Raw genomic sequence first — 245,866 nt, forward strand, 5'->3', positions numbered from 1 at the left:
TGAGGAGCCTGGCTTGGGGCCAGGCTGCTGCAAGCTCTGCCTTTGAAGCTGCGGGCAGGGACACGCATATCAGCAAAAAGGTAAAGGATCAGCCCTCTTCAGCTAATGTTTGGGACATTACTGTAAGCATCTCTGAGATCCCCAGACATGAACCTTTACTTGGAACTAAGGAGCATCTGGCAATCCCAACATTTTCAGCATTTCTGTGTGTGCTTATTTTTTTTAAGCAAAGTGAGAAGTGAAAATAGTCCTTACTGTCTTTTAAAGTATATTACAGCTATGTAAGAATACAAATCTTTCAAGGCCATATCTCTCCTCACCCTGCCAAATGAAACACAATATAAAACTCCATTGTTTTACTCTTGTGTTTCCTATGCTTATGGCTTGAACAATGGATCCTCTTGGCTGAAGTCCATCCCAGCAACGATTTAATTTGGGAACACACTTCACCTTTCTAAAAATAAGGAAAACTGAGAAGAAGAGCAAATAAGCTGTACTGAATAAAGATCTAAAATGACTTCTCCAGGATCTGAAATGAGAGAAAATATGTTATCCAAGGAATGCATAAAATAAAATAACATAAGCCTGCCTCTATGCAGCAAACTCTTTCCTGGCATTTTAGCCCTGTTCTACAGTCTGGACTTTTTCCAAAGAGAGAGCAACAAATCATCAGTTATATATATATTTTTCCCCCCTCAGACACTTACTAAGAACCAGGCATACACACAAAAATAAAAGAATGTAGAAAACATCTACCCACTTCTTTTTGCTTCGCAGTGTTTTTAAAGCTTTTATCTTAAACTGTTACCCAGAAGTGAATGTCAGACCACAGCAAAACCAAAACCAGATAAATGGAACAAAAATAAATCTAAGGGCCTGTGACTTACTTAGGCAAGGTGTGCGATCGGTGCCTTTGCTTAGAAAAAGAAGAGAAGCAGAAAGATAGAGCAGCCATGCCCTTCTCAGGTGGTCTGTATGTACATGGGACCAAACCATACCTGATGCTGGAGTCCAGGATACCCTTACACAAACCAAAATCCCATGTTCACGCTGAGAGTGCCTCATCCCAGCACACAGCAGGTGAAGGAGCACAAGAAAGGCTGAGGTCAGCATGTGCAGCTCAGCTCAGGCAAGCCCCAGCTGCAAGCCCTCTGCTCTCTGCTGACACTTCCCCTGCAGGAAAACAGGGGCTGCCGTAGGGATGCAAGACTGCAAGGACAACAGCACTCACAAAAGCAGGGTCTCTGAATGGCTCTTTAAACCTCCTGCAGCATGCAGCTGGTGCAAAGTGAAAAATGAGGAGGGGGAGGCCGGGGGATGGAATCTTACCAGTCAGGGAATAATGAGAAAAGTCCCCAACAAACCCAGCCATGGAGAAATTTGTTTGAAGAAACACGAGTCGTGCTGGGAGTGAAGGTGGGCACAGACCAATTGTAAAAGTACTACAAAAGCAATTTCACTGTGTTAGGTAATAAAACTGAGCCTCCTCAGTGGCTGTCAGTGCAGTCCCTCATGGGGACAGCAGCTCTGTTTCACACAGGAGACCACTCACTGCTGATGGTGTTTGCAGCCCCCTGCACTGCAGGGATGGAAGGCCGGGAGTCTGAAAAGCCCCACTTCAGCTGCAGCAAGGCTGGGATCTTCCCCTTCTTCCCCCTGTCAAAAACACAGCCTGAGCATGGCTTCCCAGATCAGATATTTACTGTCTCTACTACAATGTGGGTTTCAGCTCTAAATCAGAGATGCTCCTTGAAAGGTGGCTGTGTACCAGTGGTCTCTCCTCCCTCACCATCTGTCTTCCCACATGCACTCAGCATCAAAGCTGCTGGGGCTTCAGGGAATGAAGCCACAAGTGCCACCCTTGGGCCTCTGCCCCTCTTGGCTTGTCACAGCTGGAGAGCAGGATCTCAAATGCCATTAATCCTTGCAACTGCTCAAGGAAAGTAAAGAAACAGAGCTGCAATTAAAGAGAGAGCTGTTGAACGGGGCTGAGACTGCCAAAAGGCCTCCTACAAGGTCCATTTACTAGAAGATACTAAAGATGTTAAGCTCAAGCTCAGATACCATTGGTGGGTCACTATCCATCTTCCCCCTCATATTTTAGAACTTCTCTCTGGCTCCTCTAAGAGACCAGCCTTCTGCTTCCAACCAGAGTTTGCTTCCCATCCTTTCACAGCCCCTCCAAGATGCCATTTGCAGCTCTGAGGCTCACATTCACCCCCCTGCTGCCCATGGAGGGTTTACTGGCTGGTGACAGGAAGCACAGGGATGTCTCCCTGGTTGGGAATGGTGCTGCCCTTGCAGAATAGGTGGTGGGAAGCCCTGGACATGGCACCTGGCTCCCAGGAACAGAGGCTGCAAGTTGGGCTCAGGGGCAGCCATTTGCTGGTTTTAGTGGCCATCAAAGCCTGTAGCAGTGGCTGCCTGAGTGGCAGGACTGGCTGCAAGCATGAGAAGACCAGCAGAGGAGTGGCAGCTCCAGAGACCCCCAAGGAGGCGAGGGACAGGAGGGGATGCCTTAGTCTCATTCCTCTTTGCAAGGGAGAAGGGGCAGGTTGAGGGCGTGGGCAGCCCCAGTGGGGCAGCGGGCACAGCGAGTGATGTCCCACAGGGGCTGGGGCACTTGGACACACTGCACAGGGTGGGTGGGGGAGCTCTCAACGCGCACACGCAGCTGCTGGCGAGGGGCCTGGGAGCTGGCAGCCAGCCTGGGGGAAAGAACAGAGAGAAACACCAAAACAGGCACAACCCAAGGGGCTGGGCTGGGGACGGGCACTTGTGGAGGTGGCACTCCTTGGCTGCCATGGCAGGAGGGCAGCAGGGAAATCCATCACTGCTCTGCCTGACCTGGCAGATCCCATCAATAGTACACCAGGGGTTTGCCACATGTGGCTGCTCAAGTTTTGATCCAGACTTGAGAATTTTGGGGACTGGGCTGATCAGCACACCTGCCCAGGGGTGACAGAGCCTGCTTGTGAGAAGGGAAGTATTTCTGAGGATTAACAACCCAAGGAGGAGGCAGGAAGCTGGGAGGAGGGGTCAAAGATCAATTTTCATTCTGGCAGCAGGTTAAGAGAAGGGAATGTGAATGCTGCCTCCGAGGTCTTGGATAGCCCAGTATATGAACTGGTGATCTGGAAATAAAGATGAGCAATATACCGAACATTTTTAAAAGTTGACTCAAAGCTATTGACTCTTGAGGAGATCAAAAAGGACTCAGTAAAATGCAAATGTGGCAAATGGGGAACACCACATATTTGCCAAGGATCAACTGGGTATGTGCAAGGTCAGAAGAGGGAAAACAAATTGCACATAAGAATTACAAAGCTCCAGATGTTCTCTAGCAATCCAAGAAATAATATGGATGTCACACAAACCCTGGCTCTGAAAGTAGCTGCAAGTTAAAAAAAAAAGCACACGCAAAATATTAGCATGCAGAAGGAAGAAGGAGGGAATAATATGGAAAATATGATAATGCTATTATGTAAATGACTAGCACGGCCTCTCTGGGAATACTGTCTGCAGTTCAAGTAAGCCCTTCTCAGAAAGGGCTGATTAGGGGCATGGCAAATTCGCTCACAGAGAGATCAAAATGATTGGGGTTGTTTATCTCAGAAAGGAAATGAACAAGAGGAGATTGGCACGGAGTGAGCCAGTCCAGAGCTTCTGTTTTTCTTCCTGTTTAGTTCTATCACTGTCATATCTGGTGTCGCTGAGAATTGTGTGAAGTGATGTGGCTCTCCTCTGTTACACACCATTTGCTCCTTCTCTCACCCTCCCTTCCAGGGGAGGCACAGCACATTATGTTTTATATTTAGGTAGGACCTGGGGAGGAGGAGATGGCTAAGGAGAAATATATATGCCCCAGAGATGCCTCACAGTAGAGAAGGTGAGAATGGAAAAGTGGGATTTACACCTGGACAGTAGAGCAAAAAGTTCTGGCTTTGAGAGTCTCTTTCCATCAGCTTAGGCAGACCCCAGAGGGGCTGCCAGCTACTGCCCTTCTCCTAGAGCCTTGAGGCTTCCAGACCAAGCCCTGGTCTCGGGGGGTTCCTTGGAGATAAAGAAAAGCAGCTTGAATTTGATAAGTTAGTTTGTAAAAAGCATCCCAGAAGTCAGAAGTACCTTGAGAGGCAGCATTGATGGACTGCTCTCTTCCAGGGGAGGGTCAGGTTGGACATTAGGGGGAATTCCTTTGCAGAAAGGGCCATTAGACATTAGGATGGGCTGCCAGGGAGCTGGTGGAGTCACCGTCCCGGAGGTGTTTAAGGAAAGACTGGACGTGGCACTGGGTGCCATGATGTGGTTGACAAGGTGTTGTTCAGCCAGAGCCTGGACTCCCTGCCCTCAGAGCTCTTCTCCAACTTCACGGAATCCGCGATTCGTGACCGTGGCGCACACCAGACACGCTGCCTCTCGGGCCAGCGCGCTATGTTGCGGCACACGGAGCCCCACACGGCGCACGGAGCCCCCCACACGGCACACGGAGGCCCCCACGGCACACGGAGGCCCCCACGGCACACGGAGCCCCACATGGCACACGGAGCCCCGGGCAGCGGGAGCCCCACACGGCACACGGAGCCCCGGGCAGCGGAAGCCCGGGCTGCCGGGGCCCTTCCCGGCCGGAGCATCCCGAGCTGCTGGGGTGGGCCGGGCGCGGGCCGCTCCCCTCCCTCCCGGCCGCCAGGGGGCGGTAGCGCCGCGCCGCCGCCACCTCAGGCCCGCGCGGCTCGCTGCCCGCGGTGCCGGCGCTGCCATTGGCGGGCGCGGGGGCGCGGCCCGGAAGCGGAAGCGCGGCGCTGCCGGGTGACCCCGGGAGCGGCCCGGAGCGGCCCCGCGCGCAGCCCGGTGAGAGCGGGGCGGCCACGCTCCTCCCGCGGGGCTGCAGCGGCCCCCGCGCCCGCCCGCGCCCCGGACCGGCCGTTACCCCGCGCCGTTGGACAGGCGGCCCCGGCACCGAGCGGGGCCCGCCACCGAGCGGCGGCCGGCGGGTCCCTCGGGGAGGGAGAAGCTGACCCGGATCCCGCCCTCGGTCACTCCTCTGCCGGTCGCCCGCCCGCACCGCACAGCTGTCCCCCATGGCCGCGTGGTCCCGGGAGGCGGTGCTGACTCTGTACCGGGCTCTGCTGCGCCGCGGCCGCGGCCTGCGCTACACCGACCGGGATTTCTACCTGGCCTCCATCCGCCGCGAGTTCCGCCGGAACCAGGGGCTGCAGCGGCTGGAGGACAAGGAAAGGCAGCTGGAGAAGGGGCAGGCTTTCCTGCGGAGCAGGCTTGGGGGCCTGGTTTAGCCATTCCCTGTAGCTCCCACCGGTCCCACGTACCTCCCTCTTCTTTCCAAAATCCCCTCGCCCGCCAGAAGAGATGATTAACACTCACTACCCACCACTTTCTTGAAGAAGTCCTGAAGGTGTTTCCACAGGCACACCAGGAGGGCTCTCCTGTTCTCTTCACAAATGCATTAGGTCACAGGTAGGTCATTTACAATGATATAACCGTGTTTTTCATGCTGCTGTTACAGTGAGCTTTGCAAAAGTGTGGGGTTTGTTCTGCTTGGGGATGACAAGTGAATGAATTCTTGGTTCATCCAGGCAGGAACATTGCCGCTGGCTTGGCTTTAGAAAAAACAAAGGGCAGTTTTCAACCACCCCAGGCAGGCAGGCAGGCTCAGAGCCTTGGAGCCTTGAACACTGACTCAGAAAACAGCCCTAAAGTCACAGTGCAGGAGTTTCTTGGTGTTTTCATGTAGGTTCACTGGGGATCCCCCTATGGCTACAGTGATGGTAAAGTGTGTTTTACAGGATCACAGAATCATTGAAGTTGGAATAGGCCTCTGAGATCATTGACTACTATCTTTGACTGATATCCACCTTGTAACTAAAAGGCACTGCCTGTCACATCCAAGTTAAACACCCCTAGGATGGTGACTCCATCACCTTGCTGGGCAGCCCAATCCAATGTCTAATTACCCATTCTGTGAGGAAATTCCTCCTGATGTCCAGCTTGAGCCATCACTGGCACAGCTTGAGGCCATGTTGGCCTGAGAGACTCTTTAAATTTAAATCTCAAGGTCACATTTAATGGAAATTTGAGGACACAAAAGTACACATGTAAGAAAATATTCATGTCAGTGTTTGACATGATTTGTCTGAGAGTCAAACCCACCAGCCTCCAGGGCAGGAATAAACATCAAATGAAGGCAAGGGAGCTGTTCCTTTTATGATGTGTTGCAGTCTCTGCTGCTGATTCTTGGGCATCTTTGAAGTATCTGGGATTGGACACTGTTCAGAAATTAATCTGTGAATGGAAGCTCTGAGACTGCCTGTCACTTCCTGGGGAAGATTCCACTCTATGCCAGACAGTTGACCAACCCTGTATTGCCTTGTCTGTAAGCAAAATCACACTTGTTACATTAGAAATTACAAAATAAATTGGATGTGCTTTGCTTGGGGAGCACAAATTATAAGAAAAATACCAGAATAGTTAGAAGGTTTTGCTTAATACGCAGGATTTTATTGCAAAATACTGTGGAGGTAAATTTTGCTTTCTTTCATTAAACCTATTTAATTATTAGAAACCTCACCTCAAATTTGGATGTGTTCCCTGGGGCACTGGACATTGCTTGGTCAGTACTGTTCTGGCACTGCTGGGAACAAGCAGCAATTTGAGGGAACATCATTAGAGAGGGTGCAGGGCTGGGTGGTCCTTTCCTGTGGTAAAACCTGGGGCAGCAGCGGGTGTGAGGTGTGGGAGGAGGGGGTGAACTGTCATTTTGTCCCACTGTGTGACTCCTGTCCCTCGCAGGTGAGATGGCAGGCGCTGGGCAGCGCAGAGGGAAGAAGGATGACAACGGCATCGGCACCGCCATTGACTTTGTGCTGGCCAACGCGCGGCTGGTGCTGGGCGTGGGCGGCGCCGCCATGCTGGGCATCGCCACGCTGGCCGTCAAGAGGGTGAGCGAGGGGATGAGAGAGGGAGAGAGGGAGGGAGTGCCACGGCCAGCACCGGGCACGGCTCTGCCAGCAGGGTGCTGGCAGTGGCCTGGGTACAATGCCAGCGTTGGCCCCTTGGTGACTCAAACTCTTCCCGGTTTAGATGTACGACCGGGCAATCAGTGCTCCCAGCAGCCCCACTCGCTTGAGCCAGTCGGGAAAGAGAAGCTGGGAAGAGCCAAACTGGCTGGGCTCCTCCTCACGCCTGCTGACCCAGGACATGAAGAGCAGCCTCAGCCGCTCCCTGCAGACCCTTCCCACTGATCCTTCAGCTGCAGACACTGGTAAGAGGCATGGTCATCCTCCTGCATCACCGAGTCATCCAGGCCTATAAACCCTGCATTTCTTTAATGGAATGCAGAAGAAGGAAATACCGTGTCTGGCCCAGGATTTTTATGTTTTTCTTTTAAGCAGGTGTACTGGTACCTTCAAGAATCAGAACTGACATTGGGAACAAGTCAGTAGTGATCATCTATTTGCACTCTTTGTTCCTCTCATGACTTCCTGATGTTAAGCTTTATTCTCCCCAATTTTTGCTCTTTCAATCTGAATATCTAATCTTTCCTGATAGAAAGCTATTCCATTCGTTTCAAGCACTCTGCTGCCTTTCTTTGGGTCATTCCAGTTTGCTTGCATCTTTTTAGGGGGAGAGTATTTGAGCTGTGAATGTACTATCAGTTTGCAACAGTATTTCCTGTATTATTGCTACCATTTTCCAAATAATTTCTGGATCGATGTTTCCATGTTTAGTGCTGCTTATCACTGTGTTTCTCTTCAATAGTCTATAGGAAGTGTCCTGTAGTTTTCTTTCTGGATGGGATAATCAGTAATTTAGAATCCAGCCATGTTTTGTTATGTGTGGGTGGTTCTTTGTTCTCAGTGGTTTTACTTTCTATCCCCAATCTCTCATATCAGGAGATTTATACTTGGAGATTTAAACTAAAATTTAGAATCAAGCTATAAATTTGATTTCCAAATTATTTTAAAGGAAGATATCTTTGGGATGGCAATAGAGTTTCTGTTGAGGTAACATTAAAAACTAGACAGCTGTGTTAAATGGGGTCTAGATCATTTGATTGGAGTCCCCAGGCATGGGCTGAGTAATAAAAACATTGATGATGGTGTCTTAAATTCTTCAATTAGAAGTAAATTAAAATTCAGTATGCAAAAATAATTTTTTTTCATAAACAGGCAATGAAATCCACTTCCCTATGGTTTAGTGCATTATTTCCTTTACACAAAAATTCAAATCTATCCAAAAGAACCCAGTGGGACAAGAGACAGCAGCTGCTGAGGCTAGGATAGATGGCTTTGTGTACAGCTTGGTCAGCCATTCCTCATGTGCTGTGTGGCCAAATCATCAAACAAATCATCAAACGAAACTTGGCAACACCCAATTGCTTTAATGGGGCCACTGACTTGGGGATTTCTCCTGCGCCCCTTAGGGATCACAGCCCTTCCAAAATTCTCTTAGATCTGTAATTCCCCTTTAATTCTCATTGTTAATTTCTGAAACTCTTCATCTATGTTAAGAGAAATCTGAAATGGATGGGAAGCATTGATTTATTTCTTTGGGAAACCAGTCAGAAAAGAAGGGACTCAGAGAATCTGTGCAGGTCAGATATTGTTTAGTAATGCAGATACAATGTAAACCTTGTGTTGTTGCATTGTGCCTCTGAGTGGGCTCTCTGATCTTTTTGCAGTGAAGGTTTCAGCGGGGTATCACTGAAGCTATGGTGGCCTGAGCTGGGATGGTCTCAGGATCTGTCAGCTCATCATCCTAATAACTGTGCTGATCAGACTCCCAACAACTGTTTCATTTTCAGGTGGCACAGTCTTCTCTGATCTCATATGCTAGCCAGGACTGGGTTTCACTGGTAATTTGTAATAATCTGTTTCAATGGTAAAAACTCAAAGAGATCATGCTGGTTGTTCAAAAGTGTTTTATTCACTGATCTGGGATCACACTGAAATCTTTTGAACTGGTAACAGCACTGAATTTTTCATTAAATTGAGCTGACATATTGCCCACCGTAGCCATTAAAATTACATCCTTGTACACAATATTAGTCTGGCTAAATTTCAAATCTAGTAACTTGTTTTCATCCATTTTGATGCTCTTACTAGTATGTTTTGAAGTTCCTCAGCGTGCCCCTTTGGAGTGGTAGCTGTGTAAAGCCTGCAAAATGTCTGCCAAGAGCTTTTTGAGACCTGGGAGGCCGCAGTTCCGCGCTGCAGATTCTGTTCTGCGCAACGCTTCGCAGCGAAATCAGCTACAACCTCAACAGTTCTTCTTCTGTCTTGCAGACTTCTTCCGACCCACAAAGCCCAAGCCATCTGCCAAGAGGAGTCAGGTGGAGCTGAAGAAGTCCCGCCTTCGGCTGTCCCTGCAGGAGAAGCTGCTGGCGTACTACCGGCGGCGGGTGGCGATCCCAGCGGACGAGCAGGCTCGGGCCAAGCAGGCGGCCGTGGATATCTGCGCGGAGCTGCGCAGCTTCCTGCGCGCCAAGCTGCCCGACATGCCCCTGCGGGACATGTACCTCAGCGGCAGCCTCTACGACGACCTGCAGGTAACTCCTGGGCTCCTCGGTCAGGAGGCTGACCACGCAGGGGCGTTTCAGGCTTCCCTGGTGGCGCTGCTGGCTCAGCACAGCATTCCTCAGTAATAAGGCCCCTGGTGCTGCCTTTCCCACTGTGGAGCCAGGCGTTGATTTCCACAGTGCTGTTTGAACAAGCATGACCAGGCTGCTCTGTCATTGTGTGCAAAGCCTTTGCTTTCTTGTTTTGTCCTTCTTTGTTTCTCCTCTGTCTCTTCTTTTAGTTGTGTTTTTCTTGCTGTTTCTCTGGTACATGTCTGTTTTCTCTCCATCCCTCTGTAACCATCCAAATACATTCCCTTAGAACTCCCATGTATTCACGTAGGTCTTTCCTACCCCTTTTTTTTTTTTTTTTTTTTTTTAATGCATGACAGACCTGGATTGGACAGCAGTCCCTGCTACAATATCTCCCTGATGGCAAGATGCCCATGGCTATAGTGAGTGATTCAGAGGCACACTTCTTTTTTTGAGTCAGAGCTCTGGAATGGAGCATGGAATGTCCAGTGAAACTTAGACCTGGGGTCTTAATCACATTGATGAAAAGGGATCTCTAACAACCTTTTTCCAAACAATGTGGCAGACCAGGTGAGGGCAGTGTACCTAGCTGTAGCATTGGATTATTAAACCATGGCAACGGAAGCTTGTCAAGAAACTTGAAACTCTGTCTCCTGTTTAAATTGTCATGTGGTGTTGCCATGCCCTAGGCCAGCTGCACCTCACAACCAAGGAGCAGATTTAAAGCAGTATGTGGCAGAATGATTCATCTATATGCAGTCCATGTCAGGTCTCTAAATAGTACATACCACGTAAGCACTAGCTTCAGCTATACCTTGGAATTATCCCACTGATGGCTGGAAATAGTCCTTCAGAATGCCTTTTAACAAAGGGAGGCTGGGAATCCCACGCAGAGAGGAAAGCGAGACAGCTGAATCCTTATTCCAGGTTCCTTTGGACAAAAGGCTATCTAAAGGTGGTGAATAAAATGAATGTGGAGTGAGAAAGCTTATTCTTACTGACTTTTCTCTCTTGTGAAAGGTAGTGACAGCTGACCACATCCAGCTCATTGTACCTCTCATGCTGGAGCAGAACCTGTGGTCGTGTATCCCCGGGGAGGACACTATCATGAACATTCCTGGCTTCTACTTGGTGCGTCGAGAAAACCCAGAGTACTTTCCTCGCGGGAGCAGCTACTGGGACCGCTGTGTGGTGGGAGGTTACCTTTCCCCCAAAACTGTAGCAGACACCTTTGAAAAAGTTGTAGCTGGGTCCATCAACTGGCCAGCAATCGGGAGTCTCTTGGACTATGTGATCCGTCCAGCGGCTCCCCCAGCAGATTTGACTCTGGAAGTCCAGTATGATGCAGATCGGCATCTTTTTATTGACTTTCTGCCATCCCTGACACTGGGGGACATCGTCCTCGTTGCCAAACCTCACCGACTGGCCCAGAATGACAACTTGTGGCGCCTGAGCCTGCGGCCAGCGGAAACGGCTCGCCTCCGCGCCCTGGACCAGGGGGATTCTGGCTGCCGCTGCTTGTGCCTCAAGATCTTCAAAGCAGTGTGCAAGTTAAACCCGGCTCTGGGACACCTCACTGCCAGCCAGCTCACCAATGTCATCCTGCACCTCTCCCAGGAGGAGTCCGACTGGTCCCAGGACATGCTGGCTGACCGCTTCTTGCAGGCCCTGAAGGGGCTGATCCGCCACTTGGAGGCTGGTGTCCTCCCGAGTGCCCTGAACCCCAAGGTGAACTTGTTCTCAGAGCTCACCCCTGAAGAAGTGGATGAGTTGGGCTACACCCTCTACAGCTCTCTGTCGGAGCCAGAGGTCTTGCTGCAGACGTAATGGGGCCTTACCTAGGGAAGTGTTGATAGGGTTTAGCCAATGCAGACTTTGATTACTGCGAATTATGTCTCCTCCACTTCTCCCTGTCTCCCTCTCTCTCTCTCTCTCTTCACCACTCCCCCCTTTTGGTTCATTAGTAATTCCTGCTTTGGAGTTGGTGCTCCCACTGAATTTCTTGGTGCTACTGGTCCATTTCCACCATCTCTGCCCCAACAGTTACCCATTGGCTAGGGAGGAGAGGCTTTAACTGCAGCTCTGAGATCTTCACATAAATTCTGATGAGTTTTTAGTGTCTACCAAAAAAAATTAAACCAAACTATGCACTTCTTTCTTCTGTAGTACACTTACTGCAGCAAACCCTTTTTGGTCTGAAGAAGGTGGAACTGGGCTGGTAAATCCAGTGATGATTTTAGCAGACTTGCACTGAGGTTGTTTAATTTCCTCCAGCCTGATTTTGTCCTATGTTTCTTTTTCTCTGCTGTCCTACACTGTCTCACTTTCCTTTTTTTTATGTCCTTTTGGCCCAGTCATGCAGGGCAGACTGAGTGAGATATTTCGGATAGAGTTCTTTTTGTATTTCTGAGTGGATAATGATTACACTGGCAATATTTAGGGCTGTAGAGCTTGAAATTGAAGAATTCACGCAGCTCCTGCTCCCATGGAGCCTTCTCATCCTTTGGAAGCTGGGTTCAGGATTAAGGGCCAAATTTGTCCAGTCTGCTGCAACACAATGTCCTGTACAGACAATTCTTGTTGAGGCTGTCACAGGGGAGGAAGGAGCCTTTGTGGTCTGGTTGTGTGATGAGGCTGAAGGAGCAGAGCTTGCTGTTCCTGCCTAGCCAGATCTACTGGGAATGGCCTCGGAGTGGAGAACAAGGCAGCTCTTCAATTGTCTCTGGCCTAGAGGAAGAGAGGGTGATTAAAGGGGAGGGGTGGGAGACACACATGGGAATGGGGATTTTTTTTTTTTCATCTTCCCCCCAAGAGCTTATGGCTGTTTTGGTTTACTGGAGGTGGAAACAAGACTGCATGCCTCAAAGGGCTTTGGCATAAGCACACACAAGCCAGATTCTCACCAGCTCTAAAGGCTGTGAAGGTGATAGAACTGAACTGGTGACATCAGCAAGGTTCTGTCCCATACAGTGATATTAGGGTACATATACAAAGCTGGCATTTAGGGATATATTAGCTTTGCCATCTGCTCTGTGTGCTTTAGTCTCCTCCCCAGAACTGAGGCTGTCCATCCCCTTCCTCATTACCATGTGCTGACTTTCCAGTGCTCCCATTTTACAAATACTCTTAGAAAGCTGGTGAGGGCACACCTTCTCATTCCATCTCTTTGGACCTGTTGGCAGTGCAGTTCTGCTCACTCCTGTCTGTGGCTGCTCTCAGGCTGTAGACTCTTTATACTCTGCATTTAGCCACCTGCTGTCTTCAGGAAGTAGGAGAGAAGGTGTCCGCCCAAATGTGGAGCTCTGTGTGTATCTCAAAAGACCAGCATAACTATTGTTTCAGAAACATGTTTGCCTTTTCCCTCCTTTAGGAGCTTTTTTCACCCTTGCTGTCCAGCCTCCTTAGCCAGTGGAGAGGAGTACTGTAGCAGCAGAGTTTGGAGGGAGCAGGAATCCTTTTTTCCTTTTCTCCTCCCTTCCTCTCAGGTCTTCCCCCATCTTTGAAAGAGAAGTTTCAAGGTGAATTTCAGGAGTGGAACCATGGAGGGAAGTCTTTCACCCTGGGTTTTTTTTAGAGGCAGTGGTGAGGTGAGGGAGGGAGCAATTTCTCGGACAATCCGTCCATTTTAGCCAGTGTGTCAGACAGCATTCTGTATACAGTGATAACGCAATGTTGCATTTTAAATTATTTAATCTTTAGGGTACTGGTATTTTCTAGACTGCCAGATGTGTACTTTGGAGTCTGTGTGTGTATATAAAGTCTATAGCCTATCAAAGGTTAACAGGAATCCCATTTGTATGACTTTGTGTTTTGCAGCAGTCAGTGTTGTTCAACTGTTGATTGCTCTTCACCCTGGTTCCCAGATTTTTTCCCCCCTCTTCCTTCCCTTGCCCCCCACTGCCTTTCTCATGTCAGCCTTTCTACCCTAAAAGCAGGCAGATGAGACTTGGAGCCTATAGGCTATTGGGAGGAATTCCCCTTGTTTTTAATTACTTGAAGGTCAACAAAAATATTAAAATATCTGGGTTGTCAGGAGTTCCCCCAAAGCTCATTTCTTCAGTGTGATGTCACCCCTCACTTGGTGCTGACTCCAGTACTGTGGTCTTCACATTTTAACAGCAGTGTGGCTGGAAATCATTAAAACTAGATACAAAAAAGAAAAGGTGAGATATGACCTGAGAACAGTTGTCACATACATATCTGTATATATAATTTTTTACATGAATGCTTTTACTTCTTCCTGGCAACCTAATGAATTAATATTTTATGGCCATTTTTTGCTGCTATTGAGCTCAATTTGTGTATCAAATGGAGACTGAAGCTGCCTTTTTGCCTTTTTTGTAGACTCTGCTCCACTTCACTTGCATCAACCATCTCCATCATTTCTTCCCTTCACTTTTGCCCTCCTCTGAGCTAGCCATGAGCCTGTTCTCAGGGGGCAAATGATCACTTCCCACAGGCAGCCACCACAGCAGGCAATAGCTGCCCTGGCAGTGGCAGTCTTGACAAAGGCCAAAGATGTGATGGGTCACAGGGACACTGCAACTAGGAATATTTTAAGAGCAAGGTCAGGTATAAGAGGCAATAGAAGCAGGGAAGGTGTAGGGAAAGTATGCAGGAAACAACCACTAATGCTGCACCCAGCCTTTGGGTCAAACAGAATGTTGCAGAGTCTTTCAAATTGGCACCTTTCAGTATTAAATGCAGTACATGTGTTGATGTACAGCCTGGAGGGCTGGCTTACCTGCAGGTGGGCTACTTCCTGGTCAAATCTGTAGCACAGAGCAGGAGAACCTAAAGCTGAATGTGAAAAGGGCAGCTCCAGGCCACCTTCCTGGCAGAGCGGCTCAGACAGATTGATTGTAAGAGGCCCAGGGCATGCATTGGGCTGGTGGCTGCCTCAGCTCCAAGAATGTCTCCCTGTGTTCTGCTCTAGCTTAGCTCACACAAGCTTCCATGAGATTGTCGTCTTATTCCCTGTAACCACAGGGTGAGGACCAACTTGCTCAGCTGTGGGTTTCACTGCTGCTGAGCTCCACTGCTAATCTTTCAAGTCAGATGGATTTCTTTTCTCGTGTTTAAAAGCAATTATGGAAACAAGAGGCTGCTTTCTGCCCCCTGGCAAGCTGCCATCAGGGCCCTCATTCTTAGCATGTGGGCGCAGCAGTGAGAAGTGAAGAGATGATGCCTCATCTCATCCAGGCCTGGAGGCTGTGGATTTGCAAAGGGGAAAGTCCAAGTGCATGATCTGTGACAAGAGTGTGTGGAATTCTGAAATAAAATTACTTTCCACAGTAACCTGGTTGTCTCTGGCATGTTTATAAACAAAGGAACCTCTCTGCTTTCATCTCGGTGCATCACCTTCATGCTGATACAATTCTGCACCACACCAGTGCTTGGGGACTGACTTGCCCCATGCTGATTCACTTGCTTTCCCTTTGCAGCTCTGGGCACTCAGCACTTTGCAGCTTGTCTCGAGGGAGCAATCAGCTCTGCAGCAGCGTCCTGCCCCTGGCAGCTTCCACACCAGTCACAAGACGATGCGTAATTGTGGTGCTGAGCCTGTCCTCCTCTCCCCGATGTGCCCGGACAGGCACCTGCTTTTCATGTGGCTCCCCAGACTTCAGAGGCTTCCGTGCCTCTGGAATATTAAACTTTCCTGTGCAGGCTCCCCCACCCTTGTTCAGTCACACCCTGGTTTTTGTGTGCCAGGCCTCTCTTATCCAGGCATCAGCCTTGAGGCAGCGAGGAAGCTGCTTTGCCAGGGGCCCATGTCTGGTGTGGTAAAGTTCTTTACAGTAATTCCCAGTTTTATGTGCCTGCCTGGGAAGGTGGAGTGGAAATGTTGGATGTCAAATAAGGTGTGAAGTCATGCTGCTGTTGATGGGTCTCAGGCTTCTTAATTCTTGGAAGACAGGCTACAGTGGCAATGTTGTCCTTTAAGACTTGTCTTAATGAGGACTCTGTAATTAACTGTTTTAGAGGGTATTTTATGATACAAAGGGAGTCTACATCTCCAACTTTTTTTCTAATATTCTTTGCCTGCGTTGCTTTGCTTTTTTTTCCTTTAATCTGTTCTGTAGAAACAGATCAGATGAGATCAAGCACATTTCATGCCATACAGAGTCTTACAGGAGCAGCTAAAATAAGCTGCTCTGTGGAATCTGTGACAGGCATTATCCCCTCAAGTTAAAGCCCCTGGAATGCCTGGAGCCTGCAATAATGGTTAATAGAGACAGCGGTTTGCCCCTGTGCATTAAAGCTGTCCTGGCATGAAGAGGGAGGAAAGATCAAAAGATAAGTGTCTGTTTAATGTAAAGAAGAAATAATTGAGGGGAGTGATGATAATTATTCCAAGTATGGAAAAAGTTGCTACAAAGAAGAACACAAGTAGTTCTCCAGGCTGCAAAGACTTAGAATCTCTTTTGTTCTTAGCCTAAGGAACAAACACCCTAGGAGGAAAGTGAATTTTGGAATAAGCAAAATATTTTGCCCACTTTGTTATATAACCACAGTCCTGTCCTGGATATTAATGTAGCTGAGTTTACATTTTCCTTATTTACTTTCGCATCTCCTAATTTTAAAAATAAATACATAAATGCTGGCCTATTTTTTATATAATCTTAAACTGGGGAAGAAGGATGACTGAACCCCAAATTTGAGATTATCATGCGAAATTGTTGAACTGCATTGATAATGTTTCTTTTTTTGTTCCCAAATACTTAGTTGCATACATGGTTTTTTAAGGTTTATTTTAATATTCTACACTTTAGAAAAGCTGCAGACAGCTGCTGCTTTTTAAATTTAGTCTCATATTTAAAAAAAAGAAGCACCTCTTCCAACTTTTAGTTTCACAGAAAAAAAGAGGAGCCTCTTCCAAATGAGGACATTTTCTTCCAGATAAGATATGTTTGCTCACTACCTGCACTATTCAGTAGCTCCAGCATGGCTTACTGAATCTGGGATTGGATCTTGAAATGTGGGGCTTTGCCCACAGATGCAGCAAGGAAGAAATGGGAGATTCTACCTCCTACCAGTGAAACCCTGTATTGGCTTCCAGCCCCAGGAGAATCACTTGAGATATCTGGATTTTATCTTCTTTATCCTTGTCTGGCTGAGTTTATGATCTGAAGGATTCAAGAAATATCTTTCCCCTCCCTTTTATTCTTTTTTCTCTCTCTCTCTTTTTTTTTTTTTTTTGTAACATTCAAACCTTCTTAGAATAGGTTTAATGTCCCTTGCACAATCAAGGATAAAATTTTTACCAGCATACTTTGAGAAGGACAGCATTACTCACAAGTCAAGGACCCAGAAATGTGCTTGGTGAGCAGGCTATTACTCTTTTCTTTACAGTATGTGATCCTGTGGAATAATCTTGCAAACAATAAGGCAAAAGAGGGTGGTTAAACCAGTGGGTAAGGCAGGGAAGATCTGAAGTCACTCTGTAGATAGGAAACATTCTTGTCATTTTACAAAAAGCAACGAGAGTGGGAGTGGGACACAGAGTTTGGCTCAAGGAACTCAAACTTCTCATGATCTTAACCTTTGCTAAGTACTCATGCAGAAGTCATTTCTGAACCAAATCACATTAAACACACTAAAAGTTGGATTGATTTTTATTTTGCTGCCCTGGTTCAATTTCCCTGGCTGCTGTGGCTAAATAGCTCTTTGATCTGTCTGTTAACACTCAGTGCTAAGCTTTTCAGGGGAAATATATAAAAATTCTAACCACGTTGTTCATGAAAAGCCTTCTCCATACAAATAAAGGACAAAAGTTGCTCACTTGTGTTACTTGTTTTGTTTAGGATTTTCTTTTGTTAGGCAACAATTCCCTGGCTTCAGTGCAATTCCACCTTTCCCCTTCCTCTCCCTGTGGTGGAATTGTCACTGTTCTACAGAAGCCCATCAGTGATACTGTCCCATAAGACATCCCACTACAATGATCCCAGTCCTGTACAACCCTCTTGTCTCATTGTGCTCAGCATTGCAAAGGACAGGCCTCAGAGGCAGCAGACACGAGGGTACAGATGGCAAATGTTGGACTGTGTTGGCTCTTTACCTCCCACAATGGGCATTACTTCAAAACTCCTAGAGCCCTGGTGGGCTCCTTACCTCCCTTGAAAGGCAAGATGCAATTGTTCCTGGAAGCACTATGGCAGAATGACATTTTTGCTTTCAGATTCCTGAATTTATTTAGCACAGGGGACCTTGGAGACAGTAAGTACCAGCACTTACATGGATAATAAGATGTGAATCATATTTAGCTGCTGCTTGTTTGCAGCGCTGTCAGAGGTGTGCTGCAGCCAAGGCACTACAAGGCACAGCTGTCCCAGAGGCTGCAAAGCTGCAGCTCCCATGGTGCTTGTTAGAGAGCACATGGCAGGGGCCCAGCTGCCTGGCACTCACAGGGAGGCTGGGTTCTGCTCAAGCAAGGACGTGACCAAGGCACAAACCTTCTCTTTTCCAAATTGCTGCCTGTCGTTGTGAGAGAGACACTAGAAAACACCTAGACCTAGTCTGGTGCCTTTTCTTAACCAAGGAGCAGTGAGCTTGTCATTATGTATGCCCAATTATCCCATCATAAAAAAAACCCAAACAATATTTGCAATAGCAGCAATTTTAATTGAATAGTTTAGAAAATATATATTGAGAATATAATTTGATCAAAAATAAGGGATAATTTGGTTCCAGTAATAGCGCATAAGCAAAAGATAAATGCGGGGTACGAAGTGCAGGGTTCTGGACCCCTGTCATCTCACGTACGAGCCTGCCAAGTGAAGATTCCCCCCTTATATGCCATGTGTCAATGCCATCTCCTCCCATTTTCGATTCATCACACTTCTACCTCCGCCCTCATCACTGCCTTTGCTGCGCATGCTCCACCACTCGTTTTGGTGGTCGCACAAGTCTTTGGGGGTCGTCACTGATGAAGGCCTCTCTTCTTCCTCGATGTCCTTTAATTCATCTTTGGGTTACACATGCACACCAAGCCAGTATAATGTAAGCCAAGACTAACATAGTACTACATTTAAGCATCAAAGCAATAAATCTCTTATAGCTGGCATTTTCCTGGGACCCAACCAGATTTTCCCTTCCTTCTGTTAATTTTTAGTAACTATTGTCTCTTGCTTTTTCCTCCTGTCCTTGAACATCTGCAGGGAGGGGGGGGGGGGTGGAGCCCCTCCTCTCCCTTTCTTTCTTGGCATTACAACTTTTAACTGTTTTATTATTTCCAAATATTAATTACTGTATCAATATTGATTACTGTTTCAATTTTATCAGCACGAATCATACCTATTTACCGCATTATGTTTTGGGCTAGGAATCTTTCTCCTCTTTTTTTTTAAATTTTTTAAAATTTTGTAGTTTTTTCTTTTTCTATGTAAAACAAGATAATGACTGAAGAATAATGCATCTTCAGTCCATCACTTTACACTGCCAAGGAGGATGTTTGGTGTCACTAGCAGACTGGTGAGTCCCAAGCTTTGTGCCCTGGGACAGATTTACCCTTTTGTAAGCCTGCCCTGCCTAGGGGAGACCTGTATTTCTGATAAGTGCTCAGCATCCAAGCACATCTTACTGACACTGCATGACTGAGGTGAATGGCTCAAATGTTACCTTTCTGAATAGCACCAGCATTGCCTCAAACCCAGAGATGTCTCCCCCTGAAGCCAGGACAGGGCCTCAACAGTCTCACGCTCTGAGTGCCAGAAGAGCAGGCCAGCTGTGCCTCCCCAGCAGAGCTGGGCTGCTGTGGCTGGCTCCTGACAGACCTGGGTTAGGTCTCAAACCAGTTCTCTCTGCAGTCAAGCACAGAAACCTCCTTCCATTAAGAGAACTGCAAACCTCCCTCACCAGGCACCACAGCAATGGCAGCAACAGGGCAGGTGGGTTGAGAGGACACAGCACCTACTCAATATGGTACTTTGGCTGCAAAGTCTTCTTTGGGGACTATTATCCAGCCTGCCCATGGCCAGGCCACCTGTAACACACCTGACGAGGCCACCCGTCAGTCCATGTACAAGTGCGTGCAGGGAGCAGAACAGGCTCAAATTCTTCTGAAATGATCTTTCTAACATAATTTGCCAAATCCCCTAACACAGAGACCTTAGGAAAGAAAATGGCATTCCTTCAGGAAAAGCTATAAACTCAATGGTATCACAGTTGTGTCAACATCCGCCAGGATTTTTTCTCTTCTCCTTTGTAAACAAATATATATTAAAACAGTACAAAGTCTGCTGGTAAAAACTGAGAAGCTGCTGCCTGTGGAGAGTGGAAAATTATTACTGAATAATGGCTGCGGTGTTCCTCCCCAGGGACCTGGGCAGCTCCAGCCTCAACAGTGACTTATCCTCCAATGAGTTTCAGAGCTTCATCTGAACATTTGTTGTGTCAGTGTTCTTGCTGAAGCTGCCTGCCAGCACCAGAATCAAAGAGACCTCATCTCACACACCCCCAAAAGATCCCTTGACTGCTCTAAGGGGCAGTGAGACACTGAAGGAGAACTCCACTGAAGTTAACTCACGCCCTGGTGACTGGGTTGGGATGCTGCAGTCTTATAATCTGTACCTGCTTGTCAGGCCTCAGGTCTTGCTAACTTCGCATTGGTAGAAAATAAGCAATGTGCATTGTCACTGTCCTCCTCATCCTTTTGCACAGAAGGGCACAAGACACCTGGCAGGTGTGACTCCAGCAGATGCTGATAACTTGCAGGTACATACATTTTGATAGACACTGAGCACACAGTCTGCAGAGGGGTCACATCAACTACAGGCCCATGAAGAAAAATAGTTGACATGAAATGTGTTTCTGTTCTTTTATTGCTTGGATAACTGGAAAGCTTTTGTTTGTGTGCTAAACTGAGCCCACATGTGCTAATGCACATGAAGGATTATTCTTGACCCCCAAGTCCTTTCATCATAATAAAATAAGGCTGGACAATGAGACAACTAAAAATATCCCCTAATGGTCTGAACAAAAGTCAGAACCCCCTCCTCTCCCTCCTTCACACATATTTTTTGTTAAACATAATTTTCAGCCAGTTGTAGCTTTGCTTAGGAAACTCATGCTTGGGCAAGTTACAACTCACCTCCCTCTTACCAGATTTGCACAATGTTTTTACTTGTGGCAGCTGGCCACAGCCTGGCTGATTCTGAGTAACTATGCCTCTGGAGACACATTATTTTGTGAGCTATCAGCCTGTGTTTGGCATGCCCAAGTTTGTTCAGTAAGAAAAATGTAGGTGGACAACCAGGGTTGTTTCCATAACTGTGTGAAATAATTGAACTGTAAGTTGCAGATGTAAATTGCAGATTTAATCCTCTTTTTTATTAGTCTCATTTCTAATGTCAGGGATATTTACATAGCAGGATGGAAACAGAAGACAGTGAGGGAGTGGGTAAGCAGTGAATGATTTATTAGAGATTCCATTTGGTGTACTAGTCCAAAACAAACGAGGCAGAGCATATGGATAACTTATTTTGTATGTAATAAAAGATAGATGTTAATACCTCCCAGCCTGATCTTTAATCATATATATTTGCTTTTTGATCTAGTTTTAAAATGGAACATCTATAAAGCAATCCCTAAAGAGCTTACAATGAGAATCTGGCAGAAAATATCTTTCAGATACCTGTTTGTACCATTTGAGGAAAGAAGCAAGCAAGCACTGTGAATTAGTCTGTGCCATAGAGGTTGTAGATAATTCTCCCTCAAAATTGCTCAAAATGTCTCTCTGCTTTGCCTCATTCCTCCCTTGTGTTTTCCTCAGCACTCTGTCTCCAGGAAAAATTCCTGCTAGTCTCTGGAAATGCTTTGTTCATTGAAGTAGAGGGTAAGGCTTCCTGTCCCTCCTGATGGAAGGTTCAAAGGACTCAAGTTATCCCTCATTAGAATCCCCTTGGGGCTTGCCTGACATTAACCCTTCTGCAAAGCAGGCAGTGCCCCCTCCTCCCCAGGCAGCCCAGCAGAGCCCAGGGCCAGCAGAAAGCCCATCTGCTCCTTCTCCGGGGCGCTGAGGCTCAGCGGGGCCCAAAGCTGCCTGCCCAGTGCCACCACGGCCATCATGCACTCTCCCAGGGCAGTGTCAGCCCACCTTCCCCCTGGCTGCAGCTTTCTCCAGAGGAGAGCAGACATCTGTGTCCCTGTTACTTTTGCTGGTTTCCCCCCCGGCCCCAGCCATTCCCACTCTTCCCAGCACCCCTGCTCCCCTGCTAGAGAGGCCCAGCACTTCCCTGCCACTGACAGTCCCTGAGAGCGTCCCTTCAGCCTGTCTAGACTGTGTGAGGGATGTTACTATGGAAACATTTACGTCCTCTCTGTCTTTGGTGTGCTTACTAACAGCATTCAGCATGTTTGTCTCCCGTACTCTTGCTGGTGGAAGAAGAAAATCTTTTCTTTAAAATGTTTACTTTATCAAGAAAAAAAACAAGAACAACAAACAAAAACCAGAGAGGTTATTAAAGCCCATATATTGACCTTCGATCCTAAGGAAGGAGGAGGGTGAATGAGGAGTATTAGTTTTCCACCTCCTGATGCTGTTTGGCTGGAGGTGGCTCTCTGCAGTGCTGGATTTATCAGGGCACTTCATTGCTTCCCAGCCAAGCCCTTGGCCTCTCCTGCAGCGAGCTCTGGAAGAGCAGCTCCTCTCTCCTGCAGCTGGCCCCTCGTTTCTGTGTCAGGATGGATCTTGCTTATCCCAGGAGTTCCCTTTGCTGAGGTTCCCAGGGCAGGAAAATAAGATCCATGGTGATAAAGCTGTTAACATGACAGCAGGACTTAACTCACCATGCACACAAATTGGTGCTCCCTCAGAAGACACCTTTTTGTGCTGGAAATTAAATTTTCTTCACAGCTGCTCAGTCTCTGAGCAACAAACATATTATGTAATATTGGAAAGAAATTATTTTTTAGATACTTTTGAGTTAGTAAAGAGTAGCTAGTAGTTCTGTGCTTAGAAATACTGGTAATTTCTTTTGTACAAAAATTCCCAAAAATTGTTATTTGTGCTTTAAAAAAAGTGTCTTCTACCTTGGTTAAAAAATCTAGACACGGTGGAGATATGTCTGACATAATATCTGCAAAAGAAGAAAGATAATTTATGTTGGAATTGGGGTTGTAGGACATTAAATGATTTAACAACAGTTATTCTGCAGTTCTGCAGCAAACAGGGGAAATTATGCTTTTCTCTAAATGGCTGGCTTCTTGTTACTTGATTTCACTTTCTGGATTGGAGATTGTTACAGAAAATCTGTCTGGAACTCATAATACAGACGAATTTCCACCTCAGTTCACACACAAAAGGGAAAGCAGGCAGCTGGGAAACAGGCAGATCTGGGTTAAGTTCCTCATTGCCTACTTCATTTTTGCTTACGTGATTCTTGCGCACACATTCCCAGAGTCCTTCCAGAGAAATCTATAATTATCTTTTCAGGATGAAGGATTGCGTGTATAAATATTGGGTGCATTTCTGTTTGTTTAGCTGCTATTATGGTCATACAATCGGCCTTTTCACTTAAAGGAAGGGAAGGCAGGCAGGGCAGTGGATGTGAGAGCTCTCCCTTAGCCAGTGAGGACATGGAAGTGCTGTCCACCCATCCACACAGCCAATCACCCACTCGGCTTCTTTAAAAGCTGCTGCATCCTCTCAATTCTCCTTGGAGGCAAGATCTGCCTCCTCCATAGTGTTTATCAGAACAGTTATCTCAGACTGCTCTACTGCTACAGTGGTGTTTGTTGGCACTGGAGGACATTTTTCTCTGCCTCCTCTATTTTAATGAGTCATTTCAAATTCTGTGCTTGCAAAGAAAGAGAGAAAGAATTAATCAAAACCAACCAACCAAAATAAAACAGCAACAAACCAACATATAGGGAAAATTGCCCTTTTTAATTCAGCCGCCAGTGCTCACATTACAGATGTCATACAGTGACATACTCTGCTTTGTAGTGGCAGTGCTAAGACCAGACTGCTAAAAGTAAAAATTAGGTCACGCTCCGTCCTTGCAAATCATCAACGAGTTTTTTAAGACATTCCAGGCAGTTAGACCTGAGCAAACAAGGTGAAGGCTATGGCTTTACCCCAATACTACTGAAGCCTTAAATGGAAAATAGTGGAGCCTTTTGCAGAAGTAGCTGAGAGCAAGCTGAGCTGCAGGATGAGGATGTTTGAACAAAGTCCCACTGCAGCTCTTAGAGCTGATGGTGCTGGCAAAGTGGAAAATCAACCTTTTGAATCTGGGTAACTCTGACACAGTGAGGAATGACACAGGTATTGAAACTCCCAGCTCACCGGAGCTGTCCAGTGCCTGTGTGACCCGACTGAAAGGATGATGAAGGAACTGAAGCCAGTGGAAACCTGTTGACCCCTGTGAGTTTCTTGCTGTGAGCTGTCTCAGTGGGGACCAGGCCAGATGGTGGAACTGTTTAAGCAGGAACTGGGTGGGGAAAGAGTCCTAACTTTCTTTCCTGGAAGCAGGCTGATTTGTATCAGATAAAATGCAAAACTGCACTTTGAAAGCTACCCAAGGTGACACTGCCCTTTGTAGATGCGAGGCTCTACAGGTGATCAATTAATGCTCACACCAGTCGAGTGATGTCTGCACAGAGAAGAGAGAAGCAACTACATCCGCATGAAATTGCACGGCAGGAGACGACATTTTTATTCCTCAACTGTGGAATAACCAACTTAATTTTCAGCCCTTGCATGGGTTGAAGGCACTAGTTTGACTAATACTGTCGGCTGCCGGGCAGCGCGGCTCTGCAGCCAGGCTCCTCAGAAGCCTCTCGGGTCGGTGCGGCGCCATGGCCGCTGTGAGGCTGCGGGCAGACGCCCTCCTGTACGCACAAAAACAAACAGCCCCGGAGAGCCCGTAATCTACGCACTCCATGTGTGGGGCAGGCAGGGAGGGAAGGCAGCGCGTTATCTAAGGGAGCAGGAGGCCATGGCGGGCTGCCGCCGCCTCGGGGGCGCCATGCCAGCGCCTCAGCCGGGGCCGCAGCCGCCAGCTCCCGCCTGACCTCAGCGGGGCTTTGTGTGGCCAACAAAAGGAGCCGTTGGAAATCGAAGTGGGGAGCACACTCTGCTTCCAGAGGGGCATGTCAGGGGAAACGCAGGGCTGCCGTCAGCGGGCGCCATTTTCCTGCCCGGCCGCTCGTTCTCGACCCGCTCCCAGCATCATCTTTATTTCCCCCACCCCGTCCAGCCACCATTTTCCCACCCGCAGTTCCTTCTGCCCCGCTTCTCCTCCGCATTGGTCTCCTCCGAGCCCTGGCCAATGACAGCCCACGGGGCACGTAAACGACTCTCCCGTAGCCAATGAGCGCCGCCCTTCCCACGTGGTGAGCTGCGTGACGTCTTCCGCGCGAGCTCCGGGTCTTTGTTGGCGGGTAAAATTTCCCCCCCCCCCCCCCCAACGCTCCCCGCGGGGGGGGGGGGAGGGGGGGCGCGTCCTCAGTCGCTCTGGTCACGTGTCACAGCCGCGCCCAAAGTAGGGGTGTCCGACGCGCATGTATACATGATATAGTCCCTTCTTGACTGTTCCTTCGTGGAGCTGTGGCGTTTTGTCGGCGGCTCCTGTGTTTAACTCGTAGCAGAACGGCAGGAGAGAAGCCCACAAAGACAGGCCACAGGCCCCGAGCTGCTGGTGAGAGGCAGGTGACGCCTGGCGGAAGGATACCTCAGCGCTGCAGCTTTTCTGGCAAAGCGTCCCATATATAAAAGCGGAGCAGCGCCGCTGCCACCTCATTGTTTCCTGTCGCCGAGAGAGGAGGTTGTGTGCGTGGCTCTGTCAGTGTGCGCAGCACCTCCCGCGCGGCGCGGATAAGAGCAGCCCTCCCTCCCCTGGCCGCCATGGCTCTTTAAGGCGGCAGGGCCAGCGGCGGCATCGGCCAGTGCACCAGGGGCAGCAGCAGCGGCGGCGGCCTCAGCACACCCCCGGCATCTGCAACCATGGCGTGAGTATCGTGTGTGAGGGACGGCTGCTCCCTCTCTTGTGTGGTGATAGGCGCCCTCTTACCCTCTTGGGCTGCGTTTAATGCGCGTGTGGTGTTAGTTGGTATCTCACGGGGAGCGGGGGGAAATATCTAGGTATACTAATGTAGTACATTAATTACCTAGTTACGCCAAAATGGGTGCGAGGTGGGGAGCTCTTTGTAGAGCTCAGTACCTCCGGGTGCGGCGAGTGTCAGAAATAACAGGAAATGCCATTTCGAAAGAATTTACGAGCGTCTACGTTTCCTATCGTTCGAAAAACCTTGCTTTCGAAAAAAATCTGGCATTTTATTCTGTAATATTTATTTTCTGAGATTTTCATGGGAATAAGGGACTCTCCCAGGGAGGATTTCTTGGCTCTCGCGAGGGAAAGTGCTGCTGTATGTAAGGGAAAATGGGGCATTAGAGGTTGTAGGGTTTTGAGTCTTACGGACCACGTGCTGGAATCGCAGATAGATGAACGGGCTTGTTACTCATCTGGCTCCAATAGTAATGTTAAGTGTTGTAGTAATGTAGCGTTAAGCCTGCCCTGGCCATGGGGCGCACAGCCCTGTGCGGTGCTGGAGCCGCGGTGGAAACGTGGCAGGACACAAAATGGCGGTGGCACCGCGAAATGGCGACGGGTGGGCGGGGCCGGCCCCGAGGGAGGCGGGGGACGCGCAGCAGCACAGAAATAAAGAATTGAGACAATCTGTGAAGTTCCGCCGTGCTCCCTGAGGCGCCCCCGGTAGAAAAGGCTACTATGTTGGTCGAACCAAATACTGATGGGTGCAAGTTCTGTTCGCAGGTTTTTCACGGCATCGCACAGCAGCATTGCTGTAGTCGACGAAAAAACCTTCTACTTGTCTACATCCTTCGACGTCAAAGCATTAAAAGCTGACGAAAATGAGCTTCTTGAACAACGAGATGCTGTTGGGGGATTCAATATCCCCCTTCAGCCAGCCGTGTTCGGTGGCTGAGGAAAGTCTGGGACTCCTAGATGACTACCTGGAGGTGGCCGAGCCCCTCGGTTCGCATGGGTTCTCCAGCGACAAGGCTAAGGCAGTCTCCTCCAATTGGCTTGCTGTGGACAGTTTAGGCAACACCATAGATAGCAGTCAGGGTAAGGTATTACTTCTTTTCGTAAAGGGCAACAATTACATAGTAACACAACATTCCAGTTAAAATTAAATTGCTAGATTTTCTTAAATCTGAAGGTAATCTTAGGTGTGTTACCTGGGCTTGGAAAGAGTGTATGCTATGCTGCTTACCCTACAAACGGTTGCTGGTTATGGTAAAATGCCTCTTGTGCTGGCCTTAAAATAACACACCAGCTCTTTCTGTTCCTTGACAGAGGTAATAATAAGAAAGCATGGTTGTATGTTGTGAATGTCCCTGAATTTTTCTGGTATTTAAATAGGAGGGTTGGAATGTCACAAGAGCTGGTTATGTTGTATCCTGCAGTTTGAGGAGCTTAATGAAAGAGTATTTTTTCCTGATGGTTTACTCTTTGTGCTATAATACATGAGAGAGCAAAGATGCCGAGTTGATAAACTGATAGATTGTTTTCATAAGCTTGAGTTGCACTGTGAGATGGCTTACTGAAGTGGTAATCTACTTTCTGTATTGTGCAGAGGATGCCTTCTCTGGCATGGAGTGGATGGTGGAGAAGATGGATCTGAAGGAATTTGATTTTGATGCCCTGTTAGGTATGGAACATCTGGAAGCCACCGTCTCACCAGACGAGCTGATGGCCACGTTGGAAGACACGTGTGATCTATTTAATGCTACCATCCAGGAATTCCACAACAAAGAACTTCCACTGATGAATAACGTAATCACCCATCTCCCCGAATCCCCCGTTGGAGCAGATCCAATGGCCCCATTGGCTTCCCTTTGGTCTTTTCCCCTCTCCCCAGGGTCTCTGACTTCCACTTCAGACCACTCATTTAGTTTAGAACTAGGAAGTGAAGTGGATGTTCTGGAAGGAGAAAGAAAGAGGGAGTACCCCACTGTGGTGGTGGTGATCACCAAGTCTGAAAAAGAGGATGAGAACCACTCAGATGATAGTGGAATATGCATGAGCCCAGACTCCTACCTGGGAACCCCCCAACACAGCCCCACCAATTCACTTGGATCCCCCAATGGCAACCAGTTCCCTGCAGATGCCCCTTGTGGCTCTGTGCAGTCCAAACCATACGATCATCCTGCAGAGAAGGTAGTGTCAGCTAAGGTGAAAGGAGAAAAGAAAATCGATAAGAAACTAAAAAAGATGGAGCAGAATAAAACTGCTGCCACGCGTTACCGGCAGAAAAAGAGGGCGGAACAGGAGGCACTGTCTGGGGAGTGCAGAGAGTTGGAGCAGAAGAACCAGGCCCTGAAGGAGAAAGCAGATTCCCTTAGTAAGGAAATTCAGTACTTAAAAGATCTGATAGAAGAGGTCCGCAAGGCCAAGGGCAAAAGAGCTAGAGTCCCTGAGTAGGGTAGTCAGCAGTGTTGTGTGCATGTATATAAGCTTCCTGCTAAAGCTGTGTATTGCTGTCTAATAAATAATTTTGTAGTAAATGTGCAATGATGGTGTGTGATGAGTGGTACCTGTAAAACCAGCATGACTTGAACCACACCTCGGTGTAAGTACAATCACAGCAAGCTATTGTGTGTCTGGTGAGTGCAGTGTGTCACTTGGTGCTGCTTGTTCTGGGTGTGGATGCAGTGCAAGTGCACAGAGTGCTTGGAACTGGAGTGTGTGGAAAGTGTCGCAGTTGACCTGGCCCCTCAACAATTTACACGTATTCTAAAGTAACACTGAGGTGCCTCGGGGTTTTCAGCAAATTTGTAGGCCTATTGAAACAAGTGAGATTGGAGAGTCATGGAAGACATAAAGTCAGTAATACCATGTGGTGGGAGGTGCTTATTTTCGGACGTGGGTATTTCTCTGAAGGGAGGAAAAGAGTCCAGGGACAAAATAAAGTTGTGAACACTGGTTTAAGAAAGCTTGCTAGGAGACAAAGTTCAGAGCAAGCACCAGTGTTAACTATCCTGTGGGTCTCCCTAGTGCCAAAACCCCAGAGCAGGAGCTGTTGCCTGGCCCTGTCAAACTGGTGTGAGCTGGGCCAAGTGGATGGGGATTACTGATGGGTCATGATCCTGTATCAGTGTGAAAGTCTGCTTCAGGCAGCACTGATGAGTCAAATTTTTAAAGATAATTCTGCCTTTATACGGCCAAGGCTGTAGCTGAGTTGGTCCATAGAACTAGTTCAGCTCTGATCCTGCCTCAGCTGTGCAGGGAGGGTACTGATGTGCTGGAGCACCTGTGTTTGTGTGGGGGTGTTGGGTGTAAAGGATTTGGGATGTGCCATTTTAAAACTACTTCATGTATGCTCAATCTATTTTTTTGGCCACTGATACCCCCATTTAACACTGCTTAATCCCTTTGGCATATGGACACACCACTAGTGTGGCTTCCTCAGCTGCTGGGCTCAGGTGCTGGACATCTGAGCCTGGCTGGCACGCATGCAGTGCAGTGACATCAGGGCTCCAGTCTGTGCTGGAGTGGGGAGGGACAAGGTCCTGAGGGAAACCTTGGAGAATGGTTTCTCCATGGGCTGGAGTGGAGAGGGGAGAGGTCCTTAAGGGAACCTACGGGAATGGTTTCTCCAGTTGCAGCTGGCTGAGGGTCACGGTCTCTGACATTTGAGCTCCTTAGGCCCTCAGGTTAGGGCTGCAGTCCTTCATCCCTGCTCCTTGCCCAAGCCCTTAGGGTGAGGTGGGATAACAGCTGCGTGCTGGGGCCCTGGTGTGCCAAGGCTGCTCCAGCCCAGGGATGGTGCTGCTGGCAGCAGGAGCTGGTTGCTGCCCTGGAGGGCTGAATGGCCAGGCCCTCAGAGGCACCTGTCTGTGCTTACAGCTGTGCCTGCGTGCTATTTACAAGAAGGGTCCCCATCAGGAGTTAGGGCTTGTGTCACACTGTGGAGGGGGTGGATAACTAAGACCCTCCTCTTGGAATCATGTTTGAGTAGTCTCAAACCTCCTGGGTAAGGGCACTGGTGACCAGGTACTGTATGAATGGGGTGCACTGCAAACTGGAGACTGCAAGCAGGGACAAGGAACTCTGTTGTGGTTTAGGAGGTAGACCAATGTAATAGATGTCCTTCAATTCAGCTGCATCAGCCAGGTTGGGGATGGGGATCATTAGAGGCAGAAAAGCCCCAAGGTTTTGGTCAAATTTGCACCTGAGGTGTCATTGTGCTTGGTCTCAGTTGAGCCACAGAAAAGTGGCTGTGAGTCTATCAGCCGGTGGCTTCCCTGTGTAGGGAAAACTGTCCTCTCCTCCTCATACTGATTCCCCCTTTCCCACCACAGGGCAACCACCTCCTCTTCCCTTAGAGCCATAGCAACTTCTGCTTACACCTGGCAGCAGCCAGGGCTGAGGGAGCATCTCCTGTGTTCTGCTACCCTTACCCAGTTCTCCTGAAACCTGAAAAATTAGCAGCACATTTATCCCCTCCCCACCCCTGTCTGTGGGGTAGGGAGGGGGTAAATGCCCTGGCAGCCCTGGCAGGACTGTCGGTGAGCCACTTGTGGCTAAAACCAATTTTTCTCTGCATTCATGCTCTGCAAGTGGATGAGCTGGCCAGTAAGTTCATGATTCTGGTTTCTACAGCCCTGCAGAGGGTAGGCAGGTCCAATTTACCAAATGACACTCACTCCAGGGAAGGCAGATCAGAGCTGGAACAGGTGAGGAGGAATGCATGATGCATCCATGCTGCTTTGCTCTCTGCAGCTATGTGAGTGCTTTACAGAACTCCTTGCAAGAGAATCAGAAACCTGCCCTTAAAGAGCAGTCAGCACCGTCAGTGCTTGCTGAGGCTCCGAGCTTGTGGTTTTGCAGAGGCAGCCCATATGGCAATCTCCTGCAACGCCTGCTTGAAATGACGCTGTGTTTCCATACTTAGTAACTTAGTTAAGATTTTACAGGGGCTGGAGATCAGGGCTGACTCTTCCTCTGCATTTTTTATCTAGACTTTTCCTCCAGGCTTCAGTTAGGCACAGCAAGCATCACACCACTTGGCTCTGCAGCCCAGCAGCTTGACCAGCCTGCAGCAGGAGCCAAGGAACACCCAGGACACCGTCACAAGCTCCAGCCCACAAGGGTAAAATGTCTGATGGCCTCCTGCCTAGTAACTGATTTTATATTTTGCAAACTGCAGGAGCTCTCTCCTTTTTCTCACAGCCTCACAGAACAAATGTTCTTCAACTGATTCCTTGCAGCTTGGATAAAGCATGATACCATGTCCAGAACTAGATTGTAGTGCATGAAATGCAGGCTTTACCTACCCCTGGAGAAGCCTAGTTCTTCTACATCCTTGGAAACAGCAGAATTCCCCCAGTCTGCCTTATATAAAAGCTGTTTGAATCTGAAGTTGGCACACCTGATGGGATTTCTGTCTCAGTTATTTTTCCTCTGAATTAAGGGCAGTGAGATAGACTTCACACAAACAGGGTGTGACCCTCAGGCTCCAATCCCTCAGCCAGTTCTGTGCTTCATGGTAAACAGGAGTCCAATATTCCCCCACATAACCAACCATCCTTGTACAGTTCACTGCTCACAAAGCCCCTTCTCATAAGCTTGTTTCTGCTGTTATCATAATATTTATAACTACCTTCCTCTTCACCCTGCCTTTAGAGAGACCCAGGTGCATGCCCTTCTCTTTCAAAAGGAAAAGGGGAAACCATCACTGCAGATAACTTCTTCACATGTGTGTGTGGAGAATCAGATGCACCTTTGCAGCAAGCTTACAAAAATAAATCCACAGCTGCAGTGTTGGGGAATGAAGAAAGAATGATGATAAAATCTTTCAAATAGCTTTTGCCCTGGCAGAAAGCCCAGAAAGAGCTGCAAGGACAGGCTGTCCTTTGGGAGATTAATGCTCCTCCAGTGCTCCCAAGCTGGACTATAGAAAGAAAATGTGGCTTATTCCAATGCAGTTTCACACAGTGATAGTCAATACATAGCATTTTTTGGGGGATGGGAAATCTATACATTTTTGGCCAGAATACCAGTTTTCTTTATCTTCCCATAGACTTTGGCCTTCAGAAAAAAAAAAAAAAAAAGAAAAAAGAAAAAAAGAAAAAAAAACCACAACCAAACAGGATCTCTCTTGTCCTTCCTATAGACATAATTTCCATCTTGTGCATACTAATTTTTTCTCAGTATGGTCCAAGTAGCTTCTGGGGATATCCTACCTTCCTCTGTCCTGCTGTATTCACAGCCTTCCCATGCAGTGCTGCACATAAACTCTTGTTACACTTCATTTCCAGTGCAAAGGCCATCTTGGGGTCTTACTGTGAGCATCCCTTGCTGGGCCAGAAGTGGTCACCTTTGCTGACTTTCTCATTGAAATGCTTCAGGCCCTGTGAATTAACAGAGGAATTCAGTCCCCTGACCTAGGCAATACTATTTTGGCTGCTCAGGTATCCCAGGCATGCAGTCTTTGCATTATTTTCAGTGCACTCATGCAGTGTCAGAAGTGAACGAAGTCAGAATGAAGGACGCTGGCTGCACCCACAAGCTCCAGTTTCCCTATTACAGAGGTGCATGCTCTCCAAGTGATGGCCAGCCACCTCTCACTTCTCCTTCAGCTGCTCTCTTCCTCTCTTTTGCAGGCACACACCCTTTTAAGGAATGGCTGGAGTGAGTTCCAGGCACAGCAGATGCGTCAGCTTAATTTATATAGGGCAGAGAATCTCCTAGTCCTGAAACTCCTCTGCATCTCCATTGCAGTATGCAGGCAGGTGGAGAAAGAGCCCTGGTCTTTACCTCCCATTAAAGGAGATAAATGATCTTGCTGTCATGCAAACACTGCAGCTCAGGACAGGCCAGCTTGGCTATGTTACTGCTTAGTCCTGCCAACAGCTTGTTTCTTCAGAAAAAGGTGTGTGTAACCCTCTAAACAGCTGCAGAGCAACCTTCAAGCTTTTTGTGTCCCCCACCCCCACCGGTTAGTGACTGGCTCTGTTAATCCTATTTAAAATAACTACAGATAGACATGCAAACCTTTAATCCCTCTCCAACCAACCCTTCACCCTGCCTTGGCTGGAGTTGCACATTTTGAGCTGTAAGCAGACAGTAGGCAGTCTGCCTTCTTTCCCACTCCTCATTTTGACTTGAATTATGTCTCAAAATGAGGAACTTCCTTTCATTGCAACTTTTCTGAGTTATTCAGGGCCCTGCTGCTGTGTACCCTTTTTTACATTAACCAAACCCCTTCCTGAAAAGTTCAGGAGCCTGTAAATGCTGTAGGTGCTCCTGCTGTGTTGATCATGAACAGGACTGAATTGTAAGGCAGTCATAGAAAAAAATGCCAGAGGATAAGATTGGCTAAAGTTTTTAGGACTCTGCCCCTACCCCTTGATTTTCCCCTGTAGCTTTTTCAGTGTTTTAAATCTCATTTACCTGAGCAAGTTCATTGGCAGACGGGTTTGTTACTGCTATGTCATTTCAAAGGCAAGAAGTTGGTGTCCTGAACAAACATGTTTTCTTGGTTTACATTTGCAGTCCCCCCCCTCTCTGACACACACACAGTGCTGGTAGTAGCTGCTGTTGCTTTCTGTGGCAAGGAAGTGGAGACATGCTGATACAGCAGAGGCTGTGTGGGCTTACATTAGTTTGTACCCACTGGAACAAATTTCCTTTTTTTGCTTTCCATTCACATAACAAGGGAGCAATAGGCCATTAAGAGGCTTGATGAATCTTATTCACACTAAGCTAGCTCAAGGCTGAGCATCTGGGAACTATTCTAAACAGTTTCCCTGGAAAGGTTCTACCACACTAATAACACTCCAGAGCTTTTATTTGCATTCATGTTAAAGCTGCTGCTACTGCTGCCCATTCTGACTCCCTACTGCGTGTGGGTGGAGATGCCCTGTAAGATGGCACCCTCAGCATTCGCTAGCTCAGCTGCCTCTATTTGCTGCTGCAGGATGCTCAGCTGGTGTCGCAGAGCTGGGAAGGGAGCCAGCAGCCTGATGAGCTCAGCGAGCACGCGGCGTTGGCCCGGCAGCAGTGGGACACGTCCCTGCGCCGCTGCTCGCAGATGCGTGGGACAGAAATGCTGTCCGGCAGATCCAAAGGTTGCTGTGGCCTGCAGCCCTCAGCTTCCAGCCTGGGAAACAGGTTGGAGGCCAGCTGGGAAAAGCAGCGACGGCAGCTGCTGCTTCCCTAACCCCTTCTTGTCTCTTCCATCGGGCAGAGAAATGTGGCTGAAAAGAGCAAAGATTACAGAATCATCGAATGGTTTGGGTAGGAAAGGACCTCAGAGATCATCCCATTCCAACCCCCGAGGGAGGTGTGAATGTGGTCACTCAAAGAGAGAGATAAAGCAAACTGCCCACTTGACAAAAGATAATCTGCCATACAGATGGTAATGGAAAACAACTTGCATTGCAATCTTCAACAGCCACCATCCACTTCTGCTTCTTTTTCTTCATCCCACAAAATAAAATTTAATTTATTTAAGGATACTGTTGACTCTACAATCAGGTTTAGTTTCAAATGGCAAAATTCAGTCTGTCAGGTAGCTTTACTCTCCTTGACAACATAATGCCTCAAGAAGTGTGTTGATTACTTGTGTTGGCCTTAGTAGTCTTTCCAACCAGTAATAAGAGCTGCCACCCAATTTTGAAACTCCACTGATCTGAGTGTTATTATCCCCATGGAAAACTGCTCTGGGCCCCACTTTAAAGTTCCTCATTAGCTTTGAAAGAAGAGCTTTCCTGTTGCTTACATTTGCAAACAAACAGGCTGGGTTTTGCACAAAGAGAGCGAACCACATTACCCTCCTGCCCTTTTCTGGAGCAAGGAAAGATGGCTTTGCTTCCCTCAGCCTGCAGGAGAAGGGCCCAGGAACTTAACAACCACAGAAACAAGGATGTGTAGGAGGAATGGGTAGAGGAGGAGCAGGAAAGGACATGAAGGACTTCTGTAGGGTCATAGGAAATGCCAAATACTGAAGATGAAAGCTTAAAACAAAATAACAGCCCAGAAATCTTCCTCCTTCAGTCAAATTGTGGCACAGCCAGCTTTTTCACATAGTAAATTATCCTCATGACAGCTCCACACAGAGCTGCTTGTGTTAGGCCAGCTCACATGCACTGCAGCATGCACATAGTGCAGAAGTTTTAGGGAATACATGCTGAATACATATTTTGCATATTAGGGAATACGTGCTGAATACATATTTTGCTCAACTATTTTTTCAAACAATAGTGTTTCCATTCTTTTAAGAAGCTTTTTTCCCCACATTTTTTAATTTTTGGAAGTAAGAACAAACTAAAAAAAAGGAACTGTTCTTTGATCTGTTCTATACTTACCACTTCTGGCTGCAGATTGTTGAATCTGATCCTATTACAAGAAATCCCCTCCCACGTGCTATTACCCAATTTCCAGTACACACACTTCAGTACATTCACTATTTATTTCCTCTGTCTGGAACTCATATATTCAAGTGACCTTTCCTGCTATGCACACAACAGGAAAAGACCTCAACAGAGGAGGCACAGAGTTAAAATGACAGCACCAGGAACTATAATCAGAGGGCAAGGAAAGGATAAGTGAATTCCTGCCTGTGCTGGCATCAAGCAGCTGCTGCTCAGGTCAGACAGGCCCCTTGTAATCGGCTCCTGAGCTTAACCAAAGCTTGGCATTAGTCCTTCTCCTTACCTGCTTTTTTTTTTTTTTTCTCCAAAGGAAAAATAGGGAACACATTTTCCATCTTTTTAGGTAAGGGGCAGGATAAGGCAGAGCCACCCAAGAAGCACATTTAGAGTGGTTTAGTGAGGACGTTTCTGGAACAACACTCCCACCTGCAGGGCCTTCTGTTTGTTACAGCTGGGAACTTAGTGGGAGTCTGAGAGAAAACAACTTCCCTTCAACCCAGCACCACAGGTCATGCTCAGATTTTAATCTGATGCCAAGACTAACATCTGGGTCACAAGCTCTCCTGGCTACAGGACCTGGCAACACTCAGTAGTGGTGCCCCGATGGCATGGCTACATCTTGATGGGACACTTGGCTATAAACATTGAAAGGACGCTTACTCCATGTGAGAGCTCCTCCTTGGAGAAAGGGAAGATTGTGAGTAGCCAAAATGGAGGAGTCATCTCCATTCCAAGACCTAAGCATGTCAGAGAGATGATTTAATACATGTGTTAACATGAATTGGAGAGGCCATTCACACAACTGAGTCATCCTAAAGAGAGGAATGCTTGGATCACAAAAGAGAGCAATGACATGGCTCATCTTCATCACCTGTCATAATAATCACAACTACAAAGGCAAAGAGAGACAGTGTCTGCAACAATTATTTAATCAAACAGCATATAAAAAGTTTTTGCAATGACTGACAGACCTGACAGGGGCTGTAATCAGAACCCAAACTGCAGGGTTACTCAAGTCTAACAGTCTTTCAAAGCATCCTTCCTTTCTTAATGCTGGTTGAAAACATTTCTCCATTCAGATACAGTACTTTCAACACTCCCTGCCAAATAACACAGGTAGCAGGAGCCTTATAACCTGAGGAAGGGGAAAAAGATTTTTATTTGGCTTGGTCCACCCTTCTATATCAAGAATGCAAGACGTGGTGGCTGCAGGAAGATAATTACAAGGAGAACACACCTTAGAGTCAAGAGCACCTCTGTGGCCTTAGCTGGCCAGCAACAAGCTCTGCATCCAGGCAGAGCTGCTCTGCAAGTCTGTGCCATCTCAAACATGCCAAGGAAATGCCCAGGCCTGAGAGCCAGACTGGAGAAGCTGCAGAAAGACTGCAAGAATCCCTGTCACGATGTTTATGGGATCCCAAAGTATTCCCTCTCAAATTTACGGAAATCTTCCTCAGTAAACACAGTGCCTTCGGGCTTCTTCTTTTCTGTCTTCTCTGGAGGCTGATCTTTGGACTTCCTGCCTCTGTTCTGAGCAAGAACCTTCAGACAATACAGAAATGGAAAAAACAACAGTCATTGTTATCCACACCAAACCACAAAACAGGGATTTTCAAGCTCACCTGCAGCACCCCTGCTGTTCTACAAGAACTCTGCTATTTTTCAGAGTGCCTCCAAAGAAAAGTGAGAGGCAAACCACTGATGTTAACCAAAGCAGGTCACTGGGACAACAGCAGATACCAACTTGTTATTTGGAGTCAAATATGAAAACTATTTTCTAGTAATTGTCACAGAGATAAGAACATGGACTTCAGAACTTTCTGAAACTATTACCTTCTTTTTTATCCCCTCTCTCCAGGACACAAACCAAAAAACCAACAAGTTGGTGGAATTCCCTCAGCATTTTCTAATACACTGTCACCTCCTGTAACAATCTCCAGCCTGAGAAACAGTGGCCTAAACCACTTTCTTTGTTTATGTAAGTTAAAAGCCTATATCTCCTAAAAACAGCCCAAGATTCCAGCACTGTCATCTATTATTCTCTTCAAATCCTGGCATGAGACTACCTTTTGGAGAGGACCATTCAAGAAATTCTCAAGTTATGAGAAACACCATTTAGGAAGCTGAGTAATTCCTATTAGATGAACCAGCAGCACATCTGCTTCCTCGTTAATCAGCCTCCAGCTACGGAGAAGGCCACTTTGATCAACACTAATGAGAAGGTCTAAACAGGGCACCTCTGCCAGCTGAAACTATGAACTATTTTAGGTAATTAAGAAAAGCCAACAATTGTCAGGATATTTTGAGGAACCTGATGTAGCAGGTGGCATTCCTGCCCGTGGCAGGGTGAATGATGAACTGGATGATCTTTTAAGGTCCCTTCCTACCCAAACCATTCTATGATTTTCACTAGTATCAGAGAACATCATAGGGGGCAACATTTCAACATCAGTTTAAATCTTGCTAAGTTATTTTGCCAGTGCACACAGAAATTCCTCAAGGCCATCTGTAGACAGAAACTTAACCTGACTCTCTTGTGTAAAGTATAAATCTGGAAGATCCGGGGATAATTCCCATTCACCTGTGTTCCTCGGTGGAAACAGACCCCCCCATCCCCCAAAAAATAACAGTCTTACTTGTTCTGTGACAGCTTTGTCTGCAACAAGTCGTCCCTTTAACATGTACTGCAGGTTTTCTCTCAAGTGATTCACAGGCTTCTTCTTATGGTACTCCTCTGGGGCAAAGTAGAAAGCGACAAAACGCATCAGCTGCTCATCCAGGCAGCTCACAAGGAGAGACAGAGGAGGATCAGCAAAGTCCCGGGAGAAGAGGAGAAAGACACCGCTACAGCTCAGGGATAGGGGTGCGCCCACAAACCAGATTGTGTTTAAAGTGAGGACACAAAAAGGGCGACACCAAGAGGACATGCAGGAGAATTGGACGGGACGGGATGGGATGGATACAGCAACCGGCAGCGTGGTTACGGGACACACAAAGGTCCCCGGTGCGAGGGCTGAGGAGGGGTCGGTACTCACCTATCGCCGACTTCACGACTCTGCCCTTGACCGTGGCCTTGTTCCTGCTGGGCTCCGGGGCCCTCTTCCTCCGCCTCGCCGCGCCCGCCGCCCTGGGGCCGGCCCGGCCTCGCTGGATTCCCGGCGGCGCCTTCGCCCGGCCTGCAACGGGAAGAAGGACGGAGTCACTGCAGCCGTACCGGGGAGCCCCCTCCGCCCGCCCTCCCGGCCAGCCCCGGCCCGCGGGCTCACCCGGCGGCTCCAGCAGCTCCAGGCCGCGGCGCAGCAGCGATGCCGACATGGCCGCGCGCGCGCTCCCGGCCGGCCCGCAGCGCCCCGCGCGGCCCGGAGGGCGGGCACGCGCACCCCGCCCTGAGGGGCGGCAGCGCCGGCTGGGCGGGACAGCGCCGGCGGCGAGGGGACGGACGGGAGCCTGCTGGGGCCGCCCGGCCGCGGGACACTGCGGGGCGTCGGCTTGTGGAAAGTGCCTATTACATGGCTCTACGCAGATATTCACCATATGTAATTTGATGTATTGATTAGTAGTGCTGTATTAACATTTTAATAATATGATAAATGTAGTCTTGTAGTTAAAAGATAATTTTGTAATTAAAATAGGAACTATGTAAGTGGGATATTTTTTTTAAGAAAGGAATGAGGCACTCGCGCCAGATAGCAGCCACAGGACACCTAAATCTTTCAGAGAAAAAGAATTTATTGCCCTCTTATCAGAAGAAACGAAATTCTTCCCACCTCGAAGGTGCTGTTAGGACTAAGAGGACGAAGTTGACACAGACCTGATAGAATCCTGTGTTTGAATGGAATTTATGCATCATGTATGAAGTGTATGAATATGCAACAGGCTATTGTTTTTAAGGGTTAATCCTTTGTTAACGGGTGTCCTTTTTCTGTTTCGTGCTGCACAGAAAAAGGTACCCAGACATCTGTAACTCTTTGTCTTTATTGTCTCATATTGTCCTAATTCAATTTGTCCAAATTATTATTACTCTCATTGTATTACTATTTTAATAACCATTTTATTACTATTAAACTTTTAAAAACCAAGTAATTGGTGTTTTTCACAAGCTAAAACATAGGAATTTTCACCTCAAAACGAGGCAGAACTTCTCCGTGGTTAGGGTGGTAGAGCGCCGGAACCGGCTGCATGGGGAGGCCGTGGAGATTCTGTCTCTGGAGACATTCAAAGTCATCTGGATGTGTTCCTGTGTCATCTGCTCTAGGTGACCCTGACTTGGCAGGGACTGGGGCTAAGTTATGTGAATATCCAGATCATCTTAAGTCAGGAAGTTTGTTGATACAAGATCTTTGAATACTTTCAATGCTAATCAGCAAGAAAAAAGACTTAATTGGTGTAACAGGCAGCAGGTAGCATCCCTTAGTCAAGGACATCCAGGAACTAACAAACTTTAAGGATGTAGTAAGTCAGGATGTTCTGTATCAGTAGATCAGATAGCAGTTAGTATCCCATACTCAAGGATATCCTGGAACTAACAACTTTTAAGGATGTAGTAAATCAAGATGTTGATGTATGTCTATGTATATTGCTAACTTGGCAAAATACTCAAGGTCAATGTGTGCTCCTATGGTACTAAAAATCATGCCAAAAGGTCAAACAGACCCCTGGCCAGGTGAAGGTCCTTCCCCTGAGCCTGCACAGAAATTAACTGGGGTTATGTAATTACTCCTGCTAACTCATCACAACACAGGAGCTGTAATTGGAAAGTTACATACCCTGAAGTTCTGCATATAAATGATAGTGTGGAAAGTCTGGTGGGTGTGCTTGGTTTGGGGAATGTTGCTGAGCACCTGGGCTCACACAACTCTGAAATAAATAATCAAGTCTCTCCTAAGCGTGTAATTATTGGCTGGTTGCACACCTTGTAATGAATCTGATTTTGTGGACAACACAAGGGGTCCTGCCATCTCAGGGGTCATCACAGGCCAGGAGGAAAGGGGATGCTGTCATGTTTTGTCTCAACAAGGCCCCAAAATCCAGATTTAACTGTGCTAGACTCATCAGGCTGAGAGGTTGCCTCTGCCATAAATTGCATATATTATTCAGGGTTACTTTAGTGTATTTGTTTAAAGCTTTCTTCTCCAGTTTTCACCCCTCTAGAGACTTCATGCTAATATCTGCTAAATTTAGCTATCATTTGAATAAAGCTTATTCAATTATAGCCAGTGCTGCCAGTAACAAGCTGACACTGGAGGAGGAAAGCAGTTTATTCTCCCTCAGACATGTCCTGCAGGGAGAAGGGAATACAAATGGCTCTCATTGTTTCTCATAGTAATGATCTGTAACAGGGACCAATAACAGTTAAACCTCTGTGTATTAAAAGACAGTCATTCTATGGAAATTGTTCTCCAGCCCCTGCAGATGTCACCTCAATGCCTGTCTTTATTGTTCCTTGTCTTCTGAATCCCTCCCTGGATGGATATCAGCATCCTGTGTCAGCTTCCGCTAGTGCTGCTAATTCATTTTTCTGGACAGGACTTATGTGGTGCCTATTCCTGGCTTCAGAGCTGGGGAACATTAACCATTTACTGCTTGTTCAGCATGTCACTTCTCACTCCTAGTTTCCCTTCAATGACCTATACTTTTAAAAATTGATTTGGACGAAGAGTCACTGGATATGTAACACAGAACACTTCTTCATTTTCTTGTCTTCTGTTAGTAGCTGGTGAAAAATTGAACCTGTTCAGCTCTTATTCCCTGCCAGATTTGTCCTTCCAGTTGTGTGAAAGCTCACAAAGTTACAAAGAGGTTATTGTAGCTTTGTGAACAAGCTGAACAAGCCATGAGTTAATTGCCTATTGCTGAAATTGAAGAAAGCAATAAAGAATATTATAGTCAGCAGAAAAGTTGTTACTGCTTGTATATGCACATTATCTTCATCTTGGTCAGAGTGAGATAAATGATAGCTGCCAATGCATGGGGAAGGTATTTTCAAAATACTTTATCAGTCAAACACTCTCTTTTAGCCTCTAAAATACAATTTACATGTTCTGTGTAAGCTGTTCATGGTTTCATACCACACAATATATTCAAGACAGCTTATTCTACTGATTAAACACCATGTTTGTATAATTTATTAGGAACACCTAATACTTTGTTATACATGCTTTGTGTCAGAATGGTGCAACCTCACAAATGCCTTATGCAGGCATCTGATGGAAAAACATATTTTTTGCCAACACTGCAAAACATGTTTAACAAATTAGTGTGATAGAAGCTGCACTGATGTATTATCCTGTTCATGGAACACATACCCCTTTTCTACCTCAAAAATAAACCATTACCATCTCATTTCCATTTCTTTTGTGCCAATTAATAACATTCTCAGTTATGTAGGAGTGTCAGAAAATCTGACTCCCTTCTCATTAAATATCTTCAGTAGCAAGGACCCATAATGCAGGCAACTCCTCCTTGACCAGCAAGGCTGGGTGCAGACTTGCTGTGATTTTAGTCAGCAATTACCTGCAGAATAAAATTTAATGAGCACACAGGGGTCACTTTGCTGAGGAGGGAAGGCAAGGCGCTTTCTTTAACTGCATTCACAGTCTCCTGCCTCAGAGTCTGATCAGGCTCTTGAAACTGGTTAGTTCACCAACAGGTTAAATGGATACACACTTTGTGGTTTGACATATTCCCCAGGCTTGGATCTGTTGCCAAAGATCATGGTCTAACAGAAGCTGTGGGGTTTTTAACACTTGGTGAAATCACGTACCTATTATTAATACATTGCATTTCTTCATCTCCTTTTAACAGGATCTGGCAGCTTTTCTCAGGGCATGATTGTTGCTGTTTCTTCTGACTGTGTTCTGGAGGCAGCTGTGCTTGGTCTTACCAGACATGGTGATTTCAGCATTTGTCCTGCTCCTGCTGGGTGGCTCTGGTACAACCAACACCTGCCATGCTCATGCAGACAGAGGTGCAGAGTCTTCCTTTGCTCTTTGACCTTCATAGAGAATTATGCTCATATCTGTTTCCTGCACTGCAAAACAGGATGAATTTCTTGACTTATATTAGGAATGTATAATCATCTCTTAATATGAACTGGGTTTTGCCTGTGTAATATATGCTACTTCTACTACAGCTGCAGAATGTAGGCATTTGGATCACATAATGTCTTCTCCATGTAGTAAACTGTAAAATATCCTCTGCTGACCTTTGATTAAGTCAACTGCCTGTTTCTGATAAATCTGCTTTGTGCTGAACACAGCATATGAAATGCTATATTTCTCTTTACAGGAGCTTCCATGGCTTTATCAACCTCTCAGTGGTGATATGCTCCTTGTGTCATCATGATATATACATTTAACTAAGCCTTTCTTTTTCTCAGTCACTGTTGAAAGCAACTGAGCAGACCCTACAAATAGCTTTTTCCAGACTAGTATGTACTATTAAAAACTTAATGTTATGAGACTTTGTCTATGTCAGTACAAAAAAAAAAAAATCAGTATTTCATTATACTGTTTTAGGGCCTCTATTCAAATTAAAATTTCATCCAAGATGAATAAAATTAAAATTTTATTGCTTTGCAATCCCTCAAAAATCAGTTCAGTCAGCTCTTTGAAGCACTTTGGGGACAGAATGAATGCCAAATGTTCTTAATTTAAATGTATAACATCCAAATAAATCACTATCTTAGAGCCTGAATAATCTGAGTTTAGATGGCAAAAGCCACGGTGCTGCATTTCAGATTGAGCATGTCTTTCTTTCTGAGATTTAAGATGTCTTCGAAAGCTTCCTGACACTAATGTTCATGTTTTATAGCTTTCTTTAATTCTCATGCCTCAGTGGGTAGCTGGCTTTTCAAGTACTAAATAACCCAGCCTACAGATCAGTTGGAGTTTGAAGTAACTTCCATATGTGAATATTATCAGTTCACTTTCTGCTTGCTTTCTTATGGCATTGAAAAATGGTAATTTTTCCTGCTTGAATATGTGGTTAAGTTCCTGGTTCATCTTGGAACAACTATTATTTCCCTATTATTCTGGGCTTTGGAAGACATCTGATTTAGCTTGTTCCAGCTTATTATTCTGTGTTACATGCTAACAAAGATGTACCTGATATTTATGTCTAATCATACTGCTGTCTGTAGCAGTTCATAATAGCTGTCTGTTTGCTCTTACTTCATGTTCCAGCTTCTGGATTCGGGGGGTTATGTAGGAGTCTCAGTCTGAAGGAATGTTGTGAAGGATGTGAGAAGACAGAAGCTAAGGGCAGCATTAGAAATAAAATGTAACAACCACAAGCATTTATTTAGTTTAGGGCTTTTTAAAAAACCACAGTTTTATGATTTTGGGAAATGGGATCCTGATGTCTGAACACTTGGTACAGTCCACACTGACACATATATCTGTATTGTCTCTTCCAAATGAATCAGACTGATTTTCAAGCTGATTTATAGCAGATTGTCACCTCAGCATGTTTCTTCATATGTGGATTGTGGAATGTGCTTTGCTTTAAGCAGCTGTCCAGTTTTACCACTTCCCATATTCTGTATTTTCTCTTGAACAGCAATACCCAATGCTGCTGTCATTAATATTTAGCTGTGCTTGCCAACCTGAAGCAGTTTGTGCTGTGGTCACCATTCCTACAAAAAGCCACGGATCACTGTACCTCAAGTGCACAGGAACCTTTGTCCTTTAACAGTGTGACATGCCTTTGAAAAGCAATTTAACTTTCCAGCCTACTGAATTTGAACAAGGGCTGGGCAATGCTTTGATTCATACACTTGCATGGATAATATCTAGTTATTTTAGACTGGCAGAAAGTCTTTTATTCTGTTTATTCTGTTGTTTGTTTTGGTGGGTTTTTTTTATTTTTTTATTTTTTAAATTTTTTTAAATTCAGTGCAGGTATCTACCCCTTCCATTCACTTTTCAGTGACCTGTTCCAGTTCACCAAGAATCTGGCTCTGCCTTGCACAGGTCTGTGGATAATGCTGGAGCAGGTTAAGAATAAATCAGCTTCCCACTGTACAAGATGCTGTAGCAAAAAATGAACTCTCCCCCTGAAAGAGACATCCTATACAGAAGAGATAAGGAAGCACAAAGATTAAGCAACTCTCGACGTCCTTGTCCTCTACCTGTTGTTTTCTTTTGCTCCAAATGGAAAGAGAATAAGCATCAGTAGCTCAAAGAGCCCACTTTGTAGATAGAGAAATATTTTTAAGTACATAAAATGTTGTGTTTGGGAAAAAAACCCCAAAAACAAACAAGCCCTTCTTCAGGACTTAGAATACCAGAAGAAAGCACTTTGCTAGTAATAATTTACATAAAATACAGAGTTGGTGTCACAAGGTTTTTGTGGTCAGAAAAATGGGTTTTAGAATTCAGACTCACAAAACTGCCTGAAAGTCCAGTGCCCTCATACTTTCTACTTTTCCCTGAAGGGAAAACTCTCTTCAGAAGAGCATCTGCTGGTCTTGCACACCTCCTAGAGTGGAGCAGGCAAAACAGTTCTGCAGCTGGAGGGGAATGATTTCTCTCTGTTTCCCACTGCTGTCTTTAAATGTCAAAAGGATGAAGGAGCAGAAGGATCCTAGGGCTCAGAGTCATTGACTTTGCCCTGCTCCTTCTGTGGGCCACAGACATGGTTTCTGGGTCTTCCTCCTACCCTCCCCACCTTCTTCATTCCTGCAGCATTGGCTCTGGGGGAAAAGGGCAGACCTCACTGCCCCTGTTACCCTCAGTTTGAAAGACCTAAACCTATCCTGCTGTAGATGCTTTCCTCTTTCCCTAAGAAGCTAGGAGAAGATGTAAAGATCCTTAGGAGCAGGGATGGGCCTGAGTGAACAAAATATACAGGAGCTGTGGAACTGCTAAATTCTGGAGAACAGGTGTAACAGATGGCAGACACAGGAAGGGGCAAAGGCAGGGCTTGGACAGAGTACACATTTTCTTTGTAGATTTTCAGGCTGAATGAAAAGCATTGTAGGAAGGTGAGTGAATTGTGGACAACACTTACTGCCACACGTACAAATTGGGAACTACTGAAAACTTGAGAGATTTAGGCCCCTCTCTAGCTTATTGGAGATCTGACTTGTTAATTTTTGTGGTTTTGTGTCACTGGCACTGCTGGATCAGAAGTTTAGAGCTGTTTCATAGAAGTCTTTGCAGGGTGTCTTCCCTTGTTATTTGGAACTTACAGTTAGTGTGAGTTTGATAAGACTTCCATCAGCATCTGAGCCTCCAAGTTTATAAGTGTAGGTACAGTTTGTGGTAATTGGAGTGGGGCTGTGGCCAAGTCTCATCCCCAAGGGGCACAGCTGTGAGCAGCAGGTGAGCAGCATTGACAGCAATGAGCCATGGAGTGCCCAGGGGCACTGACCAACCACCAAAGGCAGCAGAGGGCACACAGGTGCAGGGCATGGACATGAGGGGTATAAAAGGTTGGGCTTAAAAAAAAAAAAAAAAAAAAAAAAAAAAAAAAAAAAAGAAGCAAGCACGCAGACGCAGCCTTGTGTGGAGTGAGCTGCTGTTACTCTGTAGGGGCAGGTGCCTGAAGCCTTCTGATGTGGTATGGTGTCACTCTGTATGGACAAATGGGTTGAAGCTTTCTGAAATTGTATGGTGATACTGTCTGTATTGTGTCTTTCTCAGCTGTGACATGTGCTGAGGCATACCAGGACTTTTGCTTTCCTTTTAAATCAGCTTTAAGCCACTGGACTGTTACCTGCTGACTTGAGTTTTTTTGCTTTCTTGCCTCTGGACTTCAGCCTATCTTTTTTTGTTTTTTTTTCCTTTTTGTGCTTCTAGAATTGATCTTCCCTTTTTAAATTGCAGACTGACCTCCCTGGTTGACACCTGCTTCTTTTGTTTAACTTTTGGCTTTTCATTTACTCTTCATTCCTTCCTTACTTTATTTCCTGCTTTGTGACTTTCTTTTGTTTTTTAGTCAGAAATATAGGTCTTCCATGCCAGAATCTGAGAAATTCATCCCAAGAAAGTTCCCCACTGAATACAGAGAAAATAGACAGAAACTGAAAGGAAGATTTTGGGGCAAGTTTCAGTGTATAACATTCTTTAACTAGAGGATTTGTAAAAAGGCAGTAGTGGTTCTCTGTTCTGGAAATATTGTGGACTTTGATGAAATAACATCTTGTTTCTTCCAGGAAGGATGTATTTCATCATTATTACAGTGGAATTAATGATTTCTCATGTAAAGACCTTGGAAATACACAGAGAAGACGTTGCATTAGAGCTGAGAGCTTATGTGTCCTCATTCTGTGTAGATGTGAAATTGGGCATGGCTGCTGAACATGGCTGCTTTCAAAGCAGTGACAATGAGGTGGAAGGCTCTGTGTTTTGTTCCCAGCCTCTCCACTCCTTAAAATGTTTACAAGCCCCAGAGCTGGCTCAGAATGCAGCAAAGTTTAGCTAGCTATGCTTGTCATCAATTATTAAAGGTTTGGAGACAGACAGGAGGTGGGCTGGGGCCATCACAGGTTTTGCTGCCTTAGGCAGGCCTTGTTAGAGGATGTCTGTGCTCTGGTGCAGAGCAGAGCCAGGGGAGCTGGGGCAGCACTGCCTGCTGCTGCTGCAGCTCCTGCCTGCTCTGTCCTCTGCTGGCACAGCCTGATCTTCCCATGGCTGCAGCTATGTCATGCGTGTCCCTGCTTCACCTGCTAAAGGTGAAACATCTCCCCTGCTGCTCCCCACTCCCTTCAGATTTAAAGGGCTGGATGTTTATAGCCACAGCACACACTGTGGTTTCCTAATTTCTGGGATTTTTTTCAGAATTTCTCAGAACTGTATAGACTAACTTGTGAGGCTTCTCAGATCAAGGGAAGATATTCTGTCCAGAGGCTGGCAGGCTGCATTCATCAGTGAAGTGCCAGGCCTCTCTCTCTGCACTCTGCTTTTGTAATTTTTTTCTCTCTCCATTTTCCCCCTTCCCTTCCTTTGCTCTTTTTCTCTGTAATAGCTGTATTTTGTCTTTCCCTGTCTTATTCCCTGCTTCCTTGATTGCTGTCTCTTTTTACTGCTTTTGCTTCTCCAAACAGGATCTGCAGTTTCTGAGGCTGTGGGAGGGTGACAGTTCAACCTTTTTACTATTTATTCTTGACTCCGAGAAGTTGAGTCTCTCTAAATGATATGTTTGGGTCTCTCCTCTCCTCCCTTCTCTGTTTTTCAGCCATGTCTTCTCTCTGCACAGGGTAGAAAGCACTAAGGCTTTAAGCACAAGCACTAAAGCAGGTACGTGGGGCACTCCCACTCTCTTGGGGTGCAGGGGCAGCCCTGGAGCTGCTGGGTGCAGACACCCATAGGCTGTGACATGAGACCCCCGCGGGCCAGGCTGCCTTTGCCAGGGCCACATCTCCTGCTCTGCCTCTGTCCCCTGAAGTCTGGGGAACAAAAGCCAGAAGGAGACGAGGCTGCTGCCGTTGCTTGCACGGGTGCATGGTGCCACCAGGGCTTTCCTCACTAGATGTCACTGTGAGGCTGAGTTTCGCCTGCCATGAGCACTGCAGCCAGGAGAGAGACGGGTGCTGAGTGATGAGTTTCAGGAAGGCCCTGCCAGAAGCAGGGGGAGGGCACGGAAGAGATTTTTCAGGATAAACGTGGAGTTGCTGTAGGTTTTACCCATCCCTGACAAGTTTTGGGAACAGAACCAGCAAGTTACACAGGGGCTTTGGGGTGCAAATCCATACCACTGCCATGGAGCACACATCCTGTGTGACAGTCATGAGGGTGACTTTGGTCTGAGTCATGCTCATCTCCTGTGGGTCACCATACCGGCTGGGCAGCAAGTCTCTTGCTAATTAGTGCTCAGCCCTGGATTGCTGTTTACTGTCCCATCTGCCAGCACCCCTGTGTAGCCCTGGCCCCAGCACAGCTTTGTACTCTGAGTGGCCATGGGGGCCACATGCAGATCTCTCTGGCAGAGCTGCTGTGGGAGCCCCCAGAGATGGTGGGGGTGAGTGGTGGAGGGAGGCTTGCCAGGGGCTGCTCTTTCCTTTTGCTGAGGAAGCTGAGTGGCTGGAGCCACGAGCCTCTGTTGCTGAAGGTGTGGGGCACGAGTGCAAGGTGGGCCTTTTATCTCTTGATCTTGACTCACAGCACTTGAATTCCTCTAAATCAAAAGACCATCTCTTTCCTTTCTTGTATTCATTACTCTGCTTTTTGTTCCTTAAACTTTGTAAACTGGACCCTAGGATCATGTCTGCAGCCTTTGAGAAGTCCCTACTGAGCAGAACCTGTGAACTGTGTCCTAAGGGAGTGTAGTGAGCTAATAAATGTCCCATGAACCACTGTATCAGTGGCACAGATGGTATTTAGGAGAGTTAGTTTGTTTTTTTTTTAAGTTAATCAACTGCAGTTTGAACAAGGGTTATGTGGAAAGCCATCAGCTCTGGGGAAGTGTTTTGGTCTGGTTGTGTGTAGCTGTACAGCCTCTCCCTGTCTCACTGGGAACACCATGATTTATTTTGGGAAGAGAGCACACCCCATATACATGTCAGCATCCACATGAGTGTCTCCCTGGGTGTACTTGCACAAAGGGAGACAGTGCCATGGCAGGTACAGTGTGCCATGCTGGTGTTGTACAGCCAGATCACTGTGTGCAGTTTGGGTGGCTCTAAGTGACTGTGTTTGTGTGCATTTACACAGCTGTCAGTGCTACAGAGGATGGGAAAGCTACTGGATCCAAACCACCAGCACGTGCAGCCTTTGTGGCTGGCCAGATTAGTGGGGAGCCCCCAGAGGCTTCTCCACTGGGCTCACCTTGCCCTGCTCTTTTAGCTGCATGCTGCACTGGAGGCTGAATCCAGCTCCACTTGTTCCCATGCCAAGGCACATTAACAGTCATTTTATCACAGTGCAGCCCAATTAATATTTGACTCTGGTGAATGATGGAGGGCAGAAAGATTAAATGGAGTTGCTAGCTGGGGTTGTGGGAGTGGTAAGAGGCAGGCATGCTCTTTTTTGTGCAGCCTAGAGGAGTAGGACTAAAAGACTTTCTAGGAGGAGGAATGAGGATTCCACCAGGCTGAATACTGTGTGGGATGATGGAGGAGCAGCAGTGAGCTGCTTGAACCCTCTGGGCCCTAATCATACAGATCTAATAGAGGGGACATGGCTAGTTAGCCAGTGCTCATAGAAGGTACAGGACTTGAAGCAGACCCCTTGGAAAGCTCTCTGCAGGAAGAAATGGACAGATCCAGGCCACAGAGCTCTGAAGAGCAACTTCTGTGTCATTTATGTGATGCATTGGCAGATAGCAACTCAGTGTCAGTGGTGCACTGTCAGTGCTGCTCAGCAGGATGTGTGGCTTTGCTTTCACAGCCCAGGCAGGTGAGATGAGGCAGATGGACTCTGCCTCGTGGCAGAGGTGACTCCTGTGCCATTCCCTTGTTCACAGAGCTGCCTGAAGTCCCCTGAAGGCGGGATGGCCCAGCAGGACTCAGCTGGGTCAGGAGAAGCTGGTCTGGGCTGCTGCTACTTTAGGACTCTCCCAGGTGGATTGTCCCTACCCAAGTACACATCATTTCATTTCCCAATTGAAAAGCCAAATGAAGTTTCCAGGCAGTTTGCAGTTTTTCTGATTCAGTTGTTTGCTTTTTTTCCTGTTCTTTCCTTTTTTATTTTTAATAATTTTTTCTTTCTTCTGTTTGTATTCATTCCTGCCAGCTGCCTGCTTGGAATTTAGTTTGTTTCAAGGGCAGGAGAAATTAATTTTATGATTTCATATTTGGTGCAGAATAGCTTCTCCCCCTCCTCCATTCCCTTTCCCTGCCTTTTGCTGAAAGGGAGAAGAAAGAGGTCTTGGCAACATTTCTTTTTTAAAATCTCCTTCTGACCTCTTGTAGCTATTTGGCCTCTTGGCTGACAGTGTGGGATAAGTGCTACCAATATACTCCTTTCCTGGAGAATACACTGTTGGGTATATTGCAGAAAACCAAGTGAGAGCACATCTCATTACAAATTTAGCTAAAAACAAAGGGAAAATAAATCTTAGGACAGTTGCAGAGGGAGAGGTTTTTCATCATCCCTGGGGTGATATCCCTGTGGAGCCCCTGGGAGCTGTCAGCATACAGAGAGTATCTCATGGTCCAGTGTTGGGACAGCAGATGTGGGCTCACCCTGACTGGACCTGGGAGGACAGCAGCCAGGGGGTGACAGTCAGTTTGCAGCAAACATCTGGTAACTCTAACATTTTGTTCTGGGAACTGTTGGGTTTTGTGATGGATTTAAAATTTCCCAGCTAGGCATGAAGGAACTGAAAGCAGCTCCCACAGCCCAGTGATGTACAGGCTCTGTGCGAGTGTGTATGTGCAATAATTTTTGGTAGAGCATATTTGTGAGATGTGGTGTTTATGTTACCTTTTATCAAGGAAGAATCGTTTATCTCAGCATTCTAATTATGTTCCATTAAAATGCAAATTTGGGTTTATGCGTTGAAATTGTCAGTACCATTGCCATGGCAACAGGAGCTTGAGGGAGGGGAATTGGAATAGGTGGGACTGTGCATCTCACTCAAAATCACTCTCAAATATCTCCATGTAATTGAAATACAGTGCCCTTCCCCAGGAATGGTGGCACTTTCCCCCTAGATAATTTGGGGCATCACTGAAGTTCTTCACAAGAGTTGTTCTAACAGGGCAAATGTGTGTGGGCCACCAGGTAACTTCCACCAAAGTGGAAGAGCTGTTGCACAGGTCTGTCAGAAGGAAGAGAATCCTTCCCATTTGACCCCCCCATGTGATGCTTCTTTTGAGGTATCTCACAGGAAGGAAGGAAAAAGAGATCCCTGATGATTTAACAAATGCCCACCTGGAAGCCCTTAGATGCTGCCACAGTTACTGGACGGTTTCAATTCCATCTCTGCCTCTAAACCCACTCACCTCCAGTTAAGTGCCCACTCAAGCTGCCTGCACTGACAGTGTCCTTCAGCAGTGAGTTCCCCAAGTCAGTCATCCTTGGTGCAGGAGGAGTAGAGTCTTCGCCACGCCGCTGTCTTGGGGCCCTGTTCCTTTCTCTGTTTGTTTTTATGTCAAGATGGTGTGAATCCGTGGCTTCCTCCTCCCTTTACCAAGCACAGATGGAACTCCTGAATCTTGTCTCCCTCCTGTTTAAGAATCAAGTGAAGGGGTTTAAGGATGCTGGGTGGAAGTGAATGCTGAGAGAGACTGAGACAAGGCTGAGTACATTTTACAGAGGAAAAATGTGCCTTTCTCTTTTGGCTGTTGACTAAAAATTTTGATGATAAATAAAGCATGGTGAGTTAATTCCCAAACTGCAGTGACAGCTGGGCAGGAAAGACAAGACTAGGTCTGTTTTCTGGCTCCCCATCCCTGATAAGAGGTTTACAAAATCATCTGATACCTCATCCTGGTTTTGTCAGGGGAATTTTTTCCTGTGCACTGGGAATCTGATTTGCTGATAGTAAAATCTAGATACAGTCTTATGAACCTGGTGATCCAAACTGCAGTTTCTATTGAACATAATGGACTTGGACAGCCTGAGGCTGGTTATCATCCATTTAACAGTAAAATAAGGAGGAAATATTCAGAGCAGAGTTTGGTTCAACCTAGGGAGATCCCAAGCAAGGAGAGGCAGACTCAGGTACTGCCTCTCCACTACGAGACAGAGTGGCAAACTGGAGTGGCTTCAGTGGAGGGCCATGAAGATGGCTAAGCAGTTGTAGCACTTAACATGTAAGGAGATGCTGAGAGTGCTGGCTTTGTTTAGCCTGAAGGAAAGCACTTTAAGGGGGATCTGACTGATGAGGCGATGGGGGATGTGTGTAGAGAAAATGGAGCTGGACTCTTCCCAGGGGTGCGTGTCAAGGGCAATAGGCAGCAAAGACAAGTTGCAGCTTGCAAAATTTCAGCTCTGTATGAAGGAAAACCATAAACATGAGGGTGGATCCAATGTGAGATGGTGACCCAGAGGTGTTTTAGAGTCTGCCTCCTTTGAGATACTCAAAACTCAAGAAAACAAGGTTCTGAGCTACCTGCTGTGGCCTTGAACTTAGCCCTGCTTTGAACAGGGATTTGGACTGGAGGGCTCCTGAGATGCCTTTTGTCACCAGTCATTCTGTGGGCTCCCACTGGGGGCAGGCTCTGTGACGCACAGTGAAATGGGAGCCCACACTGTTCTCTCTTCCAGGATGAATCACAAGCAGAAATAATCTGCCTGCTTCTTTTACTGCAAAAAGCATGACCCTACTGTGGACCATCAGCTTCTGCACTGGGGCAGTTATGTCTGTGCAGCGAGCACAAAAGCGATGGGGATGGGGACTGGGCCAAGGTCTGCATGTCAGAAGGACAAGGAATGTATCACTTGCTACTTCCACGCTAGGCAAGCCCTTAACTTGAGGAGATTGGCTTTCCCAAGAGTGGCATCTGACTGGGAATGAGGGATAGGACTAAAATAGTCCATTTTACATCTCAGGCTTTCTCAAGGAGCAGATAAAAAATATATGATAGAGAATGTCCTTCCCTTCCGAGTGGAGAAGATGGTAGAGGGGAATAAAAAAAGCTGATATTTGAGTTTCTGCATCTGAAGTGACAAGGAAAGGTATGAAAGTGGCTGGTACCTGAAAGCAGAGCATTGAATAATTGGTTTTGGTGTGAAAGAAACCATTTCACCATGTTCAATATTATCATCATTACACTGATTAGTTTCACCAGTAAGGAGGATAACTGAGAATGGGAGAGAAAATATTGTAAGGTGTGTAGAGGAACACACATTCAAAATAACTGTATTTTGGAGAAGATTTGCCAACAAGTGATTACAGAGGAAAAGACAGAAGGTGAGACAGAGACCAGAAGAAAAAGTGGAGAAGAGAAAATGACAGGGCAGAGGAAAATGGGAGAAAATTTCTATAATTTCTGTAAATCTCTGCATCCTGCTCCTTCACACACAGAAGTATCCTCCCCTCCCTTAGCTGCTCTGAGTACTTCCCGTGGCACTTTGTTTCTTCTGATGATGAGCTGAGGGGCTTCAGCCCAGAACTTCTGCTCGACAGCTCTGCCTGCAATCCCTGACTCCCACCCTCCTCTCCACCTCCCCAGCCAAGCACTGTGCTTTAGAATGGAGCATTTGTGCCACATCTCCTTCTGACAGGCACACCAAGGTGCAACAAAAGCTCCTTCTCTTACTGGGCTGAGGTTATACTGACTGGGAGGATTTGCCTCTGTGTCAGTTGATGTGAAGGAGCTTTCCAAGATAAGGAGTAAGTGCCTACTTTGCTAACATTAGCAAGAGGTGGGTTTTGCCTCACTGATTTGAGGAAGAGCAAACTGACCCCATGTGGTCCCTTGTCACCCCACACTTCTGTAGTGATTCATGTGACACTGTGTGAAAACAGCCTGTGGCCCTTGTCCTTGCTGTATGGGTTGGCATTGCAAAGTATTGTATTGAACCTTGCCTTTCCCAAGGGAGGTCTTCTACTGGCAACCAGGGCAGAGATGCTGAGATCTCTAGCAGAGGTGGCAGAGCCAGGTGATAGTGATGCTTTCCCTCAGCATGAGTTCTGCCCTTTCTCCTGCAAACTTGGGCTGCTTGTGCGCCAGCACACATCCAGACTGGTGGGGATGGCAACGCTGCACCCTCAGGCAGCCATTCCCTCATCCTCCCTTCCCTCTGCCTGCCAGAAACAGATCGCCATGGGCTGCTTTCCTCTCACACCCCTGGCTGTTCTAACATATCCTCAGGGAAGGTGTAAGACTGGCTGTGGCGATGAGATTGTGATCTTTCCTTTTTTATTTTTTTAAAAAATTGTCAGTGGAGTTTCCCTTGCCATTTTCAGCAGAGCTAAAAAAATCCCCTTCATCGAATATTCAGCATCTTCCTGGAGCTCGGCGGTAGCCGGCGGGGGCTGTGGGTATGCAGGGGATGACTCACGAGTCCTGTCTTGTTCTTGGGCCCCCAAGACTCCTCTGCTTCTCTCCCTTTCTCCCAGCCAGCAGTTTGTGCTGATTGGCCTGTGGCTGCCAGCTCTGACAGGGCTGTAGTCACAGCAGAGCTGGGGAGAGGGAGGAAACAGGCACTGCTTGCAGGCTGTGGGGATGGGATGGGATGGGAAGTTTTTACTGGAGTATGGGGATGATTGAAGGAGGGAGCCTGGAGGGTTTGCATGTAATGCTGGGGGTGGCCTAGGGAAGAAAAATGGACCCCAGGAAGCTCCCCCATCCCCTCCCACAAGCTCATTCTTTAATAGAACCTGAGCCAATGCTGGTTCATTTTCACACCCTGTCGTTTGGTCATTGACTAAATTAAATTCCAATTACTTTTTTCTTATAAAAAAAACTGGTGAGAAGAGCAGCTTTTAATTGGTAGCAACTACATGGCCTGTTGCAGCAGTGAAGGGTGTGCAGGTGGTTTGAGGAGGAGGAGGAGGCAGAGGGAGGTGCTGAGTCATAGGGGGAACCTTTGTGTGGACACCTGGGAGTGCTCAGGAGTGGCTGCATGTTTCACCAGGAGATGTGGCATGACCTGCTCTGCTCCTTCCCAAGAATGGAGGCTAAAAATGCCATCTGATGGCCTCTCACTTTGGGGTTGTGCACCAGCTGCCAGCCCTGGGAAGGGGAGCCATGCTGTAGGGTGAAATTGGTCTTCAAGAGATGCTCTGTTGGTCCCTTATGGGTGAACATGAACAGCTGGTTTTGATACCCTTGTCCTGATGGGCTGCTGAGAGTGTGGCTTGCTTGTCAGGAGACCTGGCACAGCCTGACCTTGCCTCTCTGGGAATGTGTCCTTCATGGCCCCTCAGCAAGCTGAGGAAAGACAGTGAATGTCTTCACTTGTGCACCTGCTGGGACTTGGGGATGAAGTGTGTCTGTCTGAAGGCACACATTGCTTAACTGCTCCCCTGCCCCTCAGATGAGCAGAGCAGGAGCTGTGCAGGAGGCAAAGCTGTCCTGGATCCTCTGGGAACTCCAGGAGTCATGACAGGTGCATTGTTTTAGATCTCTGGTTTCTGCTGTTGCTCAGTTGTTTTTTTTTTTCTTTTCCCTCTAAGCTCCTCACTGCTCTCCTCTGAGAAATGTAACCTGTGACCTCAGCCTTCATAACTGTGTCAGCCATGTGGGTCAGGAGCACCTGGGGCCCCTTTTCTGCTGGTGACATCTCCTGGGTACACGGTGACAGGTAGTCAGGACTCATTGTCTCTCAAAGAAACCAGGAAAATAAGCTTGTGTTTGAATCCCAGGTGCAGAGAGGGTCTGCCTGTCACAGCCAATTCAGCTGCTGCTCTGCCTGGCAGTGTTGTTCTGTTTTATGGGCTCCTACTCACATTGCTCTCTTTTTGTTTTGCTTGCTTTCCCCCTCCCTCCTCTCTTTCTCTCTCCCTCTCCTCCCTAAGCTGCCTCCTAGGCAGAGGTTGGCTATTGAAACAACTGCACTGAGATGCACACAGGGTTAGGGACAAATGACACCGAGCACTCGCCCCTGGTGCAGCAGCTGGACACCAGGAATCTCCAGGAGCATCTGCCAGGGAGGGTGTGTGTTCTGGGAGAGCTGCTGAGCTGGCCCTGGCACCACAGGCCAAGGTGTGGCTCTGCACTGCTTGAGCAGCCAACATATGGGTGTGCAAATTTCTGCCATGGTCCATGGGCCAGCAGCTGCTGTGTGTCAGGGTGTGTTATGTACGGACTGGTGGCCATGGAGGAGTTGCTCAGCTCCCTCATGCAGCTGTACAAGAGCCAGGGTAAACACTGTGGACAGCTCTGGGTTCCCCTCACCTGCGGCCAGAATGTAAATGCAGATGCAGTTGTGGTATCTTCTGGCATTATGGGAGCACTGGCTGGAAGGGCAGTGGTGTGGAGGAGGCATTACAGGTGTGTCTGTGTCTGTCAAAGTGACAAGAGCATGGAGGAGGGGAGGTTTGGAAACACTGGAATTTAGGCAGCTTACAGCAGCCCTCTTTGAAGGATGAGAGTGAGGTGTTGATGTAGTCACTTTTTCCCCTTGAGAAGTTTATTTTCCTTTCATGATGGCAATTTCTCAGATGTCTGGACTGTGAAGGGTGTGTGGCGGAATCCTTCAGTAGGGAAAATATGGGTTAGAAGGGCAAAAGTCTGGGAACTGGGCAAGTAAGGACATTGTCCTGGAGGAAGAGGATAGAGAAAAGAAGAAGATCGTCAGACAAACAGACTCAAATAGATTTTGTGAGTTATTCTTTATCTGGGGAATTAAATGCCTTTCCCAGAGAGGCACCAATGATTTGGCCATGGCTGTGTTCAGAAGCTGTGTTGAGGTGGCCATGGTTGCCATGGCTTCTCAGCACAGCAGTGCAGGGTGCTGATGCTGGGAGAGCTAGGGAGAGTGACATGGCCATAGGGCACAGCCAGCCATGCTGCTGGCAGGCAGGGTGCCCACAGGCCTTTGCAGGGGACAGAATCAGCTGAGGTGGGATGATTCTTCGTGCACCAAAGGGTCGGTGCCTGCTTGGAGTCTGTCTCACTTTGAGATTGTTCACCTCACAGTGGTTCCCCCTCACTGTGACTTGTTTGACTTCCAGGGATTTGCCCAGGAGTGGGTTAAACTTCATCATTAATAACTAGACTGATAAAAATCACTGGAAAAGGTAAATGAAATGCTGCTCTGACACATCTGATGCAGAGGGGGAGGCAAATTCTCCAGACTGGAAAGCCATTGTCTCCCAGGGGTTTTCAGATATCACATCCTTGATGGAAGCAAATAGGACATGCCAAGCTCTTGAGAGCATCTGGTAATGTAGCATGGAGGGAAGATTCAGGGACAGATTGGGGCCAACACTGCTTTTTGATTTTATTTTGGGAGAGAGCTTCACAGGACAGAGGCAGGCACTGTTTTAATCCTTGAGCTAAAGAATGAAGTGCAAGGGGCAGAGACAAGACCAGCTGCAGGGCTCCTCTGGGGGGGAGACTCTGTGGGCGATGAGCAGTGCAAGGGAAGAGTGAATCAGCCCCTGCAGGATGGAGTGACAGACCCAGGCTTGGAAAGATCAGCAGTGCCCAGTGCCTCAACACTCACACTTTTCCCTAGCATGAGCAGCACCTCCAGAGACTTATTTCCCTATGACATAGCCTACAGTATTAAACAAATTAAGAAATGGTTAGGCAAGTATTTCAGCTACCTCTTGCTGTTGTCAAGGCAGCTTTGTTGCAGGCAGTGGTGAGGACAGGCGCAGAGGCTGACTGGCTGCTGCTGGGCAGAACATCCCAGTGGGAGGTCACACAGAAGGGAGTGGTGGGCCAGGGTTTGGAGCAAGGGGTCCTGCTATAAACGCCTGAATCTTCATCCTAGTGCTCACCTTTGTCAGTGGCAACCAGGCAAACTGCAGCAGATCCCCCCCTTTCTCCTGTGCTTCTATTCTGAATCTGTTCAGAAATAAAAAAGAAAAATATGTTGGATGGGGGAAAATGCGGGAAAACTGCCTTGGAAAAATAATTCTGCTGTAATATAGGGAAAATTGTGTCTTATTTTGTTGAAACAGACTCGGTTTAGAAGGAGGAACATTAAGGAACACTTCAGGGAAATCTTTAATCTGGTTGCAGCATCCAAGAGAAACAGTGTAGGAGAAAAAAGACCTGAGGGAAATGAAGACATGGAGATGCATTAGCAGATAAATAGCATGTAGCAGTCTCTGGGCACTTCCCCATAGCTGTGCTCTGGAAGGACCATCTGGGTTTTCCTTTCAGCAGCTCCAACTTTCCGGTACAGGAAGAGAGGATGCATGGCTTAGCTCTCTGTCCTCTGCTCAGCAGAAGCTTTTGTTTGACCTGGTGTCTAATTCTAATATCCAGAGCTTGTTCCTTTAAGCATTTATACCTCCAATCAGGCCTCCAATCCCACTGCCATGTGCAGCCATAAACAGGGATAAACACTAATTAGTATGGTAAATAGCTTGGCCTTGTGTTTTCTGGTTACAGTATCATGGTAATTATTTCCGGCTCCCTGCCTGTGTGCTCCTGCTGCCTGATTTTGTGCTCTGTACATCCTTGCCACCCTGATTATTGCTGGTTGCATTAAAATTGGCAATTGCCCTCTCCTGTCTCCCATCCATGTCTTGGGGAGGGGACTGGCCTAAGCCAGTTTCAGTGAGGTGATCAGGGATGATTGAGGGGCAGTGGGTAACATCACTCAGCTCTCTATCTTCTCCAGTCTATACCTTAATGTGCAGGATGTGGGGTCATGCTGAGATCACACAGCACAGCATTTTCAGGAAGCCCACTGCTGCTCACCAGGGCTTTGTAAAGTATGGGAAGAGAAATGGCTAACTGGGCAGCTCCTACCTGTGACTCACATTGCTGAGGTTTATTCTCTCTCCCTTTTGGCTGCCTTGCTTCAGCAAACATCTTTGTCTCTAACAAAGAGTGTGACTTCAGCCTGGATTTTTGCCTCAGATGGACAGCTGTGCACAGGCACACGAGTGTACATGAGGTGGATGAAGGTCCTGCTCACTGGGGAGGGACAGAGCAAAGATTCCTCATTTTGGTCTCTTGACAAGCATCCCAAGCTTAGCTTCTCTCTAATGCAGTGCAGTTGCTTTGGCATCTACGTGCACGGGCTGCAGCCAGTGGAGAACATAATGGGTTCAGGGGCTGTGACCTTCTGACCACTTGTGTGGAGCCTGCTCCAGCTTGTGAGCCAGGCCTCTGGTTTCTTTCTAAATTCCTCTGCGTTAAAAAAGTCTCTGTACTGCAGTGTGATGTGTCTTGTCTTGTCTCTGCTCTTCCCCAACATTCCTGACTCATTTTTTCCTTCTCAATGTTCCTCCTTAGCTGCCCTCCTGCAAACTACAGTAGGTAGGTATGTATCTCTGGTTTATTGCACCTAGCCCTTTCTGATATGTATGCACACAAATCAGAGGCACTGGAGGCAGCTTCTGGAGTTGGGGTAATTGCACATTCTCTCCCTCTCTTCCAGTGGCCAGGATATTAGTATGAGCAATTTGTTAGAACCCTCTCTCAGGTCCTGATTTATTCATTATTTCACCTGTGAAATGTCACTAAAACGGTTGTGTGTTCCCAGTTATAGATGATCTCTCCCCTCTTTCCCCTGTGGAGGCACATTGCCTTGCAGCCCCTGTGGGCCTGGTGGGTTGGGTTTTGCAGCACTGTAGGGCTCATTGGCAGATGCCTTGGCTGCTCCTCATGTACACAGGCATATGCCTTAGCTGACCCAGTTTTTTATTTTGCTGGAGATATATGAGTGTTATTATTCACAAAGTGTTGCAAACACATGCTGGGCTCTGTGAGACTCTCAGGAAGACAAAATAAATGGGTACTGCTCAGGAAGAAATGGCCAGGGGAGAAACAGCTGCTGTTTCTCCACAAAAAGCACCACAATAGCAACACTTGATCGTGGTGGTGGCCGCAGGCCATTTGGGATTAGACACCCACAGAAGACAGGCCTGGCTGTGTCCTCGGGGTGTCATTGACTTCATATTCATCCCAGGATGATCAATGCATGCATTATTCCCAAGAGATTTGGGCTGGCCTGGTTTCAAAGCCCTCAAGTGCAGGATGATCCTCAGGCAGTCTGAGCATTGCCCTCCTCACCACTAAATGCCCTGTACTGCAATGTAAGCCCATTGTGGCTTCTGTCCACTGTGGACACTAAGAATTGAGAGCTCTTCTCCTTTTTTAGCAAACTTGTATGCATCTGAGGATGGTTACTGCAGCCCTTCTCTATCTTCTGTAGTCTAAATAGCTTCCTTTTGCTCAGTACCTTTCTGGTAGGTCATGCTTTCTGCATCTCTGCTCACAGTGGCATGATTCTCCCAGCTATTTGGAGCAGTGCTGTGCTCTCCTCCCCCAGCACTCTCAAGATGATGGAAGAGAACCTGTCCATCACTCATGGAACTGTAAGTCCTTACAGAGAGGCATGCTATCCTTCACTCCTCAAAATACCACTTTGACTGCATGTCATTTTCTGAGACAACCAAAGTCATTCATCAGATTTGCCTCACAAGGCTTGGATTGGAGTGTATTGCTGTTCACTAAGGCAATTAATTCTAGCTAAGTCTTGGCTTAGATATGAGCCAAAAAGGTGTCTAAAGGAAAACTGATTTTATGTGTGTCTGTAGTGTTGATCTAAGGGGCGGAGAACCTTTCAATTCACTCTGTGCAAGATCCCATGCTGCTTGGAAAACCATCTCAACAGTGGAAACCCACTCTACTGCCTGCAGTCAGCAAACAGATGAGCTTTCCCTGGGTGGCTGCCTTCAAAACCAGCCTTTAGGTCCCCTCAGCCAACATATCTGCATGGTCAGGGTTTTGTTTCCTCCATCCAGGGTGCACAGCAGTACATGAAAATGATATAGCGAGATTCTGCAATCTCACCATTCCACAGTTTTTATCCCCACAGTTTTTTATTCCCCCTGTCTGTCCTACGGGCTAGCAGAAAATCATTCTCCTCTGATATCTCATCTCATTCAAGCACCTCTCTTTACCTTCATCCTCTTTCTGCCCACTTACAGAATTGCAGAATTATAGAACGGTTTAAAGGGCCTTAAAGATCCTCTAGTTCTCTGGGAGGGGAGATCTTCCACTAGCCCAGGTTGCTGAGAGACCGGCCCACTGAGCCTGGCCTTGGACACTCACAGAGATGTGGGGCATTCACAGCTTCTCTGAGCAACCTCTTTCAGTGCCTCACCACTCTCACAGAAAAAAATTTCTTCCTATTACCTAGTCTAAATCTATTCTCTTTATGTTTAAAGCCATTACCCCTTGTCGTATTACTATAGTCCATGGTAAAGAGTCCCTCCACATTTTTTGCAGGACCTCTTTAAGTACTGTAAGGTTGATGGAAGTTCTCTCTGGAGCCTTTTGCTGTAAGCTGAACTGTTGGGGAAGATGAAACCGGAAAGCCTTATAAATGATTGTCTGGCAAAAGATTTTGAGAATATAGAAACTATAAGCAAGATTGAAATGAAAGCAAGCTTTGAGATCCCTTAGTTACTGAACAACAAGAAAACAATGGTGTCATGGTTTGACACTGGGACAATGCCAGTGCCTCCATGAGAATACTCTCTCCCTGGTTTCTGCTGTGAGATGTGACCAGGAATAGGCAAAGCAGGCTCCCACTTAGGAAAAAAAAAATTATTAACTAAACTACAAGGGAAAGGAAAAAAAAGAAACACACAAGGAAAATGAAAACTTCACAAATAAATCTCGTCCTCCTCCTCCCCAAATTCCCAATACAATACATCCCCCAAATCATCGACTCTCGGTCCAGCACCACCCTTCAGAACATTCAATCCTCAGTTCATCAAGAGGAGAAGGAGTCCTTCTTGTGCCAATGGTGACCTCTTCCTTTCATGTCCAGGGCTCTCACCATTGAACACGGACCAGAGCTGCTTCTAGGGTCGACTTTTAAGGATGCTTCGTCCCACTCCAAAAAGGCACAGTCTCAACTTTGGGACATCTGTCCCCCCCATATTTTTCACCCCTGGGGCCGAGGGGTACCCACACGGAACCCTCTTGGTCCTGAGGCATTGCCTCCCCCTAGAATGCAGTCCCTGTATCACAAGGAACATGGTTCTGTCCATGGCTACACAAAAAGAGTCCAGCATAAGCTACTCCATCATCTCTTCCACCTGAGTTCTTCTCTGTTTCTCTCGTGGCCCATTTCCTCTTATCTCATCTCTATCTCTCTTCTCATTCAGCTCCAGGAGGATTAGCATTTGTAAGGTTTCCATCATCCAAGAAAAGGGTTAAAAATCTGAGGCTCTGTCTGTCCAGAACTCCCACGGCTGCCCTGCCGGGCACCTTCTCGCCGCATCCCCCCCCTTCTCCTTCTTGGCCGGCCACTATTAAATTTCAAGGTGGCACAAGCACAGGCTCTGCCTTTCCTGGGAGGGGGTGGTGGCTGCCCGATGGCTCTCAGTGCTCCTCCTCCACCCTTCCATCCTGCAGGGGCCTTCCCCTCCCTTCTGTCCAGGCCCGGCCTACCTCACCCGGCCCCATGGCTGCCCCTGCCCCGCCCAGCCCGCAGCCGGGCAGGGGAGCTCTGAACCCTTCACTGACCGGAACCCAAGAGAGCCTCCCAGGGCAGAGCCCTGCTTTAACCCCGTGTTCTCAGAGGCCGATCCAATGTCCCACTGGCCACGTTAGGTGCCAGTATTAAAAGATGAGCATCCATTGGCCTAAGCACAGCATCCCAGAAAACATATTTCCTGTCAAACCACCACAAATGGTGTGGCCGGACTGAAGGTAATCCCCTTTTGATGAAAAAAGACTCTCTGCTTGCAGACAGGTCTAAGGGTCAGAGCAGACCCTACTAACTTGGCAGAAGGGGTCCAAAGAGTCATTTTTAGGGTTTAAAATGTAACACAATATGGTAATGTAATGATTCTAATAGCCTGTATGTAAATGCTATAGGATTTGTATATTGTACTAGATTGGTTAGTGAGAATCAGAATATTCAACACAGAAGATTTATTGTATTATAATGGGAACTTCGCTCTCTTACCCCTTTTACTCTCTTATGCTTTTGCTCTCTTACCCTTTTACGCTCTTATCCTCTCATCCTCTCTCTCTGTCTCCCTCATCCTCTCTACCCCTCTCTTCTCTTGGGCCTGCTCCAAGCTGTGGCTGGCGGTCCCGAGCAGGGCCCTGCACCCGGGCCCTTTGCAATAAGCGCCAAGTTCCATGACCTGGCTGCAGAGATCTCTCGTCTCTGTCTGTCCCGACCGTCCTACCCCCCGACGCTCCTACACTGGACAACTCCAACTCTCTCAACCTTTTCTCACAGAGGGGCTGCTTCAGCCTTTGGATCATCTTTGTGGCGCTCCTCTGGACCTGCTGGGGTGGGTCTGTGTTTTTCTTATGCTGGGAGCCTCAGACCCAAACACAGTATTCCAGTACTTATGGCTGTGGGCTCTGCCTACCTGCCATGGCTGAAGTCTTCTCCTCAGCCTTGGTCTCATCTCCCTGATGCTGCAGTTCCCAGCTTTGAAAATTATTTCCTCCCTGCTTCCCTTTCCTTATTCTGCTTTCTTCCTTGGGATCTCACCCCAGTGGCTGTGAGAGTCTTAGCTGGCACTTGTATTTTGGGAGCCACCTGCCTGCCCCTCCTCACCCCTTCTGCTCCTGCTGCACACGGCTGAAATGTCACCTGTCCTCTGTCACTGTCTGTGTCCCTGGCTGCTGAAGGTTCAGCTCACAGCAGTGACACATGCAGAACAGTGAGCGTGTGCTCAGGACACACAATAACCCTACAGGCTGCCTTTCAGCTTGGCTTGGGCTCCAGCACACTTCAGCAAAATGATTGAGATATTGCCCTCTGCTCAGAGGGGGAAGGTGACTCACACAGAGGTGCCCAGCCTGTCTGTGCCTGAGCTGGGAGGGAAATGCAGGTAGCCTGAGCCCTGCCTGATGCTTCCTGTGGGCAGGCAGTCCTGCCTGTCTCTGGCTGTGTTTGCCTGAGACACCCTGCCACTGGTGATGTCTGTGCATGTGAAGATGTCCCTGTGTGGGCACAGGCTGAGCTTGTTCTGGCTGTGGTGCTTGTGAACAAGTGTAGGCAGGTATGTGAGTGCTGGAGGGCATGTCTAGGCATAGACAGGCTCCTGACCCCAGTGGCTTTCACAGTGTCTGAACTCTCTGCCTGGCTACTTTTCAGACCTGTGGTGGCCAGGGGAGGGAAATGAGGAGAGTCACCAGGAACAGATGACAGCAGGGAGGCTGGAAGGGAGTGAGTGGAAGGCAGAGTCTGTGCCTGCTATGGCACAGCAGTTTTCTGGCTAACAATGGCTCTATCCCACCTCAGGGCTGGCTGCTGAGAGCTCTGTATTTGGCTTGGAGTGCCCCAGTTAGTTAGCTTGATAGACAGGCAATCAGTAGCCATGGGATGAGCAGCCTTCTCCCTGGAGCTGTGCTCCCCAGCCTTTTAGCGGGGGAGGATGGTGTTGTGCTCTCTTGATTTGCAGATGAGATTAAGCATTTCTGAAATGCTCATGGCCAGTCTGGGGCCCTCGCCTTGCTGCCCACTTGACATCAAGGCATCTCCTCTTTGACATGGTGGCTCTGGAGTACTGATGGAGACAAGAAGTCACATATTTTTTCTGTCTACACACAGGCAAAGTATTTTGTGGGTGTCTTCTTGGTGTATTGTAGGGAGTTGTTTCATATGGAACTCTTCATCTCACAGTTTAAAATGCTGGAGTCCCTTCCTTCCTGTCAAACCCACTAGCACCAGTCTGCTCTGCACATGGCTGGGTCTGACCTCATGTCCCAGTGGGATTCAGAGTGGAAGAAAGCTTTTCTGCTCAAAGTCTGTACATCAGAGAGGGCAGGACAGGGTGACCAGGGGTATGCTTGTGCTGCAAGCTGGAAATAAACCCTGCTGTCCTTGCCCAGGCCTCCTGAGCAGCCCTTGGGCATGTATAAGGCCCACTGCAGTGCCATGCAGACACTGCCTGGGTGCCAGCACTGGACCAGCTCTATCAGCAGGACAAACTGGTGTGGCTGACCCTGGTGGCTCTGTGCATGTTCTGCAGCCCTGGCTGCTCACACAGCCCCTTCTCCTTGCTCCGTCCTCAGCCAGTGCAGAACTCTCCCTTCCAGTTGTGGGGTGCTCCCAGCACCTCCTTCCCAGCCCGGGGGTGGATGGGGTGTGGCCCTGGGGGTGGGGTCAGCGCTGTGCAGCCGTGGGGAGAGGCAGGAGCCTCGCATCAAATCCCCAGCCTGACACGAGGTGATGGAGCAGAAAGAGTGAGCGACAGGGAGGGTGGGAGCGATGGGGGAGCTGGGGGAGGGTAGTGAGAGACTGGGCTCTAGCCTGGGAGCAGAACAGCAAACTGGCTTATTATTAACCATAACCCCTGTCCCTTCCTAACCTTGCATCTGATAATCTGTTCTCTGATTCTTTTTTGTTTGTTTGTTTCTTTTTTCTTTTCTTCTCCCTCAGGCACTGCTGTAGCTCAAATTTAGCCTTCAATATTTATATCTTTCTGTCTCTTCTACTTCTTCTCTTGTTTAGAAAATATACTCAAGAGGACTGTGGGACTTGGGGAGAGTTAGAAGTACGGGGTATGCCACATTGGTTTAGCTGATCTACTCCAAGATCTGAATTTCTGCCCATACCCTCCCTCCACAGAAAAATTAAACCACCTATCCCAGTGAAAAACACAGCTGTGTGATGGAAAATTTGGCAGGAAACACCTTCCTCACCCTTCCCATGGCAGTGCACACCTTGAAGTGCCAGACTTGGTTTCCACTAGATGACATTTGGTAATCAGGGGCTCTCCCAGCTGGCTGCCGGTAGAGGATGGCCCACTCTGTGGGTGCTGAGCTGGGGCTGGGCAGACCTGGATTTACATCTGCTCTGCAGGGTGATCTTGAATGGATCACCTTCTTTCTCTGGACCTCAGTTTCTTTGTCCCTAGCATGAGAACTAAGTGCTTATGTAACATTTCTCCAGCTGAATAATGCTGGAGGAGATGCCTTGTTTTATACTTCAACAATAGAAGAGAAAGTATAGCAGCAATCTCTAGAGCTGGAAAATTCCTTGCTGGTAGCATCAAGTACCTGGAAGGGCATGTTCCCTCTGATGAAGGAGAAATCAGTATGCACTGTGCTTCAGATAGAGCTGGAAAGAGAGAATGTTGGGGAGATAATCACCCCAATGGGAAAGGTTCCTCCAAGCTTATGTCCTGGGGATTTGATCTTGTTTCTTCCTGCTCCAGAGCCCAGAATAAGGATCATTGGATTAAATAAATTTTCACTTATGTTGGAGAGCAGGTGAGTCTCAAGTCTTTCTTGTTGTGCCAGTTTATGCTTTTGATTCAGCAAAAGGTATCTTTGCAGCTACCCCTCCACTGCAGTGGTGAGTCCTACAATAAAAAGCACATTTTCCTTTTCATCCCTATATTGTTTTGTTCCTTTAGTCCATAGCTTCTCTGCCAGAGGGTACAGTATGATGGAAAAAGGTTGAATCCATCAGCGGTTTAGGTGTCCTCTGTCATTTGTGCTGGAGTTATCTACTGCCTTCCCTGGGCTTTTGTTGCTCTCAGGAAAAGCAATGTCTCAGTCAAGGTCATGCCTTTCCTGAGCTGTAGCAAACGTGAATGGCTCTCACTTTGTTGATCTTAAACCATATAGACTTCTACCTCAGTACTTTTCCACTTCTGCCCTTGGTCCCAGGATTTCTTGGCCCAGGCTACATTGTGCAAACCCATCATGAGGTGGCACCACAAGATTGCCTTTCTTTTTATTTTGCCTTTCTAAATCTTCCTCCTTTACTCTTACTGGCCCCAGCAGTCCTCTTGGTTTCCAGCCCATTGCTGTTCCCTGCCACTTAGCTGAGTGCAGATGTTTGCCCTGGCTCCAAAGCCAGGTGAGACAAAGCAGCTGTGCAGAACATGGCACAGAGCCTCAAAGAGTTAAGCCAAAGGGATGAATGGTTGATGAGCAGGACTGTCTGTTATTTGAGGTATGGATTTTCTCTCTTCTTTTTTTTTTTTTTTAAGGAGCACTGAACATGCCTGAGAGGAGACTGCAGTCTGCCCTGGGTGCTCCCTAGCCCTTGCTGCCTTTTCCTGGCGTAGCTGCTGATCGGAGGACGCCTCTTGCCTGTTCTGGCCTCCCTCTGGCTGTGTGAGGGCAGACAGAGGCTGCCTGACAGAGCCAAGAGAGTATTGGATGTCTTGGATGCTGTTGACCTCAGCCTAAACAGAGCCTGTCCCTCTGCAAGAGGCATTTTGCAGACACACTTGTTAGATTGCCTATGCTCTCCAAATGAAATGCTGGTGCTTCTTGCATGGAGAATGTACAGACTCCCCATGTTGTCCTTTGGATGATCAGTGGGGTGAAGCAGCTAAGAATAGCTCAGCTTTGATACTTGCTGGGAAATCCACTCTTTAATATTTTGCCTGAGGATGAGAAGGTTTGGAGCAAGATGACAAATAGGGTACTGATGAGACTGTCCCTTAGGAACTGATGTACCACAGTCTAGGTCCAAACCCAAAGGATGCCTTGGGGAACCTCAGATCCAGGTATCACCATTGGGTCCCACAGACTTACATCTAGAGAAGATTCAAAGAGGGCTTTTGAACACAATGCTCCTCTTCCCAGCATCTGCTTGAACTGCAAAGGTGATCTTCCTTTCCTGGATTGAGCTGTTGTGTTAAATTGAATTTCATCCTTTGGAGTCCTCTCTGTCAAATACCCACTCCATCATTATGCTTTTCTTCTCTACTGTTGGTTTTCATAAAACCACCTTTTTGTAAATGGTCTTTGTTTCTTATCTAGAAACTTGTCTGCCACCATAGTTCAGAGCTGCCCTTTGGGGCAGAGATTCCCTTTTCTCTTGCACGCTCTTTGTTTCTCTTCTCTGCTGGAGGGATTCATTTATAATTTCCCCCTTGCCTCTTTCTGAGCTCTTTTTTTACTATCCCCTTCTTTGCTGTTTTGGATGAGGACATTCCAACTTTAGGATGTTACAGATCCACAGTGACCTCCTTGCAGCTGATGGACAGTTTGCAGCCTGTGTCTGAAACATGATGAGTGGCAAATGGGAGAGTGACCATGGCCCCATTGTGCCCTAAGTGTGTGAGGGATGGTGCTGGGAGTGCCAGCCATGCTCTGGCAAGTGAAAAGATTTGTGGAGCTCTCACAGAGCCACCCTTTGCTGATGACAAAGTCTGTTTTCTGGTCTCAGAAGTGGACAATAGCTGGCAGTGGCTGTCAGCCTTTCCTCCTGGAGCACCTGATGGTGTGACAGCTAGGGCCTGAGGCGTGATGGCAAAGTGACATCATGCCACAGGGCATTGGGCTGGAGAAGACAGCACCTTGCCAGCCCTGGGACACGTGGGTGGGGTCAGGAGTGGAGCTCCATGCTGGAGCAATGGGAGGGGACTGGTGCTCCTCCTGTGAGCTGTGCAGCTATGAGGACCAGCAGATCAGGAGGCATCAGAGGCTGTGACTACCAGCACTGTGGCTGGGAGTGCTGGGCCAGGTCTGGAAAGCATTGGCAGATATGTGTGAGGAGCTGTGCTTAAGAGTCACAACACTGAATCATTTCCCAGAAATCCCCTGTCAGTCTAACCATAAACACGGGAGTGGAAGGTGGGGACATGTGTTTCTTCAATTTCCTACAACAAAGCAAGCATCAAGGGGATTAAGAAGGCAATGCTGGGGAAAAAGAGAGAGAGATTTAGTAGGGAAGGGAACATTAAGACTAAGATGGATAAAATGCAGATTGAAGCTGTTGGGCCAGAACAGAAGAACTTCTCAGTCTACATATTTAGCTCAGTGAGGTATATAAACAGAAACCTACAGCCAGCTCAGCCACTTCTCCCCCAGTGGAGTGAGTCATCAGCCCTTGGATCTAAAGTTAGGTTCACGTCAGAGCTTACACTCTCTCTCATTTTATTTTTCTCTTTCTATTTTGAAAGATATGGGAAAAGCTGGGCACTGTCTCCTGGAAGCAGCAAACATAAACGCACACTAGCAACAGATGCAGGACCTGATGCCCTACCTGGGAGCACTGTGGCAAATATTGCTTTCTGTCTGACTGCTCCTCTTGCTGCATGCCCAGGGATGAGCTTGGACAACATGCAGCCATGGCTAATTTGGGCACACAGTGGACCCAGCTCCAAGGGGTTTTGTGCACTCTGCAGATGAGCTGGAGGATGGAATGGGCTGTGCAGCCATTCCTGAGGCCACAGCAACAGGATTCCCTGTGTTTGGCTCCCATGTGCCATGCAGGGGAGCTGGATTTGCAGGAAGGGCTGGGGCTGGCTCAGCCTGCCAGGAGGCAAGATGATGCCTGTGAGACTTGGCTAGAAGATGCCTTTAAATACAGTGTAGGTTGCTGCCTGGTGGGCTCAGCCCACAGCCACCTGCAAACCTGCAGAGGGGAGGGCTGCATCTCACTGAGCTATCTCTGAAGTCTCTGCTTTGATATGGCTCCCCTTCCCTGCTTTTCCCCTCTCCCCTGGTCCACCTTCTTATGCAGCTACAGTGAATCACATACTTTCCTTACTAACTCACCAGCCAGTGCTGCTGGCTCAGGTAGTGACAGGAACAATGTGGGCTTTTCTGTTCCTCTCAAAAATCACAGAAAGAACAGAGGGGAACTCTTGGAAATGCTCTGGATGCAATGGTAGGACCAGCTTGTGCCATGCTCGCGTCTGGTGTGATCTAGCCCCAGGTCACTTCCAAGAAAGCCCATCTGTGTCACTCAGGGCAGATGACAAAACTCTCTGAAAGTGCACTGGGGGTAGAAGATGGAGCCCTGTGAGCTGCAGGACAAAGAGACCATCTTCAGTCCCTTCCCTTGTGGATGGTGGAGAGGAGGGTCTTGCTCAGGGAGAACAACAGCTTCCCAGCCCAATTGCTGCTCTGGAGGGATGCCTGAGCTGTATGTACAGCTTCCAGGAAGCCCATGGAAATGCCCCCCAGAATGCATGGATGGGGAAGGTTGTAGGGATGAGGGGGCTCTGCTCTGGAGCATGAGCTGCCCCGGGCTTGCTCTTTTCACCAGCTCCAAATCTGTGATGTGTTGAATGACACAACTCCATTTCCCCACCCAGCCCCTTTCCCTCTCCCTTCCTACCAGGTTTGTAGCATGTTTTTATCCATTTGGAGGGTTTGTCTGAGTGAGAGTTCAAATGTCTCCTTATGCCTGTGCCATGGATGTGCTGGAAGGCAAACAGATATGATCCTAGGATGAAGACATGAGGGATGACCCACAGATTGTCCTGAGTGTGTGTTTATGTGCCTCTGTCCTGCTGTGCCCCTCTGCATGTACTCTTCACCTCCCTTGAACATTTTGTTTCTTTTGCCTCTCCTTACTGCCCTGTTTCTTCATCCCGCCTCACCCTCTCCCTCTCTCTCCTGCCCTCCTCATTCTCTTTTTCTCATTTGATATTCATGCATGAATAAATTCAATTGCATTTTTCCCTGTTCCCCCTGAAGGGGCTTGTTGGTGAATTACAGGCATCTGAAATCATATAATGCTCAGATTCATCATTTCTGGGACAGAATTGAAGCCCTTCTATTTCTTGGGAAGGAATAATAGATGATTTTTATGAGGAGAGGGACTGGTGAGTGTCGTGTGGCTGGTGAGGAAGAAGCCAAGGAGATTAACCTTGGCAGCACAGAGTGGCCCTGCTAGCAGAGGGGTAAAAGGTCAGCCAGCCCCTCCTTTGCAGGCATGGGGAAGGCACATGTGGGTTGGGGTGTGTGTGTGGGATGTGAGTGCCTGTGATCACTGCATGCTCACTGTGTGGTGTGAGAGAGGCCCTTAGGGAGGAGTAAACCTCTTAGGGAACTGCCCAGAATTGGCTGAGGAAGGAGTAGCCTGACACCTGAGTAGTTAGAGAGATTCTCTAGAGATCTGTTTGGGCATCTGCCTCAGCCAGCTTCTGGGACACTTACAGAGTTCTGGTATCACCCCAAACTCTTCTGTGGGTCTGTGGTTGTGCCCACCACCACATCCCCATCACACTGAGAAGCTGAGGTTGGTATGTCCCCAAATCCTTCACTTTCAAGGGCTTTCTGTTGTGGATGGGCTGCCTGCTCCGGGTGGGAGCCTTCCAGCTCATGCAGGACAATGAACTCAGGGTAAGCACAACCATCTTTGGGGCCAAAGGTGACCAGAGGTTGTGTCTTGCACAGCTGCCATGAAAACAGGCTCTGACCCTGGGCAGGTAGAAGTCTGACCACCACAGAAAATTATTATCCTGGAATAAAATCTCTTTCCAGCTCGTGAAAGATGAGTGGGTACACCATGGAACTGCAGCCCTGGTCAGAAGCTATGAAAAAAACCAGCTTGGACTTGTCCAGGGAAGAGCTGCTTTTCATGGAAGCTGTTCATCGGGAAACATTTCATGCTACGTTCCTGTTGTTTATAAGACTGCTCTCTTTTCTCTTTTAGCACTTCTGGAGCAGCCTGAGGGTCCTCTAAGGGATGAGTTTACCTTTCAGGAGAGGTAACAAGATTAAACACTTTAAAAAACACAAAAGTGTTGCGTTAAAAGCGGACAGCAGCCGTTGTCTTTGTTCCAAAGTCTTTTAAGGGCATCCTGAGAGACAGTGATGGTGCCAACCATGTTGCTCAAGCTCCAAGGAGCCTGACTTATGTGATATAAGTGGCTAGAAGCTCCTTGACTTCTGCCTCAAGTCCCTGGCACAGCAAACTGAAGCCACATGGAGATAAATTGCAGAGGAGAGGAGATTTACAGGATATTTTTCACCACATAGGTGGTGAACATGTGTGAGTTACCTTAAGGGTAAAGCCAGAGTAGTCCTGACTTTACCAGAAGGTGGGCTTGCTCCATTGCCTCCCTGTGGTGAGTTAACATCCAAGGGTTCTGTTTCTCAGAACAAAGTGCTTGGTTTCCCAGCCATTTGTAGTTTAGATGTGTTAATTACCTTGACCCAGCTATTCTAGCCATGCACTGCAAAGTCTGTGACAGCTGGAGCGGACATTGTCTTGGTGAGGAAGGTTTGGAGAGGCTTTGTGGAACCTGCAAGGAAGCAGAGGAACTTCTGGGCTGCATTGTTGTGTCATGCCCTAACTGGCAGCTGGGCATTTTTTTTAGCTTCTTATTTACAATATATGCCCATGCTAGAAGCAAGAATGTCTCCATGTCTTGTAACATGTGGAATTTTATTGGTCTGAATGGGAAAAACCCTTGAAAAACCTTGAGGAGTGTGATGGCTTCCTGTAGTGTCTCTTTCCCAGGGTGGACTTGGGATCCCCACTAGAAAAACTGAAGGTTGATGCTTCAAGAATGAGGGGCCTGTGCTCAAGTGGGGCAGGGCTGCTCAGCCCCAGAATGGGACCAGTGGGGGCAGATGGGTGTGCTGGCCCTCCATTGGATGAGGCTGGGGAGGCTGTACTCTGTTCCAGCCACTGGCAGGTGGGATTCCTGCATGTTATCCATCCCCCTCATTTCCCCTGGCTCTACAAAGTTCCATTGGAGACTAATTTGCAGAGAGTTGTTCCCACCCCCTGAGTTCCAGTAACAGATCTAGACGCAGGATGGGGCAGAGAGGAGGGATTGGTTTTGAGGGAAGGACTTTGTGTTTGGGGGGGGGGGGGGGGGGGGGGTTGTTTGTTTTTTTGACTCTTCCGAAATGGTAATTCACTGACCTGCTTGATCTGTGATCTGTGGAGGGACACACACTTAAAAGTTCAAGGAAAGGCAAGCATGCTGAAGGCAGTGTCCACCCAAAAAGGAAGGATGAGTGGGCTGAAGGAAGGGGCAAACCAGCTGTCCTGAGACCCCACTGTGGATGCAGGTGTGTGATGCTCTGCAAGGAGATTTCTGCCTTTCCTCCTGTGTTGTAAGAATTCCTGCATTCTGTGCCTCTAATTGTAGGTTCCCCTAAAGACATTTGGTGTCACTGTAAGGACGGTGTTTCACTCTCTCCCTGCCTGTACAGTTATTCTCTCTCTCTCTCTGTGCAGTTCGCTCCATAAGCCGGTGGTGAGCATACCATGAGACGGAGCGAGACAGAGAGAAACCACACACCAGCCCTTCCTCCTCACTTCCCCACCATGGAATAGCTTACCTTGCCCCCACCCACACCTCCATCACCTCTCAGCGTCCTGCAATTATTTTGACCCTCTCTCTGGTCTTTTTGGAAGGAAGCTTCTGTCACTTCTTAACACCACTCACCTGGAAAAACACACAGAGGCAAAATCCCCCCAAGCCCTCCTGTGAAGGAAGAGGTCCTTTTTTTTAACCTCTTTTTGTTTGCTCTGACTCTAGAGCTTCAGACTCCAGCCTGAGCAGCCACAATTTCTTACCATGTATTCTCCTTTTAAACCATCTCCTTCCTGCACACGCTCAGTCCTCGCAGGCACGGATCTAACACAACTCCCCGCTCCTCGCCGGCAGGTTCTTTGCTCCCCATCACTCAGCTGATCCTGATCTTTTTTTCTCCTGTTCTCCCCACCCCGGGCACCGAGGTGTGTGTGTCTGCGTGTGAGTGTGCCTGTGTGCAAGGGGGGGAGGTGGGGGGGCCTTTTTTTTATCTTGGTGGGGGAATTTTTTCAAAGCATCTTCATTATTATTTTATTTTGCTTCTCTGACTTGGAGACTTCTCCCTCGGAGATTTCTTTTCCATGCAAAGGTAGGTGAGACGCATGCACACCTGGCTAACCTTGTGTCTGTCTCATTTTGCTGTCCTTTTAATAGAAAACTTGTGCCCACCCATGTACCTGCATCATTCCTGTTCTCTTTCGTACCTGTTTCCTCTCTGGCAGAAGTAAAAGCTGAGGGTAGACATGTCTGTAATGGGAATAATTCTGTCTTTCCAGAGAGGAAAGTTGTTTCTGTGTGCATGTCCGGTGGTACGTGTATGTCCGAGTGCAGCGCCCATGTATGTGAAACTGCCTCTGTTTACCTAACAAGTAGCAATAATTGATTTTGGTCTGTGTTTTGGGCAGTGGTGGTGGTGGAAAGGGAACAACTGTGTGTCCAATAGTTCATGTCCACGAGCAATTGCAGCAGGGAATGTGTATCTCACAGATAATCAGCAGCTCTTTATACATGACTGTAAATGATACAAGGAGTGTGAATAATTCCAGGAATTTCAAATTTAGCCCTGGTTAGTTTGTTCTGTTATGATGGGGAAGGATGGTGGGAAAGAGGGAGGGTTACAAAATCTCCTCCCTGGAGAGGTAACTGCCTGAGACTTGTAAATACGTAACTTTTCCTAAAACCTTCTCACTGTTTAGGGTCTTCTTGGGTTTGGGGTATTGTTTTGGTTTTTTTTTTTTTCCAAAGCAAGAGTTTGGTCTTGGATTCAGGTTTCCTAAATTGTCTTTTCTTGTTTTGTTTATGGTTGTTATTGCATTTCAATTGCATGTGCAACATCCTGAAAAGGGACATGGAATAGGATGTACTTTAATTCAGCAAAATGCATCATCTTCTGTACATCACTGGAAGCTGTTGGCTGGAGTCAGGGGGTGGAATGGGGTGGAAACAGAAGAATTAGAAAACAAGAGAAACAGAAATAATGTTAGACCTTGTTGACTGGCAATTATCAGGCATATTTTCTGCCAGTACTGGTTTTCATAATGCTCTTGATGGTTACCTTTTGCTTCTTGGTAACAGCAGCTGTGTGAAAAGTACTGGTGGCTTGAAAAAAATAAAAGACCAGAAAGAAAAAAAGCCCCAAATGTATATATAATTTCCCTGCAAATTATTGCAGAGGAAAATGGTAAACATCTAAAGCAGAACTTGTTGTGCATTTTCTCTCTGCTAATAGGAGGTGTTTATCTCATTGATCTGGGGGCTGCTGCTGGTTCTGTGTCCCTGTCGCTTGGAAAACTGCTATGTAAATTGTCAGTTGTTTCTGTGTGCTATTGCAGAGCTCCTGATCTTAGATTTGGGCAGGTGACTGAGGATTTGTTACCTCAAAGAAGGAAGGGGTCTGCTGACCCTCATCTTGCTTACCCCTCAGTGTTTTAACTCTGACACGTAAGCTTCTCCATCAGTGGAAAGAAATCCTCAAGCACATTCTTTTCTCAACACCCTACCTGCAAAGAAACTTTTAATTGAGAGCACTACAAGGAGAATCCAAGAGCCCCATTTTTGCCCCCCTTTATATTTTTAAGGACACCTTCTAAGCAACTCTTCCCCCAGCCAGCACTGCCCCATCCCTGAGGTCTGGGCAGGCACACAGCCTCAGGCAGGAGGGAGCTGCCTGCAGGGGACTGAGAGCAGTTATTCCTCTCTCTGTTAAATAACAAAATAGTTTCATGGCATGGCCACTGGATGTGAGCTTCCTCAGAAGGGCTGCAGTGCATGTCTGTCAGTGAAGGTCTGGTGCCACAATCCTCTCCCAGGCAGGCAGGCAGGCAGGGATGGAGTCTGGGCACGGCACTGGGATGCTGCCCACTGCCAGGGTGCTTGCACCAGGCTGGCTGGGCAAGGGGGCAGTACCTGCTTGGCAAAGCCTGGGCCCTGACTGCAGCAGGAAGGTGGGGAAAAGCAGCTTCCCTGCAGATCTCACCAGAAAGCTGTGTCTATACACTGGCCACCTCCATGCACCAGAAGATGCACACGTGGCTTGCCAGGAGATCTGGTAGTGAATATCTCAGAGGAGAGTCAGGGGGACAAAGAAGAGGCTTTGATCTGCCACATCTAAGGGGTTTGCCTTGTGAAGCCTGGATCAATCTGACAGTGCCTATTATAAAGGGGGTTATGTCAACCTGTTTCATGCTTTATGTTTCAAAATCTCCCCTTGTTGCTGCCTTGGGAGTGTTTTCAGGCTGTGGATGTGGCTGATGCAGGGCCAGGGCATCTACAGCCATCAAGGGAGTGAGGGGAAGCATTGTGTGAGGGGGATGCTGTCTCACAAGGAGCTCAGTGCTTGCCTGTGGGTGTTCCAGGGTGGGGACAGTGGCCTTGGCTGGGGTATGAGGAGATCAGCTGGGCATCCTGGGGTCTATCAAAGTGCACCTACAATGCTGGGTGAGCTTTCCTGTGTCCTCACTCTTGTCCCCATCAAGAGCAGCATCTTCCTTGATGGTCCAGTCCTGAGCACCCTCAAGGTGCCAATAATGCACCTGTGCCCTGGGCTGCAGTTCTGGCATCTCCTCTAGTCCTGGGTTTGCTTGCTTGCTTCCTTCCACCAACCCACATCCCACCTGGCTGCATCTCTGCTGCCTGATCCACTTTTGGAGACCCCATGTGTCCATGCCCCATGTGTGACGTGGTGCCAGCCTACAGCCCTGTTTAATGTTAGAGCCCTGCAAGGCACACCAGGAGGATGTCCCACACCAGGGTGGCTTGTGCTGAGCCCTGGCCACCTCTGATTTTGGGAAAAGCCTCCAATTCCAGGCTGTGCTGCAAAGAAGCAACATGCTTGGTCAGCTTTTTTTCCCCTAGTGAAAAAAAAAAAAAAAAAGTTGAAACTAATTTTTATTCATTTTTCTCAAAGAGAACAAGTGTCTACAGCTGGAAACTCATGAAAAGCACACACAGTGTTAGGAATCTTTAAAAGAATGGGGCACTGATTTAAAATAAATTTAATCTTTTATTAAAGTGAAGTCCCAGTCCTGCACATTCAAGCAAGCAGGTGAATTTCTGCAGTTGCCCAGAGCCTTACTAGAACCTCTGAGTCCATGGATGGGTTCAGAAATCAAGTGATACAGGTGCATCTGTAAGATCATGTACTACCATCGCTTAGTTATATTAAAAAAAATATTAGATGGGATAATGTAGAGCTGATTTGAAGGGTGTTAAAGATCTGTAAAACCTCAAACTGCTCTTGGAAAGTAGAATTTTCTTGTCAGTTATGCAGAGGTACATTGCTGTTTATAATGACCTAATATAGGCAGCTTATTCGTTTATTCACCTGTGTCTGAAGTGCATGTATTGAAGCACCTAGAAATCAAATAGTGGTTTGAAAAATGTCTTATACTGATAGAAAATTTATTTAAGTCCTCTAATCATAACTCAAATTGCATAAATCAACCCAGTAACTTTGTAATAAACTCTCTCTCCCCGTGCTTGTCAGGCCTCGGTGTTTGAAGCACCGCAGTGTGCCCTGAAGAGCAATCAGCCCAGTGTATCAGGGACTAATTGCAATGAGGAGATGTCAGAAAATGCCTCCTCTCTTGCCTTGAACTGGAGGTGTGTGCTGCTGTGGTGGCACAGGAGGGAGGTGGTTTCTGGGCCAAGCCAGCCTCAGTCAGCAGGGGCTTTGCAGATTCATCCCAGTCCTTGCAGCCTGTGGGCTCCTGGTGTGGAATCCTGCTTGTTGGGGTTTTCTGCAGTAGCTTGTGCTTCCCAGCACCTGCAGAATGCAGTGCAGAAGCCCCATCTCTGTGTGATCAAGGCAGGATTGGAAGGATGCCTTCAAAAGCAAAGGTTGTTACCCTCTTATCAAATGTGTGTGTATTAAAAAAACAGCACCAAGGGTACTGCTGGTCTCTGCTTCTGACATAACCATCATCTGCAGCATGGGCACCACATCCTGCTCCGTTTTGCCTTGATGTAAAGCTCCATGGGGGCATCCCTGGAGGGCAAGCAAAGGGCAAATCCTTATGAAACGACTGGATTTGGGGCTATTTGGGGCTAACAGGGTGGAGAGGAGCTGCTGGCCTGTGCTGTTGGTAGCTGATGAAGTGACAAACGCCAGGGATTTCACTGCTGTGATGTGGCTGCTGAAAGTGCTTGTCTGGTATGATCATTAGGATGGGGGGCAGAGGGTAGGGAAGGTTTATATTGCCTTTCTCTGAGGTGTCAGAGTTTGGCTGTGGCTACAAAGACACTGCTGTATGGAGAGCACAGGTAGGGTTAGTGGTGTTAAACCTTGCCCAGGTGCTGCCTTAGTGTCTGTCTGGCAGGCTCAATTAAGTTGCTTTCCAGGACAGAGGTTAGGAATGGATTTTCCTGCAGGTCAGACTGTCAGGAGTGGTTGGGATCCTGTTTCTGCTGCTGCATGTGTGTGTTTGCCAGTGTGTGCATGTGTACAGTGGGCCCAGCACTGTCTTGCATCTCACCTCTGAGTGGAGACTTTTGGCAGTGCTGATGCCTTTAATTGCTCGTCTTCCTTGGGCATTTTTCCCCTTATCTTGCCTTTAAACCCACTATGAATTTGGCAGAGGGGATGGATGGAGGTAGGGGGCAGAGTAACTCCTTATGGACTCTTTCAGACTGAGTTTTCTGGCAAGGCTGCAAGGATTTAGCTTGGATATAGGGGTCCCTTTCAGGTCTGTAATCAGATATACTTGCACTGGTGTCTCTGCTGCTTTTCAGTGATTGCTATTCAAGCAACTGTCCCAGCTTTGTTTTTTTTCCCCCCTGGTGACAGCAGGGAAAGAAGGGGACTTTTACTTTTAGGCTCATGTAAATGAGCAGCAGTGTCAGTAATCAGGTCATGTGGGATGCAGGGGAACCATCACAAGGTCCTGTCCATCTATTGACCTGAGACTGAACAGTCTGTAGGCCTTTGCAGAAGAGGTAGCAACATTGTCTCTTCTATGCTTCTAGAAGTTTCCCATCTTCAGAGCCACATTTATTTCCCATATCTCTCTCTTTTCTGGAGGCAGAGCCTGGGGCATCATCACACTCCACATAGCTTTAGCTCCCTTCCTGTTTTTGTTTTTGCCAAGAGTTAGTTTGCTCCAAATGCGTAGCTGTGTTTATGCAGATTATCTCCTTTGGAGAGATTGAGGGGGAGCAGTAATTTTTAGGGAGGAGAGAGGTTGTAAATGTAACCCTTGATGCTCCCCAAAGCTCTTCATATCGTGTTCCCTTTAGATGTGCTGCTTACTGTCTCCACCTCCCCATTTCCATTTTCACCCCAGGGAATCTCCTCTCCAGATGTGAGTGGTGATAGTGAGTTGGGAAAAAGTCTGGAGGTGGTGAGGATGCTTGTGCAGAAGTGGGAAGTTCTGTGCTGTGACAGGGACCAGGGAGTCTACTGGGGTCTCCCCAGTCCTTGTATGCTGCTGTTTTCCTGCTCACTCCAGCAGGTCCTGAGGGGACACTGGATTGGGCACTGGGATAGAGATGAAAAGGGCGGAGAGGTTGATACAGGAAGGATGGTGTGAAACAGCAGAGCTTCTCGCTGCTGGCTCAGCCTGTGTGGGAGCAGCCCCAGGATGCCCTTTTCCATGCACTTTAGAGGTGCAGTGCTGGTAGCTGCAGCCTGGGGCACCTGTCCTGGTGGTGGGCAGGAGCTGCAGCTCTGCTCTCCCAGCGTGGGCTTCTCTTGGAGGCACAGCTGAGGTATTTGCACGTTTTGTCTTTCCTGCTAGCACTTCAGGATCTGGGTCCTGAAGGGCTAAGAGTGAGGATGGCCTCAAAGCCATCATTGCTGGTAGCCTATGACACCACTATCTTCCTCTTCATCATCCTCCTCTGACCGTCTTAATTGCCATGTTCATTGCTGACCTGAAGGAGAGTGTAAACAGCGCATTAATGACTTCTCTGGTGATGATAAACCAGGTTTTTGCCTGCCAGTGGAGATGCAGTAAAATAACACAAAGGGAAACTACTAAGGTCAGAAAGATGAGTGGAAAATAACTTACAGAGATTAACCTTAGGAAAAATACAAGCTGATGCATCTGGAGGCAATCAAAAATGTGAAACATGGGCTCTGGTGAGGGACAAGGAAGGGAACGGCTCAGGCCACAGGATATGATGGTAGATGGCACATCAGACATGGCACATCATCGCAGCGTGACAGGGCCAGCAAGAGCCACGGGGCTGGCAGCCCCGCCCTGCGACACTCGGGACATCGGTCCCGGCACAGCCTGCGGGGCGACGGGCGGCTGCAGCGACATCCACGCGGAGCCACCGCGGGGCTAAGGAGATTAATTTACGAGCGAGGATTAAGTGCTAAAGATGTGCGGCTTGGCTAAGCGGGGGTTTTGAGTGAGAGGACGCGGCAGGAGTTGTCTCCCGTGAAAGGTGTCCGTGTGCGCGAGGAGGAGGAGGAGGAGGAGGAGGAGGAGGCATCGCTGGGAGCTGTGCAGAACAAAGCAGTGACCCGGGAGAGCGGGGCGGGTTTGAAAGGGAAAACACTGACTCTGGGGCAGAGTGTCCACATGGAGACGGATCTGTTGCAGTATGGAGTCATCCTCAGAAGGAGATTTTTAGAGTCTGTTCACTTGGAACACTAAAAATGGAAATGCTTTGTTGAAAACAAGTATGCATATCCTCTGGGAAGCAGTGGGACAAAGTTAGGGTCTGCACCTCTGGGTCTCAAACACTCCACATAGTTAAGGTCAGGTCAAGATTTTCCAATGGGAAACTTCTTTCTCCTCTGTTTGCCTACACCCAAAGCGACCATATTACCCCTATGCCTTTTCTTCTCTCATTGTTTACTTTCCCCCCCTCCATCTCTTCAGCAAAATTTTACTGATCTCCATAACATCTCCTTTGGCTTGGCCAAAGGCTTCTTAGCAATGTAAGCAGATCCCCACTTTGCTGTGCCAGGGACCAAAGGTACGGACAGGATGGGGCTGTCCCAGCCACAGGACAGGGAAGTGATACATTGGACATTGAATGTGATGATGAGGGTGGAAGTGACCTGGAGATCAGGGTTTGCCCTTCCTACAGCTGCAGAATGCTGCCTGCAGTACAGGTTGAAGGCAGGGTATTGTTGTTGAGACTTCAGGACAGACAGTTTGCTTATTTTGCCCTGTGCTGGCTGGACTGCTCCTTCACCTGCTCAATGGGATGCAGGAATTTCTTCTGCTCTCTGTCCTTAACAGGATGAGGGGTGAAAAGTGACAAGGGTGAGGCTGTCAAGCACTCAAGCAAATCTAGCAGAGGGTAATAGCATGTGTGGAAAGAAGGCACAGCAGTCAATCAGCATGCAGCTGCAAAGGCAGCAGGTCATGGGCATTTGACCAGGGCAGGGAACCTGGGAGACCTTGGCTCTGGTGCAGGCCACGGGTGTTGTGCTTCAGGGGCCTGTGGGAGCACCAGCATCTCCGAGCAATGGATTCGGGCACCGTTTGGAACACTCCGTGCTGGCTTTCTGCCACGTCCCATTGCAGGTGGAGGTGCTGGGATGCTGGAGATGTGAGAGCTCCTGTTTCAAATTAAGTGCTAAGAAGAGTGACCCTGTTCCTTCCTGGCACTTGTAGAACCCCACACACACAGAGGCAGATGAGAACAGGCAGAGAAACACGCCAGTGCCAGCTGAACACACACACACAGGGAGCTGGGTACCACTAATTACATTGTACCACGACAAACGCTCCAAATGTGAAACCTGTATGACTAACACATCCCTGCAGCCAGACACGGGCATCAAAGGTAATGCTTGCCACTTATAGCAGCAAACAAAGGCGGGCTCATGGCCGTGCTCAGCAGAGCCCCGGGAGGCTACAACAGCTCCGGCTGGGGTCACCCACACACCTTCCCAAATATGCCACACACACAGGGACCTTCTTAAATAAGTCTGGGCCTGTGCAAAGCTGGCTGCAAAAACCGTGCCCCAGATGCTTTTCAGCTTTTGGATGGATGTTTGGAGATGATGAATAAATACGTGTGCATCAGGTGCTTCTCCAGCTGATGGGACCATCTTGATCTCCCCTGCAACACCAGCTGGAGGTTGTCATTTTTGTCCCTTTTCTGCAAGGGTGTTAGCAGGACAGAGTGGCTGCTGTGCTTCCTGCTGCTTCTGAGTAATGGGTGACTGATGGTGATGGATGGTTTGGAAAGGACTTGTGTGCCCTCAGAATGGGAGGTGCTGTGTTTACATTTAAAGGAAATGCAGTCTGCACTTTCATTTTTGATGTGGACCCCCGTGTTGTCTGTGTGAGCAGTGCACAGGCAGGAAGGAACAGCTCTGAGGCAGTGAGGGCTGGCAAGGAATACAGGGTTAGGGATGATGGTGGGGAAGGTGAGCTCTGAGGATGGTCCCATGTGAGAGGGGAGTTGTATCCCACTGGACTCTGGGTGGATTCGCTCCAGCAGTGGGACAGTGCTCTGGGGACCTCTCTCTGGTATTTCCCTCTCCCAGCTGGCTGCAGAAGGCCCTTTCACTGTCAAGCTGCAATAGTTCAGAAAGGGCTGCATGAGCCTTGTAGGGGTCCTGTCAGCCCTCCCTCACCCACGGCCCTGTCAGCCCCTCTGCCAAGGGGGCAGAGAGGAACTGGGAGGCTGCTTTGGCTGGGGTGTGGTGCCTGCAGGACACCTTGGGCTGGCTCACTCATGGCAGGTCATGGCACTGACAGCCCTGGGATGTCAGCTGAAGACCTAAAGGGGGAGTGTGTCTGAGCTGAGACTTCTGCAATGCATGCCAGGAGGTGACATCGGCCTTTTTGGACAGACACCTCTAACCTGTAGCACTTCTCCTGCATTGTGATATTTTCTCCTTTTATTCCTAACCAATTTCCACTTCTCATGAAGTCCACGACTTCTCTTGCTGTTTTAGAGCATCCTTCTCCCTTCCTGCTCAGTAGTCTGGCAGGACCAGGTGCTTCTGGGGAAGGGCTGAGCCAGAGGCTGTCAGCTTCTCTTGTGCTTGCCAAGGCAAGGAGCTCCCTGCCAGCACACGTGCCCAGGGCAGGTGTGTGTGCAGGATGCAGCACCAGTGGGTGCTCAGCTCAGGATGCTGGTGGCTTTAAATGGTCCTGGGGCACGGACAGTGCAGACTCAAGACCTGGCTCCACAGAAGGGTTTGGCACAGGCTATGCAGGGAGAGAAGCAGGAGGAGCTGCCAGCCAGCCCACAAATAACTTCCCTTCCCCTGGGAGGGAAGTGCAGCTGGTGTAGCATCACTCCTTCAGTGGTATGTGACTTTTGCAGTGGAATGTTTTCGTGTATTTGGGGGACATTTAAGATAAGTCCAGGCTGGGGAGGGTTTGATTTTTTCTGGTGGGTCTGGCCTGCTGTACCTGCTGGGGTTAGGCTTGCCTGAGCAAAAGGCTGAGTGAACAGAACATGCATCTGGCCATCCCATAACCCTCATCTTGGATCTTCGTCCTCCTGTATTGCCCTTGTCACAGTAAGCTGCACTTGCACAAAGGGGAGGTTAGAGGCATCCCAAAGACAAATTCTGGAGATTTATAATTCTGTTGAGTATTACTACAACTGTCTTTTATCTGGGTAGCAACCCTCTCCATTGATGCACATTTCTCTGTATATGCAGATAAATGCATTTGCCAAACTCATTCCTCATTTTGATTTAAACAGGACTCCCCTGGGTTGAAATACTGTATCAGGCTGACTCCAACCAAGTTACAGAGCAATGCTACAGCAAGGGAAGGCCACAGAATGCAATCCCAGAGAAAACAGCAGTATCGCATGAGTTGCAGCCTAACAAAAATAGGGGAAATAACTCATTCCAACCTCCACATCTGAAATGGTAGCAGAGACAACCCTGGACCTATCTCTGGCAGGAAAACCACTCTACTCTTCTTTGAAGTTGAGATGGGAGGACTGACTGTATGAAGAGCTCAGAAGTGCCCCAGTGCTTGATTTCCCCTCCCTCTCTTTTGACACAGAATATTAATCCTGCTTAATGTAGGAAATACATCGTGATCACAGCCTTGGGAGGCAGAGCAGGATTTAATCTCAGGAAGGTAACGGGTATTACTCACATCTCCAGTGGGGCAGCTGTCATTCAAGGACTGTATTTAGCTTCAGAACTTCCAAAGGGATTCACCTGGCCCTGTGTCCATATGAGCCCTAATGAGTCAGTCTGAGCTACACAAATTACAGTGATGGACTGTCTCTGATAAGCACACTACCCAGTTTGTGCATGAGTGTATTACATGGGCAGAGCAGCATCCCTGAGTCCCAGCTGCATCCAAGCAGTGGTGAGATGGAGAAGGGGCCCTGGATGCTTGCTGAAGGGAAAGCAGGGAAATGATGATGAGGTTGTTTCTCCTATTCCTTCTCTCAGTTGTACTGGTAATTATGAAGCTTTGTACGCTGCAGTTTGGAACTGTCATGCCCTCATCAGTGTGCATGCTCTGAGCACCATAATAAGTAATTTCTCCTGGCTGTCTCTGCTAATCTTTCTCCTCTGTGCTGTAATGGGCGGGAAGTTGGGCTCAGCCACAGCATGTTAATAGACTGCAAGGGAGCCAGCTCAGAGCAGGCAATGGGGAGCTGGTGGGAATGGGGAGTGAAAAAAGTGGTACAAGTAGTTGCATGGGTGCCCAGAGTCAAAAATCTGCCGAAAGTTTTTTTGGAAACAGTAGTGATAGATGGTGAGAAGGATGCACTGTATATTTTTTCACAGGGCTTAAAAAATTATGAACAGCATTCCCAAAGCCAGTCAGGGACATGGTATCTGTTCTTTCCAATAGCTGCAGGCCTTTGGGATAATGAATTCCAAGAGTCTCTCTGCTATCCCCTCAGGGACACTGTGTCTGCTTTCTAAACCCCTGCACTTGCTGCTCTTTATTCTGACAAATACCAAGCCTCGAAGAACAAGCAAAGCTTTGGATCAAAGTGTCTGTTGGAAGCAGGAGGCTGAGAAAACAGATAGGTAGGCAGAGGTTTCAGGGTCTCATCTGGGAACGATGGGGCACTGCAACCTGAGGTGGAGTGGTTGGCAAGCCTGACAGATGAGTGGTGTGGAGAGCATTGGAGATCACAGATCCAGCAGTGTGAGCATCAAAAGGGCCACGGGCTGAAATGTCAAGGGTGCATTGCTAAGGCAGAGCAGTGTGAACAGAGCCCCTCACAGGCTTTGTGATCCTAAAGTGACGAGAGCTGAGACAAGTGCCAGGGAGGATAACCTATGGCCAGTATGTGAGGAGGTGAGGTCTGGACAGACATATCCTTTCCTGCTGCTCATCATTCCTTTCTGCACTGCAGTGTGTCTGAGGGCTCTTGTGTGGCTTTTAAATCTGCACTTGCAGCATGGGCACTCCAGATGGTTGAGCATGCCAACAGGGTGAAGGGAAGACAACCAGCAGTCATTGGCCAAGCTCTCTTTCCTGAGAGTGTCCCTGTAACACCCCTCCAAAGCCAAGCCTTGGAGTTTATTTAATTCCCCTCAGTCTGAGAAGCCACTTCCACTCTGCTATTGAATGCACAGCACCCAGGCAGCAAAATTACAGTTTTAGTAAAAGTTTGGTGTAGTTGCTCTGTAGAGTGCAAGAGTGTTGTGGTTCCATCCTGAGTGGCAGCTAAGCCACATACAGCTACTTGCTCCCTACCCTCCCGCTGGAATGGGAGGAGAATCAAAAGAGTAAAAGGGAGAAAAAGGCAAAAAAGTGAAATAAAGGCAGTTTGATGGGTAACACAAAAGTTGTGCACTCAAGTAAAGCAAAAAAAGGAATTTATTCACTTCTTCTCATGGGCAGGCAGGTGTTCAGCCATCTCCAGGAAAGCAGGGCTCCATCATACATAACACTGACTTGGGAATACAAATTCTATCACTCCAAATGTCCCCCTTTCTTTCTTCTTCCCCCAGTTTTATGTGCTGAGAATGATGTCATATGATATGGAATATCTCTTGGATTAGTTGGGGTCAGCTGTCCTGACCCCAACTAATCCAAGAGATATTCCATATCATATGACATCATTCTGGCTGTGAACCCTTCCAGCTCCTTGTGCACCCCCAGCCAACTCACTAGTGGGGTGATGTGGGACACAGAAAATGCCTTGGTGTTGTGTGAGCCCTGCTCAGCAATGACTAAATCATTGGTATCATCAACCATGTTTCCAGTACAAATCCAAAACACATCCCTACTCCAGCTACTGTGAAGAAAATCAACCCTTCCCCAGCCAAAACCAGCACAGGCTGCCAGTGAGCTTGAGCCCCTGCTCTTCTCATGCCCACCCACGCTCTCCGACCATTCTGTTTAGGGAAATAACTTTTGCAGCTCATGTTCATGGTGTTTCCACTGCTCCAGCATAGGAGAGCTCAACAAGCTCGAGTAAAAGGTGCTTAATGTTTAATCCTGCTTGTGTTACAGCTCACTGCTTGAATGAGTGACTGTTGTGTATGGGTTTGACAGGCATTTCTCAGTGTCAGTCTGATGGAGCCTGTGCAATGGTGTGACTCAGGGCCAGCCCAGAGTGCCCTTGGATAGAAGAGCTGGGACAGCAAAGCTGCACCTGGAGCTGGCAGGGCTCTGTTAGGGACTGCAAGGGCAGGATGGCTCTGTTGTGTCAGGATGGGCCCATACTGTTCAAAACATTGTGCTCTGTTCTGGTGCTCAGGCTGCCTCCAGAAGAGCTGCCACCATCCCCTGAGATGGTGCAGCCCTCTGACAGGGTGTCTCAGGGGCTGCAGGGATGGTTTAAATGGCAATGGAGGGGAGCAGCCAGAGCAGTCTTGCTGGAGAGGTGACTGCCAGAAAAGAGCTTAAAACTGCTTCAGCACCAAGTGGTTTATCACTTGTCAGAGCCATCAGTCCTGCAGCTCTCCCCTGCTCTGCACTTGCTAGGAGAGCCCAGATATGCTGTGCTTTTGCTGCTGGTTCCTTGTGGAATTTAATTTCTCTTTCTCGCTTCCCCTGCAGGGGTTCTCGCTTGTGGCTGGCATGGCAGAGTACGTCCCCCAGGCTCCCTCCACCTGGCCTGCAGGCCCACAGCCCCCTCACACTTCTGCCAGCTGCCCCCTGGAGCCTGTGGATCTGGGCACCTCGGAGCAGCCAACACCACCAGAGCAGCCACCCTCCTCCCTGGAGCTGGGTGAGGATGAGGAAGTCACCTCCCCTCCGGATCCTGACGTCCCCTACCCAGACTTGGCCCCTGTTGTCTTCTTCTGCTTGAAGCAGACCACGAGCCCACGGAGCTGGTGCATCAAAATGGTGTGCAACCCATATCCTTTCTGAGCTGCCCTTCTCCCTCCCTGCCTCTGGCTCCCTCCTGCCCTGTCCTCCCCTCATCCTGCCCTCCTGGGGTGCCTTGCAGGTAAGGAATAGCTTTTATTACATTTTTAACAACCTTCTTTGTTTATTGCTTGTGTTTAAAGAGAACCTTTGCTGGTGTGATTAAAAGACATTGATTATGAAAGAAGGGACTTCAGGAAGAGCCACTGACAATCCCAGGCACAGGGACTGGGAATAGGGAGAGTGGAGGTGTGAGGAGGGGTACATTAGAAAGCCTGTTCTTCCCCTTCCCAGCTCCCTTTTTGCCTGGGACAGAGTAGGATTTGCCAGCCCAGGAGCTTTTCAGTCTGCCATGAGCAGTGGAGGTGTCTGAAAACAGAGGCTTTACTAAGAGCTCACCTTGCCTTAGTGAGGGAACCACCATTCCTTCTCCACCCTGATTGCAGGGAAACCCAAGTAACCCTTTGCCTTTCCATGTAGTACATGTCACTGTCCTGCCAGTGCCTTGTTGGGATGTCTGGCCAGGAATGAACAGGAGAGTGTGTGCTCCACACAGCCTGGGAGAGATCTCTGGGACACAGGCATGTCCTCCTCTCCATGGTCAGCAATCACACACAGGTGTTGTCCCTCATGCTCAGTGCCTCGATGGCAGGAGGGCCCCTGCAGCCCAGCAGTGCCCATGAAATCCACCTGCACAGCTCATCACCAGGAGCCTGCCAGTGTGCTCTGTGGCTCCAGTGGTATAAATGCCAGGTAGAGAAGAGCAGTTGTTCCTTGAACTGTGGGATCATGGACAGTGTGGAGGAAATGGAGAAGAAGATGAGTCATCAGAGAGGTTGGTCTGAGATTTTATGTGAGTGTTTTTCTAGCTGGAAATCTCAACTGGCAGCACTTTCTACCAGGAAGTTTCTTAGTTCCTAGTTAGGTGGGTATTAGCTATGAGGATGCCTGCTCTGGTTTTGATGTATAGATTAAATCCAAATGTCTGGGCATGTAGTGGAGCCTAGCAAAATGTTTCCAAGAGTATTTTCAGCTTTAAGAGCCTAACCCCGGGTGAGGACTTTGAAGTAGTGTCAGCAGTAACAGCTGACCTTAAATGGATGAGATTTGTTTTAATTTCAAGTGTAGGTAAAGGTTTGTGTTTGAGCTCTGAGCTCTTGTCTTAAAGTTCAAAAGCCACTGAAGAGTGGTTGCAGTCTCAAACACAGGTTATGGCTGAGAACACATTGGAGATTTAGATATTTTGCTTTCTTTTCCACTGGCTGCTCTATAAAATTTTAAAACTTTGTATTGAATTATGCATTGCTTTTCTATCACAGTGTGCCTGTGCTAGTTATTATGTCCTAGGAATCTTGTCCTAGCATGTGGTAGAGCAGGACTCAGAGTAAAGCCCAAGACATTTGTGTGACGATAAAAGGCTGGATTTGGGAAGTGAAAGAAGAGCAACAGCGTGGGTTTGGGATGAAGGCTTGCTTTTGGATGAGGGAAGGAGGTTGTGGTGGAAGAAGAGAAGAGCCTGTCCTTATTGCTGGCTAAAAAGTCACTCAAAGTACTCTCTCCAATTTGGTATATTGCAAGGAGTTTGCTTTAAGTTGTTGGAACTATTATTCAAGAAATTGGCCTGTTTTAGTTTTTAAGTGTTATTTTTGTCCTAATCTGCAGACAAATGTGTTCTTTGACTTGGAAAATTACTTCTTATTAGAAACTAGACAAAGGAGGAAAAAGCCTCATCCAATCACCTGTTGATGACCTTACATGTGGCCACCAGGGAGTGAAGGGCAATGGTGGGGCTGCTGGTAACCTTTTGGAAGGGTTGTGTCAAACTTGAGGTTTCAACTCAGCTGTGTGATGTTGGGAGATTTCATGACTAGTGGAGACTGAGAGGTGAGGATTCAGCCCCTCTTCTGATTTCCTTTCAACCCCTTGTGCTTCTCTTTTTAAAAGGCTCATGAAAGAAATGTTTACCTTTTTTTCTCAAATGAGGGGTTGCTTTTGCACCCTGAAGGCTTTTTACATGTAATCATATGCTCTTGGCATCAGACTTTTTTTTTAACAGCACCATAGACAGGATACATTTACATGGCCTGGTGGCAGATGCCTGGCTGGGAATCAGACCCTTCATAAGAGACACTTCTATGAAAATCAAATCATATCTTCTAGGAATTGATATGCTTGCCTGCTTTTCATCCCTGTTACACTGAGCTATTGGGTCTCCAATGTGCTTAAGCTAAGCAGGGGCAGGAGGAGTCACTGTCATAGGTCAACACCTGGCCTTTTGTGAAGATTCAGCAAAAAGATGGGGCATTCATTAAATGCCTATTAATCTTCTTGTGGAATTTTTTCCTGGATTAGAGCTTCACAATTGCTGTTGTGGAAGTACTGTCAATGAGATTTAAAAAGGAAACTCTGATAGTTAAGGGGCATGTAACAATTTTTTTAAGTACGAGGTCATTAACCACCAAATTTCAATTTAGGTAATTGCATTCTAACTACTTAAATCCCTCTCTCCTGGAGATTATTTTTCCTTTTGTGAGCAGTCCTGCAATTTTGTTATGTGCTATTAAACAGCTGCCATATTGCTTTGCTGCAGTGCAGTAGTAGGAGAAAGAACTGCTAATTTCTTTGCTTTAAAATTCCTTCTGGAAGCATGCTAGTGTAGAGATGTGTGATGCTGTTGTTGCTAAAGTTGTAGATCCTAACTGCCTTTTAAGAAGAGGACTATGATGCCTGTGAAAGTCCATGTATTTGTCCCCAAAGGGAGTATTTGCTGTGTTTTTGCTGTTGTAGTGTGTGGTGAAAAGGAGCCCGATGCTTTTGAGTTTGGTGATTTGAATGTTTTTGGGATGGCTTTACCTACAGCTCAAGTGAATGCATGAATAACTTTAGTTTATTGGGAAGCAGGTATTTTTTTTTAATTTATTCCTAATATACTTTATTAGAGACAGGTAAGTGCTGTTTCAGCTGGGTGTGCAATGCAACTCAACAAGCACCTGGAGCCTGGCTTGTCCCTTGATTAGAGAGGAGTTGTTGTGATGCAGCACATGAGCAACCAGCCAGCTGGTTTGTTTAGGTTAATTTGTGCTTTGGTAACAGAAGGCTGGACCACTTGGAGTTGTAGATCATGGAGCTGTTGCAGCTACAACATTAATACAGTCATTATTTGAGATATGGTTATGAAAATGGCTGGAAGATTTTTTTTTTCCTTTTATAAAACCTAAACTCTGTCATGTAGGATTTGAAGTCAAGCTTGGATGGGGAATAGGATGAAAAGCATAAAAAACATGTTTCTAAACCAACTGCATAGCATTTATCTTATGAATTTATGAAATTTTTGGGACTAAATAATGGGTATGCCACATGGCACCTTAAAAATGGATTCTCATGAGAGGCTCTGCAGTTCACTGCTCTGTCATTTTCTTGCTTTTTATGTACCAACCCCTTGGTGAAGCTGTTGGCCCTTTGGGCTTCTGTTTTGCTGTCAAGCAGTGAAGTGTTGCATTTCCAGCTGATTTCAGTGGTGTAGGAGCAGCAGGTCAGATCCCAGATGAGCCAAAGCTTATGTGCACACTTAATTTTTATTACTGGAAGCTGTGTTTTACAGAGTATTGAGCAGGGTGACTTCTTACAGCTGTGGCATGACTGTGTGCACTGAGGAGCTGCCTTGTAGCTCATTAGTTTTAAAATCCACTGAACAGGGGCTTTGCCATTGTACCTGCTGCCAAAATCCCACCTTGCTTCTGGAGATAGCTTTCCTGTGGCTTTCACTGGTGGCATTGTCAGCTTGGACTGTGTGCTCTGTGCACAAGGAAACGGGACTGGCCTTGAGCATTTTGGTTGGAATCAGAGGAACCCTCAGCATTTATTCCCCACAGGGATAATTTATGTATGAGTCAGTGCAGTATAGGATGGCTGGTGATGGCAATAGTGATGTTTCATGCTGGCACTGCCCCCTGAGAGCCAAATGCAAAGTGAAATTTTGGAGAAGAAAAAAATGTGTGAGTGGATTGGTACTTTTATTGGTGGCAGAGGCAGGAGGTGCCACAGTGCATGGGGACTGTGGGCTGCCAGAATCACTGCTTTTTGGGTGCTCTGTGGTCAAGGGGGCAACAACCCCGTTGCTCATTAAGCTTTGGGTGAATGTGTTATATATATAAAATATGCCTATGTCAGATACCAGTTTGGGCAATTAGTTTATGTCCAGTGAAGTTCTCTGTGCACATTCTGTTGTATGTTGTGCGTGTTTCTGCCTGAAGTTTGTACACTGTCAAACCCTGGACACGCTGTTCTTGATGACTGGCTGTAGTTATATAATAAACAAGCATAATCTGCAAATTTATTGCAAATCTTGTAGTAGTTGATGACTGTCTTAAGGTCTGAGTTCCTGTAATCATTTGAATTTTACTTTTCTTTTTCACATGTGTTTGTATATATAAATAAAAATAATGGTTTTCTGCATCTCTTGTAAGTAGAGAGAAGCTTGGAAATGTGACCAGAAAGCGTAATAGTACATCAAAAATTGAGTGGCTTATGAATTTTAAGCAGCATTGATCATTCTTGAGAACCTGGGGATCATGGCTTTCTGCTCTGGGGGTCATCAGTATCAGCTTTTAGGTGCATATTTAAAAAAAAAATTTATATGTTGTTCATGTGTCTCCATTTTAAGGGCAGCTCTCCAGTCTCTCTTAAAAAGCCTCTCTCAGAAGACACATGAAGAGTCTGGCATTTAATTGAGGTCTTTTGACAGCTTTGTATCATTCTAGGTAACCTGGCAGATGTTGCTGCTGTGCCCTCCTTCCAGCCAAGGAGATATATCTGTACACCCAAGCCCCACCAAGTGCACGATTTTTTTTTTCTCTAAGAGGTTATCTGACCCCTCTGCACTCCTCAACACTCTAAGGCAACTTTGCAGTTTCTCCTGTTGCATTGGGAACTGAGATGGCCAGAGCTGTGCAGTGTTGGGGGCACTGGTGTTCCCATGGGCATGTGCCAGATGATTTTCAAGCTTTGAGGGAGCAAGACTGCTTTAGGTTCTGCTGGGTTTTCTGCCACTACCAGCCTCCCTGCTGGAATGGAGCTTGTTATTAGCAAATAAGGGTCACTTCTAATAAGTCAGTTGTCTGGTATCTTGATTAATATTTGAAGGCACTGAATGCAGTGGATCAATCTATCATCAAGTGCCCTCCTCCCCTGTTGTGTTAGCAATGTGCCTTAAAGCAGACATGTCTTACCCTTGTGAACTGACCCTTAATTTCCCTGTTAATTTTTCCCTTGGAAAGCTGATAGGCTTTACCCCATCTAACTCCACCTGTACGAAAGCCATCCAAGGTCTCTGTGCGTATTTGACAGACTGCAGCAGGAAATTGAGTGTGCCTAACTGAGCCTCTGTCTTCAGAGGGAGAAGCAGATCTCTGGAAGTTCTTCCTTTAGCAAAGAAGTAGTTGCTGGATAGCAGGCTGTAGGATTTGCATTTAGGATTGCTATGCTGTTTGGTTTCCCAGATGCTCTAGAAGACGGCAAAGGGAAAGACAAGGAGCAGGTTTAGTTTTGGAAACTGCACAGTCTGAACATTTTAATGTTTCCATAATGAAATATTGGGTAATCTTAGTTTTGTGGGAGAAGAACCCCATCCACCTGGACTCTGGATTGGGGAAAAGTAATTCTCTGAATTCCAGATTTTCTTAGGATAGCTGATTGTGGTTGGTAGGCAGGTGGCAGGGGAGGCATGATAGAGCTCAGGGCCTTCACAAGTAGTTGAGAAGGAAGTTGTCTCCACAGAACTAGTGACAAGGGAGTGCCATTAGTGCGGGTCATTTGATGTGCAAATTTACGAGGGAAGTTTAGAGGAACCGTTTGCACAGTCAGATGTGGTGTAAATGGAATTTAAACTCCTGCATTGTCATTAGTAGCACACAAGGGATGGATATGTTTGAAGGGGATTTGCATGCTTGAGATCTGTAAGAAATTGGCTGGGTTGTGTGTATGTGAGATGTATGCAATTTCAGGCAAGTGGGCAGATGTAAAGGGATGAGGTCTAAATTTGGCTGGCTTGCAAGATGGCCCTGGGTATCTAAGCACAAATGTTGAAACAGGATAAATCCCTGCCTCCCATCCCTTTAGCTTAATCCCTGGAGGTGTTTTTTTATAGTGAGAACTCAAAGACCATGGTTTGGAAATGAAGCAGGACAGCGGCATGTGCAAAACCAGGGCTCTGACTGAAGATTTAATGTTCATAGGGTCTAACACAGCTGGAAATAAGGCTGAAAATTAGTGGTGCATCCTTACTGTCTTCATTCAAAGCTCTGAGCATTTTTGCTGTTACTGAAAGATGGATTCCTACTGTTGGAGGAAGGGCTATAAGAGCAAAGCACAGAGGAGCCTGTGGTTTAGGAGAGGGGTATTTCTGCTTTGTGTTCATAGTGCCCTGTTTCCTTAATATGTTTCAAACCCAATAAAAAACCTTGTAGGCCTTCTACATGCCCTGATGCTTTAGGAAAGCAGGGCTAGAACTCTTACTGCAACAGCTTTTGATGAGGTGCCTTAATATGGCACCTGGGTTTATGGCCAATGAATGTGGAAAGTTCAAGGAAGCAGGGGAGAGAGCATCCAAGTCATAAAATTGACTGGTGTAAATCAGTGTTATCCAGTTATACCTAAGAAGTTTGTAAGAACAAATCTGTATGCACCAGCCATTGCTCTTCAGGTGAGGCTAGGGAGATTGGTCCTGTTTTGTCTTACAGCACCATGTATTTGGCACCGTGTATGTGGCAAGCTGGGGGTATCTGGTATTGCTAGGCCAGAAGAGAGGGATGGTGTGCTCAGCTGGGATGCAGGGATGGTAGCAGTGCCTGTGCTGAGGGACATCCCATCCCTCTGAGGAATGCATTCCTGAACTGAAACAAATGCTGAAAAACCTTTCTGGAGCATATTGTGCTTATTCACTGGAATATATTTTGCCTTGGAGATGAGAACCATTTATTCTTTGAAAAATGGTCGGTTTGCCTTTTTCAGCCTTCGTGAACACCGGAGCAGGGGGTGTTAGAGTGCCAAAGGGGCTCCTGTTGGAATAGAAAGGGCAATAAAAATGCTCCTTTTGAGTTCAAGACCTGGAAAATACGCTGACCAGACCTCTAATAGCATGTCTTGTTATAACAATGTGAATTAACCACTAACAAATTGACCAGCTGCTTATTTGAGGACTTCACACTCTTCCCACCCTAGACCATGGGAAAGGGCCTGCAGCTGTGGGTTGTGAGCAGAGTACTTCACAGGAGCTGTTTCAGGTGAGGGACAGCCAGTAGAGCTGCAGCTCCTCTGCAGCAAATGGCCTGCAGCTGGTCCCAGTGTGGCTAAGATGAGGCTGTGAAACACTTGGCCCATTACAGACCTGTGGAGAGAACAGGAGCAGAGTCTGCCAAGCCATCAAGCTCTAAGCTGGAGAGATCTTTGTGTTCCTGGAGAAACACTATCTTTGGATAGGCACTGGGTTTTGGTGTAGGAAGCCTCTAGTCTGGTGTAGGATGGACCAGGCTCAAGCTTGAACCCTCTTCTGTCTTGTGCTTGCTTTGCCCACTGGTCCTGGCTGGCCTGGAGCACCTTGGTCATCCCTTTCCTGGAGTGCCTGGTGTATCTCTGTGCCACTGCCTCTCCTGTGCTTCTCTGCGTGCTGAGGGGCAGGGAGCCCAGCCCAAACATGTCCTGTTTGAAAAGTGCTGCTCTTAAATGGGGTTTTACAGCCTCTGGCTGGTGGGGCAACGGGATGAGGGCTGAGAGTGGTGGGAAGGGCCACCAGCTGGGGCTGCCTGTTCAGGGGGACAGATCTGGTGGTGGATTGGGCTTGCCCTGCTCTTTGTCACTGCTGCTCTTTGGGCTGTGAGTTTGTGCTGTGCTATCTCCTGCTGGCTGTGCTCCTCTACCAGGGAGGGGCTGCTGTCCCACCTGCCTCTCCTCCTTGGAGGGGTTCTCTGGGCTCAGCTGTGCAAATGAGAAGGAATCATCTCAGGAAAAGCTTTGGAGGAGGAGAGAGGCTAGCTCAGGGGGATGGCTTTTAATTCCATGTCAAGAAAACAACAGAGCTGTGACCAGCAGCCAGGGATGAGGCTGAGATGAGCAAGGAAGGCAGGTCAGAGTGCAGCTGGACTTGAAATATGAGAGATGAAGTGTGGAGATGAAGATGTAAGATGCTGATGGGGAATGATACATGGAGGTTACCTAGGCTGGGAACAGGTGAAGCAAATCCCTGCTGACCTTGGCAGGCATCTCAGCAAACCTTGAAATCAATGAGATTGAAGGCAGCTGATGGACCTGGGACAATCAGCACGAGTGCTTGATCTCTGGCTGCCATCAAGGACTGTGAAGTAAGAAGCTGGTGTGATGGCAGTGCAAGCCTTGGCTGGAGAGCCTGCTTGGGTGGCTTGGCTGCTCTGAGGGATGGACTTGGTGAGCAGTGCTGGGGCTGGAACAGCTCTCACCTGCCCATCCTGACTGCAAGGTCAGCATGTGGGGATGGAGATGGGAAGTTTATCTTGGCCTTTCCCTTCTCCAGCTTTCTCTATGTGCACTGCATCAGTGCAGCCTGGGGAGGGGAGCAGCTCCCTCAGGGGGTGGGGATGTGCCAAGCTGTGGTGTGGGGACCATCTGTCCCCCTGAGACAATGGTGCCATTTACACTTACGTACTGCAATTCATCCAAGAGGAAAGATAAATATGTCCTGGCTAATGATACATCACAGTCTTTGCTTATCCTTTCTTCCTTTAGTTTTCTCTCCCCCAGTCTCCTCTTGTCATCACCTACTGTGCTTCAGTCTATAAAACAAGCCATTGCTCCCCCTCCTTAAATGTGATTTGATGTTTTGAGTCCCTGCAGCTCCTCTAGCAGACTCCCCTGTGACTAGCCACCCTGTCTATCCCTTTTCCTCTCTATCTGTGGCAGTTTGTCATTTCCCCCCTCTTTTATTATTTCCCTTGCTGTCATTCCTGGGCTTTGCTGTGAGCAGCCTGTCTGCACTGACTGTTCCTGCCCTTGAATTGGCTCCTTCTGCTGAGTGCCTCTCTTGGCCAGTATTGTGGACACCCAGCTTCCTGGGGTGAAAGGTCAGGCCTTAAAGGGGAGACCTGGAGGTGGGATTTAGACAGAGGACATCACCCATTGGCTTATTTAGAATGAGGAAAAAGGCTAGGGCTCTGCAGAGGTGTGAGTTTAACTGTGAAAATAGCAGATTACTGCTATCTCTGGAAGGGATTTCTACATGGCAAGGTGGGATTGCTTCTTCCATGTACTCACAGGCTGCTTCTATCCCCCTTTAGAGCATTCCAAGCCCAGCTCAGCTGCTGTCTTCCTGTGCTCTCTGACATGCTAGTGGCACCTCTGGACCTCTGACACCCCTATCCTGAGCTGTCAGTGTGCAGGAGCACTGAGCTCATTTCTGAGCTGCAGAGTCAAAGGGGTGGGAGCAGGGCCAGGCTGCTGGAGTGACCACCTCCTGAGCCACCCTGGGTGACACTTGCTGCTGGATCAGCTGGCCCTGGCCTTCTCTGGGCTGTAGCTGGTGCTCTGCTAATCCTTTCTAACCAGGTCTGGCTCTTGTGGGCTGGCACAGACAGATGTGAGCTCAGCATGCTGCCTGGGAGCTGTGTGGCTGCAAGCTCCTGGCCCTGTGCCCCAGCTTGGAAGCTGGGCAAGGTGCTCAAGGATTCACTTGCAAAAGTTGAACCAACAGTGCTGGCCCAGCCTTGTTCCTGACCCCTGGACCTTTGTGAGGGCTGTTTCATCCTGACTTTAATAACTTGGTACTGTTTGTCACTACTTCCCCAGGGTAGCAAAAAATTGTTGAAATACTACAAGGGCTTTAAGACTGCTTGTAGGAGCTGGATGCTGGGAGAGGCAGAGTGAACCAAATGTACCTCTTGGGGGATTTCTCTTCTCAGAGTCATGGATTAAAAAGGCTAACATCAGTACAAATTCATCCAGGAGAAAGCTGCTGAATCCAGTGCTTGTAATGCTAGCTCTGAGATTTGCCTCAATAGGCAAGAAGGGAAAGAAGGAAAGAAAACACATGGTAAAATATTAACCTCCCTATTGGAACAGGCAGCTTGCAACAAACAGCAGCTGTTCTCTTTCATGGCATGAAAGATGTAGGAGCTCAATATTTGAGGGTGGAGAAATATTTTCTTCCATGCAGAGGTTGGTAGTTTCTCACATCAAAGATCCAAAATATCTGCTCATCTTTCAAGCCCTGCTTATTATTTGGAAGCATACTGAAACATCAGTACTTGGCAAATTTGCCTTGCCCCATCATTCACACACCCCAAAAGGAAATCTCTCTGTCTTTACCTGTATCCTGCATCTTGCTTTGCAGCCAAGAACGCCTCACTCTAGTGTTCCCCTAAGAATACCATGTCTTTATTTTCTACAAAATGTTCTACAGATCATTTACCAGCCAGCTAGCAGATGTTAACAAGAATTGTTAACAATAATCAAGGTAAAACATATTTGAGAAAAGTAGGTTTTTTATGTACAGCAGTTTTTATGTAATTATTTTTGTTCACATATTTATCAACTTATGATGCAATTTTTGCTTTGAGTAAGTCTCTGGGGTTTGTAGGTGATTTTGGAAGGCTCTGCTTTGTCCACATGTGAGATTCAGGACAGACCCTGAAAATGTTTGTCATGAGTGAGTTATATTAAAAAAGACAGGCTTATAGAAGTGCAACAGTAATAATATATTGCCTTTGGTACTGCCTGATGTTCAGTGCCACTGGCCAACTGTGATATTTCTTAATGAAGGATTTTTTTCCCTCAAGGCAATTTTTTCTTGCTTTTTTCTTTCCCTATGGCTTCTTTCTGATTAATTTTCTTGATGAAGGAGGATCCTTCCCAGCTTGGGAGTTTGCTCCTCTCTTCTCTGTACTTGCTGACCCACTGTTTAGCAGCCTTGTGCTGGCAACTGCTCTTATCTTCCCATCTGGACCCCTCTCTGGAAGTGGGATTTTAGTGAGTGGAGGAGACTCTAGATGTTATCCCACTTGTTTTATATAGGAAAGTCCTTTGGAGACAGCAATCTTCTCACTGTTTTCTTGTAGCATTTTTTTCATCCCATGTTACAGTTTCTGAATTTTCCGTTTTCTTGTAGGTTGACCCTGTTATCTTTCCCTGTGTAGACAAACTCCTCATATTATATGTTTTCTTCCTTTCTGGGTGCTGAGTAATATTTTTCCTTCTTTTCCTGCCCAGCAGGATCTCTGAAGAATCTCACACAGTTCATCCAAGGGCCAGAACACGAATAGAACCGAAGCAATGGAAGACATAGTTTCCATTGTTACATGATGTAGTAGCATGGTTTTCAAAAGCTGTCCAACTTTTCCATTGTAACAGTCTTTTTATCCATTAATAAAACCTTAATTTGAGGTCTGGGAGGTAGGGATCAGGTGAAACTCTGGGAAGGATACTGAAGTGGAGGACTGAGAAGCTGAGGAGGAAGATGAGGCCACTGGGTCAGGCAGGCAGCAGGGATCCGGCGTGGAAAGCTTATCCACCAGGTATCTGCCCTCCAGAGTGGAGGGGCTGGGCAGCAATGGCAGGAGGGAGCAGCCTGGAGAGTGGACTGGGTGAGGGTAATGGAGGGGCAGGTAAGCAGGGTGGGTGAGGAGAGGCTCTGGGCTGGAGGGCTCAGCCTGCAGCAGGAAGGGGTGAGATGGGAGTACCCCGTGGAGTGATGTTGTGTCCCTACCCTAGAGCCTTCATGCTTTGCATTCCTACTGATTGCTGTTTCCCTGCTGCCAGCAAACTCCTGTAAGCTGCCTGGCTCAAGAGGTGTCACATTACTGTCTTCACTGATGCCATCCCTCCCTGTGGGGGAAAAAACCAAACCTGAACATGTGAACCTACAATGAAAGGTTGTGTTGTGAAGGTGGTGTGGAGAGGGAGAAACTGAGATTCCACATTCATCCTTAATTCTCTCTTCATTTATTGGATTGAGTCATATCAAACAGTCTCTCCTGAGCATATTCAGAGCACTTTTTTTTTTTTTTTGCTATGGCAGCTGCTAATTTATCTCCATTTCGATGGGTTATTAGAGGATGAGTGAAAGGGGTCTTGGGTTACCCTGCTGCCCAGTGTGGAAGCAGTGTTTTGGAGCATCCAGCAGCAAATGCTAGTCAAAAAAAAAACCATCTGGGACACTTAAGAACAGACAAAATAACTTTTTTTATTTGCAGTCATTGACATTCAACTTAGGTTTTCCTCATAGCAGTCATACCTGCTATGTAAGTCTCAGCTCAAGCTGCCAATCAAATGAAGCTCTAAGCAAATGAGACAGGGTGCTGGAAGGAAGAGGAGTTTGTGGTAGGATTAATTAAAATTAGTGTTATCAGTGTAGCTGCATGCAGCCTTCCACCATATAGGTCAGCTCTCTCTGAAGCCTCAAGTTTCCCCTACAATGCCATAATTAACTATTAAAGTAGGTACTTAAAAAAACCATTCCTCCTCCAGAAAACCATAACCCAGGATTTCTTTTTCAAAGCACAGAATTAATTGCATCCTTCCACAGTATCTTTGAGGTGCTGTTATTTCTTTAAAATGCATTTACAGCATATTGTGATATGTCACACATCCTTTAAATATCCAATAGCTTTTTAACTTTTAAAGATCTATTTCACACTTAGTGGCATGTCTGTAATGCATTTTTCTGCAACGTGTGGCAGATGTCTGGGGAAACTATGTTTTCTCCCATATGGGGGTTATTTTGCTGGAAAATGAAAGAGGGTTGACACTTCTTTTGATTTTCCTGAGCTGTCACATCAGGGATTCTCTATCTGGGTGTGAGACATGAATTCAGATCATATGTAAACTGCACAAGGGAAGATGTGCTCCCTTCCCTGGCTGAAGGGGGACTTCCCATTGAAGAACATCCTCTGAGGGCTACAAGGGGGAAAACTGGATGGGGAGGTTTGCTCTAGGATTCCCTGCTCCATGGGACTTTCCAGCATGCTCTGGACATACAGAAGTAACATCAAGACTGTACTTGGACCTTCCTCTGAGAGAAGGAGGCAGGGGGGAGCTTTGAGGTTGCTCAAACCTTAAGGAAACTCCTGATACTTGTGACCCAGGTCTCTGAAGTGAGCTGGCACTTGAGAGTTGTGTGGTGCTGAATTTGACTCCTGGAGAGGCATCAGACATGCCAGGGCTGCAATCACTTTAGATGTGTCAGACCACTACTGCACGGTTGTGGTTTATGGACAGACAGAAGGAAATTTGTCATCTGTGTTGGCCAACAATCTCTATCTGCAGATCTGTTTGCAGATCTGTGTTTCTGTTCTGACTCCTTCCTCTCTGCTCTGTCTGAATGTGGCTTTGTGTCCCCTTGCCCTTGTGCTGTGGTGAGCTGTCCCTGTGTTTTCTTTCCCGTTCCCAGGCTGAGCGCTGTGCTTGGGGCAGGCCCCTCTGTTGTTTCCCCTGCAATATCAGGGGGAGGGGAGGAAGATGAGCAGGGAAACTGCTGCAAGCCCCTGCAGGTAATGCTTGTGCCAACATCCCCCTTTTCTGAGACAGATGCAGTGGGGATAAACACCAGGTGTCTCTTAGAGACTAGTTAAATGCACCAGCAGTCCCTGTTTTGTCGTGTTAGGACAGAAGAGCCTTCCAGCTTTATATTCCAAAAGATTGCCAGTGGCACTTGGCACATCCCTCTTGTGTGCAACCTGGGAGACACTCCTGAGTTTCTGAGCAGTACCAATGCCCAAGAATTACTTGGATGTGGTAGCAGTCAGTGTCCTCACTGCTGGTATGTGTGAGCATGGGCACATCCTGTTGAGGCATTTCTGGGCAGAATTTCCTAGGGACTGAGGAGCAAAGCCCTGGGGGAAGCTGTCACTGAGGGCACAAAGCTGGCAAAGCAGGAAGGTGCTGGATATCCCTGGAAATACAGACACGGAGGTGTGCCTCCTGCATGGAAGCAAGGGGATGGGTGGGTGAGTGACCTGGAATGTCCCCCACCAGACTGAGGGTGTCAGCGATCCCATCAGTGGAAGCAAAGGTGACAGGTTAGACAGATCTAGAGGGAGAGCACAAAAGTAATTATTTCCTTCCCCAGCCACTTGACTTCTCTGGGTACTTCTTGAGCTGATTAAGCTGATTAGTGTCATGCACTTGAGGCTTTGTCTTGTACCCATGGCATTTCCCATTCTTGTTTGCATGTGTGAAGGGTTTTCTCACCCATGGCTGTGACACCTCTCCCCCCTGGACTCAGGATTATTCTTTTCTGATGATTAATGTTTTCATGGGTCTCAGCTTTCCAGGAACACAAAGACATTCCCAGTGGAGGATCTGATGCCAAGTATTTAGCTGCTGGGTTTAATAGTTACACCTGGGATTATTTCATCCCACTGAATGACCTCTTCTGAGACACTGCTGCTTCCCCCAGGTGGGTTTGTATTTATAGGTTTACCTCTGCACCCTTTCCCCACCAAGAGTGCTGCTTGTGCCTGGTGCCTTCAGCATGTAGCTACAAGCTTGTGATTGAAAATTGTGGGAAGGCCTTGTGTACCTCATGGAGCCAGAGTGGTTCTCTGAAATGTGGACAAGCAGCAGTCAGAGCACCAAATAGCACTGAGGATTGGCCAGAAGAAAAGTATAGGAGCTGTTAGTGCAATGTATGTATTACTTTTATACTGTTAACTCCTGTATTGAGACACATACACAACAAAGATATTTGATTGATACAATTACTACATAATAAATCATCTGAGTTCTTTATTACTCTAATTTGTATGCATCTGTATAAATCAGAGATGTACTCACCATTCCTTTGCCATCTCTGAAAGATGCAGGAGGATTAGAAAACATTTGCATTGATGAGTCTTGGGTAAATATTTGACCTACTGGTGAATTCCTCTGCAATTATCCCTTGGAGAGATTTGCTGTGCCTTCCCCTGTGCGTCTGTCTGGGTGATGCCAGAGGGAATCAGGGAGAAGTGAGGGGGGGAGCCTTTCACTGGTGTTTTAAATCCTGGGGGAAATGAAAAGGTTTTGAGGGAAAGGTGAGGATTTAAAGTGGTTTTTACTGATCAGGTGGTGGAGGCAAGTTTGGAATTATGAGGAAAGAATAGGTCATGGTGTTGGAAATCTACTGGGCTGCTGTATGTTGGGCCATCTGGAGATGATGAAAGGCATGAGACAGCTAAAATCAGTGAACTCCCAAATGTTCTTCAGGGGTGTTGAAATCCCAGTGTAAATCACCAGTGCAAGAAATTGTGTTGATGGTGGGAGTGAGGTCCTCCCAACTCCTTCTGGGCACCTCCCTGTGGGGTGACATATCCAGTGAAGAGGAGAGGTGTGATTTGGTTAAAAAGTGGGGTGTGCTACAGGGACTGGAGTTCACACCCAGGAAATGGGCTGCTAATGAGAGAGCCTTGTTTTGGCAGAGGTGGGCAAAGGGCTGCCCCTGCCTGCTGCCTGCATGAGAGTTATGTTGGGCCTCCAAAGCTGCTGGGGTCAGTGCAGGCAGGTGCTCAAGCATTTGAGTTGTGTGTGCTGTGGTTAATGAGCTCACACCACTCCACTGACTTACGGAGCTCTCTTTGCTGACCCCAGTTCAGGGCCTCGGGTTTCTCAAACTGGATGTAAATTTTAGAACAGAGAACAAGGTCTCTCTTGCAGAATTTTGGCCACACTTCTTGATTTTGGTCAGGGTGAGTATACCATAAAGAACAGCCTTTGTGTCTGTGTTGATTTCATGCTTCTGTTCAAATCAGGCATTTACTGAAACAAAATTAAATCTGAGCTGGCAAGTTGAGTTTGAGTTTCGGCTTCAGTTGGCCTGTGCTTTGTTCAGATTAATTCTCTTTTCCCCCAAATGCTCGTACCTCCCACCCCACCCCCCAGACAGGGAGGCAGCTGTTGAGCTGTTGTCATTTCTCTGCCTTCACAGAGGCACAGTGGGAAGAGGAGACAAAGCAGAACGTCATCTGCCTTCTGCTCGGGTGGCAGGCAGGGAGCTGAGCTCCCAGAGGAGCTGGTGCCCAGCTGCTGCCTGTGCATCACTGGGATGCTGCTCCATGGGATGCTCGTGGGACAGGCCTTGCTCAGGGAAACAGGAGGGAGGTCCATGAGAAGAGGCAACAGTCCAAGCACTGTGAAGGTTCCCAGTTTGGATACTTCACTTCTGTGTGGCTGTCTGAGGGAGAAGTGCTAGGGAGGACCTCCTGGGATGGCCAGGCAGCCTGGAGCATGGATACAGCACAGGAAAGAGGACCTGGGGGATGAGAGGAAGCACAGAGTTAGTGCTCCTAGGAGCTGGAATGTCTTTAAAAGCTGATGTGTTGCCATGGTGTGCCTGGCAGTAAAGCTCCCTTGTTGCTTCTCTAATTCCATTCAGGCAAAGAAGAATGGTGAGGGGATTAAAAACAATGCAGAGCCAAGGCTCTGTGTCCTGCTGGAGTGTGCTCTCCTTGGCTCCTGCCCCACCCAGGGCTCTCTGCAGCTCAGTCCCCCACAGGGGTTGTGTGAAACAGCTTCCCTGGTACCTGCTGCCTCAGGCTAATGCGCTGCTTTCCCACATTGTGAGAGAACACCTGCCACAGCTGCTGCGTGAACAACAAAGCAGAGAGAGAGAGAAGAGAACTTTCTGGAAAGCCAGGAGTGTGGGTGTAGGACTGAAGGCAACAGAACCAGTGGCAGTACTTCCACTAAGGTAAACAGGAGCAGAACTGGGTTTGTGGTGGTCTGGTGTTAATTATCTTCCTCTTCAGCTGTTTCTGAGTGTGTTAATGGTCCTGAAGCAGACATGTCAAAAGATCCTTGACCAAAAGATATTACAGGTAATGTGACCTAGAACAATTAGTAGCAAGGAAAGGACACAGGATGCCACTTTAACCCTGTCATCTTGCTTAGCTCTGTCTCCTTCAAAAAATTTCCTCCCCATTGTCCATCTCACATTGCCTTGTGATCTCTCTCTAGACCTCCTGCCTTCTGGATCCTTCGCCTTCTGGGTCCCTGCCTGGGCCCTTCAGCTGGGCAAGCCACACTGTTCCATTGCAGGGTGCTGGGGACCAGCCCTATCAAATCTCAGCCTTCACCCCTTGCCCCTCCACAACTTGCTCTCTCCAGTCCTCTGCTTGTGGCCCAATGTCTTGCCCCACTAGCTGTCCTGGTCTTTTTCTCCCTGAGACTTGCTGTGCCACAGGAGCCCCTGTGCAGCTAGCATGGCCCTCACTTGTCTGTGCCCACAATCATCCTCCATCTGCAAAATCACTTTATCCTTTCACTCCCCTTGCTTGATGGGGAGACAAGAGTCGAGTCACTATTCCTTCAGCATCTAATATGGGGGAAATAATGTCTATAGAAGGAGCTGTGGTGGTAGAGGGAGAAGCTGCTGCTGTTCCTCTGCATGGGGTTGACCATTCTGTAGTTCTTGAATAGTTCAGGTGATGTGGGATGGAACTGCTGCAGGGGGTGAGCCAAACCCCTGCTCAGGGAGGGAGCTCCAAAATGGTGAAGAAACAATCCTGTTTCTCAGAGTGCAGCATGCTGAATCTCTCCTTGCTTTAATAAGCAGCTGCTTCTCCATGGAGAGGTTCCCTGTCCCATGACAGTCAAAAGTACTCCTGGGTTAGGCAGAGGCACTTCCAGTGAAAAGAAGCCCTTTCCTGTTAGGGTTCAGTGCAAACATAATTTTCTTGGTAAAACTGGACTTGAGTCTTGTCACAGGTGAGGTACCCCAGGGGAGTCCTTTTGGGGAGCCCTGCTGCTCTCTTGCCCCAGGCTGCTCTCTGCTTTGTCCTCTGTCCCCCCTTCACCTCTGTGGGGTCCCCAGGCCCCTGTTCTGCTTCTCCAGTGGGTCTTTCTCCTTCACACTGAACTGCCAGGCTTCTTGTGCCCACACTTGGTTACTGATGGATTGACGGTGTCTGAAGTTTGGGTTACTAATCCTGACCTAAGGCAATGTCTCATTAATGACAATAAAACTGAAAATTAATAGAAGAAGAAATAAAGAGGCTGAAAGCTGATGAAAAGAGAATTGTGAGGGAGAAGAGCGAAAAAAGGGAGGAAGAAATTCAGTTTGGGACTTGATTTCTCTAGAGGCAAAGTAGAGAGAAGGAAAAATCTGAGTCTTAACAGGGCAGGAGAGGACAGAGAGGTGGATGGAGAGAAAGGAGGGTCAAAGGAGCCCTTGCCTAGGCAGTCTGCCATGGGCCTGCTGAGAAGTCAGCAGGGCCGGGCTGAAGCAGATGGGGAGCGAAGGATTGCAAGCCTGAAGGCCGCTTGAAATATTTAAGATGCTCCATCAAACTATCTTCTCAATGAGGTGAGATTCTGGGTGGGAGGGACAAGAAAAGCTTGGCTGATAAAAAGAAATAATAATTTAAAAACCCTGACAACATGTAGCTCTCTTCTTTACATCTCTCCTCTTATCTCTGGGGCCCTGGGCAACCTGATCTAGAGGGCGGCATTTGTGGGAGGGAGAGGGAGGCTGGAACCAGATGATCTTTAAGGTCCTTTCCATCTGAAGTCATTCTAGGATCTTACTCTCTCCAGAGGTGAGATGTCCAGTTATGCTGGATACAAGTCCAGGTTTCTTCAGCCTTTGAGGCTTTAGTTTGCTTTTGCTATGTTTCCTCATATTCTTCCTCTTTTCCCTGTTCCCCAAACTCACAGCACCTGTCACACAGTAACCAACTCCAGTCTAGCTGGGTCTTGCTCCCCTCTCCTACTCCTGGGGTAGGTGTAGCTCTGTCCCCTTTTGAAGTGTCCCCTTTGCACACAAATGTGTCTTCCTTGACCTTCTGAAGCCCTTTTCTTCCTGCACTTGGTGCCTGGTCCTTTTGACATCTGCTCTTGGGAGTGGGATGACTTGACCTGCATTTCAGTTCAGTGAAGCCTTGAGCTCAGCTGAGGTGATGCAGGAACAGAATCTGTTGTGAAAGTATCCACAAGGATTTCTCTGACTTTACCCCACATTGGCTCACAAAGGCAAAACTTGAAGTGTAATGGATGTCACTGAGTGTCTGAGGACCCAGGGAATGGCAGAGCCCAAGAGAAATCAGAAAGCTCAACTGTCTCAGCTCATGAGGTTTTGGGCCACTGTGTCCTGCGTTCTGCCTATATACAAATGCCATCATGCAATTCCATCACCCTTTGCTTTTCCTGCTTCCCTTCCTTCCATGAAAGCAGACAGGGCTGTTTCCTTTAGACTGGATGTGTGTAATCACCCTGACCTAGTTTGGGAGCTGAATCTAGAAGGGAGAGAAAACCATGTCCATTAAATTAAAAAATACAGTTAATAACTACTGTGTTCCCTCCCCATGCCCTGCAAATCCAGCGTTAAATTCACTCAGTAATTTTGATCAGGCTTTGGTTATGTTAAAAAAAAAAATCTCAACACCTGTAGCAGATGCAGTTTTTAAACGTAGAAAGGAGTCCAGACTTAATTCTGAATGTTTCAGCTCTGGAGACCTCATTTAGGGGTGGCAGGTACTGCACCTTTCTTTTGTGATCTTCCTATGCGTGGTGTGTCCTGGCCACTGTTTGCTGCCTCCCTGTCCCTGTGAACCGTGCCTGATTTTTTTCTAAGCTGGTGGAATTGTCTGTTCCTGCTGCTCATCCAGCTGAGGTCTGCAGGTGACAGGTTAGCAGATCCATGGTAGTTTTTGGGTTTGGGTTTTTTTTGAGTGGGGCAATAATGGAAGGAAGGATATGAAGTGCATTTGACGTGGTTCACGAAGTAAGTGAGCTTGGGGCTGGTCTCCAGGTTTTCTTGATTGCTCTCTGTCTGGCACCAGAAAATATCACAGGATACAGACAATTGCTACTGCATTTAAAGGCAGGATGTGCTACAGGTCTATACCAGCATGAGTTAGTAAATGTGAAGGAGTGAACAAAAAGTAAATGTTATCTCAGATGACAAAATAACATGCTTTCATAACAAGCTAGCACCCCTTCCTAGGATTGATGGCTTCCTATAAACCTGAGCTAGTTTTTTCCACCCTTTGGTATTCACAGAGAGAAAACATTCAGAAAACCTTTTGGGATTTCCCCCCATCATTTTTGTAAATGTTCCTAGGTACTGAAATATGTGGTTAAGGCTAGTGATAAAACAGCCACAGTACAAGACAGCAGCATTTAATCTGATTTTTCCCAAAGATGTGAAACATGTCTCTGAATTTGCAAGAGCAGCGTGGAGTTCATATGTGAGTAGGTTATGCAGGGGAAGCCTGCATGTTGATGCTGTCTCTCCATAATCCTGTACCAAGACTGATATTGAGCATTACCTTAGCTCTCCTCAAATGTTGGTATTCTCTTTGGCTGTTCTCATTCCTCCCTCATTAGGAGGAATCCATGAAGGAGGAGTGAAAAATATAGAAACCTGATTTGGCTCAGGAAGTCCTTGAGCTGAGAGTGGTTGGCAGCTGGAAGAGTGCCTAAGGGAAGTATTGTGTCTGATTGTGTCTGCTCATCCCATTTTTGCACACTTCTCTGGCCAGCTGTGTTGCTGCCCAGTCTGGGCAGATGTTTGGTCCAGTTTGAGATGCTCATTTTTAGTTATTGTTATATTATTCTGATGCTCCCAGACTTGTGTAGGTTGGGAGTCTGTAAACTCTTAAGTCAATTGTGGGTTTTGTTTTTTACCTTTTAAACATCTTTTCTGCTTAATTTTTATTTTCATCTGCCATCCCCCCTTCCCCTTTCTTTCAAGACACTTGTCCTTTTGATGGATGTTCCCATTTAGGGGGACATGGGACCTCCAGCTCTGGAGGAAGCAGGATCTGCTGTACTCAACACCTCTTGGTGGGGATTTCTTGCTTGTGATCAATGAGTGTGTGGGGTTGGAGACCACAGTCTCAGCACCTGGTGGTGCCCACCCCATGTTTTTACCTGCTGCCTAGAGCACTGAGGAAGCTGGCTGGACAGGTGTCCCTGTCCAGGCTCTGTGGTGTCCCATCCTCCTTCCCTCCACTCAAAGCAGATCAGGAGTAAGAGCTCTCCCACAAGAGGGAGGTAAATGTAGGTTGGGAAAATAGATGCAACATAAAGATGAACTGCTTGCTTTGAGAGGATGGAATGCCCTCCAAGAGGGGGACCCTTGGTTGGATGCATCAGCCTGGCTCTGATTAACCTGTATACTGAATTCTACTTCAAGGCTTGCTTTGTCATCTCCCTCTCTTTTTTGAGTATATATGAACCTTTGGTATAAGCATTTAATTATGGTGGCTTTTTCCTTCTAAGCTGTGATAGTTACAGTCTATGATTATTAAGAAAGATCTAGACCAACTTATTTACTTGTTGGAGACTCAGCCAGGTCTTGAAGCTCATTTGAGGACAAATCTGTAGCACAGCAAACAAGTACACAGGTGATCCAGCAGCCTGAGGCTGCTGAAGGAGAGCACTGGCTGGGCAGAAGTTTTTGTTCCACTGCACAAAGGCACAGACCTGTTGCACAATTATTGCATTTCCCATTTGTGACTTTACACCAGATCTGCAGTATTTTCTGTACTCTCACAACAGCTCAAGCTCCCACAGGTTGGAGTTATGATTTGGTCATAACACCAATATATGCCAGCAAGAGATGCAGGTGACTTAAATGGAACTGGTTTTCTTTTGCTGTTGGATGGGTGTTTGTGTGAGAGAATAACCTATTTCTGACTTTTCTTTAAAATCATATTCAAAGTAACTTATGTTATATAAGGTTGTCCTCCTATCCTCCCAACCCATCATTTCCTTTGTAATGGATTAAGCTGTGGGTGCTGTTCCCAAGCCTCTTTCTTTAGACTCAACATAATTTGAGGTTTTAAGACCTCCTAAGCTGTTTTCTAAAGTCATGCTTACTGCTCAGGACTGCACCTAATAAAATACTGCAAGCATGAAGTAGTCTGGAATGAAGGCAATGGGATGAATGAACACAAGCTTTGGTGGGCATCCAAGAAACAACCCTGTAAAGGACTCAGGGTCAGTCAGGAGTGTTATTTAACTACGTGAGAATGACAAGCAAATGCTGTCAGCCTTGGTAAAGCCTGCTTTCAACCCCCAGGAGCTGGTCCTTGTTCACAGGTGTTATACTGATAGTAGCATAGACCAATGCTAATGGACACAAAGGCCTTGGAGGGGTGGGTCATCAGTGAACCCACTCTCCCTTCTTAGTAGAAGCATCCTGAACACCTAAAGAAGTCAAAAGGGAAAAGGAAAAAAAAGTTTGGATACAGCTGATGCTTGCAGTTTTGAAGGGAATTTAGGTTGAGGCAGGACAGATGTTGAAGGGAGGGATTAATTCAAATGGGATAAAGTGCCTAATTTGCCTAAGAGGTTGCTTAAAGAAAATGACAACTTGTAAAAATTCTGCCTAGCACTGGGCTAGAGTTTAGAAGGTGAAAATGATTGTTCAGCAGCCGCTGACAGCCCGGAGGGAGCTCCAGAGGCATTCGCTTGCCAGCGGGTGGCGCAGCCTGGTGGGCACTGGGGTGGGGACGCCGGTTCATTCATTTATCATCATTTATTTATCATCTGAGCTCTCCCTTGAGGGTTATCCCAGTCTGGGCAGAAGGCAAGATGAGACTCTGTGAAAGAGCCCTGATTAAAAGAGGAGGAAGGATGAATGCTGTGCTCCTCAGAGAGGGGGTTTGTTGGGAAAGCACTCAGGTGTATGTGCAACATTACCTTGAAGTCTCCTGTAGTAGAATATAAATGTGTTTACCTTCTTCCCAAACCACTTTCTCCATCTGTTTTATGTTTTAGGCACCTTGGTCCCTATCTAATGTTTTATCACCTTGATAGCTCTCGCCTTATTAAGTATGTCTGCTTCTATCTCTCTAATCTCTTCACATCACCTCCCCAGGGTGCTTTCTCCTTTGTCTCTTACAGTTCTCCTTTACCTGATGCTATTTTTTCCCACCCCTCACTGATGCACTGCAACCTCAGTTGACATTTCTGCTTTCCCTTGGAGCAGTGGTGAGAAGTGCTGCTTGGTGGGTACAGGAAAGGGATGCAAAGTATGCAGGGTGCAGCTGTACTACCCTGGGGGAGCTGGACATCTGGTGCTCCCTGGCCTGGGAACTGGCCCCTCCAGGCTCACTATGGAATTTAAGTCAGCTCTGACCTTTGGTGGCATAGAAAAACCAGTCTTGAAAACCTTGGCTCTGTGTTCATGCAAGGAGGGAATTGATGGTGCTTAGAAGCTTTCCCCAGTGTGGCAGGGGATGCTCAGAGATGTTGCAGCAGTGAGCCTTCTGCTCCTGCACTGGCTCTTCCCATGCCTCTCATCCTCCAGTCCTGGTGCACAAGGGCAGTTTGGGTGGCAGCTGAGGGATGGGAAAATATTGGATGTCAAATGGAGAGAGGGCTTGGCAATGACAGCAGAAGAAAAAGCAACCTGGAATAAGCATGGATTAAAGCTGCTTGGGACCTGGGGACAGACCCGTATTTCCAAAATGGTGCAACAGAGAACTGGCCAGAAGGATGTGAAACTGGCAGGAGGGCTGATGATGCTGCTGTTCTGCAGGATGGTTTTCTGTCCACCTTCAGCAGAGTTTACCTGTCACTGGCATATTTTCTGAAAAATCCCTTTGCCAGGATTTCTTCTCCTGGGAAGCTGAGAAGCCTCAGAAAAGAATAAAAACAATAATTATCTGATTGCTTCTCCCTGTTTTGCTGCTTTAGAATGTGGTCTGGAGATTGTTTGCCAACTGGTCATTGTTTGATTGGTTTCATATGAATTGTTTTTACTTAATGACCAATCACTGTCCAGCTGTGTTGGGACTCTGAGGAGTCAGTCATGAGTTTTTAGTTAGGATAAGTCAGAAGGCTTAACAAGATACTTTCTAAATTCTTTAGTTTTAGTATAGTATTCTTTAATATAATATGTAAGTACATAAAATAATAAATTAACCTTCTAAGAACATGGAGTCAGATTCATCAATTCCTCCTTTGTCCTGGGGACCCAGCAAATACAACATTTACCTGTGTGATCAGCCAGCTCAGCTGAGAGGCAGAGAGCCCTGGATGTCTCCAGGAGCTGGTCCTTGTTCTCTCTCCTCTCCTGGAGCCCTGGATGTCTCCAGGAGCTGGTCCTTGGTCTCTCTCCTCTCCTGGAGCCCTGGATGTCTCCAGCCTGTGCAACCTGTTCTGCATGGGCACACCAGGGAGAGCTGCTAACAAGAGCTGCTTGCATAGCAAAGGGGCCGTGGTCAGCTGCAACCTCGTGGTGGAGCATCTGCAGGCTTTAGTGTGTATCCAAAGCACCTTTAGTGTGTATCCAAAGCACCTTTAGTGTGTATCCAAAGCACCTTGGCATTGCAGTGGCTCTTGAGCTCAGGTGAGCGCTGTGCTGGTAGACACAAGTCCCTGCAGAGAGCCCCATCCCCTAGGAGTGGGTTTATTTGTCTAAGGGTTGATTTCTCAGTTTGACAGGCTTTTCACTGGGGGTGAGGTGTGGAGGTGAAAGCCCATGGAGATTCCAGTACCCCACCAATGTCTAGAATGGGAGCCTGATTTACCAACTTAAACTGTGTCCCTACTTTCCCATGGGCTCCCTGTCTCCTGGCTGAAGGGGTGTGAGGGGAATGTGAGCTGGGTGTGTGTGTGAGAGAGCTGTCTGCCATTATCCCATTATGTATAATGACATGTATTGTTTGATTTGTTGTCCTGCTCTCCTGGACTGCTATCAGCCAGAGTGCACCATCCCTGTGGCATCCTGTCCTCATGGGGTGCTCTCCTCAGGGATGAGGCTGGCATTTTGAGTGCTGGCAGTCAGGCTCTGCTCCCTGGGGCTGGTTTCTAGGAGGTGATGAGGCTGTCAGTGGAGCTGTGTGTGTGAACCTGCAGCTGCTCCTCAGGCACAGGGACACCAGGAACTTTCTAGAACTCCTGAGCTCTTTCTGCTGTTGCATTTTCTCTGCCTTCATTCCCCAGATCCTCTCTATTCTTTGCCTTGGCAGGAAGAGGTGTCCCAGTGTGCACAAGGCTTAAAAAAATGCAAGAAAATTGGAAGTGTTTCAGCTTTTTTGTACATGTTTCAATTTTTCCTTGCAGTTTACAGTGCTAGACACACTGGATCTTATTATATAAAGATGTTGTTTCTTGTCATTAATCCAATGTGTGGTGGCTGTTGGCACTCTCCTAATTTGCTGTTCTCCTTGGTGAATAGATATCTCATGGCATGTGCAGATTTGCTGTAATTTAACCCTATTGAGAGTGCTTGCTCTTTAACCCTAGCACAAGAGGAAGTATCCTTTCATATTTTGGTTTGTTTCATCCTCCTAATTTTATTCATGATATAAAAAACAACTCTGGCTGAAGTAATAGAAGTCCAGCAAAACCTGGACTACTCTTTCTGGGGAGCAAGACTTTCCAGGTTTGTCCATTCAGCTTAGGTAAGAGTCACAGCAATAAAATTTTGGGTCCACTGGAATTGAGCACTGGATTTATGGCCCCAGTTTTTTCTGGAAATGCCACTTTGAACTGCTGTGAGGATCATTTTCCACAGAAAGAAAACAACTGTGGGTGCTCAGCTGTTCCTTCTCTCATAACTGTTACTAGAATGCCAGCATTGATGTTTGAACACTTTTCCCTTTTTGCCTGAATTGGGATGAGAAAGCATTGTCATTACAGCTTTTGTGTCCTCAAGCCTGGTCTTTCAGGGAAGGATCTGACTAGAGCATGAGCTGCTGCTGTGGCTAAATCCCACCTGGCAGCCAAGTACCATGCAGCTGCTCACCCATTCTGCCCCAGCCCCAGTGGGAAGAGATAGAACTGGTGGTCTGAGATAAGAATAATTGAAACAAAGTAAAATAACAATACTAATACTGCTAATTATAATAATAATTGTAATGAGAAGGAGAGAGAGGAATAAGACCTGACAGAAAAAATGGGTGCACAATACAGTTGCTCATCACCCCCTGACAAATGCCTCACCTGTTCCTGACCAGGACTGGTGGCTTCTGACCAACTCCCTGCAGTTTATATATTGGACAAGGTGTTCTGTGGCATGGAATATTGCTTTGTCCAGTCACACCAGCTGTCCTGGCCATGCTTCCTCCCAGCTTCTTGTGAAGCTCCTCACTGGCAGAGCACAGGAAACAGAAAAGTCCTCGACTCAGGGTAAGACAATACCTAGCAACCACTGAAATATTGTTGTGTTATCAACAGGATTCTTGTGCTTAATCCAAACCAGCACTGTACCAGAAGAAAATTAACTATTCCAGCCAAAACCAGGATAGCTGTCCTGCCGTGAAAATTTAAGGCTGAAATCAGCCAAACTCTCCCTTTCCCTCTGAGGCTGACCTCAGGTGTGTTCCTGGACGTGTCTATATTTCTTGCTCACCTGAAAATAAAAATAATTGTGCTTTACCACTTGGCGTCTAATTAAGGCCTCCTTAAGGAATAGAAGGAGAGGAGGATGGAAACATAAGGAACTGTTGCAGATCCAAGTCCCCTGCTGTTCAAAGGGGCAGCATTAAATAAGTTGGCTGGTGCCTTTTTTTATGTTTTCACAGGCCATGTTTTTTCCCATTGTTCTCCTACTTCTGTCAGGTGCTTGAAGGATGGTGTTCACTTAATGAGCAGCCAGATTACACTTTGTTTTCCTGTGTTTGTTCAATGCGTGGCTCTGGGCCTTATTGACAGCACACTGTGTAAGTCCTGCTCTGGAGATAGGATTATTGATTTCCTCATAGTCCTTTTTATTTTTTTTATCACAGTGGTATCTGAGTGCTCATCGCTATAGAGCCCAAGTGCTTCACAAACATTAATTTATCTTTACAATGCTCCTGGGAGGAAAGGGCTTTTCTCAGCTCTCGGCTTATACAGAGGAGATGGAAGTGGGCACAGATTGAAATCAGAAGCATTCAGTAATTTTGAAATCCTAATTAGAAGTACATGGGATTAGTAATTTCTAGAGTCTGTGGAGTGTAGCACTTGCAATATTCAAAGTGCCTTAGATGCAGAAGTGAGCTGTCAGTCAGGCTGTACTTTGGTTCTGGTCTGCAGTGCATAATGAAAATAACCAAATTAGTGACCACATGCTTGAATGACCAATCTTAGAATCACAGAATCATGAAATTTGAAAAAGACCTCCAAGATCATTAAGTCCAACCTTTGACCAAACCCCTATCATGTCAATTAAAAAACAGCACTCAGTGCCAAGTCCAGTTACTTCTTGGGCACTTCCAGGGGAGGTTATTCTACCACTTCCCTGGGCAGCCTGTTCCAATGCTTAACCACCCTTGATGGTGCTCCACACCCCACTGGAATAAATCATGTGGTGCCACGGCAGCTGCTCCCTCAGATGACAGTCCTGAGACCCTTGGCTGTGCAGCTCTTGCTGAATTTCAGCAGGGCTGGGAGCTGCAGCCTCCTCAGGGACAGCTGATCACTGGGATTTTGCCTTGGCACTTGGTGGGAGCATCCATCAATTATTGTTTTGGAGCCAAACACCTGTGTTAAACTCTTGCCAGTTTTGCAAGCAGGGAAATCAGGGTTCTGCTTTTCCTGTACAGGGAATATTTGGGAAATTTCCCATGTGGGAAATATGGTTCCACTGAAGGAATCCCCTTTTGGTCTATGTACCTGTTTGAACTTCTGTCTGCTTTGCCTTGGGTATTTCAGGTAAATATTAGTTATTTGCTCTTCTGTGCCTTTGTATTTTGATCTCTTTCAGAGAGCTTCTCATCACAACTGTCTTTCAACAGAAAGTAGCCTTCTTAATTTCATGGAAGCTTTGCCACGAAAAGAGTCTCATTTTCACAGAAAGGATTATGTGGGGCAACAAGCACAACACCACAGGGCCTGCAATGATTGCTGCAAGCCCTGAGTATCCAGGCTCTGCAGTAAATTCTGGCTCATAACAGAGCAGGTCATCTGCAGGGTATGACAGCAGCCAGACACCTGTTCCTGATGATGCCTGGCTGCCAGGGTTGGCTATTCCTGGCTGCCAAAATAGCTGCCCTGCTTTACAAAAGTGGTATGAACAAGGACCAAATACAGGGAGAAGTCCAAATGCTGAACAAGTGGATAGGAGCCCAATGGAGCCAGATTTCAGAATTCAAGTGGTTACATTTTTTTTCTGTAATCAGTGTTTTGATTTAATGTCAAAGTAAAGATTTTTCTTTATTTTTCTGTCCTGCTACCCTCTGCAGTACATAATTGCATAGCTAGCAGGGCTAGTAGCTTTGCTTTTTGACTTCCAGCTGTAACTGTTTGATCTCAGCCATACTGGTTGATTGTCTTAATGATGGTTTTGTATGTCATAGTAAAATTTTGGTTTATTTTGCCTCTTGCCCAGCTGTGTTTGCAAGTCTGGGGTTTGCTTGGATTTGGATAACTGATGTCTTGTGGGGGATAAAAGTACTTGTTTGTCTACTTGTTGGCATCTGTGATGGGAAATCTAATCTTTCCATTGGTGTGTTTCTAGGATCCAGCAGAGACAGATATAGCTCTTTATTGTCAGTTTTAGCTTCTTTTAGTCATATGTGTCTGCTGTCCAATGGAATGTCTGGTTCTCTGTGTGCATCTTGATGAGGAAGTAAAAAGGTGCAATGAATGTAGTTCAGTGTAATTAGAGAACTTCACAGCTGAGAGTTGGTCTCCTGTGTTTCTGTTTGCAGTAAATGATCTAGTATGCTGTTTGAGCTTTCCTTCCCATTGTAAAATTAAGCCACTTTGTTGCCTGCGTTTTGTTTCCGAGGCAGGAGTGACCACCATGCATTTCAGCAAGTGTCTCTTTCTCAGTGCTGCTCAAATCATCTGTCCTGCTTCATATCAGGACATTCCTCTCACTGATCTCTTCTGTCAGTGGCCAATGCCATCCCAAGGTGCATCTGCTGTCAGCCATCTCTGGGAAACTGCTAATTGCTGCTTATGCTTAACAAGGCATTTCTTTGTCATTTGGCTTGGAATGCTGCACATCTGGATGTGGAGAGACAGCTGCTTTCCTGAGACTGGGACTGCCATCCTTTGGATGTGGGCACAAACTCTGATCACCTGCACTCTGAGGTGCATTACCTGTGGCACTGAAATACAGCAGTGAAGCACCGTGAGTGTTTCCCTGTGCTCAGTGCCCTGCTGGTGTGGGCACAGCTCCCCTCTGCTTCTCAGCACAGCTCTGGGGGTGCATTGCTTGCCATACGTGCTGTGGGCATAGCTTCTGTATGAAAAGTTTGAGCAACAACAGAACTGAGCAATAACAAGGCCAGGGCAGGTTTTGGTCCTCCCCAAAGCTGTGAAAGCCCTGCACACACAAGCAGTAAACACTAAAAAATACCTTTATTTTTTAGCTTTGGAGAACGAATGTGCAATTCTTGTTCTTTTGTTATAATGGTGCCAATTTTCAAGACTCTTTGCTGAAATTGCTTGGGGTGTCCTTTGAGGCAGCAGATTTTCTAATGAAAGCTGAGACAGCCAGTTGGAACACTTGCATGAGAACTGCAAGTCCAAGTGTTGGTGGGGAAGTGCTCTTGGCTCTACCTGGGAGCAGCTGGTCTGCTGTTACCTCCATACTGACAGATGTCACTCTGAAGCAATTGCTGATGTGGGTGTGCTCAGCTTTTTCATAAAATCACAGAATGGCTTGGCTTGGAAGGGACCTTGAAGAATATTTTGTTCCACCCCTCCTGTTATGTGCACGGACACCTTCCACTAGACCAGGTTTCTCAAAGCCCCATCCAGCCTGGCTTTGAACGCTTCCAGGGATCAGGCATCCACCAGTTCTCTGGATAACCTGTGCCAGTGTCTTTTCCCTACCCCTATAGTGTACAGACTTTCTTCTATTATCTAATCTAAATGTACCTTGTTTCTGTTTGCAGCCATTCACTCTTGCTCAGTTGCTACATGTCCTTGTGAAAAGTCCATCTCCAGCTCCCTTCTAAGCCTCTTCTCAGGGACTGAGAGGCTGCAATGAGATCTCCCCAGAGCCTGCTCTTCCCCACAAACAACCCCAGCTCTCTCAGCCCTTCCTAACAGGAGAGGTGCTGCAGCCCCCTGACCATCTTTGTGTCTGTCCTCTGGACTTGCTACAACAACTTCCAGTGCTGGGGGCCCAGAGCTGGACACAGGACTCCAGGGAGTTTCTCATGAGAGAAGGGCAGAGGAGGGCAATCACCTCCCCTGATGAGGAGTTTTCTCTGTTTGTACTCTACCTGGAAATAAAGGGCAATTTTTTGCTACCTCCCATGCATCACTACATAGTTGTTTTTAGAAAAGCAAAGTGGATCTGTTAGGTGAAAGAAGATCCATCATCTTTTCAGCTTTGGCATTGTATGTTGTAGTCTAGGTGCTGCTCCAAAGCATGCTCTTAAGAGGAGCTCACAGCCATCTGTTTGATATTTATGAGATTGTAATTTTAGATCAGGGAGTTTATTATTCTGTATTAAAAGGTAAGCATAAAATAAACTAAGCTAAAGGGCATACAACCTTTCAAAAGGTTTTCAGCCAGTTAAATCTTTCTCTCTCTCTCTCTCTCCCCTATATATTACTATGTTGAAAGCAAGGTTACAAAACCCCTGGATGTGCTTTCTGTTACCTCTATGTCGAGATTGCAATCCAAATGCAACTGGCTGCTGCTCTTGAGGGAACAAAATGCCTTCTGGACCTTTGGGGTTGTTTTGGGAGCAGGGAGGGAAAGGGATACATGGTGCCGGCATTACAGCTGACTTATTTAAATTACAGTTTACAGCTAGCCTGTTGACCAGTGTGTTTTACTGTTCTACATCCCTCAAACCAGCTGCTGGAGGCAGGCCAAGTTCCAGCACTTTTCTGGAGTGTTTCTGTTGTTTAATTGTAGACTTACATTTTTTAAATTCAGTTTTTATCATACTCACAAATCTTTACAGATGAGATTCTGGTATGACTGTTTCTCCCATAGCCTTTATTTTGTTTTAAGCTGTCTTTGTTCACTGCAAGTGAAGTTTTCTATAGAAGGGGATGACCCAGAGCTTGACTGTTGCTTGGCCTCTGGCTGGGCATAGGTAAAGAATTCTCCTCTGTGATATCTGTCTGTATTTCATCAGGAGCTTATGTGTGTGTGTGTTTGTCCTTAGCTGGGCTTTTGAAATAAAGATGAATAGTGATTTATGTGTAGAGATGAACTGTTTGCCCTGCAGAGAGCAGCACAAAGTAATGTCCATATTGTTTTCAGCACCAAAGTGCTGCTGGATGCTCAGCAGATGTGAAATGTATGCTTTTAAAGCTTTGCATATATTTATATGTCCATTCATATTAGCTTTTCTGTGCACATGTGACCATGAAATAAAGCTGCTCTCCATGTATACATGCAAACCCTGCACACAAGTTGATCATGTGGAAGATCCATCTCTTCACTTTGCTTCTTGCATGGGTGAGTGCAGCTGTGATCAGCCCATAGCCTATGGATTTTGTGTGTGGGTTACTCGAGTTGAGCACATGGCAAGACTTAAAAGCCTGTATGTGACCATTGCAGCACCAGAGGGCAGCTATGCCAGCATGCTGAGGTTCTCAGCATCCAATGAGACATGTGAGTGGCCATCCAGTTTTTCCCCATAATCCTTTCCCCCTCAACAAGTAAAGGTTCAGTGCCTCTTGGGACCAGAAAACTTTTGCCACCCTGTAGTGTGAGGATAGGTGGATAAGTGGAGCATGATTAGGGAAAGCCACTGAGATTCATTACTGTGGCAGAATATTTTAACATCTGTGATCTTTATCTCAAAACGTGGGGTTGAGTGACCTTGGAGAACAGCAGGAATCTTGTCTTGGGAAATCTGTGATGTGGTTTGGAGTTGAGCTGTTGTGTGGCTTGCTGAAAGCTGTGTCATCTCAGCTGTGGAGAGCAAATGGCTTTTTCTATTGAAAGAGTGCTTTTAATGCATTTACGAGTTGATGCATGTGTATTTGTAGCAAAGCTTGTCTGTAGGGTGCTCTTTACCACTTGTTATGTCATGTTCATGGCAGAATCCAGGAGAAGTGAAATAAAACAGGGAGAATTAGGCCCTGTTCGCTATTTGTTCCTCTAATGGATTACCCTAATTAGAAATTCATTATTTAATAATTAAAATGCACTAATTTGTAATTCTGTAATGATCTAAGTAGTCAGTCTTTGCAAGACCTGAAGAGGAGATTTAAAGCCAGTTAGAGAGCTCTCATATGACATCCAAACAACGTGCACGACCATTAATTTAAGCTTAATCCTTGCTTTCTCCCAAAGTGCTTGTATGCACCTGCATATATAATGTCCTGTGTCTTTTGGGAGCTTGGCTTTTCTCTTCAGCAGTGGGCTTTCTCAGGCAGTGTTCACACTTTCAGTAACAGACATAAACTAGCTTTACAGGAAGCTTTCCTTTTTTTACAACTCTTCAGACTTTCTATACTACTACAGTTTTTGCATGCTGGGAGAAATAAAATTTTTAGCTCTGTCTCCTTGAGGAAAGCTCCTAGGTGTCTGTACCATCCATCTCTTGAATCCCTTGGTCCTACTTGAGTCCCTGTTGGCAGAGAAGCAGAGGTATCAAAGCAAAGCTGCTGCAAGGAGGTCACAGGGATGTAAAAGACCACACAAAGGTCTTTGCAGCAGAAATCCTGCCGTGTGCACTCAGTTTGTGTCACTCAGCAGGGACTCCACGTGGCTCTTCAGCCTTGGAACACATGCATGCAAGGGAGCCCCTGCTCCCTGCAGAGCTCCTGTGTCTTGGGAGTCTGCTACTCATCTGCTTTAATGTCAGCAGAGGGGAAACCCTCATCCCTCAGCTATCCATGCAGCTTGGAAGATGAATATTTGCACCCAACAGAGGCGAGTTTTTCTTCAAATTTATTTTTGAAAGCTGCTTTCTCTGGAGGCTCTGCCTCTGAAATGCATCTGACAGCTGACCCCCAAGCCTGAAGGCTGCTCCCACCTCCTCTTCCTCCTGCTTGGAGTTTGTTTTCCAGTCCCATCTGAGCGACTCAGTGGTGAATAGCCTCGATCTTAATGCAGTCCATGAAGGGAGGGAAATTCCACAGAGGAGCCCTGTGTTTCTCTGCAGGGCCTTGCAGGCAGCCATGCTGTACCAGAAGAGACCTGCAGCCCTGTCCCTGTGTCTGGCACTGCAGTGACACAGGGACAGAACATTAATCTGTGTGCACTGTATGGAAAGTTGTCACCAAGTGCTACTGCAAATTTTTTCCTCTGTGACCAGGGGGAAATAGTTATTTCCACTTGTACTTCGAGTCCTGAATAAGCAGCATGCCTTGCCTCACAATTTCTGTGCATTTTCCTTAGATGTGCTATTTACCTTTGATGATTAATGCTGCTCAGAGCACCGGTGTCTGGATAACAAGACAGAGTTCTGGCTCTATTCAGCTGTAGCTGCAATCACAGCATCACAGAATATCCTGAGTTGGAAGGGACCCACAATGATTGTGGAAGTCCAACTCCTGAAGCAGTTTGTACTGTGGTCACCACAGTTACCAAACGTGTGGATCACTGTCCCAGTGCTAACCAAGCATGCAGGAAGTTTTGTCTGTAGCTGTAATGTAACTTTGAGAAAGGAATTCTTGTGTGTAAGCACTGGTGATGCAATTGACTAAATGCTAAGTGTTTTCTGGCTTTGTTTTCCTGTTTGTTAAAGCTTGTTACAGCTGTGGCAGAGGATCTTCTTTTGGCTGTGATGAGGTGTGGAGTTGGCTCTCAGCAATTCTAGTTTGATCTGTGATTGCTTTAGTTTTCTGTATCTTTTGGCTCTGGGGATTTCTTTGTCTCTTTTCCCAACGATGTCACCTGGAATAGCTGCTTCTGCTGTCTCAAGCCTAAATTTGCATTTAATTGTAAAATGAATTTGCATTACATAGATTTTTTAAAAAATCTCTGTGGCTTGGGTTAAGGTTAAATCAGCTTTCCACATGAGTCTGTGTCTTGCTGGGTCCTTTTGTATTCTGTGTATGAGCCTAATCTCTTCACTAAAGAACCGTATTTCCTCAGACTGACATATTTGAGCTTTAAGCCTGTCATATGCATCTACTGATTCATCTTTCCATTGATGAAGAACAAAGGAGGAAGGTCCCACACCAGTACCTCTCTGCACAAAAGAGGCTCCTTGCCTTGACACCTGTCTGTGCCCTGTTTTGTCATTCTCCCCTTCATCTGGAAGCCATGCATGCCTGCTTTGCTGGGAGCCTGCTGCAAAGAGGGATTGCATTGCCTGCTCTTAAAGGTTGCAGGGGAGCACCCAGCCCCTCCACCCCAATTTCGTATTGCTGCTGAGATTTGCTTGGTGGCTGCGGTGGAGGGAAGGCACCATCTCTTTTTTCCCTTTGTGTAGCATCTGGGATATGGGCCCTGACTAGACCAAGGCATGTAAGCACTGCAGTTGTGCAAACAATTAGTAGTGCTAATTGCAAGGTCTCATGCAGCGGAGGAACGCTTTGGAGCTGGATGGCTGGGCAAAGAAAGGCTTTATTTTGTGACAAGAAGTAGGTGGAAACTGTAGGTCTATCCTGGCTGCCATCAGCATGGCTTTTTTGTAGTGGTGCCAGCTTCTCTTTAATCTTGTGTGGGCTCTTGGCACTTCTGACCTGTGACTTGAGAGGAGCTAATATATTTTAGCCTGCTGATTTGTTGTGTGCTGTCCCCGAAACTGATGCTCTCCCCTTCTGGTCAGGTTGTCTCCAAATGAGGTTTGCACCTCTTGCAGGGGGCAGCCCAGGGCTGTAGGGGGGATGCTGGTCTCTTGATGTGAGGTGGCCTCTGTAGGGGATGGGCTACTCTAGCCCCGTGTTCTCTGGTGTGTCAGGTCTCTCCCTACTGCCACCTCCTGCCTCAGTGGCCAAGGATATGCACCAGGCCTGGCACACCTTGCTGTTGCACCAAGACTGACAAGCTGGGCTGGTCAAGTGGGCTCCAGTGGTATTGGGGGAACATGTCCAGAGCAGCAGAAAAGGTTCCCAGAATCTGGGTGAAATCCTTTTTTTTGTTGCAGAAAAATTCAATACGTCCTTTCCCCTTCTTGTCTTCCTGGTTCCTCCCTTTTTTTTTTTACTTTGTACTTGTTTACATTTTTCCCCTTTCAGTCTATGTCCTCTTTTAAAAGGAGCTAAAGAAAATGATCTCATAAAACCTTTGCTCATGATTGACAGAGCTGCCTTGACACTGAGGCGCAGAGGCCTGATTGAAGGGGGGGAAAGCAAATGGTGTTCTGGTTAATCTGAGAAACAAAATTATTTTATTTTCCTTTTAAGCCTGTGCAAAATGAAAAGGGGGAAAGGTAAAATAGAGGAGTTTGAATTCTGCACCAGGGAAGATATTGGTGTGTTCTGTCCCTGTGCACAGTGTGTAATTATACCCAAAATAGAGCACTGAACTGAGGGAGGGAGGTGGGCTAGAGGACCAAGCAGGGAGGGGGCAGGGTTACTCACTTCAGAAGCGCTATCCAAAAATAAGTCTCTATTTCTTTCCTGCTTTGTTTGATAAATGGGCTTGGTCTTATTAATACCATTTCTGGTTTGCTCTCTTTCCATCTTCATCTGCCCCCATTCTTTCTGCTCTGTCACCATGGGATGTGATGTCCCAGCTCGTGCTGGATCTGCTGTGCCAGGGATGTGCCTGCACTGAAGGAGGCTGGCAGCTGTCTGGGAAGCTCTGGGGAGTGATGGGCTCCAGGAACTCAATCTCTGCTGATTGTAGCTTGTAGCTTTCTCTAATATGTCTTCTAATTAGCTCTGTGGGCTTGGCTTTGTATTGTCTCTCCTGCCCCCCAGACTGGAGCCTTTTCCTCTTGGTCCAAATATATTTCTGTAACTCTTCGATCCGCTGCGCCCCCATGGCTTTTACCAGATTTATGTACTTTGCTTCTGTGCCTTATTTAGCTTTGATTTCCCTTCATTTTTTTCCTTTTTCTTTGTTCAATTTACACATCTTCCTGCTTCTATCTCATTTTCCTTCCATTTATGCTCTCTGCTTTATTTTTCTCTCATTGCATTGCATTTTTCTAGGGCATCACACTTAGAATATTGCCATGAGGTAAAGGCCAATGGGCTTGCAAAGGAAACTGCTTTGCAAGAAAGTGAGAAATTCAGGTTAATTGGATGCAATCAGGTCAAAATTTAGTTAATCTTTGAGTGGGTGGGTGTGTTAGCACAAGGCTGTGTATGCATGCCCAGTCTAGGGGCTGATTCAGGCATATTCATTTCCAACTTTGTGTGAATATGCACATTCCCTCAGACTGGGAGAGTTATGTGCATCTGGGGAAAACGACAGGAATACAAAAGTGACATCTCTTCATGTCATAGCAGAGAAACTTCTTCCTTCTCTGGCAAGAGAACACGGCTGTCAAATCATAGAGCAAGGGTAGCTGTAGAGCTGTAACACAATAAACAAGAGTGAAAGATCAAATAGTGCATCTGTCCTCAGGAAAGGATGCTCTCTGTAGAGGGCAGAGGGACATTGCCTTTGTGTAGGATGGAGAGAGGGAAGATTCCCTCAGATATATCTATTGATTTTTGTGTGTGTGTGAGATTAAGGAACAGGTTTTGGTTTTCAGAGCTGTCCCATTTTATTTAGCTATTGAGATATTCACTGTATTTGAATGTCTGGATGGGATTAAAAGTTAAGGAAATTGGTGCTGTAGTTTTGAGGAGAAAAAAAAAAATCATTGCATCCTTTAGACTGGAAGGGTCCTCAGTGCATCCCTCAGGAGTCCAAACTCCTGCTTTAAGCAAGGTGGGCATTGAACTTGGGCAGGGCTTTGTCCAATTGGATTTTGAAAACCTCTGTGTATGGAGTCTGCAGCACCCCTCTGGGCAATGGCTGCAATATCTAACTAGGGAAGAATCTTTTGCTTCCATTTCATTTTAAAAACTATTGTTTCCTTTCATCCTTCTACATAGTGCAGTAAAAAGCCTGGCTCCATCTCCTCTCTGTACTGGATAGAGGGCTGTTAGTTCTCTCAGATCTCTCCAGGCTGAACAAGCCCCAGTCTCTCAGCCTCTCCTTGCAGGGCAAGTCCTTCAGCGTCCTGAGGCCCTTGGTGGCCCTAGACTGTACCTGATCCAGTTTGTCAACATCTTTCTTGTGCTGACAGATCCAGAGCTGGTCTATGCATGGTCTAGCAAGTGTTCAGTATGAAGGAAAACAAATGCTTTCCTTAACCTCCTGGTGAAAGTCTTGCAAATACAGTCTTACATGTTCTTTGTTAGCTGCCTCTGCTGCTGGGCAGAACATGTACTCCTGAGCCTTTCCTTGCTGTAAAGCAAGCTGTCTGATGTGGCCAGTGTGGCATCTGAGTGGGGATCACCCTGCTTGACAGCTGACTGTCCCCCATCCAGGCCCTAAAGGCAAAGGATATGGCTCATCATTTCTGCTATGAACTTGGCATGAGAGACACAGTCTGCTGCAAGTGGTAAGGGCTCTGAAGGTAAGGTGGAGCTGCTGACCTTGTCATCAGAAATAAAGGGATGATTTGAAACTGGGTGGAAGCTATTGCAAAGAAAACTGCTGTTTGTATAAGAAAATAACTTGCCCCTTTTAGGGACAAGCAAACAAAACTCCCCACTTCTCTTATTCATTGGGAAATAGTGACATTCTGCCTTCTATCATTTAGTACTATTAAAACAGGCCAATTAGAAGCAAAGCATTCTGAGTTTCTATGGCCAGGGACTCCTCATGACTGAACATGTGCTGGTAAAACACTGGAATCTTGTTTAGGTCTGCAGAGTAACTGTCATGCTGTCCATCTGTCACACAGGAGGGTACTTTGAATAATTTCAGTCCTCCTGTGGTCTTAGGCCTTGCTGAGTGTGCTTAAGGGCAGAGAGCATGCCTGCAAAAGTGGTGCTCCACTGATCTAGGCTCTGATGTGTATTTTAAATTCCCAGCCCCATTGTGGTGTGACAGATCTTTGCACTTCTCACAGTGGATGCTTGTCTTCATGCAAGCAGGTGTCCTCACCTGTGTGGCTTGGTGTGACCACTGAGCTGTAGGTTCACAAAAATACAGCCTGTTCAAAAGCTCTTTTACTTCCAGTGCTGGTTTTGACTGTGTGATTATGGGCTAGAGTCATTCACTTGTACATCTTTGCATCTCAGTAGCCGAAATATAATATTAATCAATTAAAAGGCATTTCTGAAGCAATTTGAATATTCAGAAATAAGGTGGAAAATCAGAAAAAGGAATAACAGATAATTTGTAGGGAGAAGCCATTTAGAACTGTAAGCTGAGTCCCCTTTCTTTTGAATTTTGTTATAAATCATTCATTATTAGGGTCTGTAGGAGGCTGCTAGAAAATGGAGATGTAGCAAACTTCTGGGAAGCTGGAAAGAGTGCACTGTCCTGATGTAACCTCAAATGTAATAAAAACCTTGTTTCAAACATGTGCTCTGTCCACACTTGGGATAATCTTCAATGGAGCCAAGGACTTACTGTGGTAAGAGGAAAGGCCCCAGTAATGAATCAGCTGGTCTGACCAGTGGCCCAGGAACCATGAGCATTCATGGGCTTCAAGTGATTTCCCATTTTGGGTCTATGTCAGAGCAGGGTTTGGAGGATGAGAGAGCTGCTGCCCAAGTCATGGCTTCAGGCTGGGATAGGTGTGAGGTGGATTGGGGTGAATTAGACACCCTCCCTCAACAAGGTGGTGGCTCTTGGCTGTCTGATGTGGTGGGTTGCTGTAGGAGCTTGGAGGCTGTCCATCTCCATGTTGCAGAGGAGATGCCCACTCCATGTCCTGTGGATGCACAGTCTGGAGACTCCGTTACCCAGGATTGAGGTGCCTTTGTGTTGAGGTGGGAGCTAAGATTTAGTCCTTGAGGAGTGAAGCCCTGGTGATTTCTGTGCCCCCTGGTAGGGCCCTTAAGCCCCCAAGGAAGGTGGAAAGCACCCAGCAGAAAGGTGGATTGATGTTGCATCAGTGAGGGACTCTGTACCTTTTATCCTGTAGCTCTGCAAAGGCAGCCCACAGGCCCCTGGCTGAAACACTTTCAAACATCTTTATCTGTAGCATGCTAAATGCTCGTGATTAGTTTTAATTCCAGCTATTTTCAGCTATTAAAGTGCTGCTTTCCTTGCATGGCCTCGTGCTTTTAATTAGCCAAAGCAAACCCATGTGCTACAAAATCCTTTCCTTCGTCCAAAAGGAGGAGAGTTTATAATTTCTGCCACAGCTCCTCTTTCAGGCACACAAAACATGATCCAGTAGCTGGGCAACCCTCTGAGCTGCCAGGAGCCTGCAGTGCTGCAGGCTGTTTCCCTGGTGTAGGAAGGGAGGGATGGAAGAACCCTTTTGCTCCATGTATCTGCTCCTTGGTGCTCATCACCGGGGACAGTGGGGACCAGGATCTGCAGTACAGATGTGCCATGTCCCCTGGGCTGCTGGTGGCACGTGCAGGACCACGGGGCAGTGCCCACCTCACTGCTCTAGGCCAGGTCCCCTCACAGACCCCCACCTGCTCTTCCTGCAGGCACCCTCTCTCCTCCTTTCTCCTCTGCTTTAAGCACAGATTTGCAGATAAGTGACACAATATCATCTTATTTTGTGTGCTATCTACTGTGCTAGCTGTATTCTCTGAGCACAATAGCACAAATTACTTTACATAACAGAAGTAGGGAATTCAATAATAGCAACAGTAGAGGGAAGGGAGAAGTGAACCACTGACAAAAACAAGAGATGTTTCCAGCTATGAGCTTTAATATGCACGGGAGTCAAATTCAATGCAAGATTGCTTTTTTTTTTTTTTTTGTGGGCCAGTCATGAAACAACGGAAACACCTGGGTAGGGAGTGACGTGGGGGGGAATCCAGGAGTCTGTTTTTCCTGAAATGCAGTGGAGAAGACAGGGGCACAGGGAATGGCCTTAGGATGGGTACTCAAGCTGCAAGAGCTGTCAGTGTACCTCCTCCAAAATTGCACAGTGGGATCGTGGTCATAGCTTTATTTTACTTACCCTCCCCATTTCATTTTTTTCCCATCCCCCCCCCCCGAGATGGTGATCAGCATTGCATATAATAATCTGAGTGTGATTCCAGCCCTGAATTATAGAGGGCTCAGCACAGTCTTTGTATTCCTTCATCCTGTTCCTCCTGTGTTCTGACATCATGGTTGTTTTATTTTTTTTTATTTTTTGCCACAGCTGCATAGTAAGCTGAGCTCAGCATTCAGCTGTTCCTATTGCCATCTAGATTCCTTTCTTTGTTAAGAGAGTTATTTCATAAATTTGAAAGATTTGTGAATAATATGCAGTTTTCTCCTCTTTAGAGGTATTATTTGCATTTAGCAACATTGAATATAACTTCTTATCACAGTCTATTTGCTTGGGTCTCACTCAGGTTCTTCCCTATTCCTTTTGGTCTTGGCTACATCAAATAACTTGGCGTTGTCTGCAATTTTGTCACTTGCTGTGTGTTCTCATTTCCAGCTAAGTGTGTTTAAGTAAAATGTGACACAGCCTAGAAATGAGTCTTTATCTCTCACAAAATTCACTGCCATAGTAAGGATTTTAGCACTGATGTGGTACAAACATTGACCAATTTGATTCATTCACTAGCTTGTCACGTTTGAAATATTCAGAGGGTGGTAAGACACTGGTTTCTTTAGTGTATTAGAAAAAAACAGTGTGTCACAGCATGTTCTTCCAGATGTTTAGATACTATGCTTTCTAAAGATTATATCAGTTGTGAGGCCTAACTTGAAATTGTATAGAGGTTTCTGAGATGCTTTCCAAATGCAAAGTGCAGCCTGCTAATTCCCCAATTTGGTTTACGTTACTGAATTTTTTAGTGATGGATTTGCCTCATACTGCAAGTTATTTAGAGATCATTGGTGTAATATTCGGGAGTAGAAGCTTTTGGGTTTTGCTGTGCTGGTTTGTTCCTGAGCTGCTTCTCCTCCTGGCCCCTCAGCCCTCAGCAGTGTTGTTTCACTTTTAGTGCAGAAGAGGATGGAAAAGAGGCCAGAGACAAAACTTTTAAAAGGGGAAATTTAAACTAGTTTCTTCTAAATGAATTGGAGATTAATGAATCTATTCAAGAGCAAGAAAGATGATAGCTTTTCCTTGTACAACATGAACAATAAGAGTGATATTGGGGGCATGATCAAGTGAAGTGGGACTTGAGGCAAAGTAGGGAAATGGGTCAGGATAAGAGGAAATGAAAGTTTGGATGAAGGTTGCAGTGAAGGGAGACTCAGGAAAACTGTAATGATGATTAATTAGGCTTCTCCCTAAATAACTGTTCCCATCTGTACATCTGAAAGCCATTCAGATGTACAGCACACGTTTGGAGAGTCCTACAGGTAATAAAGGTAAGTAAATTAGGTGTGGAGTTACGAATCAAAGTACCAGAACAAAAGTTCATTGCAATTTTGAACTGCACTGTTAATGCTATTACTACTGTTATTTTTAGCTCTGTTTCCTAAGGAAATGGAGGTGATCAATGCTCCCCTGTAAGAACCTTTTGGCTGATTTCAGTCTCAGGTGGGTGGATGGAGGAGAGCAGTCATACTAATGCCCTCACCCAAGGAAGGATGGGCAGAGCAGAGACGCTGTCTGTTCTGCTTGATCCACCAGCTGCTGAAAGGCAGTGACCTGTGCAGGCAGCCTGCTGTGCCAGATGGCCAAACAGCACCCATGCAGAGCAGGAGCAGCTGGGGTGGCTGCCAACGCTTGCCAGGCTTGGGAGGGTGTTTGTGCTGAGTAGGATACACTGGTGGGCACAAGGAATTCACCTAGGTATGGTGACAAACTCTTGAGGAGATGTTGGGAACACTGGGAGGAAGTGTAGAACATTGTGGTGTGATGAAGAGTGCATAGAGCTGTAGGAGGGTTTGATCTGAGATGTGCTGGTAGGTGGGCAAACCCAGAGAGGATGAAGAGATGAGTTTTGTGAGCAGCAGAACAAATGATGCCTCATGTTTGTGTCTCAGCTGGTAGGAGGGGTCATCCTGAGCAGCACAGGCACAGAGACCTGTTCCTGGAAAGGGGGCTTCTGGAGGTTAGAGACAAAAACTGCAAAAGCTTAAATTCTGCAGTTCAGAGCACCTTGCTCTTCCTGTCATATGGGAGGATCAGGAACTGGCTGTAGTAGACCTTGTGTAAACATAGGAAGAGAAGATGGTCGCCACTTTAAAGAATTTGTTTTGGAACACAGCAAGAAATCACATTGTAGACCTGGCATGTAGTCCTCCTTTTTCTTGTGTGATTGCAGTTGTTACACATTGAGTACTCTGAGTTCTGGGAGGGATTTTGGAAAGAGCAAAACAGGAAAAGCAGTGAAAGAGAAAACAAGGCAAGTGCCAAAGGATCTGCATGGATTGATTTTTTTTTTCTTTTTTTTTTTCCCCCCTTTCTTGCAGGAAAGAATTGAAAGTTCTAATTATGGGTTGTTCGACTTAGCAACAAGTCAAGGGGAAGCCTGGAAGGAATTTACAACAATAGGAAAAGTTTCTGTCCCAGGGATGAGGAGGGATTTACTTTAAGGCTGTAGAAATGCTGGAGGCTTTTGGAGGAGGAAAGGGACAAAATATTTTGAATGCTCCAAAGAGCTGTGTGCATGTGAAGGTGTTAGGCTGACAAATGCCTTGTTGTGGCTTGTGGCACTTTTAACCCAGCTCAAAGGCACTGGGAACTGTGTTGCTAGGATCCTTCCAGGGAAGGGGCCTGGGTGCTGCACATCTCTGACACTGCTGACTTGCATCTTTGTGCTGAGATGAGCTCAGCTGGTGAGAGCACAGTGCTAATGACAGCAAGGTCATGGGCTTGGTCCTGGTATGGGCTACTCACTTAAGGGCTGGACTTGATGATCCATCTGGGTCCCTTCCCACTCAGAGTATTCTGTGATTTCTAGGGGGGAAGCATCAGCTCAAGCATGAAATTGAGAGAATATGCTAATTACTAGTCAGTCAGACTGGAAGCCCTGTCACTGTTTCCTTGGCTCTGGCCCGACCCCACAAGCGGGTGTAGCACAAATGAGGGGAAGCTGGGCAGGAACAAGAGATGCCAGTGGTGATTTCCAGGAGGATGGAAGTGCTCAGCATATAAGGCTGTTATAAGGTCAAAGAAAACGAGCCAAGAGAAAAGCTCATGGTTTGCTTTGCAGAAGAGGAGATCATTAGCTATCCCAGGCAGTTCCAGTGCTCTGGCTGTCAGAGCCTGATCTAAAAACAGGCTGGGTTTATGTTCTGTATAAAAATGAGAGGCGGTGTTTCCCTCCCCCCTCTGCTTTCCTGAGAAGAGGGAGGGCTGCAAAGTGAGAATATGTTAGGGCAAAGGTGGAAATGTGCAGGAATAAAAGTAGTGACATCTAGCAAGTGGCAGGAGAGTAATGGAGGAGAAGAAATTTGGAATTGTTACAGTGGGGCAGGGAAAGTAGGTGGGGGGTGGAAGAAGTGGGAAGTGATGCAAGAGGAAAAAGAGATGAGGAATACCCTGAGGGATGTGAGAAGGAATAAATAATATCCTGGGAGCAGTGAAAAGCAGCAGCAGGCAGGGAGCAACGATATTGAGATTTAGACTAATCTTACACTGAAAAGAAGCAATGTGCTCTAGCTGCTCACAATACATGTGTGTAAGCTTCAGTCCTGCATGCATACACTTTTTCAATGATAAGGAAATGACTATCCAATTAATTAGGAATTGGGAGCATTGTTCTCATTGTCTGGCAATCCATAAAGAAAAGATGGTCAAGTGCCATGACTGAAAAGGAGCTGGAAGCTCAGAGGAGGCTTGGGCATTTGACAGTCAGGCTAACTGAGCTAGATAAAGCAATGCAAAAAAAAAAAAAAAGGCTGGCAAAGCAATCTACTTATCCTGGAACTGGCTTGTGTCACTTCAGCAGTTCTCAGCGCAATACCATCTTGTAGCTGCACTTTCCTTGGGCACAGAGCTAAGCAAACATTCCTCTGCCTGTTTATCTCACAGAGGAAGCTGATGTGGAAAGGGATACGGATGCTGGGCATGTGTGGTGCTGGATTGAGTCTGATATGCTGGTGTGGTGTCTCTGACAGTGACTGGTGGGGAAAGTGACAAGTGCCTGACTGGTGCCTGAAAGGTGTTTCTACCTTCTGGGCTATTAACTAGCACGGGAAGCATAGCAGTTGTACTAATAGAAACAATGCTTCTATAAATCGAAAATGGGCTGTTTAGCAGGGTTTGCCTGGCCTGATCTGTGAAGGTCTGACTCAAAATAATGAGAGGAAACTGATCCTGGAAGCAGAAAAATATTCAAATGAGCATCACAGAAGTTCATGCTGATGCCCACTTTATCTGCTGTGACTCGTAGCTGCCCTTTACTTGCTTCGTTCTCTGGCTCAGATGTTGCTTTTCTGCATAGGACTCCAATATGCTTAGGCACTTCAAAAAATCAAGCAGTAAATGTGATTGCCTTGATTATAAATGTCATCCAGCTTGGATGAAAGAGGAATGGCTGAGCTGGTGTAGTACATAACTGCTGGTGATTAACCACAGCAGGGAGCACCTCACAAAAAGGTGTCCAGACCTTGCTGCAGGCAAGTGTGGATTTGTCCCCTGTGTATGCGTTAGAGATGGGTGTAAGTGATGGGGCTTTGAGTCTCTAGTAATGATAACTCTGCATATGGATTTATTTTCCTGTGAATTGATTGGTTCTGTATTGAGTGATGTGGCAATCCTGGTCTTGCTGCCTTCTGTGGCAGAGTTCTGCTGTTTAATCATATATTGAAATTGGGAGGAGGGGAGTGAGAGCAGAGCAGTATTTCATTTCTGCCAGGTTGGATTTGCCATCTTCTAATGACTGTGTATCCTCCTGGCCCTGTGCTGCGAGCACAGAATTTCGCCCGTTATTGGTTTTATTATTTCATGCACTTCTATATTTTTTTTTTCTGTTCAGATGAGCTCAGGACCAAAAGGGATGGCTGGAGTTGCCTTATCAGGCACCCTGCAATCATGAGCCCCTGTGCTAAGTCCAGAATGAGCTGCCAAAAATGTACTCTCACACGTCAGAGGCTGTGAAATATTTTTGTGTGCTTTGCAGCAGATGTAGGACCAATGCAATAGCAGATCAAAAATCTTAACAGTAATATACCGTGGTGACAGCCCTGCCTGCCAGAAACCAAGGCTATTGCTAATGCAGCTGGTGCGTGTAGCAGGGAAGAGGATTTCCTTGGTAAAAGGAAACCAACCCAAAGTTTTCCCCTCCTTGGAGACAACAGTGTTCCCAGGCTGTCCATCACTTCTGCCACCTTTCTCTGAACTCTCTCAGGTTCTGCAAAAACTGTTGCCACCTGAGATAGCCAATTCTGCTTATTATCTGCGTCCCTCCTCCTCTGGTCCTTTTGCAGCTGGGCACTTCTCCTGATGACACTGTGCTTGGCTGGGCAGTGCTGAGCTGGGTGTGGGGAGCCCAGCTCCTGTGCACTTGCCTCTCAAAATCCTGTGAGAGGACTTGGAGCAGCTTTAATGTGGGTTTTCCAGGATAATCAGTTTGTTTAAATTGACAGTGTCACTTATCATTGTGTTGGCCATCTGCCTTGCTTTGGTTAAGTCTCAATCCAACACCCAAGAATTCTGTCCCAAGATCTTGAGAGGCTGTTTTGAACTCCCCAAAATATCCTGTATCCTCCACAGACTCTGCGACCCCACCATGAGCTCTCTTCCCACACAATTTATATATTATTTAAACCATCTGTACAGCACTTGCTTCCTTTACTCTGAATTAATGTCCTTCTGAATGACTCCCTTTGTGCTCTGAACAGTCTTCTAAAATCTAGTGCCATTTGTGTATCTCTTGATTCACTACCTTCTCCTAGGCCACTGAACTTAATTACACTGTGAACCATATTACTTAAGGGCTCAGATATTGTCACTTCTTGATTTAGTTCCTGCATGTTGCTGAAAATTAAGTCAGGAGTTGCTGCTTTTCCTTGTGGGTGCTTGAATTAGCTGTTCCAGGAAGCAATTGTTTAAAGAGCTGAGGGGCTGTTGTGTTCTTTGTGCCAGCTTACAGGTGAATTCCACCATCTTAATTTTCTAGAAATTGTGTGTTCTTTCAAAACTGCATAGCCAGCTGTCTTTAGTTGCAGCCCTGATGATAGATGTGCAGTAAGGGATTATAAATGTATTGCAGCTCCTGGGGTTGTGAATTCATGCAGAGTTGGTAAGATCTTCTGTACCTATTTTTCCCCCTTAAGAGTTTTAAGGTTTTCTGAATTAACTCCACCGAGGTATTGAACAGACTGCATTATTCTTTCAACCTTTGGCTTGAACCCACTTTTCTGTATAACTTGCTTCCAGGTATTATAACATCTAATTTGCTTTTTAGTGTTCCACCAAGTTTCTGTCATTCATAGTGTATTAGTCATCATCCATTGCCAGGATATCTAGTTCACCTTAAAATCAGCCTGTTTTGAGATGTTTAAAGCTAGGCTTGAAGGGGAGAGAGGGAAATGCTAATGCAAAACCTTTCTCCCTTGTTTAAGTCTGGGTAAGGTGTTACTTGATTGGTCTTCCTTGCTTCTGTCTCTTCTGGCAATGCAAGAGGTGCTGACGGAATGTGATTGATTCCTGGGCTTGGATTTGCTGACTAAATGGTTTGTTTCTTTATCTGCTGCAATGAAAACAAGCAAATTGGAGTCAGCAGGCGAGAAAGGACTGTCAGTAATTCCCCTTACTTCACCCTGATGTGTAAACCTGATAGGTTTAAGGGGTTGAGGGCTATGGGGCTTTGCTCTGTGTCCCTACTACCATGATATACTGTGCTGGGAGCAGGGCTGCCAGCTCCAGGGTATGGTAAATGAATGCAATCTCCTGCCCCACCCCACCTCTGTCCTTCAGGATTGGCCCTTCCCTGAAAGGGGAGGGTGGGCACTGCAAAGCAGCCAAGTCCAGTTTGGAAAAGGGGATTGAGCATCCTGGGGAATCAGGTAGCTTCCTCCCAGGGGAGCATACACCATGGGCTCTGAGAGCTATTTTATGATTATGCCAATCATAGATTATGCCAATCCTTTGCTGTAGGGCTCTGCAGGGAAGAGGCTGAGGGGACCTCCCACAGATTAATCTGGTTAAACTGTTCTTCACAGGGTGGATAATCTCTGTGTCAGCATTTGTGAGTTCAGACCCACTGATGAAAGCTACTCTGCAGCCAGCTGGGAGCTGGATAAATAGGGCAGATGCTGCTGAACATGATGGCTTTCAGCACTCTGTACAAACATTTGAAAGTCAAAAAAAAAAAAAGGAACCCAGTGGAGAAAAAGGGACCAAAATTGGGTGTTTGAAACTGTCCAGATGTAGTGTGTAGTGTCTCAGATGAACACTGGGGACACCATGACAATTCCCAATGGTGCTTCTGGAGAATTTTGCCCTGGAACTGGGTTCAGTTGGAAATTGCTGATTCAGGGAAGTCAGCACAAATTTATTGTCACCCTTCCGCCCCGTGGAAATGATGTGCATGTTTTAATCAGCTCAACACATTTCCTTTGGCTTTATATGTTAATGTAAAAGTCAACATGGTAATGGTGATAGTCAAAACCCTTAGGTCAAAACAAATGTTCTTCAAACAAGTCAAAGCAAAATGCATTCTTGAATACATTGTTTCAGGCCATTGCAAATTAAGATGACACAGGCTTATGGCCCATGACGTTTGACTTCCAACAGCCTATTAGGAATCTGTGGCCTTGATGTCCAAACAAATGTTCAATAAGATTCAGTTTGCTTCTCTTATTTTTAACTGAGTTCAGTTTTGACAAAGGCTGTGGGGCTGACAGCTCTGAACAACCAGCCTTAATGCATTTCTGCAACTCACATCTTTAAAGCTTGATGTGTCCTGGCAACTCCTCCCCCGTTTCTGAAGCTATCTTTTATCTTTTTTTTTTTTTTTTCCTTTCAAAGCTTCTAATGTTTCCTAGGTAGACATGAGCTACATCTATCCAAGCCCCAGTTTAGCTGTGAGGGGTGCTGGTGGGGCCTGCAATGCAGCCCATGTGGTTTCCCACACATTGCTGGCTCCAAGCCCACCCCTTGTGCAGGCTCAGGGGGTTTGTAGCACACTCAGGCTGCCTGTGACAGCCCATCCAGACTGCACAAATGAGAAGAGACAGTGCAGGGCTGAGAGAGCAGTGCCTGGGCTGGCACAGGAACTTAGAGCAGCCACCAGGTTTGCAGGAGGGGTGAAGATGAAGCCTAGAGGGGACAGTGGCTTTTGGATCCCTGTGCAACCCACCTGTCCAAGATATGGGATATGCTTTCAGGTGGTTTTGGATAGGAGTCTGCTTCCAAGCTCACCTTTGAACAGGCACTACCCTGCAGGAAGCAAGGAAGGGATGAGTTCCCAAGGCTTCCTGCTTGTCCTCCTGCCATCCCTGCAAGAGTAGAGAAGGCAGAGGGGTGAGTGTTCCTAGTTGTCCTTGCTCTTTTGTCGGCTGCTGTTCCTCAGAATGGGTGTGCAAGCAAGGGCCTGTGTTGGGAACCAGGCAGGAGACAGGGCTGTCACCTTCCCCTTCATCAGAGCATGGAGGAAGGGCTGAGAGACAGGAGCAAATGTGCCAGGGGTCCTTGCTGGGCATAAGCAAAGGTACATCTCACCAGAGACCACGGCAGCATGAGCCTTGTTCCCATAGAGCAGAGCCTGTAGCACCCCTGTTCCTGCATCCTCCCTGGTGCCAGGGCAATGTGGGCCAGCTGGGGGAACCAGAATTCAAGCTCCCTTCCAGAGCTGGAGTGCTGTGAGGAGAGAAACAAGTAATGGAAATTGAAATGCAAATTCTTTTTCTGAGTGTAGAAAAGGCCCCCATAAATCAGGAGTGACAAGAACACAAAGACACCATCAGGATGCATTTGCACAATCAAGGGATGTTTCATATTTCTGAGAGAACCAAGGCACAACCTCCGCTCCTGAAATAAACCAAATCCATTTTTTTCTCATCAGTGAAGCAGTCTCTGAAATTCCCTGTTTGAAGAGCAACAGAAAAACAGAAAGGAGATTTGAGCTAAATTTTACTCAGATGAGGCATGCTTTCTAATCCAGAAGGAAAATATTTGTTTTAAAGGGTCAGTGATGAATAAACAGTTCTTTTCTCCCTACACATCCAGCAACATAATAGGGATCTGCTTTTTTTTTTCCTCTAGATTTGTCATCATGAAAGAAATGGTACAGCTGTTGAGAACCTTGATGATATAATTGTGTAGTCTAGAAACAGAGTAACCTCATGGCAAGGAAAGAGAGCAGAAATGCTTGAACAGAGACCCTGTTCACAGAACACCAGAAAATGGCAGCATGGAGGGCTTTTTCCAAGGCTTGAACCTAAAACTGTAGCTAAGTGTTTCACTAACCTGTGTGTAAGCTGGAGGTGCTGCTGTAGGAAGAGGTGGAGGTGGAAGTTTTAATGTGAAATCAGAAATGACAGAGCTGAGTGACTGAATTTGGTCAAGCAAGCCCTGTCCTGGATTTTAGCTTCACTCTTCATCATTCTGTCACAAGCCCCAAATCCATCTGTCTTTTGCTGTAGTAACTGATAAAACCCCTGTGTCTCACTGTCTTCCAGGGAAAACTTGAGACCAGTCTTCAGTCTTACTAACTGGCTTTCCTGATACACAGTGTGTGTTGGGCATCTCTCTACTTCCACTTATAAATTCCTGAGGAGCCTAGCTCCCATGGGTGAGATGTCTTTATCCCAGCCTTGCTGTGAGGAAGTGTTTTGTGCAGTTTTCAGTGAGTGTCTCAAAACCAGGTTAAGCCTGTCCGGTGCTATCTCTGCATCGCAGAAAATGTGATTAGATGTGTGCAAGTGGCCTCATAAATCGGCCACAACAGATCTGTGCTCTGCTTCTGACTGCAGTTGTGTGGTCCTGTCCCACAGGTAGTGTTGGGTCACCCTGGCAAGACTGAAGCAGTTGCCATCTTCTCTTCCCCTGGTCTAAGGCCAGACTGGATGAGGCCCTGAGCAACCTGATCTAGTGGGTAGTATCCCTGCCCACAGTGGTTGGAATTAGAGGATTTTAAGGTCCCTCCTGTTAGGAAAATTAATCTACAAACATCAGAGGTTTATGTCCAAAAAGAGACAGAGGAATCCTTTTTCTTTATTTGAATAAAAGGAGAGTCCATGGGGCATTCCCCTGGGGTCTCTCAAATTTTTGGAAGATGCAGCCTCCTTTTTATCCTAATTTCCCTTCTCTCTTTCCCCATTGGCTGAGGTACTTGAGAGGTACAGACTTCCCAATATGCCTGATACCAAAGATTTCCCTCTAATGTATAACCCTCCCTTTTAATTTTTAATTCTTATGGAATTTAGGGTTTTTCTTCCCCATTGTTTCTTTCATCTCTCAATGTCTAATTTAGTTTATCAGCAAACCTAAAGTTTATTTGTAAGAGCAAATATCTTTTCCATTCATCAATCAGTGGAATCATTCCCATTGTTTCTTTTATGTCCCAGTGCTGGTTTTATCTACCAGCAGACCCACAGCTTGTTTGTAAAGACAAATCCGCTATTCCTCTCAGTCCCAAATTAACTAATTAACTAAGATATGTTAAATGGGTGAGGAGCTCCACAGACTGATGGAATTACAGGCTATTCCTGCCCAATGCCCAATACAGGACCCTTTTGAAAGCCATTGCACAGTAAGCACTGGAGCTGTCCCAGTTTGTATTTCCTTCAGCTGAGCCATCATCCTCTGCTATTCCAGCTGTAGAGTGGGGATTAGGCAGACAGGCTTTACTGATGTGATTTGTACTGGGTTAAAACTCACAATTGAGTTATGCAGGTTCTGTGTTAATAAAACCTTTCCATTACGCCACCACATGCTCTAAAGCACATTAGAAAGCTGGCTGCATTGTGAAGGGCTTGGGGAATTCAGATCTGCTTTCCTGCAGCTGTTTTTCTGTCCCTGCCAGGGTTAGGTGCATAATGTGCCATTAGTTTCCATCTGCTAGGGCTGGAAAGAACCATCTCTGTTTCTAAAAGATAGCCCATGACAAACTCCCCCAATGCTAAACTGTTTTTTTTCTTTTTTTCTTTTCTTTTTTTTTTTTTTTTGGAGCCATTTCACGACTAAAAGGGAAGCAGGAGAATTGTTAAAATGTGGGGAGGCTCCTTCCTATGGAAGGGTGATTCTCCCTGGATCAGGTACAAAATTGGTTGTGTTTCCATAGGAATGCCAAGTATTTCATGGGTTCCTGCTCTCCTCTGCCTTGGTTGCTTTATCCCAGTCCCGTGCTGTGTCTTGCCAGCCTGAAGTGAGAAGCAAAACCTCAGCCAGTGGGTGATCACAGTGCCTGGGTGAAAAGAGAAGGTTATGCTACTCTTGCCCCAAAGAAGCAGACAAACCTGCACATGCACGTCCATGCTGCTCCCTCTTGATGTAATAGGTAAGAAAATAAGCCTGGATTCCCAATGAAGTGCTAATGAGATTAGAGCTGAGGCAGCCAATATTTGATGGGGTCTGGGAAGGGGAGATGGTTGTCTAACCCTAACTCAAGTTGTCAGGCAGTGTTTGGAGTTCTCTGTGCTGTGGACTGACAGGTGGCTGCTTTACTCAGGACCCTGTCTGTGAGCATGGAGGGATTTCCTGGCTCCAGTGGCTTTGTTCTGGACCTTGATGGTGGTAGTTACAAGAGAGGGTGCCAAAGGATCACTGCAATTCCTTATGCAGAGCAGAGGCTTTCAGTGCAATGAAAAATGATGATTGCTTATTTCTCAGGTTCTTTTAAATTAGGGTTAATTGAAAAAAATTGGGCAGTTCTCAAAAATGGGAAGAAAAGGCCTTCTCAAGAGAGAGATTAAGTTTTCAAATAGGTATGAATGGCTTAAAATAGAGGACTTGGATAATTTAAAAAGAAGTGCATCAAATGTGTCATCAAAAAGCCTGGGCATTCTACTGAAGAAATAAATCACTTGACAGACTATCAAGCCACCTGAATGTAAATGCCTTGCCAGGGAAAGACCTGTATGAGCTGATGGTTGTCCAATGTATGTGGCCTATATCCTTGTCTATGTTACATATGCACAGGCATCCTAGCTTTGGAAAGCTGTAATGCAGCAGCCAGTAATGGGGCCAGCTTTAGTCTATCATTTCTTTTTTCTCCACTTCAAACCAAATCCTGTCAGGCAGCATGGGGAAGTTGAAAGGAAGAGTGTGAGGGGAAAAGTGTTTACTAACAGGAAAGGGAAGGATCAGGCATGGATGTGGAGTGTTTGTGGAAATAGTCTTAACGCAGGGAGGTAGACAGGACCACTAAAAGCTTTGTACATCAGAGTGCAGGCTGATGTGACAATTACCATTTGGAAACTTAAGGCTCTGTGAGGCTGAAAAGTTTTTTTGAAGTGTTGCTAAAACTAATTATCCTGGAGAAAAGAAGCTAAACTGAAACAAAGAAAAAATTATACTATGGGTCACTGTGCATAAAATATTATTAGTGCAAATTTGATTTTCCTTTGTACCCTCCTCCCCAGTTTTAGTGGCATGTGGGTGGGAAGAGTGCAGAGTGAGGCAGAGCGGTGTGAGGAAAATTGCTTTATCAGCCTGGTGCAGCATGCAGGGGTTTGAGTGGGTGTCTGGTTCCAGACCTGGCACACTGTGACTGCCCTGGCCCCCAGTAGTGCCTGGCAGGGGTGCCCACGGGGCTGCAGAACCTCAGCCATGTTGCTGTTAGCTGGGATTTGTCATTCTCCCTGATGGCAGAGGGGTGGGGAGCGGAGCTGGCGTTAGGGACAGGCTGTTCTTTCTGGGGAAGATGGGAGCTCTTTTGCAGTCACTCTGAGATTTACTGTGGGCCCACAGTGGCTGTCTCCTCACGGTGTGCCAAGTCTGGCTTTACTATCCTGACCTATGCTCTGGTTTTTCTTTCCCTTCCACTCACTGTCACAAATAATGTGGAAGCTTTTTAAGTGCAGTGCAGTGGGTGCTCCAGGCGTGCCTGGGAGGAGCCTGTGCTGCACACAATGTTCTCCACACCTGCTGCACACCCTGTGCTGCACACCCTGTGCTGCACACCCTGTGCTGCACACCCTGCGCAGGTGCTGACACCTCCTGCCTCAGCCTCTTGCCACACGAACAGGTATGGCAGCTCCTCTTCCAGAAACAAGCAGTGCTGCAGAGGGGGTTTTGCCTCTTTCAAAGAGGTGTTATGACAGGGCTGTCCCTTCTTTTCCTTGCTGATAAATTTTAAATTATTTTTGGCCCTTACCTGACTCAGACCAGACCACATGTGCTTCCTGCACAGCATTCCATGGGGATAGGCACTTGAAGCAGAGTGCATCTTGGCAGCAAAATGGATGAGTGCTTGGGGCATATAAGGATCTGTAGGAAGTAAGTCTTGAAATATAAGGGTAGGTTATGAATAAGGAGCCAAAATCTTCTGTGGTAGTTTTTCCTACAATACCTCTGACTCCATGTCTGATTGTATCTCAGCAGGAAGAATCATTCTCAGATGAATAAAAAGATTGTGTAGAGAAGATGAGTTTTATCAAGTCACTGCTAGGTGTGTTTGAAAAAGGATGCTGCATGTAGGGTTTGAAAAATAAATTTGCAGAAGTTGATGGGTCTTTCAGCTGTAGGTATCCTGAGTCTAGTAGGAGATGGTATGTTATCTCAGAGAGCAGCACATCAAGCTGCTGCTTCTGACAGGGCTGTACAGGGCAGGAAGCAGCCATCCTAATCCCCCAAGCACTGACTTATCACATATATCTGGTCACTGGTGCTCCTCCAGATGAGACTGACAATGCCTCATCTTGCTGAGCTGGGCAGATTACCAATAATTTGATGACTCTTTGCCTTGGTGATCTGCTGATCCAGGGGCTGAAATGTCTGCACCATGATGCAGCCTTCTCTGCAGGGGACCTTTGCAGGCTGCTGAGACCCTACTGGAGCCCTGCCCTCTGGCTAGGGGAAGATGGCTGGCTTTGTGCTCTGCTCACCAACATTTTGTACCAGCTATGTCTCAGCTAAGCAATCATCTTTCTTCCATCCTCATGGTGAAGTCACTTAATTGTGAGAAACAGAAGGGAAATTTTGGAAGTGTTCTGTGGAAGTGATGTAGCTAAGTATCATAGAATGGTGTGAGTTGGAAGAGACCTTACAGATCATCTTGTTCCAACTCCTTAGCCATGAATAGGAACACCTTTCACAGGACCAGGAGGCTCAGAGCCCATTCAATCTGTCCTTGAACATTCACAGGAAAAGGGACTGCTTCTTTGAGCAACCATTTTCAGTGCCTCACCACCCTTGATAGAATCATAGAATAGTTTGGGTTGAAAGGGACCTTAAAGATCAGCTTGTTCCAACACCCCTGCTGTGGGCAGGGACACCTTTGCAGTGGCAGTATTGAATCAGGGTGTACTATGCAGAGGAGGCAGGAATGTGAGGGTGGCTGACCTAGTGAAGGTAGGAGAACCTGCATGGGACAGAGGAAATGCACGTGATCCTTCGGTGATATTTAAAAATGTTAAATTAATGGATGTCTGTGAGGTACCAAACAGCAATCCAATAAAGAAGCAGTTCCTACAAAGTCAGGCAGAATGGGGAATACTTGTTAAAATTAAAACTAAAAGGCTCATAAGAGACTCTGAAAAGAGAAAAGGAAATATTTGGCATGACTAGAAAGTAAGGATGGGGTAATGGGTTAGGCTATCACCTGTGTGTCCAAAATGAAGTGAGATTAATGCACAACTGAAATTTCTGACTGGAAAGAGTATGGGGAAAAATAAGTTAGACTGTAAATAAGAAGAAGAAACATGTATTTCCAGAGGCTGTCAAAAGCTCTAGAATAGAGTGTGAAGTTGAATCAATATGAAAACAAATAGGTCACAGGAATACAAATGTGGTACCAGTCCTAAATCTGAACAGAGGCGATGAATACAACAGGCAGAAAGACATCAAAGAGGCAGTACAGCTATGCTGCCCTGATTGATGAAGGCTTTAGCTAGCCTGCCCTATTAGCAACATGCTGTGTAGGACTTGCCTTTTTCAGAGATGGTTGGTCTGCAGTCAATTGTGTTGGTAACTTGCTCTTATATATCGTGTTTCTATTAAAGGAACCTGGAGTGCCTTTGGAAAGTAGCGAATTCTTTGGCAGATTGGAAAAGAGAGAGATGCGTGGGTGTTAGACTGGTTTTAGTGTTACACTATCACAACTGTGGGCTGAGTTTTCTCTTGAGGTCCCAGTGAAGGTATCAGTGGAAGATGAGGTAGAGAGCGTGTGTCTTGTGGCTCTTGCCTGTTTATCCTGCACACCTGAACAGCCAGAAACCTCTGTGAATGCAGGGAGCCCTGCATTTTGGTTATCTATTTGCAGTATGTTACTTGCCTCTACATGTGGAACCTGGACGCTTCTCCCATTGCTCTTAGGAAAGATTTTTGGGGAAATAATTTTCCCTGTGAGCACAGTCCTCATCAAATGCAGTAGTAGTTGAGATAGAGAATGGTCTTAGGTCAACGATGCTGGAGAACAGTTTGGGAGACTCTTGCTCAGTTCCCAGCTGTGCCCCATGTCTCCTGTCTGCCCTTGGGTAAATGCATTCATTTCTCTCTGCTCTTGCTTCTTGTGTGTGAAGCAGAAATCATAATGCATCGTTAGCCTGTCCTGTTCAGTTAGATTAAAAACCCTTTGGAGCAGGCAGCATGTTCTACTGCATGTTTATGTAACATTTTGCATAATTTGATCTTGGCTAGCATCATCGAGGACACGTGGAGATACCTCATAAATAATACTAATAATATTTTAATATTGTTAATGCTTAGCACATTCACAGCATTTAACCTCCCCCTAAAACAGCACTCAGCACTGTCGACGTTGCAGTGATTGAGCATGAGTCATGTTGGCTCCTTTCCCTGGCATGGTTCAATCTGTCAACTAGCCAGAAAGCTGAGGCCTTTAGTGAGCATGTACTGGGTGTCAGGAACACCTGGATCTTAATGCAGCCCTGGCAGTAACTTACTGTGTCATTGCTGGGTAATGTTTGTTTGTTTGGGGGTTTTTTTAAAGTGAATTCTGGTCTTTGGCCATCTCACTTGAGATAGTGGGAGCCAGAGGCTCACAGAGCTTTTCTGTGTTAGAAATTAAAAGGGTTACACATCTTGAAAACCAGTCTCTAAGAAGCTCATGCATTGGAAAACCCAAACTAGGGGACACTTTTGAAAAACCCTGCTCTTCTTGTGCTTGTTTTCTAATCAGGAACAAAGGGGAAGGATTTCTGTACCTTAAGAGGTAGATGTGGAATTCAGTAGAAGTTCACACGGTGTCTTGAAGGAAAGTACTAGAAGATTTATATAATCTCATTTTCTCTGACTGCTCTTTGTTGCAGGATGTAAGAGGAGGGATGGAAAAGAGACCAGATGTACTAGGAGAGTGCTGACACATCTGCTCAGCCACCACAAGGTCTCTTTTCCTCCTCAGATGAGAAGCTTAAATACTGAGGATCTCTCCCATCCTTTGTCACACAGACACATCAGGACCTTACTTTCCAGGAGTGCATCCATGGCCCAGTTGTGTGCTCGAGGAGGTTCCAGCAGCTGCTGTGAGCCTGTATGCTGGCTGGAGCTCCCAGCTTCCAGTTATCTGCTGAGACAGACTGGCTCAGTCATTTGCAGTCTTTCCTCCAGGCACGTGTCCTGCAGGACATCAGTGCCAAATCTTCCCAAACACCCTCTGGGAACCAGGGTAGACTGGCAGCTGCAAACCTTCAAAAGAATTAAAACTGAGAAGGAAAAGGTATTCAAAATAGGGGGTACTGACAACTTAAACTCTGAAAATTATGCTTTAATTACAGCCAATAATTGAAACAAACAACAGGAGTTTTTATCCAGCTCTGTTACTGCCCTGCATTTTGCCTAGACTGTATCCAATTTCTTCTGAATGACCTTACCTGAGCACTCCCTACACTTCTGAATTAATCTTTATTTCCTTTGCTGCAAAGCTTTGTCCCTGCATGTCTTTTTTTATTATTATTTTTTTCTGTTCTGAAGCACTTGTCAGTAAAGCCTGCTAAGCTAAGCACCGAGCATAGGATTTAGTGCTGCTCCAGCCACTGAAAACATCATGCTGCCTTTCTTTCTGCCCCTCTAATCTAGGATTTCTACTAGAGGCAGAGTGCCCTCTAAGATAATTTAGCCTTGGAAACTGGCTGTATGGAGGAGCAAGGTGCTCACTTCCACGTCCTTCACCAGGTGATGTGCTGGGGTACACGATACTGCCCTGAAACCTGCAGAGAGAAGAGCCCCTGTGCAGAAGGGCATACACACCTTTTAAAACTGTGAGAAGGTCCTTGATCTGCCTTTTGTATTTTCATTGTCATCTTCACATTCTTGCCAGGCAAGATGACCTTTTATTAAAGGTGCCCTGCACTCCCTTCAGACATATTTGAGTTGTACATCCCTCTAAGCTCAGCTTGCACTTGTGTGGCCTTTGACAGGGATAGATGGGAAGCTGCAAAGAATGGAAAAAGTAGTTTTTAACATCTGAAAACTACCATGGACTAGACAGATGGAAATGCTGAACAAAGAAACCAGTGCAAGGAAAAGGAACAGGAGCACAGTTATTGTTTGGTGGTGGGCCTTAGCCCTTTGGTGCTGGTGAAGTTTCTTCTACCCTAATTCTTCTCCAGGGAAATGGCTTCTTATTCAAAGACATTCCATCCTTCCTTTGTATATGCTGTAAAGTTCAACACCCAGGACCCAAATCTCTGTCTTTCATGGTTCTGTGCCTACAGTCTGGGGGTGGTGACTCCCAGCTCAAGCCTGGGCAGTGACTGGGAGCTGCATCGCAGCACCTGCTTCAGGAGGTTCACTGGAATATCCTCTTCATGCCCCACAGATGGCTTCCCAAGGCACACAGAACCTAAAACCCACAACATGAGGACAGACCCTACACCCATTCATAAACAAACCTGACAACATTAGGAGCAGTGAGGGGGCATAAAAGTAAGGCTTTCATTTTTAAATTTCTCTTCCCTGCCCTCATAAATCTAACATTGCTTGTTCTTTCCTCTTCCTTCCTTGAAATTGAGTCAGACAAACACTGCTGTTCTGGTGCTGTATTTATTTAGTGTTTAGGTCTAGTGGGCCCACCCAAGATGAGGACCCTGTTCAAACCTCTCATGATCTGAAGGTAAAAGAAGGGACTGCAGCACTACCAAACCTGGCAGGATTGTTGCATCAGTTTGACAGGTGCTGAGGAACACTTACACAACTTTGGATGAAGCTGCAGGGTGACAGGACAGTGAAACACAGAAGCAGAGGGAGGACTGGAGATATTTTTTTCCTTTCCCTTTGCAAAACACCTTTTTATACTTTAGGAGGAAATTTCCACCAAGTAAGCTTGGCCACAGCCAGATTAAATCTGATAAAAAGTGGCTCAGGCTCTGGTTAGAGAATGGTGACTACACCAGTCTCTCTGATCATGTCACTTCCTGGGGTTGTGCAGGATGGGGCACTGTACCAGAACATTCAGCTACACTGGTAAAATTCACAGTTCATCATTCTGGAGCACATTTCTAATTGAAATCACTTCTGGACTACAAATACTTTTCTGTTTTGGCCTGCCAAGTTTAGCTCTTCTCTGGAGCAGAGGTCCAACTGAGTCCAAAATCAAAGCCTAGCTCTTCCAAGGTCCCTACTTTGCCACTGCTGTCAATAGGGAATTGCTTGTGCTATGTGAAATACCAGTAAACAATAAGAACTTTAAAATTTGGACCTCAGTTTTGTGGTTCAGGGGGTTTTCTCAGCTGGTCCTTCTCTGGTGTCTGTTACTCCTGTGACTCCATTTGCAGCAGGAAGCAACTGCTGGATCTGCCAGTCTGACTAGGAGATTTTGGAGCAAAATTCTTTCACCTGTCACACAGCATAACAATGTTCCAAGCTGCAGTCCTATAGCCTCATGCTGTGACCTTCTTGAAGCTCCTACTGTGAAGCCAGGTCAGATTTTGGACAGCAATCTGCAAGGCAGAGCCAGAATGCTGCAGGAGGCACCATTTGGGAATCAGCAGGAGGTGTGATTCCTCAAGTCAGTCTTGAACTGGTTCCACAGCATGGTGGAGTATTGCTTTCCTGGCAGGAAAGACAGGCAACCTCAATCCCAGCCATCTGAGGATATTGAAAAGCTCTTTCTCCAGGAACAGTCATTATCTCTAATACCCTGCTTAAGTTTAAACTTGGGTAATTACTTTCATCTGACCTAAAAAAAAAAAGATTCTTAGGTGGATTTTTTCCTAGGTACACTATTTTTTCATGCTTTCTGTAGTAAACAGCTTTGTAGGAGTGCTGCACACTATTAAACAGATGCTCTGTTGCACCCTGAAAGACAGATGCAATTTGGAGGTGGGTCATTATCAGTTGAGAAGCTCTGGGGCTCAACTGCTGCAGGCAGGAGGTGATCATTAATAGCAGGGCTGTGCAGCAGCAGCATTGATGAGGATGCATGGTATTTGTGAGATATTTGAATAATTAGTGCTGGGATGCACACACCACTCCTGGAGGAAACACCAGGCTGCCTTACCAACGTCTGTCCACGTACATGCTGTGACAGAGAGGCAGAATTCTTGGTGTAACTCATGCTAGCTTTAGTACCAGTGAGTCCTGGTGGTGAGGGGTGTCTGAAAGAAGCCTTGCTTTTCCCTGCAGCCTCCTGTTTGATTAGGGGCCCTATATTAGGTCAGAGATCTCCTGTTGTCTCCCATTTCTGGAGTATCTGAAGACTTGTCTCATTGTGTTAATACCTCTTTTTTCTTCAGGTTCTTTCTTAGCCCTTTAATCTTCACTGTATGTTTTTCCTGACAGAAATTTCTTACTACTATTTTTGGTTTTAGTGGACTTAAGAGTTTAATGGATGCATTTAGAACATCTGAATAAATCATTATGGAAAGAGTTTTAAGAAAGGAGATAGTTGCTTCTTCTTGTTTCTGTAATAGAAAAAAAGCAAACCTAACAAAATTTTTCAAAAGCTATCTACAATCCTTGCCAGACTTTGAAGGGGAATATGATGTGGTGCCTGAGAAACAACTGACTTAAATTCAAATTTAACTTAGAACCTAATGAAAACGGAGCTATGCATCCAAAATTCTGTGTGGCCTCATACAGGACCCACTTTCTGAGCATCCCTTAGAAGTAAGATCAGAGGGTCTGACCAATGGTGCTTTGTTTTTTTGGTGTTCATCTGATTTAACATGGGAACAACTGAATCTCTGTCTTTTGTAATGAACCTGTCCTTGATAGAACATCCCTTCCAAAGGGCAGAAACACAGAAGCATTGCCAACCATGGAAAATTTCTCTACTGCATCCCCCTTCTGCAGTTTCTTGTCCTGCCTGCCAGTAACACCAACACAAGTTAAGCCTTCCCCGATGCCTCTCAAATCAATGTTTCACTGCACTTGGCTGTACCACAGTCCTTCCCTTGGCATCAGTATTGCTGAAGGCTTGAAGACCTTAGCAATGTTTATGTCAGGTGCCTGAAGCTCAGGTGCTGCTCTTTCATGAGAAAAGTGTTTAAATGATGGTGTGGTGGAAGCAAACGTGGACAAGATTGCACAGCATGAGAGCACTCAAAGCATGTCAACCTTGAGTGCTTGCAAAAAAGCTTTATAAACTGCCCTTGTGGCTTGGCCACCATGAAATGCCAACACTGCAATGCTGGGTGTTGGCATTTGATTTCCAACAGAAACTCAGAACTCCAACCCGGGGTGTTCTGTTGAGTCAAAAAAAACCCAACCTTTTTTTCTGTTATGTTGAATTTTTTCTTTGCATTAAAGAAGACATAGAAGAAATGCTTCAGTCTTAACAAATTAGGATTTTTAAAGTTTCTTGTTTGAGAAAATGTTTTGATTGTTTTGATCCATTTGAACACAAACACATTTTGAGAGGTATTTTCCTTCACATGAACACAGTGTTACATTCAATTTCTTCTAGTGAGTTAGCTCACAGACTGAGCTGAAGAGAAAGAACCCTGTTGATTCTGCCAGCTTATTTTGTAGGAAAAGACAAAACTCCCATGTATCAACACAGAAGGAAAAGACCCCACAAAAGCTGAGTGTTGATAAGAAAAAGTGGGAGGGGGCAAAAAGTGAAACTTGCCTGTGAAAACATTTTCAAAAGACAACAGCAAGGAGGTAGAGAAAATGAGCATTTCTTTCCTTGGGGCTGTTGCCTTCTCCGACCTTTTCAACAAATCCCTCCTTCCATTATAAATGGAATATTAACTGTCCTGCTTCAAGTACAGCATCCTACTGGCTTCTTGCAGGACAGTCACAAAGCAGGGGAGGAAAGTAGGGAAGGAACACAACTCTGTCCTTAGCTTGTTTCAAAAGGTGGGCAAGAATATGTAATCACTGCAGACTGGAATGACAGGGTGAAGCCATTTAGCTGGTGGAAGGATGGTGGGATGAGTGCTAGGTGGGGAGGAGCCCAGGGGCAGCAGAGAGGAGTGCTCATGCAGATGTGGTGCAGTGTCCTCAGCCAAGCCTGCCTGGCAGCAGCTCAGAGCTGGGAGGCCACAAGGAGTTGTAGGAGGGGTGGCTGGTGTTTGGGATGCATTGCATGGGGCTCCATGTTTCCACTTGAGTCACTGAGCTGTTCTTCTCTCCATTTTGGGGTAGGAACAGGTTCTGCCATGACCAGCCATACCACAGGGCTGGCAGGCCTTCCCCCCTTGCTGGAAATGCTTTGTAGTCAGGCATTTCTCTGCACGTTAAACAGGTCTGAGATAGTCAGGACTTTCATTGGCACCAGGCATACCCTAGGAGTAGTTTGGAAATAGCAGCAGGAAACACTGAGGGGTTGTCATGCCTATAAAGCTTATATATTTTCTGTGCTGTTAGGAGTGCCTGCCAGCCTCTGGGGAGCTACTTGTGCCTCTGCAGCTGATGACGGAGGAAGAAGAGGGGTCCTCAGAGCACTGTTTTATTTTGCTCTGTTGTGTTTTTGTCAGTGATAGAAAATAGAGATTAAGGTCAATCCCAAGAACCTTAAGTGGTACTCAGCTTTTTAGGTGCAAGGTTTTTACAGCTCCAGCACAGCAGACGTTTCTCCTGCTATTTGTCATTCAGAAATTGAGCCCAAAAGCTTTGCCTGTCTCCCATCACCTGTTTCTATCATCATTTTCCATTATGCACAGTTGTGTTATCAAGCACTACCACAAAACATGTTCCAGAAACATCTGCATATCTCCTTAAGTATCCTGTAGCTTGTGGCTTTCGGTGCATCCCATATGGTTTGGGGTGAATGATGGGTCTCTCCTGGTGTGTGCTGGTAATGTGTGTCCCTGTTGAAGCCTGTATCCTCATCCCAGAGTTGCCTTGACCATAGGGAGACAGGGTGTGGAGGGTCAATAGTTTCACAGTGGCTGTCTCTGGCCAGCAGCTGGCCAGGCCCTGCTCAAGCTGCAGAAGGACAGGGCTGGTGCCCAGCAGCAAAGAAAAGTCTTGCTGCCACAGGCAGGCACCAGCTATAGAACCAGTGAAAGTTTACGAGGCAAAGTATAATCTAGATATGGACCTTGATGTCTCCAGACAGTGCTGAAATGAACAAAACTTTTTTAAGGAGGAGAGACTTCTGTGGATAATGAGACCAGCTCATGGTTACTCAATGATCCTTGTGGATCCTCCCAGCTGAGAATATTCTGTGATTAACTCAGGAAATACTTATTTTGCTGTATTTCTTTTTTCAAATGAGGGCCATGGTCCTTTTATCTGAAAGGGTTTGAATCAGCTATGAACTGCCACAGTTAGTGGGGAAAAACCCTCCCTTTAGGGGCAAGTTATTACATAGTGGATTCCTGTGAATTTTCTGATGCACCTTGTGGTGGCCAAGGAGAGAAGCTGACCATGGGCAGAATTTGTGTGGGTCTCCTTTTAGTTTTTCAAACCATTTGGAGGCCCCAGAATTCACTGGGAAAGATATTGGGAATGAGGCTGTGGGAAGGGAGAGAAACAGTGAGGAAGGGCTGGAGCAGGGCGGGGAGAACATGTGCATGGGTTTGCTTGTAATTAGGAGATTTAAACTTTGAAAGAAGTTAATTAATAATGAAACTTCTGACTGAATGATGCAGATTATGAAGACTGGCTTTGTCAGCAGCTGCAATTAATTACAGGCTCAGGCACAGAGAAAAGGAGGGGGGTGAGGGATGTGGGAGAGGGGAGGCATCACCAAAAGAAAGATGATAAACCTGGCTGCAGGCTGTTGCTGTGGTGACAGGAGGCAGTAGCTGTGGTTGACAACGGTGACACATTGAAGGCAGCAGATAGTCCTAATTACCCCCTCCACCGACCCAAGCAGGCAGCAACCCCTCCTGATTCAGGGTAGGAGATGCTCTGGTTTTCTCCTTGCACTTTGTTCTTTTCTGCTGTAGGTTTGATGTGCTTTTTCAGTGTTTCCAGCTGCTCTGAAAGGAAAACTGAGGGGCAGTGGCTTTTTCTAATGCCACTGTAATAGCCTGGGAATGGCCAGTGGTTCTGTAATATTGTTGGGAAGCCTGGACAATGCTGGCAAACTCTGAGAGCCGATATCTAAAAAGCAGGGGAGAAGAAATCATCTGCAACTGGCCATGGCATTTTGAGCAGGAAGATGAGATGAGATTGCACAGCTGCCCTAAGTTTCAGGCTTTTTGGGAGAGCTTGCCATGTCTTGTTAGGTCTTGTGCTTCATGGTCTCACCAGAAACTGACAGCCCCCTGCCATGGTCTGCATGGCCTTTTGGGGGGCTCTGCAAGGAAACATGGAAGTGTGCTGCCCTGGCATTGCTGCTGCCAAGGCACGTGCATAGAAGTGTAGACCTGTGTTAGATCAAAACTCCTGACTTTCCTGAGTTGGGCTGTAGTCAGAGTAATACTCTTGGCCTCCAAATCTCTTGTCATGTTTTCTGGAGAAAAAAAAAAGACAACTGGCTTTTAAAACAATTTCTGCTTTTCCTTTGTCATGCATTAATTTGTTCCAGGAAGGTTTGAGGCCCTGGTTTTGTCCACATATCTTCTGACCTCCTTATGCCCAGGGAGAAGGACTTTTGCAACCATTGGCTCAGACTGCTCTGTAACTGTTTTAGCCTCTTGAAGAATGTCGTTCAGCACTGACCTCTATCAGGGCTTTACTGGTGCTGCCTTTCCAGTCACTGTCAAAGCACCTGCAAAAATGGAAAGGCTGAGAGAGCTGGGGCTGCTCAGGCTGGAGGAGAGATGGTTTAGGGAGCTCTTATCCATGTGTATTGATACCTTATAAGAGGAGTAAAGGACACAGCCTGCTCAGTGATGCCCAGTGACAGGCCAAGAGGTAATGGTCACAGCCTGAAAAGTGGGATATGCCCTATTTTAACTTAAGAAAATACTTATTTTCTGTGTAAATAATCAAATACTGGAGCAGGTTGCCCAGAGAGGTTTTGGTGCCTCTATACCTGAAAACATTCAAACCCCAAGTGGATGCAACCGTGAGCAATCTGCTGTAGTTGATGCTACTTTGAGCAGGAAAGGTGGACAAGATGACCTCCAGAGGCCCTACAACATCAACCATTCTGTAAGGGAATGGTGACACCAAAAAGATTTTGAAGAGTTCAGAAAAGGAACTGCAGTCTTATCTAAAAACCCTGTGTGAGCTAATGGAAACCTCTCAAATTGCTTTCCTGGCCTTCAGATCTGATTATTAAAGAAATGTGCAAGAAAGAGGGAGGTGGCAAGTTGAAGTTGTGTTGCATAGACCTTGAGGGAAAATACTTGGTGCCCTTTTGGTGCATTCCTCTCAGAAAAGGGCCTGGTTTTGAAGCCTACATTGAGGGTGGGCTTGATGTGCATGACTTTGTAGAGCACAGAGGATTAACTTTGTGAGGGATAGCGATAACACATTCTTGAAATCACATTTGAGCATAATTGGAACAGTAGAACTAGTGCCCTGCTCTTGTCTGATTTTGCAATTGAAGGTAGCTCACCACAAACCAGGTGGGGGAGAAGAGAGAGAATTAATAATCTTCTAGATCAGATTGTGCAGTTTAGTCATAAATCACTGTCAGAGAATGAGCATGGAAGAGCTGCTCAGAACAAACCACAGAAGCTGGATGTCTTTCAGAAGTGATCAGAGATACAGGCTGCCCTTTTAGATTCAGTACTGAAAGGACTGAAAATGGATGCACTCAGTGGGTTGGATTTTAAGTTGATAATTTTATGCCTCTTCTATTTAAAAAAAATTAAATTGTCTGACAGTGGAGACTGGGCAGATATGTTGTTGTGAGGTGTGTAAAATGCCCAAGAACGTTTCTGCCAGAGGCTGGAGGTCTATTTAGTCTACATCACTGCTTCGCAATGAGAACACTGGAAAGTACAGCACAAATGTACCCACTTTTAGAGCTAAAATACTGTAAATGAGTTCTTGGATAAGTGTGTATCAGGCTTTAAAACTCCTTCACGAGGAGAGGGATGGTGAGAGGGGGCAGCTGGAGTGTGTAGAGTACAAGGGTCACACAAATACACCATTTTTATCTACTTCTCTAATACATAAATGAAGTGGCACTTGACAAAATTATAAGACAACAAATTAATAATAAATAGGAGGGAACAGTTTTTAATGTAAAGTATAATTAGCCAGTGTAGCTCCGGGCTGCTAACTATTATCAAAGCAGATATTTTAGCAAGATTATCAAGAAAGGATTCAAATGAATAAGCAAAGCATCTGCAGGGACACCAGTGTATCTGAGAAAACAATTATAAGGACTATCAATCCTCATGCTTTAGGGCATAAACAGATCACCAGCTGGGGTCAGAAACACAAATTCTCCTTATAGTTAGTGAGTAACTTGGGCATGTTGCGGAGTTTCATACAGCATGGGTCACTGCTGGTAACATAGTGACAGGATCAGTGGCACTTCTTTACCCCCAAGTTTCTCTGAGAGGTGACAAGCGAGTTCCAGTCTTCCCAGAAGGGCAATAATCATGTAGAGATCAATCTGCCCATTTTGATTTAGATGCCTTGATCTTGGAGGTCTATGATAAGTTTAGGTATAGTCCACCTTGGAAAGTCTCTTCCATGTGTTTGGAGTATTCAGTAAACCAATGAGGGAAGGGACTCTGCAAACCAACAGGAGAGGAGCAAGCATGTGTTTGACTATGGCAATGATTTGACTTGTGTAAGTACTTGAGGCCTCTTGTGCTACCTCTGCTTTCCCTTTTATAAAAGAGTTTTGGCTTAATCAAGGAACGGAGTAGTGATGAACTGGGTGCAGAGAATGTGGGAATGTAATAAATCAGCCTACCAGCACTTCTTTCCCTTAATCTTCCTACATTTTTACTCAAGCCTAGAGCAAGCTTATCTCAGCCATGATGCTTTTGCAGAAGTTTTCCTTGACTCTCTTCCACCTGGTTCGAGTGTGTCAGCATGATGGTGATTTTGCTAAACTGTGTTACCCTGGGAATGTACCAGCCATGTGAGGATATGGACTGTCTCTCTGACAGGTGTAAAATCTTGCAGGTAAGCAGATTTCCTTCTCGTTGTGATGGTGCTTCAGTCCAAGTCACAAATTTTCATGCACGCTTTCCTTCAGCGTGTGGGCGATGCCCTCCCGGAGAGGCTGGCAAGGCTGTCCCTGGCAGTGAGCTATCCTGCTGTAAAAGTCAAGAGCTTGCTTTGAGCAGGGGAATGGGACAAGAGAGAGAATGAATGAACTTTGCTTCTGACTTTGCAATACTGAACACTTGCTAATATTCCTGAACCTGCATGTAAGCAGGGGTTTCCTGACACAGACACCCACAAGACACGTGGGTCAGGGTTAGGCCAGGGAGAAATAACTGAGGTTACACAGCCCAGGCAGAAGGGAACAGCAGCTCCCAATGCATTTGGTAGTTTGGTGATGTGCAAGACTATTACTGATTCAACAGATAGTGTGGAATTCAGGATGCCCAAAGGAAGAGCATATAAAGAGAATGCTTAGAAGGGCCATGAGTACATCCAGACTGTAAGACATCAGCTATCATCCACAGTGGCTAAGGCTTTCAGCTATCTGAAGCTTCTCTCTGTGATGGGTGTGTGCTGTCCAAGCTGTGTGGGAAGCTGCACTATGTCCTCAGCTGAGCCATCTGCAGCAATGGGATGAGGAGTCCCTCTTGGGGGGATCTTGGGGGAAACAGTGTTTTCCTGGCCAGGCTTAGATCTGCTGGTGCTGAACCAACACCACTTTTCAAGTCTATGTAAGGAGTCTCTGAGTCTGCATCAGTTACTTCACCTGTGGGTGAAAAAACTATAAAAGCCCTCACTGAGCTTGAACAGCAAGAAACCGTGATGCCAGGGCAACATGGAAGAAACTTTTCCAGCCCTGCCTTGATCTCATTTTCAGGAGTGCTGAAATTAGTATTTTTCTCACATTCTGTGTTTGAAAGTCCAAGGTTGAGAATGCTTGTCAAATATGCTCTTGGGTTTCTGTTTGGCAGGTGTTTGATGATTTCATCTTCATCTTCTTTGCCATGGAAATGGTCTTGAAGATGGTGGCCCTGGGGATCTTTGGCAAGAAGTGTTACCTTGGGGACACCTGGAACCGCCTGGATTTCTTCATTGTCATGGCTGGGTAGGTCGATAATTTCTGGGTTGGTTTATTTTGGGCTTACTAGAGTCTTGTATGGAACAGAAATGATGTGACTGAGGAGAAAGTTTCCACTCTGGTGCTACTCTGGTGCAGCAGCCAAGCTGGATTTGGGCATGCTGGGGTTAGCAGCCAATGGAAGAAAGAGCAGACAAGGTAGCTCAGCTCCTCAGCTGATGTGCAGCCACCTGTCTAGCACAACTTCATCAGAGGGTGCTCATTTGTACCAGCTGAAGAGCTTGTCCAGAGACATTTCTGGGTTTTTGTGTTTTTAAGATGTGTAGGTAGAAGAGGTGTAACCTTTACCAGAACCAAACTGAAGCTAGCATTTCTGTTTCTAGCAGCAGTGTTTCAAGGGTAGGAATGTAGGTTTTTTTATTCAGGGCTTTTGGTTTTGTATTGCACCAGCGTTACCCGCAGTACTATTGGGACAAGTTGACATTTGAGGGTTTTTTACAACAAAGTTGCTATGGTGAAGCTTTGATTTTCCCCTCTGCATGTATCGAGTGGAAAGTCTACCAGAATTTGCCTGCTAAATCACAGCAAAATGTCCATTTCTGATACCAGTGGGATGTGCTTTTCCCCCAGAATTCTAATTTTCCATTAGAATGCCTTGTGAGATTAAAAAAAAAATAATCATAAATAAATATGGTATCTTGCTCTTCTCACAGAAAAAAAAAGTGAACATCTTTCAAATGGAAGCCCTCAATTTTATTTTTCTTTAGCCAGGAATTACCAGCTCCACTGTTGCCTGGAAGTGCATGTATTACTGACTGAGCTAGCAGTGAGTTTGAGCTCACTTTGCAGTTTTCCCCCTGGTGTGGAGCAGCACTGTCTTTATATTTGCTTTTGACAGAGTTCTTCTACAGCAAGACTTGAAAGTTATTCCCTCTGGAGGAGCAGATAATTGTTTGCTTCTGGGAGGAGCAGAGATTTTCAAACTTGGTGCAGCTGTAAAAATTTGAAGGCTGATTCTCAGCCAGGTTGTGCATGAAAGAGGACAGGCAGATGAAAACTATAGGCTTTTCTAAATTAACACAATGTGTGTGAGATGGCAAGACCTTTCTTGTAGCTGATTCTGCTGTGGTTAAGATCTGATTTAAAGTGGCCTGACATTAGAAGTGCCAGTTAAAGCCCCTGAGACTTGGTGCTGAGGAAAGCCAGATCATTGTATGTTCTAGCCTGAGCTCCTGGTGGCTGAATTGCTGGAGACTGGGTGCAGGGAAAGCAAAGACCCTAGCACATCAGCCTGTGAGGAAGGAGAAGCTGTGTAGGTTTGAAAAGGGCGCCTTAGAGCCCATGGTGCTGTTCCATGTGGGTGATGTGCTGGGAGAAAGACTCTGCTCCAGTGGGCACAGGAAAACCAGCATGGGGTAAAAAGGTGTGGGAACTGGGGGTCTTGCTCTGCCTGGGGTTCCTGCAAGCTTGGTATGTGAGTGGTGCTGTCTGAAGAGATGGTGGGGCAATACTAAATGAAAGAGACAGAGCTCAAATACTTCATGCAGAAAACAAGTGAAATCCACACTACCTAGGCAAGGAAGGAGCAAACTCCATTACATATTTCCTTCTGTCACCATTGCTGGCAAGAATTTGAGGAGAGACAGAGTCTTTTGTGCATCTGATAGCAGTACCAGGAAAAAAAAGCTCATATCTGAACTTCTTTTAATGCCAATGAGACTTTGAATCAACCCCTTAGATATGAAATAATCTGTGTGGGGGATTTTTTTATTTCAGGTCCAAAACTGAAAGAAATTGATTTCCTGATTTCTATTCAATTGTCCTCATGAGGTGTCAGAATGAAATGATAGTAATCTCATTAGAATATCTGATCTCAAAGGACTTCTGCTAAAGAAAGATTTTTCCATTTAGTTATATAGAACTAATGACTATATAATGTATTTCGAGTTATAAAAGCTTGTGGTTATTAATTCATTATTCTTTGAAATTCATTAAAATTGTCTGCACTGTTTAAATCAAATCCAAGGCTTTATCTTGTCCTTACACACCGTAGGCTTTTGCTTAACCTCAAATGCAAGCCCCAACCTTTATCCTTATTGATTCCACACCTGGATCATGGCTTCAGCTTACTGAAGCCGTGCTGTCCAGATGCTGCCTTAGCATTGACTTAGGGAGGACACCTAGCATTAGGTCTTGCACATTGTCTCCATGCCAGGGAGCTAGATCCTGATCAGAGGCTAATCAGTTTTCTCTAAGAGCCCTCTCCTTTTCATCATCCTGGATTCTTGTTTTCTGTAAGGGAAGTTATAAACTTGGCTCCTAAGGAAACATCCCTGATGTTGGGGAGCAATGCCCATCCTGGAGTCCATGCAGCTTCTCTCAGTTTCAAGAATATGGATTGTACCTCCTGGCCCTTTCTCCTCCCTTCTCCCTCTCCAAATAAACACCAGCAAGGCAGCAAAGTTTGCAAAGAACAGACTGTAGCATGGAAAAGTGAGGTGCAGGCAGGGCCCATTCCGGGGGGCATTCCTGGGCAGCTGAGATGTCTTCACCTGGTTCACTGCACAGCAGCACGTTTTATGAAAGAGCATAATGAGTGTTTGCTGCTATGGCCCCAGACAGTTCTCTGGTTACATAAACCATGTATTCAGGCAAACATTTGTAGTTATTTCCTCACTTCCTTGGAAAGCCAGAAGCTATAGTTTTAGTTAGCTGAATTCCCTCGTGTGCCCTTGCCCTGCTTGCCCCTGCAACCCAGCAGCTCAAGGAGGAAGACTCCATTGTCACTAAAAATGTTCAGTTTCCATGGCAATAGGAGCTGACATCACCAGAATTTTCTCCCCTCTCAAACACTCCCTCCCCTAACCACCTTCAAAATGTTTTTTTGGTTTTTTTTTTTCTGAAAGGATTAGGAAAAAACCCAAAACAACAGTTATAAGTCAATGTTCTCCCACAATGTTCCCCTCAGACCTCCAAAAATTAAATGAAGCAATTTGGTTTGAAGAGTGCCAATGCCCCTTGTGTGCACAAACAACCAGGGCTGCAGATTCAGCTTGTTGATGTTCCCATTCCCAACTGCTTGCTGGTGACAGGAGGTTGCAGGCTCCCAGACGTTTCAGGCAGACTGTGCTCGTCACCACCAGCTGTCCTGGTGGGAGTCCCTCTTCCCTTCCCTGCGTGATCAGGTCCTGTCTGGCGTCATTTGGTTCCCACAGTGATGGGTGTGTTTGGAGAGCTTGAACTGAGGCAGCCTCAGAGGGCAGCTACCTCAAGTTGAGAGCCTATGGTGGTTTGAAAGTTGGGATCATGAGAAAGCTAATCAGATGGGAAATGTCAGCCAGAGTCTGTATGTGTGTGAATTTAGGGGAAGAGTCACTTGTTTCTGGGCTCGTGCTCATCAAGCCAGGCAGTTCTCTAGCAATGCAAGAGTGAGCAATTGCCCCTGCTCGCTCTGTCCTGTGAAACAGTTGCATTCACGTGTGGCTGGAGATGATGCCACTGTCCCTCTTGGAAAGGAGATACTATCCCTTTACACATCTGACCTGAGGGTCTCCCTGACCTTGGGGGCATGAATTCCATGTAGGGAGAGGTTGTTCTATCTCTCATGATTCAAATGCTGTAATTAACCATCTATGGTGGGAATTCTGTCTCTCCTTGCCCTCTTCTGTGGCATCCCTGAAACATGTTAGGTATATTAAGGGGCAGAGGACTTCACTATGAGGGGCGGGGGTCAGTGTTTGGTTGGGATTACACGTGTGTCCCCAGAAATATGCCCAAAATCTTCAACTACTTGTTGCTTGAATTCCATTGACTGAGGAGTGGGTCTGTCTTTCACAGAATGCTGTCTTTACCTCTCTCCATTATCACAGTGGAGTGTGCCATGCAGATCTCAAACTGTGGTCAAATTCCTCTTGTCCTTACCTTTGGTGTGAAGAATGGCATTTTTGATATTTTGGCATTTTGAGATATTCTTGGAATGTTCTTAAACAGTTTTTAAAAGTGGTGCATTTCACAATATGACAGAGCATTCTTCTGTCAGTGCTTCAGTCTGTTTCAGTGCCATTGGTTGTAATATTGTCTTACTACTCCTGCCTGAAATTTCCCATTTCCTACAGCCAAGTATTGCAGTAGCCTGTCCATTTAATCACAGCACCTCACAATCAATTTATTCAGCTGCTTTCTTCATGGTCTCCAAGCTTGATTGGTTGGGGTTTTTTTCCCTATCTCCTCTTCTGAAGAGAGAAAACCCCTTCCTATTAGTAGGAACAGTAAACTTTGTTCACAGATGTATGTTATTTCCATTTTTTCAAACTGGAATACTGGAATACATATTATTTGCATTTCCAAAGCAGTTCATGCTGTTCTATCCCTGACTTGTCATCTTCATTTCTTTTCTGTTCTCCCAAAAATACGCCTCAACTGCAAAATCCATCAGGGACTTTTTTTAGTTTTCTGTCAGGTTGTGATAAATAAATAAAGAACAGAGTGGCAAGAATTGTGCATTACAGAAGTACATCTGCTCACAAATGAATCCCCATTTAGTGTTGTGTGTGAGGTTTATTACTTAGACGGTTTTTCTCCAGCTAATGTATGTCATGATGATTACATATCATTCCAGCCATATCAACCTAATTACTTGTGTGAACCAGACTTGTAATCTCATAAGAGATTATAACACATTAGTTTGATGATGTCTATTTTGCCTTACACTTGTATTGGGTATGGTTAATTTTGTTATCCACTTTTAATCCATAATCTATCCAAGATGCATATTGACAATTTCATCACTGTACTGTCACCAGCACCAGTCCTATCACTGAGATCACTGTGTACTGGCACAACATCAGAATTCCTTTGACCCTTGGATGCTTTCCCAGTTTTCTGAGTCTAATCAAAAATTATCAGTACTGGTCCAGATCTTTTCTGGCCGTCTCTTTTAAAACTCTTGCATACAAATTGTCCAGACTTGCTTATCTTAGAAAATCCCTATTTAGACACAGCCTGAAATACTTGATCACAGCTGGAGCTGAAATTAGCTCATTATGATCAATGGTGCACTTACATCATCTGACCTTCCCCAGAGGACTTTTATTTTAACTGATGTTTTCTGCCTTTTTTACGCTGTTAGTGACAATTCTGTTTTCTTGTTCTAAAACTTATACCATTTTATGTCCTCTTTCAGTTCTCTTACAAATTTTCTACAAGTCCATCTCCTAATTTATATGCATGAGTATCACCTCTCCCTTTCCTTCTATTACATTGCTGCTTTTGCTTTCACTCATGTTGTACTATCTTCTTAGCCTGATCACCCTTCTTGTCTCTCCTGAAGCTCCTTGGATACTTGATAAATATTCTTAAACACCACTTGACTGTACTCCACAGCTCATGAATTGAAGTCTGACTAGTTTGGCACTTTTAAAAGACAAGTAGATGTGACTGGTGCTTAAGGATAGGGTTTAGTGGTAGACTTGGCTAGGTTGAATTGGACTCAATGATCTTAAAGGCGTTTTCGAATCTAAATGATTTTATGATTCTATGGCTGTTTCTGTGTGCTTTCAAATTCATGAATATGGCCTCTCAAATCCACCAGATGTACCTGGTACTGTTGGTGACCTTACATGACTTGGACATAACAGATGCAATCAAGTTCTATAATTTTTTTTTTTTTAAGAACTTGATAGAAAATCTGTCTTCCATTCTTGAATTTCCTGTGATTTCCAAGGCTGGCAACTTCCAAGGAGATTTAGGTACCCCCAATGCATTGCCCAAATTTAATTCTTAGAGGTGAATTGGGAGAGTGCTTTTATCAAGAGAGCTAGTCAGCCTGTATTCTGGTGTGATCTGGACATATCTAATCACATCCACAGGATCATAGGCAATCAAGGTTGGAAAGGGCCTTGTGGGGTCTCCACTCCAATCTCATTTAAAGGAGGGTCAACAGCAAACTCAAGTTAAAGTTGTCCAGTCAAGTCTTGACAACCACCATGGATGGAGATGGCACCATCTCTCACCATCCCAGCCTCACTGCTGATGTGTCTCTGTAACTAGTCTGAACCTCCCTTTCCTCTTTGTATTTATATTTGTTGTGTCTTGTTCTCCTGCCATGTGGTATTGTGAAGATTCTGGCTTAAATCCCACTGCCTTGTAGGTACCAAGGAACTGCTGTTAGGTCCCACCAAACTCATCTCTTCTCCTTACAGCACGAATGCTCCAAGCCTGAGCACCTTGGTGAGCCTCCACTGAACTTGCTTCAATTTATCAACACCTTCTTTTATTGGAGGGCCAAAAGTGAATGTGGTATTTGAGACATGGTCTACTGAGTGCAAAGTAAGGGGCATAATCCCTCCCTCATCTACCTGCTGCAATCCGACTGGTGCAGCTTGGTGTGTCATTGTCCTTCCCTGTGTGGACCTGGCCCCCAGGACTGGCAGCTCCTTTGCAGCAGCACCACTGTCCATCAGTCCAGCCCAAATGCAGGACCTTGCATTCATCTGTTGAATTTCATGAGGCTCCTGTCAGCCCATTTCTCTAGCCAGGAGGAATTCTCTATATGGCAGAAAATTAATCCATAAGTATTTTGTCACTTACTGTGTACTAGAAAATGCCATTTCTGACAGAGTGTGTTACTCCCCCTCTTTCTGTCCACTTGAGCCTCCTGACTAGGTTAAAATCCTTGATTTTAATATTCTTTTCATGCAGATTTTTCCACCAGGCCTTCCTAATGCCATTTAGGCATTCTGCTCATAAAATGAACAATTCTTATTCTCTTTATTACTCAGGCCCCTGGCACTGGTATATAGGCAACACTATTTTTCTCCTCTTTACATCTTTTAGTGCCTTGATTAGTTTTGTTCTTGACATGTAGGTTCTGTGAGAATTAACACTTTTCCTAGTTTTATCACTTTCCCCTTTGGCCTTTTATTTAATCTTCTGACTGGTCTTTCAGTTCTCTAAAACCTAATTTTTCTTCTAATTAAATGCTGGTTAATATTTCTGCACAGGATTAGCCCAGTTCTCTGCCAGTCTCATGCTCTAGGTGGCTGGCCAAGCCAGCACTTTGTCACCAGATTCCTCCTTCACCTTTTTGCCTGTTGGCTAGAATGTGCCACTAATCAGTTCAGCTGAATATTTCTTGTCCAATTCCTTCAGAAAGGTTCATAAATCCAAGCCTATGATATGTGGTATATCTCTCATGATAAGAAAAACAATTAGTTTCAAAACACACCATCATGAGTAAATACTGTCCTTGAAGTCTGAATGCCTTGCTAAATTTGATTTTTATTTTCACCTATAGTATGGCAGCACAGCTCTCCTGGAGCTCTATTTCTTTTCCAAAGCACCTTTCCTTTCTGAGTAGTTATGCAGCGTTTGGGGAGAGGGTTTTGCACAGCTGAAGATCCCTTTTCAGGCAAGCCTGGCAGCCCCTTAAGCTGAGCAGAACACTTCTTCTCACTCCCTGTCCATTTCGGCTAGTTGCTTCTTCGGGAGTGCTTTATGCAGCTTCCACACTGGGAGTCTGGAAAGTATTTCTATTAATTGAGATATTACTTCTATGTTTTCTTTCTGACAGTTCTCTACTGTCCTTGAGTTCTGTTCCCCATAATTCCCTAGATATGGCATCCTTTCCAAAAACCTGGAGGGATGATGCCTCCCAAATCCATCCATCCAAGCTCTTTTCAGACATGTGCAGCATCACTGTGAACATCAACTTTCTCCTTACATGGAAAGCACTTATGGCCCCAAGTTCATCCCTCTAAATTTCAGCCTAGGAAAGGGAACTGGCAGCTCTCTGAAGGATGTGAGATACTAACCCTCCATTCTCAAATGCCCACCTGTTTCCAGGAAACAAATCCATCACTGTGTGGTGCCCTTCCACACTGGGAAGACGTCTCTTAACCTGAAACACACCAACTAGCCTTAATCTCACAAGATGGAGAAGTGTTGCCAATTTCTGCTTTTTCTTTGCTTTTAATTAACTGCAGTCCTTCAGGGACCTGGCCAGAATTTGCATAGTTATGACTTTAAAATCTCAGATCATTAAATACTTATTAGCAGCAGGGTAAACAGTAGAATGCTCAGAAAATCCTAGTTAGCTAATGTTCGATGCCAAATAGAAGTCTCTATAAAATTATGGCAAGTCAAAGAAAACTGTAATAAATATAGCAATTAGGTGTTTCAAGTAGTGATCAGAAAAAGATGGAAACCAGCAAGCAGCAGGCTAAATAGCATCTTAACCAAAGGTAGAAATAGCAGCAGCACAGCCCTCCCCTCAAACATGCACTCGCTTTTCCCTCCTTAATGATACTAATTATTTCATTTGCTTTCTCCCAGTAAAGCTATCCCTAGATGTGCAACATATTGAAATGAAAGCAGTCATCAAAACGAAATGAATCACACCAGAGAAGAATCAAAACAAGGAGGCAGCTCTACCCTGCCTGCATAACGGGTAGTTCTCAATTATGGCCTCTGATTTTTTGCCTTTCTGAAAGCTAATTCCCTCCAATGTGAATGTTAGGTTTCTTTAGAAAAACAAAACACAAAGCTCCCAAAAAGGTAAAACCAGCTGGCTTATAGGACCAAAATGCAGGCATTCTTTTTTATTTTCCTTTTTTTCCCCCTAAGCAGTGAAATACAGCGCTCAGCCTGTGTTCTGACTCTTGGTTTTTAGAAGTGAGGCCCCATCGCTCGCATTCAGTCATCTGAGCTTGCCGAGTCCTTCTGGCTTTCTTATCACAGTGTGAAAACCTGCTTATGTCTTTTCGTATCATGTCTCTGAAACTATTAAGAAACTCTGACATTTTCTCTTAGTACACAGTTTGGAGAGAAATCTGAGTGTTCCAGGGTGTGAAATAATCACATTCCAGGCAGCAAGGGACCAGTCTCACAGGCTCTGGAAGCTTTCAGCGGCTTTTGCTTGCACAGCAATATAAAAAAAAAAAAGTAAAAAAATATTTTGTACTGGAGAGGGGAAGAGTTGCAGGTTATTTTTTTAAGAATACAAAGCATCACAGCTCAGGAGCTGACTGTATAATTAGTAATTGATCTATAACTCCCTGAGGAAATGTCTTTTTGCTAACAGAATTATAGACTCTTTATTATTATATTTTGTAAATGAGGAAAAAAGAGTGTAATTTTTGCATTTCTTGTTTTACTAGCAAGGCTTTTTTTCCTTCTGTGTTTCAGTTTTCATGTCAGCAGAGAGTTGTCTTTTTCCAGCATAATGAGCTCTAAATTTAAAAGAGATAAGCAGAACTACTTAGCTTAGTACACTGTGGTTTGCAGAGCAATTTGGAGGCCTACTGTGTTATTCCACTTTTTCTGTGGTATATGTTGAAAGGATTTTGGATCATCTGTTTAGGGTGCATGTTGAAACCTGGCCCCAGAGGCACCAAACTGTGCAAAATGGGTGCAAATGCACAGTTTGTTCTAGAGGTATCTATATAGATATACCTATCTATCCCAAGAGAGCTGATACTGATGCTGGGATCTGCCTGGCAGCCCTATGCCTCCTGCACCACAATGTCCATACAGAAGATCAGGTCCAAATAATGAAACAGTCTTTAACTTTTACCACCGCCTGCTGGACCTTTGGGGAAAATAAGGATGTGGCTCCAGCTATAGAGCAAAATGGTGGAGGCATGGGGCAGAAAGCTTAAAAAACTAGGTCCTGGCTGGGAGCCCCGCTGGTCTGGCAAGTAGCATGTGTGCATCTGCTGGTCTGTGTGCATCCTGTGGCTGCAGACTCTGAGTGGAAGCAGTAGCCCTTCACTCTTGCCCAGTGTCTGGTCAGGCCTCATCAAAATCTCCTGGCCCTGCTTCTAATGTGTCCAGATGGATTTACAAGAGATTGGATTAATCTTGCAGCTCTCTTTGTGTACAAGCTCAGGCATGTCCAGCCTTTGCAAGGGATGACAGGAGCAATCTTGAATGCCCCATGTGCCCCATGCTCTAAACCTTTATCTGTGTGCTCTTTTTCCTGCCTATCGGTGTACACTTCCTCCTGCCTCATTGCTGTTACTCCAGTGCTGGGGGTCCCCACTTCCCAGGCAGTTGTGGACCACAGTTAGTGGATTTTACTGCCTGCCTTCCCTTTCCACAGCACAGATTCAGCTGATGGAATCTCTGGGGTAGCCTGGCCAGCCCTGCTCTCCACACTCCCTGCCCATGGCTACACCTCTGGCCACAGAGGACCAGGGCTGTGTGGATTTAGTGATGCACGTGACATTTTTTACTTTCTTTTCCCTAGGGTGGATCAGTAATCTAAGAGGGGAGATATGGGACCACTGGAGTTCATTGTCCAGTGCAAATTCCAGTTTGCTCCTTTTTTGTATTGTAGCCACAGTCTTTGAAGCCAGAGCAGAGGCAGTGAGATCACTTTCTCATCCCAGTATGTATGACTGAAATGGAAGAATTTAGGGGTAAATCAGTCTCCCACCACCCCACAAACTTCAGGTGGAAGATGTGAGCTCATGCATCAGGGGCTAGACATTTTGGTAAATGGAGAGATGTCAGCTCCCACCTTTGGCATAGATATATGAATAAAATTTCAGTCAGGGAAAACTGATGGTCTTCCTATGGACTCCTATGTTCTAGATCTTCAAAGTGGTAGAAAATCCAGTTTGCAAAATGTGATAGCCAGATCAAGGAACCAAGGACAGAAAGACATATTCTTGTACACAGAAGACATTGATTAAATCTCATCTAGCCATGGTATAGGTACCCACCAGTCTTTGAGTCCTCACATAGCTGAGAAGCTGAAGGAATTCAGAGCAGAGACCGATCAAACTCTACTGATCTGGTTATATCAGGTGCTCATAGATGTAGGGATCAAATGGAAGTCCACAGGCAGAAAAAGCTTCATTTCCCACAGAGACCCATAGCAAGTCTGAAATTACAGCTGGAAAGTCACAGCCATGAAGTTTTTGGCTTCAGTGTCAAACCTAAATTTATTTGACAAAAAATATGAATTGATTAGTCTGCTGTTAATTAGATTTCAATTGAAAACTCCTATCAGAGAAGGGGAATTAGGCAGCTTTTGAATTTGACAAAAACATATTGGCTTTGTGTCATAAGAAAAATACTGCCTCGGTACTTTTCATGAATGATTTCAGAATAGGTTTTAAATGCCATTTTTTGGCTGCTAATTTTCAGCAAATAGAAGTTCAGAAGCCAAGACTAGGAAAGTTATTAAGTATTTAATAAAGGTATAAGGAGATGTAAATATGAAGAGGTGAATGGTAATGCTTGAACTGCTTTACTAATGGATTTCATTGAATGTAACTGCTAGGTAGCAGCTAGCCAGGCATTGCATGAGTATATTATCTCGGGTCACACGTGCAGCAAATGAAGTCTGAATTTTCTGGACTCCTTACATGGCTTTTGTACTGTCACTATGTCTATTTCAGAGAGCCTTAGCTTTATTCTCCCTCCTGCTGGTCAGTCTGCTCCCCTGTGCCTGGCACAGAGCCACGCTGGCCAGGCATTTCTGCTCTTGGACAGCGAGTGCTGCTCCTGCCGAGTGCCAAGGCAGATCCAAGGCCACTCTGGAGCCCACAGGTGCACAGTACCAAAGGAATGCCAGGCTGGAGCTGATGAAGCTCTTCTGGTGCTGTTGAGGCCTCACGGGCATTGGAGGTTTCTGTGCCCCCCGTCCCCGTGCACTCGTTGTCTGCTCCAGTGCCGTGACACGGGACAGGGGACACAACACCAGCCACGTTCTGGACAGGGGCAGCTGCTAACAAATTGCTCACTTGTTCCCTGCAATTCCTGTGTTTAACTCCAGGTCCTTTGTGTGTTCAGCTGAGCAGATTTACCTAAATGGGAAAATACAAAGGAAAGTCAAGGGGCAAATGGAAAAAGTGGAAATGAAGAAGAAAGGTTGAAATGAGAGGTGGAAATGTTGCAGGCAGGCGTGTGTCAGAGGGATGTAAGGAGGCAGGGAGCAGGTGGGATGCCTTGAGAGGGGGGAGGGAGGCAGAGCTCAAGCAGAGAGGTGTTCCCTGCCAGGCATCCCTCTGCTTCTGCAGGATGAACCCCATGCATGCAGGCAGTGCCCCTGTCCCTTTCCCCACCCCGACAATGTTCCCAACATGGATCAGTCTTGAGCTATGTGGTGTGAGGACACTGCCTGTGCCAATCCCCTCTCCTTCCAGTGAGTTTCATGTGGAAGGTTTTGAAAAAGAAAACCTCTAGCAAGGGAAGAAGAATTACTGTAAATATTCAATTATCATGACAGCTCAGCGCTCAAATTCCATCACAAATGAGAAGTTTGTCTTATTTAGCATAGCTTAAGCTTCTGAACCTGTCCTTCTACTCATCCATTCACACAAGAGGCCACAAAATAGTTTAGTGATGCCAGAAATGAGCTGCTGTTTCCCTTGGAAGAGATGCATATCACGTTGTTCTGTTATGATAAAGGGGAAGGACTCACACCCAGCACAGTCTTATTTTTTTTCCTTTCCTCCCCTTCCCACATCCTAGACTCTGTCTGACTGCCCCCAAACCTTAAAGAATTTATGGTGTTTACTAACAAGACATGCCTTAAGCAGCCTAGAAAGAGAGGAGAACAAGATGAAGGGTAGTCAGGTAATGGGGGCTACCCTCATTCATGGCACTAAGCTGCTACAAAGCAAGAACAAGGAGCCTGGGAGTCTCCTGGAGTTCAACCATTTTGTACTGGCTGTAACCTTACCTTGGTTTACAAACACCCAGCAAACGCAGGCTTCTTCAGGTTGCTGATGGGGTAAGGATCCAAAACCCAGCTTAACAAGAGTTCAAACAAGCACAGTACACCTGACCCACCACCACAAGGTCTCTAGACACAGGAAATGTGAACCTCCTGAAAAAAAACCTGCTGGCAGCTTCTAACTGATCACTTCTTGCAATGAGTCCCTTTGACTCTCTGTCAGCATGATGTCACCCCCATGTATGGCACTGGGAGATGGGGCTCAGCCCACACCTAGAGGGGGTTGAGTGTCCAGGGTTTCCAGGCTGTGGGGAGCAGGGCTGGCTGGAGAGTGATAATAACAAAAAGAGCTGGACTAGCAACCCCTGAAATGCTGCAGATGCCTGGAGACTCCAGCAGAGTCACTTATAGAGATCCCATTTCATTAGAGAATGGAGGCAACATTTGGATTTTATCAGTTTTACCTACACAGGAGATGGGTGGGTTTTGGTTAACATTGGAGTTCACTGCACCTTGGTCACCTGCATTGCGTGGGCATGCAACCATTGCACAAAGAGAGGAGGGAACATAAGCTGATACTGAAGTCATCACTAGAAATGAAAAGGTAAAAATGAGCAGCCCTAATGCAAAATTAGACTGGAATTGTATCAAAGTTGTTTGGATACAATCTGCATGACTACAATAGTCATCTCTCATCTGCAGGGATTTAAGCATCCTGGATGTCTCTGCTATTACAGCCAAGACCAGGAGGCCTCAGGAAGAACTGTAGTCAGAAGGGGTCTGTTAATCGAGCTGGAGCCTCCTAGGGCTGAGTTCATTTTTGTTACAGTTGCTCTTTAAAAGATTCAGCTTTTGCCCTTTTCTAACCCATCCTTGGGAACAGCCTGCTGTTTTCCCTGGCAGTGTGATTGTCTGTTCAGCTTTTTTATCTGGCTACACTGGAACATAATGGCAGTAAATCTGTGACTCTGGCCACTGAGGGCTGCAGGAGGCTGGCTTGCTGCTGTCTGAACCGCAGGGTTGAGTTAAGGCAGCATTTGTCTTGTGCTGAAAGGACCCACGGTCACTACTTGGATGACTGATAATTTTCTAGTGACACAGGAACTGTACTATGCAGGTGGCAAACTCATTCCAGCTAGGAGAAGGCAGTGATGTTCACTGGGTTAAGGTTACTCACATGCTGTAGCCACAGAGGACAAAACCCAAATGGGTTGAAAACATTTTAAAATTAATTTTGCATGGTTAAGGCTAAGAGAAGATGTCACCTCCATTTCATGTCACCCCTAGCCCTGTGCTTTTCCCCTGTGCTTGGTTTCTCTGAGTATTACTCAGGACTTCTCATTTGGCTCCTCCCAGTTCAGAAAAAAATAATTTCTGAAATTAGATGTATTTTGAGCCAACAGCTTACTTGGCATTTGACTTGTTGTTTTGGGTTGTTCTGCTTCTGCTCAAAATTTTTTAAAAATTTTTTTCCCCTCAGAGGCAACCCAGTTCTCTTAGGAGATAAGTGTTTTTAGAGAGAGGAAAGGAATTTCAGTGGGACTTCACCAAGCTTGAGGGCTTTATGTTTCTGTGCATATACATACCCCCACAACAGACTGCAGCATGGGGGCTCTATCAGTCAGGAAGCTGCTTCTGTGTGTCAGCTCTCTGTGAAGAGCTGCTAGCTCACGGCCTGGGAGCAATGTAACTGTAATTCTAAAGTTTCAGCAGGTCTGTCTAATTCTGAAGCAACAACGTGCTGATGAGACAATCTTGCTTTATTTGGAGCAAGGTTGGTCAGTGCTTACTCAAGGCCCTTTCACTGTGGGCCTTTGCACCACACAGGGCTGTCCTGGAGTCATCTCCATGTGTTTTTATCTCTGTGTGTTCCTCCTGCTTTCATACCTGCTTCCAATTTCATCTGACTGCATCCCAAGCCTCTGTCTATCACAAATTCTTTCTGTAGGCTGGTTGAACATTTCTGCTTGGCTTGGGGTCGGGGCTTTTTTTGGGCGTGGGAATATTTTGATTATCTGCATGAAATCCCTTGTCTCTTCTTCTGCACTTGGTACATGTGGAACTGACAGCTCCAGGGAGGTAAATGAATGCCACTGCATTTCAGAGGAAAAATTATTTCATGCAATTACCCTAAAAGTGCAGGAGAGAACAGACTGTAAGGAATGAGAGAGAGAAAGAAAGAGAGCATGAGAGAGGATAATCACAACACTTCGACAGGTTTACCCCATCATGTTTGAAAATCTATCACTCTGACAAGTCCCCTTTGTGAAAGGTGTAGACAGATAACCAGGCATTAGCTCTTCAAGGTCCTCTTGAATGGAGGGTAATCTATAGAAGGATCAGTCCACTGTTCCATTTCACTCAATGCCTCTCATTATTTTTTATAGACTGCTGTACCCTATTCCCCTCTCAGCGTCTCACTTAAGCTCTCATTTAATTCTCAGTGATTTCTGGTCAGGGGGACTTGGGTAAACTTTTGGTTGACTTGTGGGTCTTTCTATATTATGTTTTTGTTCTGAGAAAGGGTGCAGTAACAAAAGGCTGTCCCCCCAGTCCCTTCCTGTCTCCTGAGTCCTATTAAAAGGCCAGAGAAAAGGGAACTTTTTGTAGTTTCATTATTCATGTCTGAGAAGAGATTCAGTAGAAGCAGTTCCTGTCCTGACTCTGCTGCTATTTCACCTGCCAACGTTGTCATGCTCTTGATCCCATGTGCAGACCAGAGTTAGCCAAGGGAAGCTGGTGACAACAGCCCATGTCTTCCTGGAGGCCTCATGCATGTCTGTTCATGAAAACTTCTTCATGAAAGATGATTTGAGATCCTCAGGTGGAGATTTCTGGCCAGGATTATCATTATATCATTATAATTATCAAATTATCATTATAATGATTTCCTACTGTGCTTTTAAAGAGACAGGACATTTGCCATACTGGGCAAGGAGAGAACACTGGGCTAAGGATTGCTGGGCCAGGTCACTTTCTGTCACCTGCACCTGCTGCTCTTGCAGCAAAGCCAATGCATGAGTCACACCTATTTGCACTTTGAGGTTATTTACAGCACATGTTGTTGGGTTAGGAGAGCTAAGGTCTAGCATATGTCCTAAAATTAGGCTTTTCTCCTTTTGGTTGGTGTCAAAAAGGAGTGATTCACAGCCATGGGGGAAGCCTTTCCACCTAGTGAAAGCAGTTAGTGCTTTAAGTGAGAGGGTTTATTTCTGTGTGAGATAAAGCAGGTTTCGCTGAAGCTGCCTCCCAAGACACACCCTGCAGTGGGAGATGAGGGGAACACAGGGAGCACCCTGCTGTGCTGCAGGTAACTCCCAACAAAACTGGCCACATGGCTCCTGTCCTGCTGGCTTTGGATGCAGGGGCCACCCCACACGTGTACTCTAGCCAGAAATGCCAGGATGAAGCTCAGGCTTCATACCCATAACTTCCAGAAGCTCTTCAATGAAGAAATGATAAACCCATGGCTCAAGCCAAAATTCTGGATTCTTTTAAACCTTCTTTTTCTCTCTTTTTTCTCTCTCTGTCTCCCTCTCTTTCCCCTGCTGCAGGATGGTGGAGTATTCCCTGGATCTCCAGAACATTAACCTGTCTGCAATCCGTACTGTCCGTGTCCTGAGGCCCCTGAAGGCGATCAACCGCGTGCCCAGTAAGTCGTGCTCCCCTCCCACCCCTCCCAGCTCCGCTCCTGGGGAGCACATGATCCATAAGGCTGCCTGTGCTGCTGGTGTCCCAGCAGGTACAAAGGGAATAGAGGCTTCTGTGCAGGCTTTTCCTCATCAGAGGGCCCAGAGGTGGTGTTGGATGGGCAGGAAAACAGCAGTCTCCCAGTGTACCTGCCCTGGCCATCCTTTGTGCATGGCCATGCCGATGGAGCTTCAGGAACCAAAGGTGAACAATGTGCAGTAAAGAGAAGGGGTTTTTCTTTCTCTTACTAAAAGACATCACAGGTTTAATGATGTCTGTAGCCTCAAAAAGGCCTGTGTGTGAGGTCTGGAGAAGGATGAGCTTCAGGAATTAGGGAGAATTAGTTTGCTCAGGCTTCCACAAGACCTTCCAGATCCTCTCATCTGAAAAATCTTCATGCCATCACAGGTTAGGGGCACACACGTAGCACCGACTCTTTTTTTTCCCCCTCTTCACCTTGTGCTTTGTATTCTCTCTTTTGCGCCAGCTCTCCCTTCTGTGAGCTGCTGTGTGTGTATGAGCCAGGTCTGGGGCTGCCAGGGGTGTGCCCAAGCCCAGATGTGTCAGCCCTGGGAGACTTCAGGCATTTCTTCTGCAAGTTTTTCAGTCTTACAGAACGGCAGGAAGTCTCCTTGCTGTTCTCCATAATCCCCCTAATCAGGCTGTTGGCAGTGGCTGAGACCTTGCCAGAGCTCTCCTAATCCTTCTCTCAAACTCAGATGCTCCTTTTTCTTTTCCAGACCTGAGAAAGTTTGCACAGTTGACCTCCTAATCTGCATCATATGTTTTCCCTTGTGCCAAAGTAATTTTCATGATGTCACCTACTTCTTGAACGTGCTGTGGAGGTGGATTTCAGAGACTCTGGCTTCATGCAAAGCCTTTCTATAAGAGGATCTTGTCCCTCTTCCTGGATGTACTTTTATCCTTGAGCAATAGCCTTGAACAGAAGGTGCTGAAAGGTTTAAAAGAGAAACCGAGGCACAGTCCTGTGTGCTCAGCATGGCAGAGGGAAACCAGAGAAAAGAGCCACAGGTTGGGGCACTGAGAGAACAGCCAGGAATGTGACAGGTCCATCATGGAATGATAAAGATGAGGTTCAGGAGAAGCTTTTGGCTATTCATGGTCAGCAAAACAAGCCCCCCAGTCTGTCTCCATCTCTCTGGCCCTTCTCCAGAGAGGAGAGGACTGGGAACCAGCCCTGGTCCTGGTGTTGATGCCTTGAGAGGCCACCTAGAACAGAGGCTAGACAGTGTTAAAGGAATAAAGCAGGTATTTATTAAAAGGCCTTCAAAGGATACACCTTGGGCAGTACAAGAGCCCGGCTGTGGCTCCACCCAAGATGGACACCCGGTCATGAGGTTTCACACTTATATAAGTTTTGGTCCATTTATATATTGGGGTTAATTGTCCAATTACAGCTTCAGCTTATGAAGTTCCATCCTCCCAGATTGCTCTCCTCAATTTGCTGTTGTTTACACTTTTTGGGCCTGAAGCTGCAACAGTGTCCCTGGTTCTCAGGCTGGAAAAGAACTGCTGTGCCTAACTGCCCTGTGAAGAGAACTTGCTGACACTTTATATGAAGCTCAGAGTTACACACTAAGGCAGTACAGAATCTAGAAAATATGACAGCTAAAACTTGAGGCATCACCTTTCTGCGAGGGGTTGGCCTGGAGGCTGTGCATGGCAGACTCACCCCTTCCAGGAAGATGTGGGCAGCCATGTGAGAGCAGCACCATCCTCACAATGTGCAGCCTTCTTTCCTCCCTGCTTCATCAGGCGTGCCATGAGTTTGTGCTCAAAGGCTGCTTGGAGAGACTGATCCCTGTTATCAGGGCAGACTTAACCTTGGAGGCAAATGGAAACATCTGGAATGACATCCAATTAACTCTTACAGGTGTCTGCCTTTTAAATTGCTGGACAAAGGTGGTCAGGAAGAGAGCTTGCCTGGCAGAAACTTAAGGCTTTCTATTAGTCCTGTTTATCTCTTTATTAGAGCTGCTCCAGGGAGGAACAGTGTGAGCCACGTCAAAACTGACCTGCTCCATCCATGCAGAGGCACCAGAGAGGTTTTCCATCATCTTTCCTGACCTTTGCAGAGCAGATGCCATTGAATTTTTCCTGGCTGTCCCTGCCCTGACACTGCCTGTTTGCTCTTTTCATCAGTATAGAACTATACCTGTATGAAATTGATGTTGTTTTAATTTCCACTCTGTGGTTAAACCTTTATGTATTTTTCTTGCTACATAAATCTGTGGTAATATGCAGAGAATGTTTTGGAAGAAAGACATCCTGCCATTAATTAAAACAAAAAAAAAAAAAAAAGAAAGAAACTGGATTCCCTGGGAGAGGAGGCATTGACTTGAGGGCTGAAAACTAGCAAAGAGGTTGTAAATAAAAGGTTTGTGATAAATGGGAATGAGCTGCATTAGAAGAAGGTGTCTAGTGGGCTACAACAAACATAATTAATGGGACCTTTGGCCACAAATCTTTTTAAATGTCTTTTTAAAGTTCTTCAGTACTAATCTGAAGCAAGAAGAAAGTCTATTAGTGAGATGTACTGATGATATCAAGTGGGAGGTGTTGCAGGTGCTACCAAAGTGGGAAATAGGACAGCAGGAGGGAGAGGGAGATTGAGGTCATGGCTGTGAGTGTGAGATGTCTGGGAGAGGCAAGGACTGGGGGGTGGTTGATCCCAAAGGCAGATATTCAGCCAAGTTCAAAAGGCTATGATGGGCTGGGGGGCCCAGTGCTCATCTTGGGCATTTCAAAGGCTCCCACATGGACACCCAGGTAGGGACTGATTTCCACAGGGGAGTCTGGCTGTGTGGACTGAATAATGGCAGTTTATTATCAGGAGAATTGACAAAATGATTAGGAACCTGACTGATTAGAACACTAATGGAAGACTGCTCAAGTGATCTGTCAGGTAAATTATTTAGTGCCCAAAGAACTCTACTGATCTGCCAGCGTTTGAAAAGTCCACATACTTATGTGAGAAATTTCTGAAGAAGTTTGAGAAAAATTTTATACTACCTGAAGAAAAAAAAAAGGCAATAACAGAAAATTAGAAGAGAGGGAATTCAGAAGGAATTTCTAAGGAAACAGTAGCAACATGGCAGAGTAAAAAGTTAAATAAACTTATTTTATAGTCTTAGCAGGTGGGCAAGACTGAAGCTTAAATGCCCAAATTCCCAAATTGGATGTGTCTAAATTCTGCTTACGTATGCTCATCTGCAACATGAAACTACTGAAAGCCCTTCCTCACAGTGACACTCCTGAGGCTTTGAAACAATATCCCACAAAGAGCTGTCAAATTCTATTTACTCATTATTTATGGTACAAAGGATGCATGTAAGGATGTAAAGCCGCTCTGAATCATGACAGAAGAAGAAAGGGACAACCAGTGAACCAAAAGGTGATAAATGTCCATTGAGAATGCCAGTTTCTACCCAGTTGTAGTTAGGCTGTAGAACTCGCTGCCACAGGGAGTGGCACTGTGCAAGTAAAGAAAGCAAAATGAGATTTTCCAATGGGATTTTCCCATCCTTGGAAGTGTTCAAGGTCAGTTAGAATGGGGCTTTGGGGGACTGGACTGGTGGAAGGTGCTCTTGTCCATGGCAGGGAGGTTGGAAGTAGATGATCTTCAATGTCCCTTCCACACCAAACTATTCTGTGAGAACTCTCATGGAGACACTTCTGGATTTCAAACCTCCTTTGGGGTTAGAGCTGATCTTTAGCTACCAGTTATCAGCAATTGACTGCATTTCTTGCAGTTCTCAGCAGGATGTGCTACTGACCATTTCCTGTCTGAAGCAGTCTGGGGTTCTGCCCTGCCTGATCGTTCCTCCATTCTCCTGCCATCTGTGGAGTGTGCTAGAGAAAACATGAAGCACCCTGGTCTTGTACCACACCTTCATTAACATTCCCTCTTATTCTTGCATTCCTGACTACAACCCCAGGAACTCTGGCTTTTGGGGTCATGTTTGAAAATGCAGGAAATGAAAAGTCAGAGATTGGTCTGGTCCTATTGCCATGGGATTCAATTCCATGGAAATGAGTTGGTGTGACAAGCCCTGCAAGTCACTGAATCAGGGTAAAGAGTAAAAAAATACCCTCCAGGTCTCTGTCAGAGGTAGCTGCCTTCTGCTCTGGCCATGTCTGTGTCCTGTCTTGGGGTGAAATTCCACATCCATTTATTGTTATCCTTTTGTGATTGTGTTACAGGTTGCTGGGCGAAATATTGCTCTTTGTGCTGGCTCTTTATTTGTTGCTTCTTCTCAAGGCAAGGCACAAGGTTTGGGGAGAGAAGCTGGTTTTGTTTTATTTTTGCCTGCTTTCCAGCAGTGAATCTGTGATAATTTCTGATAATTTGAATTTCTTGCTCTTCTTTTATTAAGTTTTTTTGACATTTAAGAAGGAAATGTTTCTTCATTTTACTCTTTCTTGTCACATTGGCCTTATGCAAAGAAGAACCCTTGCATTATGTGTGATGTCTTCCAGTTTCCACTTACAATTTAGTAGCTGATTCATCATTTGGAAGTAGATTTCTTCAGCTGGATGCACTGTATGCAAGTGAAGGAATCTGTTGCAAAGCAACTTTACAGAGTAGAAAGTACACATATGTGCTAATACTCTGTCTGTAAGTGCACTAATATTTATGTGGAGTTGTAGGTATTAGAAAAATAACATTATATGCTTATTATTTGGTGTGCAGGAAATAAAATTTCAGATTTGTGGGAAGTTCTGCTTTTTCTAAATGTGTTTTTTTTCCATCAGAACAAAAATAATCTTTTCCCATCCTTTTTAGTACAGCTGTATGCTGCCTAATTTTAGAAGGTTTGTTTAATTTAATGTTTTTTCTTACACTGGGTCCTGACAAAAAAGTCTAAAAATCAGAAATCCTTAATCATGCCATTCTAGTATAAGAACGCTTTCCTCTCTTCTTGTCCTCCTTTTCTTTTTGCTAAATGTTTTAATGACTACTGCAGTGTTTTTATTTCAATCAAATAGCAGGTTTTTTCCTAGTACAAGTGCTGTGTATAAAAACTCTTGATCTAGTTCCATTTTTCTTTTTTAATGATTGTAATTATAGTAACTCCATGGGTCCAAATAGACTGGAGTTTTCTCCTTCTCCTCTATGGATCTCAAAGATATAAACCATGGCTTGTTATTTTTAGTCTTTCTTATGTTTCACACCAGGTTAGTGGGACCCAGTAAGTGTCGCCAGCAGATTCGGGAGTACAACTGACATCTCCTAACTCCCAGCTCTGCACTCATCTCACTAGACCAAAGCCCCAAAATAAAAATAATCTGAACCATCTGAGTGCTGAAATGGGAAAAGCAGATGTTTAACCTGCATATGCCTGCTTTAAATCTGTATTCCACACCAAGGTACCTGTGCTTGGCACTGTCACAGTGCCTAAAACAGAGTAAGCTGGCTACGAACCCCGCACTTGGCATGGGGGAAAAGTGATGACATTTACTTCTCTAAATGTGTTTTTGAAGAACTAATTTCACTGATGAGCGTGTGTGAAATGAGCTTCTGACTGAGATATATGAGGCTGTAAAACAGTCTCATTTACAGCTAGATCAGACAAAAACCAAGCACATTTGACAGGCACAGTCCTGCCCTAGCAGTTGGAAATGCAAACGGATTATGAAATTCCTCTTCTAAGTGCCCCCCATGGGGTCTTTGCTTCAGATGCTTCAGTGTTTTTGCAAGAGGACTTGCTTCTTCTCTTCCAAAACTGATTCCCTTTCAAAAATGTACTCTTCCAAATGACTCTTTTGGAAGTAATATCCCCCCCCTCTCAGCTTTATTTGTGAAGCAATAGCTGAAACTCAGATACTGTTGATTTTTCCAAGTATTTTAACTTACCCAACTCACAGTCCTTTGTATGAGGTGCTCTGTAAATACGTATTATCACACCTCAGTGACAAACAAACCACACTCTCAACCATGTGCTAATGTGTATACATACAGATTTATCCACATACAGCCTGAGCAGGTTAGTAAGGGCACAGGAGTGATGTTCTCTGGCAGCACCCATATGAAAACGTTAAGAGGTCACAAAGCCCTGTTCATTCCCTGATCAGGCTGTGTGACTGAAATGTATTTAAAGGTGAAGCTGCCAGCTTCCTGTGGGGGACATATCAGAGATGGAATTGTACTCTGAGCTGCACTGTCCTGTATGTGCAGCTCTTTATCAAGTGTCTTCATCAAGTCAAGCCCTAAATTAGATGGGCACGCTCAGGATAAAGGGAAACCATGTGAAGGGGAGCAGAGCAGAATGAAGATCAAGAGAGATGAGAAAAAGGAAGGGGAGCTGGAAAGAGAAATGCACAGGAGGCAAGTGGTAGGGTTTGCCAGGCACAGCACACGAAGGCCTGATGCACCTCTGTGTGTCGGATAATGCAAAGAGGCAGGGAGGAAATCAAAACTGATACAAAGTCAAGGACAGTATAAAGACTCACAAATATGCTGGATGGGTTTGCAAATCAATGCATCTCTGAAGCTTTTTAACAAACCAACTGGTCTGTAACCAAACCCACTTTTGCAGTGCTGGAGGAAATCCTCAGAGAAGCCTGGAATGGTTTGGGTTGGAAGGGACCTTAAAGATCAGGGACACCTTCCACTAGAGCAGGCTCCTCAGAGCCCCATTCAGCCTGGCTGTGAACACTTCCAAGGATGAGGCATCCACAATTTCTCTGGATGTTCCAGTGCCTCACAACTCACTGTAAACAATTTTTTCCTGTACTTAATTTTAAGTCTTCAGTCACTGAAGACAGGCTCCAGTTTTATTTACTTCTTGTCTGATCTCCATGCTGTTTTTCATGTAGATTACAAGTGTGCAGTGTATTGCCAGGTGTTTAACTGGGCAATCAAAGTAAATTTTGGAGAAAAACCCCAAAACATAATGAAAATTATATTCCTTTGTTAATGTGGCATCATGGCAAGGAGCTGGGAAACACTGAAATGCAGGAAACAGAGACCTGGAAATGCTTTGTTTTGTATGATACATTGATTATTTTCTATTTTTTGTGGTCACAGATCATGGGAGAAAGTAATATTTCCTTCACTGAACCAGTCCACTTCATTTCTGGATTATTAGCAAGTATTCAAAAGTCACTAATTGTGGGCTTGTAGGTTTTTCAGATGGCTTTAAAGCCATGAGATTTGAAAAAGGAAAAACAATCACAGATTATAATTATTTATTTTTCCTGTGGCTTTCAGACCTTTATACCTCTGAGTTAATATCTTTTTTTTTTTCCACCCATACTAGTGGGAAATAAAAACTTCTCTCCTTTTTTTTTTGGCTGTAATCTGAAGTTTTCAAGTCATAGCAAGATTTCCCACCTGAAGGTTTCTGCCATGTAGCTAAAGACTGATGATAAAAATCACAAGAGTCTGTAACAACTCTTCAGAATTTGTGTTAGTAAAGCAAGCTGGAAAAAACCAAGCCAAAACATTACAGAAACCAGTCATAGAAACCTTTGATGGAATCTTTATTTCTCCCTTCTCCTGTAGGGGAACCTGCAGAGCCAGAATTTTAAAAAATGCTTAGTACCTCACAGCTCCCATTGTGATAATTCTGCTGCCTGTTCAAGCAAGCTCAGCCTCCAGTGTACACAGCAATCACGAAAGCCCAGCCATGTATTTTGCTGCCTAAATGGGAGCTGAGCTGTTTTGCAAAATCTGTCCCATGGGACCTATCAAGCAATGGATACCATGGAAATGTGAGCAATAATGACAGTGTATTATGGGGTGAATGATACTGTCATATTACACTAATGCAAATTAAACTTTGTGTGTGTGGGCAAGGCAATTTACAACCATAACCTTAAATTTCTCTATCTTTGTGTATTTTGGGACCGATTCTCCTGTTCACACTCATTTCACGTAACGTCATGTCATTGCCTGCAGTAGAAAGAAACATGATTCATGCTAGTGACAGCAAGAGGAAATTAGCCCTGTTAAATCTTACCCAGAAGTTGCATTAATACTGTTTTACATAATATTTTTCATTATTCTGTCTCACTTAGCACTAGAGATGTGTAAAGAGCTTAAGGATATTTATAGGATGGAGGCAAGTGGCTTGCAGCCACAGCACTGGAGTTGACTTTTGTCCCTGGTGTTAGGTGGCTCCTGCAATTCTGAAAGAAAAGCTGGCACTGTATGTTTTTAATAGACTCTTCACTGAAAGTGAATGCAGTCATCACTGCAGTGATAAATGGGGAAAAAATGAGATGATCACTGAATGAACTGCTGTAGCAGGTGGTAGTAGGTGTTGCTTATTAGATGTTCAGTATTACAAAAAAGAACAGAATGACAGTAATCCCCCAGAGAGACACCTCTCTAAGAAATAATCTGACACCTGTCATCACTTTCCAAGACAAGGTTGCTTAACAGTCCAAAGCTTGCAAGGGGATAATGGCAGGACAGAGAAGAAGGGGGCTACTGACTGGGACCTTTGCCTGTATGCATTTCTGCTCCTGTCACGGATTATGTGGCTACCAACCATGCTGAGGTGGCACGTCCTGAATGTGACTGCTTGTGGAGGAGGAGTTTTTGGTTGTTATCTGTGAACCTTATCTGGGCTTACAGCATCCATCATGAGGTGCAGCCTGCTGCAGAGCTTGGTGTCTCCTTTTTGGATGACAGAAAAACTTGGACTGTGGCCACTCTCTCTTCAGAAATGTCAGTATTTAGGTGTCAAGGTAAATGCTCTGGATTTTGCTCTGCTCTCTTTCTTGAAGCCACTGCAGCTGTGGGGTCAGGTCTGCAATTAGGAGGCTTCACTTCTGAGCTTGCTTCTTCACATCACCTGGCAGCACCAGCTGAGCCCCCTTTGGCAGCCTGCTGAGCTCTGGGGCTCTGCAGTGCCTGTGTGTTTATTTGTTCCTCTACTCCTCCAAGGAAAAGAGCTTATCTCTGGTTTCATTGGCTCTCTTTTTGGTGGTTGTTTTAGCTGAATGTCTGTTGGGAAGTATTTTAAGTGATGCATTTTTTTTCTGTTCTTACTTTACTTTTTCATGACCTGACCTGGTCTGTGTCTTGTTCTCTGACTGAAAAGAGGTGAGGTCTGTGTTAGTCCCTGGATCCCAAGGGAATTGTTTCTAGAGCCTTGGAGCAAGCTTAAAGAGATTTTTTTCCTCTTATATGACTATACTCTAAACCTTGTCTGGAAAGCTTTGTTCCAGCAGGGTGAAGCTCTGGCCAAAAAGGTTTTTTCTGGAGTTTGTCTCTCTTTTGGCTACCTCAGGCTTAAGCTGAGAAGTACCTTGAAGGTAAGGACTAGGGGCACTTAGTGTTTAAACTTGAGTATTCTAGGGGAAGTCATTGTATGAAGATGAGGATTGGTATGCCCATGCTACTGAGAAAATAAACAACAGCTCTCCATACTGGCTGAAGCTTTATAAGTGCTACAAATGTCATGTTTTGATCTCTTCTGTGGTTACACTGGGGAGTGACAAAGATAATTTGAGGTTATGTCATCAACAGGCTGGGTAGGATGAGATGCCTGAGCCAGTCAGGGATGCTAAAAGGCTTTGCTTGTCAGTAAGGCAAGAGTGGGGATTTGGTGAGGAACTGAGCAGTGCTCCTGAGCTATGGATCATGCTGACCATCTGCAAGTGTTAAACCCCCAGCTCTAAATGTACCCTGCAAATGCACCCAGAACCTGACAAAGAGATTGGTGGGAAGACTTTTCTTTTCTCTGAATGAGCCCAGTGTGTCTGGGGCAGTTTTTCCTTAGCAGCAGAACTGGTTTAAGATCTCTCAGTACCTCATACTGTCTGTCAACTGGACCAGTCTTTCCCCAGAGTTGATTTAATTTGGGTTTGGCCATCCATCTGGACATGCTCTCTCTCCTGCCTTGGTACAAAACAGGCAGTGATGGTTTGCAATGTGAGTGAGGCTGGCTTTGCAACTTGAGGACAAAGCATCTGGAGCTGCACACTGGCTCTTCCAGCTGAACTCCTTTAGCTTGCATGTGTTGTTTGCAGAACAGGCCTCAGTTAGAAGGAATGCATCAAAGAGAAAAGATCTGCATGGCAAGAAAAGCTGTGGGTTATAGTATAGGTCAGCTTGGCAGTGTGTCTGCTGTTGGACCCACAGCTGATTGGTGTCTCTTGGCAGTGTTTGGCCCAAGCTGGAGCTGCGTGCAATGTGTGAAATGACAGCTAAGCCTCGGGTCAGCAGGACATCAGTGAGGATGGCCACAAGTTGGAGCACCAGCTTGCACTGTGCACACAAACTGAGATTGTTTTAACTACAGGGGTTGGCTGCAAAATTAAAAGAAAAGAAGAAGGTGCACGTCTCTCTGTGTGTACTTGCTGCACAATCTATCTGCTGGAATGGTTCCTCGGTTCTGAAAATTTCCATAAAGGAGCACGCACAGGAGAATGCTGCCAACCCCATGCTAGCTGGATGGACTGCCATGTGTCCTGGGGCAGGGGAGGAAGGAAAGAAGGCACGCTTGGACAAGCAGCCTGGCTGAGGGACATAATGACACTTCAGTTTCTGCATTCTGCAAAATGTCCTGCCAGCTACAGTCACAAGTGCTGATGGGAAGGAGATTTGGTTTTGTTCCAGTTAAAATGACAAGTGGTAGCTTGGTCCACGATGCAGATGAGATGGGAGTTGAGAATTATGTTCTCCTCCACTGCTTTACCCCAGGCGAGGGAATGATGGCCTCAAATCTCCTTTTGACTTCACATGCGTTGGCTCTGTCCCTCACGCCGTAGCTGGGGCGGACTGAAAGCCTCAGAGGTGAGAAAGAACAGGGTTTCTCACCCCTCCTCAGCAGGTCCCCGTTCGTGTCATAGGGGGGTTAGCGCCAGGGAGTGAATCAGCCCAGCTCTCCTGGTGCTCGGGAGGAGGCAGGGGGGACAGGGCGAAGTGACAGGGCTGCTGTCACTGGCGGTGGCGGGCTCGGCTGCCCGGGGCTCACCCTGCTCTGCCCAGGCCAGCCCGGGGCGGGCGCGGCAGACGAGTCCACTTACCTGTGATAGCCAGGCTAATCAGGGTTGATGGTAAGTGTCAAGAGGGAGCTGGGGTCGTTGTGGTGTCTGCTGAATTTGTCAGGAAGGGCCTCTGGGTGCCACCAGGCTGAGACAGACACTTTACTTCTGAACAACAGAGCGAGCTCAGAGGCTTTGCTCAGCCCTGTGAAGACGGGCTGCTCAGAAGTGACCATCCTTCTGATGGTCACTTCTCTTGCCTTCCCACCATTTTTTATCCCTGTACATACTTTCCCCCATCTCCTGCTGTGTTTGAGTGGTGAACACACCTGTGGCTTTGCTCCTGCGGGATACCTTACCAGAAGCAGCCCTGCCTTCGAGGTACCATCAAGCACCCCTCTCTACCCCTTGCTTAAGGCCATGGGTGAGCAGCAGGAAACCATTATGTGAGCATTGTTTCCCTCCTTGGATGCCCACAGACAAGGCCATTTCATTTCCTCCCCCCGGTCAGAGTAGTGGAGAAAAGATCTTTCCGAGCCCACACCTGGTGCTCATGAATATTTAATGTTTCTAGCTTTTATTTCCCTTGAAGAGCAAAACCTTTTCATATTTGATGCCCTGGAAGGCTGTTTGGTTGCTGAATGTTGTTTCATCAATGCTCTCCCTCCTCACTTTTCCTCCAGACTGCCCAGCCTCTCTTCCTTTCTCTTCTTGAGCAGCATTCCCTTTTTACAAAGGTTGCTTCAGAAAAGGTCACTGTGCCTTTCATATCCCCTCCTTACTGTGAGCCAGTACAGTTTCTGCTCTGCCAATGGTAAAGGAGAAATGGGGATGTGGGGAAAGGCAGCAGTGGGGAGGGAGGCCAGGAAAGGTGTGCACAGAAGCTGAGGAGCAGCACAGAGGCAGAGAGGAGTTGTAGGCAGAGCAAGAGAAAAGTGGCTGAACAGCAGGTGGAGGCAGCAGAAGGTGGGAAGGAGGCAGCAGCAGGATTTTGGTGAAGGGGCTTTCCAGCACCTTTCAGAATTTGTCATTCAAGATGCACAGGTGTTGCAGTGGATGGCAGCTTGTCCAGCAAGGGCCCTTTGGAAAAGGAAGGCATCCCAATTCCCCAAAACCGAATACTCCCAAAGCTGCACTTCCCATTTCCACTGTTGGGCAGTTGCTTTAGAGACCTCATTATTGTGGCCACCAGCTTCTCTGGTAAATCATCACCTGTTGGCCTTAGGCCATTCAGCCTTTCTCCCTCTTTCTCCTGCAATTGCAACTGATGTTTGAATGTTTAGATGGGTGTAGATTCAGCATTACTGCTTTTGAAGAGCCAATCTCATATCCATAGTCAACATCAATGGCAAGAGAAAGATTAATCTGTCAAACTGTGAAATTAAAAAAAACAAAACCCCAAACTGGTTTTATTTGGACTTAGAACCTGTTAATGCTGAAATTCTTTGTGATGTGGAAAAGATGCCACAGGGGCCACCTGCCAGTTCTTGGGTCATGGCCCCACATACCCCAGAGTGCCTGACATGGGGGCAATAGCTATGATCTTGGAGCTGTGGAGAGCATAATCTTGTACCATCAGTAATCCCTCTGAGAGTCAGGATGGAGAAGGTATGGGCAGGCAGAATGCTTCCAAGAAAAAGTCAGACAAGTTTTGCACGTCATTTGCTTTCTCTTGGAACATAGACAAAATCAATTTTTGTAAATTCTGACCCAACAAGGATGCTGTCTGTAAAATTCTGGTGTGAATGTCTGTTTTGTCTGTTCTGCATTTCAACGTAAGGGCAGCCTCATCTCTCCCATTACCCAGCTCTGAAATGGAGCTAGCATCAACTGATCTGAAAAACACCACCCCCTCTTGCAGCATTACTGGTACCGTGTCACTTGGCTCTCCCTAATGTACTGACCAGGACAATTTATGGGAACTACTGAGCTTCTCCTGTGACACAGCATTAATGCTGGGAGCACATAGCACTACAGTGAGGGTGCATGGTCTTGAAGTCCCAGGGCTGTCCAGAGTATTTCTCCAGGGCCCAGCAGGTCTCAGTGGCTGTGTGTTGGACTTGGTGTGCTGAGAGCTCAGAGAGCTGTCAGTGACTCAGGGCACAGCTGTGATCCCCAGTGTGTGGCTGGAGCTGTGTCCCTGATGTACTCATCTAGAAGCTGCCTTATGTGGTTGCTGGTGACACAGCAGGACAGGCAGGCAGCAGGGCTTAACAACTGCTCCACAGCCTGGTCTTAGAGCTAGTGACATCATCCTTTATCCTTCATGATCCCATGGAGGCACCAATGAGCATCTTCTCCTTCTTACACATCACATACCTGTAAATACCACTCCTGTCTCTTTCACCCTGCTCTGTCTCCAAAGCATTCTCTACTAATCTAAACCAGTCTGCTGTTCCACAGCAGGCACACTTCTCCCTCTTCCTTCAGTGTTTGTGAATTCCGTGCCTGCCTGCTCCACCACAGGTGCCACTTCCCTCCCTTCTGTGTGGGGCAAGCAGTCTGGGGAACAGACACGGAGCGGAGCGTAATGTATAGTATTGTGTGGTAATTACTTGGTGCTGGGTACACAAGGGACATTATCTTGTGCCTCAAAGGGCTGTCAGAGAATCCTAATCCTATCTTCCTCTCCTCTTTCCCCTTCCACTGCCATCTAAAGCAATGAATTGGTTATAAATACCTAATTAGCTAATTATTTGCTGGCCTACATGGAACATCTTCAGTGAAGGAACTCTCTGGGTATCTGAGGGGGGACCTCCATGGAGACAAGGAGAGACAACCTCGTGAGGTGTGCACAGGGATAAAGGCAGTACTGTGATGCTCAGAAGATTTTCTAGGCTTTCACCATCCCTGGAGAGCAGAGGAAAAGCCATTAGCTCCATGGAGAAATGGACTATGTTTACCCCTACTTGTGGCTGTGCGCTAAAGAGCCAAGGGGAAAATAAAACCACAAGAATAATTCATTAGGTAATTAGAGAGTAAAAATTTTTTTTTTTTTTAAAACATTTGCACTGGGCAGAGATTCTGTGCTGGAAGCTTTTTGGGCTGTGCCTGCTACTTGTGTGCTCCAGCCCCACTGGGGCATGAGGACTAGCCAGGGGAGGAAATTGTGGTTTTCATGACTGTCTCTTGATGATACTGTCCCTAAAAAAACCCCCAATTATCTAAGCCAGTTTATATGTTCTGAAAAGGTTCATGCTACTGGCAGGCTGGCCTTAGTCTATCCATGCAGATCTCACAAGCTGCAGGATTCAGTTGCTGTACTAGGATGACTTTCAGTTGGAGCCATTGGGTAATGGGGCTGTTGAGCTGACATGCCCCTTTGGGACCTTTGTCACTCTGTTGTCCTGCAGGGAAAAGGGAGGGAGGTATGTCAGTCAGATAGCTGATGGCACCAAAAGTCTCATTCTCTTTTCTTCTCTGCTGCAGATGGAGGCCTAAGGTTAAGAGATCACAGCATCACAGCAGCTCTGCTGGGCTGCCTGTCAGTAGAGGTTAGGACAAGAAAGGGCAATAACCATAAATCTGGCCAGGTTTGGATAGTGGTTAATTTCTGACACTATGCTTTTATTTTCATGGGGCTTTTTGCTTTTATTATGCATATCTTGTAAACTTCTTTCCTTCTCCTTCCCTTCCTCTCTCCCTCTCTCTATCCCTGTGTCCCACACTTGCTCCTGCTGGTTCTCTTCTCCCCCTGCAGGCATGCGCATCCTTGTGAACCTGCTGCTGGACACCTTGCCCATGCTGGGGAACGTCCTTCTTCTCTGCTTCTTTGTCTTCTTCATCTTCGGCATCATCGGCGTGCAGCTGTGGGCTGGGCTGCTCCGCAACCGCTGCTTCATGGAGGAGAACTTCACAGTGTGAGTGACTGGAAGACAACACCTTCCTTCCTTCCTTCCTTCCTTCCTTCCTTCCTTCCTTCCTTCCTTCCTTCCTTCCTTCCTTCCTTCCTTCCTTCCTTCCTTCCTTGTTTCCTTGTTTCCTTCCTTCCTTGTTTCCTTGTTTCCTTCCTTCCTTGTTTCCTTGTTTCCTTCCTTGTTTCCTTCCTTGTTTCCTTCCTTCCTTGTTTCCTTCCTTCCTTCCTTGTTTCCTTCCTTGTTTCCTTCCTTCCTTGTTTCCTTCCTTGTTTCTCTTTCCCTCTGCCTGCTCATGTCTTCTGCCAGGCTCTCTGTGCATCACTTACTCCAAGTGTGCGATGCTAGTGTGCCACCAAGGGTGCTTGGTCACACCTTGTAGTGGAAAGGGAGGGTGGGCAAAGACAGCTGGTTTTCTTCTGTCTTCACAGCAAGTGTCTGGGCTCATTTGGATTTGATCAAGGCACAGGTTAGCATGGCTGCCCCCTCCAGCCATGTCTAGTAATACAGGATGGTGCTCCTACACCCAGAAAAAACTGAAACTCTGAAACATGCTGCCGAAAGATCCTGAACCTGCTCCTTCTTGACAGAAAACAACACTCACAGGAGTCTTAGAGAAAGCCAAAGTGCTGCCTGATGCATCCAGGAACATCTTTGACACCTCCAAAATGGAGCTGAAGTCCCTGTTTCAACAGTAGTGCATTACCTTTGGAGGGACACTGAGAAATTTCTACAAAACTTCAGGAGTAGAATTGCATGTGGCCAGTGCCATGGGGAAGAGATAGAGGGCTGGTGAGAGAGATGTCCCACAGCTGGGTTAGTAGAAGTGAGAGCATATGAAAGCAAAGAATCAATGTTTGAATGGGACAAAAAAGTCGTGGGGAAACATGGGAACACTTCTGTCAAAGAGAGCCTGAAGCCACACAGGGTCAATTACAGGTATCTGAGGTTTGTTTGGGGGCTCAGGGGGGAGTCTGCAGAGCACAGCTTTACTCCTCCCACAGGCAGTGGGGTGGAAAAGCTTCTGCCTGCCATAAATTCTCCGATTACCCAGTTTCAGGGCACAGCTCTTCCTGTTGACTCTCTGGCTTTAGTAGATCTCAGGCTTTAAAACGTTTTCTTAAAACCATATGCTAATCCCAGGGGTGCTATCAGTGTAGACTACTTAGAGAAAACCTAGAGCTGTAGATCAGTTTAAACTGATTAAACAGTTCTGAAGCTTTAGAGCATCTCAAATTGGAAAAAAAAGTGTGAAAATACAATGTGCAGAACAGCAGTGGAGTTGCAGAGTAGGAGCTGCTTAAAGCAGTGTTTATTTATTCCTTGGGGAAAAACTACTGTTTAGGATGATTGTCCTTTATGTAAATCAGGAGTAGCACTTCTTTAATGAGTGTAATTACATCCATGCAGAGTTGATGTAACTGAGAAGTGAATTGGGGCCACAGCCTTCACAATGACAGATATTAGAAAATATTTGGCTGACCATTACTAGGGAAATCAGTTCTGAAGGTGCCCATGCACCAATGATGAGGATGAGTTACAACATACTTTTGTAGTTTAGTCCTGCTTAGTTAACAATCAGAGCTTGTCTTTTTCTTTTTCATCAACACCTGTCCTCTTCCAATGACACTTAGTGAAAAAGTCTGCATTTGCACAACATGAAAGTTGTGCATTGTAGCACTGCAAGGACTACACCAGCTAGAGCTTAATCCTTTTTTTTTTTTGTATTTCCACCTTTCACTTTTCTGATATTAGCTCATCTCCAGCTAGGCAAGCATAAATGATTTTAATTATTCATGCATTTGGAAGGTGCTTGCATTATTTGGAAAAAATACATGAACTTGTCATAAAACATTGCACCCGTAATGCCAGCTGTCAAGGAGGAGTCAAAGTTAAGGTTAAGTCAATTTTATCTTTCCATTTCTGAATTTTAAGGCTTATCTGTGCAATGTTAATTATTCATGAACTGGATTTTTTTTAGAAGTACAGAAGGTTCACTACCAAATGTTATAAAACATGTCCATCAGCAGTTACATATATGAACATATTACAGTAAAGCCTGATGAACTTCCTTAATGTCATTGCATCTGATTTAGCTTTGATGTTAATGGAGAGAGTATCAGACTGCAAATCTCTGCATTCCAGCTCTTTTTCATCTCCATGCAAGCTGATTGTGCAATTTGGCCTGGGGTGATCTGATGGCAGGAAAAGCTCTGAAAACTGGGGGCTCACCCTAGAAATTTACTGGTTTTCAGGAGCCCTGTTATTCCTCCCCTTCTCCTGAGTCAATAAACCTGGAAATCCCCCACCCAATGCAGTCCCTCTGTCAGAATGGGGGCTCCCAGCCCCACCAGTATCACTGATAGATAGGAAACTCTTTGTCACAGGAAATTTGACTGTGGCTTCTTTTGCAGACAAGGTGACATTGTCCTGCCCCCTTATTACCAGCCAGAGGAAGATGATGAGATGCCCTTTATCTGCTCGCTGTCAGGAGATAATGGAATTATGGGCTGTCACGAAATACCCCCGCTGAAGGAGCGAGGCCATGAGTGTTGTTTGGACAAGGATGATTATTATTATTACAATTCAGTCCGGCAAGAGTTCAATGTCAGTGGCATGTGTGTGAACTGGAACCAGTACTACAACGTGTGCCGCACAGGCAACGCCAACCCGCACAAGGGTGCCATCAACTTCGACAACATCGGCTATGCCTGGATTGTGATATTTCAGGTAAGTCTGAGTTAGCCTCCTTACAAGGCTCAAGCTTATATTTCTGTTTTTCAAACTCAGTCCTTCTGGGCTCCAGGGGTAGTTTCTGCAGGGTGTGACAGAGATGCAAAGTAAAGGGCCTTGTAACTCCCCTGGTAACGGAGACAATGCATACATGAACGCGCTTGCCAAAATAAGCTCCACTCTTCAGGCTGACTTGTACCAGTTTCCCCTCCAGTCCAGACAGCTATAGTAAAGGATTTTTTTTTTTTCTTTGTAATTCCCAGCACGTGTTGCAGATGGGAGCTAAAATCCATGCTTTTTTTCTTTTCCTCCGGCTGTACGCGGTGTCCAGTCCAAGGGGCACAGCAACCTGCTGCGGGTTTTCCCCCGCTGCGATCCAGGGAAATGAACTATTTTAATGAAATATTCCTGCTGTGGACTAGAATGATCTCACAGGCTTTGACAGTATGCCAGTGTCACCAAGCAGTACCATGCTGATTTCCCAAAATGGAAATTTGGCTTCGTTGAAATGAATTGTTGTTTCTCACCTTTCTTGGGTTGCACCCATCCTGCCAGTATCTGCTTGTTATACACTGAGGAGTGAGTTCTGGATTACCCCTCCTGCTTCTCTTGTTTGTCTTTGCAGGTGATCACACTGGAAGGGTGGGTGGAGATCATGTACTATGTGATGGATGCCCATTCCTTCTACAATTTTATCTACTTTATCTTGTTGATAATCGTAAGTATAAGGTTTGATGAATTGTTTGTCAGCAATGCAAGCTAAGAGCTGACAAAAACCAGGTCTTAGGTCAACATAGATACTGGGGAAGCAAACTTCTAGAAATTTCAGAAAATCCAGCTAGTTGATTTTCACCAAGAGTCTGAGGCAGGATCACATATATACTTGTCAGCCAAGTTATTAGCCTTCACTCAAAAATATACTTAAGATTGATTTTTAAAGTTATACATGCCTGGTGTAGAATAATGTTCTCACTGGCAGATCTTCTTGCAAAGTAAATTCCTCAAACCAGTTGACTTAAAAGCCAATTCTTTCTCTGCCCTTCTACTAGGTCTCTATCGAGTTTAAGCTCTTGAGTAATTTTTGAGCTGTGTTGAATGAGGAGCTTTTGGCAGCACCTGGGTTTATCAGGTTCAGAGTCTGAGATTCACATTTTGTTAGATTCGGGGTCTGTCATGCTGAATTACTTCTTCATCATGAACGAAAAGGAGCTACTGCTCCAAAAGTGTCAGGAGTCCAAAAGAAACTGGCTGTATGAGATCCCTTGTGGATGATAGGATGGAAAGAGAGAAGTGTGTCAGCAATGAGAACTTAATAAGCAGTTTATAAGCCCTGTGGATTTATACAAATGAAGTCTGAAGGTTGGTTTTCTGCAAGGATATTCATTATCAGCACCTGGGATGAGAGCTGAGAAACATGGTGCCATTGCCTCCCTGTTCCTCAGGCTTCCCTTGCATAAGTGCATTTTCTTGGAGGGAATATCCTGTTTCTAACAAGGAAGGATTGAGTTTTTTATGAAGGCTCTTGCACGTTGCTCACCTTGGGGACCAAAGTCAAGAGTGAAATGGAAAGACATAGGATGAATTATAGGAAATATAAAATCTGTACATGGTAGATGCAATTTAGTTTCAGGTCACTGAGTAAGCACCTCAATGTGTATTTCCAAGGCCAACGTGCATTTGGATAAATGGACCTGGCCAGGACTCTGATCTTCATCCAACACTTGTGCTACAGGGCCATGCCCTTCAAGAAATAGGATCTCTAGAAGCAGTCACCCAGTAACACTAACAGACTGACCTGGTACAGGATCCAGTTTACATTCAAGCTGGCGTACAATGGCTTGAGATAAAGCAGACTTTAATCAATTTCTGTGAGAAATTCTGCAGCCTGTACATATGAAGGGCGGCCCAGAAGAAAAAAATCTCTTGGCCCATTCAGGTCAGACAACTTAAAAAAAATCTTACTATATCCTTGATTTCACCCCGCCTTACAGACTTCTATTCTCACAAGGGCAAAATAAGGAGATAAAAACAGCAATATGACATACTCCCTGTGGGCTGAAGCCATAAACCTGGACAGCAGAGGTGAAATATACCTTAAGGAATGTTGCTTTTACTTTGATGCTGGAGAGTCCCAAAGAGACAGTGTAGAGATGTGATTGCACATGGGATGATGGAGGGGAGTTTCCACAGGCTCTGTTCTCAAGGGCAAACTGGACATCTAGTGCTTTTTGGGAGTTCAGAAAATAATATTTTCCCATTAATTTTGTTCATATACCCCACAATGAAATAGATATTTAGTACCCACCTGCATTCTGACTTTGATCAGTGTGGTCAGGATATCCCAATTTGTAGAATATGCAATTAGACACAGACTTTACTCCTTGTCCCACAACTCCAGTCTCTCCCAGAGCCAGGAAGGACTGTGCAGGGTAAGTGTTTAAGCACTGGGGCACACATACCCAGTCTTTTGTAGGCCAGTTCCAGAAACTGCCCTTCCCCCCACATTTCAAACTACATAAATTCTGTCAGCGTTCTAAGTATCCTTCTAGTGCTGGCTCACGTCATGTGGATTCACAGTGATTCAAACTGTGTCTCTGCATTTGCAGGCACCGAAAACCCTCAATTAAACACTCCACCTGAGATGTTACTGCAGAGTGTCATTGACATTTCTAGACACTCCCTCCTCATTTGCAGAAGCCATATATGTTTATTTCTGTCAAACACAGGAGAACATGATTCTCAGGTTACTTTGGGGACTGCTGAGAACAAAGGAGTCACATGCTAGGTGGAATATTTTCTTTACCTTTGTGGAGTTAGACCAAGGAAGTATTTAGCCTTCCTGCTACCTCCTTGGCGTGTGATGCATCTTTTGCAGCACATACCAATGCCACCGTGTCTAACTTGATATAATTTGGCTGCATTTTCTATCTTAATCTTCATATAGAAATGATGATCCCTCTTTAAGTCTCATGAAGTACAGCCCTTCCAGCCTTTATCCTTCCCTCCTTCTCCATGCTTTGAAGGCCTGGCTTTCTAAGCAGGATTGTTCTGACAGTTGTATTTTAAGCCCTGACTCTTTGCTTTTCCACTCACATTCTAGCTTGGGCTCAGGCTTACTCTTCTGGGGCTGGATCTCTGCAGCTTCTCTCTAGAGCTGTGCTTTCATCCATGACTTCTTTCCTACAATGATATCTGCAAACACCTACATGGGGCATTACTTGCTACTGCTCATATGGCAGGAAGAAGGCTCCACCACCTGGATACACTCCCAGCACAGTTAGAAATCCTGCACGGATGTGCTTCTCTGAGGGGAAGGATGCTGACTGACCATGGTACTCTGAGTGGCCTTGTAGAACAACCTGGGAAAAGCATTTTATGTGTTCAGCAGATTTTAAAATGCTTCCCCCTTGACCAGAGATCATGGATATGATATGAAGGAAGGACTACTCCCTGCTTTTGGGTCAGTGTTTCACTTGGGTTTTCCTGCTTGAGGTCCAGGTATCTCTTTGACACCTTTCCAGCTACCTGGCCACTGCTATGGCTCCTGGAGTGGAGCAAGCTCTTCTGAACTCTTACACTGGCATCTGCATTGCAGCACTCAGGGGCTCCTTGAAGGGCTCTGTGCTTACACAAATGGGCCTCAGAAGGTAAGCTGGATATCCAGGCATAGGCAGTAAAAGTCATTGACAAGTCAGGATCTGCAGCACTAGTCAGATTTTGTCAGATATTGCAGAGGTGGGGCTTGAACTTTGGGCTGAATGAGGCCAGGATCTGCTTTATCAAAGCACAGCTCAGTCTCAGGGCTGAACAGGACACTGTGTTGGGACTTGGAATCAAGGGTCTCCATCTGCTTCTCTCAAATGCTTTGACTCCATCTCTGTCTCTCTGCTCAGCCAGCTGAGATGAATCACTTAATTAGGAGCCTTTGGGACCCTTCCTGTCCTTCTCCTACCTGGGAGGCAGTGCCAAGCTCAGCAGAGACTGAGAGTTTATGGACTTGCCTGTGGTTTTAAGGATTAGCCAAGCTAATTTGCTTTGTGTTTGATGTTTCTAGCTAAAAGAATAAGGACTGGGGAGTAGTTCCCATATCCAGACCTCTCACTGCCCCCTTTTTGTTCATCTGGTGGGAGATGGCAGCAAACGGTGCCTGTGAGGACAAGGCTCAGGGATGTGAACCTGAACCCCTCTCCAGAGTCAACCCTAGGCTGACAGTGCAGTCCTGGTGAGGCATCTCAGCCCTCAGCTCTTCCTCTAGTGGCCCAGAGAGAAGGTGTGGCAAGCCCTAATTGCTTGTTGTTCGGGAGCTGTGGGAGGTTGCAGAGTATGGGGCAGTGTCACAGGTGGTGTTCCAGAAATGCTCACACAGCTGGTGCCCACCTCCCTGCCCTGCCTGCCTCAGTGCCAGCTGAGGGACACAACCAAAAGGGAAAGCCCAGGTGAGGATCATGCTCCTGAGCAGAGTGCATCTGAGAAGAATCTGGATTCCCAGTAATATGCTCATCAGTTAAAATAAAACATGCAAGACATCACAGACTAGGGAGAATGTTGGGTGAAGGCAAAGGAATCTGAACAAGGCATTATTTTAATTTTCAAGGCTGCATGCTGAAAGCTGAAGGAAAAATAGGCTGAAATATGGGGGAAGGAAAGAGAAGAGAAGGGTTCAGTGATGAAGGGAAACAGAATTAGAACAGCTTTGAAGGGTGCTGAGAGGAGGAGGGGAGGGAAAAAAAAGCCCTTTATTGTGAGATACTTTATTGTCCTTATGTTGAATCTGGATCTGGTTGGAAAGAGCTTCGTGTTTCAAAGGGTTATTGAGATGCTAGCAGGGACATGTCCCCTTTGAACAAAGGGCACCTGTGTCCAAGAGAAAGGGTCACCCAGAAGGGCAAGCTGGTCAGGGGGGCAGTAAGGGCTATGAACTGAGGGAAAGGCTGCTTGGATAGGTAAAACAAGCTTTGAGGTACTTGCTGAAATAAATTTTTTTTCCATTCACAAGCACTGGGGTCAGGTTATCAGTACCTTTGCCTGCTCTGTCCCTTTTGCTGGAAAGGTTTACAGGAGAGGAGACAAGGTCAGGACTGAATCCTGCTCCCTGTCAGAGCTGTTTGCTTGCAAAGGAGGGACAGTGCGGGGAGATGGGTCCTGTGTGGGAGAAACTGGTGCCAGGGTGCCCCTTGGCAGGGATACTCACAGGTCCAGAAGAGGCAGAAATCTTGAGCTGGTGCTTAACCTCCTCCCAGGGGCTGCCCCACAGAGTCTGTTTCAGAGCACTGCAGATGCAGAGTCCTTGTTTAGCGTTTAGGCTCTGCATTTTATCAATGCCCTATTGACACAGCTCTGCAGCAAGTAGGCACCAATCAAGGTGTCTTAGCTTTTGAAAATTATTTTGAATGTAGTTACTAGCCCATTTATATATGAAATTCTCATCATATTGAAGCCCAGGATTTATCATCCATCTATCTATCTATCTATCTATCTATCTACAAATAGACCTCCTGGTGGAAATTAATCTCTAATTTCATGATATATAGCACAGGGTGAGTTTATTTTGCCTCTAGAACTCTCAGCACAAAGAAATGCTTGCTCCATTTTATAAATAGGAAAACTGAGGTTTGAAGGGAGCATTCAAGTTTTAAATTAAAGCCTGGTAGACATTTGGGCTTCTGTATGGAGAATAGGGAGAACTGGGGCATTTTGTTTGCTCTTTCTAAGAACTTGGGAGTGCGTTTTTTACGGTTTTTGTGTTTGAAATGAGAAGCCTATGTAGGCCAGAGGACAAGTTAAAGAAGAGCTAATATGATATGCCTTGTATCAGAAGAATAGAAAATAAGCAAGGAAGCCTGGCTTTACCAGACTGCTTAGTGTCCTTCTAAAAAAGGACACATTTTATTTGTAAAATCTTTTTTGATTTCAAAAGCTCACTCATTTCAGGAAAGCTCCAAGTGCCTATATGGAGAATTAAGGTGCAAATGGCAGAAATCAATAATATGCCCCAAGTATACTAGTATGTCATTAAAATGATCTGAGAATACTGACATTTATTCCAAGAGGTGGAGACTATAAATGGCTTTTTTCAGGGGTAAATTAATTAGTAGAGGAGAAATCAACCAAACTGGTTTTCTGTCTCCTACCTTCTATTTAACACAAAGAAGAGGGGAAAATATAGCCCAGTTTTCATCGAACTGTTTGTATGTAACTTATAAGTGATTGCTAAGGGTCCCAAAACTTGCTGAAAGTTGGACCTATTTCCTGAATTTCAATGCATAGCTTTAAATTCTTAATGGAAATTATGTTGAGTGAGCTATCAAAACCAAGCTCATGCACTCCTGGCTTTCTCTGAAACCTCTTCTCCATATGCAGACTGATTCCTACTCCTCTGCCTCCAGTCACTTTCCCCTCCAATCTCCTCTTACAGTCCTGCTTCCACATGTTCTTTTTCATGCTGACATTGGTCCCTTCTCCTCCTTTGCTGTTAGGTGGGCTCCTTCTTCATGATCAACCTGTGCCTGGTGGTCATCGCCACGCAGTTCTCGGAGACCAAGCAGCGGGAGCACCAGCTGATGCAGGAGCAGAGGGCCCGGTACCTGTCCTCCAGCACGGTCGCCAGCTACATGGAGCCGGGAGATTGCTACGAGGAGATCTTCCAGTACGTCTGCCACATCCTGCGCAAGGCCAAGCGCCGCACCCTGGGGCTCTACAACAGCGTGCAGAGCTGGCGCCACGGGCAGGAGCCTGGCCATGCCAAACCCGGCGGCAACAGGAAAAGCCAGAGGCACCACAGTAAGGATTGCGTGGGTAAAGCTGGAAATGCCAGTGGTGGAAATGTGACAGGAATGGGAGAGTCTCTGTGTGCCAGCTTGCAGAAGGACCTGTGCCTATAAAGCACAGACTTAGAATTAACATTGGCCACTGAGCATGGCACCGTGGCCAACACACCAGAGCAGCAAGGTGGGGGTGACCAGCAAGAATGGGAATGAAACAGGGCTGGCCAGCAGGTTCAGATCTGAAACCCAGAGATCGTAAAGAGATAAAGGCACTTGTAAAGGGCTCCATGTCTGGTATAGCCAGGTGTTGATAGCAGTTTGGGAGAAAGAAGAATTAGGGGATACAACAAAGTGGGGCGAAGGATTTGACTTGGTGGCACAGTAGGTCTCCTAGACCTCTCCTCCCAAAGTGAGTTGCTTCCAGACCTGAAGAGAGAGGCAAAGAGTGTTGAATTGCAATAAGGTGTCACCTGAACCTAAGGAGTGATGCTGAAGAAGTCTGGTTGATATGCAAGGATGATGGAGACAATTTCTCTTGACGGCAGCACATGCTGTTGCATAAAATTAGACATGAGATATCATTTAAATTGGGTTCCTGGCTGGAAAAGTCACTGTAAAAATGGTTTTATAGAGTTAGTATTAACTGCCTGCTGATGCCTTTCCTAAGTTATGCTCCCATTAACAACCAAAAAGGCAGATTTTCCTTCAGCGTGTCTTGCATACTCAAACTTTCATTTTCTTTACTTGCTGGAAGAAAAGTTTCTGCAGGCTTCATGCACTCTGTTAATGAATTAATTGCTTCATTTCCTCCAGTGTCCATTTGATCTTCCAGGCCAAAATGGAGGATCAAGGAACACTAATTTAGATTTCTCTGGTTCATAGTGCACACTGTCGGGGGAAGTGTTCCTGTGTTACCTCTTCTTGAGATGCTTTGCTAATGTAGTTTCTCTGATTTAGAGAGTTCAGTTCTGTCTGGAGTTTCTCAGACTCCACTTGTAGCAGTTCAGGCCAAAAGCAGCTCTCATGACCACTTTTCCCCTCAGGTCCCACTTAACACAAGCTCGTGAGTCTCAAGCTATGATTTCTGCATGAGACAAAGCAGTTCTTTCTCTGATGGACATGAACCCCATTCAGCCTAAGCACAGGCAAGCTGAACAGTACCATGTGTTTTGGAGACACAGCCTGTCAGCATAGAGCCCCCAACGGCAACAGCTCCCATTGCTGCCCTTGAGATGATCTGTCAGTGTTTAATCATCCTCGCAGCTAAAAAGCCCAGTTACCCAGTCTAAATACCCAGAAGCCAAGCAGGTGTCCACTTTGAATGTCTTTTTCACATCCTCCTTCTTTAAGCAGCACCATTTCTCTTTCCAGGGCTTTGCCAGCAGCACAACTCTCTTGGCTGCCCTCCTCAGGGCTTAGTCCAGCCCATTGCTGTGACAGCAACCTCTGATCCCACCAACTGCCCCCGATGCCATAGGGCAGAGCACGAAGCATCCAGAAGGCTCTCAGTGCTGGATAGCACTGGCTCAGACCAGGAGGATGGAGGGGCCAGTGAGGGGGAGGGGGAGGGCAGCCAAGAGGACCAGGCTGCCTCAGCGCTGGAGAAGGAGGAGGAGCTGGAAGAAGGAGGACGGCTGAAGCTCTGCAGTGACATGTGGCGAGAAGTGAGGGTCAAGCTTCGAGTGATTGTGGACAGCAAGTATTTCAACCGTGGGATCATGATTGCAATCCTAGTGAACACCATCAGCATGGGCATTGAGCACCATGAACAGGTAAAGCACCTCAGGGCACAAGGTGGGCAGCGTGGACTCCTCCTCCTGCTGGGGGTTATGGCCTTGCTAAGCAGTTGATGCAACTTGGTGGAGGCAGAGACTGAGCAATTTGGACCTCAGACTGCAGCACAGATGGTCCCAGCATGACTTTGGAGAAAGCCTCAGGATCTTGCAGAGTCTCTTGCTTTCTTATACCATACTTAATCGCTTTCTCTCTCTCTCTGTGTATTGTCCTCTCACCTCTTTTCAATGCCTCTCTTTTCCTCCTCCCTGGTCATTCATCCCACTGTTTCTTTTTTGCCCTGTCTCCACATTCTGTCTGCTTCTCTCTCATCCTCATCTCTTCCATCTTCCTCATCTCTCTCACTCGTTTCTCTCTTCATTAGCTTACTGAATCCTTAGTCTATGTGGTTAATTTAATGTGCCCTCTGGGGATGTCAGAGGCACTTCACCAGCATCTCAATTCAAATCCATCAGCTTGCTAGCCTTCCCAACTTAATTAAGAGATGTCTGAGCACATTCTATCTATACAAGAAGGCTAGGAAAGACACCACCTCCAATCTCCAGTCATTTTGGGGGCTCAGGCTGCTTGAGCCTTTCCTTTGCCCTGAGAGTAAGAAGTGATAGATATGTCAGACACAAGCAGCAGGTGTGGGCACAGGCTTGACTTTCACACCAGTAGTTTGCAGGCAGCTCTGAGTCAGCCGTACACTTTATCCTAATGACAGACCTGTGAGATGGAGAGGAATTGTGTGCCCTCATTTTATAGCTGGGAGACAGAGACTGTGTCTACACTGTGGTGTGCAGTGCCAATGTCAGAGGGGGTTAAGCATGCCCATGACCTTGCATCTGCATTGCTGGTTGGTAGCTCTGCTGCACTTGCATTGAACAGTCCATGCTGAACATCCACATCTCAGATCTATCCTGCCAGTCTGAATGTCACCAAGATTCACTCCATGTGTCTACCCAGATCACAAAATAAGAGATTGCTGCACTACTGAGTTGCTGACTGTATTGAAGCTCTGGGGCCACGGTGAAGTCTGGTCCTGAGCACAGTCTCAGGCAGCAAAGAGACAGGCAAGGAGCCCAGTTCAAGCAAGGCACTCAGATTTGTCCTGTGCTGTATCAGGATGAAGATACCTTCCGACCCAGAGTATCTTAAATTCCCTGTTTGAGGCAACACAGTGTCTGAGGCAGTATTTGAAGCCTCAGATGTCTGGATCCCACCCACGTATCAAGCTTTAAACCAATTTTCAAAGCCCAGCTAGTTTCTGATACAAGGCTGTGACACCTTAATTTGATCCCAGAATTCAAAACTGCACTGGCTGCTTCAGTACCAGAAAAATACTGGCAGGAGCCCAGAAGAGAGGAGAATGAAGAAGACGCTGGAGGGGTTGACTCATGGAAATAGATAAAAAAGAGCAAAGTATTTATCACGTAGCAGAGAGATGACTAAGGGCTGGAGCCCAGGACAATTTGAAAACTGCCCACTGGTATTTTAAAGATGTGATCACTAAGCAGGGAGGGCCATTGTTCATCCTGGTTTAATGGACACAGCGTGAATAATAGTTTGACAGAAGAATACTTGAGCTGGAGATAGAGAATTTGCTCTCATGTTCTGGCTATTGTATATGCAGATTTAAGCCCTTCTAGGATGCCTCTGCTGTGTTTGTACAGCCTGCAGCAGAGTAGGATCTGCCTCTGCAGCCTTGGGGTTTCTTGTAGCAGGTTCTTAATGACAGTCCTCAAAATTGTACTATCACTTTTTATCCATAAGTAGTTGGGAAAAGCTTATGACCCTGCATGCTGTTTCTACCAGAAGAGCTGTCAGCCAAACTGATCATAACTGAAAAATGTGGTGCAGCCTGTTTATTCAAAATGTGTACTGAATTCTGTTATCCTGTCACAAAACTAAAACATATTCATACCATACCATGAATTTTGGGTTCTTTTCTGTCAGCAGTTAACTCAGAAGCACACAGACATTTGTACCTCCCTTTGGTCTCCTCAAGTTTTTGTCAAACCACGCCATCAGTACATCTTAGGCTGGTGCTTCATTGCGTACTTATTTCTCCTTTCTTTCTCTTTTCCCTGTTACCTTTTCTCCCAAAACCACAAATTTTCACAGAACGAAATCCAGCAAAGCCCCTCTGCCCAGCAGGATCTGTGATTTGCAGGGTGACACCATCCTATGATTGAAGAAGCTTCTGTTGTTTCAGCTACTTCATCATGTGATATCTTCTGACCCAGAGCTAATGCCTGTAGAGACCTCTTGAGCTTTTATTTTCTGGTACATGAGCTATCACAAGCCCAGCCACTCTCTGGGGACATTCCTGGCTGGGCAGCTCATGGCATGTGTGTCAGCAACTTGGCACTCCACTTTTTTATGGGCTGTTCACCAGCAAAGCACCCACAGCCATCAGGTTAAGGGGTGAGGCACAAGTTTCAGGCTTATAAACACAGGAACTCAGGGGACAGAGCACATGCATGAGTGTTGCCCTGTCTTGACCAACAGACAGAAAGACATGAATTTAAACTGTTTGTTATAATTCAGGGGTTTAATATTCATGGTGGTTTTCTTCCAGGAGACTTAACCTCAACAACTCAAATACCTTTACTCATATTCAAATGACCTTGGAATTTGGCTTAGTTTGGCTTATTCATCCACTCCTAATTGTGTGGCCAAGGCAGCTTCCATCTGCATATATATTTCTTGTGAGGGAAATCAACTCATTTTAGGAGAAACTGAATTTCTATGAGTCATTTTTAATCCATGATCTTATAACAAGATATCATTTGTAAATAGCTATGTTTATTTAAATCCATCAGTTTGCAATATACCATGTAATATTCTCAGTATTAGGCCTTTAGATATTGCTGAGACATTGCATAAGCCAAGCCCCATCATTTCAAGCTTTGTCCTGCTTGAAATAGTTTTAGCAGTTCTTCAGATCTGCCTCTATTTGGAAATGTCTATTTTTAAAATCCAGTGTAGAAAATATTAGATTCTTGTGGCTGTCCAGAAGAATTCTTTTAAGAGGCTTATTTTTTTCTTAATATTCACAGTGGGTCTGGTGCTGCTGATTTTTCTCCCTTACTCAGCATGAGAATGAAAATCTTGTCCCAGCTGAATCTCTCAGACTGCCTTTCTCATCATGTATTTCTTGAATGGCCTGTTGGATTCAAGCCTCTCTGCCATTAGCAGCCATTTTAGACAGCTGAGTGACTTGGTTTATCTTCTCCAGAATCTACTTACAGTTTTCCTTCATACATCATATCAGTATTTTATGAGGTCTCTCTGTGTGGATTAGATGATGATCCCCTGTTTCCTAACTAGATCCATCCTGTGGATCAGTACCCTCATATCCTTTAGCCTGTGTGATTTCACTTTATACCAGCGTTTATTGCATTCGCAAGTTTGTATTTTACAGTTATTGCTTCTCTTTTTGTCATTTGCTCCTTGTCAGAAACATTCAGCAAATGTCCAAGCCAGCTCATCATACTGACGTTTAGTGAGGATGGAACAGTCTCCCTGGAGTGGTGATGAAACCATGCTACCTCAGCCTTGTAGAATCTTGTAGAACCAATCATGTAATCCTGCATTGGTTGTGGGGTGGTGATTAAACTTATGTAAAATTTGGTATGCTCTATAGCTGATTTTTATGGCTCTTCTAATTATTGCCAAGTGATTTTGAAATTGTGAGTAAAAATAGACAGGCTGGAGAGATCTCTTTATGGAATATTTCTTTTTCGTGATCTCATCACAGAGGCGGTGATGTGTAGGTTCAGTAGGGCTGGTCTCCATAGGTCACATCAATTACTCTTCAGTTTCTAGACAGTTGCAAATTTATTCCTGGTTAGGAGAAACTTTTTTCTGCTTCATGGGGATCTGTATTTTCTTAGCCTTTCCTATGATGCAGGAGTTTCTGTCTGTTGCTAGATAATGGACTAATTATATTTTCAGTCAAATCTGGCAAAAGAGCTCCAAAGTTAGTAAGAAATTGAAAGGGAGAAAAAAGCTGAGCTGCTGTCCTCTATTGCCCCAGTTCTAGTTTCTGATCATGGGACAGGAGTGCTGAAATAAATCTGAATCATATCTTTTACTCTCAGTACTTGATGAACATTGTTAGAGACGGAGGACTTTATCCCACAAAGATGTGAATTAGATTGTTTCATGGATTGGGAAAGAGATCCATACACAGGATAGATTAACCATTCTGGTTAAAACACTGGCTCTGGACATGCCTTGCCCCCTGGGATCTCTGCCCCTTCAAGCCATCCTCCTTACCCCAATACTCAGCTCCTATAATTATGTTCAAGTTCCACTTCTAGTGTGATGGGTAAATCAGTCTGTCCTGTCTTGGCAATGTGAACAGACTGCTTGTGGGGAGATTTCTGGTGTTCCTATCTTTTCCTTGGACTAAAGTAGCCTTGAGCTCAGTTCTTTCCTTGGAGATTCTTCAATGTACAGTTTCTAGGTAAACCTGAGAGGAGGAAGGGTTTAGATGCTGAATGCCTGAATGCTGTCTGTGGAAGCCCAGGGAGACCTCACAATTGCAAGGTGACACATCCACCGTGTTGGAGAGCCCATGTGTTGGTAGGAAGAAAAGGAGAGAACCAATTTTCCCCTTTGCTTGTCCTCTTCATCGAGTTCTCACTTGCCTGGCCAGAGAAGGGTCCCAGACACCTGCCTCGTCCATTGTCACTCCCAGCCACACCGCCCTAGGAACAAGGACATTGCCACACAGGACACAACCCCGGTGAGCCCCACCCTGCAGCCTTGGCCTCCAGCTGATGGCTCTTTGCACTCTGACAAATTAGTTCTATCTCCAAGAAACAGCTGCAATGCTGGATCTGCCTTAGTGCTTCTCCATCTGGCTCCTGTTTATCACCTCTTTTTTTTTTTCCTGAGTTAATTTCTTTTGTGTTGCTCTTCCTTTCCCAGCATTTACTTCTTTGCTACACTATTTAAAACAACTCTTTCATTCTCTACTTCTTGTGGGTGCTAGTCAGTTTAATTTTTTTCCAGCTTTGTTTTTTGATTTCTCTTTTTCTGCTTTTATCTCTGCTTATCCCTTCTTTCTGTCTTTCTCTGCCTAGTCTTTCCTGTTCCTCTATTTAGGAAGGATGCTTTGCTGTGGCTGAATGATGGTCCATTAGAAACAGATTAACAGGTGAGGATTGACTAGAGAAACAGATGTCAAGGAGGGAAGGAGAGACAGAGGAGCAGGTGACCTTTTCCACAAGCAAGATGCAAGCATGGTTTTTCAAACATCAGTTGCTCCCTACAAAAGCACGAGAGAATGTATGGAAAGCAGAGTGGAGAATAAGCCCACCATCATAACCTGTTGTTTTTTTGCATTGCTTATTTTCACTGACATAATGGTTTGATTCAGACTGAAATTGGCATCTCAGTTTAACATATAGACCTCGTGTTCTCAGCAACTGTTACTGCTGGGTCTCAGTGAAGTGATCTTCACCTCTCTCTTCCCACCTGCACTTGTTCATTCCTTCTCTCTCTTCTCTCATCTCCACTCTTTTCTCCATCATTTTCAGGGTGGTTTTGGTTTTCAGATGTAACTATGGATGGAAATTGATCCATCTCCACTTTTTTCATTTTAAAGACATGGACTATTTTAATAAAAAGCTGCAATGAGGAGTGCAAGAAATTAACAAAGGGCATGGGAAGCCAGAGCTGTGAGGAGCAGTTTCCAGATCAGTTGTTCACCTGGAAGGATGCTGGCCCCTGGGGGCCTCAGAGCAGGGGTTAAAGCAGACTCCAGCTTCAGGCAGAGAGCCAGAAATAGAACTGCATTCCTCCCTCACTTCCCTTTCCACCAGCTGTATAGGTAACAGGCATGGCCAAGGCAAGGGCCGCCCTTCAGCAAAACAGCAATTTTGCAGACCATGGGGAGAGACCATGACTTCCCTTCCTCGTGGGCACTGAGTTAAAAATATTGGCTCTGACCTGCAGGGACTCACTTTTTTGTTTCCACAGGGCCAGGAATGTCTGTCCTCTCTTGCTCTCTACAACAGGCATTTGCAGTTTTCTTGTTCTCATCCATTTTATGTGATGCTTAAAAGAGTGGCTTGGTGGTCAGGCAGAGCTCAGACCAATGCAAAGGAAGATGCATCCTCTTTATTTTTCAACAGTCATCTTGTGTCCTTCTTGGATTTTTCACCTTGTGCACTTGCCTTTCTCCTCTTCCTGTCCATTTCTCTGTATTCTTCACCCTGTCCTTCTCTCCCTATCCCTTACAGATAGGTTTTAGCAGTGTGGTCCTCCTTGCTGTTGTCCTGTCTAGTTTGATATTTTCTTGGGTAATTATTGAGACCACTCTGAGGATAGAGGCATAAGACTGATGGAGCAAGGAAACTAATGCATACAAGGGTTTAGTGGGGAAAGGGGGAGAGAAAAATGGGGAAGTGAAAAAATAGGGAGGAAAGGGGCAGATTAGTGCAGTGATATTTAGAGGAAAATGGAGAACTGCTTTTCAGTCATTTAAATGTTTTCAAAATTTCAGGGAAAAAAAAAAAGCACCAGCTACCTGTGGAAACCTCAGAGGAAGAAATTCTTGAAGGAAGAGGTTGACTGCAAATGAGCCAATTTTGCTCTCATTCAAGAAATACTCAAGTTCTTTGCCCAAAATAAGTTCTTTGCCCTGCCTTTAGCCTGGGGGACGGGATATGAGGTGGGATGTAGGAGATGCTTGGTCAGCCTTGGCTGTGTGAATGGCTGTGAGGCCTCTGATTTTCTCTAGTAAAAAAAGTTGTTAGAGATTGAATCTATGATGAAGGTAGCAAATCTGCAAAGGAATTGGAGTGCAAGTATCGCTGTCCAGCTCCACTCTAGTCTCACCCAGGGAAATTTGCAACTCCCTACAAACCCTGTTCCCTGGGAATGGTAACAGTTTATTTCCCATAATTTCAGGGCTCTTTCAGTTCTGACTCTCTGAATTTGCATTCTCTCTAGCCAGAGGAATTGACCAACATCTTGGAGATCAGCAATGTTGTCTTCACAAGCATGTTTGCCCTGGAGATGATCCTGAAACTTGCTGCTTTTGGTCTCTTTGATTACCTTCGCAACCCCTACAACATCTTTGACAGTATCATCGTCATCATCAGGTGACAAGGGCCTTGGGGATCAGCTGAAATATGCACAGAAAAGAGTACCAGAAAGCTTGCAGAGTATTTCAAAAAGGATTTAGCAGCTACACTGAGAGGAGCTGGGCTGATGCACAAGGCCAAGGACTGGGAGACCAAGATGTCTTTTCCCAATGGTTGGTGTTAGTGCTATGGAAGTCACACAGCATTTTTGTCCCTTAGTTCTCTCCTCTGTGGAGTGAAGGCAGTTGCAACTGCCTTGTTAAGTTCACAACAAATGTTAGCTGTGAAATATTTCGAAAATGCACAAATTGAAGATGTTACAAAGGTTTAAAGTGTGATAGAAGAACTTGTCTTGCTGGAATTTGATGCTGCAAGCCTTTCTTAATTCCTGCAACATGTACTGCCACATTCATGTTCTTAAGGAATAAATGCAGCTTTCATCATTCAAGGATAAGCCTGTAGTTCATACTTCTGCCTTGCTCAGACAGATTTTCTCTTTGTATTGCTGAAATAGGGGTCTCCTTGAGCCAGGTTTCATAAGCTCTTGGAGACCTATTTCACACCCAAGGTAGCTCAGTTACCTTAGAAGGCATAAAATCAGCAGGATGGCTTCTGTGGTAGTGTTGGAAACAAAAAGGTTTTAATAAAAGACAAAATAACAAAACTCTTTACAGAGAAGAACTGAGCCAGGTGCAAGAGGTCCTCCTGCCCCTGGTAAAACTCCTCACAAAAGCGATTAGTTTCTTTGTTCTCTTCTTTTTCTAGTAAATTGCTCAGGCGAGACTTTTTGGCTCCTGTCCAATTAGCTATCCTTAAGTTTGAGGTGAAGTCCCCCAGGTCCTATGAGATATCTTTTCACCTAATTGAGGAGAGAAACTTCTAGGCTTATTTCCTTTTTGAGGGAATGAAAGATAGTTTTGTCACTCCGTCAACAAGGGGCATATTCCTATGTACTGCCAATGCCAAAGTGAAGACTTAGCCTTGTTATTCCTTGTTTTCTTCTGTTTGCTCACTTGTATTTTGTTTTGTGCCTCATCCTTGCCATGCCTGTCTGGACCACAGCATCTGGGAGATCATTGGCCAGGCAGACGGGGGCCTATCCGTGCTGAGGACATTCCGCCTGCTCCGCGTGCTGAAGCTGGTGCGCTTCATGCCGGCGCTGCGCCGACAGCTGGTGGTGCTGATGAAGACTATGGACAATGTAGCCACCTTCTGCATGCTTCTCATGCTCTTCATCTTCATATTCAGGTGAGCAGGCAGCAGTGTGCTGGAGTGGCACTGTGTGGCTCATGGGGACAGCAGCTTCAGAGCATGACTGCATAACTCATCTTGCCCTTTGCTCCAGGCCAAGACAGTACTGACAAATATTTATTTTTTCATAAGGACTGAACTTGCTCCTGCCTTAAATTGGATTCAGCAGCTGAGGATTTTGGCCTGGACGGGGTGGTGAAATACTGCCAGCAAATGCAGACATTGAGCATAATGTCCCATTACAGGATAGGTGAAGTCTCCTGCTAATCAGGACTAGCTACAGCAACAGTTCAGTCTGGAAGCTGATTCTGGCAGAAGAGCAGCAGGAAGCAACCAAGAAAGTTTGTCTGTGCATGCTATGGATGCCCTGATAGCAAGATGAAGACATATGAGAGCAAAAAGGACAATAGAAAGGACAGATCTGACTGACAGGTTGGAGGGAATATATGGGCTCTGAGTCAGAAGAGATGGAAAGCAAATTTTTTGGTCACCTACAGGGTTGCAATATGTAGTTCCTTCTTCACAGATAGCTCCTAGTGGTCTGATTGTGTTGCTGTACCCCTTGCTTCTGTGATGTTGCATTAGATTTTCATGAGAAGATAATTACTCTGATGAGTTCATTGTGGTAGCAGAAATATTTATATTTGACATCATCTTGTTCCAAAGCATCCTGGGAATGCACATCTTTGGTTGCAAGTTCAGCCTCAGGACAGACACAGGAGATACAGTTCCTGACCGGAAGAATTTTGACTCCCTGCTGTGGGCCATCGTCACTGTCTTCCAGGTGAGCCCACTTTGCTCTCTATGGGTGGGCCAGGGCAAAGTGAAGAGGATCAGGAGATGCTTGTTCCTCACTGAGGAGCACTGCACTGACTCCTGACAGCACAAAAGGTTGTGGAGGAAGAACAATTGCATGTTGGAACCAAGCACCTGGTGTATATCTCAATAGGGGACCTTCCTCTTTCCTAGGAGACAGTGTGCAAAGGTGACTCCTGCTGTGGCAACTCCCAAGTTTAACGCTCTCACCTCAGCACATGACTGTCCTAATGGCTGTTCTTGTTTCTTCTTGCTCAGCTAAGAGCTGGACAGTGACAGTGGGTGTGTGTTAATGGGGAAGGTCAGAGGCCTGGTCTGGTCCTGATGTGTATTCTCTGACTGTCCTTTTCTGGGAATATGCTTCATGCTCTTCCATCATGTTTTCTGAGTTTCTCGTCCTCTCTTGCAGATCCTAACCCAGGAGGACTGGAATGTTGTACTCTATAATGGCATGGCCTCCACCTCACCATGGGCTTCCCTCTACTTTGTGGCTCTCATGACATTTGGGAATTATGTACTCTTCAATCTTCTGGTGGCCATTCTTGTGGAGGGATTCCAGGCTGAGGTGAGCTGCCACCAAGTCTTCATCAGAAGAGGAATAGAGGCGCTAAAAAGGGATCCTTTGTGACACTTTGAGGGTACTGGACTGAAGGACTTAGAAAATATCACCCCTCTTTAATTTCACTCATGAAATAATCCTTGTTAGGGTAGTATTCCATTAAGCAAAAGAAAAAAAATGAGTGTTATTCCTTGCAAGGAAAGAGGCTCTCTGGAAGGCCATTCACAATTTCTGTTCTGCGTAACACAACAGAACCTACCTTAGGGTGAGCCCTTTATCCATCCAAAGAAGCAGTGCAGTCTTTCAGCCATCCCAGATCACAGAAGACTCTTTCCAGTGCTCACACGATGCCTGACTGCCAAGGACAATTTTGCAGTTGTTCCAGAAATGAAAGACAAAAACAAATGGTCTTTTGTGTTTGAGTTTCCAACTTCTAAATCTCTGTGTTCCAGGGTGATGCCAACCGGTCATACTCAGATGAAGATCAGAGTTCTTCAAACATGGAGGAGTTTGATCAATTCCAAGAGGTCCAGGAAGGCTCAGGTACAATGGCTCAAACAGTCTTATTTGCTTGAGTCCTACTGCTGTTTGGTGAGAAACCTAAAAGCAGATTCTGCAGAAAATTTACTCCCACTTCTGAGAACTTGCCAGTTTTTATTTTGAACTTTATGCCAGTTTGTGGTGTTATTTGTGGGAAAAACAGAGACATGTTGGCATCCTGAGGAATGTGGTAGCTAAGTGGAACAGTTCTTGAATGACCTCCAGAACAGCAACTGGAAGTGAGAAGTGAGCCTGTCTCTGGTTATCTTCAGGGTCACTATTTCAGGAACACTTATCCAAATCTGAAACCCACATTTGGAGAAGGGATACAAAGATGGTAAAAAGGACTCAGGCAAATTTGGAAGCCTTGCCTCATAGTGAGAGACTAATGAAGCTTAGAGAAATCAGGAAAGTTACTTGATCACTCTCTCTGTAGTTGTAGACCAGAAGGAGGAGGTTGTGGTGGTAGATAGCTCTTTAATTGAGCAGAAAAAAGCATAATGAGATTGGAAAGGTCGGAAACTCAAGCTAGACAAATTCAGGCTGAAAAAAAGCCGTATATTTTCAAGGAGAGATAATTAACAGTGGGAACAACCTGAGTAGAAACTGCCTGCTAAGGTCTCTATCCCTCAAAGACTGAAAGTCTTTTTACAAGAGGTATTATACTTCAAACAGGACTTGGTGGCAGGGAGCAGTGAGAGTAGCTTGCTCTGCAATGGATGGTGAGCCAGGAGTTGAAGGGGACAAAGAGCCAGGCAGGAGGGCAGGGGCCACGCTGCACACTCTTGCACAAGGTGAGCAGAGCAAGTCCACTGACACTAGTAAAGGTCTGCCAATGGTTCAGTAATTACCAGGCAAACCCACAGTGGTGAGGAAGGTCTAAGGTCAAGCCAAGTCCAGCTAGCAAGACAAGATTAGGATCAGCAAGGTGCAAGGACAGGCACAAGCATACTCACAGCACAACTCAGACAAGCACCATGGGCACATTTCTGAGCATAAATGCAGCTCCCACAGCAGGGAGCAGTGGCTCCAGTTTTTGGCTCACAGTTTTTTTTCCTTCAACTAAGCTCTTTTCAAAGCAATCCTATCCCGAGCTACATGGTTGCACCATATCAGAGCTTATGCTGAATGCAGGCAGTCAGACCCCTGAGATGGCAGAGGAGGAAGAGGTTACAGAGGTGTTAGTGGAATCATGGCTGCCTGTCATGCAGACGTGGATAGCTGACCTTCATTATGCAATAAGTCAAACAAAAATGATTGCTCCAGTCCTTTCAGGCACTAAAATTCAACATCCTGTCCTTTCCATGCATCTCAAAAAATGCTGATGGTCATCGACAGGACTTGAGATTTCCTTCAAAAGTGTCCTAGATCTTAAAGGTCAAGGATCAGTCATTTGAAGAAGGGCAGTGTAGTAGGATAGACTGGGATGCAGTTTTTGTATGCAGTATGATTGCAGGAATTTTAAGGTGACCTCAGTACATGGATGGCTGTGGCTATCCCTATATCTTAGTCTCTTGCTCAGTGTTTCAGCCTAACTACTTTAAGTAGCCAATTTGACAGCTGGTGGAATTTGTTCAGACCTGAAGATGCTGGTGTCTGCTCTTGGCATGCAGAAGCACGCTCTTGTCCCTCTGTTGGCCTTCATGCTCTGCCTGTCAGTCTGAGGCTGCCTGGCCACCACTCTGCTCGTCGTGGTTGGTTTTGGAGGCTGAGGAAATGACTTTTAAGCCTTCCCAGCTTGCACTGCCTTTGTCACCACAACCCTAAATTGGAGAAATTGATGTTGATTGGTGCTAAAGGGCTAACAATCTGTTACCTGCTGTTAACGTGCTAAACTGCTTAGGCATCAAAACAGTCACTGGATAGTGAGGAACCCAACTTCTTCTTTACTCATTCTTCTTTCTGCCTCTTTCCACTCAGATCCCAAGCTCTGTGCAATTCCTGTGACACCTAATGGGCACCTGGACCCATCCCTGCCCTCTTCCAACCCACCAGTGGCTTCTGGGGGGGTCACGAACTCTTCACGCAACTCACTGCAGCTTGACCAGATCCGAGTTGCTGTTGGCTCCCGGAAGAGCAGTGTGATGTCCCTGGGGAGAATGACTTATGACCAGCGGTCCTTGGTGAGTGAGGGAGTAGAAATGTGTGTCATACCCTTCCTTTGAGGCCAAGCACTTTGTTGGTTTTCTGCCATCATCTGGGGATTTCTGGGAAGGATTGCCCTGCTGCTGTAGACTTCTGACACAACTCTATTTCCTGTCTTTAGAATCCAGCTCAGTACACATTATTTTTCTAAATTTCCAGATTTTTGAAGTCTATTTCAAGATTAGTTATCTATAATCCTTTGAGTGTGGGAGAGGGAGAACACCAAGAAGACAGTCTCCCTCTTACAGTGGAACATGTTTTTCCTCCTTGCCTTTTCCTTGTTTTCCTAGATTAAAGGACACAAAATGTTGCCTTGAGTTAAGAAGTGATGGCAGAACCACCAAATGCCATTACAGATGGGATTGTATCAGAGCTTTTGCAACAGTGGAAAGCTTGTCTTTGAGCTCCCCATGGCACATTCTCCTGCCCCATAGCATTTCCCCAAGCATGCGAGTTTGTCTAACCAGCACATCTCAGACCTGCTCACCTTGTAACATCAGCTTCTGGGCTTTCTACCCACTGGCATACACAGCTCTGGGGAGTGCCTTGGTGCTTAAAGGTTTCATGCCCCTGTTATTTCCAAACAGGGAGTGCTAGCAGCCATGTACTATATGATACCTTGCTCATGTGGTTGGACTAGGCTGTAACCAACAAGCCTGTTTCTCTCATTTCTCCCTTTTACTAAGACTGGACTCAAAGATGGTGTGTCAGATGATCCATCACCTTGTGTTATGCTTAACCCCAGTGCAGTGTAAAAAGCTGCCAGTCAGATTCTTTGAGAACTTTACTCTTGCTCTGTGCTGGTGTAAGTAACAATATCAGGCACCTGGCCTTTGGCTTTATTACTTACCTTCCCTGAAAGTGCTTTGCACACAGATGGTGCTATAAAGTAATCACAGTCAACACTATTGCTAACTCATTACCAATTTATTGTCAGATTTACTGAGATTGCTGCTGAATTCACACCATGCAACTTGCTCAGTGTCTGATAAATGGCAGCCTTTTGGCTTAGGGGCTCAGGAAGCAGTCCGTGCTCTGAGAGAGGAGCACATGCTCCCTCCTTGTGCCCAGAGTCACTGAGTCCCCATCCCACTCTGTTACAGTCCAGCTCCCGCAGCTCCCACTACGGTGCCTGGAGCCGCAGCGGAGCCTGGGGAAGCCGTCGCTCCAGCTGGAACAGCCTGGCCCGGGGACACAGCCTGAAACACAAACCTCCCTCCGCTGAGCACGAGTCCCTCCTGTCTGGGGAAGCACACAAGGCGGCAGATGGGGAGCCGGATGGGACAGGAAGGGTGCTTCATCACCGCCGGACACTCTCTCTGGATAACAAAGGCTCCTGTGACCTGCTGGAGTTGGCCTCGGTCTCTTCTGGCCACAGAGTGACCCACAGGCTGGGAGCACCGCCTGGGGCCAGTGAGCATCAGGACTGCAATGGCAAAATGCCCAGTATTGTCAAGGAGATCTTCCCAAAGATGAACAACCACAAAGAACGGGGAGAGGACGATGAAGAAATAGATTATGTGAGTGCTTGGTGGAGGACTCTGGCGTTACATCACAGTGCTCTGGGATACCCCAAATCCATCCTCAAGTTTCAGTCTCCTTGCGTGTGGATGGGAAAGCTTGCGAAGGTGCTTTAGGAGAGCTGGAGGACTAAATGCAGATAGGACTTTCTAGGCACAGACAAGCTCACACCACCTTGTCAGGCTTGCAAGGCAGGTGGGTGGTGGGAGGAAGGCAGGTGTGCAACATACATGTGGTCAGTCAGGGGCTGTTATTTCAAAGCAGTGCAGCCAGTGATTTCTACAAGGCAGGGGAGGTCAGGCAGTGCAAGAGTGGGAGTTTTGCGTGGGGAACATCGGCAGACCAGAGCAGGAAGCACAGGCACCACAGGCAAGGCAAGTGGGTTTTGTGGTATCAGCCTGGGGGACAGCAATCTGTGAGCAGATCAGAGAGTGGAAAAAGTGGAGTGAGAGTCAGTAGAAATTTGAACAGACATGTTCAAATGTCTATAAGAAATTCTCAGCCCAAGTGCCAAAAGAAAGCCTTCTTGTCCTGGCTTCTCATTTAGCTGAGGTAGGGAGGAAACATTGGCCTCATGTAACACAGTCCCTCCAACACCTCTAAGAAGGCATCATGGGACAACATCCTACTCTAGAAGGGACACCAGCAGTTTTATTTTCATGATCTGGGGAGGAAACCAGATGCCAAGAGGTAAACAAGCCCTGGCAAAGCAGCTTCTACCTTCTTTTCCATGACTTGTTGCCTTTGAGTTGATTTTCTCAATCGAGGGATTAAAGAAAAGCAGGTAGTGGTGCATTTGAGTCAGATGTGAAAGGAAGAATGTCTCTCTCAGGCAAGTGGGAAGGTGACCAGTGGCAATTGCTTCTGCTGCATCCCTACAGAGCCTGTGCTTTCGCATCCGGAAGATGATGGAAGTCTATAAGCCAGACTGGTGTGACTTACGGGAAGACTGGTCCATATATCTCTTCTCTCCACAGAACAGGTTTGTGCAGTTTTTGCCATGAGAGGGTTGAGAAGATGGGACAGATTCTGTTGCTCTGCTGGCCATATCCCCTGGTGCTAGGTGACAACTTCAAACTTAGCAGCTGAGAATGTGTATTTTCTCCTCCATTGTTCCTTCTACAGCCAAACTGCATTTCTTTTCCTAGATTGTGGCAATGAGAGGAAAGTTGAGCATCCTAAATAGCTATTGTGATCTTCCCTCCCTTTGGAGCATCCCATTTTTATTTTCTGTAATCATAAATATTTATAGCAAAGCAAGGCAGGGAATACTAATGTTAACACAAAGAGGATAAAGAATGCATTATTGATGACTCCATAATACTGATATTTCCTCCGCTGGTACCAGAATAGCATCTTCATTTAATTTACAGTACCAGTACCAACTTACCAGCAGTTATATCACACCTTTTAGGGTAAAGTTAGAACTCTTCTTGCCTAAAAAAAGGAAATTTGGGTTGAATTCTTCCTGTTAAAGAGATCTCACCAGACGAAAATATCCACGTACCCCAGCTAACATTATTGTCACCCATTCATATTCCCCCTTGAATAGAAAGGGCTTTCATTTTAGGTCACAAGGGAGAGCTTTTTTTGCTCTGTGTGACACCTATGTTAATGTACACAGTGTCTTTCAGAAGTGTGCTCCCCACATCTGCCAACCTACCTGCCTCTCCTGAGCTTTCAGCATGTGGCCTCTTTGCTGTGGAGAGGTACAAAGTATGAGTTTGGAGGAAAACAGGAATGCAGCCTCTTTACAAGGCAGGAGAGGAGCACAGGGTCATAGTGGTTAGGATACCACTCTGGCACTGGAGAAATCAATGGAGGTTCAGCACATTACTCTGCCCTTGCTCTGCTCCAGGCTCCCTATGTGACCATTAACCACCCTGGGCTATTGCCATTCCAAGGGACATCAGTATCAGAGATAGGAAAGCTGCTATATCGGAGCCCAGTTTTAGCCAGAATACTTAATTCTGTGTCCTCTTTGTTCCTAAATCTGTTCTGCCCAAGGCACAGGTGCCTACTGGAACTCTCTTGCAGGTTTCGCCTCCTCTGCCAAACCATTATTGCTCACAAGCTCTTTGACCACGTAGTGCTGGCCTTCATCTTCCTGAACTGCATCACCATTGCCCTGGAAAGACCCCAGATTGAGCACAGAAGCACGGTGAGAACCATTACCTGTCACCCACTTTATAGCACAACCTCTAACAGTGGTTCCTGAGTGTTCCTGGTCCTCCTATGATCTCTGGAAGAACTTCAGCATTAAACACCAGCTCCGACTCATCTATTCAAATACCTAAGTATTAGTAATTGACATAAATATGTGTTTCCCCTGCAGGCTTTTATAATGGGGAGACCCACTTTATAACACAGAAAACCTAGTTCCTTCTGTCTTGGAAAGTAAGTGTCTCCTCCAGGAGCCTGCATATAAGGGATGAATGGCAAAAGGGACAAGGAGTGGAACTGAGAGATAGAAGTGACTTCCATGCTGTAGCAATGGCACATCATCATTCATGTATGTTGCTCTTGAGCTATCTTGGAGGTGGCTCAAGCTGGCAAGTGAAATTACTTTTTCTGCTTGTCTGCCTTAGCTGACTCCCAGACTTTGCTGCACTTGGACACAATCAGTGGTCTGTGCTCAGCAGCTCTTTGGGAAGGAGTGCCAGGTCAGTGCAGCAGGTTAGGCCTGAGAAACACTGACAGAAAAGGGCAGAGGCTGCCTTGAAACCAGATCTGCAGGATGCAAAAAAATCCCATCCACAATGGTCTGCATAGGATCCTGTCCCAGCCAAGGTATATGAGCTGAAAGCTGCCTAGCACTGACCTCTGCCAAGAACATCTCCCTTATTTCATCAACTTTCAGACCCTTCACAGGAATGCAGAAATATCAAGATCATCAGAGGGGACTGACAGAGTAACAAGAAGCAGTGAAAATACATTTAAGATCTTTCTCTTTTTTTTTTTTTTTTTTTTTTTTTTTTTTTGTTTTGGTTTTGTTTTGGTTTGGTTTTTTTAATTTTTTTTTCTAGGAAAGAATCTTTCTCACTGTGTCCAACTACATTTTCACAGCAATATTTGTAGCTGAGATGACATTGAAGGTAAGTTACTGGAGAACAGCTCAGAGCCTTTTTCCAGTGTCAAACACTGTTCATGTTTGCTCAACACCCTTTTAAAATGTGTTCATCTTTTTGGTGTGCCAGTCCTTCCCTCTACCTTTATAAAGGTAGATACTGCCTGGGGTTCAGTCCTGTCTTGTTAGGCATAGAGGAGATGTTTATTGCAGGCATTAGATCCAGTTGGATCTTAGTATTCATGAAGGATAGCTGGCACTCAAGTATGGATTTTGTAATGATGTCAAATGTCCGTTCCCTTTCTCCTGGAGCAAGAACAGGGGACATTACAACAATATTAATGACATGCTCAAAGGTGAGATAATGATTCAATAGATGTCAAAGTACTTTGCAACAATCAGAAAACCTTGTTATTCCCTTCTCATATTTGGGGAAAAGTCCTAAAACTGTGTGCTGGAAGTTAAACCCCTAAAATTCATATCTGAATTTTGACTGTGATTTGGAGGATGTTAGTATCTCCCCATGACCACCAATTTCTGTAGCACCCACTGTTTTTGAGAACTGCTGACAAACAAATTACCCCTTTAAGAGCCAAAGTATGGATTTGGTGCCTGACTTTACCTCCCAGGTGATCTCCAATTTTCCCAAGCCTCTGGTGTGGCAGGGAAAGATTTCCTGTCTATCCCCTACAGTGTCGTGTTACTCAGGGAGGCAGAAGAAAGGTGTTTTCCTTCACAGACATCCAGGTGAAAGGAAAAGATTATGAGATGACACTTCAGTGTCATGAGGAGTTGATAACTATTCCCCCTCCTCCCATTCTCTCCATTGTTGCCCTCTATCAGGTAGCATAGGAGACATTTCACTCCCTCTTTTCTCCCCTCTCTTCCAGGTGGTCTCTCTAGGCCTGTATTTTGGGGACCAGGCTTATCTCCGCAGCAGTTGGAACATCTTGGATGGCTTCTTGGTCTTCGTGTCTCTCATTGACATTGTGGTCTCAGTGGCCTCTGCTGGTGGTGCCAAAATCCTGGGCGTGCTGCGAGTGCTCCGGTTGCTGCGCACCCTCCGTCCCCTCCGGTCAGAACCCCACCGAGCCCTGCTTGGCCCCCTCCTCCCACTGGTTACCCCCAGGAGGGGTCCCAGGGTCAGATCAGCTGTCCCAGGCAAAGAGGGGTCTTTAACAAGCAATAGGCCACAAGGAGGTCCCCCTTGGCCATATGGGTCTGATGCTGGAGGTACCTCATCAAAGAACAAATCCATGGGAGAAAAAAGGCCTATTGATCATGGGGGAGGGATCTCCACTGAGGGGTCACTGCCCATGGTGACAGGAGTCTGCTGCTGCTGAAAATGCTTAGCTTAGGTCAAACGTCCCTGCCCTGTCCCTCTGTCATCTTCCCCTTCCTTCCTTTCCAGAGTCATCAGCCGAGCCCCTGGTCTGAAGCTGGTGGTGGAGACCCTCATTTCTTCCCTCAAGCCCATAGGAAACATTGTCCTCATCTGCTGTGCTTTCTTCATCATCTTTGGCATCCTGGGTGTGCAGGTAGGTTGTTACTGTCCATCAAACAGCCCTTGAGCCCCCACCCCACAGGCATCTGTACCCCCAGGTCCTATAACAGACACAGGGAGCCAAGCAGAGCAGGAGAGACAGTGAAGCCAGTGAATTTTCTGTGTTTACCTTCTTCCACAAGTCATCTCCATAATGACACAGCCTTTGGCAAGCACAGACAGGTGCTCAGCAAGTGCAGGCATTGCTGGACATGAGAGACAGGAGTTAGTGCTCACACCTGGCAGCAGCTGGGTCAGGGTTTGAGTCAGTGTCATAGCGAGAGCCCAGGGCTGGCACAGCACAGGGCTCCCTGGACCCACCCGTGTCTCCCCACAAGGGCAAGCAGCTCAGTGCCTGCTCACATGAACCCTGCCACCAGTCAGCTCTCCTTCTCCCCCTCACTCTGAGCCCTAAATCCACCCACAAACTTCTTTAATTTTTTAATTTAATCCTCCTTATTTTTGGCTGTTGCATTGCAGAGGAGCAAGGGTGTGGGCGTTACTTCCATCTCAGGGAATGCGCTATACTTAGTTTGCTCTGATGCATCTGTACAAATGCACAATCCAGTACCTTCCATATGGGGAAAAGAGCCCTGGGCAGAAGAGTCATAGAAGTGCAGTGCAGCTTTGTGAAAAAATATATATGAGAAGAAGAGGATGTTTTTTTCTGGTTCTTTACCCTCAGATGAGATCTTCTTTTCCCATCAGCACTTTCAGTAACTGGGAAGCAGGGAGTGAAGATTACTCTAGGGGACTGATTAGAAGATACTTTTTCCCTTTGTACCCAGAAAGGCTGCCTTAAGGGCTGTCAGATGGTGGGCTTACAGTCACTGCTGCCCTGGAGCGATGGAGAAGGCCGAAAAGCCAAGTGTGAGCTTACAGGGGTGGTCCTGCCTCCTTTGCAATGGTTGAGCCTGTGCTGCACATTGTGTTGGTGGTGTCCCTGTCATGCTCTATGTGGCTTGCAGTCTTGCAGGCCATGCAGCATCTTGGCAGCTTCTGTACATCCCAGGGAGCATGGGGAACCCTGTGGGGAAAGGGGCTGATGGGGCACTCCCCTCCTGCAGCTTTTCAAGGGCAAGTTCTACCACTGCCTGGGAGTCGACATCAGGAACATCACCAACCGGTCTGACTGCGTGGCAGCCAACTACAAGTGGGTGCACCACAAGTATAACTTCGACAACCTGGGACAGGTGAGTTTGCCCACAGCCCCCCCCTCTGATGGGAACCCAACACAGGGTTTGTCTCCTCCCCAGGGAACAGATGCAGTGTCTGGAAAGCCAGAAGGAGCAGTTATTTGGCATGCATGCCCATGCAGAAGCTGTGTCACTAGTTGGTTGGTATCAAAATGATACTTACAGGATGAGTGGGAAAGAAAAGTGGTGGCAGCAGAGAGCTTGATTTTCTCTTTTCTCCTGCCATGAAGCTGATGTTCTTCACAAACTCTCTCCTCTGGTGGGTCTGGCTGCACATGGCACCTTGTCACCCTGTCCCTGTCCAGGGAAAGAGCAGGTTTTGATGTGTGCAGAGACACAGGAAGAGTATTGCAGTGCTGTGTGTGTTAGAGCATAAACCCACAATAATTTTTTTCTGCCTGCCAGATGCACCTGCTCCACATCAGTTTTGCTTTATATGTTGCAGGCTCTGATGTCCCTCTTTGTTTTGGCTTCCAAGGACGGCTGGGTCAATATTATGTATAATGGACTCGATGCTGTGGCTGTTGACCAGCAGGTACATGGACTTTCTTGTGAAAGGGCCTTTTCACTTTCTTGTGCCTGTAAGGCAGAAGCATCCTTTAACATCCTGATTCAGTACCTCCCTCAAACCAAGAGTCCCTTCCAGGTCTCTTCTGAATCCTTTGCTCACCTGTTTGCAAGGGGTCAGGTCCATGGCCTTGTCTAGTCCATGCAGGAAGGTGTAGCTGTGGCTATGCTGTGGGTGTCTGTGGTAGGGTCAGTGGGCCTTTATCTATTTGTAATGAAGAAATAATAATGGCATGTGTCTTTCTGGGCATGCTGGCTCCCTCCTGGCCCACTCATGGTTATTTCAATACCTTGTAAAGCAGGATCTGTTGGGCTGCCACCCACTGCATCCCTATTCTTTTACTGCTAAGACAATGTCTGCCTCTGTTCTCCTCCCACTCCAGCCAGTGATCAACAACAACCCCTGGATGCTACTCTACTTCATCTCCTTTCTCCTCATCGTCAGCTTCTTTGTGCTCAACATGTTCGTGGGGGTGGTGGTTGAGAATTTCCACAAGTGCCGGCAGCACCAGGAGGCTGAGGAGGCGCGCCGGCGGGAGGAGAAGCGCCTGCGACGTTTGGAGAAGAAGCGAAGGAGTAAGGCACAGCCTAAGTGTTTGGTTGGTTCGTAGGCCAAGGTTTTCTGAGAAAAACCTTTTCCTCTTATTTTTCTTTCCCAATGAGCTGGTCTCCAAAATCCATCGCTCGTGGCTGTGCTCTCAGCCTTCCTCCCTGCACCACTGCTGTGTCTCCACACACCTCACTGGGGTGGTCTGGGGAAGAGGGGTGGCCGAGGAGGTCTGCTAGGACTCCAGGGAAGGCACTGAGGAAGGGTTTTAGCACCCTGGTCCTCAGGAGAGAACATACCAAAAACACCCCTGTGCACATGCCAACAGGCACTGTTGGCATGGGGCGAGCACACATTGATGCGCTTCCTGTGCTTGAGGTAGAGTCCCACCTGGGCTTCCTGCAGCTCAACTGGTGGCTGAAGAAGAACCTGGACAGACCATTCTTTGTGTTTAAACCCAAATCTAAATAAGAGGGGAAAAAAAAAAAGAGGAAGACTCCTGTGTTTTGTGTCCCAGTGACCCCAGTGTTGCAGTGTCTCTCCTTGGTATCTAAAACCCTCTGTGGTGTAGGAAACCTTCTATTCCTAGTGTTTCTGTCCTGTTTTGTGTTACCTTTAGATAAAAATTGCTGAAGCATACTTGCTCCTGGAAATCATCCCTACTACCCAGACTTCCATTCACAGCCTATGGGCATGCTTTCCTTTCCTCTGCTCCAGTTTTCCCCTTCTCTCCTATAACACCCCAGGGCCTCTCCTTGAACCATCTGCTCCCTTTTATCAAGAGTGATCTTAATTTGTCAAGACATGAAATGCTGATTTAGCACCATTCCCACAAACACAGTCTAACAGATTTTTTTCCTAGTATTCCGTTCTTTGTCTTTTTTCCTATATATTTTTTCCCATTTCTTCTTTTGGTGAGTTTTTTTGGGGTTTTTTGGTTTTGTTGTTGTTGTTTTTCATTTTTCCCCCTCTTCTCTATGTCCTTTACCTATTCTTTCTTGGTTTTTCTCTCTCCCAACTACATTCCAATTTCTTTCAATGCCTATCACCAAGCTTACACCTTCTCCCTCCTCAGTGTTTCTTACCCATTTCTCTCTTTCTTCTGATTTCTTCCTAACTCTGCCCACATCCCTCTTTCCGCTGAAGAGGCGCAGCGTTTGCCGTACTATGCTACTTACTGCCACATACGCCTCCTTATCCATTCGGTCTGCACCAGCCACTATCTGGACATCTTCATCACTTTCATCATCTGCCTCAACGTGGTCACTATGTCCTTGGAGCACTACAACCAACCTGTGGTGAGTGAGATCATGGAGATAAGTCCTGCCTCCAGACACTGTCATTTTGGTACAGCTCTCTGGTGACCACTGTCCACCAGCATAAATAGGACACTTGGGTGTCTCTAAAAACTACTGTTAAAGTTTTGTAGGAATTAGTTTTGTAGTAGGCAAATTTGTGTGAAGATTTTCATGTGTATCCAAAAAGGTAGTTCCTACTCAGACACTTGTTATCCATTAAAATCCATAGAGAGAAGGTGTCTGAGCACAAGTCAAGCCCCTAGAAAGCATGGTACAATTAAGTCTCTGTGCTTTATATTAGTAAGTGGATATGTGGGTCACCCAAATTTAGCTGCCTGCTCTGCTTTTTATTTTTCCCTTGTTCCTAATGGGAGCAAGTGGTGGAAGCAGCAGTGTCCTGGGAACTTCGGGCTTTGCATCAGATTTCCAAATGTCAGCCCAATTCCCCTGCTATGTGGCCTCAGCTGAGAGAACCAGAGGGGCAGGTTGCATGTCATGGGATGGTCCATCTTTACCAAGCCACCTTTTCTTCATAAGGGAAACTGCAGAACCAAAGTGCTGAGCAGAGCCTCTCTCAGTTGCAGGGTGTGGTTCCAAATACAGTACCTTGGAGGCCAAATAAGTTTTTCACTTTGTTTGGGTACAGACCATGTACCTCTCAGTGTTCCTGGCAAAGCTGCAGATTCTTTTGGCGGGAAAAATGTATACTACACATATCAAAGGAGCCTTCTACCTCCATATGTAGACAGAGCATTCATCATGACATCTGCCCAGCAACATTTCAGTTTTCTCTTCAGAAGACCCTTGGTTTAGGTGACAGCTCTGGTGTCTGAACAGATTGTCTGAGGTAACTCAGGCTTTGATCAGGGGCTGAATCTGTCCTCATTCAAATCTATTGCCAGGCTCCTCTGTTTCCTGCCCACCTTGCCCAGCTGCCCCGCTCTCATCTTTCCCTAGATGGTGCCCAGTTTTATATTTCAGGAACTCTCAACCTTTATCTGTTGGTGTCCTCACATAAGATCTTTGTTCCTCAACAAGTCACTAGTCTTCCTTACTCTTCAGCTCCTTTCCCTGGAACACAGCTCCAGCCAAGCCAGCCTGCTGTCAGGCTCTGTTAAACAATCTTCTCAAAGCACTTCAAACCCTTCCAGTACAAAATGCCACCAAAAGCTGCCCACTGCTCACACTGGTTCTTGGTGGTCATGAAGGGGCAGCATGTAAAAGACCCAGAAACCAAACAGCTCAGAGATGTGATGTGCTGGCACCAGACCAAGACACAGCAGAAATGACCTGAATCCACACCCAGAGTAACCTCTGTGCTTCACTCCTGGTTGATAGCTGTGCCAGTGACATTAACAATGTGTCATTCAGGTGGCACAGGCTACTGGTAGAAGAAAAGCCTTGATGGCATTTTGTGGATTCTCTTGCAATAGCCTCCTCCTCCTGATTATGCTGAACAGTACAGAAGAAAGGAGCAGTAACTGATCCCCAGAAGTGATCCCATCTCTGATGGGCAGAGGGGCTGGCTGGTGGTTGCCCTTAGTAGACAACCTCCACATTCAAGTACATAGGAAGTGTGGGGCCACTTCCCCACCCCACCATGAATATCTGGGGCAGCTTCTGCACCCAGGATGAGTTCCTGGCACTTAGGAGAGTGCACACAGGGGGGTGTGCACATGTTTGATGTTGCTTTTGCCTCAATTCTTTTCCTTCTCTTTTCTGTGGCAGTCCCTGGAGACCGCCCTCAAATACTGCAACTACCTGTTCACCACTGTGTTCGTGTTTGAGGCAGTCCTCAAGCTGGTGGCATTTGGTCTGCGACGATTCTTCAAAGACAGGTGAGCAGAGGGTTGTCAGCAGTGGCTGTGGGACAGCTGGGTTTGGGGTAGAAGTTTGGGGATGGTGCCCTATTTAGACCATGAAGTGGTGGCAGAGTGCTCTGACTGTCTCCCCGTTCTGCACCGCATGGACCTAACCTCATCCTCCACAAGGTGCAATGCCTAGGCAATAGCAAGAGTTGTCCAAAAATTGCCTCTTGGTTGCAGTCTGCTGGTTAGGCTAGAAAGCAAAGGAGATGAGGTTAGAGCGAGACATTTTTTTTCCTGCCCTTGAGGCAAACTGTAAGCATGCAAAAGCAGAACATATATAGCAAAGTTGATTCAAGGTAGTAAGGCCGTAAAAAGCTGAGCCCATTAGTCAAAGCATAGCGCCATAGTAACACAGTTCCATGCTTTCAAATCAGCCTGGCTTGCCTCTGGCTGCTCAGGGTGTGTGTAAAGTGAATCTCTGTTTCTCTGGAAAAGCCCATATAGGTTGACTCAGAGTGGGCCTTGAACTCATACATAAGGAAATGTTTAGGATGAAGTGGAGACAAGTACCTTTCTTTTTCAGGAAAATGGAAAAACTCTATCTTCATGTATTCTGTTCAATTTTTCTCCTAAAGGTGGAACCAGCTCGATCTGGCCATTGTGCTGCTGTCTGTCATGGGCATCACATTGGAAGAGATTGAAATCAATGCTGCTCTCCCAATTAACCCCACTATCATCCGGATCATGAGGGTGCTGCGAATCGCCCGGGGTGAGAGAGACGCTGGCCAGAGCAGGGGTACATGTGGCCATCGAGTGCAGCTTGGTGCCACGACTCATTGAGCAGTGGCTGTAAAGTTGTGAGCTTGCCCTGTCCTGGCCCTCGAGGAGCCTCTGAAGTGTCCTTCATCACATCCCAGCAGGGATTCTAGGATCTAGGATAGCCTAGAAGCTCAGGCTTTCTGGTTCCCTAGGAGGTGAAGCACTGGGAGGGTGGGCAGATTATGTGAGAGTTGAACTTTCTCTGTTACTCATTTCTGGGGCAACTATAGTAGTGGTGTGGGGAGCAGAGGCCCCTGAGCAGGTTGAAATTTGAGGTAAGGGGGTGGCCAAGGTGTGCCAAGATGGCATAACAGCAATGGCTGAAGGGAGAGAAAGTGATGGAAGGAAAAATCAAAGCAGAAGGACAATTAGGACACACATTCCTGAGAAGAAGCATGTGGCTGGAGTGTCTGGGTGAAGCAAAAGCAACCCAACAGACATGGGTGGCAGAAAGAAAATATTTAGTAAAAAGGATGTCAGCTTGAAGAGAAGGAACAACTGGGGTTGTACCATCAAAAGCAAGAAGAGAAATGAGGGGAAAATCCATTTTTTTTAGGGGAACAAGATACAGGACATCTGTCTTGTGCTACTGTTATTAGTAAGTCACACAAAGGATGCCTCTGAGCTCAGTCTGACTGACACTTCTCTTGTGCTTGTTGTGGCAGTCCTGAAGCTACTGAAGATGGCCACAGGAATGCGAGCGCTGCTGGATACAGTTGTTCAAGCCCTGCCACAGGTAAAACATTTTCCCAAAAGACTCTCCTCTTCTGTCCCTTTTTCCAAAGGGTTGATTCTTGTGGGGTCTCAGAGGTGGTGTCTACAGTGGTGTGTAGGCAACTACCTGCAGGTCATGTCCAAGTTCTCATGTCATTCCTGGGGTTACAGCTCACCTCACATCTCTCTTCTCCAGCATCTGAAAAAATAAGGCTTGACCCCTGGATAAGGGTAGGTTTCTTCCCATCATGCCTAGCTAGTGTCTAACTGTTTGCAACTAGTCCTTGGCTCCTTTCTCCCCTCTCCATAAGAAGGAAAGACTGATTGGAAGCCATTTCAGGACGAAAGGACATCTTTCCATCACTGCAGCTCTCACCCTTCCCCAAATATGTCACCTTTTTCCTCCTTCTTTTTCATTTGCACTCTCCCTTTCTTAGCCAGTGCTTCCTCCTTTCTATTTTTTCTTCTTTCCTCCTCCTGGATCCCTTTGTGTTTCTGAGCAGCTCATGCATGAGAAGCAGTGACACGCTGTGTTGTGGCTCACACAGCCGGCAGTTAAGTGTCTGCTGCAAGACATCGAGACAGAAGGATCTCATGAGCTGTGAGTGGCAGCTGCTCCTAAACGAGATGCTGACACCGTGCTTTACACAGGCTTCGAGCCCACTGTGAGCATCCTCCGTGATGGATGAGCAGTCAGGGAGTCTGGTCCCCTTCCTTTTGGATTGTTGGGGGAGCATTGTTAAGCAAGGAGTAATGCACCAAGTGGCTCTGCCGATCATACATCAGACCGGTCCCTTGGCAGGCCCTGAGAAAGCAGCTCTACTGCGTGATATCAAAATGCACAGGCATTTGTCAGTTGATTTATCAGCTAATGTGCCACTGCTGGTGAGTGATGATGAGCTGGGAATCAATCTGAAAACAGCATGAGTAGTTACCAGGGAATTTACTTCTGGTGTGGGTGACAATAAATGTCAATCTGAATTAGTGGAATATGATGGCACAAAAGTGAAAAGGAAACTCTGTGATCTTTTATGGATCCTGAGCTCTGTCTGGTCTTCCATGCTTTTTATTAAGCAATAATTATTTGTGATTTATTATAGTAATAGTAATAACAACAATATTAATAATTCATTTGTAGGATACACAACATCATTCAGGATAGTTGTGGGCTGAGATACACTGGACAATAGAAGGAAGGGGAGATAAAGGATGGTCTTAGTGCAGGCAGATCTGGAATGTAAATTTTTATTAGTTTTTTGTTAGCTCTGCTGCCACAGACTGGCTCAGTGCAGCTTCTTTGCACCTTGCTCTTTTCCATTCCAGGAGCCACAACAGACAATTTTTCTCAGGAAAGGATCTGGGACAGAGCAGGTCTTCAGATCCAGTGTCTGCATGTCTGTGGCATGTTTATTCTGAGACCCAGATAAATGCACACAGATATTAAGAAATAGTATCCAGAAACTGTTGGTAAGAGGACTCTGCAATATATTTGCACTTAAATGATGAGATTCAACTTCCACCCCCAAAATACAGACAATAAATAAGAGAGGAAGAAATATTCATATCCCTGTCATGTAGACAGAAAAACAGAGTCATCAGACAGTTAAGTGTTTTGCTCAAGATGGCAAAGAGCACAGCTGGGACCTGTGAGTCTCTGTTTCTGGTTCTAGCCAAAAACCACGAGTATATTCTTCCACACTTTCTCATTTTTGATTTTTCCCATTTGCCTACAGCTCCTTTGCTAACCAAGTTTGTAGGCCAGGTTTTTTGGAGGTCAGTAATATCTGTCTCAAAGCAAGCAGATATCTGAAAGTTTGGTCTCTAGGTATTCCCTGGAAGATAATAAGAAGCAGTACTTAATCCCTCCAGTATCAAAGCCTATGACTTTCTATTGACTGGCTTTTGCTGCTTCCTATAACAGGTTGGCTTTGATTAATAAAGTTGTGTAGCAGGGATAAAAAAATCCCTCCATACTTATAGTTGCATAAAAATCTGAACTTCAAGGTCTAAAATCCACCAGTTTCAACATTAAAAGAATGAATATAGTCTCCATATTTTATACACCGGGTCTTTGGGGGACAATTGAATTATCTGTAATATTCTCTAAGATTTATTGGCTTTGCCAAAAGAAGTAGTTTAAAATAAGCTGTCCTTTCCCTTGCACTTTCTCCTCTTCCTGACCTTTCTCTTTTTGTTCCTAGAGCACAGACTCAAATCAGGGATTTTGGCTTGCTAATGGCATACAAGGCGTCTCCAGTTGTCCTGTTTCAATTCCCTTCCTGTCTTTGTTACACTGCAGCAATTCTTAATAGTGAATAGAGCTTAAATTTTAAAGAGCCCTTTGGAAATGTAGTCCTTAGCTAAGTTTTATTAACTTCCTTTTCTTAACGCCCTGTAGACACAGACCCAGCACTGTGCTTTCACAGCATTTACTATGGTGTCTAATTTAGTCATCAGAAATAATTCCTTCCAGTGAGTATGTAGCAAGCCAGGATGTGGCAGTCCAGGGGAGTGGGTGGGCTGAATCATTTATTTCTCTCTTGAATTTGGATGGCACAGCAGTTGCAATGACTAAATTAGATTCCTGAAGTGATGATCCTAACGTAGGCCCAGTGACCACATGCATTCAGACCAGAAACTGTTTAGTGTTTCAAAAAACCCCATTAAGTCCTTAATTTTTCCATGCCTTCTCTTCCCACCTTCCTGCTCCTCCCCCAGCCCTGATGGCAACTGGATCCATCACTGAAGATTTCTCAACTGTTGAGCAATTGTTTGGTTGCATTTGTATACTGGGATTTCACTTTCTTCAGACTTGGAAATGCAGAAACACTTTCTGTACAGATGAAATAGGCTTTTCGATAGGCTGATGGTGCCTTTGCTTTTAGGTGGGAAACCTTGGACTCCTTTTCATGCTCCTCTTTTTCATCTACGCTGCTCTAGGAGTGGAGCTCTTTGGAAAATTGGGTAAGTCTCAAGCAGACCATGCTTCAATGTGAGCCACAGACATGCTGGTTGGGGTTTCTCAAAATCAAAATCTTCAATAAAAGCACTCAGTTGTTTGATGCACTTCATTCTCCCTTATGCATAATTGATGTAAGAGGAATTTCCCTCTAAATTGTTATCCTAACAGGCTAACAAAATAAGAGCAGCCTCCATTTTCTCTTACAGTCTTAAACATTTGATTTTCCTGCACTCTGTCCCTGACATTGCCTTCAAGATTACAAGAAAAAGTTTGTGAAATCTTATTTACATCTCTTGCCATGGAATATTGATCAAGAAGAAAGGCAGGACAATGACTTGCTGGGAGGATCCCCCTGAGCAGCAGTTACACTGCCTGATATCCTGGGGCTGGGCCATCAGGGATTTTTCCATACTGATGGCTAGCAGCCAACTGTTGGGCAGGGTGCTGACACCATTCATTACTTGAGGTCTTCAGGTTGTGAATCCATGTTGTTGGTCTCAGGGCTGTAGTGTGTCCTCCCCTGAGCGTTGTGCCCTGCACTCCCCTTGTTTTTCAGTGTGCAACGATGAAAACCCCTGTGAGGGCATGAGCCGCCACGCCACCTTCGAGAACTTTGGGATGGCCTTCCTCACACTTTTCCAGGTGTCCACGGGTGACAACTGGAATGGGATCATGAAGGTAACTGGGACTTGGAGGCAAGGATCTCCAATTTGTGGGGAAAGAGAAATTCTGATGTGTGGTCTGTTCAGCAGAGCTTGGGCTAGCAAAGGGAAGGGGAACAGAACACAGAAGCTGGGTTGCTAGGTAAGGTCCCTGCTTGGTCCAGAGTCTCTCTCCCCAATATGGTAACTCATGCCTTGGGCTTGTCTAGTCCTGGAGACATCTGATTGAGAAAAGTGCCAATTTTCCTTAGGAGGAACAAGAAAATCATTTAGGCTGAGGGAATATCCAGTGTAGTCAGGACTGCACAGGACATTTGTGTTGGACATGGCACTCATCTGCAGAGCTATCAGGAAAAGACAAAATAAATACTTCCTTCAGAGGACGTATGGAGAAAGGAAAGTTCTTTCATCACAAATGGTGCTTTTGAGAATAGATGGGAGAAGGTAGTACCAGCCTGCTCATTTTTGTCTTGTTTACATATGTGGTGCTACAGGGGCAGCAACATGTCATGGTCAGAAAATTTGCTTCATATGCTCTTAAATGGTTTTGCTTTCAAGCAAACAGCATATGAACAGAGAGTATCCTAGATTCTTTGGGGAATTATGCCAAAAGACATGGGGTGACAGAAGTGTCTGCCTTGTTCTTTCCATTAGCATCAGTGTTTTTTGACAGAGAGAACAGCCAAGTTTCTGTTCTTACTTTAGTCTTTCCTTCCTTTCATGGTTCCCTCTCAATCCCAACTTCCTCTCAAGGATACCTTGCGTGACTGCAGCCACGATGACCGGAGCTGTCTCAGCAACCTGCAGTTCATCTCCCCACTGTACTTTGTCAGCTTTGTGCTCACAGCCCAGTTTGTCCTCATCAACGTGGTGGTAGCTGTGCTCATGAAACATCTCGACGACAGCAACAAGGAGGCCCAGGAGGATGCAGAGATGGATGCTGAGCTTGAGATGGAAATTACTCACGGGCTGTGCTCCCACAAGTCAGGCTCTCCAAATTCAGGACAGGGAAAAGGAGCAGGAACAGGAGGAGGTGGTGGTAGAACAGAACCTGAAGGACATCTGTGCATGAGATGTTACTCTCCAGCCCAGGTGAGTACACCTTTGAACTTAACTAACCAGACTGCAGCAAGGAGCTGTGGGCATTAGCTGGGCAGCTCAGATGATTCAGGACTTAGCAGTAGCAGAGTCTTCCACCTCAGGGTGAAAGGTTTGCTTTCAGCAGTAGACTTCTGAGTTGATAGGATCATGTAGGGACAAGGCTATGACAGCAGTGTGTCCTGTTCATTGTCATCATGGCGTAGGAACCTGAGGGCCAGCAGAGTAGGGATGGAGCAGATCAGCTAAAGGTGTGACAGGAGCAAATTTGAGAGGGGAGCTCAGGAGAAGAGTGCAGGAGAAATGGCAGATCAAGAGTGAGTGACTCCAGCAGAGCTGGAAGGGAGATGTGAGCACTGAAAGTGAGTGAAGACTGTCCCTACTTATTATTTTTTTTTTTTTCATTGAACTCTGGCACCTTTACACACCTTGTGGAGCAAATGTTTCCCCCAGTGACCCTGTGCAAGTACCTGCAGAACAAGATGCTGCTCCAGATGAGTCAGGGTGGAGAACCCAACCCCAAATTCACAAGAAACTTGAAAGCAAAAAACTCGACATTCTTAAAATGATCTCTCCCATCCTCCCCCCTTTCTTGTCCCCTAGGAGAACTTATGGCTGGACAGTGTCTCTTTAATTATTAAGGACTCCTTCGACGGGGAGTTAATGATCATCGATAACCTATCGGGCTCCGTCTTCCATCATTACTCCTCGCCGGCCATGTGCGAGAAGTGTAACCATGACAAGCAAGAGGTAACCTGCGTACGAGGATGTGTGAGGGGACTCTTCCCCCCAGACCTGCACACCCACACCCACGGGCCCGCAGGTCATCCCATGTGTGCTCCTCACTGTAGATTGTGTAGACAGTAGAGCTTGTGGACCTGTGTTTGTTATCTGTTGTGAAGTGCTGGTACTGCCTCTAGTACAGGCCTGCCCTCCTCAGCCACACGTGGATGTTTGAGGTGGTGGAAAAGTGAGACGTGACAGGACACATGTCAGGAGGGACTGAATGACCTGTAGAGAAATGACTATGAAGGCATCCCTTGTCAGCTCTTGTTTTGTTCAATTCTGCAAGAAAAGTCTAGGTTCAGGCTCATGTTGGATAGAGGACTCTAAGGATCTCACCCCAATGAGACCACTCAGGAGCAATTCAGGGGGAGATTTAAGCTTGTGTTTTGTCCTCATTTTAAGCATGTGCTTGCTTATTCCCTGTTGAGGCCAATTAGTTAAGCACATGTTTAAATGCTTTGTTGAATAGAGTTTTTGAGCAAGGATTGGTTTGTGTTGAAAACCAGTTAATTAGTTTGAGCAAAAACTAAATAAACATGAGCCCACTGAGAAAGTTTGTTAGCTGACAAATGGGTTGTTGGCTAAGACCAGGACCAAATGGCTTAGACTTGAGCTACCAAAGTTGGTAGAGGCTTTGGAAAATTCCTTCCTAAGCAATTAGTCTTTTCGGGTTGTGAAAAAATAGGAGCAAAATAGTCTGGGAAGGGTAAGGTGAATAGCAGAACTAATCTGGTTCTGAAATAATTTTATTGTATTTAGGTGCTCTGATTTTGTGTGGTCAGACCTGTAGCAGTAGTGTGGCTCTTCTGACAGTAAATTGGTACATCAGTGGCAAACTTTACCCTCTCCTTCCCCATAACTGACTGGATATGTTGTTATAGCTTATAAAGAAACAAGGAAACTTGGGGAAAGAGCTCTTATTGGCAGGTCATTCTATTCATGTTTGAAGAAAGCAATATTTTGTTTGCTCTCAGATGCCTAGTTCTGATGCTCTGATATTTTTTCAGCTTCTCAGCTGTCTGCTTTTCCCCATTGCTTCCTTTTGAAACTATCAAAATGCAAACATTGCTGTAGTTTATCCTGAGACACTTCACAAATGAATTCTGCATTAATGCAACCAAATAACTAGTTTTCAATTAACTGCAATTTTCACTACTTTGCTTAAGTCTTTATGTTCAGCAATTGGTGCTCAGCTTTCTCAGCAAATGAGGTCTAAGGCAGTCCAGAATGATTGCCCCCGAGTCAAGTCACTTGCAGCTAGTTTGGTACATTTGAAAACCTCACAGATAGTCTTCAGTATCCCGCCTACGAGTGAAGACAACAACCCATTTTCTTACCTTTCCAGCAAAGAAACTAGATTAGCAAAATCTTCAAATGCAACCCACAGCTAGAGCAAAGAATTTGATGTAATTATCACAACTGAAAAATTATTCTTAGATCATACTTTCTAATGAGTGTTATAGAGCCATAAATTACTTTCAAAAATGGTATTTCAATACATCTAAAATGTGGAATTGAAAAGAACTTATCTATGCAAGAATGGGTTTAGTAATAAAATACAGATGCTTTATTTTGGATTATATGAGTCAAAGTGATACCTTAGGATTTTAAGCCAGGACTGACCATGATGTTCTCATCGTATTTCAAAGTAGAAAAAAGAAATTGAGGAAATTGAAATGGTAAATCACTACATGGAGTCATAGCTAACATCACCAATGCACAGAGTCATTAAATTATACTGTACTCTGGTACATCAACATACCCAAATGAGCATTGTACACAGACTGAATTGTACAGTCCCAGAAGCAATTGACGGCAATTTACATAGGCAAAACTATTTATCCAGTGCTCTTAAGTGTGTGTGTGTTAGAAAAACCCAGTATGCTTACTGTCCACCTAATCAGCCTTAAACCACCCTTCTGACAAAAATCATATATTAGGCAGAAATGTCCCCTCCAATTTCATTGGTAGTTCAATTCACCAAGATGATGAGCACAGCGGATGGACACAACATTTAATGTTAATATGTGCTAAGCTTTTTGTGGCATTGAGCAGAAGTGCTCTGTGGCTTTCCCAATTATGCTCCTGATACTTTATTTTAAAACCAATTATTTGTACAATTAAGGATTCTTGTGATCATGAGTCTGTTCCTAAAGATATATCTGCAAGTAGTTGTTTTCTAAGGGATATGCGTGCATTGTTCAGTATCTCAGGCTGATGCTCCTGGCAGGTTTCATGGATTGGGATCTATTCAACAGCTCTTTCTTCCTCACTGCAATTAAAATTGCCTTTTTGTTCCTCATCTTTAGTCAGCAGATTTTAAAATATTCTGCCGTAAGGGAAGCAAAAAGATCAGAACCTCCTTTTTTCATGGTGCTAAACTCTTCTCTTGCCATTTCTATCCTTTCACTCTTGGGATGGTTGACAGACTTCTGTACATGGATGACTGAAGTGTGTTTAGCCACGGTAGGAGTTTGTCAGTGAGCACCAGTGAAATGTGTTTATTTCACCTGCAGTTTATTTAGGTTATGACATTGTTGACTGTGGGTTTTATGTAGATCTCAGGGTGGTCAGAATTTTCAAGCAAGTGGTTCAGTGACAAAAAGACTGTTCTGGCTTTTGTTGAAATCCTTCTTTATGGATGGCAAAGGTAGTCACAGATGTTTACCACATGTCATGCTCGTGTCTCTACAAGCACAGCTGTAAGGCTGCTTTGGTGTAGCAGGCACTTGGGAGAGTAATAGATGAGTACACACATTAAGTGGGACTGAATGAAGACTGTGCTTCTCTGCAGGAGTTGTTGCTGACTGGTGGCCGTGTAGCATCCCTGGCATAAGTTCATTGTGGGCTCTCTGTGCGTTCATGCTCTGAGGAGCAGTTGTTGGTTTTGGGCTCTCTCCGTGGTTGAACAGCACCATGTTCCTGTGTCAGAATAACACCTCAAATAAGGATGTCATTTGTGCACTTTATTTAAATCCAGCTTTGGGTTTCCATTCTGCTTGTTTAAAGTGCATTATCCCTCAGATGGAGACCTCTTCCAGTCTCTGGCATTGGCAGAAGCCACTAAACATCCAGCTCGAAAGTCATCTCTCCAAATGTTTCACCTGCTGTCATGGTGCAAGAGCTGTAGCTGCCTCTTGCAAACACAAACACATGGCCAGAAGCTGTCCCGACTGAGACAACCCAGAATACAGCTCTCAAGACTTAGCTGCTGGTGGTGCAAACTTCTGGCACTCCAGAGAACCAGTGATGGAAATCCGAGCACAGGAGGGACAGAGTAACTGCTTAGGCTGGTAGAAAAAGATGCTTTTCAGGCATTGTGAGAAAGAGTTGTCAAGCAGAGGGGATTTAAAAGCTTGGAGGAAAAAGGATGGGAGAGGGGCACATGTGGTATAAAATAGGCCAAAAGATGAAGCAAGGTCAGGCATGGGACTGGAGCAGAGCTGAAGCACAAGAATGAGAGAAATGCAATGGTCAGACTTACTTTCAGAAAGCAGGAGAGCTCAAGTGTGGGTGTGTGGGAGGGGGCTGAGTTTAGAGATGGAGAACAGAATGGAAGATGGTGTTAGGTAAGATCTTGGGTAGGTTAGAGGGGAAAGGCAAGATGCAGGAAAGCTGGAGAGAAACAGGGTTTCAGTAATGAAGGTAAGAGAATATGAAAAGCATGATACTGGCATGGATTGCAAAAGGCATGACTTTCCCTGGAATGAAAGCACCTTCGTGTTTAAGCAGGGCTGTCTGTGGTGCCTTCAGAAAGAGGGGTCCACTCCTTATCCCTCAGCAGAGCCAGCTGCCCTGTCACCAGCCTGAGGGACCCCTCTGCCTGCCTGGCTTTATTTGCAGGGCCTTGGGCCAGCTGTACCGCTGTGACAGATACAGGACTCGTTCCTCCAATTCTGGCACTAGAGGAGCATGGACTGGTAGCAGCCTGCTTGCAGATCATATATTCAACCTTTCTTTAAAAGTGAATTCTCCTGCCCAGCCCAGTTCTGGGTTAGGCAGCTCCTGATATATCCAAGGAATATAACCTAAAATTGATTTTGGGTCTACAGGCTCTCACTTATCCACCATCAACAGTGTGACTGCTTGAAATGTGGATTCCAGGCATGACCTGTGACAGCTCCTTTCCCTTCCTGCAGGTCCAGCTGGCTGAAATGGAAGCATTATCTCTCAACTCAGACAAGTCCTCTTCCATCCTTCTAGGAGATGAGTCAGACAATCGAAACGCTGCTCAGCTGAATCCTAAGGAGATCAAGGTTAGCCTCAGTCACCCATGGGCATCCTACACCCTGTGCTGTACTTATGCCCCTGCTCATTTCAGGTCTTCTGTATTCATTCAGGTGTCCCTGCTGAGCAATATAATTCTGGTCATTTTTCAAGAGCTTCTCCATAGAGACATACTGTGGAGTAGGATTTGAGGAGAACAAAAGAATACATGTATTTGAAAGTTCTCTTCACTACTGTTAGTAACTTCCTCTGAATTAGTCAAAAGGCGATTTTGGGCTGGAAAATTGAGCATCTCTTAGCTAGGTTGAAGTTATTATCAGAATCTTCTTCTTGAGGCTTTGAAAAGTCTGCTTGATCATCTTCCATTAAATTTCACTTTGTCCTTGCTTATTTTTTCCAGCAGGATGGCCAGGACAACCCTGACTCCACTGGGGCAGACAATCTGGGGGAATGCCTGCTTCCAGCATCCAGTGAGGATGGCTCTACAAACCCAGAGAGTTACCTGTGTGAAATGGAGAATACACCTTTCGACTCAGTTCAGTCTTGGCTAAAGCATGAAAGTAGCAAAGGTGAGCAAGGCTCTCATTCTCCAGGTCTGCTGAAACTGTGGGTTGGCTCAGCTCTGTTTTTCTCCTGCTTTCCCTCTGCCAGGGGGAGAGTTAATGTGACTTCGGGTTACACTAACCAAGAGTTAGCTTTCAGCTTGCTAATTTGCTTCAGGAATGGGGGGAGAAGCAGTTCCTTCATTTTTGTTGCTAGTTTTTATATCTTCCCTCAGACATGACTCTGTGCAATACTGTCAAAGTGCTGATCTCCATTTGCAGTAGTGCACCCATACACAGTCAGAAGAAAGTGGGGACAGATTCTCCTGACATGCCAGCTGGATGAACTGTGCTCACTCAGCACAGAAAAGCTCTGCTGCCCCCTGAGACCAAATAAAGGTTCAGGGAACACATAACACACGTCTGTCCTTGGTGGAAGTGCTCCAGTTCTACTCTTGAGCATGCCCTGGTCTCCTGTGATCCCCAGCTTTCCCAAAGCACCATTTAATTTATCTCCCTTCACCCCTGCCTCGCAGGATCTGGGATGAATGTCCTCTGGCAGCAATACATACTTGAATCAAGGCAATATAGCTCAGCATTTCTCTGTGAGAGCAACAGCAGAGCTGGCCTCTTACCTTAGGGCTCTGAGCTGTGTTAGGTCTTCCTGATCTGGTGCAGGTTTTTGTGCAAAAAGTGGGATCCTTAGTCTGAACACCACACTGAGGCTTCTTGGCCAGGAGTGCATGCTCCTGAATATCCTTTGTTCACTGGACCTGAGACTTTGCTCAGTGTAATAGCAGCAAAGGCACAAAATAAAATCAGAGGACTCTTCAACTTTTTTTTTCTTCTATTTCTGTTCTCCTCCCTTTTCTTTTGATGCTGTCAGTCCCTCCCAGCCCCTTCTCTCCAGGTGCATCTTCCCCTCTGTTACCTGTGCCAACAGAATTTTTCCACCCAGCCATCTCTGCCACCCAAACAGAGCCTGAGGAAGTCTCATGTCCACACAACCTTCCTAAGATCTCTCTGCAAGGCTCGTGGGCATCACTGAGATCTCCAGGTGTGAACTGCTCACTTCTCCATCAGGTGAGGAACCTCGCTTCTGTCTGCTAGGAAAACTCAATTTTCACATCCCACCCAAACAGAGGGGGCTGAAGAAGGAAGACGGCAGAGGAAGGAGAGAGGCAGCTGTGCTCACGGGCTGGGTAGCCTGGATAACCTGGGTCTGTAGGAGGAGCACAGTGGACTGCAGAATGCAGAAGGGTAGGGGAGGAGAGAGGGTAGTATAGCAAAGTGGTCTTGGATAGCTCTCACCCCATGAAGTCATTTGTTCTTCTGCTTTGGATCAACAAATAGTTTGACAGCTGCAGTGGGCCCCACATGAAGATGAAATCACATCACTCTGTAGCTCCCCCCGGCTCCCTGGCACTGGGTGTGCTGCAGACACCTGTGTGCACAGCAGCCATGGTGTGGGCCAGGGAGGTGACAGCTGCACAGCCTCCTCGGGTCCCCTTAACACTGTGACTCCAAATCATGCTCCTTCTCTGTTGGAAGAGGCTTCTTCCCACCTGCATCCTCCATATTCCTGAGTGCCCATCCACACACTGTGTCCCTAAGCTCACTGTTTTGCACTGCCCACTTAACTCTCACGTCCCAGAAAGGTGCCATCTCTTTCTGAAAAGGCAGCTATTTCTCACTAACAAAAGAGAAGAATAAAAGCACTGGGGGGATGTCAGGTGTCTCTGAAGTGCAGAAGGTGCAGAGATTAAAGCCCAGTAGAAATCCCTTTTATTGTTCTTGGAAGATATACTCCATGAACAGGGGCACTCTGTTCCAGACAAACTAAAAAAATAAAATCAGGTGTTATTCAGCTATATATGACAGACACTGTTGGCACAATACAGATGTGTATAAATTCACCAAGGATAAATTTAGCCTTGGTCTGAGATTGAGTTGTTGCAGTGTTGAAACCTCTGGTAAAATTAAGACACAAAAGAAGTAGAGCCCTGGCGCTGGCACACCACTGGGACAAAGGTACTGAATTGTTGTAAAGGAGAAATTAGGAAACTTCTGATTATTTAACACAGACTGTGTTGAATATCTATGGAGTCTGCTTCAGGAGACTGCTTCCAGTCCTACATGCATCAATCCCAGTGCAGTGTCCCAGTGATGATCACACAGTGCAGACCAATTTCCTAGAAACAACTAAAATGCAGCTTAACTAGATGAGCCCTGATACAAGAAAATTAAGGCTGTTTCCTCTTCCTGCTGGAAGGGGACTGCACCTTTGTACCCTAAATTCAAGGGTAGTTCCTGCTGGTCCTGGTCAAAAGAACCATGGGGCCTCTTTTCTCTCCCCAGATATTGCTGATTTTTTTAAATGAAAGGAGGTCTCTACAGAAGCTCCTTGATTCCTGTGCAGCTGATAGATGTGTCCCCATCTGTGTGGCAGGTTTATAGGCAAGCCATGAGTGAGGACCCACAGGGAACCTTTGCTCTGGTGCCTCCTGGACCATCAGTGCTCGGGGAAGAGCACAGTGGTGGGTGCGGCAGGGCTCGGACACAGCATCCCTTCCCTTTGGTGGAGCACTTCTTGTGGGAGGGTAGATTCATTCTGAATCCTTTCCTTCTCCTTGCCCAGAAAGAAATCCCATGGCAGGCTGCACGGCTAGTGCTTTGAAGCACTGGTTGGTTTATGGCTCCCTTCCCACGCAAAGAAGACAGGAATGGAGTTTTCCCCCTTTCTGTAATGGTGGCTTATTTTCGCACCCCTAAGTACCCCCAAAACCAGTAAGGCAAAGTCTCTTGCCCATCTCCTTCCTGAGAACTGTGTTTTCGTGCTCCGCTCCCCAGCCCCCCGAGAGCGACACGTCGCTGGACAGCCGGAGCAGCAGCTCGGCCGGCAGCCTGCAGACCACGCTGGAGGACACCAGCCTCAACCTCAGCGACTCCCCGCACTGCGCCCTGGCCCTGCCGGTGGCCCTGTGCCCCGTGCCGGCGCCGGGCACCCAAAGACCCCTGGCAGCGCCCCTGTCCCCCGCCTCCCGCCGCCGGAGCCTGCGGGGCCGCGGGCTCTTCAACCTGCGGAGCCTGTGCCGCCACCAGCGCAGCCACAGCAGCGGCGGCAGCACCAGCCCCGGCTGCACCCACCACGACTCCATGGACCCTTCGGACGAGGAGGGGGCGGGCAGCAGCCTGCGCGGCGGGGGCAACAACAGCGAGCCCTCGGAGACGCTCAGCAGCCTCTCGCTGACCTCGCTCTTCTCGCCGCCGCCGCCGGGGCTGAGGCTGGTGAAGAAGTGCAGCAGCACCAGCAGCCTGCAGGCCAGCCCCTCGCCCCGCCGCCCCGCCGCCCACCACGCCAAGCCCTTCTACACCGTCGACCCTCGGGGCTTCCTCTCGATGCCCTCCTGGGTGACGGACTTCTGCAAGGACACCCCGTCGGCCAGGGAAGGAGAGGAGCCGGGTGGCCCCGGCAGACTGGGGACAGGGGGCCGCAGCTCCCCGCTCCCTTCCGAGCTGGAGCTGGGGGACGGAGTCAGCAAGAGGAACAGATGAGGGTCCCTGAGGTGCAGGGAGGGAGCATTCGGCCGCTGGCACGGGGAGCATGTTTCACTAGCTTCTCCTTGGCAGCAATTCCAAAGGATTTGCAAGAAAAAGAAAACAGGCAAACAAAAAATTATAAATATATATATATATATATACGTAAATATATCTATATATATATATATAGATATATATATATATATAAAATAAATATTCTGGTACCGTACCTTAGAGGTGTGGGAGAGTGCAAGCAATACGGGAACAGTCCTGCCTGAGGGCAAGACCTGGGCCATGACCCCAGAGACTACAGTGACAAGAAAAGGCCATGGGGCTGGCAGGGACAGGACCCTCCAGCCAGGTGACTGCTACATGGCAGCTCTTCAGTTATATAAATATACATATATAGAGAGATCGATTTATTTATTTTTTTTACTGAGAGATTATGAATTTTAGAAAGTGCTAAGGAGGAACAAGAGAATGGAGGGCCTGAAGGAGCTGCTACACCACACCGTGAGAGTGGGGTGAAGGGAAGCAGGGTAAGCGACAAGAGAAGAGCATCTGGGGCCTGCCTGATGTGTTTCTGGGAACTTCTTTATTGTCCATGCTTCCATTTCCAAGGTTAAAAATTGTGGGCCAGATCTTCAGGATGAGCATAAATTGGCAAAACATGCTGTTGGTGTAAAGCAGCAGAGTTCTGGCTTGAGGTGAATTCATGCTGATTTACAGCAGGTGAAAATCTGGCCCCAGCAACAGAGAAAAGCAAATAGCCATGGACCACAGGGAAACGTTTTGAGGTGAAAAGCCTTGCTTTGAAGGGAATGTGTGAACACAGCGGGCATGCTCATAGAAGGAGAGATGGCGGCTACATGGCTTATTTTTGTTGTTGTTTTGTGGATTTGGTTTTTTCATTTTCCAAAGAAAGAAAACTACAAGGGAAAAAAAAATTACAAGGCTCATGGGGATATTTGGAGTGGGAGAAGTAGGCTGGAAGGGAAGGAGGAGGTAAAAAGGGGAGAGGAAATTGTACTTTTCCCCCTTTTATTTGCAGTGATTGTGATATTTTATTTTAGAAGCCCAAAGGTGCAAAAATTATCCCTAGAGATACCTATCTGTTATTTTTGTATCTATAGCTATATATATTAAAAGAATACAAAACCTAGAATATTAGAAAAGACATAAAAGCAAAGGGGGCTTCAACAACACAAAATACAGTCAGTCCCTTGACTGAGGGCTAACCCTGTTCCATGTTCCAGTGGGAAGACCCTGCAAGGACATCCTCAGCTCAGTGGTGGTTGTCTCCTCCCTAGCATCATCCTCTGGCATTTTCCTGGTTTGCATCAGTGTAGCTGAGACCAGAGTCCTAATCAGTGCCAGGCATGGGCATGGAGAGCAGCGAACATTGATTGGAGAGTGTGTGTGTGTTTGCGTGTGCATGCCATTGTAAGGATGCTGATGTGTGCTGTGCCCAAGCCAACTGGCTCACCAGCTGGAGAGATGGGTGAGAGGGACAAGGAGAGCTGCAGCTCTCCTTGTCTCTGCCTTGCAGGGCAGTGGGAGTGGGGAGGATTGTGGAGAGTGAGGGCAGAACCACCCCTCAAACCATGACCTGCCCCAGGATCCAGGATTTTGTTCAGCATCATCCTCTCCCAGTGTGGTTGCAACAAGGCTTCCAGAGGCTGCATCCCTTCTTGCTTTTCCAGTGGTACAACTGCACAACTCTCCTTCCTGGCAGGGCCAGCCTGGATCTCCTCCTGTTGCTACTCTAAGGCTTTGTGTCCTTCCCAGATTTGCAAGTGGGTGGGAAAACCAACCACCCAAGGGGAACAAAGGATTCTGGATGTCATGTACCACCCCAGGGATGTTCCACTCAGGTGTGTCAAAGATAGACTGGGAAGGGCAGCAGGGAGATGATAGCAGCCTAATGGAGACAAATGTTTAGAGTACTGAGGAGAAGGAGCAGGGCTCCCTGTCCCATTTTTTTCCATCAGACCAAGAGGGCCTCTGCAGCCCTCCCAGAGGTCTCCCAGCTGGCACATGAAGCATTGTGAAGAGGGCAGCACAAAAGATATTCTGATTTTATTGTGACCTGTCTGACTTGAAAGCAGCTGCTGCATCTTACAAACCAGGGTTGTAAACAGCGAGCACATCACTTGGGACCAGCAGCCAGGAAAAGGATGATTACTGTGGGGACTTAATTAATTTGCTCTGTTGCAAGTGTGCATGCTGACTGCAGGGAGGTCAGACCTGTGAGTAGAGGACAGGAGAGCCTGGGTCCTTGTCCTTGCAGAAAGATGCAAATACAGATTTATTAAAGCAATAATAAGGGTCTTTAAATGCTTTTTTTGCACTGGTGGTTCTTTGAGTGAGTTGCCCCTGCTCACTGTCCAGTGGGCAGAGAGGAGGGACACGACACATGGTTTCACATCCTCAGGGAAGGAAGTCAGTCTCTAAATGGCTGAACCATGAACTTGGGTTGCACAAGGCTTAGACCCAAATCCAGAGCTGCTTTGAAGCCAGAGGTAGGGTTTACACAGAATGCTCCTTGCAAGTTTGTCATAAGAGAACACAGAAGTGGGACTCCAAGCTGTCCTGGCAGTTGTGTGGGCTGTGAAATGTCTCAGCTGAGCAATGGGAGAGACATTAGAGGTTGGTGGAGTGCTAGAAATTACCCCAATATTTGATCATGAGAGGAACATGGCCTGCACTTGGGATAACTGGGAGGGAAGAAGGGTAAGAACATGGTGGTGGTGACCTCATGGGGTGACTACAACCCCTTGGATGGATACCTCTAGGCTTATTCCTTGTTGTCCCTGGAAGTGACATCTTTGTTTCTCCCGTGGTTTGGGGTTTACGGCAGTCCTTCTGCTCTGCAGGATGTCTCCCCTTCACGTCCCAGCAGGGTCATGCCACCTCACCCACCTCCTTGCAAAAGGGATTTCACCCTCCCCTCTATGACTGGAGCAAAAGGCTTCTGGCTTAGGAAGGAGGTTACCATGGAAACAGAAGACCAGATTATCCTTAAAGAATATTTTGTCTCTTTCTTTTAATTATTTACTAACTGTTTCAATAAGAAGCAGAAAACATCTATCCTTCCCAAAGAGGAGGCAGAGCACTAAGCCCCAGCAAGAACTTTGTGGTTTTTTCCTGGGGATTTCTGCAGTGCTTCAGGTTGTGCAGCTTCTCCTGGCAAGAGCTGCCCTTCCCAGCTTTGCCTGCCTGCTGGCACACAAAATCTCTGTCATCACCCACCCACCTCCCAGACAACACCTGAGGGCACCTTAGGATTTGCCCGGCATCTATTCAGCCTCTAATACTCTCACTTCCCACAAGGGACTGTACTACAGGCAATTCCTGCCAGGGTGCTCTCTGCTGTCATTAGCCTGATATTGCTCTGTTTTGTCCATTTGGGCCTTAGGGTTTTTTTTTTTGTTTTGTTTTGGAGGTTTTTGTGAGGCCTATGTAAAGGACTGCACACCACCAGCCCTCTGTGAAATTCTTATGAGCTGAGCAGGACTTGATGGGAGGGGAGGAACTGAAAACATTATTGAGCAGGAAAATAATTTTTGAAATAGAAGAAACATAAAGCAGAAAACCTTGAAGTGTTTCAAGGAATTTTATATTTTTCCCACCAAAATGGCTCTTACATTCAAAATGCTTCCAAAGGGCATCACACAGGCATTGTGGCCTGGTTGGCCTCTGGTGACTGCATCCTCAAGACCCCAGGCCAGTTGTCCACCTGATGAGGCACTGTAGATAGGTCCCAGGCAGTGAGGTGCCTGCAGGAAATATGCCCTGCACACACACCGTACAATGAGAGCAAAAGTTGTCCTAACACTGGATCAGAAACAGATTTATTTTTAGCCAATGTGACTAAAAACTCAACATTTATTATGGAAGATGTGGAGGTAAGTGGCATGGGTTCACTTGGGTTCATCACAAAAATTCCACAGAGGAGGAAAAAATTAAACCCTGTGGATTTTTTAACTAGCTGTGATACAAAACACAGCGCACCTTGTAAGAAGAGCTTGGTACCTTGCAAAGTCAGGCACCTGGATGTCTGCCACTCAGTTCAGTTTATCTATATGTGACCTGACTTCCCAAGTGTCTCCCTTCCCTGCTCTTCACGAATACTTTATGAGATCTGCCTTGCTTCTCCTTTTTTCCATGTTGTTTTTGTTCCTTGCTAGGGACTGGTTTCCAGTAGGAACTCACTATCTCCATATCTTCGAGTTATCACTCATTCCTTCCACCTCATTTAGATATATATATATTTCTTCTCTAGCACTTTTTCCTTCTTCTGCATATTTCCAAACCCTGTTTACATTTCCTGAGATCCTGCCACACAGGAGCTGGAGCTGGCAATCTGCTATCCAATATTTATGCCTCCCAGCCACTTCTAGAGCAGATGTGCTCAGTTTACAGGGAAGGAGCTCTCCCCCCCACCAAAACCAGCATCCCAGACACTGGTTTGCAGCACACCTCTGCTTTTGCTCCAGCATCAGCTGCAGCAATAAGCAATAACAATCTGCCCTTCCCCTTATGCCAGTGGTGGGGTTGCAAAGATGAGCTGTCCGCAGGGTTTGTTCTCAGCCTTGCTTTGCGTGTCAGCAGCGCTGCTGAGCATCTTTCATGCCCATGGCATCAGTAAGAGCAGGGAGGACTCCACACCTCCTGCAGTTGCTCCCATGAGCAGCTGGGCTGTTGCCATGAAAAGCACAGCAGGCTCCAGCTCACACTCCCCCTTTGCTGTGCAGTGCTGTGGACACAGAGGAATACAAATCTTTTTCCTTAGTGGTTTTGTCTGTAGTCACCAAAGTCGACAGATACAACTCTCCCTTTGTCTCATGGTCCACAGAGCAGAATGATAGCAGAGGGAGAGGTACTGTTTTTCCAAGGACATTTTCAGAGACCAGAGCACTTTAACCTTCTGTCTAATGCTGCTTTAACTACCTGCATTATTTTGGAGAACTCTGAAAACAGCTGCAGCTGCGTTTTGTTGTTTCATTCTGTTCTGCTTCTGGTTCCTGGGGCAGTGTCGGTGCACATAGTGCACCACGCAAATGAAGCAGCTCTTCCTGCAGCCCTTCCCCTTTCTTTCCTCCAGCTGACTCATCCTGGATGAAATTTTTGAACTGTAAATTGCCTGCTTGTGCTGACCACCGTCAGGTGGGAGTTTTCATAGTTCTGCTGCCAAAACTTTCTTTCTGTTCTTCTATTTCTTATGCTGCTAAGGGAAATAGCACTGTTCCTTCACAAAGTCTGGCAGAGTATCTTCAAAAAGCAGCCACCCAGCACAAGCAGGCAGGGCAGCCACTCTTCCTTCACTCAGAAACACTCAGAGAGGCTAAGATGCTGCTTCAAAACAAGTGATCAGTGATACCATGGGCTCTGTGGATGCCAATCTGAGGAGAAAGTATTTTTTAGTGAAACGTCTTTAATCCAAGATTTGCTCTTAAATTGAAAAGTGCCTGTCTAGAAGAGAGCCACCCACACACACAAGGAAGAGAAGCATCATGCAAGAACTCAAGGTACGTGGTCCATGCACTGGCAAACATTTTTATTACCCAGCAAGTCCTTGGTATAAGACTTGCTTTTGAGCTATCACAGCTTTGGAGATAAAGCACCAGGTGGACTGTCCTCTAAAACTACCACTGTCATCCTCAGCTGCATCTAATAATCACTGGGATAACAATGAAAGTGGGTGATCCCATTTCTCCTTTCAATTACTTCACCAATACAGTGAATTTATTTTTTCACTTACACACTTCTTTTCTCGCCTCCTTATCTGAATCATATGAAGGGTTCATTTCAAGATGATCCACACACATATTCTAGTTAATAATAGATATTTCTAAGAAGAAGAGCTGAGTGCAGTGTAAATGGGGTGGTGTGGATAAAAGATCTGCTTTTGTGTGTATAATCCCTCTACATACATACAACTACTCCATCCTCCCTGTACACTAATATTTTTTGGTAATTTCTTTGAAATTACCTTACCCTGAATGTAGAGTTAATAACATGTGAGACTGTTAATCATCATTGGCCACTGATTAGTTTCTGCTGTTATTGTAAGCCCAGGCATAGGAAATAAATCAGGAAGGTAAAAAAAAAAAAAAGCAGCCAACAACAAACAACATGGCATTGAATAAAAAAAACCAGAGAGACTATTCTGAAAATCCCTTGGTGTCTGCTCAATATTTATTCATATGCTTCCATAGTCACTGCTGCTTTGTGTATGTGCGTGGGCAAAGGCATATACTTGTTTCAGGGTGGTTGTGGCTCATAAACAGATCTCCCACTGGTCTCTTTTTTCAAGGATATATTAAAGCAGCCCAAACTGCTGACTCGGGACACTGCTCACCAGCAGAGCCCACAGCTCTCAAACAGGCAATGTCTGGGCAGCACTGTCTGTAATGAGTTGCAAAGGTCTCTGTATGCCCCAGGGCAGTGAGCCCCATCCAGCCATGTACTGTGGGCCTGGGACAAGGGGCAGCCTCAAAGCGTGGCAGCCTGAGGGGCTGGGCACAGCTGGGCTGCAACCTGTGCCAGTCCAACCTGCCTCTGGGGGCAGGGGAAAGAGGAGCCCTGGGTTGGCAGGGAGCTGAGCTGATCCTGTGGTGGGGCATGAGGGGACCTGGGGCTGTGGGAGCCCCCGCGTGTGTTTGTGTGTGTGCACTTGCACTGTTGGGCACCAGCAGGACCCTCTTCATGCCATGTAAATTGTTACTCCATCTGCTAATCAGAACTGAAACTCTGGCACTTCTGCATCATCCATTTGCTCAGGAACACAAAGAGGTCACAGATCCATGTCAAAACATGTTGAAATACTCTCCCTTTTTGGCAAGGATGTTCAGGCACCTGCATTGGAAGGCCAGGGAAATGGAAGCTCTCCCTGCAGTAGAAACCACCAGTGTGCAAAACCCTGGCTGGGGTGGGAAAGCATGGCAGTCACCCTTGCACTGCTCACAGATTTGGAAGGTTAGTTATTGTCTACCAGATGATGGCTCCATCCCAGCCTGACTGGTAACAAAACAGCCTTTCCTTTTAGGCTTCTGTGGACACAGCATTTTAATGTTTATTTATGTCCAACCAGCCTGGGTAATAAAGAGGTGAGAGCGCCTGAGGGGAATTTGCATAAATGATGGAGAGATCTAAGGGTCTGGAGAAGATCTGACTCCTGACTTCCTATGGATGATTGACCTTGAGGGACAGGACACACCAGGGGTGCAGGTTTCTTCCCTCCAGCCTCACCCCCGCTTGCTGCTGCATTCTTCTGCTCTGTAAATACCGCAGGAATCAATGCAGCAGCTAATGTGGCATTTTGACATCTGAGGGAGGATTATTTCACCAGGAGTTTATAAACCTGCTTCATCAAAAGCTCAGAGTCAGCAAGCAGATGCCACCTTGCAGCCCCTGCCTGTCTCCTGCTGGCAGCCCCAGGGGGACAGGCCCCACGTGTGTGGAAAGCAATGGGGCTGTTGCAGCACTGGATGAGTCCAAGCATGCAGGTAGGGAAGGAAAGAGGCAGCCTGGCTGGTTGTGTTGTTTGCTTTGCACTGGTGATAATGCAGTGGTATCTTTTTCATGCTAAATGCTAATTTTCTGCTTTGCTGGCCTCAGAATAGGCTACATTCATATCCTTCATTGCAGCAATTAAAGGGCTGGGTGCTCAAGCTGAGGCACTTGTGATGAGCATGATTTTAATCAGTGTGCATGAGAGAGAAGGAGGAATGTGATTGCCTTGCTGCTGCTGTGGGAACACGTGACAGCCCATAAGGGGTAGGTAGGAGAGCCCCTACCCTAGTATGAGCATGCATCAGTTTCAGCTCAGCACTGGACAGGGAAGAGCAGGTTTGCCACACCTTCCATTTCTCTGTCTGGTCAGGAATTGCTGTTTGACTTCAGCAAAACATTAGAACAAATCACCTGCTCCCCTGGCTCATGTTTATAGCCGGTGATGCTGCCCTCCAAGGTGCCATGCACATGGCACAGAGATCCCCAGCTGCTGTGAGACAGGCTGAGCATCACTTGCCTGTCCCCTCCAGTGGGGAGGCAGGGCAGGAGGAGAGGGCCACACACACGTGCAAGATTTCAAGGTGTGCCTGTAGGCAGAAGGATGGAATTCCATAGGTCCCTGCTGTTAGACTGCATCTGAGGCTGCTCTGCCTGGCTGGGCAGGAGAGTCCATTTGTGAGTGCCAGGAACAGTATTAGAAGTAAGTACTTAAGCATTTACACTGTTTGCCTAAATCATAAAGCTCATCCTGCTGGATTTGCTCACACATCCCCTCTGCCTCTTCAGGTGGCTTGAATGTCCCTCCAAAGGGGAACAGGGACTGTGTCCCTTGAATCCTCAGTGCTTTGCTTTTCCTCAGTGTGGCTCAGTGACCATGTTTGCAGGGAGGGGACCACCCTGCTGGTTTCCCAGCAGAGCCGTACCTCTCCCTGCTGCTGCCACAGCACTGTGGAGTCACAGCAGGTAACATGGGTAAAAAACCCCGAGAGGGGGAGTGGGGAGGGACACTGGGCTTGGTTTCCCATGTGAAGGGATTTGTATGTGCAGGGATATCTGCAGGAAAGGAACATCTAGGGAGAGACCAAACTTGTATCAAAACTGCAGGAGCCACTGGGAGGGAAACAGGGGATAACAATATTTTTGTGACTCTACAAGCTTGTCTCTACAAGCTTCCTAGGGCATATTTCAGCTCCTCCTTGAAATGTATCCCAATTCCTTCCTACATGGGCAGGGACACCTTCCACTTAGACCAGGTTACTCAAAGCCCTGTCCAATCTGGCCTTGAATAATTCCAGGGATGGAGCAAGTCCCTGTCTGTGTCATTTCCCCATCCCAGGGCCTACCTACTATTTTTGGCACCCAGAGGTAGTAGTTGCAGACAACATGAAAATCAGAGGAGTGGCTGGTTTTGTTCTCTTCACCAGTTCAGAGAAGGTCTTGAATCTTTTCTCTGGATTAGCCACCATATCTCAATGCCTATCCCGCTCCCACAGGTAAACTTTATCACAGACATTTGAACACTTACCCTGTTTTTCTGGAGGTTTTAACACTGCCACTGCTCTCTGGTCAGGCAGAAGGCTGAGTAGCCTTTGCAGTCAGTGGCAATCCTGGGCAAACAGCCCCCACATACTTATAGCACAGCTTCACAGAGAGAAGGTGGATTCTTTCCTCCACTGAGCTCACAGCTCATGCCCAGCAGAACCCTCTGCCAGGCCCCATCTGACTTCTCTAAAAAGCTCCTCCTCTGTCTTGGCTGGCACTCAAGAAGGGAGGACAGACACAGTAGGCACAAGTGTGTCAAAGGTGTATGTTCATTGTATTAAAAAAAAAAATTGACCAGCAGCATCTGCAGCAAGCTGCTATTTCTCTTTTCATCATGGATAGATGGGCTTCCAAGGCTCAGGCACTTCCAGGACAGGGGCAGGATGTGCTCACAGTGTGGAGTGAAGGGGCCTGTTGCACATCCCAAAAGTCCATATCAGGGAGGGCTCACTACAGCACAAGGAAGAACAAGCAAGACCCTGGCGTGGACAGATTGGCAGTGAGTTCGCTCTCCCTCCTGCAGAAGCTTGGGTGAGAAGGGAGGTTTCTCCCTCCCACTGACTGAGCTTTGAGCTGTGTACTCATGATACCACAAGGAGGAGAGGAACTAGAGATTGACAGCCATGAGAGTTTTTTGTTGCTGTCTAGGATAGACCTCTCTCCATCTCTTCTTCTGTCTTTCCATTTATTCTGCACCTCCCCCTTTTTCCTTCCTCCAAACCCTTTCCTCCAGGCCAGCTCTCCTCTTCCTTTTCTCCTAGTTCTCCTTGCCTTTTCAGTAAATGAGGAATTAAACAAGCCTCTATGGAGACAAAACTAAATAGTAGATTCTCCCTTGCCTCCCTGGCTAGGATGTTGATGAAGTTAGTGAAGAGACATCTCCTTAGGATGCTGCTTTTATTTTATTATTTAGTCCAGCATACACCGGATCAGGAGTTCAGGAACATCTTTGGAACCACATGCAGGCTTGCAATAAAAGAGCTCACTGTGAAGTCCCAGAGCAGCCACATACACAGGCACCTGTCACCTGAAGTGACAATAACCACCCCCCAGGCACTGCCCCACACACAGGAAGGGTGGGGTCTGAGCAGCACCAAGGGCTCCCCATCACTCAGACAAGGCCCACCTGGAAACAGTAATGAAGGGGGGGAGGGGGGTCTAAGGTACCAGCCTCAGGTGTTTGTGTTTAGTAGGTAATGAAGGAACCTGAGGAGCAAATTAAAGAAGGAAAGATGCAGAGGAAGGGTTTCTCTGCCTTGCAGTGTGCTTGGCTGGGGCCATCCCTTGGTGCTGCTACCTTGTATCTGTGCCATCAGAGTAAATAAGCCTCCTCTTGTAAATGCTGACCTCGAGCTGTGTACTAAATTCTGGTGCCAGCCAAACTTGTGTTGGGTCTCTTGCAGCAGTGTGTTCTTCTCACTATGCTGCTGCTCTATTGCTTTCACCACAAG

General features: G+C 46.3%; 5 protein-coding genes and 1 long non-coding RNA gene across 12 annotated transcripts; 4 read left to right on the forward strand and 2 right to left on the reverse strand.

The window, feature by feature from the left end:
- Positions 1-4,785: 4,785 nt before the first annotated feature.
- Positions 4,786-5,291, forward strand: MIURF (mitochondrial elongation factor 1 upstream open reading frame). The gene has a single exon (XM_071422914.1). The coding sequence runs from the start codon at positions 5,079-5,081 to the stop codon at positions 5,289-5,291; it is 213 nt and encodes a 70-aa protein (XP_071279015.1). The 5' UTR covers positions 4,786-5,078.
- Positions 5,292-5,336: 45 nt separating this feature from the next.
- MIEF1 (mitochondrial elongation factor 1) lies at positions 5,337-14,902 on the forward strand. Of its 2 annotated transcripts, none has more exons than XM_071422911.1 (5): positions 5,337-5,472; positions 6,805-6,953; positions 7,096-7,276; positions 9,281-9,562; positions 10,629-14,902. In XM_071422911.1, exons 2-5 carry the CDS (start codon positions 6,810-6,812, stop codon positions 11,429-11,431), a joined length of 1,410 nt encoding a protein of 469 aa, XP_071279012.1. In that variant the 5' UTR covers positions 5,337-5,472; positions 6,805-6,809; the 3' UTR covers positions 11,432-14,902. The 2 variants fall into 2 exon arrangements, with proteins under 2 accessions (XP_071279012.1, XP_071279013.1); XM_071422912.1 differs by having other exon boundaries at positions 9,300-9,562; positions 10,625-14,902.
- Positions 14,903-21,995: 7,093 nt separating this feature from the next.
- Positions 21,996-25,065, reverse strand: LOC139588046 (uncharacterized). The gene is made up of 2 exons (XR_011678549.1): positions 23,892-25,065; positions 21,996-22,680 (listed from the first exon to the last, which is right to left on the reverse strand). It is a non-coding gene; the product is annotated as an uncharacterized lncRNA (long non-coding RNA).
- A 277-nt stretch (positions 25,066-25,342) lies between these two features.
- Positions 25,343-28,143, forward strand: ATF4 (activating transcription factor 4). Its single transcript, XM_071422915.1, has 3 exons — positions 25,343-25,555; positions 26,380-26,694; positions 27,206-28,143. The coding sequence occupies exons 2-3, from the start codon at positions 26,478-26,480 to the stop codon at positions 28,051-28,053; spliced, it is 1,065 nt and encodes a 354-aa protein (XP_071279016.1). The 5' UTR covers positions 25,343-25,555; positions 26,380-26,477; the 3' UTR covers positions 28,054-28,143.
- Positions 28,144-35,915: 7,772 nt separating this feature from the next.
- On the reverse strand, positions 35,916-38,433 carry RPS19BP1 (ribosomal protein S19 binding protein 1). Its single transcript, XM_071422916.1, has 4 exons — positions 38,276-38,433; positions 38,045-38,185; positions 37,646-37,743; positions 35,916-36,551 (listed from the first exon to the last, which is right to left on the reverse strand). Exons 1-4 carry the CDS (start codon positions 38,322-38,324, stop codon positions 36,417-36,419), a joined length of 423 nt encoding a protein of 140 aa, XP_071279017.1. The 5' UTR covers positions 38,325-38,433; the 3' UTR covers positions 35,916-36,416.
- Positions 38,434-72,417: 33,984 nt separating this feature from the next.
- On the forward strand, positions 72,418-241,536 carry CACNA1I (calcium voltage-gated channel subunit alpha1 I). 6 transcript variants are annotated; one of them, XM_071422918.1, is made up of 38 exons: positions 72,418-72,916; positions 73,047-73,080; positions 85,910-86,210; positions 152,405-152,517; positions 153,474-153,607; positions 169,820-169,917; positions 184,618-184,777; positions 187,186-187,501; positions 188,130-188,222; positions 193,981-194,284; positions 195,640-196,040; positions 203,014-203,165; positions 204,210-204,395; positions 205,065-205,182; positions 205,624-205,779; positions 206,226-206,316; positions 208,234-208,436; positions 209,562-209,978; positions 210,861-210,961; positions 212,017-212,140; positions 213,006-213,074; positions 213,937-214,121; positions 214,458-214,584; positions 215,657-215,782; positions 216,231-216,320; positions 216,736-216,928; positions 218,046-218,197; positions 219,926-220,035; positions 220,641-220,774; positions 221,490-221,560; positions 224,424-224,502; positions 225,057-225,178; positions 225,916-226,254; positions 226,864-227,010; positions 231,186-231,302; positions 231,674-231,842; positions 232,702-232,898; positions 234,666-241,536. In XM_071422918.1, exons 3-38 carry the CDS (start codon positions 85,931-85,933, stop codon positions 235,368-235,370), a joined length of 6,579 nt encoding a protein of 2,192 aa, XP_071279019.1. In that variant the 5' UTR covers positions 72,418-72,916; positions 73,047-73,080; positions 85,910-85,930; the 3' UTR covers positions 235,371-241,536. The 6 variants fall into 6 exon arrangements, with proteins under 6 accessions (XP_071279019.1, XP_071279020.1, XP_071279018.1 ...); XM_071422919.1 differs by lacking the exon at positions 73,047-73,080; XM_071422917.1 differs by lacking the exon at positions 72,418-72,916 and having other exon boundaries at positions 72,929-73,080.
- Positions 241,537-245,866: the final 4,330 nt, after the last annotated feature.

Source organism: Agelaius tricolor, unplaced genomic scaffold (assembly GCF_023055355.1).
Source record: "Agelaius tricolor isolate 1412-34295 unplaced genomic scaffold, bAgeTri1.0.p SCAF_3, whole genome shotgun sequence".
Classification (NCBI taxonomy): domain Eukaryota; kingdom Metazoa; phylum Chordata; class Aves; order Passeriformes; family Icteridae; genus Agelaius; species Agelaius tricolor.

What these genes read in the sequence shown, in the direction of transcription:
- MIURF (XM_071422914.1), top strand. Translation starts at nt 5,079, where the DNA reads ATGGCCGCGTGGTCCCGGGAGGCGGTGCTGACTCTGTACCGGGCTCTG.
- ATF4 (XM_071422915.1), top strand. Translation starts at nt 26,478, where the DNA reads ATGAGCTTCTTGAACAACGAGATGCTGTTGGGGGATTCAATATCCCCC. An exon ending in CACCATAGATAGCAGTCAGG is followed by an intron (nt 26,695 to 27,205) that starts GTAAGGTATTAC and finishes TGTATTGTGCAG; the next exon opens with AGGATGCCTTCTCTGGCATG.
- MIEF1 (XM_071422911.1), top strand. Translation starts at nt 6,810, where the DNA reads ATGGCAGGCGCTGGGCAGCGCAGAGGGAAGAAGGATGACAACGGCATC. An exon ending in TCCTTCAGCTGCAGACACTG is followed by an intron (nt 7,277 to 9,280) that starts GTAAGAGGCATG and finishes CAACCTCAACAG; the next exon opens with TTCTTCTTCTGTCTTGCAGA. An exon ending in GCCTCTACGACGACCTGCAG is followed by an intron (nt 9,563 to 10,628) that starts GTAACTCCTGGG and finishes TGTGAAAGGTAG; the next exon opens with TGACAGCTGACCACATCCAG.
- CACNA1I (XM_071422918.1), top strand. Translation starts at nt 85,931, where the DNA reads ATGGCAGAGTACGTCCCCCAGGCTCCCTCCACCTGGCCTGCAGGCCCA. An exon ending in CCTGGATTGTGATATTTCAG is followed by an intron (nt 187,502 to 188,129) that starts GTAAGTCTGAGT and finishes TTGTCTTTGCAG; the next exon opens with GTGATCACACTGGAAGGGTG. An exon ending in CGCACCCTCCGTCCCCTCCG is followed by an intron (nt 214,122 to 214,457) that starts GTCAGAACCCCA and finishes CTTCCTTTCCAG; the next exon opens with AGTCATCAGCCGAGCCCCTG.
- RPS19BP1 (XM_071422916.1), bottom strand. Translation starts at nt 38,324, where the DNA reads ATGTCGGCATCGCTGCTGCGCCGCGGCCTGGAGCTGCTGGAGCCGCCG. An exon ending in GGAGCTGCTGGAGCCGCCGG is followed by an intron (nt 38,186 to 38,275) that starts GTGAGCCCGCGG and finishes TTCCCGTTGCAG; the next exon opens with GCCGGGCGAAGGCGCCGCCG. An exon ending in ACAAAGCTGTCACAGAACAA is followed by an intron (nt 36,552 to 37,645) that starts GTAAGACTGTTA and finishes TATTGTCTGAAG; the next exon opens with GTTCTTGCTCAGAACAGAGG.